We start from the raw sequence: 288,358 nt of genomic DNA, 5'->3' as shown, positions 1-288,358 counted from the left end.
TCATGGTTGATCATCAAGTTCAATATCCTGATCCGCTCCCCCCCCCCCCCACACCCATATCCCAACATGTTTGCTGATGGCATGGCCGTAGTGGGTCAGATCTTGAACAATGATGAGTCAAAGAACAGGAGGGAGATAGAGAACCTAGCGGTGTGGTTTCATGACAACAATCTCTCCCTCAATGTTAGTGAAGGCCAACATAATATTTACCTTCTTTACTGAATGCTGTACCTGTATGCTTATGTTCAGCGACTGATGCACGAGGACACTAAGATCTTGCTGAGTATCCACCTCTCTCAATTTACACCCATTCAAATAATAATCTGTCTTCCTATTTTTGCTGTCAAAGCGGATAACCTCACATTTACCCCACATTATACTGCATCTGCCATGCGTATGCCCACTCACTCAGTCTGTCCAAATCCCACTGAAGCAACTCTGCATCCTCCTCACAGCTCACCCTCCCACCAACCTGTATCATCTGAAAATTTGGAGTAATGCATTTAGTTCCCTCGTCCACATCATTAATGTATGTAAACATTCGGGGTCCTAGCACAGATCCCTGCGGTACCCCACCAGTCACTGGCTGCCAATCCGAAAAAGACACATTTATTCCAACTTTTTGCTTCCTGTCTGCCAACCAGCTTTCTATCAATCTCAAGACACTACCCGTAACCCCATGTGCTTTAACTCTGCATATTAATCTGCTGCATGAGACTTTGTCAAAAGCCTTCCGAACATCTAAAAAAACCACATCCACCGTTTTCCCTGATCAACTCTACTGGTTACATCTTCAAAGAACTCTAGTAGATTTGTCAAATAGTTGTAGGAGTGGGCCATTCGGCCTGTCTAGCCTGTTCCTCCATTTAATTAGATCATGGCTGATCTTACTGTGGGCTCCACTTCATTTTCCTGTCCATCACCCATAACCCTGGACTCCCTTGTCACTCAAAATCCTATCCATTGCAGCCTTGTATATATTCCATGACCCAGGTTTCAGTGCTATATGAGGGAGAGAATTCCAAAAACAAATTTTTAAAAATTAATTCATGGGATGTGGTTCGGCCAGCATTGATTGCCCAATGCCTAATTTCCCTTCAGAATATGGTGGTGAGTTGCTTTCTTGAACCGTTGCAGTTCATGCGGTGTAGGTACACCCACAGTGCTGTTAGGGATGGAGTTCCAGGATTTAGATCCAGCGATAGTGAAGGAAAGGCAATTTATTTCCAAGTCAGGATGGTGAGTGGCTTGGAGGGGAACGTCTAGCTGGTGGTGTTCCCATGTGTCTGCTGCCCTTGTTGTTCCAAATGTCAGTGGTAATGGGATTGAAAGGTGCTGCCTAAGGAGTCTTGGTGAATTCTTGCAGGGCATCTTGTAGATGGTACACACTGTTGCTACTGTGCATCGGTAGTGGGGGGAGTGAATATTTGTGGAAGGGATGCCAATCAAGCGGGCTGCTTTACCCTGGCTGGTGTCCAGCATTGGAGCTATATTTGTATAGCACATATTCACCCAGGCAAGTGGGGAATATTGCAGCATACTCCTGACTTGTACCTTGTAGGTGGCGGACAGGCTGTGGGGCGTCAGGAGGTGAGTTACGCATTGCAGAATTCCTAGCCTCTGACCTGCTCTTGTAGCCACAGTATTTGTATAGCTAGTTCAGTTCAGTTCTGGATAATGATAACCCCAGGATGCTTCTGGTGGAGGATTCAGTGATGGTAATGCCAATGAATGTCAAGGGCGATGATTAGATTATCTCTGTTGGGATAGGTCATTGCCTAGCGTGAATTTTACTTGCTACTTGTCAGCCTAGTCTGGATATTGTCCCGGTCTTGTTGCACTTGGACATGGACTGTTTCAGTATGAGATGAATGCAAGAAATTGTTATGTATTGTATTTTATATCCGTTGCAGTAATATTACTAAAAACCCTGGTTTAAGATACATACAGACAGTTTGTCTGCTAAAGCTGTGATTAAAAGTTCATAAAAGTGAAGTAATAATTAATTTTAACCATTTACTTGTTTACAGATAGACGGCTAATGGAACATTGTTTTGATTTTAGAGGATCCCTGGGGTGTAGATAATTTATGAGTGATGCTGCTTAATCCTAGGTAGCCAGGTCATGGGACATTTTAGTGGGAGAAGACTGAAGAATGCCTTATGATATAATGAAGAGGTGGAACCAGGTCTATCTGTAATATGTAGTTTGTAACAGGATTTTTGTCTGACAAGGCAGATCTTCAGCTGGCTCTTAGAAGGTCTGCAAGGTCTTTGCACAGAGAACAGCATGTGAACCTGATTGTTAACTTTCTTTATAAGTGGTCTTTGAATGATTTTGGTTTGCTTAATTGGAATATATATATAATTACAGGTGTAGGGAGTAAGTTAAAGTTTTTCCTTTTAATTAAGAACTGTTTCAACTGTTAACTGTAAAGATGTTACTTTGTTACTAATGTGATTGATTCCATATTTAAATTAAAGTATGTTTTAACATAAAATATGCCTCTGCTCAGTGTGATCTATCCTGTGACAAAGTACCCTTGCCTCACAATTTTACAAATTGCAAATGGTTGTGTTCTCATCTGGGATCCTAACAAGTATCTGAGGAGTCGTCAATGGGCTGAACATTGTGCGGTCATCAACAAACATCCTCACTTCTGACCTTATGATGGAAGGAAGGGCATTGATGAAGCAGGTGAAGATGGTTGACCTAGAACACAGCCCTGAGGAACTCCTGCAGTGATATCCTGGGACTGAGATGTCTGGCCTTCAACAACAAAAACCACCTTCCTTTGTGCTCGGTGTAGAATCATAGAATTTACAGGCAGAAGGAGGCCATTCGGCCCATCGAGACTGCACCGGCCCTTGCAAAGAGCACCCTACTTATCCCCACACTTCTATCCTATCCTCGTAACCCAGTAACCCCACCTACTCTTTTTGGACACTAAGAGAAATTTAGAATGGCCAATCCACCTAACCTGGACATCTTTGGACTGTGGGAGGAAACTGGAGCACCCGGAGGAAATGCACACAGACACGGGGAGAACGTGCAGACTCCGCACAGACAGTGACCCAAGTCGGGAATTGAACCTGGGACCCTGAAGCTGTTAAACAGCAGTGATAACCACTGTGCTACCGTGCCGTCCCTAGTCCAACCAGCAGAGAGTTTTGTCTCTGATTCCCATTGACTCCAGTTTTACTCGAGCTCTTTGATAACACCCATGCAGGCGTGATGGCAAGGAAAGTTGTTCTTACCTCACCCCTGGTGTTCAGCTCTTTATGGCCCTCTGAGAGAAGAAATTCCTCCTCATCTCAGTATTAAATGGGTGACCCCTAAGCCTGTGAAGAAACAGCAACAACATAATGGTCAAAAAGTGGCAAAACCAATGAGAGAAATTAAAGAGAATTGAAACCCACAATACATGTTCCTCTATCATACACGCGTGTTAACCTCACAATTCTTTCCCACTGATGTAACTCGTGGTTAAGTCTTAAATGGAATGGAGAATTTGAGAAACGATTTTCTTCTATTGCACAATTGTCAATTCAACAATGAAGCAGGATGAAATCTTGCTCTGGAGCAATTCTGTTATTTTTAATGGTAATGCAAACATTGATGGCTCAAGAAGCAAATTTAGAGCAACCCAATTGCAGGAGTGTGTGCATAAATAAAAATATATCTAGGATAACCTTACGGCACACTTTTTAAACAATATTTTGCTTTTGAATTTAGTCAATGGTGAACTTCCCAGGATTTCTTTTCCCACTAAAATAAAAATGTAGGTTTGCTAGTTCTCATATTTTTCGAATAATTGGGTTGAGAAAGGCAAACATCACTGGAGGGTACTGGGTTCTTGAAAGGTCCAAAGTATTAAGACTCTAGCTAGAAAATCCATAGAATCCCTACAGTGCAAAAGGATGCCATTCAGCCGATTGAGTCTTCACAAACCCTGTGAAAGAGCATCCTTCCTGGGGCCATTCCCTGCCTTATCCCCACAACCACACCTAACCTGTGCATCTTTGGATACTAAGGGGCAATTTTAGCATAGCCAATCCACCAAACCAGTACGTCTTTGGACTGTGGGAGGAAACCGGAGCACCCGGAGGAAACCCACATAGACAGGGGGAGAATGTGCAAACTCCACACAGCCAGTCACGCAAGGCCAAATTTGAACCTGACACCCTGGTGCTGTGTGGCAGCAGTACTAACCACTGTGCCACTGTTACACAGTCATATCTATAACGGTCTGTTCTCGGGTAGAGAATAATCTCAAGGGAAAGATTCAGTACAAGTAGCCAAAGTCTACAAAGACAAAAAATAAAGGATACCCACTATTAACTCCTTTAGTTCTCAGTGAATCAACTGGTGCCACATCCTCGCATCCAATTCCCAACAGGTCTGAGCCAGTGCCAGAGAGACGTGCCAAGTAAGGCTCACATGTAATTTGCTCTTCAGACCACTGGTGGGTGCAATTGTTTTCCTAAATTAAAGGGGGCAACAGCCCCTCATTTCGGGAAAATTCGAGGCTAGTGGCTGTGATCGTTATCTGAAGGAAATTGAACAAAGCTGTGGTCAGTAATTAAAAAAGAAACAGGAACTTGGTAAGAGAGACAAAAGCTGAGAAATTGTGATCTGGGGACAAGGCTGAGCAGATCACCTGGTGGAGTCTAGAATTTGGGGGCGGAAGACAATTCTTGCAGGATTTCACCTTATACCGAAGGCTGTTACAAATTTTGGTTGGCTTGAAGAAATTTCACTCCACTAATATAAAGGTGGCATGTCCAGGGAGTTCCCAGGCCACTCCAGGAATTGCACCCCATTCATCCCTTATAATGTTCTAAAAAGAAACAAGAACCCAGTCAAACTCAATTGGCATCAGAAAGGACTATTTACAGCCCTTAGTTTTCCGGAGAATAAACCCTGTTGTTAATTTTGGCAACCAATTTATTTTATTCGTTCATGAAATGTGTGCGTCGATAGTTGGGCCAGCCTTTATTGCCCTTGGCCAGGTGGTGTTGTGCTGCCTTCTTGAACTGCTGCAGTCCATGTTCAACCATTGTGCTGTTAGGGAAGGAGGTTCCAGGATTTGACCTAGCGGCAGTGAAGGAACGGCCAATATAATTCCAAGCCACGATGATGGGTGACTTTGAGGCAAACTAGCAGGTGATGGCGTTCCCATGCACCTGCTGCCCATGTCATTCTAGATGGAGAATTAAAAGATGTATCATCTGAAAACTGAGAGAATTTTATCAACATATATTGCCAACGGTGGAGTGCAGTTTCATGATTTGGAGTTCCTGTATCACAAGAACATAAGAATAGAGGCGCCATCCAGCTCCTCAACCATGTGCACCATTCAATGAGATCGTAGATTATCTCTGTCTCAACTGGATTTACTCTTACTCAACAAAGGTCTATCATTGAAGATTTCAATTGTCTCAGCATTTTCAGGGAGAGAGTTCCACATTTCCACTACCCTTTATGTGAAAAGTGCTTCCTGATTTCAGTCCGAAATTTTAAGATTAAGCCCTCTTGTTCTGGATTTCCCCCATTAGAAAAAATAGTTTATCTCTATTTGCCCTACTGAACCATTTTAAGGATCTTAGTTGGATCACCCCGCAACCTTCAAATTGAAATGAATACACAGAAAGCTTATGTAACCTGTCCTCTAAAATTCAGCCCCTTAAGCCCCGTCAACATATCCCAGTCTGAGAAACATTCCAGATCTGCACTGGTGTGTGTGGTATATAAAGGAGGTATTAGATAACAGACCCACGAAAGTGATGAGGCAAAGGTTTCTGTCTGACAATACTGATCCAGTTTCATGTACTAAACTTGAAGGAACTTCCTCCATTCTTGTTTTGATAAACACAAACTTCCTAAATTATTGAGGAATAACATTGTACACATAAAATGAAAAGCTCTTAATATTTTCACCTGGTAAGGGATAAATGAATTGTGCCCTTTGATCATCTCAAATAAGTGAGTCTGTAAGAATTAACCTTATGGGCAGGATCCTCTGTGGGCCGATGGCGAAATTGTGAAACGTGATTGGGCGGAGAATCGATTGCGACATCGAAATCGCGGTGGGCGCCAATTTGACACCAAACCGCAATTCTCCATCACCTCAAGAACGACACCAATGCGTTCTGGAATGCACGTACAGTAAACACCGTTTGCATACTATTAATGGGCCTGACCCAGTATTCTCCGAAGCCTCCGCGATTCTCCACCACCGATGGGCGAATTCACGACGGCACAGTTCACTTGTGCTTTTAAAAATCGTGAAGCCGGCATCGTGGCTGATGAGGGAGAGAGAGGGGGTACGAAAGTTTCCAACGTCGCCATAGTTTGCTGACAGTTCTGCTGCTGGTCGGGGGGCTTCTGCCAGGGCTGGAGGGACTAACGGGGGGTGGGCTGTGAGGCCGGGGTGGACAGGCATGGAACACCATTGCTGCGGCCTGCAAGGCAGCCATGCAGCTGCGCACGGTAGCATTGTGGATAGCACAATTGCTTCACAGCTCCAGGGTCCCAGGTTCGATTCCCGGCTTGGGTCACTGTCTATGCGGAGTCTGCACATCCTCCCCGTGTGTACATGGGTTTCCTCCGGGTGCTCCGGTTTCCTCCCACAGTCCAAAGATGTGTAGGTTAGGTGGATTGGCCATGATAAATTGCCCTTAGTGTCCAAAACTGCCCTTAGTGTTGGGTGGGGTTACTGGGTTATGGGGATAGGCTGGAGGTGTTGACCTTGGGTAGGGTGCTCTTTCCAAGAGCCGGTGCAGACTCGATGGGCCGAATGGCCTCCTTCTGCACTGTAAATTCTATTATTCTAAATTCTATGATTCTATGTCGCTGACAGCCCACTGTGAATTTAGGGCCATTGGTCATATGGATGTCCCCACAGGCCACACCCTAGGAGCCCTCTGGCCCCAGCCAACCCATGCGCAGGATGGGCTTGCTCCAGCGCAACCTGTGCCATCTTGTTGGTTGGATGAGTGTGAGTGGGGATTGTAATGTGTATATGTGGCTGCAGCTTGTCAGCCTCCTGAGCGTCAATCGCGAATCCGAAAATCCGGCACCATTTTTAATTGGAATCGATTGTGTTCCACGTGGTGGTGCTGTGCTAGCCCCATAACAGTTAGGGAATCTATCCAGGTGCGGCAATAGTTTGGCTGTTGCAAAACTCCACAAATCCTGCGCCAGCGTCAACACTTAGTCACAGCAACAGAGAATCCAGCCCAATGTCTTTTGACCTTGTTGAATCAGGTCAGCTGGCTAGGTTTGCCGTTCCTTTCTCTCTCAGACACAATAGGGATGTTTGCTTTGCATCCAACATATTCACATCACACTTGGGATTACTTGATGCTGAGAGTGGATGTAAAATCATAAAGGTTAAACACCTGGAAGGGTGGAAGCACACAAACCAGAAAGATTGTTTTGGGGTGCCAGGTATTTTGGATACAAATCGGATCCGATAGGTTTCTGATCCTTGAAAAATGCATCCCAAATTTCCAATTTGGGGGTCACAGGGAGTCTTTGCCTTCCCCCCCCCCCCCCCCCCCCCACCCCCAAACCAACCCAAATGAAGACATCATTGAGGTCAGTCAGTGAACCATGTTTCCAGGCGACCAAAGATATTCCACACGTTCCTTCTTGGGCATGGTGGAAGCCATGCCAGCAATAAGCTGTTCAATGCTCGAGGAATTAAGGGCTATGGGGAGAGAGCGGGTAAATGGAGTTGAAATCAACCATGATTGAATGGTGGAGTGGACTCGATGGGCCGAATGGCCTTACTTCCGCTCCTATGTCTTATGGTCTTAATGCTGAGCCTGCCACAGGTCCTCAAACTAGCAAAAACACATTGATTTCAGGACTCGATTGGTATGGCTTTCTCAGGCCCAAGAAGGCCTCAGAATGGTACCATTCTGAGAATTGGTTTGCGTTAGACGGCAGACACTTTTTTTCCCCTTTTGGGCAAGAAACCTTTTTTATTAATTCAGTCCCGGAATGTGGACATCGCTGGCTCGCCCAGCATTTATTGCCCCTCCACAACTGTGCTTGGGAAAGTGGAGGTGGGCCATCTTTTTGAACAGCTCTACGGGCTGTTAGGATGGGGATGCAGGGGTTTGACCCATCGTGCTGTTAGGGAGGAAGTTGCAGGATTTTGACCCTTCAACAGTGAAGGAACGGCAAGATAGTTCCAAGTCATGACGGCGTGCAGCTTGGGAGGAGGGGTATTTGGAGTGGGCGATGTTTCCATGCATCTTCTGCCCTTGTCCTTCTGGGTGGCAGAGGTCATGGGTTTGTTTATCATAGAATCATAGAATTTACAGTGCAGAAGGAGGTCATTCAGCCCATCGCGTCTGCAGCAGCGCTTGGAAAGAGCACCCTACCCAAGCCCACACCTCCACCCTATCCCCGTAACCCCACCTAACCTTTTTTGGACACTAAGGGCAACTTAGCATGGCCAATCCACCTAGCCTGCACATCTTTGGACTGTGGGAGGAAAACGGAGCACCCGGAGGAAACCCACGCAGACACGGGGAGAACGTGCAGACTCCACACAGACAGTGACCCAAGCCGGGACTTGAACCTGGGACCCTGGAGCTGCAAAGCCACTGTGCTAGCCACTGTGCTACCGTGCTGCCCAGGTCTCACATTCGGAACGTCTCATTGTTCACGTCAGCCGATAAAAATCTTTGACTCCCCCTTTCGGGCTGCAGCTGCAACATTTAGCTGGATGGTACGGGCAGTCATGTGTCTCTGTTGTGCCTCTGCCCACCTCAACCACTTAAATTACCACATTTGTAATAATTGAATGGAGTCAGCTCCAGTGGCCAACAGCAATCTGGTGGCAGATTAAGATCCTGAAATTTCATAATTTTCCTACCGCAGGTTGGTTGCAGAAAGTTCCCCCAGCAAAAACAAAAAATTATAATTCAGCCAAGAATAAATTATACATAAACTGCAATTTGTTGCAGAATGTAATCGATACAAAAGAGAGAGTAAATACATTCAGCAGTCTCTGGCTCAAGTCCATCCTTTGACATGCAAATGAAACTACTTCTAGTCAACTTGGGTTAGTGGTTTATATGACTGTTTTCTTATCTTAGCAATACTGTGACACTATATAATAAAGTAATCTCCTGCCATCACATGACAGTAATTACTTCCTGCAAGTGATGTTTAGGAGTTTTCCTTCCTGTTCATGGTTTTTACGTAAACCTCTTTAATTATTGGCACTGCGTTGTAGGGTTCTCCTTGCCGTGTTATTACTGCATTGGAATACTGCCATCCGTTGAGTTTTCTTCTTGAGAAACCTAAGTGAGCGGCTGAAGCCGATGGCATAGGGACCCAAGATGATAGGACAAGATGGGATAAATCATGAAGCCATGGTTTGATGATAGCGAGCTGAAGAGATTCCTGGGGACCATAAGAGGTTCCACGACATTGAGGCTTATGGAAAGGACAGATTTGGTGGGAGACAGCGCAATGGATGTTTCAACACAATTAGAAGAAAGGGAGGTGGAGGGAAGAGTGTTTATCCTTAGGAGGAAGTGAGAGAAGGAGCTGCGGGTGAAGAATGGTCATTGTAGTTTGGCAAGAATAGAGACAACTTAAGCAAGTTGTGACAGGGAGTTTGCAAGCAGCCACCAATCATGATACCCAATATTATTTTCTTAATTAGCCATACTTCATCTATATAAAGTCATTGATGGTACACAACAGATTTCAATAAATTGGCAAAATAAAATGTCGTTATCCCTATGTGCATTAGATGTAATTAGAGGTTATTCATGAAGGCCCCGCCTTCTCAACCTTGCCCCTCGCCCAATGTGTGGTGATCCTCAGGTTAAATCACCACCAATCAGTTCTCCCCCTCAAATGGTGAAGCAGACTATCGTCATTTGGGACTATGGCAACTTTACTTTTACAGAAGTAAGTTCCATCAAACAATTCCTCAATTGGTTTACAATGACAAGTTCTGGTCCTGACATTCCACAGGCTATTCCTAGAATCCATATTTAACTTTGGCAGGAAAATGGCAAATATACCAGAACAATGGTGTAAATATCTGGCAGGAGTGAAATGATGCGATCACATTTGCAAAGAGAGCACATTTTCAAAAATCTCTTCCAGGGAAGGAATCAAGGTCTATGTTTGTATCCATATTCATCTCTGGTCAGCCAGTAATGTCAGGTCCCATTGAAGAACCCTCAACTTAGCATATCCACATGCCTCCATTACAATGATGGCAATGCCGGAGGCAAATGGAACCATGACCACCAAAAGGCTATTCCAACTATTAGGGCATAAGACTGGTACTCGGGATATCTGATTCTTGATTCAGGGCGCAATTCAGCGGAAACATTTCTAAGTGTTATTTTGGGCGCGTTTGGCGGGGTGTTCCTCGACAGTCACATTGGCGAGATTGCAGCCCGTAATCAACGGCACTTAGTGTCAAAAACAGGCCCCCGTGAGCTTCTTGCCATTACTGGCTGTCTCACCGTCTGATTCTCGTTTTGCAGATGCCGACCTGGACAGGCTGCCCCGAGGGGGTCGGAGGGCCAGCAGCAGGGTCAGAAGTGCCGCCTGGGAGGCAGTGGCAGCATCTATCAGTGCGGGCAGCATGACCAGGAGGACCACCGCTCATTTTGGGAGAAGAAGCTCAATGACCTCCACGGAGCTGCAAGGGTAAGTTACAGGTAAATTAGGAGGGCTAGGAGGGGTCATGAAAAGTCTTTGGCAAATAGTATTAAGGTGAATCCCAAAGCTTTTTATTCATATGTAAAAAGCAAGAGGGTGTCCAGGGAAAGGACTGTGCCACTTAAGGACAGTGGCGGGAATCTATGTGTTGAGCCAGAGGAAATGGGCGAGGTACTAAATGAATACCCTGCATCTGTGTTCACCAAAGAAAAAGACTTTGTGGAAGATGATTCTTGATTAGGGTGTGTGGACAGTCTGGATCATGTTGACATCAAAAAGGAGGAGCTATTGGGTGTTTTAAAAGACATTAAGGTAAATAAGTCTCCTAGGCCTGATGGGATTTACCCCAGAACACTGAGGGAAGCAAGGGAGGAAATTGCTGTGGCCTTGACTGACATTTTTGTATCCTCAATGGGTACAGGTAAGGTCCCAGAGGACTGGGGAATAGCTAATATGGTACCACTGTTTAAGAAAGGTAGCAGGGATAGTACAGGAAACTATAGGCCTTTGAGCCTCACGTCAGTAGTCGGTAAATTATTGCAGAGAATTCTCAGGGACAGGATCTATGCCCAATTGGAAACAAATGGACTCATTAGCAATAGACAGCATGGTTTTGTGAAGGGGAGGTCATGCCTCACTAACTTGATTGAGTTTTTTGAGGAGGTGACAAAGATGATTGATGAGGGGAGGGTGGTGGATGTTGTTTACATGGACTTCAGTAAAGCTTTTGACAAGGTGCCTCATGGCAGACTGGTACAAATGATGAAGTCACATGGGATCAGAGATGAGGTGGCAAAATGGATACAGAACTGGCTCGGTCACAGAAGGCAGAGTGTTGCAGTAGAAGGGTGTTTTTCTCAATGGACAGTTGTGACTAGTGGTGTTCCACAGGGATCTGCTGAGGCCTCTGTTGTTTGTAATATACATATACGATTTGGAGGAAAATTTGGTTGGTCCGATTAGTAAGTTCACAGATGACACCAAGGTTGATGGAGTGGCAGACAGTGTTGAGGATGTCAGAGGATACAGCAGGACATAGATAGGTTGGAGACTTGGGAAGAGAAATGTGAGGTAGTGCATTTTAGCAGGTCTAACATTGAGGTGAAATATATAGGAAATGGCAATGGCAAAACTCTTAGGAATATTGAAAGTCAGAGAGATCTGGGCATACATGTCCACAGATCTTTGAAAGTGGCAACTCAAGTGGACAAGAGGCTGGTTTAGCTCAGTAGGCTAGACAGCTGGTTTGTGATGCAGAAAAAGGCTAGCAGTGCAGGTTCAATTCCTGTACCAGCTAAGAATTCTGAATTCTCCCTCTGTGTACCAAACAGGCGCTGGAATGTGGCGACTAGGGGCTTTTCATAGTAACTTCATTGCAGTGTTAACGTAAGCCTACTTGTGACAATAAAAGATTATTTATTTAAGGTAGACAAGAAAGCATATGGAATGTTTGCCTTCATTGGACAGGGCATCGAGTATAGAAATTGACAAATCATGCTACATAGAACCTTGGTTAGATCGCATTTGGAATATTGCACACATTTCTGGTCGCCACACTACTAGAAGGATGTGGAGGCTTTGGAGAAAGAGTGCAGAGGAGGTTTAACAGGATGTTGCCTGGTCTGGAGGATGTTAGCTATGCGGAGAGGCTGAATAGACTCGGACTGTTTTCATTAGAATGACGTAGGTTGAGGGGCGACCTGATAGAGGTCTACAAGATTATGAGAGGCATGGATAGAGTGGATAGGCAGGCCCTCTTTCCCAGGGTGGAGGGGTCAGTCACAAGGAGGCATAGGTTTAAGGTCCACGGGGCAAAGTTTAGAGGAGATCTGTGAGGCAGGTTTTTTACACAGAGGATGGCGAGTGCCTGGAATGCGTTGCCAGGGGAGGTTGTGGAAGCAGATGCATTAACAGTGTTCAAAAGGCATCTCTTCAAATTCATGGATGTAGTAGTCACCACTGTTGTATTGTATACACTGCATACGAGGGTATTACGGTAAGGCCCCTGTGCTACAGGTACGGGGGTAGATCCCTGCCTGCTGGCTCCGCCCAGTAGGCGGAGTATAAATGTGTGTGCTCCCCGAGCTGCAGCCATTTCGGCAGCAGCTGTGGGAGGCTACATATCTCTGCATAGTAAAGCCTCGATTACTCTCTACTCTCGTCTCGTCGTAATTGATAGGTGTATCAATTTATTACACAGAGATTTTACAACGATGGACCTCCGCATCATGCCAGATCGCCTGCAGCTTCACCCTCAAGCAGACAACACCAAGTCGGCTTTCGCACATTGGCAAGCTTGCTTTGAAGCCTACATCGGATCTGCGACAGAACCACCCTCAAGAGGTACATAAGCTCCAGATCCTGTACACGCGGCTGAGCTCCGATATCTTTCCCCTCAACTGGGATGCACCGACCAATGCTGAGGCCATGGTGCTACTGAAGGAGAATTACACTCAGTGGACTAACAAAATCTACGCCAGGTACCTCCTGTCCACGCGGCATCAACTCCCCGGTGAGTCTGTGGAAGATTTCTGGCGTACCCTGCTCGCCCTGGTGAGAGACTGCAATTGCCAGGCTGTTTCGGCCGCTGAACATTTTGACCTGCTAGATAGAGACGTGTTCGTTACGGGCACAGGGTCGGCCTACGTTCGCCAGCGCCTCTTAGAAGGGGCTACCCTCGACCTCGTGGCGACCAAGAAACTAGCGATCTTGCAACACGTGCAGCCCCTGGGTGCTGCCATCTTCCCCGCCTCAGGACCACTACTCATCGGGCGCCTCATCGGGCCACTCATCACCTACAACCGCCGCCGACCAGCCGCGTCTGGCCTCCATCACGATCGGTGAGTCCCGGCCGCACAACCTCGCGACCGCGTCGACGACAGTGAAGGTCGACTGGCACAAGATATCCTGCCTTCTGGACTCCGGGAGCACTGAGAGTTTCATCCACCCCAATATGGTAAGGCGCTGCTCCCTCACGGTACACCTCATCAACCAGAGAAGCTCCCTGGCCTCCGGTTCCCATTCCATGGAGATCCGGGGGTACTGCACTGCCACCCTCACCATCCAGGGTGTGGTGTTCAGCGGCTTCCGGCTCGACATCCTCCCCAACCTCTGCGCTGCCTTGCTACTCAGCCTGGACTTCCAGTGCAATCTCCAGAGCCTAACCCTGAAATTTGGCAGGCCCCTTCCACCCCTTACTGTATGCGGTCTCACGACCCTTAAGGTCGACCCCCCTAATCTGTTTGAAAACCTCACCCCAGATTGCAAACCCGTCGCCACCAGGTACAGTGCCCAGGACAGGACCTTCATCAGGTCTGAGGTCCAGCGGCTGCTGCGGGAAGGTATTATCGAGGCCAGCACAGCCCCTGGAGAGCCCAAGTGGTAGTGGTGAAAACGGGATAAAAACAGGATGGTCGTTGACTACAGTCAGACCATCAATCGGTACACGCAGCTCGACACGTACCCCCTCCCACGCATATCTGATATGGTCAATCAGATTGCACAGTACCGGGTCTTCTCGACAGTGGACCTGAAATCTGCCTACCACCAGCTCCCCATCCGCAAGGCGGACCGCCCGAACACCACATTTGAAGCGGACGCTTGCCTTTACCACTTCTTTAGTGTTCCCTTCGGCGTCACTAACGGGGTCTCGGTCTTCCAACAGGAGATGGACCGAATGGTTGAACGGTACGGACTGTGGGCCACTTTCCCGTACCTGGATAACGTCACCATCTGAGGCCACGACCAGCACGACCACGACGCTAACCTTTCCAAATTCCTCCACACCACCAAACTCCTCAACCTAACCGACAACAAGGAGAAGTGCGTGTTCAGCATGAACCGATTAGTCATCCTCGGCTCTGTGGTTCAGAACGGAGCTCTGGGGCCCATCCCTGATCGCATGCGCCCCCTCATGGAACTCCCCCTTTCCCCACTGTCCCAAGGCCCTCAAACGATGCCTGGGGTTCTTCTCGTACTATGCCCAGTGGATCCCTAACTATGCAGACAAGGCCTGCCCACTCATTCACTCCACCGTTTTCCCACTGACGGCCGAGGCTCACCAGACCTTCAACTGTATCAAGGCCGACATCGCCAAGGCCGCGATGCACGCGGTCGACGAGCCGCTCCCCTTCCAAGTCGAGAGCAATGCATCAGACGTCGCTCTGGCCGCCACCCTCAACCAGGCAGGCAGGCCCGTGGCATTCTTTTCCCGCACACTCCATGCCTCCGAAATTCGGCACACCTCCGTTGAAAAGGATGCCCAAGCTATCGTTGAAGCTGTGCGTCATTGGAGGCATTACCTGGCCGGCAGCAGACTCACTCTCATCACTGACCAACGTTCGGTTGCCTTCATGTTTACCAACACACAAGAGGGGTAAGATCAAAAACGATAAGATCTTGAGGTGGAGGATCGAGCTCTCCACCTACAATTATGAGATTTTGTATCACCCCCGTAAGCTCAACAAGCCCCCCGATGCCCTATCTCAAGGTACATGTGCCAGTGCACAAGTGGACCGACTCCGGACCCTGCACGACGATCTTTGTCACCCAGGGGTCACCCGCTTTTATCACTTCATAAAGGCCCGCAATCTGCCCTACTCCATCGAGGAAGTCAGGGCTATCACCAGAGAATGCCAGGTGTGGGCGGAGTGTAAACCGCACTTCTACCGGCCAGACCGAGCGCGCCTGGTGAAGGCCTCAGCTTGGGCTTCAAAGGGTCCCTTCCCTCCACCGACCGCAACACGTACTTTCTTAATGTGGTCGACGAATATTCCAGATTCTCCTTGACCATCCCATGCCCCGACATGACGTCTGCCACCGTCATCAAAGCCCTCAACACCATCTTCGCTCTGTTCGGTTTCCCTGTCTACCTCCACAGCGATCGGGGATCCTCATTTATGAGCGATGAGCTGCGCCAGTACCTGCTCAACAGGGGCATTGCCTCGAGCAGGACGACCAGCTACAACCCCGGGGAAACGGGCAGTTGGAGCGGGAGAATGGGACGGTCTGGAATGCCGTCCAGCTGGCCCTACGGTCCAGGAATCTCCTGGTCTCCCGCTGGCAGGAGGTCCTCCCAACGCACTCCACTCCATTCGGTCGCTTCTTTGCACCGTGACTAACAAAACCCCCCATGAATGTCTCTTTGCCTTCCCAAGGAAGTCCACCTCCGGGGTTTCGCTCCCAATGTGGCTGACAACTCCAGGACCCATTCTCCTCCGCAAGCACGTGCAGCTCCACAAGGTGGACCCGTTGGTTGAGAGGGTACAGCTACTCCATGCGAACCCGCAATACGCCTACGTAGCATACCCCGACGGCCGCCAAGACACAGTCTCCCTCAGGAACCTGGCTCCAGCTGGGTCCCCACACCGCCCCCCCCACCCCAGTGCCACCCTCCCTCCCCCCAGCGCACCCCACCACAGCCCCCGCTCCAGGATGATCCATCCTCCCCTTGGTCCCACCCGGGGATGAAGATGAGGTTGAAACGCTCCCGGAGTCACCAACGACCGAACCTGAATCGCCACCAGAACTGCAGCGCTCACAATGACGGATCAAGGCGCCCGATCGTCTAAATTTGTAACCTGTTCTTAAATTTTAAACAACCTGTATGTAAATAGTTTTCCACCACCCACGCTGGACTCATTTTTAACAGGGGGTGAATGTGGTAGTCACCACTGTTGTATTGTGTATACTGCATACGAGGGTATTACGGTAAGGCCCCTGTAATACAGGTACGGGGTAGATCCCTGCCTGCTGGCTCCACCCAGTAGGCGGAGTATAAATGTATGTGCTCACCGAGCTGCAGTCATTTTGGCAGCAGCTGCGGGAGGCTACACATCTCTGCGTAATAAAGCCTCGATTACTCTCTACTCTCGTCTCGTCGTAATTGATAGTGCATCAATGGTTAAGATGGGTATAGAGCAGGGGTGGGCAAATTACGGAAAGGTCTTTATGCGGCCCACCAAGATCAAGTCATAAAAAATAAAAAAAATTTAAACATTTTTAAATTTTTTTTTACATTTTTTTATTTTTTTTATTTTAAGGTTAATGGGGGGGCTGTTGGGTTACTGGTATAGGGTGGATACGTTGACTTGAGTAGGGTGATCATTGCTCGGCACAACATGTGTTTCATGTGAAGTTTCTACTTTAAAATATTAATTAATAAAAATTAATTGCTTTTTTTTCTTTAAACTGAGTTACTTTGTTTTTCAAATAAATGTGTTTCATGTAAAGTTTCTACTTTAAAATATTAATTAATAAAAATTAATTGCTTTTTTTTCTTTCAAAACCTTTTATTTTGGCTATTTTAAATATTAATTATTTTACTTAATATACTATGCGGCCCTTTAAAATTGTGAATTTCTGAATGTGGCCCTTGCACGGAAAAGTTTGCCCACCCCTGCTATAGAGGAATACGGCACGAGGAAGTGCTGAGGGTTTTGACCAAGGATGGTATCATAACCGGTTTAGGCTTGGAGGGCCGAAGGGCCTGTTCCTGTGCTGTACTGTTCTTTGTTTTTTGTTCTGTGTTCTATGTCCTTTCATCCTTGATCCTTTCATGGAATGGTAACAGTTTCTCCCTATCTACTCTGTCCCGACTCCTCTTTTGAATACCTTATCAAGTCTTCTCTCAGCCTCCCTTTCTCCACGGAAAATAGGCCGAATTTCTCCAACCAATCTTCATAAAGAAGTTCCTTAAACCTAGAAACATGTCAATAGTGGTTACTTCCTTGAATTATCATTGCAGATCAGAACTTAATTTGACTATTCTGAGAAATACATTTGAGTGGCAGTAATTGCACAATTCCTCTCTTTCCATCTGTAATCTGCTGCTGAGATTGTCGGTCAGATAAATACTACAGGGAAATATGTTGAGATTCAGTAAATTTCTGGCACGGTGGTTAGCACTGCTGCCTCACGGTACTGTGGACCCGGGTTCAATCCCGGCCCCAGGTCACTGTCTGTGTGGAGTTTGAACATTCTCCCTGTGTCTGCGTGGGTCTCATCCCCACAACACAGTAGGTGGACTGGCCATGGTAAATTGCCCCTTAATTGGAAAAAAATACATATCATGCTGTAAAAGCACCAAATTGTTTGGACCTCAAGTAACTTTTTTCTGGAAAGCACCATACATCTTACAAAGAATATTAACAAACTACGTACCCGTAGTACAATAATAGATGACTTCACTGGCATTGAAACAATCCTATTGTAAATTATCTGGAAAGCCATGACCCGTTGAAAAGATTAGAATGGAAGATGAGCTAAATTGGAATCAGAATGGGCAGAGCTAGCATTGGACTGGAGATGATGGGTTGAATGGCCTCCTGCATAGCAATTTCAATGATCCCATGCAAATAACAGCAGTGGTTAGCTGGCATCAATGTTGGATTTTAAACGACAAGTTTACAAGATGAAGGAAACTTTGAAAGAGATAGGGAGACTCAAGGTTCTGGGAAATAATGAGTTGTTGGAACAGTTAGCTAGTGTGGTGAGCCTTTATTTCGACACAGCGAAGACGTAGGAAAGAGGAAGAACATTCTGGCGGCTTACTTAGAGCTCTGGTGGCACTGGTGAGCTTAAAGGAGAGCTACCATTTTAGTGTGGCTAAAATAGAGAGAGACAAGATAGATTGCAACACAGGCAGGGTTAGAGGCTGGAAGTGAGACAATGTGTGTCCAACACTAAATTTAACTTGTGTCCTGTCACGGAATGTGAGGAAGAGTCGAGAAGAGTCTCGCCAGATATGAGAGCTGCACGCAAGTCTGGAATTGGCATGGGTAAAGTGTCTAGACTTAGCATGAAAGTCAAGAGTGAACTTCTTGGAGGCAGCTCCGAAAATGATGAGATGCGGGAGGTGCATTTCGTAAGTCATCCAATACTTTTCAGAATTTTAAAATATCTGCCAATAATTTGGGATGGGAATTTACTGCAGCCCTTTGTGACCATGCAGAAGCTGCTCGTGAAACACAATTCACTGTCACTTTGACTGAAGGTTACTGCAGTTTCATTCACAAGCTCTAGCATGGCTGGCAAATGCAATACCAGTACAGTTTTGCAAAACAGGATAAAAATAATGACAAAAATGTATAATTCCAGAGAATATTTTATGACTTACACTCACGTCTTGTTCTATTTTGGACAATTGTCAAAGAACGCAAAAAAAAACTTTTGGCCGAGTGGAACTTATCCATCTAATGCACCAATGCGTCCAGGCCCTTAATCTTGTTGCATTTTGAAATATACACAGGAAAGATGTGGCTGTATTAACTGGTCGGTTATTACATTGGTGCCCTGCAGGTGTCATTTAATGAAAAATCTATTGCACTATCATGTACTTTTTTTTGTTGTATTCTTGCCGTCGATTTCTGGTGGAGAATTTTGTTTGATTCTGTAAGGTTGGGAAAATAAGAACTTTGTACATCCGATCCAAATTCTTTTAGATTGCGATAGAATTCTACTGTTTTCACCCTGCCTGGGCAGGGATAAAACAGGTCAGATTCCACACCATTCACAGGACCATCTGATTTACACCCATTAAATTCAATGGGGCATAAATGTCCGTGGCAATGTTGGAGCGGAAAAGCTTGTTGGTGCATTGAAAAGCGATAATGGATAATTGGAAAAAGCATCGCTGCATCGTTGTGAGTCCACAGGAAATTTCATAATTCTGGCGCACGCAGAATTCTGCCATGCTAAGGCTTGGTAACATGTAGGTTTGCGGCTGAAGTTTCTCACATGTGGAGTTTCTGATCGGTTGCAGTGAGCAGGGTAAACCTCAGACAAAGGAAGTGAGATTTGGTGGGTGAGTCACCCTGGCTTTCTCCCAGGATTCTGAAAACTGCCAGTTAAGACCATTGCCAGCGGTGCCCATTAGAATAGGCTGCCTGCCCTCGCTCCATCTTCAAGGTGGCAATGTAACCCCAACAATGTGGACAAGGGATGAAAATGAAGGAGCATAGAAGAATGTAGCACAGAAGGAGGCCCTTCTAGTCCACCATATCTGTGCCGACGAGTTAAATAAAGCCTCTAATTTGGCCCGAGTATCATGATGAAGCCAGTGATTTAATTGGTCTCCAGTAATGACCCTCACTCGGCCCTTGATATTCCACAAAAGCCCCACCCAAATCAAAGGATGAAATGCAAAGTAGATCGTTTTTGCGCAGTTACGATGCGGGTGACTTTAAATTTAATATCACAATGAATTGATGTTGTAAATATTTGTTAGGTTGATCTTTTCTTGCAAGCGGGCCAATATTTTAACAGGAACAGTTGGTATTTCTTGGCTTTGGACATAGGGAATTACTGCCAAATACAGTCTTCAGACAAAACAGGGTGAGAAGACATGAGAATAATTGGGACAAAGGTAATTCAGTCCTCCTTTTAAAGCCGTACATTCTTTTATTAATTTTATATTAGAGATCCAAATTCCTACATCCACTGTTATAATAGAAATTGCTTGGCAGACTGTAATTATACCCTCCCACCAGTGATGGCACTTATCTCCACCACTGAAGGTGGGTGAAGGTCATCATTTCAACCCTGTTAGCCTGTTTATAAAACTAATGGATGGATTTCAACAAAACTTGATACAGACAAGGTTAGGCTGAAGGAATAATATATTGTTATGGGCCAGGGTTGAGAGAACCCCAAAGTGTATCATGGAGGTCACCTGACCCGCAACTTTTAATAGATTGTGGTCTGGGGAACACACGGCCCACTCTACAGGTGTGGAACAGCAGAAATGGAAAAGTGTTTTTCAAAGCTAAACAATGTTTATTCTATGAACTAAAGTTAACCTTTTTAAAATATACATTGAACATTTTAGCAACCATTACTTCAAATACAACCCCCAAAGAATACAACACTAAGTAATCCTTTAAGCTTTCCTTTTAACATCCATAAGACTTAAAACACCTTTTACCAGAAGCACATCAGGTTAAAGCCAATACTGTCATTAGTTTTAAATCACCAGGATCGATTTACAGTCCTTAGATTACAGAGATATTCATACACCTTCTGGTTGTGACTGCAGCTATCCAGCTCTCAAAACGAAACTAAAACACACCCTGCAGCGAACAGCCTAAAACGAAAGTAAAAAGCTGACAAGCAGCCTAGCTCCACCCACACTCTGGCATCACTGATAAACACCCTTTTCTTAAAGGTACATTTCTTAAGCACCCAATTTTCAAAGGTACTCTCACATGACAATATTGATTCTTAAAAAAGATGCAGATCCAGATCTGGATCTTGGAATTGCTTTTATAGGGTCCATTAACAATGGGAGATGGGGTAATTGATTTTTTTTTAGAACATTGTGGAACGTTTCACTTGGAAGATTGTGAATTGTCTCAGCTGCGGTGGTGCAAATTATCATAGCTGTAAAAATGTGAGCAGAGTTTTCAGAGCAGGTTGTTGGGTCTGCACTGGCCTGAAGCCTCTTCAGTGAGATGAAATTTCTGAATAAAAATATTTCTTTTTGTAGCTTTGTAGTTATCAAGTAGGCAGGGAAAGTCTCAAAGAAGAATTGTGTAATTGTAATAATCTTTGAGTTAATACAATGTCGTACTCCATTAATTATCCTCTTTGGGGGCAGCACGGTGGCACAGTGATTAGTGGTGCTGCCTCACAGTGCCGAGGTCCCAGGTTCTATCACGGCTATGGGTCACTGTCCATATGGAGTTTGCACATTCTCCCCGTGTTTGCGTGGGTCTCACCCCGCACAACGCAAAAGCTGTGCAGACTAGGTGAATTGGCCATGCTAAATTGCCCCTTAACTGGAAAAAATGAATTAGGTACACTAAATTTATATTTAAAAAAATTACCCTCTTTGATTTGGTAGAGATTTGTTTGAGAAAATCTATTTCCTGGATTATTCATTTTTCTATAATAAGTTAAATTCTTCTCTGTACATTACATTATCACGTTTATTTGCCCCGATCTTTCTGTTCTGAATCCTGACTTGTTTTGCTTCTAATATTCATAAGAATCCAAGCTTTTATAAGTTCTATTTATTTTTTTTAACATTAGTTAGATTGCCATGCAATTTTCAACCAAGCTATTCTGGAACTTGAAAGAAGCAGACTCATCTGCAACACTGCTCTGTAACCACGTGCAAGTATTTTATATTCTGATTTCCCTCCTTCCAATGAGAGATCATTCATTGCATGTGGCGATTTCATAGCTTGGCTCAGACAAAGAATTCGCCACCAGTGGATATCTAGTTACCTTGTCACTGAAATCTTGTGCACTGCCCACATAGGGCAGCACGGTAGCATTGTGGATAGCACAATTGCGTCACAGCTCCAGGGTCCCAGGTTCAATTCCGGCTTGGGTCACTGTCTGCACGGCGGAGTCTGCACATCCTCCCCGTGTGTGCGTGTGTTTCCTCCGGGTGCTCCGGTTTCCTCCCACAGTCACAACGATGTGCAGGTTAGGTGATTGGCCATGATAAATTGCCCTTAGTGTCCAAAATAGCCCTTAGTGTTGGGTGGGGTTACTGGGTTATGGGGATAGGGTGGAGGTGTGGACCTTGGGTAGGGTGCTCTTTCCAAGAGCCGGTGCAGACTTGATGGGCCGAATGGCCTCCTTCTGCACTGTAAATTCTATGATAATCTATGATAGTTATAGGGTTAATCAGACTGGAGTTGTTATCTGAAGTAAGATTTATCTCAATGGTTTCCAGCAACATGACATAATGGAATCAACTAGTAGTAACTTGCCCATTAACTTTGAGCCATGTAAGAAAAGTTTGTTGACTGATTAGATGACCGAAAAAGAGAGAAGGTTGTAAAATGCTGCTTGTTAATTACAGGTTACAGCCTGACTGAAGAGCAGAGTTTACATTTTCTGCATTCTTTTTTTAAAGGGGATTATTTTTCTCAGAGATTGAGAGCGTCGGTGCCACCATTTCCAGTCAAGCCTGGCAGAAGGATACCCATGATCCTGCACTGTAACCTGAGAGCGTGTGAAGTGACTGGTATCTCAGCCAAAGCAATCAAAAAGGCCATTTTAGATACTTTGCTGGTCTTAGAATGCGTGAATATCGAAGTGGGAGGTGATACGCTTCACAAGTGACTATTTATCTCGTAAAAGCCGCTTTTGATCCGCTTTGGTAGTGCGAGTGGAATCTCGGAATTTGGGCTAGCTGGGGCGCGATTCAGCCACTGCGTGGCACTCAGCGCGGATCCGGCCGCAGCGGGTGAATCGCCGAGAGCTCTAAATTGGCCTCTGCGCCAGGCGCGGCCGATCTCGAGTCACCTGACTCACTCTATCCAGCGCCACCTGGACCCTGCCCTCGCTGGCCGAGATCCAGATCTGTATATCTAAATTACCCCATTTCAAATACCTGGATGCCATATGCACCTGATGCCCGGGAATCAACGGATGCCCCTGTGAGACCTCTCCAGGGCACCGTTTAGCACTGGTTTACACAAACATGTACCAGGCGCGATGGCACTTTGAGAGGTCTCACAGGCTAGCAGAGAGCCCTGGGTGGTCAGGCACAAGCAGGGTGGTATCCCGACACTCCCCCTGGCACGCAGCCTGGCAACCTGGCAGTGCCACCATGGTGCCGGGGTGCTGCTGCGGTGCCTATATGGCAGTGCCAAGGTTTTCAGGTACCAGGTTGGCAGTGCCAATGGGTCGGGCTCAGGTGGGCCTTTCCGATAAGAATGGGGCTGAGGGATGGGGGGATTCTAAGGCCCCAGAAACGTTTGGGGAGGATGGTCCGGAAAGACGGGTGGGGGTGAGCTGAAAGGAGTGTCTTGAGATCAGGGCAGCCTTCCAAAATGGCGGCCCGATCCGCGAGGAGCCGGTCCAGCAGGCGAGTTAAGCTTGTCAGTGCCGGACGGCTGCCCAAGTGTGACCTCGGCAAGGATAAGCTCCCCGAGGCCCAGAAAACCGGCAAAGTGCCAGTGAAAAGCGGGCTGAATCTTGCCGCTGCAGCCACCGAGAAACACCCCGCCAAACGCGCTCAAAAGCGGATTTTATCTTTTGTCTGCTGAATTGCACCCCCATTCCCCCCCCATTTCCCCCCCCCCATTCCCCCCACCCCATTCCCCCCCCCCCCCCCCCCCCCCCCCCCCCCCCACCCCCGTGCAGAAACTCTTGGTGGGACACATTTCCAGAGGCACCAGCAGCCATCAGGTGCCTCATTCCAGGAGGTATTTGTGAACATGGGCAAGCGGGAGGCTGTTCCACCATGGCAAAATGTCACAGCCACTCCCAATCCCATCCTCTGTCTGCACTCTTCCAAACAATCAGCACTTTCATATGAACTTTCTACTTCTCCGAACAAGGTCTCTGCTGATATGGACAATCGAATGCCCGACAGAAGTCTGCAGTTTTACTGGGAGGAGGAAATGGTTACCTAAGGACTGCAGCCGGGTTAAACAATGCAAGTAAAGACATTGGATTGTCAATGGCTGTGAGCTCAATGCAAGTCATAAAGGTGGTTTCCATGGCTCAGTCTGGGAGGTGGCCATGATAAAATGATTTTTTTTCCCCGGACTTCCCAAATTCTGGGAGCTACTTCCCTGACCATCAAAAGAGTTTCCAGAACAGGCACCGGGGGTAACAGTCCCCCTGGATTATATCACCCAATAACCCTATCTGGTTTACACAGCAACATCAGACTCCTCCAGGAATAGTCCAGATCCCTTTTCAACCTTGTGGAAAATCCGCACTCACTGCACAACATTTTTCCAAAGGTCCAGAGTCATAGAGCCAGAGAGGGTTACAGCACAAAAAAGGCCCTGCGGCCTATCACGTCTATGTCGATCAAAAATAACCACCAAACTAGTCTAATCCCATTTTATACAGTCATGGAGGTCGACAATCCTTGGTAACGAGAAAGAAAAACCTAGCACCTGAACTAATCTTGGGCGGGATTCACCCCTACCCGGCAGGGGCGGGGGGTCCTGGCGGGACGGTAGTGGCGTGAACCACTCTGGCTTTGACCCACCCCAAAGCTGCGGAATCCTCCGCACCTTCAGGGGCTAGACCCACCTCGGAGTGGTTTGCGCCCCGCCGGCCAGCGGGAAAGGGGCTAGGCGCCACGCGCCGAAGGGCCTCTGCTGGCCAGCGCAAGTTGGCGCATGCGCGGGAGCGCCAGCACGTGCTGGCGTCATCCCCGCGCATCGCAGTGTGATTCGCTTCCGCACCGGGAATGGTGGAGGACCACGGCCTCCGATGCGGAAGGATAGAGTGCCCCCCACGGCACAGGCCCGCCTACGGATCGGTGGGCCCCGATCGTGGGCCAGACCACCGTGGGGGCACCTCCTGGGGCCAGATCCCCCCGCACCCCCCCCCCCCCCCCCCAGAACCCCAGAGGTCGCCCGCGCTGCCAGGTCCCGCTGGTAATTTACGCCGGCGGGACTTCGGCCCATCGCGGGCCTGAAGATTCAGGGAGCCCTGGGGCCTAATGAGTCGCGCCGGTCACTGCCATTCTCCGAGGCGGGCAGCGCGACTCACGCCGGGCCAGTTTTTGGGGGACGGGCGAATTTGGAGGACGGCGGGGGCGGGATTCACGCCGACCCCCGGCAATTCTCCAACCCAGCGGGGGGTCAGATAATCCCGCCCCTTATGTCTAAGTCATTTATATGTATGCTCGCTCATTGTCATCAGCGCCGGCTCTAGGGTTGCTGGCGCCCCGGGCAAGCTGAACTTCGGCGCCCTTGGGGGGGGCGGGGCCGGGGCCGGGGGGGGGCGGGGCCGGGGCCGGGGGGGGGCGGGGCCGGGGGGGGGCCGGGGCCGAGGGGGGGGCGGGGCTGGGGCCGAGGGAGGGGGGGCGAGCGGGGGGGCGGGGCGGGGGCGGGGCCGAGGGGGGCGGGGCCGGGGCCGGGGCCGGGGCCGAGGGGGGGGGGCGCGGGGGGAGGGGGGGGGAGGGAGGGGGGGGGGAGGGAGGGGGGCGAGGCCGAGGAGGGGCGGGGGGGCGAGGCCGAGGAGGGGCGGGGGGGCGAGGCCGAGGAGGGGCGGGGGTGGCGGACCCGAGGGGGGGTCATCCAAATAATCTGCTATTGTGGGGGGAGAAAACAGCAAACTACCCTTCTTTGAACCATCTAGTTCTAACCCTGTTTCACAGGTATGGAAATTCCAGGATTCCAGATGATGGTCCCACTCCCAGACCAGAGAATACATAGACAGGAGTTGACACTGAATGTTTCACTGTCTTTCACGTATAAATTATAACAACCAACTCTTGGACTAAGATCTCACAGGTTGTTCCCCTGGCAATGAAGGAAATTACTGAGAGTAAATAACTGCAAATGGAAATAGTCAACTCCCACCATTCACGGGAATTCCACTCCCACTAGATCTCAAGGTTAAATTGCAAATGGTGAACACAGTTTATAATGGGACGGAATTGAAAAGGCTCAAGGCAAAGTAAGCACAGGGTGGAGAAGCACGCAGTCAAGGGTAAGAGCAAATACCTTCAGATGGGAGGGGGGTGGGAAGAGAGATGTGAAAGAGAGAATAAACAGGACTTCTTTCCTCAGTGAACTGGGTCGTGCACAAATCCAAGAGACAACCAATGTGGTTTGAATTAGCACAAAACCATTGCAGTTAATTGTTCCCTGTTGCATTCTCCATGTCGTCACATTCTCACAATCCTGTTGTTCTACGGTCTATCATTCCTGTTTACAAACCACCATGTGATTCCTCCGCACTCCATCATTCACTGATCTGATCATCGTAGCAGTGAAAAGGAGACAAATATTGACAGGATAAATTAGGTTACTTTCTTTTACTTCATGCCTGCAACTGCCTGACTCCAGGAAATATCCACAGTACACATCAAAATGTTATTATTACTGCATGCTTTCGGCACATTTAATGTGGGTTACACATTATCTGACCTCACTGGCTCCATCCTCCCCGGGTTACACACTGTCTGATCTCACTGGCTCCATCCTCCCCGGGTTACACACTGTCTGATCTCACTGGCTCCATCCTCCCCGGGTTACACACTGTCTGATCTCACCGGCTCCAACCCCGCGGACCCGAAGGGGGGGCGGACCCGAGGGCGGGGCGGGGGGGGGCGGACCCGAGGGCGGGGCGGGGGGGGCGGACCCGAGGGCGGGGCGGGGGGCAGACCCGAGGGCGGGGCGGGGGGCAGACCCGAGGGCGGGGCGGAGGGGACTGAGGGGGGGGGGTGGACCGAGCCGGGGGGCTGCCCTGGGGGCGGGCGGCCACCGCGCATGCGCTGGTTGGCACCGGCCCAACTGCGCATGCGCGGGACCCGAGTCTCTGGCGCCCCCGAGCACATAGCGCCCCGGGCGACAGCCCGAGTTGCCGGTGCCTTGAGCCGGCCCTGATTGTCATTAATCAATCAATTTCAAATAACCTGTGTCTATACACAGTTCAGTCCCTTTATCCATTTGATTCTTCAATCAAGTGGCCCAGACATCGAATTTTTCTGAGTAAAAATGCCCAGCTCTTTGAGCACACAACCACCCTCAATCTTTATGGCCCCTACTCCCTCCTTTCTTTCCCAAGCTACTCGGTGTATATCTAAATGCCAGTGACATTGCCCAGATTCATCTGACCCCCACCCTTCTAACTGATACCAGACTAACTCGACCATCATTGATTCCTCTTATCCCTCTACTGCACATGTTGCCGTGTAAAAATCCTCTACTCCCAGGCCTCACACCCCACTCTGTTGGTACCTCAGCCCTAGTCCTTCCCCTTGAGTAAACCCCAACTCTTCCCCTAAAATGTCCCTCACAGTCTCCTTTGGCAATACCCAGGTCTAACCCCTTCTCATCTATCCCAAGCCATAATATCTCCCCCAACCAATCCCCCACATGCCCCTTCCTTGGATCCCTCACTTTCTCCTGGCTTAATCCTCCACAAATACTGAGGAATTTAGTCTGCCCAGGTGTCACTTGGCATAATGCCCACTTGCTTGCAGCTCTGCTGTTGTTTACTCAGCAGCACACCCATTTCCGGCAATCATAATATACTCGATGCCTTAATCTTAACGAACGGAGTGGGGGGGGGGGGGGGGGGGGGCATGTGTGAAAGTCATACATACATTGGTATCAAAAGGTGTGGCAAAGATAGAAAGAGGAGAAGAGTCCTAGGGGAGCAGAATTAAAAAATAAAGGACTAAAAGGAGAGAGAAAAAAGTAGTAAGTCGAATAGAAAGACAAAGAGAGGATGCAAAAAATAATTTAAGGGGGATATAAGGGGAGACAAAGGCCTGAATCTTGGCTTCCAGGTGGGGAGAACAGAATTGGTGACAATTTCCAGCTGTGCAAACCTGACAAGGGTGAAATTGCCTGAGAAGGTTGGATTTTTGTTCTGGAGGTATGTGTGAAAATTGGAGTCCTTGGCCGCTGTTTGTGGAAAGAGTTCAGTGACCGCCAGATGCAGAGGCAGGCTGGGCGAATAAACTTGTGGAAAAGATGAAAAAAACAATAACACAAAAAACATCCATCCTTCGCCACCTCAAACCCCCTGTGCCCACACATCCCATGCCCATCTATGCCAACTCATGCTACCTCATACCCCACATCCATCCCTCATGCCAACCTCAACATTCATCCCTTTAAAGCCCAATACTACCTTAGTATCAACTCAAGCCACCCATACCCCCCCCCCCCCCCCCCCACGCACCACCCTTTTCCCTTAAACCCTCCATGCTAACTCAGCAAGAATCCACCCTGGACAAACCTCAGGACACATGCTGAGTTTAAATCACTACTTATGTGACTATTAATTGATGCTCTATTTCAAAACAGTCACTCTCGTTGTTATAAAAAAAGCATTCACATTCTTTAATCCTTTATAAAAACAAGCATTTGTATTCACAGTCCCACTTCAAGGACTTTATAAGCACCTGGAGCAAACGTTCAAACTGTGCACCGTCAGGCACCGCACAGTGATAATGATAGGTTGTGAAATCATTCATGCAGCACTCGGCCGATATTGGTAACCCTCATGGAATGGAACCATAGAATTCCTACAGTGCAGCAGGAGCCCATTTGGCCCATCGAGTCTGCACCAACCCTCTGAAAGAGCACCCTACCTATGCACACTTCAACACCCTATCTCCGTAACCCCATAGAACCTGTACATCCCTGGACACTAAGGGCAATTTAGCATGGCCAATCCACATAACCCGCACATCATTGGACTGTGGGAGGAAACTGGAGCACCCGGACGAAACTCACGCAGAAATGGGGAGAAAGTGCAAACTCCACAGAGACAGTCACCAAAGGCCGGAACTGAACCTGGGTCTCTGGCTCTGTGAGGCAGCAGTGCTAACCACTGTGTGACCGTGCCACACACAGGCTTATTCCAAAGGACAGAGTGAAATGGCAAGTGCTAATGTTTTAAAGATGGAGAGACATGCCAAGACAGTTTCAATGAGCTTAAGAGTTCCAATGGACTTCTCTTCACTTTTTACACATATTCCTGTCTACCTCTAACAATCCGAAAGGGCAGATCACTTCTCCCAAGTACACCTAACCCTGGGTGCCCTGGGATCATATCCGAAAGCATATCTTAGGCTGGATTCTCCACACCCGACGCCGAAATCACGTCCAGCATCGGGGCGGAAAATCCATTTCCGCGCATGGAATCGGGACCGGTGCCAGTTCCCCAAATCTCCGGCCCCCGAAAAGCAGTGTATGCAGAGAGTACGCCGCACTGCATACCCACTACCTGTGGTCATTGCCAGAGGCCTGCCCCGCTATTCTCCGCCCCCCACCAGCTGAGGACCCTACGGCGTGGCCTCTGACCCGGAAGTGCGGACGCCCGTATCTGGAGCTGCTAGATTCACAACGGGTCCCTGCTGCCCCCCCTGCAGGGCTGTGAATATGGGGCCTTTTCATGCCAGTTTATCTGGTGTGAAAGGCACAAGTTTTTACGACGGCATGGGGACATAGTCCCGAGAATGGAGAATCCAGCCCCTATCTCTCCAAAAAGATACCCTACCTCTTCAAGGAAGACTAGTAGCGGAGATGTTCTCCTGCCAGGCTTAAATTGCCATATTTTGGATATCCCAGTTACAAAAATCAGACATGATTGAGACTGCTGAATTTTACAACATGTGCAGTTACCTCCATGAATCGTGGATGTCCAATTTAGAACTGCCTCCCATTCACCCCTTCCCACCACCCCCTCAACTTCCTACCCCTCGAGAAAATGGGAAAATGGTGGGGCCTTGGTTCATGGGTGGCGCTTTCAGATTTGTGCCTCCAGAGCCATTTTTGGTAAATCGGGGATTTGTGTGAAAATTCACACTAAAGTTACAGGAAGACAGAAACACAATGGGTGGAATTCTGTCCCTTTTAAGAATAAATGCAGGGCTTAGATCATTTCCTGGTTGTGGCCCACTACATGATGGCAACGCACCCACCTCTGAGGGCTTCCTAGAGCCAGTCAATTACTTAGAACTTAGAACAGTACAGCACAGAACAGGCCCTTCGGCCCTCAATGTTGTGCCGAGCAATGATCACCCTACTCAAAGCCACGTATCCACCCTATACCCGTAACCCAACAACCCCCCCCTTAACCTTACTTTTTAGGACACTACGGGCAATTTAGCATGGCCAATCCACCTAACCCGCACATCTTTGGACTGGCCACACCATTCAATTAAGGATGGTGGGCGGGCTTCCAAAGGCCAGAGGCCCAATCAGAGAGCCTGCTGGAGCCACTGCAGCAGAGGACTGCAAGGTTGCCAACATCTTGAGGCACCATGAGATCGTGTTCAAAAAATAAATAGAATCACAGATTGTTATGGTGCAAAAGGAGGCCATTCAACCCATCGCCGATGCTCTAAATGAAAATTATGCCATTCCCTGCCTTTTTGTTTTGATACTCTTGTGCATTGTTTCTATTTAAATATCATCTAATGCCCTCGGCTGAACCCCACACCACCACCTTTGCAGGAAGTGCATTCCAGACCCGAACCCACTCGCTGTGCAATACGACGCTGGCCGGGATTCTCCGGCCCCCCCCAGCCACCTGTGGTTCAGGCGTGAGTCGTTCGCAGCCGGTGGAATTCTATCTTCCCGCCGACTGGCAAATGGCATTTCTCATCATAACCACCTCACTCCAATGATCAGAGAATTCCGGCCTCTTTCTCACGTCACGCTTACTTCTTTCGCAAATCACGTTAAATCTCGTTCTCGATCCTTTTATGAGCTGGGTCGGTTTCTCCCTATCTGCTCTGTCGAGCCCCCTCCTGATTTTGAACACCCCTTTCAAATCTCCTTTGGGGCCACAGGTGTCAGGCTACCCTTGTGAGGATGCCTCCACAGCTGTGGCCTGCCAATCCCTGCTGCTCAGGTGGGGCGCGGGGTGGGGGGGGGGGGGGGGGGGGGGGGAGGTAGGGGGGTGACTAAGATGGCAAGATCCCCCGGAGGCGGGCACGTGCTGGGCCACTACCTGACACCTCAATCTCAGAATTTCCTCCCAGTCCCGCCTTCAAGCCTGTTTCCTTCGATCCGGGAAGGACTCCAGCCAAACCTTTTTTTTTAAATCTGGTGAAAAAAACGAATGAGGGGCACCGTCTTGCTAAAGTTGTCTTGAATTATTGAATTAGTCTTGACAAGCAGACGAGGATTTCCCAAGTCCTGTGGATGTTTAATATTTATTAACGATCGTGTTTGTACAAGTTTAACAGATTTATCGACATTAGACATCAATGCTTCGCAGTTTGGTGACTAATCGTCCACTGCCTTTCATAATAGTGAGGTTATCATGTCAGCAATAATAAACAATATGTGCCAGGAACACAGATTACGTCCTGATTTCCAGTAAGCATGACATAAGACTTTATGTTATAAATCCGCCCACATACCTTCAAGTATCTTCAGTTATAAGTCACTTTAAATAACGTGCTGTCGGCCAACAGTAGTGGAAAAGATATTGGTGTCATTTTTAGTTTTGCGTCGACTGTGCAGACGAGCACACTTCCACTTTGGAGAATGGGATTTGAATCCAGTCCAAACTTTTTAAATGAAAGCCACCTGCAGCCAGTTTCAGCTACAAGGGTTCAAAGTTCAATGATTTTGGGCGGCCCTACCAATAATGCGTGTATTATAATAACTTGCCTCTAATTGTCGTTCTGATTCAAAGTCACAGGGGTGGCCAGTGGGGGCAAGGTTTGGGGGGGGGGGGGGGGGGGGGCAGGGGGTTGGTGAGTGGAAAGATTCATACGGGTGCAGTGAAGGTGATGTTGGTGCTATGGGATTGGATTGAGGTAGAAAATGGGGAAGTGCATCTAACCCATGCAAAAACTGTCTCGTAATACCTAATGCTAGCAGAGAGCCAAGATTGGAAAAGTGCCTCATATGTAAGAACATAAGAACTAGGAGCAGGAGTAGGCCATCTGGCCCCTCAAGCCTGCTCCGCTATTCAATTAGATCATGGCTGATCTTTTGTGGACTCAGCTCCACTTTCCGGCCCGAACACCATAACCCTTAATCCCTTTATTCTTCAAAATATCCTAACACTGACAACTTTCACCTTGATCACGGCAAGACAGTGTTTTTCTTTAAGTGCTTTGCTTGTAATTATATTAGTAATTAAAGAATATGATCCTCAGTAGGATCTCAACACTTCCTTACACTTGAAACAGTATCAGAACCATAGTGCGGAAGGAGGCTATTCAGCCCATCGAGTCTGCACCGATCCTCTGAAAGAGTGACCCCCACCTATCCTGCACATCTTTTGACACTAAGGGGCAATTTAGCATGGCCAATCCACCTAACCTGCACATCTTTGGACTGTGGGAGGAAACCGGAGCACCCGGAGGAAACCCATGCAAACGTGGGGAGAATGTGCAAACTCCACACAGACAGTTACCCAAGGTTGGAATCAAACTCAATGGGAAGATACCTCGGCCAATGTGTAATGCAGCAAAAGATGCAGGTCCAAAATTAACACAGCTCCCAAAAAGGGAAAAATCTCAGTCCCCCCCCCCCCCCCCCCCCTCCACCCCCCCCCCTCCCCCCCCCCCCCCCCCACACCGACCCACCCACCCACCCACCCGACCAGCCTTGTGACTTCTTTGAATCAGGTTGACAATTAGTGCCAAGTTATTATCATAGACTCATTACTCATAGGGCTGTCCAAAGGCTGGGAAAATTTTATTAGCCTGTAGCTGCAGCATTCTGAAATGCAGAGCCCGAACTGCATATGTGCAGCGCAGAACATGAAACTGAATGTACATGTCTGAATGTTTATGTCTGAATGTTTATGTCTGAATGTCTGAATGTACATGTCTGAATGTACATGTCTGAATGTACATGTCTGAATGTACATGTCTGAATGTACATGCACATTGGAACACCCAGTGCATCTAGTTGGCAGAATGCAGGAACTTTGAAGGGGGGAAAAAAACAGTAAAAACTGATAAATAAGAATACTGGTCTGAACTGTTTTTTCCTATTGGGATCACTTTAAATAATAGCTAACTAACGCTGGTGACTTGAGAATAACAACAGCAGTCATTCCTTATTCCTGTGCTTAATGTTTTCAAACTGCTGGTCAGAAAACAGGCTGAGCGCAGACATCTTAGGGTCAATTTTAACCCTGCCTGCCTGGTGGAAATTCCACAGGCAGCCAGCTAAAGAGTGAGTGGTGTCTTACCCCATGAGATCTGACCCTCCTAATTGTGGCGTTGCAATTTTAACCCACCCTGCTGAGCAGGAAAGGTCGCCACCCGCTGCAAGGCTGTGGGGTCCTTCATTAGATATGTCGGTCAGACTCAAATGACCTCTTTTGGGGACTGACTGCAATTTTAACCTGAGGCCTGGGTGGGGAAACTTGTGATTTTGCCACCAGCCCCAACCTAATGATGAAAGGAGCTGGTGCCAGAAGTGGTGCAGAAGACTTTTGACAATAAGCGCTTTTCATTTTCAAGAGTTGGTTAACTTTTACTTTTTAGTTTATTTATGGCCAGGATAATCAGGATTGCTCATTTGAATCCCTACAAGGCAGCCTTGGGCCTTCCGTACTCCAGGTTCCCACCCCGTCCCTTCAACAAATATCATATAAATTATTAATCACTGCTGTGAGGAATCCAGGCAGAATTATCAATGAGGCTTTTAATAGTTTTTCTTTGAATGCTTTGTTGGCAGAAAATGGGGGTGGTCAAAGGCATCTAGGAGTGAGAGGTCAGTAGTCAAAACGTCCAGGAAAACACCGAAGCAGAGTTGGTGACCCTACTTGGGTGTGACTTGGCTGCCAGAAGCCCCCTCCAGACCATTGGCCAGCTCGTACTTTTCCTGCCGAGTTCAGGCACAAGACTGATAGGGCCATACACAGATAAGAGCAGGGAGTTCGCCATCCACCCTTGGACCCCACACATCAGGGCATCTGCGCTGAAGCCACCTACAATGACAAAATTGAGACTATGCTCACAGCTCCTTCCCTCCGTTCATGATGTCACTGATTAGAAGACTGTACATGGTTGTCCACTACCACAGTGTGTCTAATCAGCAATTTAAGCGCAAATCATGGAAAGCCAAGGAAGAATGAAGAAGTCCCAATAAATGCCCAAAGTCAGGAGGTGCTATTTCACAAGTGGTGAGTTAGCAGGTTGACGAGCCTTTGTGCTTCTGGTATATGCACATGCCCAATTCCTGCTGGGGGAACCAGTTTCATAGAGTTCCCTGTGTAACAGTCTCATTGGCACTGCTCCCTGTTGTACGATCGCCATTAACACTCAGATTTTGGCAACTGATAGTATTGACTGCCTGAAAAGAGGAGAGCAGTGTGCCAGGCACATTTGGGATCATGGAAAGGAACGTGATTACTAATTGCTTTTTGTTAGTCCTTTTATTGTGCAAGCCGTCTCCTTAAAAAAAAATCTACGAATCTTTCGAAGATCTTCGTGAAGCAATCAACCTGCTTTCTGACAATTGCAATTTTTGTGGTTCCTTTGCGTGCCAGATGATGTGTTCAACTAGCAAAGAGATGTGGAACTGGTTTCACAACACACTTGGAGATGTATACAGTATCATATTAACATACATTACATCACCCCAATGGCAGAAATAGAATTCTGCTGGGAAATAGCCACAACTCTGCTCTGAAGTACACTATTACACATCAGTGCTGGCACACTTCACCAAATCATTCCTAATCATTTCAATTGCATTACCACCATGGGAAATTAGTTTGATTTTAAAGCTGCATTATCTTGGGGCTGGTTTAGCTCACTCAGCTAAATCGCTGGCTTTTAAAGCAGACCAAGCAGGCCAGCAGCGCGGTTCGATTCCCGTACCAACCTCCCCGGGCAGGCGCCGGAATGTGGCGACTAGGGGCTTTTCACAGTAACTTCATTGAAGCCTACTCGTGACAATAAGCGATTTTCATTTCATTTCATTTCTTTAATTTCAGGTCCACTGCCACCTATTGGAACTTCTTAGAAATAGTACTGATACCAATCAATCCAGTCGAAACGGTAGTTAACAAGAACTGTGGTTTTAATCAGCTAGAATGTGTCCACCAGTAGCTCCTCCCACACTGAGAGGCTGTCCCGGATCGATGGGTTATATACCTCCTCAGAGGGGCGGAGCCACAGGCGGAGCCAACAACAACATCAACACAACAACAGTAACAGAGAGTAAATACAATAATATATACAACAGCCATACGTGGCTCACCACATTCACCCCCTGTTAAAAAAACGTCCGGCGGGGTGAAGTAGACTCACAGGTTTAATCTCACAGGAAGGTGTATTGTCCGCTGTGAACATCACAGTGTGGGCGCTGGCGTCGAGACCTTCGACTCCGGGAGCACGTTGTCCTCACAATAGGGTCCCAGACAGGGTGATTGCAGTTGCATGCGTTCGGGGTCCGGCCCTAGGACTCCGTTTTCCACAACATTCACTCTGCGTAGGAGGCCGTGTATCTGATGAGCTGGAAAATCCTGTGGCTCACCCGGGCGTTAATGAGACGCTGTTTATTTTCCGGGCAAACCTCGGCGGCAAAGGAGCTGTGGTAGGCCTCAAAGCAATTGAGCCAATGCTCAAATATTGCCGCAGCCTCCGGCGCCTGCGGGTCAAGATCAGGCATTCTGGTTTTAAAACTGCTTCCATGTTAAAAAAAATTCCAGCTGATTAAATTGATACCAATACATAGGCGGAGCCAACAACAACATCAACACAACAACAGTAACAGTGAGTAAATACAATAATATGTACAACAGCCATACGTGGCTCACCACAAGTACAGGAGGCCATTCTTCCCAACATGCCTGTACCTGCTCTCCAAACGAGCAATTCGCTACGTGCTACTCCCCCTCCTTCTCACGGTAACCCACCACATTTTTCCTTCTCAGATAACAATGTTTTCAACGCGTGGATTGAACCTGCCTCCACCACACTGTCAGGCAGTGCGTTCCAGACCCTAACCACTCGTTGGGGTGAGAAGCCTTTCCCTCCTATCCCCTTTGGTTCTTTCGCCCCTTCTTTTAAATCTGTGCCCTCTTGTTCTTGATCCTTTCACAACTGGGAGCAATTTCTCGCTATCAATTCTGTCTGATAATTAATTATCATTTCCACACCACAACGGGACGTTGGATATGGGGAATTATAATTAGGAAGGGGGATTTGGGATGTTTGGTCTTTTTCCACAGGAGCAGAAAAAGTTGAAAAGGGAAAATGAACGAAATACTTGCATCAATCTGGCACCTTTCACAATCTAAAGAAATCCCAAGCTGCTTTTCAGCAAAGCCTGGACAACAGCCAGGCTCAGGTTGATGAGTGGCGAGGAACATTTCTGCCATGACTGTGCCAAGCTGTGACGATCCGAACAAGGAAAAATCTAACTAGCTTCCTTTGACATTCAGTGACATTACTATCACTGAATCCCCCACCATCAACCTCCTCGGGCCATCATTGACCAGAAAATATACTGGACCAGCTACATAAATATTGTGACCGCAAAAGCAGATCAGAGGTTGTGAGTTCTGGGGCTAATAATTCACCTCCAGATTTCAACGCCTTTTCACCATCTACAAGGCACAAGTGTGATGGCCTTTTCTCCAGTTACCTGGATGATTGCAGCTCCAACAAAGAGCTGGACACCACCCAGAAGAAAGTAGCCCACTTGCTGGTGTTACATCCCACCCCAGGCGGGGATCCCCAAAATTGTTGACCTGGGTGACATGGCAATTTGCAGGGAAACAGTCGGCGCAATTCTCCCAAAGGGAGACAAACAGCCGACGCCGGAGTGAAACCCGGAGTGTTTCACTCCGGCGTCGGAGGCCACTCCTCGCCCCCTATTCTCCCCCCCGGGAGGCTAGGAGCGGCGGCGCGTGAATTCCGCGTGCCGGGCCTTGATGCTTGCGTCAAAGCGGTGCGCCGGGAATGACATGGCCGGCGGCGCCGAAGTGACGTCAGCCGCACATGCGTAGGTTGGCCGACTCCAACCCGCGCACGCGCGGTTGCCGTCTTCCCCTCCGCTGCCCCGCAAGACATGGCGGCTTGATCTTGCGAGGCGTCGGAGGGAAAAGAGTGCGTCGTTTAGAGACGCCGGCCCGACGATCGGTGGGCACCGATCGCGGGCTAGAGATCTGCTGAGCACGCTCGTGGTGCTCGATCCTCCCTCCGCCCCCCACAGGCCCCACACTTACCGGTCACGCGCTGTTCACGCCAGCAGCGACCAGGTGTGGTTGGCGCCGGCGTGAACCAGTCGGGTTCGAAAGGCCGCTCGGCCCATCCGGGCCGGAGAATCGCTGGTCGCCGTGAGAAACGGCGAGCGGCGATTCTCCGAGCGGCCTGTCGCAAAACGCGACCCGCCATTTTGGGGTGATGGGAGAATCGCAGGGGGTGCCAGGGCGGCGTGGCGTGATTCGCCCGGCCCTCCCGTGATTCTCCCACCCGGCGTGGGGTGCGGAGAATAGCGCCCAGTGAGTATTGTTGCCTGGCTTTTGCTTCTGTGTCAAAACTTCCAGCACTTGTTCTCACAGAGCACACATAGACAGACATTTGGAGTAGCTTTTCAGCTAGCTTTTAACCCATTCTTTGCATATTCCAAGTGGGAAGGTAAATCTACAAAAATCCATGTGGGCATTAAACAGGAAATCTTTCGATGAGATGGCCATTATACCTCACTGTCTCAATCAGAGATGGCAACTAGTCTCTGGAGGCTTTTACAAGTACCTTGTCTGGTAAGAAGGTAGGCTTCCATTATCTTTGACAGAATTATCCTGCAACAAATCAGTCAGTTGCTGTGTGTCCATTTTCTGTTAAACTCAGGTTTTATTTAAAGTCCAAAATTCCTGGACATAATTTGGTGTTTGTTCCTTCATCATTATGACACGAGATACCCCCAACTACACTTAAAGTATTCACTTCCCTCATTACCGATACCATGTTGGACGCGGTGGAGGAGAGGCGGAGCACCCTGTTCCCCACAATCGGCTCCCGCCCACAATCGGAGGCGACCGAGGCAGTCAGCACTGTGAGCCTCACCAGGTGGACTGGCACGCAAGAAAATGAACGACCTCCTTAGGGCAGTTCGGTGGGCTACCATCCCTGTTACCCTGGCATCACTCCTGCCCCTCACCCATCACATCACACCCCACTCCTCAGCCATCACATCACACTCTCACTCCCACAGAGACAAATCAAAACCCACCAGCCCACATCTCCCTCACATCCCATCCTGCACCAAACCCCAACACCTGTATCATCCTCTTTGGTCAGGTGCCTTACACACACACACCGCCAGCTACAACCCCCCCCCCCCCCCCCCCCCCCCCCCCCCCCCACGTAACTGGCCTCCATGCCTCTCAACATGTCCTTTATTTGTCTCCTAGGAAAAGGCAGCCCATAACAGAAGAGAGCTGGAGAAGACCAGAGGGGTCCCAACCTCAAACCGAACAGAGGCGATGGGATTATCTGGAGAGGGATATCACCGAGGCGGAGGTGGGCTGCTGCAACTAAGTGAGTTCCTAACACAAAATGATGTCCCTATAACAAGTGATTCACCCCTCTTCCCCCAGACCACTCCTTCCCAAGATGCACCATGTGTCTTTCTTCTGTTTCTTCTGGCTTTCAGGATCACCAATAGACCATTCCTGGGTACTTCGCCCCGAGCCACAACCCCAGCAGACCCCGGAGGGCCAGTTTGGGGATCACACTGACTACTCGCCACTGCTGTCACCTGCACCCTCCACCATCACAGAGACTACCACGTCGGTGGGACATTTTAGTGAAGAGGCTCCTGGGTCACTTTCTAGAGCGCACATCGCACATACTGCAGCACATCAGGTAGAGGTAGGGAAACCCGACTAGCCCGAGGGCCATCGAGCACCCCGAGGGAGGGCCCCGATTGGGCCCACTGTAGTACCTCCCACTGGGGAGGTGCTTGGAACACCTCAGCGCTTCTGAATGCCCTCCCCAGACCAGTTATTGCCTTATAAGAAGAGCAGACTCGAGAGGGAAAATGACCTATTTCTCCTTAAATTCGTACGTTTGTTCTGTATGTTGATCATAACATGGATACCGGCTTCAGAGGAAGGGGAAAGCAGTTTAATTTCGTGCTGCCACTGAGGCCAATGGTTTTCACCCTGTTAGTCAGTTAATATCTAACAATGGACAGCATTATCTGTCCTGTCCGCCCACGTTTTCCGGTGCCCCCCCCCCCCCCCCCCCCCCCCCCCCCCACCCCCCACCCACACCCGCCAGCAAGCGGGATCTTCCAATCCCGTTAGTTGGACAAATGGGATTTCCCTGGGCGTGGATGCGCTGTTGGCGCAACCAGAAATCCCAACAGCGGAGAATCCAGCCCAATATATCTCAAAAATGAATGAATGGATTTGAATGAAAATTGGTACATGTTTGGCAAAGATGTGGATCCAGATCTGGCTCATGGAATTTTAAAGAATCCATCTTTTAACATTGGTATGTAGGGCGAATTGGCTGTTATTTAGAATGTTGTGGGTTATCTCAGCTGCTATCCTATTTAAACATTTTGACATTGCGTCTGTGGTCAAATGAGCTCCAAATGGTCAGGGCATCATTTGACATCAAATGGTAGAACTTAGAATGTCTTGATTGCAAGTGGTGGAAATTGTCACAGCTATCACAATGGGAGCAGTTTTCAGACCAGGACCGGGATTCTCCCCTACCCGGCGGGGCGGGGGGTCCCGGCGTGTTGGAGTGGCGTGAACCACTCCGGTGTCGGACCGCCCCAAAGGTGCGGAAGTCTCCGCACCTTTAGGGGCCAAGCCCTCACATTGAGGGGCTAGGCACGCGGCGGAGTGGTTCCCACTCCACTGGCTGGCGTGAACGGCATTTGGCGCCACGCCAGCCGGGGCCGAAAGGACTTCGCCGGCCAGCGTAAGTCCGCGCATGTGCTGGAGCGTCAGCGGCTGCTGATGTCATACCGGCACATGCGCAGGGGAGGGGGTCTCTTCCGTCTCCGCCATGGTGAAGACCATAGCGAAGCGGAAGAAAAAGAGTGCCCCCAGTGCACAGTCCCACCTGCCGATCGGTGGGCCCCGATAGCGGGCCTGGCCACCGTGGGGGAACCCCCCCCGGGGTCAGATCGGCCCGCGCCCCCCCAGGACCCCAGCGCCCACCCGTGCCGCCAATCCCGCCGGTCAGGTAGGTGGTTTAATCCACGCTGGCGGGAGAGGCCTGTCAGCGGCGGGGCTTCGGCCCATCGCGGGCCGGAGAATCGCCGCGGGGGGCCTGCCGACCGGCGCGGCGCGATTCCTGCCCCCGCCGAATCTCGGGGGGGGCGGAGAATTCGGGACAGGGCAGGGGCAGGATTGATGCCGGCCCTGTGGGGGGGGTTGGAGAATCCCGCCCCATGTTGTTGTGTGGATTGACCTGTAGCCCCCCTCAGTGAGGTGGAAGCTCTTAATTGAAACATTTATTTTTCAGCTTTGCGGTTACAGTGCATCAAGCTGACAGGGAGAGTTGCATAATTGTAATAACATCGAGTTAATTTAGCGTAACAAAGGCCTGCGCTCAACTGAATTACCTCTCTATACATGTTGTCAATGGTTTTATTTTGCATTGTTAGTCACTAAGCTGGATGATACGCACCACTTAATTTTCACCAGTCGTTGACTATGTACGTCGAGACTACTATGTTGCCAGAAGACACCAGGAGCCAGAATCCCGCCCAAGAATCCACAGCTATCTTAAACATCTTCCAGACACCCAAATATGAATTTCAACGGGTAGTGTGTGAGAAAAAATGATGATGATAATAAATACAGTTTGGTTGATTTGCAGGGACAGGAAGTGCACCCAATTCTGAAATCAGTATCATCTACAAATTTAAAGTTCCATCAAAACATTTAAATATGAAATACATTTCTGAAACACTATTCTGTAGCAAAACTTGGCTTCTGAGGCTCGACAGGTCTCTGCAGTGTCCGAAAACCCTGAACGACAGAATAGAACCTAAGCGACTAGCTGCATATTTGGCGCCAATGGCCACCGAGGCCTGTCTGATATACAAAACAATTGACAGAGTGAATACATTTGGAAGTGTTATTGGGGGGAAATTCTGACTGGGGAAATTCACCGAGGAATGCTTGTGCTACACTTGTACGGAACTCCAGTTTTCAGGCAAGCATTGACCTGTTTATTTTATACAGCCTAATGTTTGCATTACAAAGCATTGACTGAAATGTGATATGACTGCATTAAGCATTCCTACATGAACTTCACCACTCGTGACTTCGCCTCTCATAAGCTGAGCATGATGCTCAGTTAAAGTAATTGAAGTGGGTCAGCAACTTCTGGTCACATATGTCTAATACTGAATTATCTGTCTGTCAATATGTGGAAAATCTATGGATGCACTAGCTAGGTCACTTTCAAGGTGATGCTGGCAAAAGTTAAAGCTGTAGCTTAGTCATATTAACTTGTGCCTGTCAATTAAGGGGATTCAGGTATTTATTAAGAATTGGCCAGCCTTAATGAGACTCCATTGTGTATTTAAAAGTATCAATAAAAACAGAGACCAAAAGCATATACTGTACTAAACGTTCATAATGAGACTGCTGCTATTTCCTATTATTTATTTAAAACTATTAAAGAGGCAAATGAAAACTAACCACAATCACTGTTCAGATCCTTAAACTCTGACCAGCTACCAGTTTGATCATGGATCCATTACCTCTAAGCATCCTTTTTTGAAGTTTCTGAATGACAGGTTCAAACCACGTATTCATTAACCCTTTCTGTCTGCAGTCAGGGGGATTTGCAATTTTACACAAAAGTTCTAAATTGTGTGCACAGTTGGATATAGTATATTCATAGATCCATCGAACCCCTACGCTGTCCATTCAGCCCATCGAGTCCTCAGCCACCCTTAAAAGAGCACTCTGCATATGCCCACTCCCCCGCTCCAACCCATTGCATAACCCCACCTAACCTGCACGCCTTTGGACACTAAGGGGCAATTTATCATGGCCAATCCACCTAACCTGCACATCTTTGGGCTGTGGGAGGAAACCGGAGCACCCGGAGGAAACCCACGCAGACACAGGGAGAACGTGCAGACTCCGCACAGACAGTCACTCAAGTCGGGAGAGGCAGCATTGCTAACCACTATGCAACCATGCACGTATATATTTTTCCTTCCACCATTTCTCTACTTCCCATTGTCCCCATCACCCACACTTCTCAAGTTAGATTAAAAATATTTCAGCCTCGCTTACAGGAGCCACAAACCTAATGTATTTGTAAGTGAGAAGTTGTGCTACAGGGTTAAAGAGAAAATAACTACCCAACCTTGCAAAAGAAATATTAATTGTATGCCGTAAGGACCTTCTGGAATTAAAGTACTGGGTAAAAATATTAAATATCAGGGAGCAGATAAACCACCAGGAAAATGATTCCACCGATTCATGGTGATAGATATGCCATGCATTATTAGAATTATGTTGTAAATTTGCCAAGTCTCAGAATATATTTACTTTTGATGGTATCTCAGTTGATATTTGGTCACCAGTGAAGATTACAAGTCACAATCCCACTCGAGGTTTTCATATTGCACTTGCAGGGAAAGGCTATTTGGCCCTTGGCACAGATTGCGGTAAAATGGAAAGCTGCCAAATGGCATTCCCGGAATAAAATATTAAGAAATAAAGCTAGTCCTAACAGCATATGAAAAACCCAATGCAGCCAAAGTTCTTTAACAGGAACCTCATTAGCATTACAGAAAAATACTTTATCCTCAGAGAGCAATTATGTGTGTGGTGTTTATACACGCTTTAATGTTCAGATCCCTTGGCTGAATAAAAAAGTGGGAACTCTGCAGCTCAGAAATGGCATTCGAATGACAGGTTTAGCCACATACCACACTCCGCTATCAGAACTGATGCATTAAATACCCCACCCCCAGTCCTTTGCAGGGCTTCATATTCTGAATGACTTCTGGACGGAAGCATTTTGGATCCTGAATTGTGTTTGGCAGAGGTGACTGCGTTGCAAAATTAATATTGAGTTCATTCCAGTGAACCTGTTGTGCTAGAATGATAAGGTACAGGAAGCAATGCAGAGGCATATTGAGATTGAGATGTGATAGTGCTAAAGCTTTCAATAGTTGGATTCTTAATCACAATGGGGCTGGTTTAGCACAGGGCTAAATCGCTGGCTTTGAAAGCAGATCAAGGTAGGCCAGCAGCACGGTTCAATTCCCGTACCAGCCTCCCCGAACAGGTGCCGGAATGTGGCGACGAGGGGCTTTTCACAGTAACTTCATTTGAAGCCTACTTGTGACAATAAGCGATTTTCATTTCATTTTTCACAATAGTGATTACAGTTTAAACATATATAATTGGCTGTAATTGGCTACCCTGAATTATAAAATATGTGATATAAATGTAAGAGTTTTTTTTTTGTTTGTTCATTGGGTTATATGTTTGTTATTAGTGTGAAACATGCTATTTGAAATTTGCTTATTAGGTTATTTAATGCTACGTTTTATATGACTAGCTCTATGGGATTAACTGGATTGGCACGCCGCTCCCCACACACATGTTCATTCCAGCCAACAAGACCCCTGAAGGCGAGGCAGGGCATCCTGTTCCCTGAGGAAAGAGGCTGCCACTCGCCGCCGTACAACGGGCCTGGGCGCAGGTGGCAGAGGCCGTGACCGCCGTGGGCTCCACCGCCAGGACAGATCAGCAGTGTCATAAGACGCTTCATGAACTCTTCAGGACGGCCAGGGTTAGTAGCCAGCACCATGCCCCTGGCATCAAACCCTGTCACACACACCCGTAATCCCTGCCCCCTCCCTCCCCCTCAGAGGGCAACAAACCCCACATGCTGGCAGTCTGCTTGCACCCCACCCTGCACCACATGCCAGCACCCATACTGCTCTCCATGGCCGGGTGCCCTGTTCAAAAAGGCCACCAGCTCCCTATCCCCCTGTGCTGCCCGCATCCAACTGCCTAACATTGTGCATTTTCTGTCCACAGCCCCCCTCCGCCCCCTCCACACCCCCCAGGAGAAGGCGGCGCATAACCACAGGGAGAGAGAGAAGACTGGAGGTGGCTCCCCAGACCAGGCCCCTCACTGTCGTGGACCAACGGGCACTGGATCCGGTCAGTGGGACCGGGGAGAGGACAGCCGCCAAGGCGGAGGTTGGCATCGGGGAACCAAGCGACATCCCGCTGAGTTGCGGTGTCCCTATGGCACGTGCCACAATCTCAATTGGGCAGCACGGTTACATAGTGGTTAGCACAGTTGCTTTACAGCTTCAGGTTCCCAGGTTCGATTCCCAGCTTGGGTCACTGCCTGTGTGGAGTCTGCACTTTCTCCACATGTGTGCGTGGGTTTCCTCCGGGTGCTCCGGTTTCCTCCCACAGTCGAAAGATGTGCAGGGTAGGTGGATTGGCCATGATAAATTGCTCTTAGTATTCAAAAAGGTTAGGTGGGGTTACTGGGTTACAGGGATAGGGTGGAAGCGTGGGCTTAAGTGAGTTGCTCTTTCTAAAGGCCGGTGCAGACTCGGTGGGCTAAAAGGCCTCCTTATGCATTGTAAATTCCATGTTCTATCCCCCCACACCAGCATCCCACCTCCCCCACCACACCACCATCCCACCTCCCTCACACCACTCCAACATCAGCATCCCACCACCTCCACGCCACTCCACCTCTCCCATACCATCCCCACACCAGCACCCCAATTTGCGATCCAACCATGCTTCATGCCTTGTGTCTCGCAGGATCACCTGGTGACAAATAAGGCCTTTCTGGTGTCCCCTGCCCCCAGCCACAACCCAAGGACAAGTCGAGCGACAAGGCGGGACCGGACAGCGACGCGGGCCCCATAGCGTCAGCCTGCAACACCCCGGAGCACCAGTCTGGGAACGACACTAACTTCCCGTCACAGCTGTCTCCAACACCCTCCACTATCCCAGCCACACTCACCTCGGTTGTGCATGTTGTCAAAGAGGCTCCTGGTCTGCACTACACACATGCAGGGGTAGATCAGGCAATGGTTGGAACCCCCAAGGGGGCAGACGGTTGGAGGGCGGCCCGACCCCAGGGGCTAGCTGCCGCCCAAACTGGTTTCGGGCTTCTAGGAACTGCGGTGCCTTCGATGCTGTAGACGTAGACACAGAGCCGGGGACTAAATGAGGGGTTGTCAGAAATCGCCTGCAGGAGCAGGAGGCAGTGCTGATCATGCATGCCACCCAGGCTAACATCGCACGGGTGGCTTCCGCAGTGGAGGCTGGGGGGTGAAGGTATCGGCTATGGATCAAGATGTCCAGAGCCTGGGGGCACTCTGTGCTGGTGGTGGCTGAGGCACAGGACAGGGCTGCCCCGACAGTGGCCAGCCATGTACCAAGGCCACTTGGACATTGCAGCAGCGCTCCAGAGCCTGGCTCAGTCACAACTGCCCCTTGACAACAGCTCCTCCACAAACCACCTTCTGGATACAGTGACCGCAATGCACTGATGCAAATTTTCCACGCAGCCAATCAGCGGCCGCACTGGATGCTTGCCTTCACTTGAACATGGACGGTGTCTTGCTCAGGTACACCTTCTGGATACAGTGACCGCAATGCACTGATGCAAATTTTCCACGCAACAGCCAATCAGCAGCTCCGCTCTGCTGCCCTGTGCTGGATCAATTTGTCGTGGTCCCACCTCCTGCTAGTTTGTGAAGATCACCCCCTCATTCGCCAGTGCTAGTAGAGGGATCCCATTGATCACCCCCTGGACTGGGGCATCCTGCCAATGGCAGTGAACCCGCCTGCCCGGGTATCTTGGTCCACATTGAGGCTGAAATATTGTGCTGACCAGGCATATAGGGCAGACGCGACCCATGCTAGAGTAGGCTCTGCCTCCCCCCGCTAGCCAACCATGCCAGTGGCAGGACCGGCTGCTCACAGTCATAGAACATAGAACATTACAGTGCAGTACAGGCCCTTCAGCCTTCGATGTTGCGCCGACCTGTGAAACCCCTCTAAAGCCCATCTACACTATCCCCTTATTGTACATATGCCTATCCAATGATCATTTGAATGCGTTTAGTGTTGGCGAGTCCACTACTGTTGCAGGCAGGGCATTCCATGCCCTTACTACTCTCTGAGTAAAGAACCTACCTCTGACATCTGTCCTATATCTATCTCCCCTCAATTTAAAGCTATGTCCCCTCGTGCTGGACATCACCATCCGAGGAAAAAGGCACTCAATGTCCACCCTATCTAATCCTCTGATCATCTTGTATGCCTCAATTAAGTCACCTCTTAACTTTCTTCTCTCTAACGAAAACAGCCTCAAGGCCCTCAGCCTTTCCTCGTAAGATCTTCCCTCCATACCAGGCAACATCCTTGTAAATCTCCTCTGCACCCTTTCCAATGCTTCCACATCCTTCCTATAATGCGGCGACCAGAACTGCACGCAATACTCCAAATGCGGCCGCACCAGAGTTTTGTACAACTGTCATGCATCTGGCAACATGACCTACATCCACTCTCTCCCTCAGCAGCCACTACGCCTGTTTTCCAATTTTTAAAACTACAATTAAACCTCACCGTCGGTAATTCCTCCTGGCAAGGGGCAGAGCATCCCGGCTGCCCCGGAGAATACTGGGATGGACCTGCTAATGATATGCCAACGGCATTTACTGTACATGTGGCGCAATTCTCCACCCGACCGCATTTCGCGATTCCGGCGTCGGCCGATGGAGAATCCTGCCCATAGTCTCCCAAACGGAAAATTTTGACCTCGGACTCTTCATGTATCCTTGGTAACCACATCTGAAGTAAGTACCGCCAGTTAACTGAGCCCGAACCCAGGGTTTCTGAGTTTGAGGTGCAGCTGGAGTCACTGCAAAGCATATGGTGGACTGAGAATTTCCTGGAATGCACAGTCCAAGACGTGGTCATGCCACAGTTACAGAGAGCCCAGGAGGTCAATAATCCTGTCAAGTGTTTTCGAACCCCTGGGATTTTCATGGCTCAAAACCTGATTATTTTGACAACTGCCAGTCTGCAACTTCTCGAAGGAAATATTTGGTTTGGATTCAGCGATGTGAGTGCATGATCAATTGAGTTTACTTCCAGCCATCCCAACTCTGAACCACAACACCTTTTCCAACTTTGGCAGAGAAATGGCTCAATCTGGGCTTGAATTAGTCTGAATTAATTTGGAAGTGTGAAATTCTGAGCCATTCATTTTTTTATAGCGTAAGTTCGGCTTTAAGAGATTTAATTATTTCAAGGTGGCATCGTCATTCATTTGGAGACAAAGGGCACGATTCTCCCGACTGACGAAAAATCGCAAAATCGGCGGGAAAAACGGCCACGTTTCACGACGGTCGGGAAGGGTCCATTTCCCGATGTATTCACTTCCGGGAAATGGGCTAGGAACGCGGCCGCGTCAATTACGTGCGCCATTACGACGGAACGCGGCGACGACACGAACACGCCCACGTGACGCCGCCCGACGCCGGTAAAAGGCGCGGGCGAGCACAGAATCTGTCGGCCATGATGTCGGAGCCCAGGAGAGCTGCCCCTCGGTTTGTTGAGGCTGATGTGGAGGCGCTGCTCGATGCCGCCGAGCAGAGGAGGGGCATCATCTGCCCGCGTAGAGGCCAACCTTCCGGCGTGGTACGCCAGGCCTGGCGTGAGGTGGCTGCTGCCGTTAGTGCTGTGGGGCAGACCCCTCGCTCTGCAGAGCAATGCAGAAAAAAGCTGCACGACCTCACCAGGGCTGCCAGGTTAAGTGCCAAGAGGGTGCCCCCTGGTCACAACCATCCCCCCCCCCTTAACTTAATCACCCACCTGCCCCACTGGCACGGGGGGGGGAGGGGGATTGGGGCAGAATTATTTGAGGGTGGTCCACAAAGTTGTCACAGACCCAGCGCTCTGGCCTCCGTGGAGAGATGCAATGGTCTTATGACAACTTCACCCCCAAACTGTGCCAGTATCTGAACGGACTGCTGATACCTGCCGTATTGTAATGATCTGCCTATGTACCCTCCCCCAACAGGCCAAGTCCGCTCACAACACCCGTGAGCGGCACAAGACTGGAGGGGGTTCGCCCAATCTGCACCCCCTCACCACATTTAAGCTGAGGGCACTGGACCTTGTGGAGGGGTCTGGCACCCGGGAAGTCGCGCTATGCGAGGTTGGCGGATCTGCAGCAAGTGAGACAACCCTCCTTGACAAACACCCACCCCTCCCCCATCCCCTGTCCCTTCACACACCCTGCCCACTTGGACACCTCCCCCATCCTCTGTCCCTTCACACACCCTGCCCACTTGGACACCTCCCCCATCCTCTGTCCCTTCACACACCCTGCCCACTTGGACACCTCCCCCATCCTCTGTCCCTTCACACACCCTGCCCACTTGGACACCTCCCCCATCCTCTGTCCCTTCACACACCCTGCCCACTTGGACACCTCCCCCATCCTCTGTCCCATCACACACCCTGCCCACTGGGATACCTCCCCCATCCTCTGTCCCTTCACACGCTGCCCACTGGGACCGTCCAGCAGCCTGCCGAGCAAATCTAAATAACCCGTCTCATTCTCTTCCCTAGGACGTGATGCCGAATGACCAGGGCCGTCTGGCTGCAGACGGACACAGGCATCTGCCCCCACCTCACCTGGGGATGAACGACAGAGAGTGCCTGATCAGCGGGGAGTCCCATCCTCCCCAACCCAAACTGCGGATCAGGACGCCCAGAGGATGGCGATACCACAAGCCACAGAAATGGCCAGCGATAACCCTCCGGACTCTGAGCGGCCCCACACCATAGAGGAGGCGCTAAATTGCGACAACCTCGAGCTTGCGGCACAGCTATCTCCCACACCATCCATCATCCCACAGACACTCACCCCGGTGGGCCTATTTAGTGATGAGTCTCCTGGGTCACAGTCTGGTTCGCACATCACAGCTGAGCAGGTACAGCAGGTGGAGGTCGGAGCAACCGAGGGCCCGGACTCACGGAGGCCAGACCAGGCCCAGCATGCAGCTGGCTCCCAGACATTTTCGGAGTTCCTGGAGTTTCTCAACCCACCCGCACAGCCGATGCCTCAAGAAACCCAGGGAAACAATGACGGGATGAGGGCTTCCTTCCAGACTCTGCAGACGCTGTTAGAGGAGTCGAACCGCGTCCACGAGCAGGGAGTGGTGCCGCTCATGGCAGAGACCCAGGCCGACACCGCACGGGTGGCATCCGCGGTGGAGGCAATGGGTGAAACGGTTTCTGCGATGGGTCAGGTTATGCAAGGCGTTGGGGTTAATGTGCACGCGTCATCCTCGGCCCTGGACAGGGTTGCCCTCTGACAGGCAGCAATGTGCCAGAGGCAAAACGACATTGCCGGCGCCCTGTAGGCCTTGGCCCAGTCTCACCAGGTCATGGCCCAGTCGCAGCAGTCAGTCGCCGAGAGCATCAACCACCTGACACATGTGCTGGATGGTGTCGTGCACACACAGGTTGAGGTCGCACAGTCCCTGGCGGGAATGTCTAACTCCCTGGACTCCGTGTCTGCAAACCTTCGGATCCTGGTCAATACCGTTGCAGGCCTCCAGGACTGGCAGCGCCAGGTGTCGGGGGCACGACGGAGCACCTCCACGCTCGCACCTCTGTCCCAAAGTGAGGCCCGGGGGCCACCGGGCTCCCCAAGGGAGGAGGAGGTTTCGGGGCCCGTCCCATTAACTCCATCACGGGACGTCCCAGAATTCTCGGCCTCCCCCCGTCCCATCCCTGGTGCATCGGGTGGGCAGCAGGCAGAGCAGGGTGGCACAATGTCACCCGAGACGCCCGCAGAGCAGCCTGGCCCATCAAGGCCGGGTCGCCCCAGGAAACGCTTGCCGAAGGAGAAACGAGTCGAAGGGGGCGATTCGCAGCAGTCCTCCTCCACTCCTGCTGTATCATCTGGGGAGTCACTTAGACATAGTGGTAGACGTAAGGCAACAAAGATAGACACTGAGTAAGTTGGCACGGGTGAAGGGCACAGTTTAGTTGTAGGGGCTAGGGCACCTGTAAATTATTGTTAACATTAAACGCACTGTTCCACCTTACTGTAATACCGTGTGATTGTTCCACAGCCACAGGAATCGTGATGGTGACCGAGTGTCGCTGGGGTTGACGAGCGGTGAAACTTCGGTGCTGGGTGTGCAGTCCCTGCCCCTCCCCCCACCCCCTCCCATAGCTAGCCCACGCGGGCACGTGATGGAGTGTCCATGACGAACTCAGCGGCCACCAAGGTGGATGGTTCAGCTATTGCCATGGGTCAGACTCTCTCTAACGATTCTGAGCTCACAGCTCTTCGCAGAGCTTGGTCCTCGGGAAAGGTGATGTAGATGTCAGCGATGGCATAGAGGGCGTCGGTCACATCCCGGATGCACCTGTGCACCGATGACTGGGAGATCCCGGAGACGTCGCCGCTCGGAGACTGGAAGGAGCCGGTAGCATAGAAGTTAAGAGCGACCGTCACCTTGATGGCAACCGGGATCGCGTGTCCTCCCCCCGTTCCACGTGGGGCGAGGTGCGCCACGAGGTGACAGATATGTATCACCGTCCGCCTACGCAGCCGGAGTCTCCTCCTGCAGGTGATGTCCGTCATTGTTAGGAAAGAGACCCGGACACGGTACACCCTCGGCCTTGGTTGTCGCCTCTGGCGCCGTGGCTGCACCCTCACTCTCTCCTCTTCCTCCTCCTCCTCCTCCTCCCCCCCATGCTGCTCGACGACTGGCAACTCCTCGGCCCTTCCCTCTGCTGCTGCAGCTGGCCCTGCAGCCACTGTGGGTTGTGGGTGTGGATGCTGCTGCATCGCCAAATGCAGTACAGCGGCCCCAACCATTGCGCAGAACATAGCCGTTCTGTTCACAGACATTGTGCTAACCTACAGAAGGGTGGTGGGGGCAGAGAAACGGGACATGTTAGACGGAGGTTAGTCGACAACTCGACAGCCGCCAGCCACGGGATACCTGTGTGTCCCGGTGGCCTGGACGCGCTGCTGACACGCGGGCAGCCTAACCCCTGGTCACTTTCTGCATCCAACGGCCAGTAAACTATGTCCTCCTCACGGGTGCGTCAGTGGCCTGTGGCCGTTAGCCACAGGGCAAACAGCAGCCTTGTCCTTGTGACTGGCACGCCATGGCATGGTGGCAGACATTTTGTTACGGGGTTGGACGGCTCACTCGCTCACTCTCTCCCTAACACCCACCCCCACTCCCATTCCCCCCCTCCATCTCCCCCACTCCCCCTCCATCTCCCCCACTCCCCCCTCCATCTCCCCCACTCCCCCCTCCATCTCCCCCACTCCCCCCTCCGTCTCCCCCACTCCCCCCTCCGTCTCCCCCACTCCCCCCTCCATCTCCCCCACTCCCCCCCTCCGTCTCCCCCACTCCCCCCCTCCGTCTCCCTCACTCCCCCCCGCTCTGGACCCCCCCTTCCGTTCTCAGGGATGCCTTCCCTGTTGTGGCCAGACTCGAGCGGTGCACTGAGCGGTGCGCTGAGCGGTGCACTAACCTCCTGGAAGCAGTCGTCAGCCAGCACGACTGGTTGACGAACTTAAAAAGCAGGTGTGTTTGACGCAGTGTAAACAGTATGCGATTAAGTCGGGACTTCGGCCCATCCGGGCCGGTGAATAGCGGGGGGGGGGCAATAAGTAGCGATTCTGGTCGTGTCGGGGGCGTAATAGAGGCGTTTGGCGGGAATGGCGACTCGCAGTTTGTGCGGGGTTCGGAGAATAGCGGGAGGGCGTCGGACCAGCGTCGCCGTAAAAATTTGCGCGCCCGCTATTCTCCGAATTTTCGTGAGTCGGGATTATCGCGCCCAAAGGCTTTCCCATGATTACTGGTTTTGGGAGACTCCACTACAGTGGTGATCGTGCTCAGCTTGAGAAAAAATATTCAACATTAGCTGCCTGGATCAATTGCGGACAAAGTTCTCTTTCTTAGCATTTACTTTAAAGTCACATATTTGTTGAATCCAGGATTTTCATTGCAATCAGCTGAGTTTAGAAGTCACGATTCTCCAGGATTATTTTACTTTTTGTATTGGTGCAAACATGGATGGCACGTGTTCCAACCCTGACTAGGGGCCAGGTTTAGTGACGAGTTTTTTCAAACTGCATTTCTGACTCTGAACTATTTAAAGATTTCTCAGGACTTGCTGTAGCCTGGGGTTTCAAAAGATTTAGCTCAGCCCTGCTTGTTCTGCTGACACTGCACACTGGGATTTGAAGCTGGACTTCCAAAGGCAATTCCATGGAGTTGTCTGCAACAGTAATGCATTATAAACTTCTGCCTTCAGCTTCCAAGCCTTTCTTTTTTTTTGTTCCTCGCAATTTTTCCTCTGTGTCCCAGTCTTCCAGCAGTTTGGTTTTTCTCTACATTGTTTGTGAGCTCTTTGGTTTTTCCATAAACTGCAACCACGTTGTAGGGTGTTGGATACGGTTCAATAGGTCTGATACTGGTAAAAATGACTCTGACCATCCCTAGACTGACCACAGGAGCAGTTCATGTGCTTTCTTATATCATTGCGTGGGTGGTGTTGTACTCAGTTCCACATTAACCCTTATGTGCTGGACCCTTATACTATAATCAAAATGTCATGGACAGGTACAGAAAATAATCAAGGTCAGAGATGCTGGCCTTTATATCTAAAGAACTGGACTACAAGGGGTAGAAGCTACTCGACAGCTATACAAAGCCACGGTCTGACTACAGTTGGAGCCATTCTGGGCAACGCACCTTAGGAATTATATCCTAACATTGGTGGATGTGCAGCATAGATTTATCAAAATGAATCCTGGCCTCCCAACGGGTTACAGGACAAGGTGATACAAACTGGGGGTGTATTCTCTGGAATTTAGAAAGCTGGAGAATGATTTTGTCGAAGTTTCAATACACTAAGAGGAAGTGATTGGATAGATAGTGAGAAATTATTTCCGCTGGTTTGTGAGTCTAAGATTAGGCGGCCATGATGTGAAAATTAGAGCAAGACCTTTCAAGGGTGAAATGAAGAAATATTTCTACACTCTGGCTTATTTTTAGCTTTGAAACACTTTTTTTATTTGAAATTTATCCTTCTGCAAAGGCTCCTCCAATGCTGCCAGAGATAACCAATGTGCATTTTAGATAAGGGATGAAGAGAAAGTGCACAGAATGCTCCCAAGTCTGATAAAAATTACACAACAGGCTATTCTCCAAGTAGTGGTTCCATGCTGGTGAGCGTGAGGTTTGGAGTGGGCGCGATTCTCCGCAAATGCAGAGAGTCGTAAAGGCTGCCGTGAAACTTGCCGTGTTTCACGGCAGCCTCCGCACCCCCTCCCGGGACCCAATTCTCCCCCCCGGTCGGGGCTAGCAGCGCGGCCCCGCAAAGCACGGCATCGCAGGCTTAGCGACCGTCGCTAAGCCCGCGCGCCAAGGGTCATGGCGGCTGACGCGCACGATGACGTCAGCCGCGCATGCGCGGATTGGACGCCTCCAACCCGTGCATGCGCAGATGACGTCATCACGCATATGCGTCAAACCCGCGCATGCGCGGGCCGTCATGCCCCTCAGCCGCCCCGCGGACTGATCTTGCGGGGCGGCGGAGGAACAAAGAGTGCGGGGGTTTCGGACCCGCTGCCCGCGATCGGTGCCCACCGATCACGTGCCCATGCCACCCTTGGCACGGCCGTGGTGCGGCCGTGCCAATCGGTGCCATGGTTGTTGGGAACGGCACTTTGCGGCCGTTTTCACGAACGGTGAGAGCAGGTGTGTTTGCGTTCGTGAAAACGGCCGTAAAGGCCTGGGAACTCGGCCCATTGGCTAGGGGAGAATCGCTGTTCGCCGTAACAAAATGGCGAGCAGCGATTCGTGTCGTGGGGCGGCCTTGGGGGGGGGGGAGAATAGCGGGAGGTCGGGAAAAATGTCGGGAAGGCCCTCCCGCTATTCTCCGGCCCGTCGTGGGCAGCGGAGAATCGCACCCAGCAAAAGGGAGAGGAACATTCCACAGTGCTGAGAATCAGTGAATTGAGGAGGGAGGCGATGCGCTGAATACAGGGATAGGAAGGTCAGATTAGATACTTTTACTTTCCAATACACATCATACCACTTCTCTAGCTGAATCCTACGCACTATCTACAAGGAACTTCCGCACATACTGGCCACAATATCCCCAAAACAATGAACATGATCTGAGAATTTGAGCTAAGCTGGTGAAATATTAATGCAGCAATGTTTGTGGGAATGTAGAAAACTCAGTCCTAAACGGCCGGAAATGGAAAGCCAATTGACCCGCATTTCTTAGATAAACTCAACAGGAGGAATAGATCGACTACTCTGGTTACAATTTTTTAAGTGATATATGTTTAAAAAATAGACATTGGGCAGCACGGTGGCGCAGTGGTCAGCACTGCAGTCTCACGGTGCCGAGGTCCCAGGTTCGATTCCGGCTCTGGGTCACTGTCCATGTAGAGTTTGCACATTCTCCCCGTGTTTGCGTGGGTTTCACCCCCACAACCCAAAGATGTGCAAGGTAGGTGGATTGAACACGCTAAATTGCCCCTTAATTGGAAAAAATGAATTGGGTACTCTAAATTTATTTTTTTTTAAATAGACATTGCTTTAAAAAGGTTATATCATTATATTGCTTAAAGGCAATTTTCCTTCATATCTTCCAAAACATTTGAAAACCTTGTGACGTTGAATCTCAGTAGTATGAATGCTCCCTTTAAGCTGGTGAAATATTAATGCAGCAATGTTTGTGGAAATGTAGAAAACTCAGTCCTAAATGGACGAAAATGGAAAGTCAATTGACCCGCATTTCTTCGATAAACTCAACAGGAGGAATAGATCGACTACTCTGGTTACAATTTTTTAAGTGATATATGTTTAAAAAATACACATTGCTTTAAAAAGGTTATATCGTTATAATGCTTAAAGGCAATTTTCCTTCCTATCTTCCAAAACATTTGAAAACCTTGTGACGTTGAATCTCAGTAGTATGAACGCTCCCTTTAACTTTTGTGAAATGAATCCTTGTGTGCATAATCATGCCCATATATTTGGTGCATACCCAGATTAGAGTAAGATGCCGTGAGAGCAATGGTGCACTCACCCTGCAGAGTACCATAGTTTGCTAAAACCGGAATCTCAGCCTAGACTGTCAGATTTTGACTTGCCTGATCCTATGCCATTCAGTCAGATTTTCTTTAAAGATCCATGGGATGGGCTTGTCACTGGCAAGCCCAGCATTTGATGGCCACCTCGAACTCTCCTTGAGCTGAATGGCTTGCAAGGCCATTTCAGGGGGCAGCTAGGAATCAACCACATTGCTGTGGGTCTGGAGTCACATGTTGATCAGACCTTCCCGAAAGAACAATCGTGAACCAGATGGGTTTTTACAACAATCAATGATCATTCTGTGATCACCACCACTAGGGCTAGTTTGCAATTATTGATTGTGTTAATGAACTGAATTTAAATTCCGCCATGGTGGCTGTGAACCCATGTCCCCAGAGCATGAGCATGGGCATTCTGAGGAAGAGTCATGCGGACTCGAAACGGTTCTCTCTCCGCAGACGCTGCCAGACCTGCTGAGCTTACCTGGCACTGTCTGTTTTTATCCCCACAGTATTAGCCTGGACATCTAGGTTACTAGACCAGTGACATTACCACTGTGCTGCCAACGCCCTGTGATAAATTTTTCGCGACAACGAGCCAGCAATTGCCCGTGGTTGTTGTGTGATCCTGAGAACATCTTTTTACTTACAATGGGCGCGATTCTCCGCTGCCCACGACGGGTCGGAGAATAGTGGGAGGGCCTTCCCGACATTTTTCCCAACCTCCCGCTATTCTCCACCCCCCACAGCCGCCCCACGACATGAATCGCTGCTCGCCGTTTTTTACGGCGAACAGCGATTCTCCCCGGCCGATGGGCCGAGTTCCCAGGCCTTTACGGCCGTTTTCACGAACGCAAACACACCTGCTCTCACCGTTCGTGAAAACAGCCGCAAAGTGCCGTTCAGGAGAACCATAGCACCGATTGGCACGGCCGCACCACGGCCGTGCCAAGGGTGGCATGGGCCCGCGATCGGTGGGCACCGATCGCGGGCAGCGGGTCCGATACCCGCGCACTCTTTGTTCCTCCGCCACCCCGCAGGATCAGTCCGCGGGGCGGCTGAGGGACATGACGGCCCGCGCATGCGCGGGTTTGACGCATATGCGTGATGACGTCATCCGCGCATGCGCGGCTGACGTCATCGTGCGCGTCAGCCACCGTAACGCTTGGCGCGTGGGCTTAGCGACGGACGCTAAGCCCGCGATGCCATGCTTCACGGGGCCGCGCTGCTAGCCCCGCCTGGGGGGGGAGAATCGGGTCCCGGGAGGGGGCGCGGAGGCTGCCGTGAAACACGGCCAGTTTCACAGCAGCCTTTACGACTCTCCGCATTTGCGGAGAATCGCGCCCACAGTCTTCATGCATGGCAATTCTTCCCACCATCCAGGGCTGTGACTGTAAACTAGCGATGAATAAAGACAGACGGTGCAATTTTATTCTTCAAGGCAAGGGTTTCGGAAAATTAAGAGCTGCACAGCTACAATTTGCTGAAATGCGCCCCCAGTGAGAGCCACTCCCACTGGGAGCACCCGATGAATGACAGCAAATTGCATTATATAGCACCACAAATACACTCAAACATCTCCAGGAATTTCACATGCAGCATCGAAGAAGGGGACATTCAGACAGATCGTGGCTAAATGAGAAGTCATGCACTTCAGTGTGAAAAACATGAAGGGTATTATTTAAATGATGTTATATTGGAAAGTATAGATGGTACAAAGATGTCCTTGCACACCAGTCAATGAAAGTGGAAATGTAGGTGCAGCAAGTCATTGGGAAAGCAAACGGTGTGTTGACCTTCGTTGCAAGGCGATTTGAGTTCAGAAGGAGGGATGTCGTGCTGCAATTATACAGGGCCTTGCTGAGACCACACCTGGAGTATGGTGTGCAGTTTTGGTCTCCCTACCTAAGAAAATATACACTTGCCATAGAGAGGGTGCAGCAGAGGTTCACTCGGCTGATTCTGGGGTTGCCAGGACTGTTCTATGAGGAGAGATTGGTTCGACTGGACCCGTATTCACCAGATGAGAGGAAATCTGATTCAACCATATAGAATTCTAACAGTACAGGAGGTGGAGGGAAGTGGGGCTGGTCAAGGTGAGGGATTTGTATTTGGAGGAAGGGTTCGCAGTCTGGAGGAGCTCAGGGAGAGGATAGAGCTGCCGAGGGGTAGTGAGTTCAGGTATCCACAGGTTAGAGACTTTGCACGGAAGGTCTGGAAGGGGTTCCCTAGATTGGAGGGTTACACCCTGCTGGAGCGACTGCTGCTTCTGGATGTGGAAGGGGAGGGAAGAATTGGGCATATATATAAGTGCCTAGGGGAGCAGGGAGGCGAGCGGGTGGTGAAAATCAAGGAGAAATGAGAAGGGGAGGGTAGATCAATTGGGGAGTATGGAGTGAGGCACTGCGAAGGGTAAACGGGACATCGTCTTGTGCAAGGATGAGCCTGATACAGTTTAAGGTGGTGCACAGGGTGCATATGACTCGGTCAAGAATGAGTGGGTTCTTTCAGGGGGTAGCAGATGAGTGTAAGAGGTGTGGGCGGGGGCTAGCGAATCACGTGCACATGTTTTGTGGTTGCTAAAAATTGGGAAGATTCTGGGCAGGAATGTTTGCGGTCTTAGCCAGGATAGTGGAGGAGGAGGTGGACCAGACCCTTTGGTGGTGATATTTGGAATTTTGGAGAAGCCGGAGCTCATGGAGAGGAGGAAGGCCGATATCATGGCCTTCGCCTCTCTGATTGCACGGTGACGAATTTTGCTGGAGTGGTGGTTGGCATCACCACCGGGGGTAGAAGCATGGTTGGGTGTCCTGTATGACTTCCTACGGTTAGAGAAGATAAAGTATGAGTTTAGGGGAACTCAGCAGGGGAGTTTGAGAAAAGGTGGGGGATGTTTGTGACCGTGTTTGAGGAGGTGTTCATCGCAGGGGGGTTGGGGGAGGAGGGGTGTGGGTGATGGGGGGGGTTGAAAAAGGAGAAAAATCTGTACAAACTGTACAGCTGATTGCTGGGAAGTACGTTTCCCGGGGTGTTTATTTGCTGTAACCTACTTTGATACAAGTTTGTAATAAAATGCATTTTTTTTTTAAAATTCTAACAGGACAGCACGCTAGCATTGTGGATAGCACAATCGCTTCACAGCTCCAGGGTCCCAGGTTCGATTCCGGCTTGGGTCACTGTCTGTGGGGAGTCTGCACATCCTCCCCGGGTGTCCGTGGGTTTCCTCCAGGTGCTCCGGTTTCTTCCCACAGTCCAAAGATGTGCAGGTTAGGTGGATTGGCCATGCTAAATTGCCCTTAGTGTCCAAAATTACCCTTAGTGTTGGGTGGGGTTACTGGGTTATGGGGATAGGGTGGAGGTGTTGACCTTAGGTAGGATGCTCTTTCCAAGAACCGGTGCAGACTCGATGGGCCAAATGGCCTCCTTCTGCACTGTAAATTCTATGTAAAAAATATCTATGACAGGGCAGATTGGATACAGGGAGGATGCTTTCCCAAGGTGGCGAATCCAGAATCCAGAACAGTCTCAGGATACGGGCTAGACTATTTAGGACTGAGATGAGGAAAAATCTCTTCGCTCAAATGTGGATTTCTCTACCACAGAAGGCTGTGGAAGCCAAATCATTGAATGGATTTTAGGAGATAGATTTATTTTTTAGATTCTAATGGCATCTAGGGATAAGGGAAGAAAGCGGGAACATGAAATACAGGATCAGCCATGATCATATTGAATGATGGAGCAGCGTCGAAGGGCCGTTTGGCCCACTCCTGCTCCAGGAGTAATAGGGAGAGTCCTAGGGAATTCCATAGATTGCATAGAATCCCTACAGTGCAGAAGGAAGCCATTCGGCCCATCGGGGCAATTTAGCACGGTCAATCCACCTACCCTGCACGTCTTTGGACTGCGGGGGGAAACCGGAGCACCCGGAGATATGGGGAGAATGTGCAAACTTCACACAGACTGCCACCCAAGGCCGGAATTGAACCCGTGCCCTTGGCACTGTGAGGCAGCCGTGCTAACCACTGTGCCACCATGCCGCCAGAGGATTCCAGCGTGTAAGACAGAGTTTAGGAGGGAATTCTAGAGTTAAGGGCCTGGGGAGCGGAAGGCATGACCGCCAATGATGGGACGAAGGAAGTGATGGATGGGCAAGAGGCCAGAGTGCAAAGACTAAAACTTCACTTTAAATGAGGTGCAACACTGCAGATCCAATATTCGTTTTTATTTATTCACTTTAAAATTCAACGGGCTTCAAAAGTAAAAGTAAACACAGTAAACAATTGCTGCCACATGCTACACTGAAAACAATTTATATGGTTTCATATCCATTTATCATTACTGCCAATGCCTGTAGGTAAAAGTAGCAATATTGTTAATGTTGAATAATTTCTAGCCTTAAATGGCAGTGCCCAAAGTTACTGCAGCAAGTATCTGTTCTGAATAAAGGTTAGGAGCTAACCTAATTCAACGCAGCACTATTTAAAACCTGCAGGCTTAGTTAGTTAGGCACTTAGTTTGAGTAAAGGCACAACTTGCTGACTGGAGCTAATGGGGGCATTATTAAAAGTGATAAATAGGGAAAGAGAAACAGTGATACATAAATGATATGCCTTTCTCCTGTTTCCTATTGCACTGTCGGTACATATGGCTGTATATATTCTTGCTGATTTACAACGAATAAACTGATATTGAAACATCCAGCAGTCGTGCCCCGTCCCAGCTCTTATCTGTTCACCCAGCTGTGGCTGGTACTGCCATAGGCATTGTAAGGTAGAGGGTAGACCGTTGCCGAGTGGTTCGCCCAGTGACGCTCTCCGTGTCTCACCAGCTGTTGCTTTTGTTGTTCGTCGTACTGAGACAGCAGCTTTGCAATCTCCTGCTTGTCGTTAAATTGATTTTCGCCGTACTCTGTCTGAAGCCAACTCCGATACTGAAACAAAACAGGCACAAGTTAAAAATGATGCTTCTCTTCCCTGAAGGCACTAAAGCAGGTTTCTGAGAAGTAACAAATGTTCTCCAAAGTGCGGGTTGGCCAGGATTTGCCGCCCACAACCAATAACTATAGACTGGGGCTACCCCTCAGCTGTGACTCAGTCGGTACCAATCTCTCCTGCATCAGAATATTGGTGCACATAAAATCTAGGCTGACATTCCAGTGCAGTACTGAGGGAGTGCTGCACTACCAGAGATGCTGGGTGGGAAACTCTCCGTTTGGGAGACTAAGAGCGAGATCTTCCTCGCAGTGTTGCGCCCGAAAAGCAGCATAGTTGGTGGATGCCAGGAGATCCGCCTTGCGGGATCTACCCGGATCGCCGCATCTCACAAGGTCTAACATGATCTCGCGAGAGGTCGCAATGTGAATCCCGCCCATTGTCGGCGGGGTCACTTTCAGGCACATTAGCAGTCTCACTCTAATATGCATTCCAGCGATCTAACCACTTTGCCTTGGAGATCCTGGGTGGTCAGAGCTGGTCTCCACAAACGGGGACCAGATAGAAAGGCATTCATGGGAGTGTTCAAGGAGTTTGTAAGCCCCCAGATGTTTGCCCTCTGGGCAGGGTGGCACCTTGGCACTGCTGGTGCCACCTGGGCACCCTGGCACTGTGATTCAGGACATGCTAAAGGGCCAGCACTCAGCTCACGTGAATCTGGAGCAATTCTCATTGCCATCGATGTCGGATTCGCTGGGGCCAGAATCGGTGTTGGAGAGCTGGACATGCTGGAGCTGCTGGTAAGAACTCCCTGCCCACACTCTCTCAATCCTGCCAAGAAGATGGCACAAAGGACACTTGCTCTGAGATTCACAGACTCAGAGCTTGATCACTGCTGGATGCGGTGGCGGAGAAGAGGGACATCCCTGGATGGGCAGGAGGCTCCAGCCTACGATTGTAAACCGGGACTGGGTGGAGGTGGCCGAGACGATGACTGCTGCCAGCCTCACCAGGCGGACTGGCATGCAGAGCAGAACAAAGATGAGCAAAGAAAAATGAGTCACTACCTTTGTTCCCCTGGCATCACTCCTCCTATCACACCCCTACTCCCAGAGGCCAATCAAAACTCACCAGCCTGCATCTCCCTCACATCCCACCCTTCACCAAACCCCAACACCTGCATTGTCCTCTTTGGCCAGGTACCTGGCACACAAATGCCACCAGCTAACAGACCTCTCCCCCTCCTGTAACTCACCTTTTATGCACCTCACCATGCCTTTTATGTGTCCCCTAGGATAAGGCGGGCCTTAACAGGTGGCCCAAAAGTGGGAGAAGACTGGATTGGCTGACCTGGACTTCAGGGCTTTAAACGCCACGGAGCAGATGCTGATGGAGTTAGCCAGGGAGGTCGGCATATGACAACCAAGTGAGCTCCCAATGCAGAGTAATGCCCCAAAAGCAAGTGGGGTCGCCCCTCTCCACCAGAAACACTCCTTCCCAAGATCTCATCCTGTGTCTTGTCTTTGTCTTGAAAGACCACCATCTGACCAGGCCGGCTCGTCTTGGGTACCTCGCGCCGCGCCACATCCCCAGCATACTCCAGAGGACCAGTCCCGGCAAGACACCGACTTCTCATCACCGCTGTCACCTGCACCCTCCACCTCGGCTCCTGGTGGGGCTCCTGGGTCACCTTCTGCTGCTGCTCACGTCACGCATGCTGCAGCACACAGTCCCCGTTTGTAAATACCTATAGTAAATCGTGCCCCCTGTTTGCCAACTGAGAGGGGCGGAGCATCGCAGAGGCCTGGGGAATAGTGGGTCAAGCGCGCTAAATATATTTAAATGCACGCAGATACCGGTTTTGCATCCCCCTTTCATCGTGGGGCGCAATCCTCGTTATCGCCAGCAGGGAGGCACTAGAGCATTGTTCCCGAGTAGGCGGCGGGCATGGAACTCAGTTTTGGCCGGATGCACGAGTCTCTGTTTGACCGTGATTCGCGTTTGCTGCGTTGCAAGGTGGATAATTTTGCCGTCTTTAGCATGAAATGTTGAACCAGAGCAACGTCTGCCCTCTTCTATGGACATAAATGTAAGGTGGGATTCTCCACCAGCAGGATTCTCGATTCCGCCGGCAGTGCACCCACCCCCACAGGTTTCCCGGCGGCGTGGGGTGGCCACAATGGGAAATTCCATTGGCAGGTGGCGGGAATGGACTATCTCACTGACAGCGAGGGCGCGCTGCCGAGGAACATGTGACTGGTGGAGTGGAGAATCCCACCCATGGTGTTATTTTGATGAGCATCAGGGGTGTCCTCCTCAATATCCGAAAGAAAGCCTTGCATTTATATAGTGTTTTTCTCAACCACTGGAACATCTCAAATGCTTTACAGCCGATGAAGTGGTTTTGAAGCGTAGTCACTGCTGTGGTGTAGGAAACACAGAAGCCAGATTGTGTGCAACAGACTCTCACAAACAGGAATGATATCAACCAACTGTTTTAGTGAGGTCGATTAAGAGAAAAATCTTGGCCAAGGCACAGTGGAGAACTCCGGTGCCCCTCGTTGAAATAATGCCTTGGAATCTTTTCTGGCTGCCAAAGCAGGGGGGCTTTGGTTTAATGATTCCATGAAAAGACAGCGCCTCCAACAGTGAAGCATTCCCTCAGTACTGAACTGAGTGAAGAGCTCGGAAGTCCTCAAAGGGCATTTGGTGCTACCTTTAGCGGCCTTACATTGTCCCTGCTGGTGTGGGCATTGGCTGTGGGATCTGGAGACGTGATTTCAAAAAAGAACAGGTAGCCGAAGAGGTTGAATGGTTAACCAATGGGACTTAGTCACTGGCAGAGAAGTCCTGGGCCTCGTACACAGTTAACCAACAGGACTTCATTATTGGCACAGAGGTCAAGTTGTGTCCCTTGTCAATGGTAATTTAAAGAAGGATAATCGGAGTTCCTATGGATATTTGAATAATAAGAGTTGACACACAAAGTGAGCATTGGTTCTATAGAAAGAGTGAGGGACTTGATCATGGAAAGTAGGTAGATGGTGGATGAAATGAACAGATATTTTGCATCAGTCTTCACGATAGAGGATACAAGCTATCCCAGAAATAGCTATAAATCAGGAAATGGAAGAGAAGGAAGAACTCAGAAAAATTGCAATCACCAGGGAAGTGACATTAAGCAAATTGTTGGGGCTGCGTGCTGGCAGATCCCTGGATCCAGATGGACTTCAACCTAGGGTCTTGAAAGAAGTGGGGGCTGGTGAGGTAGTTGATGCATTTGTTTTATAGTTCCAATATTTCCCAGATTCAGGGAAGGTTCCATTAGATTGGAAAACAAAAATGTCACTCCTTTATATTCAAAAAGGGAGGGAGGACAGAAAGTAGGAAACTATCGGCCAGTGAGCTTAACATCTGTCAGAGGGAAAACGTTAGAAGCCAGTATTAAAGTTGTAGCAGCAGGGCACTCAAAAATTCAAGGCAATCAGACAGTGGGAACATACTTTTGTCCAAGGGAGTTCTTTCACGCAGTCGCACGCGCTGTGGATAAAGGGGAACCAGTGGATGCACTGTACTTAGATTTCTAGAAGACATTTCAGGAGGTGCTACATCAAAGGTTATCAAGGAAAATAAAAGCTCATGGTGTAGGGGTGAACATATTGGCAAGGACAGAAGATTGGCTAGCTAACAGGAGACAGGGAGTTGACATAAATGGTCTTTTTCTGGTTAGCAAGATGTAATGAGTGCTCAGTGGTTAGTGCTGGCACCTCAACTTTCCATAATTTACATAACTGACTTTGACGAAGGGACTGAAGGTATGGTTGCAAAAGTTGCTGATGACGCAAAGGTAGGTAGGGAAGTAAATTGTGAAGAGGACATGAGGAGACTACAACAGGACACAGATAAGTTCGATGTGGAAATAAGTGAAATTGTCCATTTTGACAGGAAGAATAAAAGAGAAGCTTATTTTCTAAGCGATGAGAGTTTGCAGAGCTCTGAGATTCAGAGGGACCAGGGTGTCCGAGTGCATGAATCACAAAAGGTTAGTATACAGGTACAACAAGTAATTAGGAAAGCTAATACAATGTTAGTGGTAATTATGAGGGGAATTGAATACAAAAGTAGGGAGGCTGCAGTCTACAGAGCACTGGTGAGACCGCATCTGTATACATCCCCTTATATTAGAAGCATGTTCAGAGGAGGTTACTGGAATCATATCTGGAATGGGCCATGTTGTCTTATGAGGAAAGGTTGGGCAGGCTAGGCTTGTATTCTCTGGAGTTCAGAAGAGTAAGAGGCAACTTGATTGAAACCTTTACTAAGACACAGATGAGGATTTTTTTTGTCCTCTGCGTGTTGACAATCATTGGAACTCTCTTCCTAATGAGGCAGTGGAAGGAGCGTCTTTGAATGCTCCTCAGGCAGTGTTCGGCAGTTTCTTGACCAACAAGGGGCTGAATGGTTATCGGGGGGTGGGTAGGCAGGAATGTGGTTTGAGGGGTTAGCTTATTGAATGGCGGAGTTGTCCCGAAGGGCTGAGTGCCTGTTCCTGTTCATAACTCGAATGTTCATGTCAATGAATCCTGCCCTTCAGAGGCAGGCAAAGCGTATCTTTCACTGTCCTCTCCCCTATATTTCTTGCATATTCCCTGCCTGTTATCCACTTTTCCCTATGGTTCAGCAACAGGAAAAAATTTCTCTTTTATCAGGTTTGTGCGGAGTCTAGTTGGATTGTCCACTTGGGACCATCAGCTGCTGTGGTTAAAAAGAGTGCAATGAGCTAAGTTTTTCAAGGGAGGGAGTACGCAGCAGAAGAGATTACATTTGTGATTGCACTATCACGAGTCAGCACACCACCTCAAGATGTATTATTGCACTCTACTGGGTATAAAACAAGCAATGAATATAATTCCAGGTATCATGTGGACTGCAGCGGTTCAAGAAGGCAGCTCACCACCACCTTCTCAAGGGCAGAAAATGCTGGCCAAGCCAGCGACGCCAACATCCCATGAATTAATTTTTAACAAGTACAAGAAAAAGCTGCTTCATCACCTACTGATGCCGCGATCGATTAGTTTTGCAGGGATTACCATTCAAATAATGAAGGGTCCCAGGTTCGATTCCCGGCTTGGGGTCACCGTCTGTGCGGAGTCCTGAAATGGGCGGCATGGTAGCAACAGTGGTTAGCACAGTCGCTTCAAAGCTCCAGTGTCCCAGGTTCAATTCCCGGCTTGGTGTCACTGTCTGTGCGGAGGGTCTGAAACGGGCGGCTGGTAGCACAGTGGTTAGCACAGTTGCTTCACAGCTCCAGTGTCCCAGGTTGGATTCCCTGCTTGGGGTTACTGTCTGTGCGGAGTCTGCACGTTCTCCCCGTGTCTGCGTGGGTTTCCTCCGGGTGCTCGGTTTCCTCCCACAGTCCAAAGATGTGCAGATTAGGTGGATTGGCCATGATAAATTGTCCTTAGTGTCCAAAAAAAAATGTTGGGTGGGGTTACTGGGTTACGGGGATAGGGTGGAAGGCGTAGGCTTAGTGCTCTTTCCAAGGGGCGGTGCAGAATCGATGGGCTGAATGGCCTCCTTCTGCACTGTAAATTCTATGATCTATGATAAGGATCGATGTCCATTATGCTTTTAAAGAAAAGTTCTGCCGTTCTGAATGAGTCTTGGTTTAACAGAGCTGCATTCATATTAAGCACAATACCACCAACAGCACTTAATTACTTCAGTGGATGTTACTTACCAACTGTGCCAGGGTATTTCCAATGGAATTTCCCTTCTTACTAAAGTTTGGCTCGACATTAATTTGTGACTGATAACTAGTTTACACATTGTAACAATCATGTCAGCTTTGTCAGCTGTGTCAAAGAGTCATCGGACTCGAAACGTTAGCTCTTTTCTCTCCCTACAGATGCTGCCAGACTTGCTGAGATTTTCTAGCATTTTCCCTTCCATTTCATCCACACCTTACTGTTTGAGCTGATAAGTTATTCGAATAGCAGGCTCTGAAGGCATGTATGCATTCAAGATGCAATGTCTCCATGAAAAAAACATCGGGCAAAACATTTACTCTCTTATTTTACCATCACCCACAAGAATACAGTAAAGTTCCTTTGGAAGACGTCATTGTGTCACTTGGGAACTAAACCATCATTAAGTCATGTCAGGAATTATTACTGATGGGAAATTTGGATTGGAACAGCTCAACAGAGTTACTGCAGGAGCAAATATTTTCACCTTCTTAAAATAAAATTGGATTGGATTGGTTTATTGTCAGGTGTACCGAGGTACAGTGAAAAGTATTGTTCTGTGTGCAGCTCAAACAAATCATTCCATACTTGCAAAGAAAATACATAATAGGGCAAACATAAAATACACAATGTAAATACATAGACCCAGGCATCGTGTGAAGCATACAGGAGTGTAGTATTACTCAGTAAAGATCTGGGGCGGGATTCTCCCCTACCTGGTGGGGCAGGCGGTCCCGGCGCCGAGGAGTGGCGTGAACCATTCCAGCGCCGGTCCGCCCGGAAAGTGCGGAATCCTCCGGCGGGGTTGGCGCGCGCCAACCGGCGCGGAGGGGCTTGGCGACGTGCCAACCGGCACTGAAGGGCCTCTGCCGGCCGGCACACATTGCCGCATGCGTGGGAGTGCCAGCGCATGCGTGGGGGGGTTCGTCTCCGCACAGGCCAGGGCAGAGGTCCACAGCAGCTGGTCGGGAGGGAAAGAGTGCCCCCACGGCACAAGCCCCCACGCCCGCGGATTGGTGGATCCAGATCCACCCCGCACTCCCCCCCCCCCTCCCCACCCCCCCAAGGACCCCAGAGGTCGCCCGCAGAGCCAGGCCTCGCCAGTAAGTACCAGGTCTAATTTACGCTGGCGGGACTGGCGTAAAACAGGCAGCCGTTCGGCCCATCACGGGCCAGAGAATCGCCGGTGGGGGCTGCTGCCAGCAGCCACCGACCGGCGCGACCGATTCCCGCCCCCGCCAAATCCCTGGCGCCGGAGAATTCTGCAGCCAGCGGGGACGGGATTCACGCCGTCTCCCGGCGATTCTTCCGCCCGGAGGGGGGTCAGAGAATCCCGCCCCTCAGATCAGTCCATATGTCCATCAGTCCATTAGAGGGCCGTTTAGGAGTCTGGTAACAGTGGGGAAGAAGCTGTTTTTGAGTCTGTTTGTGCATGTTCTCAGACTTTTGTATCTCCTGCCCGATGGAAGAAGTTGGAAGAGTGAGTAAGCCGGGTGGGAGGGGTCTTTCATTATGCTGCTCGCTTTCCCAAGGCAGCGGGAGGTATAGATAGAGTCAATGGATGGGAAGCGGGTTCGTGTGATGGACTGGGCTGTGTTCACGACTCTCTGTAGTTTCTTACGGTCTTGGGCCGAGCATTTGCCATACCAGGCTGTGATGCAGCCAATAGGATGTTTTTCACGATGCATCTGTAAAAGTTGGTAAGAGTCAATGCCAAATTTCCTTAGTTTCCTGAGTAAGTATTGGCATCGTTGTGCTTTCTTGGTCGTAGCGTCACCGTGGGTGGACCAGGACAGATTGTTGGTGATGTGCACACCTAAGAATTTGAAGCTGTCAACCATCTCCACCTCGGCCCCGTTGATGCAGGCAGGGATGTGTATAATGTTTAGTTTCCTGAAGTCAATGACCAGCTCTTTAATTTTGCTGGCATTGAGGGAGAGATTGTTGTCACTGCACCACTCCACTAGGTTCCCTGTCTCCCTCCTGTATTCTGACTCATCATTGTTCGAGATCTGACCCACTATGGCCATGTCGTCAGCAAACCTGTAGATGGAGTTGTAGCCAAATTTTGCCACGCAGTCATGTGTGTACAGGAAGTGTAGTAGGGGGCTAACTACGCAGACATGCGAGACAGATATTGGACAGATATCGTAAGTAATTAATCGGTAACTATTTCCGATGGAATTAACAGGACAACAGAGAGGTGAACTAGATGGACCGATGGCATCATCTAGTCTTGACGTGATTTGCTTTGAAAATGACACGAGATGTCCTGTCCATTGACTGTGATCGGAGGGAGATAAATCCAGGCTAACAGATATTTATCTTCTCCTCAAACCGGAACGACATTTGTCCGAAGACACAAGACACATTTCACATTCAGGAGTATAACCGAAGATGCACATTGCATATATATAAGATTGCCGCTTGCGTGATCGGCAAGGCTTCCCATCCTTAATTTCCCCTTCAGAAGGTGTTAATGAACCACTGCAGTCAATCTGGTTCAACCATTCTGCAGCGGTTTGCTACAACTGAGTGACTTGCCAGGCCATTTCAGAGGGCAGTTCACAGTCAACCACATTGTGGGTCTGCAGTCACATGTAGGCCAGACCAAGTAAGGATGGCAGATTTCCTTCCCTAAAGGGAACCAGATGGGTTTTTTTTACAACAATCAATGATGGTTTCATGGTTGAAACAGAGAATCTAGCCCATTGTCTTCGTGTGCTTGTCATTGGCCCTCCAGATATTTCAGTTGACCTTTCTGACATTTTTTTTTTCCTTTGTCAAATTTAATAAGACCCAATTAGTGCAGTTAGTCCTCCCAATGGCCTTTCAGACAGACCATGAACCACTTGTAACTCCTTCACTAAAACAGGAACTGGATAAAAATCACCCCGTCGTAATATTGTGCACTACATCTGGAGTAACTACTGCATCACTTGACCTTTTTGCTCATTTCTCAGTGGAGACGCTGGAAATCCTCGAATTATAACAAGTGGCTATGTTATTATCTGAGGGACGCATCACTTCATTCGGAAAGTTTTGGCAGCAACAGCATTTGGAGGAATCCCGATAACAACATTCTTGAAAATATGCGTGTTTCAACCAAACCCCCATCAAATGAAAAATACTTTTCAAGTACACAGACCTTAGCCAAGAATGCAAAAGCATTATTTATTATTTTTGGCAATTAAGACGCTGATCTACCAATATGAAAATATTTCGCTGCCTATTCCATCACATTCGCTGGTCTTCTCAATGAATATTTACATTTCCATCCCATGGAACTAAGACCCATCACGCGATTTGCGATTCGAACTCAACTATGTCCCAGGGACGCCATATTTCTCTCAGCTTTTCACAATCTGCGGGATTTTTATGGATAAATTGGTTTCGAATTAACTGCTTCCTGACTTGTCTCGCTTTTGCTCTGGGTCCTTTCTTGGTGACGCTCTGTGGTGGGGTACCATGGGGCAGCAGGGTAGCATGGTGGTTAGCATAAATGCTTCACAGCTCCAGGGTCCCAGGTTCGATTCCCGGCTGGGTCACTGTCTGTGTGGAGTCTGCACGTCCTCCCCTGTGTGCGTGGGTTTCCTCCGGGTGCTCCGGTTTCCTCCACAGTCCAAAGATGTGCGGGTTAGGTGGATTGGCCATGCTAAATTGCCCGTAGTGTCCTAATAAAGTAAGGTTAAGGGGGGGGGGGGTGTTGGGTTACGGGTATAGGGTGGATACGTGGGTTTGAGTAGGGTGATCATGGCTCGGCACAACATTGAGGGCCGAAGGACCTGTTCTGTGCTGTACTGTTCTATGTTCTAACTCTGCAGATTTTCTTCTAAAAGTGCCATAGAAAGTTTTTATCTCCGCCTGGGAGTTTTTATTTCAATAATGCTTTGCTTTAATCATGTCCAGGTTTCTCTATCTCGGCATCCCAATGTTGTAATTATGAGCAAGTAACAGTTTGGAGCCTGTTTATATAAAGACAGGTGGAATTCCAGAATCAGAACACAGCTTGTTATGGAGTAAAAGTGGGGAAGAAGCCACAAAGAAGGATGTCTCGCGCCTCTTTGCTGTCGAATCAGTTTCGGGTTGGCATCTGATTAACGCAGCCACAGCTTTAGAGTCAATATCAAGCTGAAATAAACATGTGGTTAGACGTCTTGCTTGTCGGGGGGGACTGAACAGATCAATGTGAAATATATATTTCTGGAAACCTTTGAAGACACCCAGTGAGCCCAAATGAAGCAGAAATAAGGCATTCCTTTCCTAAACTACACGGAGACAAATTCATGGGGGCAAAGTTCGAGAGCCGCTGAAAACAGACACGGCGATCGTGGCGAACAATTAGCTTGCACACATTTTTTGCGATGTATGAAGAATTGCAATGTCATACTGCTTATTCATTTAAATGATTTCAGTAATCATCGTCACTAATCACGCTGTTGACTGGCTGGACAGGTCAGCAGGAGGGCAGCATCGCAGCCTGCACTGTTCAAAGCTAGCCTACTTCTCTTAAAAAGGTGAATTGTGGCTGGAGCGGTCATGCAGGAGGTGAACCTGGTCTGTGAAACACTACGCAATGACAGAACAATCGGCTCCAAGGTTTTTCTACACAGCACTGACAGTCTTGGAGGAGGAGATGAAAAGGAGGAGGAGCGATGCCCTGTATCTGCAGGACGCCTGGAGGCCCTCCAGGTACATGTTAGAAGTCAACAGCAGGAGTCAAGCCTTAAAGCATGAAATAGAATTCTTCCCGGTCCTGTGGCAGTGGCCTTGGAGATGGACATGGGCAGGCTGCGAAAGTAGGGTGACATCACGTTGGATCAGCTCTCCGATCATTCCCAATGCCACAAGAAATTCAATTATCTGACAGGACTGGTCGTGGTCACTGAATGCATTTTTCAGATACAAAATTTGCATTTTATAGCACCTTTCACAACCATAGGACAACCCAAAGTGTTTTCCAGCTAATTAAGTACTTTTGCAGCACAGGCACTAATGCAGGAGGTGCAGCAGCCATTCTGCACACAGTCTCACAAACAGCAATGTGACAATGCTCAGAGAATTTGTTATTGTGACATTGATTGAGGGATAAATATTGGCTCGGATGCCAGAGAGTAGGGCATTTTCCGCAGTGCCCTGGCCAATATTTATCCCTCATCAATATCAGAAAAACAAATTTATCTTGGTACTCAAAACAGATTATCTGTTTGGGGTCCTTGCTGTCTGCCTACATTCAGAAGGAGGCCACTCGACTCATCGAGCCTGCACCGACCGGTTGAATGAGCACCCCACCCAGGCCCACGCCCCGTACTATCTCCGCAGCCCCTTCCAACCTACACATCTTTGGACACTGAGGGGTAATTTTTTTTTAAACGGCCAATCCACCTAACCTGCGTGTTTTTGGACTGAGGGAGGAAACCGGAGTACAAAGAACAAAGAACAAAGAAAATTACAGCACAGGAACAGGCCCTTCGGCCCTCCCAGCCTGCGCCGATCCAGATCCATTATCTAAACCTGTCTCCTATTTTCCAAGGTCTACTTCCCTCTGTTGCCGCCCATTCATATACCTGTCTAGATGCCTCTTAAATTATGCTATCGTGCCCGCCTCTACCACCTCCGCTGGTAAAGCATTCCAGGCACCCAGCACCCTCTGCGTAAAAAACTTTCCACGCACATCTCCCTTAAACTTTCCCCCTCTCACCTTGAAATCATGACCCCCTTGTAACTGACACCCCCACTCTTGGAAAAAGCTTGTTGCTATCCACCCTGTCCATACCTCTCATAATTTTGTATACCTCAATCAGGTCCCCCCTCAACCTCCCTCTTTCCAACGAAAACAATCCTAATCTACTCAACCTTTCTTCATAGCTAGCACCCTCCATACCAGGCAACATCCTGGTGAACCTCCTCTGCACCCTCTCCAAAGCATCCACATCCTTCTGGTAATGTGGCGAGCAGAACTGCACGCAGTATTCCAAATGTGGCCTAACCAAAGTCCTATACAACTGTAACATGACCTGCCGACTCTTGTACTCCGATGAAGGCAAGCATGCTGTATGCCTTCTTGGCCACTCTATCAACCTGCGTTGCCACCTTCAGGGTACAATGGACCTGAACTCCCAGATCTCTCTGTACATCAATTTTCCCCAGGACCCTTCCATTGACCATATAGTCCGCTCTTGAATTTGATCTTCCAAAATGCATCACCTCGCATTTGCCTGGACTGAACTCCAGCACCCGGAGGAAATCCACACAGACACGGGGAGAACATGCAGACTCCTCGCAGACAGTGACCCAAGATCGGTATTGAAGCTGGGTCCTCGGCGCCGTGAGGCAGCAGTGCTAACCATTGTGCCAACAAGCCACACCTCCACCCCAGCCTGTCTATCCTGGTCACCCCTCATAATGCTTTGCCAGCCTGGACCCGGTAAAGCCCCACCTCCAAATGACCACACACACCCTCCCCCAGTGCACCACACTTCTCACTCCAGCTCCAAATCCAGGTCTGGCTCCTCAGCATTGGAGACTGGCTGCAGTCCCAGCAGTGGCCACTAATCCTGTGACCTCCTGTGCTGATGAGGGCTAATGTCTCACCTCACCACCCCTCCCAGCATAAAATACCGTGGGAGTCCAGCCCTGTTGAATCCAGTCCAGGATTTTCAGCTTGCTTGATTTTAGGCTCCACTGGAGTCAATGGAATGTAAAATTGGAGAAGGTGTAAATTATCTTGAATACCAAACAGGCTCTTAGTTTAATGTTTGATGTTTGAGGAGAAAAATCGTTCAGGGCAAGCAATTTAGAAAAAAGGAATTAAAAGACTGAAATGATTTCCTCTTTGTTAAAAGTATGAGACTGAATTTGTCTGACAAAGTCTGCAATCTGTGTCATGTGCCATGGACACATCTCAAATCTTTGATCTGAGCAGTCATCACAATATAGGTAAGCCTGGAACACAATCAAAAACAGACAGGGAGCAGTTGCTTTTTCACTATTTCAGAGGGTCGGTGCAGACTTGCTGGGCCGAATTACTTCCTTCTGGCTCTTGTTGTCTTTTAACCCTTTGATTTATCCTAATGCATATTCCACAATTTCATATTAATGGGGCATATGTCTGGCACTACGTCCCTGAAAGATCCTGGCTAGATTTTAGCGATGAGGAGCAGAGTTGAATCAAATAAATCCTGGTTTGATTGAGGCGGTCAGAGGCCCGGGTTGGGCCGGGCTCACAGTGGCAGGCTTGCGAGTGAGCGGGCCTACGCTTCAGCAATGTTGTCAACATCAAGATGGTGGCTGCCATTGCGAATGATGTTCTGGACGATGATCTCGGCACCCTGGTGCAGATTTTTGGTTCTGACTTAGTTGAGCTGCGAAATATCCTCGAGAAAATAGTGGAAGCGGAGAAGAGAATCCTGTTACTCGATAGAGCAGTTTCCCTGGTGAGGGCCCGCCCGCCTTCGGTCCTGGGAAATTCTGTTGTATGGTATGTCATCCAAGCTGACCGACTGGGGGACTAGGAGCTGGACAAGGAGCGTGCATGGACCGGTCTCTTGCGAGGAATGGTGGGGGTGAGTTCCCGACCGATTTTGAGAGTTGGCTGCCACGCTTTCGCAGTCTCGATTTGAAGGCCAGGTGTTTCGCTTTCGATGGAGCACATTGCACCCGGTATTTGAGGCCTGGGCCCGGTCGGAGACCCACACCGTGGGTCTTACATTGTCCTGTCCTCGATGCTCGTTATGAGGACACTGGACATGTCGTGTCATCCCCCTGGCCAGGACCTAGGTTCCTCGCTGTCTGGGTGTCGGGGCGATGGTGTGACGGAGGTGAAGACGCTTTATTCAATGGAACTTTGGAGGGATCTTGAGGCTTGCTCGATGATCCTGCCATGGCTTTAGCCCTTCCAAGCGACATGGATGGTGTTATCATCCTGTAGTTCATCAATAATCTTGGACTTTATTCCCTTGTGATTGTGCTGTTGATTTCATGTTATTGCCTTTTTTTCCTGAGAATGGTGTGCGATATATGAGCATGGGGGGCAAGGATTGCCTGTTATCCTGTCCTGGCAAAAACCATGGTGAGTCAGTCATGTGACGTGTCGATTGTGCAACGTCTTGTCCTTTTTTAATGTGTTGTAATGCTTGCATTCATAAGGAGGGAGTATATTTTAGACACCCCTTACCTCATTTGTAGAGAGGAGAATAGAGCCACGGCAGAGTGATGGGTGGATGGTGGCTGGGGTGGTGGCTGGTAGGGTTAGATACGTCCTCACTTGGATTGAGGAAAGCCCCCCAGTTAGAGCCATCTGTATCGGATTTTTATTTTGCATTTTAGTTACTTTGAATCTTGAGAATCCGTGTTTGTTTCCTGCGAAAGCCGGGCAGGTCACGTATCCTAGACCGGACAGGGTTCCTTGTTGTTGTTCTGTGTGGTCGGCTTCTCTGCAGTTGTTGGAGCAGTAGGAAATGTGTGGTGCTGCGCCTGGGTGTGATCAGATAATCCTTGTTTGGTTTGTTGGAGTGAGAGTCTGTATGCCGGGGATCAGTGTTGTTTTAGCCCTTCTTCAGTTTGAGGGTGGGCTAGGCAGGGAGATAGGCACCCTCCCCCAAATGGTCTTATATGGTAGCTTTCTGAGAGCCCTCCTCATTGTGGTCAGCTCTCCCATGGGGAAGCAATGATTTGTGTCTGTTGAGGCAGTACCTTGTCCTCCAATATCCTCTTTGTAATGGTATACATGTTGGTCTATGTCCCACGTTCTTTCAGGTGTTCCTCGCTTATGGGGGGTTTCTTCTCCTTATCTGGGTGGGCAGCGTGGTGTCGCTGGTCCCTATTTGATCTATTTCGTTCCAGGAGGTTTCGATGGGCATATCAGGGCAGGAAATCGGCCCCCTCCCAAGATACCCGATTGACGGATGTCTTGATGATTCTTCTTCTCCTCGCTGTTGGGGTCTCCTCGGTTGAGGATGATATGATTTTTACAGTGTCGGTAGGGCTGGTGCATTTCCCTGGGTATGGTTAATGAGGAATGAGGTCGGCTGGGTGGTGAGTCTTGGCTTGTGCTGGGTATCCCGGGGGTGCTGACTCCTCTGTGTAAGAGTGTGCTGGACTCGGCCAGGCCCGGTACTGTAGCTAGTATCATGTTGCCCCCTTATGCTTGGGATGTCCCTTCTCGAAGGCACTTAGTAGGAATGTCCTGGGATGCTGAGTATTGATATGTTTTGAGTATTCTTGGTTTACTAACTCCTAAGTGCAGGAGGGTGCGGAATTGGGTTAAGTCCTGTACTGTGTTTGGTATCCTGTTTCCCCGTTATGTTTGGGATGATCCTTTGTCGCCTGGATGTTACACGAGGTTGAGAGAGGTTTGATCAAGCAGCTTTTTCTCTTCTTTGTCTCATGGTAAGGGGCATGTACCAGTGGATCATGGGCGTATATGGCTGTGCCCTGGTCCTTTTTATCCTCAGACCCTCTACTCCTGGTACTTTTCCTTTTTTATCTTGACTTGGTTAGTTCATTGAGAGGGACTTATCTCACTGACTGTAAACCAAACCTATTATATGAATGAAATGAAAATCGCTTATTGTCACGAGTAGGCTTCAATGAAGTTACTGTGAAAAGCCCCTAGTCGCCACATTCCGGCGCCTGTCCGGGGAGGCTGGTACGGGAATCGAACCGTGCTGCTGGCCTGCTTGGTCTGCTTTAAAAGCCAGCGATTTAGCCTTGTGAGCTAACCCAGCCCCTGATATGATATGACACCACGCTGCCCACCCAGATAAGGAGAAGAAACCCCCCATAAGCGAGGAACACCTGAAAGAACGTGGGACATAGACCAACATGTATACCATTACAAAGAGGATATTGGAGGACAAGGTACTGCCTCAACAGACACAAATCATATATGAATATTTGCTGGACCTCTCTGTATAAATATGTGGATTGATGATCGTTCTATACTGTGCCTGAGGTTGGGGATTTGTTGCGACTTGTGATCTATGTAAAATATCCTTTTAGAACTGGAGCCCTCATGAATTTTCTCTGTAATTTTTAATTTCTGTTATTGTGGGGTTAAATAATCCGTGTTTGACTCCTGCAAGAGTACAGACAGGTCGGATATCCGAAAGGGTGTGTTGCAGCGAGCTATTGGTTCCTCGGGTGTTGAGGGAGATACGTTCTGCTTCGCGCCCAAACATGGAGCAATGATCTTGATTGGGGTTTACCGACCAACCCACCGGGTGTTTTTGTGGCGACGGAGGGGGCCCGCCAACAGGATTTACCGCCCCGCCGGTGTCAACGGCACTTCCCGATGATAGCACTCCTCTTCACCGGGAAACCCGTGCACTGGTGTGGGACTGGAATATCCCGCCGGTGTGAACAGCCGGTAGATCGCACCCCTTATCCAAAATTCCCGTGGTCATTGCGAGCAATCTCCGCATGGGAAGGTGGGAACATTTTACTATGTTTTCATGGCCTTATCCTCATCTGCCTTGTTCTCTGGTAATGTGTGTGGATGCACCAAGTTGAGACTAATGATTACACTGCCTACTTGTGACAATAAGCGATTATTATTGTACTGGACCAACTATATTTCTGTCGTCGCGTCCTCCTCTATACCTATGCATGTTGAGCCATGTTTGCTGTGCTGTACCATTCCTGTGGTTTTGTTGCGTTATTTGTTAAAATTGAAAAATTTCAATAAAAATACCTTTTTTTTAAAAAGTGATAGGGCAGGATTTACTAACCAACCCGTCGTGTGTTTTTCAGTGGTGGAGACAGGATTTTCTGGTCTCACCGTTTGTATTAAGTGCAACTCAGGCACTTAATTAGCTAGCCTTTTGTGGGATCAAGGACCAGAGGTGCAGAGGTCTTGCCAATAAGAGGTCATTAATTGGCCTCAATTGGCAGCGTGGCAGGAAGTCCAACCTCGGGCCTTCCCCTCTCTGATTTAGTTCTTGCGGAGGCGGGAGGGAGCAGCTTTCAGGCAGGCTATACTCTTAACTAACTAGATGCCCCTCCTGCCCCCAAATGAGAGGCCATAAAATTCCATTTAGTGTAGCCACGGCTTAACAAAATACTGAAATGCAGCCCAAGATAGCCACAATCCACCAGATTATCAGAAAATCAATTATAATACCTTTTTAATAAAACTACTATAAAATGGACCAAACTCTGAATTCCCCAGTCTGAATATTTGATTAAGGAAATAATGACAAACAATATCTCATTACAGTCTCACCCCTTCATACATTACATGATCTGCCGTGTTACGGGGTACATTTTGACTGGTCACGCATGTGTAAAATTAATGCTGTGGATTGTTCTTCGATTATAGAGATCGCACAGTATTCACTTCCTTTGGCCTGTTTTGTGCCATGGCAAAAAGTTGAAAATGCAGCCCCGTTGCTAAATATAATAGGCGCGACTCTGTGTGAAAAAACAACAGTCTGAATGATCCCAGCAGGACTCGGATTTATGACGTTTATTTTGATGTTAAAGTTTCTGTCATTCGGCAGGAAATACCAGTTGGGAGCTTTTATACTTCTGGATCTTTTCCAACCTTCTCACTCCAGATTATTTCAGCTCCCAGATCATTTTTATAGTGAGATTGAACACTCCACACCTTCAAAAGCATCAAAACTTGCAACTCTAAGCACTAAGCTAACTCTTTTTTTTCAGTATCAGCAGCACTTTCCCTTAGAAAATCAGCAGTTTCTCTTTCAAGAACATCAAGTTGGGACTTTGATTTGTAAAGAGAACCGCTCCAGTTAAACAAATTACCAACCCTTTGAAACATCTCCCACGACAATTAAGGAAAGAGGTGGTCAGTTCTGTTTTGTTTTAATTCATTTATAGGATGTGCGCCTCTCTGGCTAGGCCAGCATTTATTGCCCATCCCTAATTGCCTTTCGGAAGGTGTTGCCGAGGTGCCATCTTGGACTGCGGCAGGGACACCCACAGTGCTGTTAGGGAGTTCCAGGATTTTGGCCCAGCGACAGTGAAAGAGCGGCAATATATTTCCGCGCCAAGATGGTGCCTGGATTGGAGGAGAACCTCCAGGTGATGGTTTCCCATGTTGACCTTGTCCTGCCATCGAGGAGCAGTCATAGATTTGGAAGCTTTTATGAGTTCTGTGCAATTAGTAGTACAGCATTGTTAAAATTGTAAATTATTTTTCACTGGTCTGTAGCCAATGGAACTTGCAGCATTGTATCAAAATGAACCTGATTAACGAGTCTGAACTGTGGTTTAAAAGGCTGTGTATATTCTGTGACGGGACCTAAAGAGAACAGCTACCAAATCAAAGCTAGATTAAAATGATTTAATTTTGCTACTAGGATTGATTTTTAAGAATGTTTTGTTAGTTCAGTTCTGGCAGGCGCAAATTAAAGTACTTCCAGCCAGAACTTCCCAGACTATCTTGCAGGATTTAATCCACCTACACGCTGTGACGCAGTTCCAAATCTTTTCCCCCACGGTTGTGAATCTATGGCATTCGCTACCCCAGAGTGCAGTGAATGCTCGGACAGTGAGTAAATTTAATAAGGAGTTAGACAGGGTTTTAATTGGTAATGGGTTGAAAGGTTATGGAGAACGGGTAGGTCGGTGGAGTTAAGGCCAGGATCAAATCAGCCATGATCGAATGGTGGAGCAGACTCGATGGGCCAAATAGCCGAATTCTACTCCAATATCATATCTTGGGCTGGATTCTCCGTCGGCGGGATCCTCTGATTTGCCGGCAGCGCACTCACGCCCGCGGATATACCGACGGCGTGGGAGTGCCCACAATGGGAAACCCCATTGGCCGGCTGCCGGGACAGAGAATCCTGCCGGCGGAGGCGCGCTGCACCAGAAAATGCTGCACCAGGGACACCATTGACCAAAGCTTTGACATCCGAGTTAATTGAATCCGTTGGTATCATACATTTAGATTCAATGAATGGCATAACTGTTTCTCAGTCCAGCCATCTGATAATTCACTGGAGTGAAGTTAAAAAGAACTGGTTGACTTGTTGTCAAACTGCATCAAAGAATCAAAGATTTATACCCTGTCCTCTCTGCTACGATCAGTTACGGACGATGAACATCTTGTCTAAAATACCTGGTACGTACTAAGATAGTAAAGCTTCAAGATTCCACTTTTAAACAAACAAAAGAAACGTTACTATCCAAAGTCATTCAAGTAAATTTGGGCACTTCCGGTGGCGGCCAAGGTGGAGGAGGTCGCCCATTTGATAGCTCCCGCCTGTGACGGACTTTTGGACCTTTTTGCCCTGGTTTTTTCCGGATTTTATGGGTGAAGAGTGAGGCAGTGAGGAGAAATCCCCCTCCGGTGTATGGAGAACTGGACCAGAAGTGGCTGTATGAGAAGACAAAGCCCGATAAGGAAGACGTAAGCAGAGCCAGCAACGCGGGAAAGCATGGCGGAGAAGCAGGGCCGTGGGGATACGGCACAGTGGTCGACGGAGCAGCTGGTGAAGTTTTTTGAAGATTGCTTCGCCCAGCTGAAGGACACGCTGGACCCGATTCAGGCTTCGATTGATCAAGTTGTGCAGAATCAAGATACCCACGGGAGAGCGATCCAGGAGGTGGAGAAAAAGGTGTCCGAGCACGAGGAATATATAACCGTGCTGGAGACCAAGGTGGGGATGATGAACGACCGCCAGAAAAGAATGCAGGAGAAGCTGGAGGACCTGGACAACAGGTCCAGGAGGCAGAATCTTAGAACTGTCAGCCTCCCTGAAGGCAGTGAGGGATCGGATGCGAGGGCTTATGTGACGGACATGTTGGAGAAGTTGATGGGGGCTGAGGCGTTCCCTCGGCCCCTGGAAGTGGATACGGCGCACAGAGCCCTCGCGCAGAAGCCCCAAGCAAACGAGCCGCCGAGGGCAATGGGGGTACGCTTTCACCGTTTCCTGGACAAGGAACACGTTCTGCGGTGGGCAAGTGGGAGAATTGTGAGCTGCGCATTTATCAGGACCTGGGCGCGGATCTGGCCAAGAGGCGAGCTGGGTTTAATCAGGCGAAAACGGCCCTCTTTAAGAAGGGGATGAAGTTCGGGATGTTGTACCCAACCCGCCTGTGGGTCACACATGAGGAACGGGACTTCTACTTTGAAACACCGGATGAAGTATGGACTTTTATTAAAGAAAATAGGCTGGAGGCGAATTAAAAGACACTGCAGCCTTGGAGAGTACTCTGGCGGCGATTTGTTGTGCTGGGCTGTATAAGTATAAGTAGTGTTATGTGTAATAAGGGGCTGTTTGGATGGCTAACGGTAACTTTGGCTTGCAGGGAGCTGGTTAAGGAGGGGTGGTCTTTGTAGCTGGTTCTGTTTTTGGGTGTTTTTTTTCTAAAGTGGCTGTTTCTTCACTGTTTTTTTCCTGATATTTGTTTACTGGGGAATGTGATGCTTTTAATATGTTTGTCCAAGTGGGGGGAGAGGGGAGAGAACAATGGGGAGACAGACTGCTTGGTGCCAGGGGCGGGCGCTATCAAGTCAGCATGGGTCAGCTGACTCTCAGAAGCGCAGTGGGGGGTGAGCAGGTGTTAAGCTGGAGCTTGACTTGGGGGGTTGGGTTTCTAGTGTTGTTGCTGGGGGGGGGGGAGGGAGAGGAAGGAGTTGCTTTGCTGACAGGGGTGGAACTGTTACTAGGGGACAAATGAGAGGACAGGAACGGCGAATGCCCGAGGGCGGGGCTCAAGGAGGCAAAGGGCGCGGGCTAGAGGCTGGCCTAAAAAGAGTGATGGCTAGTCGATGGAGGGGGGGGGGGGGGGGGGGGGCTGGAAGTTCCCCGACCAGGCTGATTACATGGAACGTCAGAGGGCTGAATGGGCCAGTCAAGAGGGCTCACGTGTTTGCGCATTTGAGGGGGCTGAAGGCGGACGTGGCAATGCTACAAGAGACGCACCTTAAGGTGACAGACCAGACGAGATTGAGAAAGGGGTGTGTTAGCCAAGTATTCCACTCAGAGCTGGACTCAAAGACCAGGGGGGTAGTGATCTTAATCAACAAACGAGTGGCTTTCGGTATCTGGGAATCCAGGTGGCCCGGGAATGGGAGGCACTGCACAAGTTAAACCTATCCCGGCTGATAGAACAAAAGGAAGGGACTTTAAGAGATGGGACATGCTCCAGCTATCACTGGCGGGGAGGGTACAGACCTTGAAAATGACGGTCCTCCCCAGATTTCTGTTTGTCTTTCAGTGCCTCCCCATCTTCATCCCAAAGGCCTTTGTCAAGCGGGTGAATAAGGTTATTTTGGGCTTTGTGTGGGCGGGTAAAACTCCGCGAGTGAAGAAAGTGGAGCGCAGTCGGGGAGGGTGGGTTGGCGCTGCCGAACCTCTGCAATTACTACTGGGTGGCTAATATAGCCATGATTAGGAAGTGGGTAGTGGGGGAGGGGTCGGTGTGGGGGCGGATGGAGGCGGCGTCATCCAAAGACACCAGTTTGGGAGCACTGATAACGGCACCTCTTCCGTTCTCGCTGGCCCGATACTCCACGAGTCCGGTGATGGTGGTGGCGGTTCTGAGAATCTGGGGGCAATGGAGGAGATATAAGAGAGTGGAGGGAGCATCGGTTTGGACCCCGATTTATAATAATCATCAGCTTGTACCGGGTAGGCTAGATGGTGGGTTCCGGAGATGGCAAACGGCAGGAATTAGAAGGGTGGCGGATCTATTTATAGACGGGAGCTTTCCCAGCTTGAAAGGTTTGGAGCATAAATTTGAATTGCCAGCAGTGAATGGGTTTAGGTATTTGCAGGTGTGAGACTTCCTGAGAAAACAGGTTCTGGCCTTTCCGCTGCTGCCGCCATGGGGGATACAGGATAGAGTAGTTTCCAGTACCTGGGTGGGAGAGGGGAAGTCTCAGATATTTACCAGGAGCTTTTGGAGGCGGAGAAAACTCCGGTGGAGGAGCTTAAGGGCAAGTGGGAGGACGAGCCAGGAGGAGAGATAGAGGTGGGTCTGTGGGCAGATGCCCTAAGCAGGGTTAATACCTCCTCATCGTGTGCCAGGCTTAGCCTGATACAATTTAAGGTAGTCCACCGGGCACACATGACAGCGGCTAGGATGAGTAAATTTTTCAGGGTAGAGGACAGGTGTGCGAGGTGCACGGGGAGTCCTGCAAATCACGTCCACATGTTTTGGGCCATGCCTGAAGCTTGGAGTTTTTTCGCCGGGTTCAGCTAAGGCAATGTCCATGAAAAATGTTCAAATTCCTTAATAAAAGTATTTGTTTTAAAAGTAAAACAATTTGGCGGCACGGTAGCACAGTGGTTAGCACTGTTGCTTCACAGTGCCAGGGTCGCAGGTTTGATTCCCAACTTGGGTGTTTGTGCGGACTCTGCACGTTCTCCCCGTGTCTGCGTGGGTTTCCTCCGTGTTCTCCGGTTTCCTCCCACAAATCCTGAAAGATGTGCTGTTAGGTAATTTGGACATCCTCAATTCTCACGTCACGCAATTACTGGTTTAACACACCACCCAATTTTACTCTCCATTGAGTCCACCCAATGTCACAGGATTAATGTCTGCTAAATTGGGTTAAAATTGAGCCCAGTGTCTCAACAAATGGATTGCATATCTGGAGAAGCATCAATCCTGCATTCAGCCTGGGCTATATCCTCACAGCATGCATAAACCTACTATCTTGCCTGCTCAGAGAAACAAAATTGTGTAGAGTTGGGGGGGGGGGGGGGGGGGGAGGTGTTGATATTCCTCGCCCACGAGGGACTATTTTGATGACAAGGGAAAGCTCTACAGAAAGAGCAGCTGTCCATTAAACTGGAGATCATGTCCCGGTGGAAGGAGTTAATTGGGTAGTGGGAAAATACTTAAACTTTTTTAAACTTTAAACAATAAGCAAAAGGGTACAGTGAGGTGGATTGGGAAGGAGGGGAGATTCCACACAGCATATCAAAATGGGTGATTAGTGTCTATTGTATATTCAATGTGCACTGACAGTATCAGCAGATAATCAATGAACGTTGAATCTACTAGTACATCTGCAACTTATGTTTACAGTGCCTTTAACATAATAAAAGTAATAAGCCACACCATAGGGACATTACAAAGCAAAATTTGACACTGAACCACATAAGGCAAGGGCCAAAAACTTGGTCAAAGAGGTTCTAAGGAGTGTCTTAAAACAGGAAAGTAAGAGAGGCAGCAGGGTAGCATGGTGGTTAGCATAAATGCTTCACAGCTCCAGGGTCCCAGGTTCGATTCCCGGCTGGGTCACTGTCTGTGTGGAGTCTGCACGTCCTCCCCCTGTGTGCGTGGGTTTCCTCCGGGTGCTCCGGTTTCCTCCCACAGTCCAAAGATGTGCGGGTTAGGTGGATTGGCCATGCTAAATTGCCCGTAGTGTCCTAATAAATGTAAGGTGGGGGGGGGGGGGGGGGTTGTTGGGTTATGGGTATAGGGTGGATATGTGGATTTGAGTGGGGTGATCATGGCTCGGCACAACATTGAGGGCCGTAGGGCCTGTTCTGTGCTGTACTGTTCTATGTTCTAGAGGCAGAGTTGTAGAGGGAGGGAATTTCAGAGCTTCAGGCCAAGGCAGCTGAAGGCACAGCACCAACAGTGGAGCAATTCAAACTGGGGAGGTTCCAGAGAACCGAATGAGAGGCTTATTGGGCAGAATAAGATTTCAGAGGTAAAGAGGAGTAAGGCCATAGAGTGATTTGATGTAGGTGAGAAAGCGCAGAGGGTGATAGGTGAACGGGACTTGATCTGCGTAAGGGCCCAGGAACAGAGTATTGGTTTCCCTCATGTCAATGGAGGGAGACCACTCAGGAATGAATTGAAACAGCCAACCGTAGAGATAAGAAAGGCACAAATAAGGGTTTCAACAGCAGATGAACTGAGACAGTGAAGAAGTCAGGCGATGTTAAAGAGATGGAAATAGGTGGTCTGAGTGATGGTGTGGATATGTGATTGGACGCTCACCAAGGTTGTGTGCAGTCTGGTTGAGTTTCAGATGGTTACCCGGGAAAGGGATGGAACTGATAGCTGGGGAACGGATTTGCAGGGGGCACCAAAAGCAAAGCTTTCAGTCTTCCTAATATTGAATTATTTCATATTTAATCTAATCACTTTAATACAAGGCACCGCATGCTTGAATATCCAAAGCCCCTTCTCTCTTCCTACAAGATTTTGCACATTTTACAGCAGATACTTCCATGACAGAAAAAGAAAAAGACCTGGAGGGGCCAAATTTAAAATAAATTGCAACAGTGTTTGTTGGCTGTGAGAGAAGCAAATCAGATGTTAGGATGGGATGGATAAATAAGTCAATGTTGAACCAAAATATTGAGGCAACCCTGCCACTTTATATATCACACTTAAGCGTACTGTGAAAATACTGGGTGTAGAAAAAATATATATTGCAGTTATTGAAAGTATACACAAGAGATGGAGGGGACAGAGAAATTGGATTTAGAGCAGCCATTATGCAAAGGCCCAATACACACTGGAAAAGGGAAGGTTGGGAGATGATATGATTGCCATTTTTAGGACTGTAAAGGGACCAGATAATGTTGGCCATGACAAACGATTCACCTTGTGCAGAACAATAGACAAAAGAAAGCAGAGCCGGTGTTTGAAGGGTGGGTAATTCAAAACTGATCTGCAAGGAGCCCCTATATATATTATATATAAAGGAAGGCAGTGTGGTTGTGAGTCAAAGAACCTTGGGCATGGCTAGGGACAGCGAGGTCCCGCTGCTCTTAACCACTTTTCCTTTATCATATCCTTTACTTCCACCTCCTGCCCAGCTGCTGGCCAAGTGGACAATCTGGCTGACTGGCAGGAGAGAACAATAGTGGCAGGAGGTGGCACCTGCAGAACCTCAGTGGACAATCAGGGGCAATCTTGACTCCCAGGGAACAAGTTGAGCACTGAGTTGATTTTAAATTTGCAATCGTGTTGCGTTGTCGGAGTCCAATTGAAATATGCCCACAGGCAGCCCGTCCGCAGGGTGTCACCTGCATGCCTCAGTATCTGCCTTGCATTTGTATTTGTTGGAGGCAAGAACCCCTTTCTTATGCTCACCATGAGGGGGTTAATATTGACGCACAATTCTCAGTTGCCAGACTCCTTCTGGAGACAGTGAAAGCTGTCAACATTGAGGCAGATTTATTGAAGAAGTAAACATTTTGGGATACACTATATGAATACTGTATTGTTGATTAGTCCATTATCATTGTACCATGCAACTATCAGCATGGTAAAAGGTGAACAAAATTGGCTTTGGCCTCCTGTAGTAATATTACTAAACATAGGAAATTAGATTGTTACACAAATGACTTTGTAATACACGTTAAAAAAAAACAATTAATATGACTCTGTGCTATGTACTCGATTATATAATTTGCTTTGTTGTCTTCGTATTGTAGTTTATTTCTTCCACATACTTGGAATGAGCGGGTGAGAAAAGGTAGGACAGGCTGGGTTTGTTTCCACTGGAGGTTAGGAGAGTGAGGGGTGACCTGTTTGAAGTATATAAGATCCTGAATGGTCTTGACAAGGTGAATGTTGAAAGGACGTTTCCTCTTCCGGGTGAGTCCAGAACGAGGGGGAGCTGCTTTAAAATTAGGAGTCGCTCTTATAGGACTGAGATGAAGAGAACTCTTTCTCTGAGGGTTGTGCAATTTTGAAACTCTCAGCCTCAGGAGGCGGTGGAAGCGGGATCACTGAATATATTTAAAGCGGAGGGGGATGGATTCTTGCTGGGCAAGAGATCGAAGGTTATCGGCAGTAGATGAGAATGTGGAACCCGAAACACAAACAGATCAGCCATGATCTTGTTGAATGGGGGAGTAGGCTCGAGGGGCCAAATGGCCTACTTCTGCTCCTATTGCGTAGTTTCGGAAATGGGTTTCTCAAAGTTTTTGCTATTTTTTCAACCAAACCTTATCAAAACACTGGTGTTACACTTCAGATCCCCTTGGGAACAATGTATGTACTTCCTCTTTTAGGGTTTGTGGTTCCCAAAATACTTCCTTGTAGCTATCCTTAATCTCAGTTTCAGTCAAGACATGGAAGTTTAACGGCTACCAATTTGTCCACACCATTTCTATTGGGTGTGGGAAACTCGATTCTTAACCTTGAGGTGAAGGTAAGCAGCACGCTAATGTTGTGCTGTTATCTCCTTGATCTGATTATAGTGCAGGGCTAAGCATCTGTCACACTTCTGGTTGTGTCAACTCTCTTCACCAAGTTGAGCAGTGGATGTCAACGGCACATGCTATAGCCAACCTTCTGTTCTTCAAGATAGTCTGTCCCTCTGAATAGGAATCTGCACTGAACGGCATGAGATTTCTGCTGAATGTTATTGCTGCAAAGGAAAATGCAACACCGGAGCCGAGAGAGGATTCCAGGGTCACGGTTGCAGTGTTAGAGTGCTTAGTGATGGAAGTAGACAGAAAGGGAAACACCATGAGCTGGATTCTCGGGATTCTGATGAAACAGGCAGTTGTCAAGGAAAATCCTAAGAAGGGATTAGGAACAGGAATCTGGGGAGGTCAATCCCTGCCAGCCATGTGAGAGTGAGGACCTGGCTACAGAGACACAAGGAGTTTAATCCACTTACGCGGGTGCGGAGCAGAACCTGCACCTTCTGAGGCTTTCAGAGGGAATGGTTCTCAGCATCATGGGCAGGTGTTAGTGAGAGGGAAGAACTGAGGGAGATCAACATTAGTAGAGAAATGATGCTGGGAAAACTGATGGGATTGAAGGCGGATAAATCCCTAGGGCCTGAGAATCTGCAACCCAGAGTGCTTAAGGAGGTGGCTCTGGAAATAGTGGATACATTGGTGGTCATCTTCAGGGATTCTATAGACTCTGGAACTGTCCCTGCAGATTGGAGGGAAGCTCACGTCACTCCGATATTCAAAAAGGGAGGCAGAGAGAAAGCTGGTAATTATAGACCAGTGAAGAAAAAATTTCTTGTTTCTTGGTTTTTTTTTCCCGGACATTATTTGTAATGTCTACTGGATGGATCTAGGACCAGCTGCAGAGCTGAGTGAAGCAAAAGTTTGTATTTGCACTGTTGGGGGATGGAGGTGTGTTTGTTCAGATGCTGGAGTTTTTGCTTGACCTTTTCCTTTGTTTGAGTTCATCTCTGTTGGGCAATTGGGTTGGGATTGTTTTTCATTAGAATATGTATGTATGAGCGGGGAGGGGGGGGGGGAGAAGGGACAATAGGTGGAGGTTGTCTGGCGCCAGAGGCGAGGGCCACCAAGCTAGCTGGGCGGGCTAGCTTACAGAAGCATAGTGGGGGGTGTACAGATGTTAGGCTTATCAAAGGGGTTGATTTATTTAGTGCTGTTACTGGGGGGGGGGGAATGTTCTGCTGATGAGGGAGGGACTTTTGCTGAGGGACAGAGAAGAGGTCGGGGGCGGGCTGGTGGAGGCGCGGAGCGCGGGCTGGTGACTGGCCCAAGAGAGGGGATGGCTGATCGACGAGTGGGGGGGGGGGGGGGGGTTGCGATGAGCTCCCCAACTAGACTGATCACCTGGAATGTAAGAGGGCTCAATGGGCCGGTCAAGAGGGCACACGTGTTCGCGCATCTGAGAGAACTGAAGGTGGACGTGGTAATGCTGCAGGAGACGCACCTCAGAGCCGCAGATCAGATTAGGTTAAGGAAAGGTTGGGTCAGACAGGTTTTCCACTCGGCACTGGACTCAAAGATCAGATCAGATCAGCGATCCTGATCAACAAGCGAGTGGTGTTTGAGGCGGGTAGAATAGTTTCAGATGGGGGAGGCTGGTACATTATGGTCAGTGGGAAATTGGAGGGGGTGTACGTGGTATTAGTAAATGTATATGCGCCAAATTGGGACTATGTGGAGTTTATAAAGAGGATGCTGGGAAAGATACTGGACCTGGATTCGCATAAACTGGTAATGGGAGGGGACTTCAACACAGTTATTAACCCTGGCTTGGACCGGTCAAGCTCAAAATTGGGCAGGATGCCAGCAATAGCTAAGGAGCTAAAAGGGTTCATGGAGCAGATGAGGAGGGGGGGGGGGGGGGGGGGGGGAGACACACATGGAGATTTGGGCAGCCGAGGGTGAAGGAGTTCTCCTTCTACTCACACGTGCATAAAGTGTACTCCCGGATCGATTTCTTAATTCTGAGCAGGGCTTTACTAACGGGGTACTCGGCGATTACAATCTCAGACCATGCCCCGCACTAAGTTGACCTACAGGTTAGTAAAGACAGTAATCAGCGCCCGCACTGTAGGTTAGTCGTGGGGCTCTTAGATGACGAGGAGGTGTGCGGGCGGTTGATAAAATTTATTCAGAATTACCTGGAGGTCAATGACACAGGGGAAATTTCGACAGCGGTGGTCTGGGAGGCATTGAAGGCGGTGGTTAGAGGGGAGCTGATCTCGATACGAGCCCACAGGGAGAAGGTAGACAGGGCAGAGATGGACCGACTGGTAAAGCAGATACCACAGGGCGACAGGATGTATGCGGAGACCCCAGGGGATGATTGAGCTTCTAAGGGAACGGAGGAGGCTACAGGCGGAATTCGGCTTGTTAACCACCGGGAGGGCGGTGGAGCAGCTGAGAAAGTCAAGGGGGGCGATCTGTGAGCACAGAGATAAGGCCAGAGAATGTTTCCACAGCAGCTTAGAAAGAGGGAGGCAGCCAGGGAGATAGGGAAAGGATGGAGACGGGAACATGGTGGGAGATTCAGCAGGGATGAATAAGCCGTTTAAGGATTTTTATAGTAGGCTGTATGGATCGGAACCCCCACCGGGGCCAGAGGGGACGAGGCACTTCCTCGGGGGGGTTGAATTTCGCTAAGGTGGATTGGGAGCTGGTAGAAGGGCTGGGAGCCCCAATCGGAAGCGAAGTGATAGCGGAGGGTCTGAAGGCCATGCAGTCGGGTAAAGCCCCGGGGCCGGACGGGTACCCAGTGGAGTTCTACAAAGTTCTCTGGGATATTGGGGCTGCTGTTGGTGGGGACATTCAATGAGGCAATGAAGAGAGGGGTGCTTCCACCGACTATGTCACAGGCCACGATCTCGCTGATTCTGAAGCGGGATAAGGATCCAAAGCTGTGCGGGTCCTAGAGGCCGATATCCCTATTGAATGTGGACGCTAAACTGCTGGCCAAAATCTTGTCCTCTAGGATTGAAGATTGTGTTCCGGACGTGATTGAGGACGACCAGACGGTTGCTAAATGCGATCATGGTGCCCCCAGAAGGTAGGGAGGTGGAGGTAGTGGTCGCAATGGACACAGAGAAGGCTTTTGATCGAGTAGAATGGGAATATCTGTGGAAGGTACTGGGACGGTTCGGATTTGGACGGGGCTTTATTGACAGGGTCAGGTTACTGTATCAGATTCCTATGGCGAGAATACGGACGAATAGGACAATATCGGACTATTTTAGGTTACACCGGGGGACGACTTCATGTAAGGGCACCAGTTTGGGGGCGCTGATAACGGCGCCTGTGCCGTTCCCGCCGGCCCGGTACTCCACCAGCCCCGTGGTGGTGGCAGCCCTGAGAGTCTGGGGGCAATGGTTGAAGCATCTGGGAGTGGAGGGAGCATCGGTCTGGTCCCCAATCTGTAATAATCATCGGTTTGCCCCGGGAAAGATGGACGGGGGGTTTCGGAGATGGCAGAGGGCAGGAAGTAAGAGGATGGGGGATATGTTTATAGAAGGGAGCTTTCCTAGCTTGAGGGAGCTGGAGGAGAAATTCGGATTGGCGAGGGGAAACAAATTTAGCTACCTCCAGGTGCGGGACTTCCTACGTAGACAGCTCTCAACCTTCGCGCTCATACCACCAAAGGGGATTCAGGATAGGGTAGTTTCCAAAGTGTGGGTGGGAGAAGGGAAGGTCTCCGACATCTATAAGGAGCTCATGGGGTCAGAGGACACGCAGACCGAGCTGAAGCGCAAATGGGAGGAGGAGTTAGGAGGAGAGATAGAGGATGGTCTCTGGGCGGATTCATTGAGTAGAATCAACGCGTCCACAACATGTGCCGGGCTTAGCCTGATACAGTTCAAGGTTATTCCAGAGGCTCCGAGTCCGGAGGTGGCGATTTTCGGAATGTCGAAAGATCCGGGAACACAGGAGGAGAAAGAGCCAGACGTTCTGCCTTTGCTTCCCTGGTAGCCCGGAGACGGATACTATTAGCTTGGAGGGACTCAAAGCCCCTGAAGTCGGAGACCTGGCTATCAGACATGGCTAGCTTTCTCTGTCTGGAGAAAATCAAGTTCACCTTGAGAGGGTCACTGTTAGGATTCGCCCGGAGGTGGCAACCGTTCGTCAACTTCTTTGCAGAAAATTAGTCGTTAGCAGAAGGGGGGGGTTAGTTTAGTTTAGAGTAGGGAATTAATAAAGGTGGGACCTGCAAGGGAGTTAGCAGGCTTTTTCTTTTGCACGTTGTTTATAGACTTATGTACACTGTTTATTTTGTCGTTGTTGTAAAACCAAAAATACCTCAATAAAATGTTTATTAAAAAAAAAGAAAATTGGTTGGCAGAGAGGAAACAAAGAGTAGGGATTAATGGGTCCTTTTCAAATTGGCAGGCAGTAACCAGTGAGGTACCACAGGGAGCAGTGCTGGGACCCCAGCTATTCACAATATATATTCATGATTTGGATGAGGGAACAAAATGTAACATCTCAAAGTTTGCAGATGATACCAAATTAGGTGGAAGGGTGAATCGTGATGAGGATGCAGTGATCCTACAGCAAGATCTCGACAGGTTGGGCGAGTGGGCAAACCAATGGCAGATGCAGTATAATTTGTATAAGTGGAGGTTATTCATTTTGGAAGCAAAAACAGGAAGGCAGATTACTACCTGAATGGTTGTAAATTGGGAGAGGGGAGTGTGCAGCGGGACCTGGGTGTCCTTATGCACCATTCGCTGAAGGTAAGCATGCAGGTGCAGCAGGCGGTAAAGAAGGTTAATGGTATGTTGGCCTTCATTGCGAGAGGTTTTGAGTACAGAAGCAGGGATGTGTTGCTGCAATTGCACATTGCCTTGGTGAGGCCACACCTGGAGTACTGTGTGCAGTTTTGGTCTCCTTCTCTGAGGAAGGATGTTCTTGCTCTCGAGGGAGTGCAGCGAAGGTTTACCAGACTGATTCCAGGGTTGGCGGAAATGTCATATGAGGAAAGATTGACTAGGTTGGGATTGTTCTCGCTGGAGTTCAGAAGAATGAGGGGGCATCTCATCGAGACTTTTAAAATTCTAACAGGACTAGACGAGATAAATGCAGGGAAGATGTTACCAATGTTAGGTGTGTCCAGAACCAGGGGTCACAGCCTGAGGATTCAGGTTAAACCATTTCAGACAGAGATAAGGAGACATTTCTTCACACAAAGAGTGGTGAGCCTGTGGATTTCATTACTACAGGAAGTAGTTGATGCTAACACTTTGAATATATTCAAGAGGCAGCTGGATATAGCACTTGGGGAGAATGGGATCAAAGGCTATGGGGAAAAAGCAGGATTAGGCTGTTGAGTTGGATGATCAGCCATGAACATGATAAATGGCGGAGCAGGCTCGAAGGGCCAAAAGGCCTCCTCCTGCTCCTATCTTCTATGTATCTATGATTCTGTGATCCTGAGGCTAAGTTTCTAGACGGCGTCAACACGGCCTCATGATCAGCAAGCACGGTACTGGAGCAGTTCATGCCGCTCCAGCTGCTGAGCCCATCGTCAAATGGAAGCCGCAGGATCCGTGCATGCACAGTGGCACTGTCGCCAACACACCCATGCGCAGTGGCTTCCTTCAACGCCCCGGCCTCGACGCAATATGGCGCAGGAGCACAGGGGCCGGTGCAGAAGAAAGGAGGCCGCCAGCCAGAGAGGCCGGCCCGCCAATCGGTGGGCCCTGATCGCAGGCAAGGCCACGCCGGAGGGACCCCCAGGGGGTCGGACCCCCCTCCCTCCCCAGAGGCTGTCCCCGGACCCTTCCGCACCGAGTTCCCGCTGGCTGAGAGCAGGTGTGGACGGCGCCGGCGGGATTCAGCTTTTTTACGAAGGCCGCTCGGCCCATCCCGGGCTGAGAAGCGACAGGCTGACCGCGTAGAGCGGCCCCCAACCGGCGCCATGCCAACCATGCTGCCGCAATGGCGCCGATTCTCCGCAGAGCTAGCGTCGGGGGGGGGGGGGGGGGGGGGGGGCGTGGCGCGATTCGCGCCAGTTGCAGGGATTCTCTGGCATGGCCCCGGGCTGAGAGAATCCCGCCCCATGAGTCCAGCTGTAACCATACAATTCAGTGCTACTGATAATAGGATGACAGTATGTTCATGTCTTATGCCCCTTCTCACCTGTAAACTCTCTCTCACACTGCTGTCCGTTATGATGAGCAAACTGTACAGAATGTGACCATGGGCCTCCTACTTTCCACCACACACCCCTCCCCTCACCCCAAACTTGCCCTTCTGATTTTCTGATATCAGATAGCTAAGTACTACCCCTGCCCAGCCGCAGCACACCAAGCTGGAGGAGAGACAGCAACAACATACCACCAATGACGAGGTCCATCACACGACCCAACACTCACAGCCACCAGCTCAAGTACTGGCACTGTACACTTGGAAACTGGTATAGAGTCGAGATCAGTACATAGTGAGTCATCGGGCACGAGTGGGCATCAGTGGTCCATATTTAAGAACTCAGTGACCAACCTAAATGGGTATGCAACACCGTCACAGACTTTATCAGCAAATGGATAGAAGTCTGCGTGCCAAAGGAAGTAGAACGTACGTTCCCCAACTGGAAACCATGGCTTAATCGGGAAATTGACTCCCTACTGAAGGCCAGGCGTTCAAGTCAGGCGATCCTGACCTATACAAGAAATCCAGATACGACCTCCGCAAAGTCATTAGGGATACCAAGAGACAGTATCAGACTAAGTCAGAGACTAACGCCACGGACTCTCGTCGGTTGTGACAAGGCTTAGACAACATAACAGGCTGCGAAGCAGAGTAGAATCTCTGGCAATAGTGCATCCCACCCAGATAAACTCAATGCACTCTATGCTCGGTTCGAGCAGGAAAGCATCAAACCGCTGTCGAGTGCCCCAGCAGCCCCGGGCACACTCATACCCATCATCACAGCCTCCAAAGTCAGATTGGCCTCCTTGAAAGTGAACCCTCGGAAGACGCCGGGTCCTGACGGAGTTCCTGGTCGTGCACTCAGATCCTGCCCGGACCAGCTCGCAGATATGTTCCCAGGTATGTTCAACCTTTCCCTACTCCGTTCCGAGGTTCCCACCTGCTTCAAGAAAACCGCCATCATACCAGTGCCAAAGAAGAACCAGGCAACGTGCCTCGACGACTGTCGTCCAGTGGCCTTGACATTGATCGTAATGAAGTGCTTCGAGAGGTTGGTCATGAGGCACATCAATTCCATACTCCCAGAATGCCTAGATCCACTGCAATTCGCATACTGCCACCACCGGATGACACCAAACGCCATCTCCCAGGCCCTACACTTATCCCTAGAGCATCTCGACAACAAGGACTCTTACATCAGAGTCCTATTTATTGACAACAGCTTCGCCTTCAACACCATAATCCCAGCCAAGCTCATATCAAAGCTCCAAAATCTAGGACTTGGTTCCTCACTCTGTAACTGGATCCTCGACTTTCTGACCATAGACAACAATTAGTAAGAATAAACTACATCTCCTCAACGATAGTCCTCGATACCAGGGTCCTGCAAGGCTGCATGCTTAGCCCCCTACAATAGACCCTATACACACACGACTGCGTGGCAACATTTGGCTCCAACTCCATCTACAGGTTTGCTGATAACACGACCGTAGTGGGTCGGATCTCGAACAACGGTGAGTCAGAGATAGAGTGGAGTGGTGTAATGACAACAATCTCTCCCACAATGTCAGCAAAACTAAAGAGCTGGTCATTGACTTCAGAAAGCAAAGTACTGTACACACTCCTGTCTGCATCAACGGGGCCAAGGTGGAGATGGTTGACAGCTTCAAATTCCTAGGTGTGCACATCATGTCAATGCTACGACCAAGAAAGCACAACAGCATCTATACTTTCTCAGGAAACTAAGGAAATTTGGCATCTCCTCATTGATTCTTACCATTCTTACAGATGCACTATAGAAAGCACCCTATCTGGCTGCATCACAGCATGATATGGCAACGACTCGGTCCAAGAACTTAAGAAACTACAGAGTCGTGAATACAACCCAATCCAACACACAAACCCGTCTCCCATCCATTGACCTATCTACACCTCCTGCTGCCTAGGCAAAGCAGGCAGCATAATCAAAGACCCCTCTCACCCGGCTAATTCACTCTTCCAACTTCTTCCATCGGGCAGGAGATACAAAGTCTGAGAACGTGCACTTACAGATTCAAAAACAGCTTCTTCCTCGCTGTTACCAGACTCCTAAACAACCCTCTTAAGGACTGATCTGATCTCTTCACACATCTTCGCTACTGGGTAGTACTACACTCCTGTATGCTTCACCCGATGCCTGTATCTCTGCGTTTACATTGTTTATTTTATGTTTGCCCTGTTATGTATTTTCTTTTCATGTACAGAATTATCTATTTGAGCTGCATGCAGAAAAATACTTTTCGCTGTACCTCTGTACACGTGACAATGAACAAATCCAATCCAATCTGTCCCCATTTTCTGTGTGTTTTTGTTCAATTCCCCCAGGGGATGGGGAATTTGGTGTTCTTTCCTCTGCATTTATTGATTGGTGGGGGGCAGCATAGAGAAAGAAATGACGCAGCAGGTTGTTATAATCTGGAATCCCCTGCTTGAAAGGGCGGTGGAATCAGATTCAATGTTAATGTGCAAAATCAAATTGGATAAATTCTTGAAAGGGAGGAATAATATACAGAGCCATAGAGCCATAGCAGGGGAGTGGGACTAGAGCCAGCACAGGCAATGGTTTAGCACACTGGGCTAAATCGCTGGCTTTTAAAGCAGACCAAGGCAGGCCAGCAGCACCGTTCAATTCCCGTACCAGCCTCCCCGAACAGGCGCCGGAATGTGGCGACTAGGGGCTTTTCACAGTAACTTCATTGAAGCCTACTCGTGACAATAAGCCATTTTCATTTCATTTTCATTTCAATGATGGGCCGAATGGCTTTCTTCTGTGCTGCATCATTCTCGGATTCTATAAAAAGTCACGGGAATGTCATTCCATGGAAAGGCTTTCCCATCTTCCAGTCAGCAAGTAACCTTGTTCTGTTAACATAATAGTACTATCGATCCTGCAGGTGCCTGAAAGATGTGCTTGGCTAATTGCCCAGTTACGTGATTCATATGAAGAGCTCAGTGCGGCGGGAAGTCACAGATTGAGAGCTGTGTGCGGCAGACCCAGACGATTCAACCTGATTCAGATCACAAGTATCAAAATTATACGCCTTAATTAAATTTAAGATAGGAAAGCACCCTGGAATTTTTTTTTATGGATTTCAGTCAACGATTCTATAGGGATAGGGGACTTTTATTTTAGCTTGCTATGTAAATTTGGAGGGCAAAATTGCCTCGTTTGCATCGATGTGATGAAAACATAGCTTTTCTCTCTATGTTTTATTATTTATTGGACGCGTTCTCGCTAACCATAACGTAGACAGGAATAAGGTCCAGCTGGTGTTTCAGATAACTAAAGAGAATATACATTATTAATGTTGACTTACTAATAGCGACATCTCAGGGTAAGGGCCCATGATGTCTATGGTTTGCTTGCTGCCTTTGTTTGGCAATCCACCAACATGCCCTTCAAAGTACTTCACGACACACTAGGAAGGGGTGAGGGAGGGTTCCATTACCTCAGGGGAAGGTGAGGTGATTCTATCAGTGACCTTTTTAACTACAGTAAAATAATTTGGCTTCCCTCTTGTCTCACTCAAGTGTGAGTAAGTGAGCTGGTGCATGTTCAACATCAATTCTATGATGGCACGCTCTCAGAAGGCAGCAGTGACTGTGATATCATAGATAGAATTTGCAGTGCAGAAGGAGGCCATTCGGCCCATCGAGTCTGCACCGGCTCTTGGAAAGAGCACCCTACCCAAGGTCAACACCTCCACCTTATCCCCATAACCCAGTAATCCCACCCAACACTAAGGGCAATTTTGGACACTAAGGGAAATTTATCATGGCCAATCCACCTAACCTGCACATCTTTGGACTGTGGGAGGAAACCGGAGCACCCGGAGGAAACACACGCACACACGGGGAGGATGTGCAGACTCCACACAGACAGTGACCCAAGCTGGAATCGAACCTGGGACCCTGGAGCTGTGAAGCAATTGTGCTATCCACAATGCTACCCTGCTGCCCGTGACACAATCTCATCTCCAGTAGTGAAGGAGACATTTCAAACATGCAATTTGAAGGTGTTTAGAGGTGAACAAAAAGAAATGCAAGTGGTAGAATGGCTTCTGCACATTAAAGGGTGTGGGCACGATTTAATGAAAATGAAACAGAGTCCCACGTCGAGTGTGTTTTGCCGAATGATCCCGGCGCTGGAAGCGGCGAGAGCGACCCCGCAATTAAACTGGGCCTCAGCAAGGAAAGCCCCACTGAGGCCGCACTTAGTCCCGTTTCCTGCACTAATGATCGTCGCTCGCCAGTGCAGGAAGAGATCGGGGTTCCATTTCTAAATGGCTCCCTGATCTCTAGACCCCCTCCCACTGTGGCTTCCAGACCGCCCCCCCCCCCCCCCCCCCCCCCCAACTCACCAATAAGGGGGTCATCAAGCCCCTCGCAGCCCACCTTATAAGGTCTGGGCAGCCCCGGACCCAATCCCTGGCATGGGCGTGGTGCCATGCAATTCACAGGGACATAGGAATTAGGAGCAGAAGTAGGCAATTCAGCCCTTCGGGCCTGCTCCATCATTCAGTTAGATCATGGCTGATCTCTTCCTGGTCTCAGATCCAGCCCCCTACCTGTCCCCATATCCCTTTGACCCATTTTTTTATCAGAAAAAAAATCTATCTCCTTCTTGAAACCATATAATGACTTAGATTCCACCACACTATGGGGCAGCAAGTTCCACAAATTCATCATCCTCTGTAAGTAGTTCCTCCTCAACTCAGGTCTCAAGGAATATCTGTGACCTGGACACCCTGGCAGTTCCAGGGTGCCTGGGTGGCACTGCCAGGGTGCCAGGCTGGCAGTGTCAGAGTGCCTGGGTGGCATTGAGGTGCAAGGGTGCCACCCTGCCCACAGCCTGACCACCTAAGTGCGCCCGATCGCCTGGGAGATGCCCCCAAGTGCTGGTACACGTGGTCCACGTTTATGGAAACCAGTTCTAAATGATGCCCACTCGAGATCTCCAAAGCGAGACTGTTAGATCCCTGTTAGATCCCGGGATTGTTAGATCCCAACCTTACTGGCGGAATCCAGATTGCGACGCCTTGCAGGATCTTTTTAAATTTCGGGGGGCATTACGGGGCCGGTAAATTTTCGCGAGAGTCTTCTCGCGACACTTACCAGCCTGGTCGCATCCCGAGTCCGGCCTGTTGCATCTCGAGGCGGGCATGGCGAGGCCGTTAGGTCGCGCCCTGTGTCTCAGTTCAGTGAGACCTCCCTGGATGTACTTCTGGGGGCTGTGAGGAGTCAGGGAGAAATACTTTTCCCACCAGGAAATTTGTATCGAAGACCAAGAAAACTAGGCTAGAGGCTGGGGAAAGGGTCAGCAGCAGATGCATGATGTCACACCGCTGGACTCAGTGCTGATAATTACCTCAGTTTCCATCGCATCCCTCCTCACATCGACTTCATAGCATTTTAGAGCATAGAAACAGGCCCTTCGGCCCTCCATGTCTATGACGATGATCAAATGGCAATCTATACTAATCCCATTTACCAGCACGTGGTCCACAGCCTGCTGTGCCTTGGTGATTCAGATAGCCACATAGCGGATAGCACCTTGCAGGTGCATTCATCCATCTGTGTCGAAAGACTTTCCCACAAATCACCATCTTCATTCCAATTCCCTTTCGATCTTATGCAATATCATGCCTCTCCTCAGAGTCACCCTCAGCACTGGACTCTATCCATCAGGTGAACATAGGCACTTACACTCACTCATACCCTCCTTTTTCCCCCTTTGAAGAGAGCACAGAACACCAGGAAGAAGAAGTGAACTAGAGGGGTCCCTCTAAACATCTCACAGCTAACACCTGCAGAGGAGAGGGCACTGGGGGTCTGCCTAGTTTCTGTGCCACTAGCCAATGGCCATGGGGAAACAGGGAGCTCCCAGCTACCTGATCACACAATTAAATAAAATCCATCTGCATGTCGTATAACACTCAGTCACATTGACTTGATCGAAACAGCGAGTGAAACATGATCATCTTCACCGTGATGATGTACAACACCTTGCCAGGGCTAATTCATGTTTTGCATATTCCACAGAGTCTTCACCTGTGCAGCAGAATTCTGCATCTTTAACATTCTGCTGATATGGAACTCGTTGGCTTGCTGTTGGGTTTGGGTAGTTGGGTTTCTGACGGGTATCAGGGCGCCAGGCTTGCAGTGGGTATTGCCTCACACATGCCCCTTAAGTTTGCTTCCAGGTGCAAAGAGATCAGGGAGGATGGATTCCACAGGGCAAAAGCATCATTGCTGCCACCTGAGAATACTGCACACAACTGCATAAATATATTTTTTGTGCTTTCAAACCAGCTGCCCAGTGATGGAGTGGGATTCCCTCGCTCCTGTTCTTCTCGAGGGTGCCTGGACTGCCTCGTGTGTGCAGTTAATGACATCCTGTGCCTGGGGGAAATAGGCAGCGCTGCAAATCCATTCCAAAAGGTGACCCCCGCCCCTTTCTTCTGCTCACCTCCCTTCTCTTTCTGCCGATCCCCCTTTCGCTCTGCTCGCTCCCCCTTCTCTCTCTACTGGTACCCCTCTATCTCCCTCTGCTGCCTCCCCCCTCTCTCTCTCTGCTGGATCCCTCCCTCTCTTTCTTCTGGTTCCCCCCCCCCCCCCCCCCCCCCCCCCCCCCCCCCCCCCCCCCCCCCCGCACACACTTCCGGTCCCCTCTCTGCTTGTTCCTCCCCTCTCTCCCTGCTAGTCCCCCTTTTCTCTATCTGCTGGTTCCCCCTCTCTCTCTGCTGGGCACCTCGCAGCAGTCTGCTGTAGGTGCTGTTTTGGATTCTGTTGCTGGTCACCTTAAGTCCTCACCTGAGGCCCAGTCTGAGGCAGTGTAGAAACACATCCTGGTGTGAGGGCAGCATAGTGACGCAGTGGTTAGCAATGTTGCCTCGCAGCGCCAAGGACCCAGGTTTGATCCCAGCATCGGGTCACTGTCCATGTGGAGTTTGCACATTCTCCCAGTATCTGCAGGGATCTCACCCCCACAATCCAAAGATGTGCAGGATAGGTAAATTGGCCACACTAAATTCCCCTTTAATTGAAAAAAAAGAATTGGATACATCCTGGTGTGTTGGATCAAATCTCCAAAGTGCAGAAAGTAAGGTCTAAATTTTACAACGTAGCATTCAGAGCGGGTACTGTGAACTAAACGTTTCAAATAGCAGGTTAGAAAGCTGTGAACATAGAATAACAGAATCCCTAAAATGCAGAAGGAGGCCATTCGGCCCATCAAATGTGTACCGACCCTCCAAAGGATAATCCCATCCAGGCCTAATCCCCCATCCTATCCCGATAACTCCACGTAACCTTTTCTTTTTTTGGACACGAAGGGGCAATTTAGCATGGCCAATCCACCTAACCAACACATCTTGGACTGTGGGAGGAAACCAGAGCTGCTGGAGGAAATGAGCAAATTCCACACAGCCACCCAATATCAGTCCCGACCCCGGGACCCTGACGCTGTGAGGCTGCAGTGCTAACCACTGTGCCACCCTAGTTTGTATTTGTTGTATTTATTGATATATTTGTCTGATATTACTCTACTCTCAGCAATTGTCATTGTGTGATCATCCTGGTAAGTTTCAGGAAGTGTGGAAAACCCATGGACTTCACATTAAAATGATTGTTTGAACCACTCGTGCATGGAAATTGTCAGCAAGCTGCTCCCAAGGGGTTTGCACACTGTCCTCCTAGCGTTGGAGTCAAATGCGGACTTTTTGCACTGTCATTTGTTCCAGTCTAAACCCCCAATCCCTGCTCCACAACCAAAACCACAAGCACTTCTGCATTAGTATCCATTCCCTTACATCAGTAACGTCTTTCCTGAGGTGGTGGGGTTGACTGACGGTTCTGTCTGTTGTGAAGATCTGAGATAAATTAGAGCCAGTAATTCGTTTAATCCCTCTAAAAGTTAGCTCTACTTGTAGAGCTGAAACGAGTAGAGATATTTAACTTGTCCTGATCTCATGAAGAAATCTATGGGTGTATTGTGCTGGCAGGAATTCCATGTGAAAAGTGAGCAACGCAACAACTGATCCTCCCCACAGAAAACTGCTGTTGCTAACTTCTCGGAGGTTTCGAATATAGCCTGGGATCCAGTCTGCTATTCTTGAAGCAACTGGTTCATTAATCTCCTTTAGGGAAGGAAAGACAACAGTGCCTTGCATTTATGCAGCACCTTTAATAGAGTAAAATGTCCCAAAACACCTCATTATCAAACATAATTTTACACTGAGCCAAATGAAGAGGTCAGACTGCCAAACATTTTAGGTTGGTTTTAAGGACCACTGCGAGTGAGCACGAGAAGCAGTGAGGTTCACAGAGCGGAATCCAGGATTCTGCGTCTTGCCAGCTGAAGGCAGTCTCCAATGGTGGATTTAAGGGAACTCGGGATGTGCAAGAGGCTTGAACTGGAGGAGCTGAGAGATCCCGTAAGGTTGTGGAGCCTGCACTCAGAACCATCTTTTGGCCCTGGTAGGAAGCTATTTTTGTCATCAAGCACTGCCTTATGGTCATGTTCCATGGGAGGAATTTTACAGGCCTTGCTTGGTGTGGGCCGAGCTGTTCAATCCACAAGGCCCAATCTGGAGTGTGATGGAATATTATCTACTTGTCTGGATGAGTGTAGGTCCAATAACACTCAAGAAGCTCGACATGATCCAGGACAAAGCAGCCTACTTGATTGACACCCCATCCACCACCGACACACAGTAGCAGCCGTGTGTACCATAGAACATACAGTGCAGAAGGAGGCCATTCGGCCCATCGAGTCTGCACCGACCCACTTAAGCCCTCACTTCCACCTTATCCCTGTAACCCAATAATCCCTCCTAACTTTTTTGGACACGAAGGGGAATTTAGCATGGCCAATCCACCTAACCTGCACATCTTTGGTCTGTGGGAGGAAACCGGAGCACCCGAAGAAAACCCACGCAGACACGAGGAAAACGTGCAGACTCCGCACAGACAGTGACCCAGCGGGGAATCAAACCTGGGACCCTGTGAAGCCACGGTGCTAACCACTGTGCTACCATGCTGCCCTGAAGACCCTCTAGAAGACGCACCACAGGAACTCACCAAAAGCTCCTTCAGACACATGGGAACACCACCACCTGGAAGTTCCCCTCCAAGCCACTCACCATCCTGACTTGGAACCTTAACGTCATAGCTTCACTGTTGCTGCGTCAAAATCTTGGAAATACTTTCTTAACAGTACTGTGGGTCTATCTACACCACAATGATTGCAGCGGTTCAAGAAGGCAGCTCGCCATCACCTTCTCACAGGCAACCAGGGGTGGGCAATAAATGCTGGCCGAGCCAGCGATGCCCACAGCCTGTAAATTAATTTTAAAATGTCTATTTACTTTGGTAGGACTAGAAAATCCCACTGGCAGGAGCATCCATAACATTCTACCCCATGTGATGGCAGCATCTAGCATTACTCATTGGCACAGCTTGTCATTGTTCAACTGTGAAAACCTATCTCATGCAATGCCTTTGTTTTTTTTCAATGTTGCTCCTAAAACCCATCATAAGCGAAGCAGATGTATAGTGGGCGGGAATTTTTAAGAATCTAAATCTGACCAAGATCAGTCATCAGTTCCGTTATCCAATTCCGTTCAGTTTACAATCAGCCACGACAGTCACGTGCATCGCAACATATCTCAATAAGTAAAATTAAGGCTTCAAGTATTTCGAAATGTTTTTGTTCATGTGCTCTCATTCTCACAACATGCTTATCCATGTCGTCTCCTGTCACTGAGAGCCAGTGGAAATATGTCTTGGTGCTTAGTTCAGAGAAGTGCCATATCTTTGGCTGCATTCCACCAACCTTCCACTAGGGCATCGAAAATACTTCAGAGAATCATTAAGATCTCTATCGCTGATGTCGGACCTTAAATACAGTTCGCTTCTCCCAGACTGAAACTAACTCACCTGGTGATCATCAGTTATTTGAGAAAGGAAGCATATGAATGGACGTCTAGATTACACTGCCTGTGGTGTAGAACATGTTATTGCTCCATATAGAGACACTAAAGGTATTCTCTGTTTAAGAACACATTGCCTATTCCAATTCAATACACACATACTCTGTCCACCGTAACTCTATGCATTACTGCCTTATCTATTTTCCAAAGCTTTCCCTTATTTCTCTGGCATTCTCTGGTGTTGCAAACTGACTTCAGCTTGAAATGTTTGCTATTTATTGTCAGTTGGGAACACCTGCTTATCCTTGCTTTAGTTTCAATTCTGCTGCTGCTTATTTTGGCATTAATAACCTACTGTGTGTAAAGGAGCTAAATTTCCATTCCCGCAACAACAACAAAAAAGCACAGTTGTACCATTTTCAGATTCAGGGAAGTGGGGTGGGTGGAGGGGGTTGGGGTGCAGTTGGGGATTGGGGGGAGCTAATAACACAGATCGAGTGAGATATTTATCCATTGATCTCACTTAGAGAGATACCACTTTGAAAAACTTTGCTCAGCCACATTAAAGAGAGGTGATGGTGTGGTGGTATTGTCACGGACTGGTAACCTAGGGAGCCAGGATTATGCACTGGGGACCTGGGTTCAAATCCCACAATGGCAGACGAAATTCAAATTTCACAAAGATCTGGAACTAAAACCATTGTCGTAAAAATCCATCTCTTTGGGGAAGGAAATCTGCCATCCTTAACTGGTCTGGCCTACATGTGACAGCAATGTGGTTGACTCTGAAATGAAAGCCACTCAGTTCAAGGGGAATTAGGGATACTCTGCCAGTGATGCCCACATCCAACAGGAAGAGAAAGGTCAGTCAGATAATATAGCCTTTCACAAACTCTTGTAGCCTTCCACAAATCACACACAAGTTCATGAATCATCTATGGGGCAGTGCTCAATAAATGCTTCCTGATTTCCAATGGCAATCAAGTTCATGTTCAAACCTGGACATTGAACAGGTGATCCCTAATATTCCTTCTCCCCCACAACCACCCCAAGATCAAAATCACAGAGTATTCAGATACAAAGAAGGGTCATTTTGTCCGGCCAGATTTACATACCTCTAGAATCACCTCCTCTATTCCAACTCTCTCCCTGCACCCTTTAACAATTTCCTTTTTCAAGCAACCTTTTAAGACCCTTTTCAAGAAATTCCCTTTCGAAATTTCCCTTTTATCTGCTTCAACAGAATTCCATATTCCATATTCCTCGCCACTCTCTTGCACCATTTATAATCTTGAAGCCCTCTCCCCTTCGTAACTTTCCCAACTCTAATTTTTAGAAAAGCCTTCATTCCTCAAGACTATCTTCATAATTGGAGCCACGCATCGCTGGTCCGATCAAACAAGGACAGTAAACTTTGTGTTACTCGAAACTCTATCTCCCAGAATCCCCTGTTAACCAGAACGTCTAAAGTTCCCAGAATACAAACCGTCCCTTTAATTTGTATTTTGATAGAACCATAGAAATGTTACACCGAAACGTTTGGCCCATCTTGTCCATGCCAGCCCAAGGACACCCAGATGCCGCTTCTAATCCTGCCTTCCTGCACCCAGTCCATAGCCCTGTAGCTTACAGCACATACGGTGTGGATCCATCCAGGTACTTTTTAGAAGAGTTTAGGGTCTCTTCCTCCAAACCCAACTCGGGCAGTGAATTCCAGACCCTCTGCATAAAAACGTTCTTCCTCATGTCCGCTCTACACCTTCTGCCACATACCTTGAACCTATGTCCCCTGGTACTAGAATTCTCCACCAAAGGAGACAATTTTATCCTGCCCACTCTATCACTTCCCCTCATAATTTGTACACCTCAATTTAGTCACCCCCTCGGCCTTCTTTGTTCCAAGGAAAATAATCCCAACCTCTCCAATCTCTCCTCGCAGCCACACTTTTCTACCCCTGGCAACGTCCTTGTAAACATCCTCTGCACTTTCTCCAGAGCAATAACATCCTTCCTGTAATGTGATGACTAGAACCGCACACAATACTCTAGTTGTGGCCTCACTGGTGTTTTGTACAATTCCAATGTTAATAATAATAATAATAATAATCACTTATTGTCACAAGTAGGCTTCAATGAAGTTACTGTGAAAAGCCCCTAGTCGCTACATTCCGGCACCTGTTCGGGGAGGCCGGGAAGGGAATTGAACCCGCACTGCTGGTATTGTTCTGCATTACAAGCCAGCTATTTATCCCACTGTGCTAAACCAGCCCAGGCAGCTGCAGTGCTAACCATTGTGACACCATGCCACCCTGATCTCAGGATGACTTAATCCGATGAGTTTCCGCAAGATCTGGAAACAATGTTGAGGAGTCCCAAAGCCACTGCCTCACAACACGGTACCACTGCGCCACCATCTCTGGGAATGAGACGATGATGGAGGAGGCTGGAATATTGCATAGAACCATAGGAAGGCTATGGTGCAAAAAGAGGCCATTCAGCCCATCATGTCTACACCAGCCAAAAAAGAGAAAAAAGCAATTAGCATCCCACTTTCTGGCATCTGGTTTATATCCTTACTTACATATTCTATACCTCTGCCAATGAAGGAGAGCATTCCATATGCCTTCTTTACAACCTTGTCCACTTGAACTGCTGCCTTTAGGGACCTGTGCACCTGTATGCCAGGATCCCTCACTTCATCCACCCCTCTTAGTATATTCCCACGTATTGTGTACTCCCTATAACTGTTTGACCTTCCTAAATACAAGACCTCACACTTCTCTGTGTTAAATTCCACCTGCCATTTTATCACCCACTCCACCAACCCATCTATAATCATTTTGGAGATTATAGCTATCCTTCACACCGTCCACCACTCAGCCAATCTTTGTGTAGTTTGCAAATTTTCCAATCATGCCCCTTCCCCCCCCCCCCCCCCCCCCCCCCCCCCCCAAGTTCACGTCCAAATATGTAACACAAATAGTAAGGGTCCCAACACCACTTGAAACAACTTTCCATTTACAAAGGCAGCCATCGACCATTACCCCTTTGCTTCCTGTTACTAACCAACTTATTATCTAGTTTGCCGCATTGCCCTGTGGCTTTTATTTTTTTGACCAATCTGCCATGTGAGAACGCCTTGCTGAAATACATGTAGACAACATCCACTGCACTACCTTCATCAACCCTTCTTGTCACTTCCTCAAAGAATTCAATCAAAATTGTGAGGCAAGACCTTCCTTTATCATATCCATGCTGGCTATCCATGACTAGTCCATGCCTTTCTGTGTGATAGTCAATCGTATCTCTCAGGATTGATTCTAATAATTTGCTCACGACTGACGCAAGACTAACTGGCCTAGAATTGTTTAGTATTTCATTTTTAAGCAATGGAACCAGGTTTGCATTTCTCCAGTCCTCTGGTACCTCCACTATATCTAGTGAGGATTGGAAAACCATCCTCAGAGCATCTGCTATCTCCTCCCTGACCTCCTTCAGCAGCCTCGGAAATAATCCATCTGGCCCTGGCAACTTATCAACTTTCAAGGGTTCCAGCCCTTCAAGAACTTCCTCCCTCTTTATGATCCAATATCTCACAGTGTGCCTCCTAGACTACTATATCTGCATGATCCATTTCCTTTGTAAACATGGATATGAAATATTCATTCAAAACCCTTCCCACAGCCTCTGCATCTACACACAAGTTCCCTTCTCCTTCTCTGATAAGTCCCACTTTTTCCTTAACTAATCTTTTACCATTAATATATTGGTAAAACATCTAATGGATGTTCCTTAACTTTACTTGCTAATCTTTTTCGTAGCCTCTCTTTGATTTCCTTATTTCCTTTTTACTTCGCCCCTGCGCTCCCTATACTCGTCTAGGCTATCGGCAGTGCTTAGTTCTTTGTGTCTACCATACGCTTTCTTTTTCTGTTTGATCTCGCTTTCTAGTGCTGCCCACTGGTTTGCCCCTGATTTATCCTCTAGCAGTGCTGGCCAGTCCACCTCAGCCCAGTTCCTTCTCATTTCTGCAAAATTTGCCTGCCCTCAGTTCAAGACTTTAACTCCTGCTTATCTCTGTCCTTTTCCATGGTAATGCTGAATCTAACTGAATTGTGATCACTATCCTCGATATGGTCGCCAACTGTCACTTCACCAACTTGCTCTTCTTCGTTCCCCAAGACTAGGTCTACAATTGCATCTCCTCTTGTTGGGTTTGTCACTAATTGGTTGCAAACATTTCCTGGACGCACTGCTTGAATCTTTCTCCCTCAGTTCCTCTTATATTATTTAAATCCCACTCGATATTGGGATAGCTAAAGTCTCCTACTATTATTGCCCTCTTGTTCTTACAGGCAGAAATGTGTGTACCTATTTGATCTTCTACCTCCCTTTCACTATTCGGGGGTCTGTAGTATACTTCCAGTAGTGTGACTGCCCCTTTTTCTATTCCTAAGCTCGACCAATAAAGTCTTGTTTGTTGACCCGTTTAGTATGCCATCCCTTCTCACAACTGGAATTGATTCTTTAAACATTAGTGCTACTCCCACGCTATCATGTCTGAAGACTCTATAGTGTAGTGTTGAAGATTAGAAGTCAAACAAATATTATTCTTTACTTCCTGAGTACTTGTACATTAGTTCAGGCCCCAAGTGTTGCACTGTTTTCGGTAAATGAAACTCTCTGTTAACCAGCAGTTTTTAAATGTATTTTAAAAATAAATTTAGAGTGCCCAATTCATTTTTTCCAATTAAAGGGCAATTTAGCGTGGCCAATCCACCTAGCCTGCACATCTTTTGGGTTGTGGGGGCGAAACCCACGCAGACACGGGGAGAATGTGCAAACTCCACACGGACAGTGACCCAGAGCCAGGATCGAACCAGGGACCTCAGCGCCGTGAGGCAGCAGTGCTAACCACTAAGCCACCGTGCTGCCCGTTAACCAGCATTTTTGATTAATTTCCCCACACATGCTGGGCACTAAAGATTGGACTGTATTTGCCACAGTACACTGCTATCAGTGCGATGTAAGGCAGAGAGTGGTTTAATAAGCATTTCTTCTTACAATAGTTGTACCACACTTCCTTGCATTTCTTATTCAGTGGGTCCCTGCTCTTCTCTCTCTCGACCAAGCCTTCTGCACCTTTGGAATTCACACAAAGTAGGACCGCTAATATTGGCTACACTTTATTTCTCTACAGGAGATGTGTCTCAGAGAATGAATGGTTCAGATTTAAATTTCGATAAAGAACAAGGAAAGGTTGGATACAATTACAGTGGCAAATGACTTGACTTTTTTAAACTGTTCCTGATACTATTTAACATAACCCCAGCCAATACGGGAATTTAACCACACTGTTGGCCTCACTCTGCAACAAGAACCAGCTGTCTAGCCGGTTGAGGTTATTCATGAAGGCCCACCTTCTCAACCTTGCCCTGAGGTGTGGTGATCCACTGGTTAAATCACCACCAAACAGCTCTCCCCCCTCAAAGGTGAAAGAAACCTATGGGGCACGATTCTCCGCAAATGCGGCGAGTCGTAAAAGCTGCCGTGAAACTGGCCGTGTTTCACGGCAGCCTCTGCGCCCCCTCCCAGGACCCGATTCTCCCCCCCCGGCGGGGCTAGCAGCGCGGCCCCGTGAAGCACGGAATCGCGGGCTTAGCGACCGTCGCCGCGCATGACGTCAGCCGCGCATGCGTGGGTTTGACGGCTCCAACCTGCGCATGCATGGATGACGTCATCACGCAGACGCGTCAAACCCGCACATGCGCGGGCCGTCATGCCCCTCAGCCGCCCCGCGGACTGATCCTGCGGGGCGGCGGAAGAACAAATAGTGCGCGGATATCGGACCCGCTGCCTGCGATCGGTGGCACCGATCGCAGGCCCATGCCACCCTTGGCACGGCCATGGTGCGGCCGTGCCAATCGGTGGTATGGTTGTCCGGGACGGCACTTTGCGGCCATTTTCACGAACGGTGAGAGCAGGTGTGATTGCATTCGTGAAAACGGCCGTAAAGGCCTGGGAACTCGGCCCATCGGCCTGGGGAGAATTTTTCGTTTTTTACGGCGAGCAGCGATTCGGGTCGTGGGGCAGCCGTGGGTGGGGGGGGGGGAGAATAGCGGGAGAGCCTTCCCGACAATTTTCACGCCCTCCCGCTATTCTCCCCCCACCCACGACACGAATCGCTGCTCGCCGTTTTTTACGGTGAACAGCGATTCTCCCCAGGCCGATGGCCGAGTTCCCAGGCCTTTACGGCCGTTTTCACGAATGCAATCACACCTGCTCTCACCGTTCGTGAAAACAGCCGCAAAGTGCCGTCCCAGACAACCATGGCACCAATTGGCACGGCTGCACCATGGCCATGCCAAGGGTGGCATGGGCCTGCAATCGGTGGGCACCGATCGCGGGCAGCAGGTCCGATACCCGCGCACTATTTGTTCTTCCGCCGCCCCGCAGGATCAGTCTGCGGGGCGGCTGAGGGGCATGACGGACCGCGCATGCGCGGGTTGACGCGTCTGCGTGATGACGTCATCCGCGCATTCGTGGGTTGGAGCCGTCCAACCCGCGCATGCGCGGCTGACGTCATCGTGCGCGTCAGCCGGCGTGACGCTTGGCGCGCGGACTTAGCGACGGTCGCTAAGGCCGCGATGCTGTGCTTCACGGGGCACCGCTGCTAGCCCCGCCCGGGGGGGAGAATCGGGTCCTGGGAGGGGGCGCGGAGGCTGCCGTGAAACACGGCCAGTTTCACGGCAGCCTTTACGACTCGCTGCATTTGTTGAGAATCGCGCCCTTAGACTATGGCAACTTTACTTTATTTAACATTACTAGAGTCCATTTACCAACATGGATCTGTGACCTATCCTCAGCTTTATTTTCATTCCACTCAGCAACGCGGTTTAATGGAACGAACAAAGTCCTGTTTTGGCCACGTTTAGCGAGATGTTTCCTGGTGCTTGCAGCACTGTGAACCGATATTAAACGCGACTCATTTTCGAGCCTCGGTGAGGAACGCCCTGCCGAGGTCACACTTAGACTCATTTCCTACACTAACAAGCTCAGCTCACCAGCACAGGAAGAGATCAGGGCACCATTTTCCAACCTCTTGACCCTCCTCTACTCCCCGGACCCCTCAACTTCCAAACTTACCAATTGGGGGTCCTCGAGACCGCTGCACGCCACTTCATAAGCGCACCCCCGGGTCTGATCCCCAGCACGGGAAACCTGGCACATGGGCACCTTGGCACTGTCAGCCTGGTACCCTGGCATGGTTTCCAGGTGGCATCAGGAGTGCCAGGGTACCACCCTACCCAGAGCCCAACCATCCCGGGAGATCCCCCCCATTCAAGTACCGTTATGCCTGGTCCACGTTTGTGGAAACCTGTGCTGACAGCATCACGTAAGGTCTCCGAGGAAGGCTGTTTGATTCCGCCTCTTGGGTATCTCTTCAAGTCAGACTAACGACTCACTTGAATATGCAATTCTGGATCCCACCTACTGAGGGCGGAGTCCAGATTGTGATGTCCCGCAAGATCTCATTAGATCATAAGAGGGATAACGAGCAGCGTAAATCTCAGAAGACCTCTCACGAGATTTTACGGCCTCGATGCATCACTAGTTTGGGCACGGCGTAACCGGTAGATCGTGCCCATAGTTTATTTCCCGCTTCCATGTTTCTCCACCTCTCTTGTATTTCAGCTGGTGGCTCAAATACTCAAGTGGCCTTTAAACTGCCTGGAATGCAGGATGAAGCCCAGGTACAGTCAAGAAAAATGCTGGAATGCTAATGCTTTGTCAGGCAATCACTTTTCCCAGGTTGAATAATCCCCAAGAAGATGTTGTTTACAAAATCTAAACACTGGCTTCTTAGTTTAATTAACATATTTATACTAATTGAAACTTGAATGCAAAAGCCATCTCCGAGATACTGAATATTGTAAATTCTGGCGGCCATCTTAGACCCTGGAAAGCGGTCAGGGTAGTGCAGTGGGTGTTGTCTACATGGATTTTAGTAAGGCATTTGACAAAGTTCCACATGACAGACTGGTCAAGGAAGTATATACATGGGTACAGGGTAATGTGGTGAATTGGATCCAAAGTTGGCTTAGTAACAAGAAATAAAGGGTAATGGTCGATAGCTGCCCTTGCGAATGGAAAGCTGTTTCAAGTATTGTTCCTTAGGGCTCGGTGTTGGGACCCCTGCTGTTTGTTTTATATATTAGCGATTTGGACTTGAACCTGGAGGGTCACAATTAGGACAGTTGCAAATGACACAAAAATTGGCCATGTAGTGGACAGTGTAGAGCAGGGGTGGGCAAACTTTTCCGTGCAAGGGCCACATTCAGAAATTCACAATTTTAAAGGGCCGCATAGTATATTAAGTAAAATAATTACTTCACCCGGTTATGATTCTGGGCGCCTCATATAGAACATAGAACAGTACAGCACAGAACAGGCCCTTCGGCCCTCGACGTTGTGCCGAGCAATGATCACCCTACTCAAGTCAACGTATCCACCCTATACCAGTAAGTAACCCAGCAGCCCCCCCCCCCCATTAACCTTAAAAAAAAATTTTAAATTAAAAAAAAACTTTTTAAAAAAAAAATTTTTTTTTTTTTTAATGACTTGGTGGGCCGCATAAAGACCTTTGGCGGGCCGCATGCGGCCCGCGGGCCGTAGTTTGCCCACCCCTGGTGTAGAGGATAGTTGCAAGCTCCAAAATGATACAGGTGGGTTGGTGAAGTGGGCAGGAAAGTGGCAGATAGAGTTTACCTCTGATAAGTGTGAGGTCATGCAGTTAGGAAGGTCAAACAGTAAAAGGGAATACACAATAAATGGGAATATGCTGAAAGAGGTCGATGAACCGAGAGATCTTGGCATGAAAGTGCACAGGTCCCTAAAGGTAGCAATACAGGTAGATATGTTTGTAAAGAAGGCATATGGAATGCTCTCCTTCATTGGCAGAGGAATAGAATACAAATGTAAGGATGTAATGATGGAACTGTATAAGACACTGGTGAGGCCACAACTGGAGTATTGTGTGCAGTTCTGATCACCACATTACAGTAAGGATGTAATTGGTCTGGAGAGAGTGCAGAGAAGATTTACTAGAATGTTGCCAGGGCTGCAGAATTGTAGCTATGAAAAGTGATTGCAGAGGTTGGGATTGTCTTCCTTGGAACAGAGAAGGCTGAGGGATGACAAAATTGAGAGGGGTGGAGATAGAGTAAACCGAAGCAAGCTGTTTCCCTTGTTCAAACACCAGGAGTCATAGACTCAAACTAAGTGGAGTTTATAAGAATGAAAGGTGATCATAGAGAGATCCAAGATTTTGAAGGGATGGATGGACGCTGAGACATCGTTTCTGCTGGTGGGGCAATCTAGAACACAGGGTCTCAGGCACAGGATAAGAGGGCCGATCATTCAGGACTGAGATGAGGAGAAACTATTTCACTCAAAGGGTTGTGAATATTTGGAATTCTCTACCTGAAAGGGTCGTGGAGGCACCATTGTTGAATAAATGTAAGGCCGAGATGGACAGATTTTTAGTCTCGCAGGGAATCAAGGGATATGAGGAACAGTTAGGAAAGTGGAGCTGAAGGCCAAGATCGGCCGTGATTGTATTGAATGGCAGAGCAGGCTTGATAGGCCATGCGGTATACCCCTGGTTCTAGATCTTGTGTTCCCATGTTCTTGTGTTCTGCAGCCTTACATTTATCCAGAACAAAATGGGGAGAAATTTGTTCATGTGGCCCTAGAGGTGCTAAGCAGGTTTACATCAATTTATCAGCTTAGACAGCATTGATATCAATGAAGAGCACTGCACAGATAGTGGCCCATGGTGCTGCCTGGCCCTAGGGAATATATGTAAATCTACGTAGGACTGCGGAATTTCTCCCTCTTAATCATTCATTTACATTTGTACGCAAAGAGAGTTCTGCCTCCATCTATCTAACCTTAAGTGACAATGTGGAATTAATCATACTTCAATACATTCTCGGAAAACCTACAGTGCACATTTTCTATTGCTTTTAGATCTTTCCTCTGAGGGAATTCCCAAAACAGTACTCAGTAATGTTTTGGGAGAATCGCACCCTAAAGTGGGGTGATTCGAGCCAGATGTTTGAGAGCAATCCAGACTGGTATTCATCCACATTTAGTCCTTTTTTTGCAGCTTAGGGAATTTCTCTCTGGTAAATCCCACACTTCAATTGTTTTTCTGGAGTGGGGAACAAAAGTCACCAACAAGAACGGCTCCTCAGTGATCAGAGCACCATTTTAAAGGATGCCCAGATCGCAAAGTGAGGTCAAGGGTTCCCTCACCTCCACCCATGATATACCGATCCCCTGCACACATCGCCAACACCTCTAACTCTTGACCCCATGAGGGGTAAACCCCCCCCCCCCAACCATCACTAAAAGTCTGAGACCCTACGAATACAACCCAGGTGTGAGGGTGACCCGGGTCACACTTATTTTGAGCATTGGGGCATCCACCCTCCCGGGCATCCCCCCTCCCCCCCCCCAAGTGAGTATACATCGCTATGGGGATGCTGTGAGCACTCTGCCTTTAGGGCCCTCCCTTTCATGCCCCTGCCCTTTAGGCCTCCCCGCACTCTTCATAACCCTCCCTTCATTCCCCTCTTTAATGGGTATAGACCCCTTCCGGCCCACCCCTTGGCATTGCCCCTGGCACCCTGGCAATGACAACATGGCACCCTGTAGCGCTAGGTCGGGACTGCTAGGGTGTCAGGTTGGCACTGCCTTGGTGCCAGGGGCACTGCCAAGGCAATGCTCTGTCCTTTCCCTGACCACTTCCTCCGAGACCCTCTGCCTGGCCATCGTGCCTGGTCTCCATTTGTTTATAGGGGACAAATTTACGGGGCTGGAGAACTTGGAGTAATTGTATGAATTGTCCAAGGGGAGTGGTTTTAGGTACCTGCAGACCAGTGGAGGCCTCGGCGATGCGGCCGGTGACTACCGGGAGCTGGGCAAATGGGGCCTCAAACGGGCTGTGCATACTTAAATGAGCCTAATTGAAATTATCTGGATCATGTCCAGCGAAACCCGTTTTGGGCCTCTCCTGTGATGCACCTGGCGCAATGGGATCAGCACTGGGTGCAACAGGGTAGGAAGGTCGCGCACTTAATGTCTAACAAAGGTTTCCCTCGCATCCAGTCTGGATGTAATATAATCTACGGAAATTGATTACTATGATGAGTCAGAAACTCCAGTTTTGTTGAACCCTGCGATTTCCAACGTGAACGACATGGATTCCTTCTTCATTTAGTATTTTTTACCGATCTTTCCCAACAACAGTCACAGCCACACATATTTAATGTCAGCAACAATCAATGGCAGAGCATACTTTATGTGAGTTGTGATGGACATAAATGCGTAGGTCTATATATTGCATTTGACTTCTTTCACATTGATCATTTCAGACTGAAACTCAGAGACGCCAGGACATTGCTCCTGGGCTGCAGTTACCTCTTTTACGAGAGTCACCTCAAACTCTTGTAGCTGTTGCTGGAAGCCAAAGTTCGGGCTGACGAACGATCGAGCAGCCTTCACCGCAGACAAGCACTCTTCCCAGCCATGGTCAGTCACAGTCATGAGGTAAGCCACCACCACCGTTGTGCTGCGTGAAACTCCGGCTAAACTGAGCCATGAGAGGCAGAAGGATGATAAAGGAGGAGACATTTAATAAGGTATCATTCTGCATGATTCTATGAAGGAAGCAATAGATGGACCTGGATTGATATCCAAAATTTACAACACTAGGAAGCTAACAGTGCACCTACCAGTGGACAATGCACCCTCCTCCTTGCATTCGACATTCGTGGATAAACTTGATACACTCCTTAAAGTGCTTCATCCTAGGAGATATAAATCAATGATTTACATTGAGAAGTCCATTGACAGTATTTTTTAACACAGTTCGGACACAACGATGCAAGGTAGGCTGTCTTGTGAAAATACGTTGTCCACCACGGCACGGTGACACAGAGGTAGCACGGTGGCACAGTGGTTAGCACTGCTGTCTCACAGCTCCAGGGTACCAGGTTCAATTCCAACCTCGGGTGACTGTCTGTGTGGAGTTTGCACATTCTTTCTCTGTGCCTGCGTGGGTTTCCTCCGGGTGCTCCGAAAGATATGCAGGTTAGGATAACTGGCAATGTTATAAATTGCCCCTTAAGTTTCCAAAAGGTTAGGTGGTGTTACGGGGATAGGGCGGGGGAATGGGTCTTAGTCGGGTGCTCTTTCAGAGGGTCAGTGCATACTCAATAGGCCAAATGGTCTCCTTCTACACTGTAGGCTTTCTAGGATTCTATGATTTTTCTCCAAGAGCTTTCTCCCTCTGCAGATTATCATAATAATAATCTTTATTACTGTCACAAGTCGGCTTACATTAACACTGCAATGAAATTACCGTGAAAAGCCCCTATTCGCTATACAATGGCACCTATTCGGGCACACGGAGGGAGAATTCAGAATGTCCAATTCACCTAACAAACATGTCTTTTGGAACTTGTGGGAAGAAACCGGAGCACCTGGCGGAAACCCACGCTGACAGGGGGAGAAGGTGCAACCTCCACACAGTCAGTGACCCAACCGGGAATCGAACCAGGGACCCTGGTGCTGTGAAGCGACAGTGCTAACCATTGTGCTACCATGCCACCCCATGAGGTTATCTTAATGTGACAATTCTTTGGCAGTCATATTGGGGTCTTTGCTGGTGGTACCAAATGCCCTGACAACTAGTGGACAGCAACAGTGTCTTTTCTTTTCCAGCGTTTGTGAGTGGTTGCAGAACCCTAGGGTGTGAAGAAGCCATTTTGCTACAGATGTATCTGCACTGGCCAGTTTATTCATTTGTTGGCTATCAATTCTGCTCCATCTCCCCACGGGGCTCAGCAATTGTTCCCAAAAATCATGACGCTGTCGAAAATATCCCAGGAAGAAGTCTTACAACACCAAGTTCAGGTCCAAAAGGTTTGTTTCGACTCACTAGCTTTCAAAGCACAGTTCCTTCCTCGGGTGAATGAAGAGGTAGGTTCCAGAAACATATCTACAGACAAAATCAAAGATGCAAGACGATACTTTGAATGCGAGCATTTGCAGATAATTAAGTATTTACAGATCCAGAGAGAGGGGTAATCCCAAATTAAAGAGGTGTGAATTGTCTGAAGCCAGGACAGTTGGTAGGATTTTGCAAGCCCAGGCCAGATGGTGGGGGGGGTGAATGTAATGAGCCATGAATCCAAGGTCCCGGTTGAGGCCATACTCATGTGTGCAGAACTTGGCTATAAGATTCTGCTCGGCGATTCTGAAAATATCCCAGTCCAGTTCTGCACACTGCAGGAAAGATGTGAATACTTCAAAGAGGGTACAGAAAAAGTTCACAACAATGGTTCCAGGGAGGGGGGGAACCTCAGTCACACAGATAGATTGGAGAAGCTGGGGCGATTCACCTTGGAGAAAAGAAGGTTGAAAGGAGTAAAAATAGAAAGTGCCGGAAAAAACCCAGCAGCTCTGTTAGAGTCCGTGGAGAGAGGAACAGAGTTAACATGTCGAGTCCAGCCTGAATCGTAACCGAAGAGAGGCAGAAATGTGGTGAGATTTGATGATAGGACATTTGATGGAGATGGTCAAAATCATGGGAGGTGCATTCAGAGTAGATAGTGAGAAACCGTTCCCGTTGGCGGAAGAATTGCAAACCAGAGGGTGCAGGGTTAAGCTGACTGGCAGCATCGTGGACGGTAAATTGAGGAAAAACCTGTTTACGGGACGAGTCGTTAGGATCTGGAATGCACTGCCTGAGATTCTGGTGTCGGCAGATTCAGTCGGGGCTTTCAAAAATTGGAATTGGAAAAATGCCTGAAGAGACAGAAATTGCAGGGCGTTGGGGACAGAATGGGCAAGTGCGAATCGCTGAGCCGCCCTTGTAGCGAGCCAGCATTGACGCGAGGGGACAAATGGCCTCCTTCTGTTCTGTAACCAATTGGCGATAAATCAGTAACAGAAAACGGCCCTTTAGTTAAAGTGAAGGTTTTAATAGTTTTCAGCAAAGGTAGTGGCGACACTGCTCAAAAATATTCGCTAAAAACCATGAATCAAATAATTTCTGTATTCCACTGACAAGAGCTCTTGAAAGATATTACACTTGGCAGCAATGCACCTTGCACATTCCTGTAACATTCCTTTTCCCATTCAAAACGCTGTTAACCTATCAGTATAATGTCATACAACTGCATGAAACTATCTTCTCCTTTTAGGCTGTTCTTTCGAATTTGTACTCCACAAGATTATTTATTTTGTGTAAGTGTCTAAATCAATATGCAAATTGAACCTGAAGCTGAATAACTGAACTATAACAGTAACATTACCTCTCTCTTGCTTACCATCCAAAAGGTGGAACAATGACTGGTTTCAGGTCCAGGTGATTTTAACTGTCTTTCAGCAATGAAACATGTTTTCAGCTGTGTCTTCAGCTGTGTTAGCTTAATGAATTGATCGTCATAAAGGGCATCTTTGAAGAAAAGATCTAAGCCGGGATTCTCCGTTGGCGGGATCCTCCTTTTTGCCGGCAGTGCACTCACGCCCGTGGATTTCCTGACGGCCACAATGGGAAAACCCATTAGTCGGCTCCCGGGACGGACCCCTCTGTCGGCGGGGGCGCGCCACGCCAGAAGACGGGCCTGGCGGGACGGAGAATCCCACCCCTGAGATTTCTGAGAAGAAGATTAAAATAAAGATTTTGATAAAAATTTTAGAGCACCCAGTTTTTTTTTCCCCTATTAAGGGACAATTTAGTGCGACCTATCCTGCAGATCTTTTGGGTTGTGGGACTGAGACCCGCGCAAACACGGGGAGAATGTGCAAAATCCACATAGACAGTGACCCGGGGCCAGGATCGAACCCAGGACCTCAGCACTGTGAGGAATCAGTGCTAGCCACTGTGCCAGCGTGCCGCCAAAATAAAGATAAAAATATAAATATGATATCCAATGACACCGTCCTTAAAATTATGCTAATTTACCAACTTAACAGAAGCTATTGAACAATTTGACCTTAGCTCATGAATTTCAATTTGTTGCAAATCCTCCCAAGTCTACAAAGAAAAGGCAACCTATACAGATCATTACAGCATTAAAAGGTTCGCAATTATATTTATTTTCTTCCCCATTATATTTTCTACCCAATGCCCCCTGTCGGCTGCCCCCTCTCTTGAAACAAATGAGCCCATGTTGGTATCAGACATCGATATCCCTCTTCCTGAACTCCTGTGGGTGTCAATTCCTTGCTTGGGTGCAATTCCACTGGTGCCGGATAGCATCCACTATCATTAATGGGCCATCTCCGCACTTTCATCCTATTAAGAATGGCAGTCACTTTTCCAAGGGGGGAGGCCCAATCGGAAGGAGGGCCCACAAGACAGGGCAGATTTCCCCCCGGGAGAGCTGGGTGCTGCTGAAGCTGAAAGATGAGGTGCTCTCAAAAACCTTCTGAACATTTGAGAATGAAGAGGTCCAATGTTGGTAGTGCCATCAGTATGAAGGTAGAAGAATCCCTCCACAGGGATTGTTTTGGCATTGATAGTGCACTTTCACCCTGGTAACTCCTTAATAAGTGAGCCTTTGGCTCCTGTAGTCTCCCAGCCTTCCGCCTGGAGGCTGCCACCTGGAGGCTGTCATGCACTGAAAACAGCTTTGACGTTGAGAAAGTGATACTGTATTGCCTTTGGAAAATAGCCCCCAAAAGAGAACCTTAATTGGCCTAATTCACTGCCCACCTCTGTGGAGTGAGTTCCCAACTTTGCACCCATTCCTCCCGTGGGAGACTCCCCCAGAGGCTGGAATGACCCCAAATGGTTTTCCCCTGTTTCCCTGGACCCCTCTGGCTCCAAACCCATCTCCACAGAGCCGGCAGATTTCAGCCCAGAGAGCACGGAAGCAGACCAGTGTCAATTCCAGCACCTTGCAATCCCCAGATCGTTCCCCAAAGCCCTGACATTTTTTTCCCTTCAAGTCTCTATCTAGGAAGTTGCTAGTGAAGCTGCTTCCACTGCTTTCAGGCGAAGCGTTCCAAATGCATTTCGTACAAAATTCTCCTCGTTTCACTTCTGACTCTTATGCCAATTAACTCATTTGTTAAGGGGCTGGTTTAACACACTGGGCTAAATCGCTGGCTTTGAAAGCAGACCAAGGCAGGCCAGCAGCACGGTTCAATTCCCGTACCAGCCTCCCCGAACAGATGCCGGAATGTGGCGACCAGGGGCTTTTCACAGTAACTTCATTTGAAGCCTACTCGTGACAATAAGCGATTTTCATTTCATTTTCATTTTCATTGTGTTTAAGTGGTGTGAGATTCATACAGAAGGTGTCTAGGGATACTGTTGTTTCTATTGCTAAAAGCTAAATAGGACACCAACTCTCTTGCTCTTTTAACAGAGTTGCTCTTCTGAATCATTTATCACTCACCGCAAAATCCCCAAAATAACAATTTGCTTCTGCATGTAAATCGCCCTCCTATTTGAATTATAAACCAAGAACAGGCAATTATTTTATTCTGTAACTAAATAGATTGCTTCATCATTTCCTGATGCATTATTAAAAGATGTGACAGGCTCTATTTCTGACTTTAAGCATTTAGAGCTTCTTTTTCATTCAGAGGCCTGCATTTTTTTGTTCTCAGAAAGCCTCCCCAAAGGTTTCTGTTTTTAGGTGCCAATTCAGGCTAGACACCCAGTCCAGTAGTTGCAATGCACCTGCAGTCTCAAAAGTCACAGAGACCATGAGATTGAGAAGCAATGAGTTCACACAGGTACATTGGAGCCTAATCTGCCTTTCAGTAAGATCATGGCCGACCTGGTTGTAACCTCAACCTCACCTTCTTGCCTACCGCCAATAACCTTTCACCCCCCCCCCCCACCCCCCATGTTACGTTACCAAAGAAACGTATAGGATACAAATACAAATTACAGAGAGAAGTACTCAAACTTGATAAAAAATGGTGCCTTTTCATTGGTTGTGCGGTGGGGGTGGGGGGGGGGGGGGGGGGGGGGGCGGGAGGCACGCAAGAACTGCTGATGTATTAGAAGTTGGAGAAAGTCTAGCCCATGGCTGAGACAGAAACAAGCATAAGTCAAACAAGTACTGACATTTCGGAATTTGGGCCATACGTCACCACTTGTCACTGATTGGCTGTGCTTCCCATTAGTCCCAGTTGATACCAAACGTCACCAGTCGGATATGTCTCCAGTTGGAACCAGTTGTCGCCAATATCCAAACACCTGCCTTCTACTTACAACATCCGGAGGCGAAACCATGATTTATACAGCAGCTTCATGCTAACTGGGATCCCGAAATGCCTCATAATTCAAAACAACCTACTTTTGACCCTTACCAGGCTGATATTAAAGTGAGTTGTGCCTTCTGACTGTAAATTGGAAGCATTGATTATTTTTAGTAGTTGTACGACAACCCAAGCCTTATAGATGTATTTCACTTCATGTGACATGAAATGTTAGGGGCAGCACGGTAGCATGGTGGTTAGCATAAATGCTTCACAGCTCCAGGGTCCCAGGTTCGGTTCCCGGCTGGGTCACTGTCTGTGCGGAGTCTGCACGTCCTCCCCGTGTGTGCGTGGGTTTCCTCCGGGTGCTCCGGTTTCCTCCCACAATCCAAAGATGTGCGGGTTAGGTGGATTGGCCATGATAAATTGCCCGTAGTGTCATAAAAAGTAAGGTTAGGGGGGGGGGGGGGGGGGTTGGGTTATGGGTATAGGGTGGATACGTGGGTTTGAGTAGGGTGATCATTGCTTGGCACAACATCGAGGGCCGAAGGGCCTGTTCTGTGCTGTACTGTTCTATGTTCTAAGTCTACTATTTTCACTTACAGGTATTTAGCGTTCCATTATGTACTTGCGCACACATGAGTATGGCCTCAACCGGGACCTTGGATTTATGTTGCATTACATTCACCCCCCACCATCTGGCCTGGGCTTGTGAAATCCTATCAACTGTCCTGGCTTGAGAAAATTCACACCTCTTTAACCTGGGGTTACCCCTATCTCTGGATCTGTAAAGACTTAATTACCTGCAAATGCTCACATTCTAAGCATTGTCTTGCATCTTTGAATTTGTCTATGTATATGTTTCTGGAACATACCTCTTCATTCACCCGAGGAAGGAGCAGTGCTCCGAAAGCTAGTGTGTGAAACAAACCTGTTGGACTTTAACTTGGTGTTGTAAGACTTCTTAATCTACTTGTCTATATGCATTCAATACAGCAGAATCACTTCAAATACTCGAGTAAAAGTTGTCAGACTCAAACCCATCCTCCATCCTCCTGCTTTCAAAAAGTAACACATTTAATTTGCAGATTCCACACTTTAACATTGTCCACCTCCCTTCCATTCTGGTTTGAAACGTAGATTAAAAAAGAATCAAATTTCAAAACAGAAAGATGCACCTAGTCGCCGGGAAGAATGCAGGGCAAGTACATTTCAGGTTTAGTCGTACCAGCTGAAACATAACCAAACCAAGCATGGCTTTTATCTTGGACGAGATCATAGAATTCATCACAGACCCCCTACAGTGCAGAAGGAGGCCATTCAGCCCATTGCATCTGCACCGACCCTTTGAATAGGCCCACTCCCCTGCCCTATCCATGCAATCCCATCTAACCTACACATCTTTGGGCACTAAGGGACAATTTAGCATGGCCAATCAACCTAATCTGTACATCTTTGGACTGTGGGAGGAAACCGGAGCACCCGGAGGAAACCCATGCAGACACGGGGAGAACTGTGTAAACTCCACACAGTCAGTGATCCAAGGTCAGGATCGAACCAGGGACCCTGGTGCTGTTTGGCAGCAGTGCTAACCACTATGCCACCCATAAACTTTAAAACTGGAAAAGGTCCATGGACAGATGCAGAGAATTGCAATGCACGTCTGCTCGATGGAAGTGATGCAGACAGTATGCAAGCTTCGTGCTTCCTGTTCATCTGCATAATTTTGGCATGGAGCCCAGAGCACTATGGAGACGGTGTTCTTCATCATTGGCATGATCTTCATTGAGGTTGTTAACAACTGGCATACCGTTGAAGTTCTTCAAGATGATGGTATATTTCTGCCTTATGTATCTTCTGAAATCACATTTCAACCTCATTTCACAAACTGCTATCAAACACAAGCTGCTGGTGGTGTAAATATGCACTGCTTTCTTTGCATATACTCCCCCTTCCCTCAGCCCAAACCTCTCCTTGTGTAGTTATCCCTGATGATGAAGAGCGTGAAGAAAAGCACTGCTTCGAGGAAGTAGCACCATCACACAAGTTCGACTGGTGTGGCTGTTGAGGGTGGCCTTCATGCCCACTGGGAGCACCATCCCTCAACCTGCTCTGAGGCCATAGCTCCAATTAAAGCAGGTGGTACCTTTCAATGACCACCTTCTTCCTAAAGCCAGAAACACTGTCCACGGCTTACGTGCACTTAGGAGAATCATTTTTGGAGCTTCCTCGGTTTGTAAGGCCTCCTGCTGAGACCCCCACCTTCTCCTTCCTCTGTGAACATCTTCTTGCTCTAACTGCTTCTGTTACATCTCCCTGGGTTGCTATAGCCCACAAGGAACTGCAAACATCACCCCCGTGGCCGAGAAGAAATTCCTGCTCAGTGACCTACAAGATCCTTACCACTTCTTCCAAAGGCCCCGCACAGCACCTTGCCACCTGAAAGAATTTCTGCCAACTCCTCTAATGACAGAGGCACCGTAATTCTACTAACTCGACAGCAACAAAAGAAAGTCAAAATCACCCTTCCTGAAAATTCCCTTTTGAGAGGAGGTGGGTCCCTCCTGCGGCTGAACACGTTCGACAGTGCATATTTAAGAGAGGGCGCAAACAGGATCTGCGAGATTCAACATGGCTGGCCATGTGCCAAATCAGTGTTAGATGTTTACTGACACCTCAATCTGCCCTCCCTGCACGCTTCCAGCATATGCACAGGACATTGGTGCTTTACCCTTCCAAACTTGGTGGTTGGACCTGGTTGCGCCTGAAGACATTGGGAATAGACCCCAATCACATTTATCTACTATAGCTCCTGTCATGCCAAAACCAGGCTGATTTTGTGGCTGATATTTGCAATTCAAATAACCTTGACATTAACGAACATTTGCAATCTGACATTGCCAAAACCAAGGTTGGATTTAACAGAAAATGTATTGTTTTTCCCCACCTGTTGCAACAGCTCTGCACTACCTACAACAAAGTAACAGCAGTTAAACTTGCACACCCTGGCGGCATGTGGCGCAGTGGTTAGCATTGGGACTGCGGCGCTGAGGACCCGGGTTCGAATCGCAGCCCTGGGTCACTGTCCGTGTGGAGTTTGTACATTCTCCCCGTGTCTTCGTGGGTTTAAGCCCCACAACCCAAAGATGTGCAGGGTAGGTGGATTGGCCACGCTAAATTGCCCCTTAATTTGAAAAACAATAATTAGGTACTCCAAAGTTATATTTTTAAAAAGTGCCCAATTTCCTCAAAAGAAAGGTCTTTGAGTAGCAGCACAATCTGTGATACATTTCACTGTATCTCAAATGGGAATAAAAGATCCCAGGCACTAATTTCAAAAAAGAAATGCAAGAGTTATCCCCATGTGTCCAGGTTAATATTTATCGATCATCCATCATCAGTAAGACAGATTACCTGGTCATTTTCACATTTCTACTCGCTGGGCCTTGCTGTGTGCAAATTGGCTGCCGTGTTTCCTGCATAATAACAGTGACCTGCGCTTCAAAAATAATTCACCGGTTGTGAAGTAATTTGGGAGGTCCTGAGGTCATAAAAGGTTCTATATAAATGGAAGACTTTTTAATCACTTCTGTGTCACCTCATTGTCACAGAACGCTGCTTCGCTCATTCTTTATGTACAGTAAGAAGTCTTACAACACCAGGTTAAAAGTCCAACATGTTTGTTTCAAACACTAGCTTTCGGAGCACTGCTCCTTCCTCAGGTGAAACTTTATGTACAGTGTAAGTGACCCAGCGGGCTTCCATCAAACCTGTGTGTCTTTGGAATTCTATCTCGGAAGCTTTGTGCCTCTTTAGTTTCTGCTCGTTTACAATGAACTGTGGCGAGCGATGGCTCATCCGTATACATTTGATTCAGCGCCGGCTATTTATATTCTATTGCGCAACGCATGGTTTAAACACTAACTGCCCACTCCCACAGAAAAGAGGAATCGAGTTTATTTAACTTTAACCAAGAAAATGGGAATTGATAAGCATTCAGAAGGCTGTTCTCAATCCAACTGCAAAAAGGAAAAAAAATATATATAAGGGAAAGGCAAAAGTGTTTACTGACTCTCCGGCGTGTTAATAGTGTGCCGCATGGTAGGTCAACAGATGGTTGTCAACAGTTCACCAGTTGTTGATCTGGGCTGTGCTGCCAAAGAGAGATGTGGCTCAGATAGCAGGTGCTTCCTGACAGGCAATGAGCAACAGTCCAAAGAGCATCTCAAGTCTGGACGGTTCTTGTGACATCGCTTCTGGGCTGCCTCAGTACTTGAGGGGGGGGGGGGGAACAGTACGGCCAGCTCAGCTGTCCAACCCATCAGCCAAGCAGAAGAGAAGAAAATCAAATGAGGTGAATTTTTTAAGTGAAGCAGGAGCAAAGAAGAAAAGCTGACTAAATGGAAGGTAAGGAGCTACAAGCAGACAAGGAGACACAAGTAATTTAACGCTCCGGGGGGGTGGGGAAAGATTGGATAAGGCCCATTTTTGCATGCAATCCCATTGAAACAGGCAACAGGCAAACTACATGCTGTCCCATCCTCATCCCAGCCACCTCATGATGTGCTACTGACTGGCTGCATGCCCCACAAGGGACCCCACAGCCTCCGAAACAAGAGCAACACACAGCCAGACTAGGCCTTAAAAGGACAGCCTGCCCCTCTTAAATTGGACTGCACTCACGCATGTCAAGGCACACCCTGAGAAAGGACTGGAAGCAGTTGACCAGGGAGATCAATTCCTGGAGTCTAGCCCCAAGGACCTGACTGCAGTGCTGGAAAAAGTTCATTGACATTACATGGCTGGTCAAGGTCAGTAAATGTAGCTTCACATTACATTAGGGCGGCACAGTGGTTAGCACTGCTGCCTCACGACGCCAAGGGACCCAGGATCGATTCCAGGGTGTTTGTACGTTCTCCCTGTGTCTGCGTGGGTTTTCTCTGGGTGTTCCAGTTTCCTCCCACAGTCCAAAGATGTGCAGGTTAGGTAGATTGGCCATGATCAATGCGTGGGGATACGGGGATAGGGCAGGAGAGTGGGCCTAGGTAGAGAGTTCCTTTGGAGGGGCAGTGCAGACTTAATGGACCGAATGGTCTCCTTCTGCACTATTCTATGGATTTCCTGCTCGCTACTCCACCAACCTCTCAGGCGGATCAATGCACCACATCCCCATCACTTACCCTGTGCAATCAGGTTCTGTCCCTAACACTCAGATATTCCAGCTCAACTTTTCATTCCTACCAATGCTGCCAGCCTCACACCCACCTCTCACAGCATTCACATACACCCAGCTATTCGACTATTGCAGGCACATCATCCAAACATATTGCAACATTGTTTCTCTTTCTTGCAAGGGAAGATGGCACAAAACGGCAAGGAGCAGTAAAGAGTCAAGAAGATACTGGCATGCTTACATCAACTGAGCCCTGTGGCGGAGATGGTGCTCTGCATCTTGGGCCCAGCTTTGACTGAGGCCACCACATCCAGTGTCACTGAGAACATTCAGGATGACAGCATCTTCCGGTTTTATGTCCCTTCTCAAATTCTACCTCACCCTCATCCTGTCTGATCTCATCTGGAATGCAGGCTGCAGATGGTGTAGAAAATAGGAGCAGGACTAGGCCATTCCTGCCCCGCCATTCGTTATGATCATGGCTGATCATCCAACTCAGTCACCTGGTCCTGCTTTGCCCACATATCCTTTGATCCCTTTATCCACAAGGGCTCCATCCAACTCCTTGAAAACATACAGGGTGCAATTCAATAGACAAATGTCAAAGTCCGCTTCTGGGCAGCACCAAGAATCATAGAGTTTACAGTGCAGAAGGAGGCCATTCGGCCCATTGAGTCTGCACCGGCCCTTGGAAAGAGCACCCCATTTAAACCCACACTTCAAATCTATCCCCGTAACCCAGTAACCCCACCAACCACTTTTTTTCTTTTGGACACTAAGGGCAATTTAGCATGGCCAATCCACCTAACCTGCACATCTTTGGACTGTGGGAGGAAACCGGAGCACCCGGAGGAAACCCACGCAGACACGGGGAGAACGTGCAGACAGTGACCCAAGCTGGGAATTGAACCTGGGACCCTGGAGCTGTGAAGCAAATGTGCTAACCACTGTGCTACCGTGCTGCCCATAAGGAGGCAAAAACTGCACACAATATTTCAGGTGATCTCACCAAGGCCCTGTATAATTGCAGCAAGTCATCCTATCTCCTGTACTCGAATCCTCTCGCTACCCAGCTTACCATTTGCTTCTTTACTGCCTGTTGGACCTGCATGCTTACTTTCGGTGACTGGTGTACGAGGATACCCAGGTCTCATTGCACATTCCCCTCTCTCAATCTATAGCCATTTAGATAATAACATGCTTCCCTGTTTTTGCTAAAAGTGGATCACCTCACATTTATCCATATTATGCTGCATCTGCCATGCATTTACCCACTCACTCAACTTGTCCAAATCATACTGAAGCATCTCTGCATCCTCCTCACAGCTCACCCTCCCACCCAGCTTTGTGTCAGCAAATTTATAGATATTACATTTAGTTCCCTTATCTAAGTCATAAATATATATTTTGAATAGCTGGTATCCTAGCTCTGATCACTGCTTGCCATTTGTAAAAAGACTCGTTTATTCCTACTCTTTCCTGTCTGCCAAGCAGTTTTCTATCCATCTCAATTCACTATCCCCAATTCCATGTGCTTTCATTTTACACGCTAGTCTCTTATGTGGGTCTTTGTCGAAAAATTTCTGAAAGTCCAAATAAGTCACATCCACTGGCTCCCCCTCATCAACTCTACTAGTTACATCCTCGAAGAATTCCAGTAGATTTGCCAAGTATTGTTCCCCTTTCGTAAATCCATGCTGACTCTGTCCGATCCTGCCACTGTTTCCCAAGTGCTCTGGTATTAAATCTTTTGTAATGGACTCTAGCACTTCCCCCACCACCGACATCAGGTTGAGTGGTCTATAATTTCCTATTTTCCCTCCAACTCCCTTTTTAAATGTTCCATTAGCTACCCTCCAATCTGTATGAACTGTTTCAAAGTCCACCAGAGTCTATAGAATCTTGGAAGAAAACTACCAATGCATCCAAATTTTCTAAGGCCGCCTCCTTAATTACTCTGGGATGTAGATTATCAGGTCCTGGGAATTTTTCAGCCTTCAATCCCATCAATTTTCCCAACATCACTTCCCTACTAATATTGATTTCCTTCAGTTTCTCCCTCTTACTAAACCCTGTGTACCCCAACATTTCTGATATGTTATTTGTGTCCTGTTTTATCAAGACAGAGTATGGGCGCGATTCTCCGCAAATGCAGAGAGTCGTGAAGGCTGCCGTGAAACCGCCCATGTTTCCCGGCAGCCTCCGCGCCCCCTCCCGGGACCCGATTCTGCTCCCCGGTCGGGGCTAGCAGCGGGGCCGTGTGAACCTCGGCATCGCAGGCTTAGCGAAATTCGCTAAGCCCGCGCGCCAAAGTTAACGGCGGCTGACGCGCACGATGACATCAGCCGCGCATGCGCGGATTGGATGGCTCCAACCCACGCATGCGCGGATGAGGTCATCACGCATATGCGTGAAACCCACGCATGCGCGGGCCGGTATGCCCCTCAGCCGCCCCGCGGACTGATCCAACGGGGCGGCGGAGGAACAAAGAGTGCGCGGGGTTCGGACCCGCTGCCCATGGCACCCTTGGCACGGCCGTGGTGCGGCCGTGCCAATCGGTGCCATGGTTACCCAGAACGGCACTTTGCGGCCGTTTTCACGAACGGTGAGAGCAGGTGTGTTGCCGTTCGTGAAAACGGCCGTAAAGGCCTGGGAACTCGGCCCATCGGCTAGGGGAGAATCGCTGTTCGCCGTAAAAAAACGGCGAGCAGCGATTCGTGTCAGGGGGCGGGCGTGGGGGGGGGGGGGAATAGCGGGAGGTCGGGAAAAATGTCGGGAAGGCCCTCCCGCTATTCTCCGACCCGTCGTGGGGGGCGGCGAATCGCGCCCCAAGTATTTAGTTGGTCAGCCATTTATTTGTACCCATTATACATTCCCCTGTTTCTGACTGTAAGGGACCTACATTTGCCTTCACCAATCCTTTTGTCTGCACATACATATAGAAGTTTTTGCAGTCAGTAATTATGTTTCCTGCAAGCTTACTCCCGTACTCTATTTTCCCCTTCTTAATCACTCCCTTTATTCTCCTTTGCTGAATTCTAAACTGCTCCCAATCCTCCAGTCTGCTATTTTTTCTGGTCATTTAGCGTGCCTCTTCCTTGGTACTAATACTATCTTTAATTTTCCCTTGTAAATCGTGGTTTGTCCAACTTCCCCATTTTATTTTTGCCAGGCAGGAATAAACAATTGTTGCAGTTCACTCATGTGCTTTTTGAATGTTTCCCATTGCTATCCTCCATCATCCCTGTAAGTAATGTTGCCCAACCATCGTAGCTAACTCACACCTCATACAATCATAGATTCCTTTATTTAGATTCAGCATCCTAGTCTCAGAATCAACTACATCACTCTACATCTCAGTGAAAAACTCTATCATGTTATGGTCGCTCATCCCCAAGGGGTCTCGCACAACTAGATTACCAATTATTTCTTGCTTATTACACAAGTCCCAGTCTAGTATGACCTGTTCCCTAGTTGGTTCCTCAATGTATTGGTCCAGAAAACCATCCCATATACACTCCAGGAATTCCTCCTCCATGGTATTGTGGCTAATTTAATTTGTCCAATCCATTTGCAGATTAAAATATCCCATAATAACAGATGTTCCTTTATAGCATGCGTCTCTAATTTCTGTTTAATGCCATTCCCAACACCATCACTACCATTCACATCCACTAATATTTTTTTCCCCTTCGTGTTTCTCAGCTCTTCCCATACAGATTCCACATCATCGGAGCTAATATCCTTCCTCATTATTGAGTTAATTTCCTCTTTAACCAGCAATGCAACCCCACTGCCTTTTCCTTTTTGTCTGTCCTTCCTAAACACTGAATACCCTGGATGTTCAATTCTCATCCCTGGTCACCCTGCAGCCATGTCTTTGTAACTGTAACTATATCATAGCCGTTTACGTCTATTTGTGCGATTAACTCGCTCACTTTATTGTGAATTCTCCGCGCATTAAGGCACAAAGCTTTAAGGTTTGTCTTTTTAACATTCCTTGTCCTGTTCCCATTATTTTTCACAGTGGCCCTGCTTGATTCTGGCCCTTGATTTTTGTTGCCTATAATTTTCTCATTCCCCTTTCTATCTTTTGTTCTTCTCCGTGTTCCTCCTTCCTCTGACGCCTTGCATAGGTTCCCATCCCCCTGTCATTTTAGTTTAAACCCTCAGAAACACTCTAGAAAATACTCCCTCGAGGTCGGCAGTCCAGGTCCTGACCAGGTGTAACCCACCCAGTTTATACTGGTCCCACCTCCCCCAGAACTGGTGCCAATGTGGCAGGAATCTGAAACCTTCACCCTTGCACCATTTCTTCAGCTACATATTCATCTGATATATCCTGCTGTTTGTGCTCTGACTATCACGTGGCACTGGTAGTAATCCTGTGATCACGACTTCCGAGGTCCTACTTTTCAACTTACTTCTGAACTCCCTGGGCGGGATTCTTCGAGCCCCACGCCAGGCCAGAAAATTGCCGCAACCGCGCCACGCCGCCCCAACGCCGGCACGCGATTCTCCGAGGAGCGGAGAATCGGCGCCATTTGCGCCGGCACGTTTGGCACGGCGCCGATCGTGTGCCACTGTCCGCGGCCGGGCCGACGATTCTCCGGCCTTGATGGGCCGAGCGGCCACGCGGAAACGGTAGAGTCCCGCCGTCGCTGTCCACACCTGCTCGCAGCCGGCGGGAACTCTGCCTGTTGGGGGATGGGGGCTCCTTCACTGGGGGGGGGTCACCGATGGGGTCTGGCCCGCGATCAGGGCTCACCGATTTGCGGGCCGGCCTCTCCAGCCCCGGCCCTATTTTGTTATGTGACCGGCCCCTGAACCCACACGCCATGTTGCTTCGGGGCCGGCGCGTTGAGGAAGTCCCCCGCCCATACGCGGGTTGACGAGGTGCCACTGCGCATGCACGGGTTGGCCCCTATAAAATCGGTAGTGCCCGTGCCCGTTTCCGCCGTTGTGAAACGCGACAACGTTCACGACGGCGCGGACACTCAGCCTCCATTTTGGAGAATCCCGCCCCCTATATCCTGCTGTTAGGACCTTAACTCTTTTTTTAAGCCTGTGTCGTTTGTACCACTGGCTGTTCACCCTCCACCACTAGAGTGTCCTGTAGCCGCTCTGACACATCTTTGACCCTAGCACCAGGGACGCAACGTACCATCCAGGTGTCTTGTTTGCGGCCACAGAAACGCTTATGTATTCTAAGCCTCCGGTCTTTCATGCCACAACCCACCCCCCACATAACGCAACCCTCCCCTTCTTTCTTTCTGCTTCCAAATACCCAAAGACAATATCGCCCGGCCACCCACTGCAGCCTCATTAAGAAGGGTGAGATCAACACCAGAGCTCTGACAAAGAAACACCATCACTTGATCTGACAGCCTGGTGCAGAGCGCTCATTGAGAATTCTGATAGAGTGACACATTAGAGAACAATTCTGGGTATTGCACAACACATGTGTTGGTGCATTGGCCTATGCCAAAAAGTCAAGTGTCATTGCCAGAGAGCATGGAGGAGCCTGTAGCTCCTTCTCTTCAGTGTGGAAATGGCGCCAACAGCATGACGGCAATTGCAGACCCAGCCATGAGATAGTTTCTGGTGACAAATGATTCAGCTTCCATTGCAGCACAGGCGAAATCCACATCTCAGCACTGCAGCGTAAGTTCAACTGGAGTCATAAGATCCATGCTAGTTGTCATGCAAGCTCAGCCTGGTTTCCATGGAGGCTCACAGTGCTGCAGTCAAGGCTGAATATCTCAGTGCTTAAAGGGCCTCCCACAGCAGTCCAAGAGTCTGTGTTGCAGCAGATCACTAGGATTGCTGAGGCACCACCCCACCCCCAGGGGAATAGCAGTGGCTCCCTGGAGCCCAAACCTGCTGTCCTCGCTGAGGGTGACACAATTTGCGCTCACATCAATGCCACTCCACCAATGCCCTTGCCATTGCCAGCCCAGACTGCTAATGCTGTGGCGTTGAGGTCCGACGCCAGGCCCTCTAGGCTGAAAGCTGCTTGAGGTCGTTCTGAAGGCCAGATAATCTCAAAGATCAGGGGCGGAATCTCACCTTATTTTTTCAAAGTGTCGGTTCCGGTGAGAAAACCAGTGGGAATCCCATCAGCGTCGATATCAGGAACACTCATCAAACATTGAGCCCCTTTAACAATATTTTTTACCATGTGATTCACGCCGTGCTCATGGCGGCTTACCTCTGCTGCACTCACTCCAGGAAAACGTAATCTCTGCAAGTCAATGGGGCGCTCGTTTTAAACACCTCCCCAGCACTTGTCCCAAATCCAGTTGGGGGGGATGGCTGTCAGGAAGACAGCAGCAAGATTTTCGGAGGGAGTCCTCACCAAATTCTTAGATGGTGTGGAGCAGAGAAGTGACATCCTCTACCCGCGCACCCGCAGACCCCCTTCAACCAAGGTCACCACCCCCCACCTGGGGTCACCTGCGATAGTGAGTGCTAGCTCGCTGCACGGGAGGACAGGAAGAAGATGAATGATCTTCTTCGTGTAGTCAGGGCAAGTCCGCCTCCTGATGTTTACCCCTTCACACACTCTTCACAGCTCCGCGATGATCTATCACCCAGCCAACTCACAGATTTTCAATACTTCTCATGTTCCTCCCCCCCTCCCCCCCCCCCCCCCCAGTCCCACTTCCCATATTCCCCCCAGTAAATAATCTGCTTTTTACATCCCCGCTCCCACTTACATCCCACGCATGCCGGACTTCATTACCAGCTGACTTGGCAGGACTCCCGACTACACTCTCCCAATCTGTCTCATTGCAGGATAAACCCCAGTACCACCGGCGTGAGCGGACACAGCCTGCCGGAGTCATGCCCAAGCTGAGAAACTGAAGGCTCTTTGAGGAGGGAACTCTTGAGCTGGCCGGCAATGAGCAAGACCGTACCTGTGCAGAGGGCAAAGTGAGGGCAACAGACAGAACCGTCAAGACATGCAGCCACAGTGCAAGCCTCACCCAAATTAACTTCCTCCCAACATTTATCCCCTGTGATGCACTTCTCAGTTGACCAGCATGGACCATCCTGACACCCTCTGGCCACCATAGACCTGAACAGCTCCGAGTGAGACATCTCAGAGAGAAGAATCGAGGAGGCACCAAAGCTGTCACCCTTCCCCTCCACCAGCCTAGACACTCACACCTTGGTGGGATTATGTAGTAGGCCGGATTTTGGGTCACTCACTGCTGAGTACCTCACAATTGAAGATGCACAGCAGGGAGAAGCAGGAACGTCCCAGGGATCCAGCGCTTGGAGGGATTACAGGGCCCAGGTCAGCCCTTGGCCAATGCTGTGCCCCTGAGTACGGTTGTCCCAGAGCTCCTGGAACCACAGAGGCAGAGTTTTGAGCATCAGGAAGGGATGACAGCTTCCCTCCTCGGACTGCAAACTGACTGAACCAAGTCCCATCACCTTCTGTCTGAGGAGATGGCCGAGACCCTCACAGTCGCTCCCAGTGCTGACCCTGCGGAATCACCTGCTCTCACCCACTTTCCAGCTGCCCCACTGGAAGGGCAATTCCTCAGGGATTATATAGCCACAGGCCCAGCAAGGAGCACTGGGGAATCGCTGCCTGCCAACCAGACGCCAGACCTTTTTACATCTAAAGCCTCACAGCCATGAGGGGCCACAAAGGCCTGTGGGCGACCTCAGCCCCCCACCTCCCCTCCAAGCTGCTGAGGCTGAACCCCTCCCTCCACCCCAGTCTTGAATTGCACTTACCTGGGTCCCACGCATACTCTCCACTGCCCCCTCTGCCACTGCCAACCTGGATGGTAATGGTGACCTGATCCCTCACCTCTGCTATCCCCTGTGAAGGTGAGGTTGCCAGCTTCTCAGTTTTATACAGCTGTTATAAATCATTAGTGAGTGGGGAAGTCCTGGAAGCAGGGCTTGCCAATATTATTATTTTTTTTTTTATAAATTTAGATTACCCAATTATTTTTTCCAATTAAGGGGCAATTTAGCGTGGCCAATCCACCTACTCTGCACATTTTTGGGTTGTGGGGGCGAAACCCACGCAGACATGGGGAGAATGTGCAAACTCCACACGGACAGTGACCCAGAGCCGGGATCGAACCTGGGACCTCAGCGCCGTGAGGCGGTTGTGCTAACCACTAGGCCACCGTGCTGCCCTGCTTGCCAATATTATAACATATTAAAATGAGATTCCCGGCTTTTCCGGGCAGACTGCTCATCACGCCGCCAGCATGGAGATTGGAAAATCGCAAATCATGTTCTGCTCGGAGAGATTTTTCCAATTCTCGCCACATTTTCTGCCCACATCGCCGTCCTTGCTGACGGCTAAGACAGGCTTGAAATCACCCCCCTCCCTCCAGATCTTGATATATAAGCAAATAAATGTTCCCAAAGAAAGTCACTTTGCTGCCAGCTAAACAGGTTTTCTCAGAGAGAAGAATCGAGGAGGCATCAAAGCTGTCACCCTGCCCCTCCACCAGCCTAGACACTCACACCTTGGTGGGATTATGTAGTAGGCCGGCTTTTGGGTCACTCACTGCTGAGTACCTCACAATTGAAGATGCACAGCAGGGAGAAGCAGGAACGTCCCAGGGATCCAGCACTTGGAGGGATTACAGGGCCCAGTTCAGCCCTTGGCCAATGACGTGCCCCTGATCAAAATTTTAAAATCCGTAAAATCTGGCAAAACTGGTTCGGAATCAGTTGAGCATATCGCAAGTTAAACCACTAGAGAGCAAAGGTGAATGAAAAAGTTGTGTGAGGAGCTCATTAACAAGGGATTTAGCTTCTCGGTGTGTTTCATGTGGTAGGGTACGTTTTTTAAAAACTTATTTATGGGATGTGGGCGTCGCTGTTAGGCCACCATTTATTGCCCATCAATTCAAGCTGCCTTCTTGAACTGTTGCAAACCCTGAGATCTATGTACACCCAGCGTGCTGTGAGAGAGGGAATTCCAGGATTTTGATCCAGCAACACTGAAGGAACAGTGATATATTTCCAAATCATGGTGTGTGACTAGGAGGGGAACCTCCAGGGGGTGGGGTCCCAGGTAGTTGCTGCTCTTGACCTTCTTGAAGATAGTGGTCGTGGGTTTGGAAGGTGCTGCCGAAGGAACCTTGGTAATTATCATAGAATTTACAGTGCAGAAGGAGGCCATTCAGCCCATCGAGTCTGCACCGGTTCTTGGAAAGTGCACCCTACCCAAGGTCAACACCTCTACCCTATCCCCATAACCCAGTAACCCCACCCAACACTAAGGGCAATTTTCTTTTTATTTAGAGTACCCAATTATTTTTTCCAATTAAGGGGTAATTTAGCATGGCCAATCCACCTACTCTGCACATCTTTGGGTTGTGGGGGCAAAACCCACGCAGACACAGGGACAAATGGCAATCTTGGACACTAAGGGTAATTTATCATGACCAATCCATCTAACCTGCACATCTTTGGACTGTGAGAGGAAACCGGAGCACCCGGAGGAAACCCACGCAGACACGGGGAGAACGTGCAGACTCCGCGCAGACAGCGACCCAAGTCAGAATCGAACCTGGGACCCTGGAGCTGTGAAGCAGTTGTGCTATCCACAATGCTACCGTGCTGCCCTAAGTTACTGCAGTGCATCTTGTAGATGGTACACACAGCTGCCGCTGTTGGTTGGTGGTGGGAGGAGTGAATGTTTGTGGAAGGGGGAGCAATAAAGTGAGCTGCTTTGTCCTGGATGGTGTTGAGCTTCTTGAGTGTTGTTGGAGCTGCACTGATCCAGGCAAGTGGGGAGTATTCCATTACACTGCTGACTTGTACCTTGTAGATGGTGGAAAGGCTTTGGGGGTCAGGACGTGTGTTACTTGCCATAGGATTCCTAGCCTTTGACCTGCTCTGTTTGCCACAGTATTAATATGGTTAGTCCTGTTCAGTTTCTGAGGCATCACAGCCTTTCATTTTACTCCAGCCTGTTAAGTGAACGGTTGAAGCATTTGTGAAGAAATTGGTCGCTGGATTTCTGAGAAACTGTGTAAAGGTTTGAAAGGAGAGTTGGAAAACCTGGAGGCAGATCCTTGTTGAAAAGAGCTGAGGGAAAGTATTGTTTGAAAGGTTTTAAAATGTGTCTTTTTGAGAGTGAAGTTTGGCAACATTTGTGTGATAATCATCTTGGGGAACTTGAGAAATGCACAGAAACTCAATTGGGTGATGTCCACTACTTGGTTTCAGAGTGCGTGTTGTCTGACCATAGTTAGCCTGTTGGGTTATTAGGATTATTCTTAAAATCTGTGTAAATTTATGAAGGCAAGAGGGAGTGAAGGAGTCTTGTATTATAGTCAAATTTTTCAAGTTTAGTTATTCTTTTTTGTTGTTGGATGCTAATTGGCAGTCCTGTGACTATTCATCCATGTTTTAGAAAATAGTCAAAGTTACAGTCCTGTGATCTTCCCATCCAGGCATAACATCAACTGGATCGGAACACTACAATTCAGAAGGTGAAAGAACAAACAAACCTGGGCATCTAAGTTTCCGACCACTATGTCCATTTCTGGGCACCACACTTAAGGAACAATAGGTGCAGAATTTAGGGAGGGTACATAAAAGAATTAAGAGAATGGATCCAGGGGTTAGGGATTTCAGTTACATAGACAGACTGGAGAAGCTGGGGTTGTTCTCTTTAGAGAATAGCTTAATTCCCAGTAGAATAGCGGGAGATTCGATCAAGGTGTTCAAAATCATGAGGGGTCTAGGACAGATTCAGAAATACAGACAATCTGTCCACTGTCACCAATCCTCTCAGCCTCTGAAGAAAGGGGATTTGCTGCTTTTAAGTTATGTGCGTCATCGACATCTTGTTCAAAGCAATTGGGTCATGCAAATTGGATCTACAAATCAACAATCCAATGAAGGATAATCATAGATTATCATAGAATTTACAGTGCAGAAGGAGGCCACTCGGCCCATCGAGTCTGCACCGGCTCTTGGAAAGAGCACCCTACCCAAGGTCAACACCTCCACCCTATCCCCATAACCCAGTAACCCCACCCAACACTAAGGGCAATTTTGGACACTAAGGGAAATTTAGCATGGCCAGTCCACCTAACCTGCACATCTTTGGACTGTGGGAGGAAACCGGAGCACCCGGAGGAAACCCACGCACACACGGGGAGGATGTGCAGACTCCGCACAGACAGTGACCAAGCTGGAATCGAACCTGGGACCCTGGAGCTGTGAAGCAATTGTGCTATCCACAATGCTACTGCTGTGAGCAATATAATAGTTATCAATTGATGGGTAATACAATTCAAGTGATTATCAATTCTTTAGTGAGGATATCAGCACTGTTGCTTTGCAATTAATTGCTTAACACATATGGCAAGGTTCAAATGGTTGCCATGGCTTCCATCCAGATTTACAATCATTGAGGAGCTAGGCTACTCGCCAACAAAAGTGAAACTTTCATTCTGAGATTTTTTTTCAATAAATTTAAACGTGAATCCAGAGAAAAACAACTCACAATCCATAAGGCAAGAGGATCTGAAAGGGATACCGGTGTATTTGGTCAATGTTTGAAGGAGAAAGTACTGGTCATGGCAAAAGCAAGTTCCAATGCTTTCCCTTGGACTAACTCCAGCATTTTGCATTATTGACCTTAAAACTGTGATGCTGCCCCTGACGCCCATTAAGTTAGCGAACAATGGCCAAAGTTCATGTTGGCAGATCTTGCATGGTTTCCTATAACTTGCAGAAAATGCTACTAACAGCTGCTGACAGATACGGCCACAGATTGTTTCAGTCTAAAGTGTACTGCCCTCAAGGTAAATTTAATGGTATTACCATCACTGAATCCCCCACTATCAACGTTGACCAGAAACTGAACTAGACTAGCCATATAAATACTGTAACTACAAGAGCAGGTCAGGGAATCCTGTGGTGAGTAACTCAATTCCTGATTCCCCAAAGTGTGTCTACCATCTATAAGGCACAAGTCAGGAGCACGATGGAATACTCTTGATTTGTCTGGATGAGTGCAGCTCCAACCAAACTTTGACACCAGCCAGGATAGATTAGCACACTTGATTAGCACCCCCTCCACAACATTCACCACCGATGCACAGAAGCAGCCGTGTGTAACCATCTACAAGATGCACTGCAGGAATTCACCAAAGCTCCTGAGGCAGCACCTTTCAAACCCACAATTCCTATCATCTGGAAGACCAAGGGCAGCAGATACTTGGGAACCTGGAAGCGCCCCTTCCAAGTCACAGACCATCCTGACTTGGAAAATATATTGTCGTTCCCTCACTGTTGCTGGGTCAAAATCCTGCAACTCCCTCTCTAACAGCACTGTGGGTGCACCTACATCACAGCGGTTCAAGAAGGCAGCTCACCACCACCCTCTCAAGGACAGTTAGGGATGGGAAATAAATGCTGACCTCGCCAGCAATTCACACACTCCATGAATGAATTAACAACCTGGGGTATATGTCCACAAATGTTTGAAGGTCAAAAGAAAAGTTAAGAAGGCAGTTAAAAAAACCATGGCCAGAATTTTCCGCCCTTCAGCTGGCGATGGGATTCCCTGATCCCGCCTACAGCGCATCCCGCCGACAGGATTCCCGGCGGTGTGGGGTGGTTTCTGTGCATAGTCCCATTGAAGGTGTCCAGCAAAGGTTCACCAGACTAATTCCCGGGGTGGCAGGACTGACATATGAAGAAAGACTGGGTCGACTGGGCTTGTATTCACTGGAGTTTAGAAGAATAAGAGGGGATCTCATAGAAACATATGAAATCCTGATAGGACTGGAGAGGCTAGATGCGGGAAGAATGTTCCTGATGTTGGGGACATCCAGAACTAGGGGGTCACAGCCAAGGAATAAGCAGTAAACCATTCAGGACTGAGCTGAGGAAGAACTTCTTCTCTCAGAGAGTTGAGAACTTGTAGAAATTTCCACCCCACAAAGCTGTTGTCGCCAGGTCGTTGGATATATTCAAGAGGCAGCTGGATGTGGCCCTTTGAGCTGAAGGGATCAAGGGGTATGGAGAGAAAGCAGGAGTGGGATACTGAATCTGCATGATCAGCCATGATCATATTGAATGGTGGCGCAGGCTGAATGGTCTCCTCCTGCATCTATTTTCTATGACAGCAGTGGGAACAGCGAATCCCGCCACCATCGAACATCCGCCGCTTCCTGCTGCTGAGAGACACGTGCTGGGGGAAGGGAGAATCCCACCCCATCTAGGATTCATAGCTTTAGAAATAGAGGCATAGAGTACAAAGGCAAGTAAGTGTTGCTAAACCTTTATAAAACTCTGCTTAGACCTCAGCTGGAGTACGCTGTCCAATTCTGGAAGCAAGCTCGAAGGGCCGAGTGGCCTTCTCCTGCTCCTAATTCATATGTTCACTGTACTTTCGGAAGGACGTGAAGAGCAGATTTAATAGAGATGTTCAAAGCTATGAGGGGCTTTGAAAGGGTAAATGGGATAAACCATTGCTAGTTGCAAATGGGTCTGCACCAGAGGACACAGATTTAAGATTCCTGGCAAAATAACCAGAAGCAATGTGAAAAACAGTTCTTTCACCCAACTAACTGTTATAGTCTGGAATGTAATGCCTGGAAAGATAATGAAAGAAGATTCAGTATTAATTTTCAAACGGGATTTGGATCAATACTTGATGGGGAGTCATTTTCAGGGCAAAAGGGAACAAGTGGGTGGGATAAATTGGTTCTCTCCCCCAGATCCAATAGACCAAGTGGCCTCCTTCAGCAATGCATCGTTTATCATTCCATGAAAGAATTAACCTGGTTTTGGAGAACACAGCTTGCTCTCTGTTAAGATAGCCAATACCTATAACAGCATAAAGGAAGATAGAGCAGAAGGTTACTAAATAACCTGACTTCCAAATAGCATTGTGCATTTAGGTTGTCTTGACGGTCCGTAACTTCTGCAGAGTGATAATCTCTGACCGATTGGCACTCTCAACCTTCCCTGGGATTCTGAAGTCACCCATCTCGCCCAATTTTCCTCACTCAGGTTGGGTGAGACAGGAGTAGCAAAGCGTGCCCCCAGCCGAACCAGCGTGGAATAACTAAGGCACAGAGAGGTAAGTCACTCCCCCTTTTCTGGCAGTAACTGCTGTGAAGGGAGGTTTAAAGAGATCATTTACAGGGAGCAGGTAAGTTATAAAGCAAATTGAGGGAATGGATGCGGAGGAGGGCGTGTGGTGTCGGTCGCAGCTGGGGGTGGGGGTGGTGTTGGACCTGGTAGTTGGAGGGGATGCTGGGGTGGAGCCAATTGTTAGGGGGGGGAGGGTGCGGACCATGTGACTGTGAGGGGGGGGGGTTCGGGTGTGAGGGCGGGATGTTGGTCCAGGAGGGGTGGGGGGGTCTGTCCAGGAGGGGGCTCAATCCAGGAAGAGGGGGTCAGTCGGCAGGGAGAGAGAGGGCTCAGTCCAGGAGGGGGGGGGGGTCTGTCCAGGAGGGGGCTTTGTCCAGAAAGGGGGTCAGTCCAGGAGGGAGGGAGGGGGCTTAGTTGAGGAGGAAAGGAGGGGGTCAGTCCAGGAGAGATGGGGGGGTTCATACCTGGTCACATGGGAAGGGGATATCTGGCCTGCGGGGTGGGGTGTGAGTGGGGGGGGGGGAGGGGAGGATTTGTGGTGGGTACTCTGGGAGGTTGCATATTTGCAGGGTGCCCCGTGCGAATCTGGGTCTGGGATGTTTAAACAGTTACTCTGGAGTTAGACTTTTTTTTCCCGTCTAACTCTTTCAGAGTAACTATCAGGGTATAGGGGCTGGTTTAGCTCACTCGGCTAAATCGCTGGCTTTTAAAGCAGACCAAGCAGGCCAGCAGCACGGTTCGATTCCCGTACCAGCCTCCCCGGACAGGCGCCGGAATGTGGCGACTAGGGGCTTTTCACAGTAACTTTGTTGAAGCCTACTCGTGACAATAAGCGATTTTCATTTCATTTCATTTCATAACTGGCAGAACCATCCGAAGATAGCCATTTAAATTGCTTCTGTCTGACGGTTCCCAGCCCAGCACTATGTTCCCGAGGAAGTTAGCTCTTCTGGGAAATTGCCGGGTAAACCCTTAGGTGGGAAGGTCCGAGAGGAATTCCCATTGCATTAGAAGGATACCCCGCAAATGTGACACTGGGGAATCCGAAAATTATGTGTCAATGAATTCCACCCTTTAAACTGCACAATGAATATCTCTGAATCCAACTGCTGACAAGTGCATAAGAACAGAACCACCCTCAGTGACTCAATTTGTAAGGAAGGATCTTGCCTCCTTTCTCATGGTAAGGCCAAGAATCACGAGAATGAGTGTGGGTCCCATCACTCTGCGGTTTCAATGCTTTCGTTCATCCATCAATCATGTTGGCCAAATTGCCCTAAATGCTTTTGATACCATCAAAGGTCTCTTTATTGAAAAACTTTCAATCTGCCCAGTGTCAATCACTGTCTTGAATATTCCCTTTCGTGCTTCACTAGAAAGAAATACACCTTAAAAAGAAACCCAGCAAATCTTGAACACAATGCATGAGCGTCTATAACCTGCATCACATTTGTCTTTTAATTTATCCCACTATGCCACTCCAAACTCCTCATAAAATCCACATAATTCCCCCAGATCATGAGTTCAAGATGGTGTGTTCCATGGTCATCTCTAAAGCCACGTGCATGGTGCCTAGGTGGGTGTTTGGAGTTAAAACACATGACAGCAATGATCTTATGAATGGTGGAACTGGAATGAGGGACTGAATGGCCCCACTCCTGCTCCTATGTCCTACTGCCACTCTTCAGTTAAGCCACTAGTCTGTAACCATGGCCTAATCCCAGACAGAATAATGAGGTTATTCTCGGTTCTGACAACATGCTAACTAGAATTAACACTTGTTAAAGAGGGCACCAGCTGATATAGAATGTTATTATTCGGAAACAGTAAACAATGGCTTCACATTTAAAAAAATTTGCAAAGTGTTATGTAGCCCACTAGTAATAATGTAGACAAAGTTGTTTTTCTTTTTTACTTGTAGGCTGTGGGCGGTATTGACATGGGGCAGTCTTGCTCCTCCAAGTACATAATCTTACCAAGCTGAAATCTAATTAATTCCTCAGGGAATCCCCTTCATCCAAACAACAATCCATTAGCCCAAGCTTTCTATGATGCTTTAATTGCACCTCTGGCTCCAAAACCTAGTTGTCTTTCAAACTTGGATTTTGTTGAAAAAAAAAGTCTGCAGCAGTCACACACACACTTTAGCCCTTTAAGGGCTGCACAAATATCTGTAATACAATATATCTGAAATTCCTACATTTATCACAATCAGAACTGAAGGGTGTGCCCACAACACAGTAAGGAGGGGGGTGGGGGGTGGTCAGGGGAACAAGGAACTCAACCAAGCCCAACAAAATAACCAGGAGACACAAGGTGGGGGAGTGGATGTAGGTGCTACAACGTCCTGGACCAACGGGAAGAAAAGCAAAGGGAAAACCGGTGGGAAGCGAAACACAGAGGACCATAATCGCCACTGTAAGGAAGGAATAAAAGAAAAAGACGGGGAAACTGTGTTGTATCTATGTAAATCAGGGGTGGGCAAACTTTTCCGTGCAAGGGCCACATTCAAAAATTCACAATTCACAAAGGGCCGCATAGTATATTAAGTAAAATAATTACTTCACCCGGTTATGATTCTGGGCGCCTCATATAGAACATAGAACAGTACAGCACAGAACAGGCCCTTCGGCCCTCGACGTTGTGCCGAGCAATGATCACCCTACTCAAGTCAATGTATCCACCCTATGCCAGTAAGTAACCCAACAGCCCGCCTCCATTAACCTTAAAAAAAATTTAAAAAAAAAAAAAAAAAATTTTTTTAATTTTTTTTTTTTAATGACTTGGCGGGCCGCAGAAATACCTTTGGCGGGCCGCATGCGGCCCGCGGGCCATAGTTTGCCCACCCCTGATGTAAATAGTCAAAGCTGATCTATGTGTAAATAGTTTTAGTTTAACTTCTTATATTCTTTTGTGTAACTCCCACTGCTTGTTCATTTTTATATTTGTTTTGTGTACCAAAACCTCAATGAAAACATTTTTAATAAAGAACTGAAGATTAGGGAAGTTAACAATGTTAGGAAAATAAAGATAGTTTTAAGGGAGTTATATTTGTATTGGTAAACATTAGAAATAAGGTACGGTTCTAAGTGTGTTTAATTTAATGATCCTGTGCGTGGAAACGTTAAAATTATAGCGATTCATGCTGAACAGATGTGTTTATATTGGTGGGGGCTGGTTAAATTCCAACGGTGTTTCTATTGTACTTCGAGAGGGTTACGACATAAAGATCTCAGCTCTGAGGTACAGATCATCAAGGCCCAATTCCAAGAGTTGTGTGTGTTTTCATGGAGGCAATGGAGGCGGACAAGGAGGTGTCTGCATTAGAGAAATTCAATGGAGCACAGCTAATCCGATCTTCGAGTCGAGGGTTCGGTGTGGCCTTCCGACTACTAGTCCTGTGTTGATCTGTTCCGGATGTCGATCCTATGGGGTTGGATCATCACCCCCGGCCGGATAGGTTGTTGGTGAGACGGCGTGGTAGGAATAATGGTGTCACGTGCTTTGATCATTGTAATCCTGGCGAGATCCTGAAGAGTTTAATTGATCCTGTTCCTGCCTCATCCTTTTGGGGTTTTTTTCAGTGCGTCTGTGAAGAAGTCTTTATCCTGAGGACTGCCTTGCATTTCTGTATCTCAGTTCTTATCCTGGACTTTGCTCTCTGTTGATCATGTTGTTGTCTGCTTGATATTGTCAATTTTTTTCAGGTTCACGCCAAAACTTCCAACACATGGGAAGAACACAGAAAAAGCCAGCAGCAGCTGACCATTGAGTAAATAAAAAATGGCAGTCTTAAAGTGGTTATGCATTTAATGCAGCAACGACAAGAAGAAACAAACTATTATGGGCAAGAAAATTAGAGAAGACCCAGGCAGAGGGCAGCCCACATAAAAGGTCCATGAACAATGAAGACCTCAAGGAAGAGGCAATGGAAATCCTCAAAGGAGAGTCAACAAAGACCTCAGAAAGGAGGCTATAAAAGACCCCAGAAAGGGGACAATGAAAGACCCATTAACCGGCACAAGGTGACCCCAGAAAGATGGCCATGAAAGATCCAGAAGGGCAATGAAGGACACAAGGCTGACATTTTTCCCATGCCGGGGACTGGGTCCAGGGGTGCCCTGCACATGTGAGGTGGGGTGCAGGAGGGCCTTATATATGAGTTGGGGCTTTGGGGGGGGGGGGGGTGCGACAGGGGGGTCAAGACAACGGGGCACCACCAATATCTTCCTACACTGAGGAGTTCTGGCGAGCAGAGTCCCGATAGATTGTGTGGTGTTTCTCGATACTGTGAGCGCCGGGAAACACCCGGCTAAATGCACTCATCACAGGACTCTGTTCCAATCTGGTTAGATCGTGCCCTTAGTGTTGGGGGAGAATTATATTGAGTGGATTCAATTATTGTTTGTGAACAGCAGTGCTCACGAACGGATAACGGTCATCAAACTTGGGGCTACAGAAAGGGACTAGGGAGAGTTGCCCTCTGTCCTCCTTGGTGTTTACGTTAACCTTTGGCAGAGGTGGGACCCCTTGATATCGGGATTGGAATTTCAGACGAAGCAGCACAGGGTTACGCTTTTGGCGAATGTTTATGTTTAGTCCTGGCATTTCACTCCTGGCTGTTATTGGAGTGGTGGATAATTTCAGTACATTTTCTGGTTAACTTTAATAAGTCAGAGGCCATACCCTTGGGAGGGGGGGTTTGGAATGGAGGTAAGGGGTAAACAACAACCCCTTGCTAATTTCCCTTTCGGTGGTCCCTCATGGGATTGCAAATATTGGGGGTTTTCATTACACCTTCCTTCAGACAGTTATATGAGGCCAGCTTCCCCCAACTGATTGCAGCTACGAGATGGGATCACGTTCATATTCCCCACCCCCCTGACTAAAATGTCGGTTGGCAGCCCGCCCACACAAAAGCCAGCTACCTCACAGAAATATTATGCCGGGAGAAACCTTAATTGTTCCAGAGTTGGAATTCCACATCCATCAAGGCGAAGCCCCGCCCGAGAAAGTTTCCGGCCACACCGATTGGCCGCCAGCTCTGTAGTCCCAGTACCACCTGGATGGAGCGGTGGCCACCGCTGGGACTGCGGGCCGTCTCCAAGAAGAAGTGATAGAGCCCGACCGTGAAGGTAAGTCTGGGCCTTTGGATGGGCCTGAGTGGTTGGCCCCAGTGAGGAGATGGGGTGTAAATGTGGAATAAGGCCCTTAAGTGGTCATTAATTGGCTTCCTAAGGGCCTCAATAGCCCCAAGGGTGCGCGGTGCTGCCAGGCATCTTCCCCGCACACCGTAATCTGGGCGGCCGTGTCAGGGATGTGGAGAAACGAGATGGCAAAGCCACCTGCTTTACTTTGCAAATACCCCCCGTCTCCAAATACAGCGATAGGAAGTCTGTAAAATCCAACCCCACTTCCAAATGACAGTTTATTTTGTCCCTGATAATAGTTTCCAATAACATTCCCACCACTGATGTTCGGCCCGCAGTTTCTTCATATATACTTCTCTCCTTTCTTAAACTACATTAGGTAACTCTCCAGTCCTCCAGCATAATTCCTCTATCCGACAAGGGTTGTGACTAAAATGCTTCTGTTGTTTCTACCTTTGCTTCTTTCAGCAACCTCAAATACATTCTGTCTGGACCAGGTGGCTTGCCCACTTTCAGTAATGATAATCTTTTTATTACATCGCCTCTATCCAATAATATCCTGTCCAGAACTTCCTTCCCCTCTTTCAGTGTAACCTTCACATCATGCACTTCCTTTGTGAAGGCAGGTGCAAAGTACTTACTTATTACTTTTGCCAAGTCTTCTGCCTCCACATGAGGGTTTCCCTTTGCACCCTCAATGTTCCCCTTCTTTTCCCTAGCAAATGGCTGACAATTAATAGCTCAGATTTTGCAGTCGATTGCCATTTAAAAACCCAGCTACACCGGATTAAACAAGGCGTGACATTGTAAGACTTTTCTAACAGTGATGTGAGAGTGGAATGGGGAAGTTCTCGCCACACCAACTGATTTTATGATTGCTGCATCACACCACGGCTGGTGGGGTGGGGTGGGGGTGGGGGTGGGGGTGGCGGAGAGGTGCAGTGGAGGATGGGGGTATGGGATGGGTTGCAGGGGGTCACAGAGTAATGAGGAACAGGCTCCAGTTTCAGGATTTTGGTGTTATTCCTTTCATGCGCTAAATCCTGAAATTGAAATCAGTTTCAGAGATGAAATGACAGGTCGCCATGAACAAAAACCCCCATAAAATCCTTTTGCCATCCCAGGCACATTAGCTTTGGTTGGTCTACTATTACCATGAAAGTAATATGTTCGTACCTTGAATACTCTCCATTGCTTGGCTACTGTTTTACACAAGAAGCACCTTTTCCAATCCAACTGTTTTGAAACCAGAACTTCCCCAGTTCCGCAATTTTATCTTTGATATTTCCGAGTCTCTTTTCACAATTCCTTTAAGCCCAGTTAAATTGTGGCCTGTTAGTTGCATGGTCTCGTATGTAACACATTCCATTTACTGTACTTCATTTCCCAGAGCCAGATCCAACAATGCTTCCTTCCTTGTTGGACTGGAGACAGATTGATGTAGAAATTTCTGCTGTACACATACCAGAATGTCTTCTCTTTCTTCGCACAATGTTTTTTCACAGTCTGTATTTAAGTTAATTCGCGGACCTTCCAATCTCAGGATGGTCCTACCCCAGACGTACACCCCACGATGCTGTACAGGACACCTCACAAGTCCCGACTCATTGACTACGTGGGAATTGCCTGGGACATTTGGACCTCTGATTGGCAATTCCCCTGCATCCGGAAAAGTCTCCAATTTTGAGTTGGCGTCAGAAACTTCGGATGGTTCTAATTTACTAATCTGGTTCTCCAGGAAATGTTACTGAGACCTGAATCAATCCTTCATCATTAATGCAAAATCTATTCAAACATCTTGGGCGGGATTCTCTCACCCCAGGGCCGGGCCGGAGAATCACCGGGACCGGCGCGATTCGCGCCACGACGCCGGTCTGCCGATACACCAGAGAGCGGAGAACCGGCGCATTGACGCCGGCGCGGCGCCGGTCAGGGACTGCTCCACGGGGCTCCCCTGGCGATTCTAGGTCCGGGATGGGCTGAGCGGCCATGCTAAAAAAGCCGAGTCCCACTGGTGCCGTCCACAGCTTCTCTTAGCCGGCGGGACTTACAGCGTGGATGCGTCTGGGGCGGCCTGGTGGGGGGGCGGGGGGGGGGTGTCCGGCCCCAGGAGGGGCCTCGGCTGTGGCCTGACCCACGATCGGGGCCTACCGATCGGCAGGCCAGCCTCTCGGGCTGGGGCCTCTTTTATTCCGCGCCAGCCCCTGTAGCCCTACGCCATGTTGCATTGGGGCCAGCGCGGAGAAGGGAGCCACTGCGCATGCACGCCAATTGTGCCGTACCCACTGCGCATGCGCATGTTGGCACAGGCCCAACTGCGCATGCGCTGCCCGCAGCGTCCATCTGACGCCGGGGACTGGCAGCTGGAGTGGTGTGAGTTGCTCCAGTGCCATGCTGGCCCCCTGTAGAGGTCAGAATTGCTGCTCCTGAGGCCATATTGACGCCGTCGAGAAACGCAACGGCATTTATAACGGCGTCAGCACTAAGCCTCAGGATCAGAGAATCCCGCTCCTTGTGACAGTGTTTACATGGAAAACTGGAAATTCCTTTTGTCGGACTAGGAATGACTTTAGTTGATCAATGATATTTAATTTTACACACAGGATACACAAAAAGATTTTGCCAGTTCTAACATTAATTAATTCAGGAGAATGGTGACTAAAAGAGAGTTTTGAAGGCTAGAATTTGATGCCTTTGTGAACCGAACACATGCACTGAAACAGAGAAGCCTGCAGCAAGTCAATCCAAGTAGTCATTGTTTCAAACATTTTCAAAGCTAAGCACAGGCACCATTGGCTGGTTTAGCACACTGGGCTAAATCGCTGGCTTTTAAAGCAGTCCAAGGCAGGCCAGCAGCACGGTTCAATTCCTGTTCCAGCCTCCCCGAACAGGCGCCGGAATGTGGCGACTAGGGGCTTTTCACAGTAACTTAATTTGAAGCCTACTTGTGACAATAAGCGGTTTTCATTTCATTTTTTCATTTCATTGCAGCGGAAGCCTAACAAAATTAGCAAGCACAGGTAAATCCTACGTCTCCAAATGAATGACGGCGCCACTCAGCAACTTCTTAAAGTTGAACTTATACTTTAAAAATTTTTAAGCATAGATCACAAATCTAAATTACTAAATCAGTTTGGGCTCAGCCAAGGACAAAACCTAACTAAAAATTAGGCATCCTGCAGAAGAAAACTTTTAAACTACCAGAGTACATCAGATCTAAGTAGAAAGTTAGAAAAAGCCCAGTTCAATACCTGGTTTGGTACTGGTTTGGTGAACTTGCTGTTGAATTCATCCTAATGCAGTACATTGATGAATCCTCAACCAGCTTCAATTAAATATTACAAGCCTTTGATGAATATTTGTACAGCACACAGAGCTTAAAAAGCACAGAAAACCCCCCAGTAAAGCACCAAAAGAGAAAAAGACAATACTTGAGTAAACCACATGACGGCCCAGAGAGAAGGGAACTTTCCACAAATCTCAAAAATGCGGCTTTTAGAAAATCCCAACACATTACCCGAACTGCAACAGTAGGGGACAGTACGGAGAGAGCAGTTAGCTATGAATGAAGGAAAGCTATATGATGAAACCCAAATTGAACAAATCCTGAAAAAGGAAAATTAAACAAGCTGAATTGGAAGATTTGAAGCTCAAGATTCAACCTGCGTATATACCTTTGAAAATGCATGAGACACTACAGCAATCAATGAAGCAAAATGTTCAAAGTCTGAACAAACAAAATTTTGAGGTGTGACAGAGGGGCAAGAAAGAGACTAGCGTGCTGAAGAAAATGGTTGGACAATGGAAGAAAACTTGGAATAACATTACATTTCAAAGAAGATATATGAATATCAAGAACCTAGAATAACAAGAGAAAGTAGAGGTTTTCAGAAAGGAGCGACAGCACAATTCCAGAATGTGAGCTTGAATCATAGCACAGAGGAATTATACTCTGCCAAGAAAAACTGATCAGTGCAGAGAATCAACATTCACGTCTGAAGGATGCATTTGATGAGGAAAATCAAGAAGTGAGGAGAACAGCCGAATGTCGCTCACAGGAGGCAAAGCACTTGAAAGAAAACTTGAAGCGCTTAAATGGAGAACTTGCAGAAACAAATTCAACAAAAATGGATCTTCAATTAAAACCTGATGAACTTCAAGCATCAGAGGTCTCTATTAAATAAGGTGAAAGGTGCCTAGATCAGGAGAAGGAATTGCCGATGACGCAGAACAGTTGCTTTCAGGTATAATTGATAACCAAAAGAATTAATAATCAAAAATTCTTGAACTTCCATTCAATGTGAACAACATGAAGGATGAAATGGAACGGAATGGAAGAGCAAATCCACACTCTAAAAGCAGAAACGGTGAATTGTATGGAACAGATTAAAGATCAAACAAATTCATTTGAAGAGTCTAAGAAACAGTCAGCGACCATGGAAGAAGAATTCCGAAAATAACTCAATATCCAGCCAATGTTGTGAAGCTTACAGTTAACTCTGAAACAAAAACTACTCAACTTACCATAGTTACTGTTGAGTTGAATGAAAAGAATCGTACGCCCGAAAATCTACTAGAAATTAAGTATTGAAAACTTTGGCTAGAATTGTGAAACACATGATGAAGGTCCCATTGTTGAAACGTAAACTTTCATATGTGTCACGGTGATCAAAGAAGAGAAAAGATGCTTTGGGGATAAATCAACAACAACCATCACCACAACTGTTGAATTAACAAGGAGAGTTTGAAGGTATGGAATGGAAAAAAAAGAATGAGAACATACTCAGATGCCAGATCAATCTCCAAATCAACAGTTTACCTGTAATGACAGAGCTTACCATTCCTCTGACTGTAGTGCAAACAATGTATGGAAGAATTATAAGGCTCCAGACTGCCTGAACCTATGAACTCAGACTTGAAGGGGTAATAATGATGCAAATACATGGGGTAAACTAAAATAACTTGAAATAGATTTGATAAGGACTTGTGGCGGTGGGGAGTGTAGTATAAAGGTCTATCACATACAGGGTTACAAAGAAATAGAAAATAGGAGCAGGAGCAGGCTATTTGGTTAACGTGGGAGGAGCACATCACTGTGTGGGCAAGAGAATACATGGCCCACACCTGGGGTCTGTCCAGTGTGGGCAGATCTATGTGAACAAGCAAGCATGAGACAACTCATGGCTTGAACCCTCTAATGTATATATGTACATTCTTATAATAAATAAGTACATACTATTAACCTACCTAAGACTACAAAGACTTCATTAAGACCTACCAAACAGTATCCAACAGCCTACAGGAGTAACCAGGAAGTAACCCTTCTCATGGTCAATTAACGAGAGGCATAAATACTAGCCCAGCCAGCCGCACGCACATCTCACGAACGAAAAAACATTAAGAACCCATTCCTGGCTTTTTTTTGCACGATAGCTTGGTTTATGTTCGCATGTCATAATCCCATGTAGAAATTAGTGTCTGCAGTTCACTAGACTTACACTGGAGGTAATATATGTGTGTAGTACTTTTAAAACAATGTAACCCATTCTCTGGAAACAAAAGCAATATGTTCAAGACTTACACTGTTGTTGAACCACCCAGGAGCCTGGGGAGCCTATGGCTCCCTGTTGTTTCCTCATTGGCATTGCGTCAGCCAATTGGAATCATCTTGTCAACCAATCAGCACCTTTTTCTCCTGCCGTAAACATTGTTGTGATCGTTTGAAATTAGACATTCTTGCATTTGCCCTGATGAGTGCACGACGAGAAGCTTCAGCAACTTGTCTCCCTTTTCAGCAACATTCACGTTCTGTACTACCAAGTGACTGTTTGTCCTTTGTGATAGGTTTTGTGACATTCTCTGCTGTCTAGTAGTAGTGCACACTAGTAGTAATTCACTGGATGGCTGTGGACATGTTGCTAGTAAATATATAATACACATGCAATCCCCTTCTAGCATCATGGTCTTTCTCAAACTTCATCCTCCTTCCATCCCTGCCTCAGCTTATTTCACTGTGTTAAAGGCGCTATATAATGTATGTTGCTGCTGTATAGTAAGAGTGCATGGTAGTACAGTGGTTAGCGCCTGCTGCCTCACAGCGCCAGTGTTCATTCTGGCCTTGGGTTACTGTGCGGAGTTTGCAAGTTCTCCGCATGTCTGCGTGGGTTACCTCCGGTTTCCTCCCACAGTCCAAAGATGTGCAGGTTAGGTGAATTATCCATGCCAAATTGCTCCTTAGTGACCAGGGATGTGCTGGTTAGGTGGGGTTACGGGGATAGGGGATCTAGGTGCTCTTTCAGAGGGTCAGCACAGACCTGATGGGCCAAATGTCCTCTTTCTGCACTGTGGGGATTCTATGGTTCTAATAAACACACAAGTCTTTCTTTTTATCATTCATCCATGTTGTATGATTCTATGATCTCGAACATCTCCATGACGACAACGAGTGCAACATTAACAGATCCGCATCCTTTCAGCATGAAATCCCCACTAGTCAGCACAGCTGTGTACTTATTCTTCTTGCAAAGCGTCTCATGGCTGCGGTGTCAGCAGTCCAGAAACTTTAGCAGAAGCTGACTGAACAAGATCTGGCCCGGAACATACACAGAGACAACCGTACCAAAGAAGAAGGCGATCAATTAGCGGCACACCAATTTACAGTGTGCCTTTCAGCCAAACCAAGCCCCTTGTACTCTGCCAGCAGAAATCCACCCTTGCAACAGGATGCACGTACACAGTTTTTAATTTGCAATGACCTGCTTGTACCGTTGTGCTTTGCGAACAGGATCACAAAGCTCATAGTCATCCTATTTCAGACCTTCTTTGTGTCTGCATGCATGATCCGAGGTGGATTTTCACACTTGTGACAATTGTGAAATCAAAATTTAAAAACACACACGACTGCAGAAAAGGGTCACTTCTGTAAAAAGGACCTTGTGCCTTCCTGCCTGTGGTATTTGTCCTGGACACATTCCGATTGCAAAAAGGAATAAAGTTGTGCGTTGAGCAGAAAACCATTTCTTGTAAACAGAGACATTAGTTCTCCATAATCCAATTTGAGAGGCCGAGCCAACACTCACTTTGTTACCTTGTGTCTGATGTTCAACAGGGATTGTTGGAAATCTGTTCTCCAAGTGTGTGGCTGGAAGGTTTACGGTAAGACTTGCTTGGCAGACAGTCATAACAGGCTCAGCCTAACACCCCAAGAGAAGATTTCCTTCCACGCAACTGTTACGATCCCAGTTGGTGTTAAAAATGGACGAGAAGATCCATGATTGGAACCCTGGCTCAAAAGATCATAACCTTTGCTTTCTTTCAGGAGGAACAGATTCACGGGACTGCTAATTAGTTTTACCAACAAGAAAAAAAAACATTTATAGAACATGAAAACTTTGATTATAGTACAATACTCCTTTACCCCACCCCCCACCCTTAGCTTCACAAATATACATATATTTTAAGGTTAGCACAGGTTACAAATCATATCTTAGGTTATAATGGTTTCAGTAACTTACACTTCCTTTAAACACACAGACTAGTTATGCAAAGACACACCTGCGACTCCGAACCCAAGTGAATGTCTGTAGATTTCTCTTCCCCCACCCCCCCAGACGATTGTTATACTGTGAACCACCTTATCTCACTGAGTTCCGACTTCCACGTGAGTGATTTCAAATTCCACTTTCAAATTCCGAAACTTTCAAATCTTCTTTTAAACAACATCATTTGTTTGTATTGAAAAGGAAAACATTCCAGAATATCCAAACTATTCTTTCAAGCAAAGATTCTGCTCCACCTTTAACAGGAAATCCAGCATCCAGGTTTTACATAGAATCATAGAATCCCTGCAGTGGTGAAGGAGGCCATTCAGCCCATTGAGTCTGCACCAACCTTCTGAAAGAGCACTCTACCCGGGTCCACTCCCCTGCCCTGTCCCCATATCCCCACCTAATCAGCACATCTTTGGACACAAAGGGGCAATTTAGCATGGCCAATCCAACTAATCTGCACATCCTTGGACTGTGGGAGCACACAGAGGAAACCCATGCAGGCACGGAAAGAACGTGCAAAACCCACACAAACAATTACCCAAGGCTGGAATCGAAGGCGAGACCCTGAAGCTTTTAGGCAGCAGTGCTAACCACTGTGCCACCATGCTGCCCATATCCTATTTCAGGATTTCTTTGACTTGACTGTTGAACAAGTTCTTCACAATTTCTTTAGCTATCAATTCTCAGGCTGTATTAATATGGCACCAAACTTTTGATTTACCTCTGTAGTCAGTTTTCCTACTTTAAATCTGGTCACTGCATCAGTTTCTTTAACTCAAAACATTTTCTCTGCTTTTACCTTGAATTCTCCTGACCAGTTCCTTGTTCAGCTTCTTGGTCTCTGTTCTCTCAACTTCAGTCTCCCTCAGACATTCTTTCTGTCCCAATTCCCTGGTTGTCTAAGCTTTATCTGGTCCTTTGGGAAGTCTGCCTTTTTAGCAATCTGCTTGCCTTGTCCAGATTTTCATCTTCTCGCATAATTGAGAGGTGTTCACTCCCCGGCTTCCGATCTCCAACTGCAAATGAATTCAGCTAAATCTAAATTCAAAAGCCTCCCTACCTTAAAAGGGAGTGAAGCAACAACCTCATGCTTCTCCAATCTTTTCTTTACTTTCCACACCATAACCTCTCTAAGCACAATAGACGAAACGCAGTTTGAATTGAAACCAAAACCCTCCCGCAAATACTTTTGTCCAGCATGAATCTAACTATAGGTTTACCCTTCCTTACAGGGAAACTCTAAATGAAACTCACTTATTATTGCTAATATTTACCAATACAAATATAAATCCCTTACAACTGCCTTTGTTTTCCTGACACAACAGGGTGTCTCTCAATCACTCCCATCAGTAGACAGATCTCTTTGAGCCAGTAATTGCTTTATTACAAAATGAAAAGCAATAAGTGCGAGCGCAAAAGAGTTTCAGAAAAAAAAGATTCCATTATAGTTTCAATTGAGCATGAATAGTGGACAACTATTGATCCACCCACCCCATATCTAGAAAGAGTGATGGTCACAATCAAGCCAATGCACGGTATCTGAGGCGAAGCATTGCTTAAAAGGTAGCAAAGGATCAAAAAAAAGCTAAAATCCCAAAGGGGCAGAAACTGTGAATGAATCAAGTAAGATTAAAGCCTTGAACAACCTCAGAATGTCCCAAGTCACTTCATGTGAAGTACTTTTGAAGTGCAGTCCTTATTGTAGGAAAGTAGGCAGCCAATTCACAATAATGTGCCACAAACAGCAATATCACAAGGTACCGGCCTCCCCGAACAGACGCCGGAATGTGACGACCAGGGGCTTTTCACAGTAACTTCTTTAAAGCCTACTTGTGACAATAAGCGATTATTATTATTATCAGATGTTGATTGAGGGATAAAATTGGGTCAGGCACTGGGCAGAACTCCCCAGGTCTTCATTTTAATAGTACCATGGAATCCTTAATGGAGTCTCGGTTGAATATCTTGACTGAAAGACAGCACCTATGGCAGTAAGGATCGGCCAAGGAAATACTGGTACAAGCGAAATGAGGACAATTGAACTTTAACCAACCTGACCTCAATTCAACGCAGTGTAGCCAAAGCATGTATTACTTCAGCAAAAGCCAAAATCAGTTTTCTGCCTTTAAATTGTACTACAGTGAAATGACCATTGGGAAGATATATTAAATACAGTTATTTCTTAATCGTCTGCTGTTATAAACATCAAAACACACATGGTCGATAAACAGGACATCATAATGACATTTTTGTTAGCATCTGAATACGCTCAGTGTTGGAGGTGTGATGAAGAATTTTCAATCTGAACTAGTCTCCTTCATCAAACGGATTGCTTCATAGCTTCCATAGGGCAAAAGAAATAAAAATCAGACCTGTCAAATTGAGAATGCAGCGGCCATTTTGCTTCTCCCCACCGGAGCAACTCAGCTCAGTTGCTTAGCAGCACTTGACTACACATAGCATTCATTATATTGAGCAGGTCACAGAGTCATAGAGTTTTGGAGCACGAAAGGAGTCCCTTTGGTCCATCATGTACACGCCAGCCATCAAGCACCCATCTAGTCTAATCCCACATTTGGCTCATAGCTGTGCCTGCTATGGCATTTCGATTAAAATACTTCTCAAATGTTGTGAGATTCCCCGTCTCTACCATCCTTTCAGATAAGTTCCAGATTCCCTCTAGCATCTGGGTGAAAAGCTCTCCTCAAAATCTCCTCTAAATCACCTGTCCCTTACCTTAAATCTGTGCCCCCTGGTTATTGACCCCTTCACTCAGAGGAAAGGTTCCTTTCTTTCCTGTGCCCCTCATAATTTTAGGCACCTCAATCAGGTCCCCCCCTCAGCCTTCACTGCACCAAGGAAAACAACCACAGCCTACCCAGCCTCTCTTCATAGCTGAAACGCTCCAGCCAAGGTAACATCCTGGTGGATCCATGGTTTGGCGGGAAGCTGTTGCCAATCGTGGCACCAGAGATGAAGGTGCAGAAAATATTTAGCGAAGAGGCTCGGAGCAAAAGAGAGTGCAGAGATATTGGGAATTGGGTTCACAGACCAGAAGCTATGAAGAATGCTCCCGGTGTACACATTTCAATGTAGGCCAGGTACACACATTTCAAATGCGGACACTTTATACCACCTTCCCCATCCCTAATGTATACCACCTCCGCCAGTACCGCAGGAAATCAGTTTTGCATTAAACTTCCTGGATACAGTGCCAGTGATGCCGCAACAGGTCAAGTTTTGAACCCTCAAAGACTCCATGTTATCTCGAGTCAAAGCATGGGGTCCTCCACGGCTAGCACCACGACAACAGGTCTGAGAGGTTACGACCCTTTCAGATAAGAAAAGACGAGTTGAGATGTGAAGAAGGTGTATTATTGTAAGGAGCCAGGATGGTAGTTCCCGTTCCCGCTAGACAGCTCCTATTGCAAGAGTTACGCTGTGCCGATCCTGGAATGACAAGGGTGAAAATGCTCGCACGCAACTATATTCCAGTGGCCCGGAATGGATACGAATCTGGTCAAGCAATGTGATCAATGTCAAATGCAGCAAAGATTGCGACCTGCAATGTTGTACCCTTGGGAGTGGCCAGGTCGACCATGGGTGTGACTGCACATGGATTTTGCAGGCCCATTCATGGGCTCATAATCGGTACGCACTCCAAGTGGCTGGACATACACAAAATTAAGACCTCATCAGCATCAGCAGAAAAATTGCGGCAGACATTCATCACTCACGAGTTGTCCAAGGTGCTGGTCTCAGATAATGGGACTGCTTTAATTAGTGATGAGTTCCAGCATTTCATGAGGACCAACGGCGCTCCACTTATTCTCACCACTCCCTACCACCCTGCTTCAAATGGACTGGCTGAGTTAGCTGTCCGATACATTCAAAGCCGCCATGTGGAAACAGCCATCGCCTGTTCTACAAACCAAACTAGCCCATTTCCTGTTCACCGAAAGAACAATACTTCGTGTCACCACAGGTGTTACTCCAGCCGAGTTGCTCATGGGCAGACACATTAGTACACGTTTGTACCTTTTAAGACATTGTGCTGAGACCCATTTGTTATGTAATATTGTAAATAGTTCCAGTGTCGCTGTAATATGTTAATCAGGGAATCAAAGGGGGAGGGATGTGGCAGCATGCCCCTTTAAGGGGGAATGGTCTCCTGTGACCTGTGGGGCCAATCAGGCAGGAGCACGTGACTCCTGGGGCTGAGCACTGATACTACTGTCCGTTAGGAGTTTGGATTCATGGAGTACAGTAGCCTTTATCTCATTCTCTGTGAATAGTTGCCTCAGAACAAAGAACAATACAGCACAGGAACAGGCCCTTCGGCCTTCCAGGCCTGCGCCGACCATGGTACCTGCCTAAAGTAAAACTGTCTTCACTTACAGAGTCCATATCCTTCCATTCCCACCCTATTCATATATTTGTCTAGACGCCCCTCAAATACCGCCATCGTGCCTGCTCCCACCATCTCCCCAGGCAGCGTGTTCCATATATTTACCACCCTCTGTGTTAAATATTTGCCTCGCACATTAATTCTAAACTTCTCCCCACACACTTTAAACCTATGTCCCCTATCCTACCCTAGGAAAGAGCATCTGACAATCCACTCTGACCATGCCACTCACAATCTTGTAGACCTCTATCAGGTCGCATCTCAACCTCCGTCGTTCCAATGAGAACAGACCGAGTTTATCTAACCTCTCCTCATAGCTAATGCCCTCCATACCAGGCAACATCCTAGTAAACCGCTTCTGTACCCTCTCCAAAGCATCCACATCCTTCTGGCAGTGTGGCGACCAGAATTGTACACAATATTCCAAATGAGGCCGAATGAGGCTGACAGGATAGATGGCGCCGGAGCGAGGCGACTCTCTGCAAGCTCTCCCCAACAGATGACCCTCTTCTTGACTGACCTCATTAACACTACACCCTGTATGTTTCAACCTATGCCAATGCCTATGTAGTTACATTGTATATCTTGTGTTGCCCTATTATGTATTCTCATGTATTTTCTTGAATTTCGTTTAATTCCCTTTTCTTCCCATGTACTGAATGATCTGTTGAGCTGCTTGCAGAAAAATACTTTTCACTGTACCTCGGTACACGTGACAATAAACAAATCCAATCCATCTAAGGTCCTGTACAGCTGCAATGTGACTTGCCAATTTTTATATTCAATGCCCCAACCGATGAAGACCAGCATGCCGTATGCCTTCTTGACCACCTTATCCACATGCGTTGCCACTTTCAGTGATCAATGGACATGCACGTCCAGATCTCTCTGCCTGTCAGTACTCGCGAGAGTTCTACCATTTATTGTGTAATCCTACATGTGTTGGGCCTTCCAAAGTGCATTACCTCACACTTGTCTCAATTAACCTCCATCTGCCAATTCTCCGTCCAAGACTCCAACCAGTTTATATCCTGCTGTATCCTCTGATAATCCTCTTCACTATCCGCAACTCCACCAATTTTTGTGTCATCTGCGAACTTACTAATCAATAAACTAACTAATTAATAAACCGTTTATTCGTTAACCTACTTGGCGGTCGCCCGTATTTCAAGAAATTCCATCTCAGATCTAAAATCAGGTCTAGGCTCCATTTATTTCCTGCTGCATTTCACACACCTCCAGTTTCTTGACCATTAATCAAGAGAAGCTGTTCTTGACTTCTTCCCAGAAAGGGAAGTGGTGATTTCAGCCGGCCTTCTCAGATTTTTCAAGTTTTGGACAGGCTTCTGCACGGAAAGAGTTACCACCTGATCACCTCTGGTGTCTGTCCACCTCCCTCTGTGATTTCTTTTTCTCCCTCTTACTGCTTCATAGTTATTGGGCTGGATTCTCCGCCTGGCAGGATGCTCCGTTTTGCCGGCAGCCCAGTGATTTCCCGAGGGCGTGGGGCTGCCCCACAATGGGAAACCCCATTGACCAGCCAGCAAAACGGAGCATCCCGCCGGGGTGCTGAACCAGGAATCTGGCGGGGCAGGACGGAGAATCCAGCCCACTGTACCTCTGGTCTGAGATAATATGCATGAAGCAATTCTGGAGATAATAATAATTGCTTATTGTCATAAATAGGCTTCAATGAAGTTACTGTGAAAAGCCCCTAGTCGCCACATTCCAGCGCCTGTTCGGGGAGGCTGGAAAGGGAACTGAACCCACGCTGCTGGTCTTGTTCTGCATTACAAGCCAGCTGTCTTAACTCACTGTGCTAAACCAGCCCCGGATAATATTATACATGACCTTCGACCACCAGGTGGCAGTGTGAACCGACCACGTGACCCTGTGTCTGGGGAGTTGGGAGTAAGTCGTGTTGGAGGATAGATGTATTTTACAGTAGCTCTATAATAGTTAGTTAGTGTTAGTAGTTTATTATTTTAGTTAACCTAGTTATCTTTATCACGCAGTTGTTTCATAATAAATTATTTAAACTAGATATCCTATAGTTCATCGTTCTTATTGGCCAGTCTCCAGAACATGACATGGCCTTTTTTTCTCTCTTGTTCCTCAAATGTTCCAAATGCAGCATCCAACACACCCTTCCTTCTTCCTGTGTCCTCAATGTTGAAATCAAGACTCATTGCTTTGTGTCCGATTTAAAACCATTTTGAGCAATTACCTCAGAATGTAGAACTGCACATCAGTTTTCCCATCTTCCTGCCATCTGCAGGCTTTGGGAATGGATTTCCACCTTCTCTTCACCATTATCTCTTAATTAACCTCACCTTAATCATATAATCATAGAATTTACCGAGCTGAAGGAGGCCATTCGGCCTTTTGAGTCTGCACCGGCCCTCGGAAAGAGCACCCTACCCACACATCCACCCTATCCCTGTAACCCAACTTAACCTTTTGGGACACGAAGGGCAATTTAGCATGGCCAATCCACCGAACCTGCACATCTTTGGAATGTTGGAGGAAACCGGAGCACCCGGAGAAAACCCACGCAAACATGGGGAGAACGTGCAGACTCCGCACAGACAGTGACCCAAGCTGGGAATCGAACCTGGGAACCTGGAGCTGTGAAGCAACTGTGCTATCCACTGTGCCACCATGCTGTTCTCTTCTCCTCTACCCTTTACAAACTTTCCCTTGCCTCGTTAACTCTTTTCCCAATAATTGGAAAAAACAATCCAAAGGTACTAAGTACCGTATAGGTTTTAAAATTGTATGACATCTTGGTGCAGTCATGATGAGCAAAACAAACTGGATTTATCCTTGCAGAATTTAATGCCACAGATATTGGCCTCTTAAAGCCAAAATCAGATTCCACCTCTTCAGCATGTAAAACTAGAAACTAAAGGTACTGGAGGAGAGAGAACCCTTTTCCCGAAAGCACAGCAAGATATACGATTGTGCCACTGTTTCCGCAGATCAAAGAATGAAAAGAGGTTCCAACAGTAAATCCCGCTTGCAGATTCGCATTCATTCCAGCATTGGTAGTGGTCAATACTTACAGATTTTGACTTGAAGAATCAGCTGCATCGATACAAAGGTACGTCATGTCCTGCCAAATGAAAAAAAGTACAGTGTCAGTGAGAGGAGCAAAAGTATAACTTCTCCGTCACCTTTGCTTCCCATACATTGATTGTTGGTTGAATTTTGGCCAGGACAGTGCAGAGAACTCCTCCACTATTCTTCACAAATAGTGCTGGGGGGGTTCAATTACGCTCATTTCAGACAGTAGATGTGGCCTCAATCTAACTTCTCATCCAAAAGATTAGCACGACTGACAACACAGCCCTCCCTCACTTCCACAATGTAGGAGTGAATTTCACATTTGTGTCCAGTAGCTCCCTTTTATTAAATACCTCATTCTTTACCTACCTATCACCACTGCTTATTATTATCCAAGTTCGGTGTGGCATGTCCCCCCAACCTTCATTTCGCCAGCAAACATGAACCATTCTTCCTACGGTCACTGAAATCCAGAATAACCCCGGTCACTCTTCTCTGAACCCTATCTTTTTTTGAGATAGTGTGACCAGAACTACACAACCTACTCCCACATCAACTTCATCTCTGAATTACAATGTCAGAATAGATTATTCTCATTTATAATCCAATCGCCCCCGTCGAACCCCAGTATCCAATTTGCCTTATTGAATAAGTTACACACAAAACGAGCACTAATTGCAAGCATTTTATCAGTGATGCACAACCTTTTGGAACAATACTAATATTCAAATGGTAAAGCCCTTTACACGGGCGTGCATATTACGTTGGGGGGGGGGGATTCAGTGTTTCATACGTGGCAGGACCCATTCTGAGCAAGAACAAAATATTTGGCATTCCAGCATTCCTTTCATTTTAAACACAACAGAAAATCTCAGCCACAAAAAAAAGGACAGAGGAGTTAGTCCTGAGACAGGAACCAGTATTTATAAAGCACCTTCAGAAAACACGACAGAGTGCTTCACAGAGGCAATATCAAACAAACTGGGGTGAGTTCTTCACCTCCCCAGCTGAGTGTTTCTCGGAGACGATCCGTCGCTGGCAGGGGGTTCTCTATTTCTCCATTCCCCCACTGGGTCAATGGGGTTCCTCGCTGTAGTCACCCCACATGGCAGCAGGGTAGCATGGTGGTTAGCATTAATGCTTCACAGCTCCAGGGTCCCAGGTTCGATTCCCGGCTGGGTCACTGTCTGTGTGGAGTCTGCACGTCCTCCCCGTGTGTGCGTGGGTTTCCTCCGGGTGCTCCGGTTTCCTCCCACAGTCCAAAGATGTGCGGGTTAGGTGGATTGGCCATGCTAAATTGCCCGTAGTGTCCTAAAAAGTAAGGTTAAGGGGGGTTTGTTGGGTTACGGGTATAGGGTTTGAGTAGGGTGATCATGGCTCGGCACAACATCGAGGGCCGAAGGGCCTGTTCTGTGCTGTACTGTTCTATCTTCTATCTTCACATCGCCAGAGAACCCACAGGCAGGGGAGGGGGGCGCTGCCAGTGGAATGGAGAATTCCGCCGGCGGAGAATGCACCTGATTTTGTTTATAAAAAAGCCATACAATCAGAGCAATGTAACACCAGCTTTGTCAAAGAGGTAGGTTCCCAAAGTACATCTTAATGGGAGGTCAGGAGGCAGAAAGGTTCAGGGACTTTCAGGGTCAAGATGGTTGAAGGTACAGCAGCAACGGTGGAGTGCATTTGGGGTACAGTAGAGACCAGAATAGGCGGGGCACAGCTTTCCCAATGAGTTGTACGACAGGAAATGGTTACTGAGCTGCGAAGGGAAAACAAGAATGAGAATTGTTAAATAGATGTGTTGCCCAGGATCAGGGGCCAGTGTACATCAGAGAGTTCAGGGGTGAACGGCAACTACACAGCAAACTGGGCAATGACACTGCCTGCCACAAACTCACAACTGCAAATAATGACATTTTTTTCATGATTTCTCTTCCGATCATTGTGAAGCCGAATTCACCAAGCGTAGAATTGTTCACCCACTAATAGGGAACGTGAGCTGGGTTTAGACCGTCGTGAAGACAGGTTAGCAACAGAAAACATTAGTAATTCACAACAGGTTCATCAGCATCTGAAAAGACTAATCAACCGTTTGGGTTGTTAGAACCCAACCATTTGGGGTATTGTTAGAACAGTCACGAAGACTGTACCAAATGACTCTTTCTTCAATTTTTTTTGTCCTCCTGACGTTCCAGAGAATGGAGAGCTGGATGAAGATTCTGAGGCAATACTCGTGACTGACTTTGAAATTGGTCATAGAACCCAATCCAGAACGCAACGCAGTCCTCCAGGTGGCCTCTGACCAACACTCTATACAACGGAAGCGTTGCATTCTCTCCTTTGAATTCCAATTCATTGAACGTAAAGGCCAAGTTTCCAATTGCATTTTGTATCTGTACGCTAGCTTTTAGTGATTTGTGTACAGGTACACCAAAGTCCCTCTATTCCTCCACAGCTCCGGTCTTTTGAAAGTTAAGAAAAAATTCCAATTTGTCAAATCCAAAGTGAGGTTTTCAAAAATAACACGTCGAACTCCATCTGCCTTAGGTTTGACCTCTCTCTCAGCCCACATTCTCTCCTCACAGCTTACCATGCCCCTTGGTGCAGTAGACATGCAACTCGTTATTTCTTTATCCAATGATTGCCATTGACGGGAATGGGGGCAGGAATCTCAGAGTTGGGTCACACCTATCACTTTTCCATCCGTTCCGCCTGAGCCCACGTGGACTGAGGCATAAAAATCCGAGTCTTCATCGCGATTCTCCCTATCCTTTCTCAGACCAATCATTGACACATATGAGAAGGTTAATCTCATTTTTTCAAATAACACCATATTAAGGGCTATCTGAAAGTCCATATAGACAACATTCATAGTCACTTCCGATCTGCCATACTACTGATTTACTTTTTAAAATCACCACTTTACTCAGTCATGATGTCCCCTCCACAAATCCATGCTGATTCCCTTTGACCAAGTCCATCAGTCACACTGCTTCAGATCAATACTTGCAATGACTTCCCCACAATTAGTTAAGATTTATAATGACCTTGCTTCTGCCTCCGCCCCTTCTTCAGTAGTGGGATGACGTCTCAATTGTTGCAATCCAAAATTCTTAAGTCTGGAGAACTTTAGAAAGTCATGGGTGTGATTCTACGAATGGGTGCGGCACGGCCCCGTCGGCAACGGGATCCTCCGTCCTGGCAGCCGGCCAATGGGGATTCTCATTGTGGGCACCCTCACACTGTCGGGAAATCCGCGGGTGCGCTGCCGGCGAAACGGAGTATACCGCCGACAGAGAATCCAGCAGCATGTCTATAATTGTGAATTATGATCTGTGATTCCTTCACCCATATATTTTCATATCATGGGGGTGAAAGCTATTATATCTCATTCCCTTTATTTTTTTAAATTTATATTAAATCCACTAAGTTAGTTTCCTTGGTCTACTTTTAAGTTGCTTTGCCCTACTGATCATTTGTCCCTTTCTCCAATATGAAAGTGGAAACAAAGAACTCATTTAACAAGACGAAAATTCGCTCCTTGAGTATTGCCGAAAAAACAGACACACTGTCGAAGCTTTTCGTCTTACGCTCAACAGGTCAGATCTGCAAGAATATCAAATCTAACGGGAACAACAATTTGTATTGCATGAGATAGAAGTGAGTTCACTTTTTGTCCATTATAGTCTTGACTGAATCTATTTTAATGGGTCAATATTTCTCTTTGCTACCCCTTTCTCTTAATAGATTTTTAAAATAATAAACGCAGTATCACTTAGTGTGTCATTTCTCAATGCGGTATCACTCGGTATTTAATTTCTCAATGCAGTATAGTTTGTTATGTGATTTCTCAGTGTGACATCTCTTTGTGGATAACTTCTCAGTGCCATATAATTCGGCATGTGCTTTCTTAATGTAATATAACACAACATATCATTTTGCAATACAGTATCTTCCAGCATATATAGTTCAGCGTGTAATTGTTCCACACTGTAACCAATCACTGTTTGTCGATGTACCATTTGTCAATGTACTCTGTCGATTATTCTTTTTTTGTCAACTATGTACGTACTGTGTACGTTCCCTTGGCCGCAGAAAAGTACTTTTCACTATACTTCAGTACATGTGACAATAAATCAAATCAAATTTCTCAATAAATCAAAGGCAGAGAAGTCTGGTGCATTTTGGCACTTGATATGGAACCTCAGACTGTGTTATGCTGAAATATTAATTTCTCAGTGCGGAATCTTAGTGTGCGGCATATTGAAGCATAAAGCAGCATGACATGTCGATCGATTAACACCACTCTCCCATTTGTTTTGTGTACTTAGCAGCTCGCTCTCATCCTCCCTCTATTTGCAAGAACTGTCGAGATTTTCACATTAAACTCCAGTTACAATCGGCGCTGCAATTTAGAGTTTATGCTTAACAGCTTAAGCACCTTTTCAACAACATAATTGTTAATGTAATGCCGATCACCTCTTCTGTCCAGAAAGGGCACTATTTTATCTGTTCATGCCCATTCCTGCGTCTAGTAAATTCTTCCAACAGATTGTTAAAATATTTCTCACATTTCCTGTCTGGTTTTTTTTCATCTCTCTTAATCCTGTTTTTCCTTCCCTTTATAAATAGTAAGTAATCCGTCCAGCATTTTCTGTTTATATTTCAGATTTGCAGCATAAGCAGCATTTCATCTTTCCGTCCTTTTCCTTATCTGATTTGACCCAATTGCTTCTTCTACTTTCTCAATCTAGAAATCCTTTTTGATCAAGGCGTTAGACTACTAGCTCTCGTTGCTCTCACCATGCTCATATTTTATCAGCTCACATTTTGAGCAACTTACAGAGCAAGGGATCTTCCAGCTGAAGTCTGAGGAGGAATGTCTAACCAATGGTCCATTCCCACAATTCCTCAGCATTACAGTGAATATTAAAGGTAAAGTCGCCAAGGTCCCAGCTGCTTTCCCCTTTGAGGGGGAGAGCTGACTGGTGGTGATTTAACCTGAGGGTCACCACACTTCAGGCAAGGGGCAAGGTTGAGGAGGCGGGACCTTCATGAATAACCTCAGCCGTTATGAGAATTGAATCCACGCTGCTGGCTGTGCTCAGGCATCACCAACCAGCTGTCTAGCCAAGTGAGCTAAACCGGCCCCCACAGTGAATATAGCGCATTAGGCAACAAGTACATTGTTTATTACAGCACATTTACTGATTGAACAAGGCAGAGACATCATTTTGAAATAATGATACATGCTTGATCTTCAAACTCAAAATAATTGACATGAAGCGTGTACTGCCTTATGACAAAGCACTAACTCTCCACTACCTTGTAAGAAGCATAGCCCACCATTGCTTTAATAATAGTCATATCTAGGAAATGTAATAATCTCATGTCATTATTTAAATATTTTATTAGATTTCTAATAGGTTAAGAGACTTTGCTACCCATATATTACTGTTGTGGTTCAATATTGCTTTCCTGGAACAACTGATCTCAGTCGCCCAGGAGACATGTTGGAGGTCACTTTGGTGACAAAACCCCACCCAACATCGAGAACAGGATGTTCATGTAAATCACTCAATAAACTTTGCTTTGCAGTTGCTAAGGCAACATCCCACACAGGCGTACCGCTAAGTAGCTTGGTATGTCACAGGAAGAAGGCAATTCTGTCAACCTAGGCATGGGGAGTTCAAGGCGAGTTGTAGAGACTTTTATTAGCACAACACTATATACATGAGGCCCGGCTACAGCTTACCGAGTCCTCTCCCCTTTCTCATCAGCGTCACACTGGCTGACCTTTTATCCCAGTGTCAGTAAGCTACCCCACTCCCGGGGGGGGTGGGGGGGGGTGGGGGGGGGGGGGGGGAGAGCTTGTACTCCCAATGAGCACACGGGAACAATCATCCTCAATTGGATGTGATATGTGCAGGTTATTACAGTTTTATAGCTGAACTGCGCAAAGGGAGTGAAGGTAGGGAGATAATCACATCACATTGATTATATCAGCATCAAAGAGATTTAAATAACTTGAGAGGGAAAGATCATGTGCAGGACGCACCTAACGAAGGCGAGGATGAGCCGGTTCTTTGAGGGGGTGGAGGATATCTGCGAGCAGTGTGGGAGTGGCCCAGCCAATCCCGTCCACACGCTCTGGTCCTGTCCAAGGCTGGAGATATTTTAGGGGTGGTTTGTCACAGAATTGGAAGATATGAAGAAAGTAATTACATAGAATTTTACCGCGCAGAGTGCTTTATTTGTTCATGGGATGTGGGTGTCGCTGGCTGGGCCAGCATTTATTGCCCAACCGTGAGGGCAATTAAGAGTCAACCACGTTGAAGGGTGTTACAGATGCTATATAAACGTAATCCATGTTGGCCTCCTTCTACATTAAAGGCAAGTTGTTGTTGTTGGTTCAGCCATTGGGCGTCTTTGTCCAAATGCCAATTATTGATGTGCCAGGCTGGACAAGGAGGGCCAGCAGGTTTCCCAACTTCCAAACAGGCCAACTTCCAGCTACAAGCCACTGATTGGTAACGAGAAGTAGGTGTGCCTGCTTATTCTGCCCACCATGGTGTCATGATATGCACTCATGCACATAATGAGATACAGACAGGCAGTGACAGACACCCAGTACAGCCAATGAAAACACAGGACAGAACACAACCAATCACCAGGCAGAACACTAGAAGGTGGTCTCCCACTATAAAACACAAGAGGCATCAACACTCTGCCTCTTTCCACTGGTGACAACTGTAGTGATAGTCAGGGTGTATATATCAGTTAGCACCTTCTATACATGGCTCAGAGCTACTCTGGTCTAGTTAGTCATAGTAAGCATGCTTAGATTAGTAGAGTGGCAAACCCACAGCGAACTGTGTGCACTGCTTAACAAGTTCAATAAAGTGTATTGAACCAACACCAAAGTTTGGAGTCTACTTTCAAGTACAACTGCATCCAGTTGCAGTCCGTGTTACCCCAGGGTCATTAACACAACACATGGTTCTGTAACTAACTTGGACAATTCTGTGCTGTACTGTTCTATGTTCTAATAGGGGCAGCACGGTTGTACAAGTGGTTAGCACTGTGGCTTCATAGCACCAGGATCCCAGGTTCGATTCCCCGCTGGGTCACTGTCTGACAGAGCACCCTACCGAGGTCCAATCACCCTTGCTAACCCCGTAACCCCATTGGGTGGCACCGTAGCACAGTTAGTTGTGAACACCGCCCAGTCCATCACACAAACCTGCCTCCCATCCACTGACTCCATCTACACCTTCCACTGCCTTGGGAAAGCGGGCAGCATAATCAAAGACCCCTCCCTCCTGGCTTACTCACTCTTACAACCTCTTCCATCAGGCAGGAGATACAAAAGTCTGAGAACAAGCACAAATTATTCAAAAACAGCTTCTTCCCTGTTGTTTTTAGACTCCTAAATGACCCTCTTATGGACTGACCTGATTAATACTACACTCTTGTATGCTTCACCCAATGCCGGTGTCTATATATATATTTTTTTTAATATAATTTTTATTGGAATTTTTTACAGAAAATATAAAACATAACGACAAACAATGAAATGCAACAAAATAACCCATAATAACTGTAACACCCCCCAGACCGTATCGACGCATGTATCACATCCCCCCACCCCCCCAACCCCAATGAACAACAAAAGAACTTAAAAATAAATTAAAATTAAATAAACAAACATAGTCATCGTTTCCCCCCCCTTTTCCCTCCCCCTTCCCCCCCCCCCCTCCCCCCCGGGTTGCTGCTGCTACTGTCCCCGTACCCTATCGTTGAGCCAGAAAGTCGATGAAAGGTTGCCACCGCCTAAAGAACCCTTGTACCGACCCTCTCAGGGCGAATTTGACCTTCTCTAGCTTAATGAAACCCGGCATGTCATTGATCCAGGTCTCCACGCTTGGGGGCCTCGCATCCTTCCACTGTAGCAAGATCCTTCGCCGGGCTACTAGGGACGCAAAGGCCAGCACACCGGCCTCTTTCGCCTCCTGCACTCCCGGCTCCACCCCAACCCCAAAAATCACGAGTCCCCATCCTGGCTTCACCCTGGATCCCACCACCCTCGACACCGTCCTCGCCACCCCCTTCCAGAACTCCTCCAGTGCCGGGCATGCCCAGAACATATGGGCATGGTTCGCTGGACTCCCCGAGCACCTGACACACCTGTCTTCACCCCCAAAGAACCTACTCATCCTCGTCCCAGTCATGTGGGCCCGGTGCAGCACCTTGAATTGGATGAGGCTAAGCCGCGCACACGAGGAGGAAGAATTAACCCTCTCCAGGGCATCAGCCCATGTCCCGTCTTCGATCTGTTCCCCCAGTTCCCCCTCCCACCTAGCTTTCAGCTCCTCTACTGACGCCTCCTCCGCCTCCTGCATAACCTTGTAGATATCAGATATCTTCCCCTCTCCGACCCAGACCCCCGAAAGCACCCGGTCGCTCACCCTCCTCGCGGGAAGTGAAGGGAATCCCTCCACCTGCCGCCTAGCAAATGCCTTTACCTGCAGATACCTGAACATGTTCCCCGGGGGAGCCCAAATTTCTCCTCCAACTCCCCCAGGCTCGCAAACCTCCCATCAATAAACAGGTCCCTCAGCTGTCTGATGCCCGCTCTGTGACAACCCTGAAATCCCCCATCAATGTTCCCCGGGACGAACCTATGGTTCCCCCTTAACGGAGCCTCCATCGAGCCCCCCACTTCCCTATGTCGCCTCCACTGCCCCCAAATCTTGAGGGTAGCCGCCACCACCGGACTCGTGGTATACCTCGTAGGAGGGAGCGGGTGTCTATATATTTATATGTACCTTGTATTGCCCTGTTATGTATTTTCTTTTTATTTTAACTTCTTTTCATGTACCACATGATCTGTTTGAACAGCTCGCAGAAAAATACTTTTCACGGTACCTCGGTACACGTGACAATAAACAAATCCAATCCAATCCAGCGATCCGGGTTTGATTCTCGGCTTGGGTCACTGCCTGTGCGGAGTCTAAACGTTCTGCGTGGGTTTCCTCCGGGTGCTCCAGTTCCCTCACACAAGTTCCGAAAGACATGCTTGTTCGGTGAATTGGAGATTTTGAATTCTCCCTCAGTGCGCCCGAACAGGCGCTGGAGTGTGGCGACTAGGGGCTTTTCACAGTAAATTCATTGCAGTGTTAATGTACGCCTACTTGTGACAATAATAAAGATTATATATAATTATCACATTAAGGGGCAATTTATCATAGCCAGTCCACCTAACCTGCGCATCTTTGGACTGTGGGAGGAAACCGGAGCACCTGGAGGAAACCCATGCAGATATGGCGAGAATGTACAAACTCCACTAAGTCACCCAAGGTTGGAATCGAAGCTGGGTCCCTGGCACTGTGAGGCAGCAGTGCAAACTCGAGTGCCACCCCAATGTGTCCCACATTGCTGAGCAGTGATGCTCAATATCCACTGATACATAAACCAACCACCCAGCCTTTACTCTCCAATCTGCTGCTCAGGATTTCATTTTGAAAAATGCTACATTTTTAAACATTGCACTTTTAATTTGCCACGTTGCCAACTGATACTCCAGGTGAAATAATATTATTCATTTAATAGTTCTAGTTTGCTGAAGAAACATCACTCTTCTGAAACATAAGCGACCTTAATCCGCTGAGAGATGGCAGGTGCTTGGGGAAGGGCCCATCACTGTGCAGGATGCAATTTAAGTGGGAAATGCAGATCTGCTGACTGACTTGAAACTCTAGTGAAACGCTTTATAACACTGCCCCCTGCTGTAATATATATCCAATGGTTATATTAAACCTAGTCTTGTTTGATGAGATTGTTTCATTAAAAATATTTGTATTGAACGTAAAAGTTCATTTCATTCACAGCTAGAAAATTGTGCTCTTGTACCACAGTATGGTCAAAGTGAAAAGCTAACATCTATTCAGTGTTTTACACTTTACATGAAACCCTGTTGAAAGAGGGAATAGAATCCACTGGCATCATTGGAATATTGTGTTCATATACCATCAAGGTAAAGCATGTCCATGTACCACCATGGCACAGTGTACACATTGACCGCCATGACGCAGTGTATTCAATACCAGCCTAACACAGTGTACTCAATACCACCATGACGCAGTGTACACACATACCACCCTGACAGTGTACTCAATACCACCCTAACACAGTGTACTCAATACCACCTTGACACCGTGTACTCAATACCACCTTGACACCGTGTACTCAATACCACCCTGACACAGTGTACCACCCTGACACAGTGTACTCAATACCACCTTGACACAGTGTACTCAATACCACCCTGACACAGTGTACTCAATACCACCATGACGCAGTGTACACACATACCACCCTGACAGTGAACTCAATACCAGCCTAACACAGTGTACTCAATACCACCTTGACACAGTGTACTCAATACCACCCTGACACAGTGTACTCAATACCACCCTGACACAGTGTACTCAATACCACCCTGACACAGTGTACTCAATACCACCCTGACACAGTGTACCACCCTGACACAGTGTACTCAATACCACCTTGACGCAGTGTACTCAATACCACCCTGACACAATGTATTCAATACCACCATGACGCAGTGCACACACATACCACCATGACACAGTGTACTCAACACCACCCTGACAGAGTGTACCACCATGACGCAGTGTACTCAATACCATCATGACGCAGTGTACACACATACCACCATGACGCAGTGTACACACATACCACCATGATGCAGTGCACACACATACCACCATGACGCAGTGTACACACATACCACCATGACGCAGTGTACACACATACCACCATGATGCAGTGCACACACATACCACCATGACGCAGTGTACACACATACCACCCTGACAGTGTACTCAATACAACCCTGACACAGCATACTCAATACCACCCTGACACAATGTACACAATTCCATCCTGACACAATGTACACACATACCACCCTGACACAGTGTACTCAATACCACCATGACGGGGTGTACACACATACCACCCTGACACGGTATACTCAATACCACCATGACGAGGTGTACACACATACCACCCTGACACAGTGTACTCAATACCACCCTGACACAGTGTACTCAATACCACCCTGACACAGTGTACTCAATACCACCCTGACACAGTGTACTCAATACCACCCTGGCACAGTGTACTCAATACCACCCTGACAGAATGTACTCAATACCACCCTGGCACAGTGTACTCAATACCACCCTGACACAGTGTACTCAATAGACACAGTGTACTCAATACCACCCTGACACAGTGTACTCAATAGACACAGTGTACTCAATACCACCCTGACACAGTGTACTCAATAGACACAGTGTACTCAATACCACCCTGACACAGTATACTCAATAACACCCTGACACAGTGTACTCAATACCACCATGACGCAGTGTACACACATACCACCCTGACACAGTGTACTCAATACCACCCTGACACAGTGTACTCAATACCACCATGACACAGTGTACACACATACCACCCTGACACAAAGAACAAAGAAAATTACAGCACAGGAACAGGCCCTTCGGCCCTCCCAGCCTGCGCCGATCCAGATCCTTTATCGAAACCTGTCGCCTAGTTTCCAAGGATCTACTTCCCTCTGTTCCCCGCCCGTTCATATATCTGTCTAGATGCATCTTAAATGATGCTATCATGCCCGCCTCTACCACCTCTGCTGGCAAAGCGTTCCAGGCACCCACCACCCTCTGCGTAAAAAACTTCCCATGCACATCTCTCCCTTAAACTTTCCCCCTCTCACCTTGAAATTGTGACCCCTTGTAATTGACACCCCCACTCTTGGAAAAAGCTTGTTGCTATCCACCCTGTCCATACCTCTCATAATTTTGTAGACCTCAATCAGGTCCCCCCTCAACCTCCGTCTTTCCAACGAAAACAATCCTAATCTACTCAACCTTTCTTCATAGCTAGCACCCTCCATATCAGGAAACATCCTGGTGAACCTCCTCTGCACCCTCTCTACAGCTTCCACATCCTTCTGGTAATGTGGCGACCAGAACTGCACGCAGTATTCCAAATGTGGCCTAACTAAAGTCACATACAACAGTAACATGACCTGCCGACTCTTGTACTCAATACCCCGTCCAATGAAGGCAAGCATGCTGTCTGCCTTCTTGACCACTCTATCGACCTGCGTTGCCACCTTCAGGTTACAATGGACCTGAACTCCCAGATCTCTCTGTACATCAATTTTCCCCAGGACTCTTCCATTGACCATAAAGTCTGCACTTGAATTAGATCTTTCAAAATGCATCACCTCACATTTGCCTGGATTGAACTCCATCTGCCATTTCTCTGCCCAACTCTCCAATCTATCTATATTTTGCTGTATTCTCTGACAGTCCTCCTCGCTATCTGCAACTCCACCAATCTTAGTATCATCTGCAAACTTGCTAATCAGACCACCTATACCTTCCTCCAGATCATTTATGTATATCACAAACAGCAGTGGTCCGAGCATGGATCCCTGTGGAATACCACTAGTCACCTTTCTCCATTTTGAGACACTCCCTTCCACCACTACTCTCTGTCTCCTGTTGCCCAGCCAGTTCTTTATCCATCTAGCTAGTACACCCTGAACCCCATACGACTTCACTTTTCCATCAACCTGCCATGGGAAACTTTATCAAACGCCTTACTGAAGTCCATGCATATGACATCTACAGCCCTTTCCTTCATCAATTAACTTTGACATTTCCTCAAAGAATTATGTTAGGTTTGTCAGACTTGACCTTCCCTGCACAAAACCATGCTGCCTATCACTGATAAGTCTATTTTCTTCCAAATGTGAATAGATCCTATCCCTCAGTATCTTCTCCAACGGTTTGCCTACCACTGACGTCAAGCTCACAGGTCTATAATTTCCTGGATTATCCCTGCTACCCTTCTTAAACAAAGGGACAACATTAGCAATTCTCCAGTCCTCCGGGACCTCACTCGTGCTCAAGGATGCTGCAAAGATATATGTTAAGGCCCCAGCTATTTCGTCCCTCGCTTCCCTCAGTAACCTGGGATAGATCCCATTCGGACCTGGGGACTTTTCCACCTTAATGCCTTTTAGAATACCCAAAACTTCCCTCTTCCCTATGCCGACTTGACCTAGAGTATTTAAACATCCATCCCCAGCCTCAACATCCGTCATGTCCCTCTCCTTGGTGAATACCCGATGCAAAGTACTCATTAAGAATCTCACCCATTTGCTCTGACTCCACGCATAAATTCCCTCTTTTGTCTTTGAGTGGGCCAATCCTTTCTCTAGTTACCCTCTTGCTCCTTATATACGAATAAAAGGGTTTGGGGTTTTCCTTAACCCTGTTAGTCAAAGATATTTCATGACCCCATTTAGCCCTCTTTATTTCGCGTTTGAGATTTGTCCTACTTTCCTGATATTCCTCCAAAGCTTCATCAGTTTTAAGTCGCCTAGATCTTATGTATGCTTCCTTTTTCATTTTAGCTAGTCTCACAATTCCACCCATCATCCATGGTTCCCTAATCTTGCCATTTCTATCCCTCATTTTCACAGCGACCTGTCTATCCTGCACTCTAATCAACCTTTCCTTAAAAGACTCCCACATTTCAAATGTAGATATACCCTTAAACAGCTGCTTCGAATCCACATTCCCTAGCTCCTGCCGAATTTTGTTATACTTGGCCTTTCCCCAATTTAGCACTCTTCCTTTAGGACCACTCTCGTCTTTGTCCATGAGTATTCTAAAACTTCCAGAATTATGATCGCTATTCTCAAAGTAATCACCGACTGAAACTTCAACCACCTGGCCGGGATCATTCCCCAATACCAGGTCCAGTATGGCCCCTTCCCGAGTTGGACTATTTACATACTGCTCTAAAAGTCTCTCCTGGATGCTCCTTACAAATTTTGCTCCATCTACGCCTCCAAAACTACAAGAGTCCGATTCAATGTTGGGGAAGTTAAAATCTTCTATCACGACCACCCTATTGCTCCTACATTTTTCTGTAATCTGTCTACATATTTGTACCTCTAATTCACGCTCGCTTTTGGGAGGCCTGTAGTAAAGTCCCAATAATGTTACTGCACCCTTCCTATTTCTTAGCTCTACCCATATTGCCTCAGTGCTCGAATCCTCCATCATGCCTTCCTTAATCACAGCTGTGATATCATCTCTAACCAGTAATGCAACTCCTCCACCCCTTTTACCTCCCTCTCTATCCCTCCTGAAGCATCTATACCCTGGGATATTTAGTTGCCAGTCTTGCCCTTCCCTCAACAAAGTCTCAGTAAACCAATAACATCATATTCCCAGGTACTAATCCAAGCCCGAAATTCATCTGCCTTACCTGCTACATTTCTCGCATTAAAACAAATGCACCTCAGACCATCTGTCCATTTGCATTCATCATCTCTTCCCTGTCTACTCTTCCCCTTAGTCACATTGAGTTTATTTTATTTTTTTTAAAATAATTTTTATTCAAATTTTTGCCTAATATCAACAACAAAAAGACAGATATTTGTTTTTACAAAGAACAGAAAGAACAGTCCCCCCCCCCCCCCCCCCCCCCCCACCCCCCCCCCCCCTCCCTGTCCATACACAGCGGAAGAGATAAACTAACACCCATCATTCCCCCAAAACATCTGCCCGTCCCTTCAATAGACAGGACAGAAACCCCCCCCCCCCCCACCCCGCGTATACACAGAGGAGGAAATGAATTAATGTCCAACATTGGCACAGAACAACTATGCCCGTCCCTTTAGTACAAAACAACAAAACATCCCCTCCCTCCCTCCCTCCCTCCCTCCCTCCCTCCCTTCCCTTCCCTCCCCCCCGGGTTGCTGCTGCTGGCCTGTTTCTATCGTTCTGCCAGGAAGTCCAGGAATGGCTGACACCTCCTGAAAAACCCCTGCACTGATCCCCTTAGGGCAAATTTCACCTTCTCTAGCTTGAGAAACCCTGCCATGTCGTTGACCCAGGCCTCCACGTTTGGGGGCCTCGCGTCCTTCCACTGAAGAAGAATCCTCCACCGGGCTACCAGGGACGCAAAGGCCAGAACACCGGCCTCTTTCGCCTCCTGCACTCCCGGCTCCTCCGCAACCCCAAATACTGGGAGCCCCCAGCCCGGATTGACCCTGGATCCTACCACCCTCAACAACGTCCTTGCTACACCCTTCCAAAATTCCCCCAACGCTGGACATGCCCAGAACATATGGGCATGATTTGCTGGGCTCCCAGCGCACCTAATACACCTGTCCTTGCTACCAAAGAACCGGCTCATCCTTGTCCCAGTCATGTGGGCCCTATGCAGCACCTTAAACTGTATGAGGCCAAGCCTCGCACAAGAAGAGGAGGAGTTCACCCTCCCTAGGGCATCCGCCCACATCCCCTCCTCAATCGCCTCACCCAGCTCCTCCTACCATTTACCCTTCAACTCCTCAACCGAGGCCTCGTCCATCTCCTGCATCACTTGGTACGCCGCCGAGATCCTCCCCTCACCAACCCATACCCCCGAGAGCACCCTGTCCTGGACCCCATGCGGCGGCAGCAGAGGGAACCCCGCCACCTGCCGCCTGACAAACGCCCTCACCTGCATGTACCGAAAGGCGTTTCCCGGGGGGAGCCCGAACTTCCTCTCCAGCTCACCCAGGCTCGCAAATTTCCCGTCTATAAACAGGTCCCCCAACCTCCTGATACCTGCCCTGTGCCAAGTCAGGAACCCGCCATCAATTCTCCCCGGAACAAACCGGTGGTTCCCCCGTATCGGGGATCCCATCGAGGCCCCCACCTCCCCCCTGTGCCACCTCCATTGCCCCCAAATTTTGAGGGTAGCCAGCAGCACCAGACTCGTGGTATACCTCGTTGGAGGGAACGGCAACAGCGCCGTTACAAGCGCCTCCATTCTCGTGCCCACACAGGATGCCATCTCCATCCTCTTCCATGCTGCCCCCTCCCCCTCCATCACCCACCATCGCTGCATTGGCAGCCCAATAGTACCCACAGAGGTTGGGCAGCGCCAGCCCCCCTCCCATCGCTGCCCCGCTCCAAGAACACCCTCCTCACCCTCGGGGTCCCATGTGCCCACACAAACCCGTAATGCTCCTGTTAACCCGTCTGAAAAAGGCCTTCGGGATAAGGTGGGGAGGCACTGAAACAGGAAAGCACCGTCATCTTGACTGACTGCACCCTACCCGCCAGAGACAGCGGCAACATTTCCCACCTCTTAAACTCCTCCTCCATTTGCTCCACCAGCCTTGTAAGGTTAAGCTTATGTAGGCCCCCCCAGCTCCTGGCCACCTGGACCCCCAAGTACCTAAAGCTCCTCTCCGCCCTTTTCAATGGGAGCCTACCAATCCCCCCCTCCTGGTCCCCTGGGTGTACCACAAACAGTTCGCTCTTCCCAAAGTTGAGCTTGTACCCCAAAAAGTCCCCAAATTCCCAGAGAATCCTCATCACCTCCGGCATTCCCCCCACCAGGTCCGCCACATACAACAATAGGTCATCCGCAGAGAGCGACACTCGATGTTCCTCCCCACCCTGCACCAGCTCCCTCTAGTTCCTCGACTCCCTCAGCACCATAGCCAGGGGTTCAATTGCCAGCGCAAAAAGTAGAGGGGACAAGGGACACCCCTGCCTCGTCCCTCGGTGTAACCGAAAATACTCCGACCTCCTCCTATTCGTGGCCATGCTTGCCATCGGGGCCTCATATACCAGCCTCACCCACCTGACAAACCCCTCCCCAAACCCGAACCTTTCCAGCACCTCCCACAAGTACCCCCACTCAACCCTATCAAAGGTCTTTTCCGCGTCCAGTGCCACCACTATCTCCGCCTCCACTTCTACCGCCGGCATCATTATAACATTCAAGAGCCTCCGTATGTTAGTGTTCAGCTGCCTCCCCCTCACAAACCCCGTCTTGTGAATAACCTGCGGCACACAGTCCTCTATCCTCGTGGCTAAGATCTTTGCCAACAGCTTGCCGTCCACATTCAAGAGTGAGATCGGCCTGTACGACCCACACTGCTGGGGATCCTTGTCCCGCTTAAGAATCAGGGAGATCAGCGCCCGAGACATTGTCGGGGGCAAAGCCCCCCCCCCCTCTCCCTTGCCTCGTTAAAGGTCCTAACCAACAGGGGGCCCAACAGGTCTGCAACATCTTATAATATTCAACCGGGAACCCATTCGGCCCCGGCGCCTTCCCCGACTGCATGTTCCCTATCCCTTTAACCAGCTCCTCCAGCTCAACTAGTGCCCCCAGCCCCTCCACCTGTCCCTCCTCCACCCTTGGGAATCTTAGCCGATCCAAAACACAATGGGTTTATTATCTAGTACCTTACTGGCTTTAGTTGCTGCCTCCTTACTGTCCTCTAACTTCCTAATCTGGTTCCCATACCCCTGCCACATTAGTTTAAAACCTCCCCATCAGTGTTAGCAAAAGCACCCCCTAGGACATTGGTTCCAGTCCTGCCCAGGTGTAGACCATCCGATTTGTAATGGTCACACCGCCCCAGAACCAGTTCCAATGTCCCAAAAATCTGAATCCCTCCCTCCTGCACCATCTCTCAAGCCACGTATTAATTCTGACTATTCTTGAATTTCTACTCTGACTGTCTAGTGGCACTGGTAGCAAAACTGAGATTACTACCTTTGAGGTCCTACTTTTTAACTTATCTCCTAACTCCCTAAATTCTGATTGTAGGACCTCATCCCGTTTTTTACCTATATTATTGGTGCCTATATGCACCACGACAACTGGCTGTTCACCCTCCCCCTTCAGTATGTCCTGCAGCCGATCTGAGACATCCCTGACCCGTGAACCCGAGAGGCAACATACCATTCGGGTGTCTCGTTTTCAACCACAGAAACGCCTGTCTACTCCCCTTAAGATTGAATCCCCTATGATGTAGTCCTGCCAGTATTTTTCTCGCCCTTCTGTGCAGCAGAGCCAGCCACGGAACCATGAGCCTGGCTACTACTGCCTTCCCCTGGTGAGTCATCTCCCCCAACAGTATCCAAAACGGTATACCTGTTTTGGAGGGAGATAACCGCTGGGGACACCTGCACTGTCTTCCTGCTCTTTCTCTGCCTTTTGGTTACCCATTCCCTGTCTCCCTCACCAATCCTAATCTGCTATCCACGACCTCCTCAGCATCGCGAATGCTCCAAAGTGAGTCCATCCGCAGCTCCAGAGCCGTCATGCGGTCTAACAGGAGCTGCAGCTGGACACACTTCCCATGCATGAAGGAGTCAGGGGCATCAGCTGCGTCCCTGAACTCCCACATTGAGCACGAGGAGCATATCACGGGTCTGGATCTCCTGCCATTTTTACACTTGACCGCCGCTCTCCTCGCTCTCACTGTGTCCCTCCCGCTCTCCTCGCTCTCACTGTGTCCCCACCATTCTCCTCGCGCTCTTTCACCCTGTGTCTCTAAATACCACTGAATACCAGTGAACTAAATACCACCCTGACACAGTATACTCAATACCACCCTGGCACAGTGTACTCAATATCACCCTGACACAGTGTACTCAATGTCACCCTGGCACAGTGTACCAAATATCACCCTGGCACAGTGTACTCAATACCACCCTGGCACAGTGTACCAAATATCACCCTGGCACAGTGTACTCAATGCCACCCTGGCACAGTGTACCAAATATCACCCTGGCACAGTGTACTCAATACCACCCTGGCACAGTGTACCAAATATCACCCTGGCACAGTATACTCAATACCACCCTGGCACAGTGTACCAAATATCACCCTGGCACAGTGTACTCAATACTACCCTGGCACAGTGTACCAAATATCACCCGGCACAGTATACTCAATACCACCCTGGCACAGTGTACCAAATATCACCCTGGCACAGTGTACTCAATACCACCCTGGCACAGTGTACCAAATATCACCCTGGCACAGTGTACCAAATATCACCCTGACACTGTGTACTCAATACCACCCTGACACAGTGTACTCATTACCACCCTGACACAGTGTACCAAATATCACCCTGACACTGTGTACTCAATACCATCCTGACACAGTGTGCTAAATACCACCCTGACAGAATGTACTCAATACCACCCTGACACAGTGTACTCAATACCACCCTGACACAGTGTACTCAATACCACCCTGACACAGTGTACTCAATACCACCCTGACACAGTGTACTCAATACCACCCTGGCACAGTGTACTCAATACCACCCTGACACAGTGTACTCAATACCACCCTGACAGAATGTACTCTATACCACCCTGACAGTGTACTCAATATCAACCTGACACAGTGTACTCAATACCACCCTGACACGGTACTCAATACCACCCTGACACAGTGTACTCAATACCACCCTGACACAGTGTACTCAATACCACCCTGACACAGTGTACTCAATAACACCCTGACACAGTGTACTCAATACCACCCTGACACAGTGTACTCAATACCACCCTGACACAGTGTACTCAATACCACCCTGACAGAATGTACTCAATACCACCCTGACAGAATGTACTCAATACCACCCTGACACAGTGTACTCAATATCACCCTGACACAGTGTACTCAATACCACCCTGACACAGTGTACTCAATACCACCCTGGCACAGTGTACTCAATGCCACCCTGGCACAGTGTACCAAATATCACCCTGGCACAGTGTACTCAATACCACCCTGGCACAGTGTACCAAATATCACCCTGGCACAGTATACTCAATACCACCCTGGCACAGTGTACCAAATATCACCCTGGCACAGTGTACTCAATACTACCCTGGCACAGTGTACCAAATATCACCCGGCACAGTATACTCAATACCACCCTGGCACAGTGTACCAAATATCACCCTGGCACAGTGTACTCAATACCACCCTGGCACAGTGTACCAAATATCACCCTGGCACAGTGTACCAAATATCACCCTGACACTGTGTACTCAATACCACCCTGACACAGTGTACTCATTACCACCCTGACACAGTGTACCAAATATCACCCTGACACTGTGTACTCAATACCATCCTGACACAGTGTGCTAAATACCACCCTGACAGAATGTACTCAATACCACCCTGACACAGTGTACTCAATACCACCCTGACACAGTGTACTCAATACCACCCTGACACAGTGTACTCAATACCACCCTGACACAGTGTACTCAATACCACCCTGGCACAGTGTACTCAATACCACCCTGACACAGTGTACTCAATACCACCCTGACAGAATGTACTCTATACCACCCTGACAGTGTACTCAATATCAACCTGACACAGTGTACTCAATACCACCCTGACACGGTACTCAATACCACCCTGACACAGTGTACTCAATACCACCCTGACACAGTGTACTCAATACCACCCTGACACAGTGTACTCAATAACACCCTGACACAGTGTACTCAATACCACCCTGACACAGTGTACTCAATACCACCCTGACACAGTGTACTCAATACCACCCTGACAGAATGTACTCAATACCACCCTGACAGAATGTACTCAATACCACCCTGACACAGTGTACTCAATATCACCCTGACACAGTGTACTCAATACCACCCTGACACAGTGTACTCAATACCACCCTGACACAGTGTACTCAATACCACCCTGACACAGTGTACTCAATACCACCCTGACACAGTGTACTCAATACCACCCTGACACAGTGTACTCAATACCACCCTGACACAGTGTACTCAATACCACCCTGACACAGTGTACTCAATATCACCCTGACACAGTGTACTCAATACCACCCTGACAGAATGTACTCAATACCACCCTGACACAGTGTACTCAATATCACCCTGACACAGTGTACTCAATACCACCCTGACACAGTGTACTCAATACCACCCTGACACAGTGTACTCAATACCACCCTGACACAGTGTACTCAATACCACCCTGACACAGTGTACTCAATACCACCCTGACACAGTTTCCTAAATACCACCCTGACACAGTGTACTCAATACCACCCTGACACAGTTTCCTAAATACCACCCTGACACAGTGTACTCAATACCACCCTGACACAGTTTCCTAAATACCACCCTGACACAGTGTACTCAATACCACCCTGACACAGTGTACTCAATACCACCCTGACACAGTGTACTCAATACCACCCTGACACAGTGTACTCAATACCACCCTGACAGAATGTACTCAATACCACCCTGACACAGTGTACTCAATACCACCCTGACACAGTGTACTCAATACCACCCTGACACAGTGTACTCAATACCACCCTGACAGAATGTACTCAATACCACCCTGACACAGTGTACTCAATACCACCCTGACACAGTGTACTCAATACCACCCTGACAGAATGTACTCAATACCACCCTGACACAGTGTACTCAATACCACCCTGACACAGTGTACTCAATACCACCCTGACACAGTGTACTCAATACCACCCTGACACAGTTTCCTAAATACCACCCTGACACAGTGTACTCAATACCACCCTGACAGAATGTACTCAATATTACCCTGACACAGTGTACTCAATATCACCCTGACACAGTGTACTCAATACCACCCTGACACATTGTACTCAATACCACCCTGACACAGTTTCCTAAATACCACCCTGGCACAGTGTACTAAATACCACCCTGGCACAGTGTGCCCAATACCACCCTGACACAGTGTACTCAATACCACCCTGACACAGTGTACTCAATACCACCCTGACACAGTGTACTAAATACTACCCTGACACAGTGTACTCAATACCACCCTGACACAGTGTACTAAATACCACCCTGGCACAGTGTACTCAATACCACCCAATACCACCCTGACACAGTGTACTCAATACCACCCTGACACAGTGTACTAAATACCACCCTGGCACAGTGTACTCAATACCACCCAATACCACCCTGACACAGTGTACTCAATACCACCCTGACACAGTGTACTCAATAACACCATGACACAGTGTACTCAATACCACCCTGACACAGTGTACTCAATACCACCCTGACACAGTGTACTCAATATCACCCTGACACAGTGTCCTAAATACCACCCTGGCACAGTGTACTCAATACCACCCAATACCACCCTGACACAGTGTACTCAATACCACCCTGGCACAGTGTACTCAATACCACCCAATACCACCCTGACACAGTGTACTCAATACCACCCTGACACAGTGTACTCAATACCACCCTGACGCAGTGTACACACATACCATCCTGACACAGTGTACTCAATACCACCCTGACACAGTGTACTCAATATCACCCTGACACAGTGTACTCAATAACACTGTGACACAGTGTACTCAATAACACCCTGAGACAGTGTACTCAATACCACCCAATACCACACTGACACAGTGTACTCAATACCACCCTGACACAGTGTACTCAATATCACCCTGACACAGTGTACTCAATAACACCCTGACACAGTGTACTCAATAACACCCTGAGACAGTGTACTCAATACCACCCTGGCACAGTGTACTCAATACCACCCTGGCACTGTGTACTCAATACCACGCTGACAGAATGTACTCAATATCACCCTGACACAGTGTACTCAATATCACCCTGACACAGTGTACTCAATGCCACCCTGACACAGTGTACTCAATACCACCCTGACACAGTGTACTCACTACCACCCTGACACAGTGTACTCAATATCACCCTGACACAGTGTACTCAATATCACCCTGGCACAGTGTACTCAATATCACCCTGACACAGTGTACTCACTACCACCCTGGCACAGTGTACTCAATACCACCCTGACACAGTGTACTCAATACCACCCTGACACAGTGTACTCAATAACACCCTGACAGAATGTACTCAATACCACCCTGACACAGTGTACTCAATGCCACCCTGACACAGTGTACCACCCTGACACAGTGTACTCAATACCACCCTGACAGAATGTACTCAATACCACCCTGACACAGTGTACTCAATACCACCCTGACATAGTGTACTCAATACCACCCTGACACAGTGTACTAAATATCACCCTGGCACAGTGTACTCAATACCACCCAATACCACCCTGACACAGTGTACTCAATACCACCCTGACACAGTGCACTCAATACCACCCTGGCACAGTGTACTCAATACCACCCTGACACAGTGTACTCAATGCCACCCTGACACAGTGTACTCAATACCACCCTGACACGGTGTTCTCAATACCACCCTGACACAGTGTACTCAATACCACCCTGACACAGTGTACTCAATATCACCCTGACACAGTGTACTCAATACCACCCTGACACAGTGTACTCAATACCACCCTGACACAGTGTCCTAAATACCACCCTGGCACAGTGTACTAAATACCACCCTGGCACAGTGTACTCAATACCACCCTGACACAGTGTCCTAAATACCACCCTGGCACAGTGTACTAAATACCACCCTGACACAGTGTACTCAATATCACCCTGACACAGTGTACTCAATACCACCCTGACAGAATGTACTCAATACCACCCTGACACCATGTCCTAAATACCACCCTGGCACAGTGTACTAAATACCACCCTGACACAATGCACTAAATATCACCCTGGCATAGTGTACTCAATACCACCCAATACCACCCTGACACAGTGTACTCACTACCACCCTGACACAGTGTACTCAATACCATCCTGACACAGTATACTCAATACCACCCTGGCACAGTGTACTCAATACCACCCTGGCACAGTGTACTCAATACCACCCTGACACAGTGTGCTAAATACCACCCTGACACAGTGTACTAAATACCATCATGACGCAGTGTACTCAATACCCTCAATACCCTCTCATCCATTGACTCCATATATACCTCCCGCTGCCTGGTGAAAGGGGGCAACATAATCAAAGATCCCTCCCACCCGCCTTACTCAATTTCTTCCAATTTCTTCCATCGGGCAGGAGATACAAAAGTCTGAGAACACACACGAACAGACTCAAAAACAGACCGCTGTTACCAGACTCCTAAATTACCCTCTTATGGACTGACCTGATTAACACTGCACCCCTGTATGCTTCACCCGATGCCGGTGCTTATGTAGTTATATTATATACCTTGTGTTGCCCTATTATGTATTTTCTTTTATTTCCTTTTCTTTACATATACTTAATGATCTGTTGAGCTGCTCGCCAAAAAATACTTTTCACTGTTCCTCAGGACACATGACAATAAACAAATCCAAACCAATACAACCATGACGTAGTGTACTCAATACCACCCGATACAGTGTGCCCACATACCTCAAATCGCAGTGTACTCACATACCATGATAGAGTGTACTCAACACCACCGCGATGCGGTGTACTTAATACCACCATGACGCAGTGTACTCAGTACCACCCGATACAGTGTGCCCACATACCACAATTCGCAGAGTACTCACATACCACAATGACACAGTGTACTCAATACCACCATGATGCACTGTATTCATGTACCGTGTATTCATCCACCACCAGTTTTTTTATTTGTTCATGGGATGTGGGCGTCGCTGGCTGGGCCAGCATTTATTGACCATCTCTGAGAGCAATTAATAGTCAACCACATTGCTGTAGTTCAGAGGTCACAGGTAGGCCAGACTAGGTAAGGATGGCAGGTTTCCATTCCAGAAAGGACACGAGTGAACCAGATGTGTTTTTACAACAACTGACAATGGTTTCATGGTCATGATTAGGCTTTTAATTCCAGATATTTATTGAATTCAAATTCCACCAACTGCTCTGGTGGGAATCGAACCCAGGTCCCCAGAGCATTACTCTGGGTCCCTGGATTGCTAGTCCAGTGACAATACCATTACGCCACTGCATCATGTGTCATTGTCACTCATCCACAATGACACAATGTATTCATGTATCACCATGACACAATGAACTGGATGATATGCCGATGAAAGACTCCGTACATATGAATGTCAATGTTAGAGGTGTGTAACATCCACTTATCTGGCGAGACCCACTTCAATTATTCAGGCATGCTATGTTCGCATACCAGCACGGCACAGTGCTTTCACATACCCATGGCACGGTATATTCTCAGACCAGCTTGGCCCAGTGTGTTCTATACCAGCACAGCACAGTGTGTTCTCATACCCAGCACGGCACAGTGTGTTCTCATACCAGCACAGCAGTGTGCTCTCATGCCAGCATGGCACAGTGTGTTCTATACCAGCACGGCACAGTGTGTTCTATACCAGCACGACACAGTGTGTTCTATACCAGCACGGCACAGTGTGTTCCATACCAGCACGTCACAGTGTGTTCCCATACCCAGCACGGCACAGTGTATTCTCATACCCAGCACGGCACAGTGTGTTGTATACCCAGCACGGCACAGTGTGCTCCCATACCCAGCATGGCACAGTGTGTTCCCATACCAGCACGGCAGTGTGTTCCCATACCCAGCATGGCACAGTGTGTTCTCATACCAGCACGGCACAGTGTGTTCTCATACCAGCACGGAACAGTGTGCTCACAAACCCAGCACGGCACAGTGTGTTCTCATACCCAGCATGGCACAGTGTGTTCTATACCCAGCATGGCACAGTGTGTTCACATACCCAGCATGGCACAGTGTGTTCCCATACCCAGCACGGCACAGTGTGCTCTCATACCCAGCATGGCACAGTGTGTTCTCATACCAGCACGGCACAGTGTGTTCTCATACCAGCACGGCACAGTGTGTTCTCATACCAGCACGGAACAGTATACTATCACACCCAGCATGGCACAGTGTGTTCCCATACCCAGCATGGCACAGTGTGTTCTCAAACCCAGCACGCCACAGTGTGCTCTCATACCCAGCACAGCACAGTGTGTTCTATACCAGCACGGCACAGTGTGTTCTCATACCCAGCACGGCACAGTGTGTTCTATACCAGCACGGCACAGTGTGCTCCCATACCCAGCACGGCACAGTGTGCTCTCATACCAGCACGGCACAGTGTGTTCTATACCCAGCATGGCACAGTGTGTTCTCATACCAGCACGGCACAGTGTGCTCTCATACCAGCATGGCACAGTGTGTTCTCATACCCAGCACGGCGCAGTGTGCTCTCATACCCAGCACGGCAGAGTGTGTTCCCATACCCAGCATGGCACAGTGTGTTCTCATACCCAGCATGGCACAATGTGTTCTCATACCCAGCATGGCACAGTGTGTTCTCATACCCAGCATGGCACAGTGCGTTCCCATACCCAGTACGGCACAGTGTGTTCTCAAACCAGCACAGCACAATGTGTTCTCATACCAGCACGGCACAGTGTGTTCCATACCAGCACAGCAGTGTGCTCTCATGCCAGCATGGCACAGTGTGTTCTATACCAGCACGACACAGTGTGTTCCATACCAGCACGCCACAGTGTGTTCCATACCAGCACGTCACAGTGTGTTCTCATACCAGCATGGCACAGTGTATACTCTTACCCAGCACGGCACAGTGTGTTCTCATACCAGCACGCCACAGTGTGTTCCCATACTCAGCATGGCACAGTGTGTTCTCATACCAGCACGGCACAGTGTGCTCTCATACCAGCATGGCACAGTGTGTTCTCATACCCAGCACGGCACAATGTGCTCTCATACCAGCATGGCACAGTGTGTTCTCATACCCAGCACGGCGCAGTGTGCTCTCATACCCAGCACGGCAGAGTGTGTTCCCATACCCAGCATGGCACAGTGTGTTCTCATACCCAGCATGGCACAGTGTGTTCTCATACCCAGCATGGCACAGTGTGTTCTCATACCCATCATGGCACAGTGCGTTCCCATACCAGCACGGCACAGTGTGTTCTATACCCAGCACGGCACAGCGTTTTCTCATACCCACCATGCACAGTGTGTTCTCATACCCAGCATGGCACAGTGTGTTCCCATACCCAGCACGGCACAGTGTATTCTCATACCCAGCACGGCACAGTGTGTTGTATACCCAGCACGGCACAGTGTGCTCCCATACCCAGCATGGCACAGTGTGTTCCCATACCAGCACGGCAGTGTGTTCCCATACCCAGCATGGCACAGTGTGTTCTCATACCAGCACGGCACAGTGTGTTCTCATACCAGCACGGAACAGTGTGCTCACAAACCCAGCACGGCACAGTGTGTTCTCATACCCAGCATGGCACAGTGTGTTCTATACCCAGCATGGCACAGTGTGTTCACATACCCAGCATGGCACAGTGTGTTCCCATACCCAGCACGGCACAGTGTGCTCTCATACCCAGCATGGCACAGTGTGTTCTCATACCAGCACGGCACAGTGTGTTCTCATACCAGCACGGCACAGTGTGTTCTCATACCAGCACGGAACAGTATACTATCACACCCAGCATGGCACAGTGTGTTCCCATACCCAGCATGGCACAGTGTGTTCTCAAACCCAGCACGCCACAGTGTGCTCTCATACCCAGCACAGCACAGTGTGTTCTATACCAGCACGGCACAGTGTGTTCTCATACCCAGCACGGCACAGTGTGTTCTATACCAGCACGGCACAGTGTGCTCCCATACCCAGCACGGCACAGTGTGCTCTCATACCAGCACGGCACAGTGTGTTCTATACCCTGCATGGCACAGTGTGTTCTCATACCCAGCACGGCACAGTGTGCTCTCATACCCAGCATGGCACAGTGTGTTCTCATACCCAGCACGGCACAGTGTGTTCCCATACCCAGCACGGCACAGTGTGTTCCCATACCCAGCACGGCACAGTGTGTTCCCATACCCAGCACGGACCAGTGTGTTCCCATACCCAGCACGGCACAGTGTGTTCTCATACCCAGCACGGCACGGTATGTTCCCATACCCAGCACGGCACAGTGTGTTCCCATACCCAGCACGGCACAGTGTGTTCTCATACCCAGCACGGCACGGTATGTTCCCATACCCAGCACGGCACAGTATGTTCCCATACCCAGCACTGCACAGTGTGTTCCCATATCCAGCACGGCACAGTATGTTCCCATACCCAGCACGGCACAGTGTGTTCCCATACCCAGCACAGACCAGTGTGTTCCCATACCAGCACGGCACAGTGTGTTCCCATACCCAGCACGGCACAGTGTGTTCTCATTCCCAGCATGGCACAGTGTGCTATCATACCCAGCACGTCACAGTGTGCTCTCATACCCAGCACGTCACAGTGTGCTCTCATACCCAGCACGGCACGGTATGTTCCCATACCCAGCACGTCACAGTGTGCTCTCATACCCAGCACGGCACAGTGTGCTCTCATACCCAGCATGGCACAGTGTGTTCCCATACCCAGCACGGCACAGTGTGCTATCATACCCAGCACGGCACAGTGTGTTCTCATACCCAGCACGGCACAGTGTGCTCTATACCAGCACGACACAGTGTGTTCTCATACCCAGCACGGCACAGTGTGTTCCCATACCCAGCACGGCACAGTGTGCTCTATACCAGCACGACACAGTGTGTTCTCATACCCAGCACGACACAGTATGTTCCCATACCCAGCACGGCACAGTGTGTTCTCATACCCAGCACGGCACAGTGTGCTCACAAACCCAGCACGGCACAGTGTGTTCTATACCAGCACGACACAGTGTGCTCCCATACCCAGCATGGCACAGTGTGTTCCCATACCCAGCATGGCACAGTGTGTTCCCATACCCAGCACGGCACAGTGTGCTATCATACCCAGCACGGCACAGTATGTTCCCATACCCAGCACGGCACAGTGTGTTCCCATACCCAGCACAGCACAGTGTGTTCTCATACCCAGCATGGCACAGTGTGTTCCCATACCAGCACGGCACAGTGTGTTCTATACCCAGCACGGCACAGCGTTTTCTCATACCCACCATGGCACAGTGTGTTCTCATACCCAGCATGGCACAGTGTGTTCCCATACCCAGCACGGCACAGTGTATTCTCATACCCAGCACGGCACAGTGTGTTGTATACCCAGCACGGCACAGTGTGCTCCCATACCCAGCATGGCACAGTGTGTTCCCATACCAGCACGGCAGTGTGTTCCCATACCCAGCATGGCACAGTGTGTTCTCATACCAGCACGGAACAGTGTGCTCACAAACCCAGCACGGCACAGTGTGTTCTCATACCCAGCATGGCACAGTGTGTTCTATACCCAGCATGGCACAGTGTGTTTACATACCCAGCATGGCTCAGTGTGTTCCCATACCCAGCACGGCACAGTGTGCTCTCATACCCAGCATGGCACAGTGTGCTCTCATACCCAGCACGCCACAGTGTGTTCCCATACCCAGCATGGCACAGTGTGTTCCCATACCCAGCATGTCACAGTGTGTTCCCATACCCAGCACGGCACAGTGTGCTCTCATACCCAGCATGGCACAGTGTGTTCTCATACCCAGCACGGCACAGTGTGTTCTCATACCCAGCACGGCACAGTGTGTTCTCTACCAGCACGGCACAGTGTGTTCTCATACCCAGCACGGCACAGTGTGCTCTCATACCCAGCATGGCTCAGTGTGTTCCCATACCCAGCACGGCACAGTGTGTTCTCATACCCAGCACGGCACAGTGTGTTCCCATACCCAGCACGACACAGTGTGCTCTCATACCCAGCACGGCACAGTGTGTTCTCATACCCAGCACGGCACAGTGTGTTCTCATACCCAGCACGGCACAGTGTGTTCCCATACGCAGCACGGCACAGTGTGCTCTCATACCCAGCACGGCACAGTGTGCTCTCATACCCAGCACGGCACAGTGTGTTCCCATACCCAGCACGGCACAGTGTGCTCTCATACCCAGCACGGCACAGTGTGCTCTCATACCCAGCACGGCACAGTGTGTTCCCATACCCAGCACGGACCAGTGTGTTCCCATACCCAGCACGGACCAGTGTGTTCCCATACCCAGCACGGCACAGTGTGCTCTCATACCCAGCATGGCACAGTGTGTTCCCATACCCAGCATGGCACAGTGTGCTCTCATACCCAGCACGGCTCAGTGTGTTCCCATACCCAGCACGGCACAGTGTGCTCTCATACCCAGCACGGCACAGTGTGCTCTCATACCCAGCACGGCACAGTGTGTTCTCATACCCAGCACGGCACAGTGTGCTCTCATACCCAGCACGGCACAGTGTGTTCTCATACCCAGCACGGCACAGTGTGCTCTCATACCCAGCACGGCACAGTGTGTTCTCATACCCAGCACGGCACAGTGTGCTCTCATACCCAGCACGGCACAGTGTGCTCTCATACCCAGCACGGCACAGTGTGCTCTCATACCCAGCACGGCACAGTGTGTTCCCATACCCAGCACGGCACAGTGTGTTCCCATACCCAGCATGGCACAGTGTGCTCTCATACCCAGCATGGCACAGTGTGCTCTCATACCCAGCATGGCACAGCGTGCTCTCATACCCAGCATGGCTCAGTGTGTTCTCATACCCAGCACGGCACAGTGTGCTCTCATACCCAGCACGGCACAGTGTGCTCTCATACCCAGCATGGCACGGTATGTTCCCATACCCAGCATGGCACAGCGTGCTCTCATACCCAGCATGGCTCAGTGTGTTCTCATACCCAGCACGGCACAGTGTGCTCCCATACCCAGCACGGCACAGTGTGTTCCCATACCCAGCATGGCACAGTGTGCTCTCATACCCAGCATGGCACAGTGTGCTCTCATACCCAGCACGGCACAGTGTGCTCTCATACCCAGCACGGCACAGTGTGCTCTCATACCCAGCACGGCACAGTGTGCTCTCATACCCAGCATGGCTCAGTGTGCTCTCATACCCAGCACGGCACAGTGTGCTCTCATACCCAGCACGGCACAGTGTGCTCTCATACCCAGCACGCCACAGTGTGCTCTCATACCCAGCACGGCACAGTGTGCTCTCATACCCAGCACGGCACAGTGTGCTCTCATACCCAGCACGGCACAGTGTGCTCTCATACCCAGCACGGCACAGTGTGTTCTCATACCCAGCACGGCACAGTGTGTTCCCATACCCAGCACGGCACAGTGTGTTCTCATACCCAGCACGGCACAGTGTGTTCCCATACCCAGCACGGCACAGTGTATTCTCATACCCAGCACGGCACAGTGTGTTCTATACCAGCACGGCACAGTGTGTTCTCATACCCAGCACGGCACAGTGTGTTCTCATACCCAGCATGGCACAGTGTGTTCTATACCAGCACGGCACAGTGTGCTCTCATACCCAGCACGCCACAGTGTGCTCTCATACCCAGCACGGCACAGTGTGTTCTATACCAGCATGGCACAGTGTGTTCCCATACCCAGCATGGCACAGTGTGCTCTCATACCCAGCATGGCTCAGTGTGTTCCCATACCCAGCACGGCACAGTGTGCTCTCATACCCAGCACGGCACAGTGTGTTCCCATACCCAGCACGGCACAGTGTGTTCTCATACCCAGTACGGCACAGTGTGCTCTCATACCCAGCATGGCACAGTGTGTTCTCATACCCAGCACGGCACAGTGTGCTCTCATACCCAGCATGGCACAGTGTGTTTACATACCCAGCATGGCACAGTGTGTTTACATACCCAGCATGGCACAGTGTGTTCCCATACCCAGCACGGCACAGTGTGTTCTCATACCAGCACGGCACAGTGTGTTCCCATACCCAGCACGCCACAGTGTGCTCTCATACCCAGCATGGCACAGTGTGTTCTCAAACCCAGCACGCCACAGTGTGCTCTCATACCCAGCACAGCACAGTGTGTTCTATACCAGCACGGCACAGTGTGTTCTCATACCCAGCACGGCACAGTGTGTTCTATACCAGCACGGCACAGTGTGCTCCCATACCCGGCACGGCACAGTGTGCTCTCATACCAGCACGGCACAGTGTGTTCTATACCCAGCATGGCACAGTGTGTTCTCATACCCAGCACGGCACAGTGTGCTCTCATACCCAGCATGGCACAGTGTGTTCTCATACCCAGCACGGCACAGTGTGTTCCCATACCCAGCACGACACAGTGTGTTCCCATACCCAGCACGGCACAGTGTGTTCTCATACCCAGCACAGCACGGTATGTTCCCATACCCAGCACGGCACAGTGTGTTCCCATACCCAGCACGGCACAGTGTGTTCTCATACCAGCACGGCATGGTATGTTCCCATACCCAGCACGGCACAGTATGTTCCCATACCCAGCACTGCACAGTGTGTTCCCATATCCAGCACGGCACAGTATGTTCCCATACCCAGCACGGCACAGTGTGTTCCCATACCCAGCACAGACAAGTGTGTTCCCATACCAGCACGGCACAGTGTGTTCCCATACCAGCACGGCACAGTGTGTTCCCATACCCAGCACGGCACAGTGTGCTCTCATACCCAGCACGTCACAGTGTGCTCTCATACCCAGCACGGCACAGTGTGTTCTCATACCCAGCACGGCACGGTATGTTCTCATACCCAGCATGGCACAGTGTGTTCTCATACCCAGCACGGCACAGTGTGCTCTCATACCCAGCACGGCACAGTGTGCTCTCATACCCAGCATGGCACAGTGTGTTCCCATACCCAGCACGGCACAGTGTGCTCTCATACCCAGCACGGCACAGTGTGCTCTCATACCCAGCACGGCACAGTGTGTTCCCATGCCCAGCACGGCACAGTGTGCTATCATACCCAGCACGTCACAGTGTGCTCTCATACCCAGCACGGCACAGTGTGTTCCCATACCCAGCACGGCACAGTGTGTACTATACCCAGCACGGCACAGTGTGTTCTATACCCAGCACGGCACAGTGTGTTCTATACCCAGCACGGCACAGTGTGTTCTATACCAGCACGGCACAGTGTGTTCCCATACCAGCACGGCACAGTGTGTTCCCATACCCAGCATGGCACAGTGTTCTCATACTCAGCATGGCACAGTGTGTTCCCATACCCAGCATGGCACAGTGTGCTCCCATACCCAGCATGGCACAGTGTGTTCTCATACCCAGCACGGCACAGTGTGTTCTCATACCCAGCACAGCACAGTGTGTTCCCATACCAGCACGGCAGTGTGTTCCCATACCAGCACGGAACAGTGTGCTATCATACCCAGCACACCACAGTGTGTTCCCATACCCAGCATGGCACAGCGTGTTCTCACACCCAGCACAGCACAGTGTGTTCCCATACCCAGCACAGCACAGTGTGTTCTCATACCCAGCACGGCACAGTGTGCTCTCATACCAGCACGGTACAGTGTGCTCTCCTACCCAGCATGGCACAGTGTGTTCTCATACCCAGCACGGCACAGTGTGTTCTATACCAGCACGGCACAGTGTGTTCTCATACCCAGCACGGCACAGTGTGTTCTATACCCAGCACGGCACAGTGTGTTCTCATACCCAGCACGGCACAGTGTGTTCTCATACCCAGCATGGCACAGTGTGCTCTCATACCCAGCACGGCACAGTGTGTTCTATACCAGCACGGCACAGTGTGTTCTCATACCCAGCACGGCACAGTGTGTTCTATACCCAGCACAGCACAGTGTGCTCTCATACCCAGCACGGCACAGTGTGTTCTATACCCAGCACGGCACAGTGTGCTCTCATACCCAGCACGGCACAGTGTGCTCTCATACCCAGCATGGCACAGTGTGCTCTCATACCCAGCATGGCACAGTGTGTTCTCATACCCAGCATGGCACAGTGTGTTCTCATACCCAGCATGGCACAGTGTGCTCTCATACCCAGCATGGCACAGTGTGCTCTCATACCAGCACGGCACAGTGTGCTCTCATACCCAGCATGGCACAGTGTGTTCTCATACCCAGCACGGCACAGTGTGTTCCCATACCCAGCACGGCACAGTGTGCTCTCATACCCAGCACGGCACAGTGTGTTCTCATACCCAGCACGCAACAGTGTGTTCCCATACCCAGCACGGCACAGTGTGTTCCCATACCCAGCACGGCACAGTGTGTTCCCATACCCAGCACGGACCAGTGTGTTCTCATACCCAGCACGGCACAGTGTGTTCCCATACCCAGCATGGCACAGTGTGTTCTCATACCCAGCACGGCACAGTGTGCTCTCATACCCAGCATGGCACAGTGTGTTCCCATACCCAGCACGGCACAGTGTGTTCTCATACCCAGCATGGCACAGTGTGTTCTATGCCAGCATGGCACAGTGTGCTCTCATACCCAGCACGGCACAGTGTGCTCTCATACCCAGCACGGCACAGTGTGTTCCCATACCCAGCACGGCACAGTGTGTTCTCATACCCAGCACGGCACAGTGTGTTCTATGCCAGCATGGCACAGTGTGCTCTCATACCCAGCATGGCACAGTGTGCTCTCATACCCAGCACAGCACAGTGTGTTCAGATACCCGCGACATAGTGTGTTCTATGCCAGGACAGCACAGTGTGTTCAGATACCCCTGGCACAGTGTGTTCTCTGCCAGCACGGCACAGTGTGTTCTCATACCAGCACGGCACAGTGTGCTCTCATACCCAGCACGGCACAGTGTGTTCCCATACCCAGCATGGCACAGTGTGTTCTCTGCCAGCATGGCACAGTGTGTTCTCTGCCAGCATGGCACAGTGTGTTCAGATACCCGTGGCACAGTGTGTTCTCTGCCAGCATGGCACAGTGTGTTCAGATACCCGCAGCGGGGCTGTTTCATCAGTGGCACCGGAAGATCCCATCGTCGTGGTTGGCCAGAAAACTCCGGTCTATATAACTAGAGCAGCCCACATGAGGCCTGGACATAAGGCTTAAAGCCTTTTGAACCCTTTTAAGAACATCTACATAGCATCGTAAATCCAATTTATTTCATGAATGGTCGCACATACTACCCAGGCACCTCATTATTACTGACTCTGAGTCTAAAGCATAACTAACCTGCTAAACTGCACTCTTCAAATCAATCTCTTTTTCTTTTCTCACTTATCTGTCTTTATTTCAGCTTCTCATGGTACCTCAGACATTCCATAGCTTATTAAAAACAGAATCCAACCTGCTTTCCATTCATAAGCATTTAATTTAAAGGACCTGTTCCAACTATAAAAAATTAGATTTGCCAACACTCACAATCTTTTTTCCTAAATTAGCCATTACAAGAAATTGGTTATTCTTATTAATAACTTTGAGAAGCTACTGAATATAAGGGAGCTGCTTTAATTTGTACCTTTGGAATGGCACAGGCCCAAGCCTAACTGCCAACTCTCATTGCTCATTAACCTGGGGGCTTTACACTGTCAGATTTAACCATTGGTCTTAGATGTCGTTGGGGAAACTGCTTTTGACAGTCGCCAAGCTGGCTAAACCAGGGGCTGGTTTAGCACAGTGGGCTAAACAGCTGGCTTGTAATGCAGAACAAGGCCAGCAGCACGGGTTCAATTCCTGTACTGCCCCCCCCCCCCACCCCCCCCCCCCCCCACCCCCCCCCCCCCCCCCACCACCCCCCCCCCCCCCCCCCCCCCCCCCACCCCCCACCAAGCAGGCACCGGAATGTGGCTTTTAACAGTAACTTCATTGAAGCCTACTAGTGACAATAAGCGATTATTATTAAACTCTCTGTAATGAACTCCAATTGGCTTTATTGGTTGGCCAATTGGAGTATGAGCTCCCTCAATGATAGCTCATTGAGGGGGCCCATATAATCACCTGTGTAGGCTTTGTGGGCCAGTCTTAAGTTGACTGGACTGCTAGCAGCACTGTTTGTAGCTGCTCCTGTAATATCGTTATTGTAAATAAATATTGGTGCGGTGACGGAACTCCTGCCTCCCGTAGATTACTACACTCTCAAAACCAGGGGCTTAAATACTTTCATCTCCAATATAAAATGGCTGCTTGTCTATTTGTACACTTTAAGTTGTGGCAAATACGAAATGTGCATGTAGGGCTTGATTCTCCCATCTCCCAGCCGCATATTTTGTGGAGGAACACCGTTCTCTGGTGGCGGGATTCTCCGCTTCCGCTGCTGACAATGGGAATTCCCGTTTAAGCCACCCCATGGCGCAGCGTAACCCAGGGGCAGGGGGGCATTGCCAGCGGGGCCAGATAACCCGGCCTTTCTCCAGCAATGATTTTCCCTTTCTAGGTACACAATACCATACCATTGCTTGGCAAGCTGGGTATTAAATTTAAAAAGGGTGTAAAGATAAAAAGGCTGAGAGAGCGGGTCGGGAAAGAGAGAGTCAGAGTGGGAGAAACATGGAGTTAGCGAGAGAGAGAGAGGTGGGGGGATGAGGTGGGGAGTGAGAAACAAAGAGTGTTGGAGAGAGAGAGGAAAGAGAGAGAATGGCAGAGTAGGAGCTCTTCAGGGGGGAGAGATGCAGAGGATCAAGAGAAAGGCAGGAGAAAGAGTGTAAGAGAAAAACATATCATTTCATAATCAAGGTCAAACTTTGTCAATGACAAGCTGTGCCCGCTTACTTCCAAAGAAACCTATTAGTTTTTTCCCCAGCATTATATTGTACAATCCAATCCAATTCAAATCTATTTATCTAAACTCAATTTAGTCGCTGCAGCATCTGCACTGAAGCATAATGCTGTTCACTGGAAACTGTCAGACCACCCAGCTGGTGAACCCTCTGGTGTGTGAAAACAGGACGGAAACACTGTGTAGACGGGCTCCTAATTAAACTGTTTACGCCAGCTTGATTCAAACCAATTTGCTTCTGGGTTTGCTTTTGACCAGTCTCAGGAAGTGGGAGGTTCTGCTCCAATCAAACATTGCTGCAAATTAATTGGCATCCTTTGTACTGTCCACTTGATTCAAAACAGCTGCATGTTGGAAAACCATGGAGCCAGCTTTGAGCCATGAGCTTTTCCCCAAATGTGCAATACGTCACAAGAAATTCTATGATGGGATGGATGGTAAGCTGTGCTCACAAACCAGCTCAATGGTCATAAACTGTAAAGATATGTCAGCTGTACTGGAGTTCAGCTTCATTCAGTAATTCAGAACCCCCAGGGCCAAATCAGCAACCCAACGAAATACATTAATGCAAGTATTTGTGAGCGAGGAAATTAAAAACGGAAGAGCCACAGGGAAAGGACAGGGGGGTGGGACTAACTGGACAGCTCTTTCAAAGAGCCAGGACAGGCACAATGGACCAAGTGGCCTCCTTCTGTGTTATGTCATACTATTATTTTATACGGTTGTTTTTTTTTGGGGGGGGGGGGGGGTCCTTACAGGCAACTATAGACATTCCGACTAATTTGATCGATGCATTAAAAGGAACTTTTCTCAAAGTGCCCAAATGGTTATGGATTTGTCGCTGCTTCCATCGTACAGTAAGTTTTATGAAGACACGAGAAGTCCACACCGAGTTGAAAAAGAGAAACAAAGGTTTAATTGTAAGGCTGAAGGTACACAGCTCCCGGTAATACCCAACAAGCTGAGCACGCCTGATGTACCGTCAATTACCACGAGACAAGAATGGTGAAACAATCGAGGCTTTATTGCACAAGATGTTGTGCCTCCCGCAGCTGGTACCAGAATGGAAGCAGCGCAGGAGAGCGTACACTTTTATACGCCGCCTGCTGGGAGGAGCCAGAAGGCAGGGATTTACCGTAGTACCCGTAATATACGGGCAGTGCCGTAATACATACAATATATCAAGAGTGGTGTTTCCCACAGCGCCGTCGGTCCCTGGCCAGCCGACCAGCTTTATATACAATAGTAATTAAGCTTCTCCTGCCCTCTTAGCGGGCAAGCTCATATTCTGCAAAGGACTCTGGGAATACAATCGTCCCCACCCTGCGGATACAGGCTATGACAGTGAGTTTGCCCCCACATCAGGCAATGTGTTGCAGTGAGATTTTAGTTCCAAAGAGGCATAAAAAAAGAAAATAGGTTGCTAAGAAAAAGAGACATTTGTTTGCAAATCTTAATTCTGGTTGTATTTTAGTTCTGAAAAGTTTAACGTTAAGAATTGGTCTGCATCGCTCTTTCGGGGTCGGAAAGGGTCACTGATTCTTGGCAACAGCCACATTATCCTCCATGCTCCCTATGATCTCACTGGCTGCTGATTTGAGCTCTGGCATTCGCTCGATTGCATTTCATTCCTCACCCCATCAGCCGCCCCAGACATATTGCTTATCTGCCCTCACCAACTCCTTTTCGAACCTGTCAGCTATCATCTCGGAACTGCCCAGTGACTTTATGAGTTTGTCCAGTGAGTGCAGCAGGCACACAGGCTCGAATGAGATGTGATTAATTCACGTGGGATGAATGAGCAGATTGCCACTGGGGCACTCAGGAATACTGCAGCTGGGTCACATATAAAGGATGCGTAATTGGCAAGGCTGCCACTGTCCACAAAACTGAACACCAACGCAAAGCAAATGTGGAACGCCAATGGGAGAAAGGCACCTGGTGGAATAGCAAACTGGAGCTGAGTTAAACAGGTCACCCACGGGTGGTAAAGGAGGCCAATACACCTGTAAATCAGGGTGGCATGCCCGCTGCCTTTCCGCTTCCTGCCTCTCCCATCCCGATTTTACAAGCAGCACAATAGGCATCGGGTGGGTCACCCACACATGCCCCATTTGAGGCTCTTAAGTGAGCAATGAATACCCAATTAAGGGCCTCAACCCACCGCTGCTGGAATTTTCTATTGGTGCGATGGCCCCATTCTGCGCAGATACCCCGTCAAGTTTCCCTGCTTGGTTGGGGGTAGAGAGGAGGGACTCTCTTTAACCGGCTCCCTAATCCATTGGAAGGTACCCCAAGGAATAACCCCTCATCCACCCCTACACCTCTCAAACCCCAGCCCCAGAGTTGGCCCCACTGCCCTACACCCAAACACTTGCAAATGTCTAATCCATCACAGCTCACCTCCTCAACAACTGAGTGTAGGATCAGCAATGGCCACCATTCCTGCTGGTGCTCGCACTACTGGAGAGAGACCCCGACCTCTGATTGGCCAACAGCTCTCTGGAGGTGCGACATCCCGTCCCTCAGGGACAGAAATCCCACCTCCAGCCTAATAATGGCTGGGCTGCCATTGTCCACCCTCAGACCTTTTAGACGTGGCGGGGGGTTGGGGTGGTCATGGCACCCTGTATAACTCTAGGTGCAGTGGACAACCTAACATTAAACTGAGATTTAAGGGGGAGGGGGAAGCTATTCAGAAGAAAGAAGTTGCCTTCATATGGAGCATTTCACATCCTCAACATTCCAAACCACTTTACAGCCAATTAAGTACTTTTCAAATGTTATAATGTGGGAAATACAGCAGCCAGTTTGTACCCAACAAGCTCCCACAAATAGCAATGATCAGATAATGTTCATCGCAAGATCAATTTAGGGATAAATATTGAACAAGACACCAAGAACAATTCCCATGCCCTTTTTCAAATAGCGCCATGGAATCTTTTACATGCGCCTAATGCCTCTTCCAAAAGGCAGTACCTTCAACATTGCAGCACTCCTTCAGTACCACACTGCAATGCTGCCTTAGACCTCTGCGCTCAATTCTCTGGAACGGGACTTGAACCAAGAACCCGCCGACTCTGAAGCGAGAGTGCTACCCACTGAGCCTCAGCTGACGCTCGACCGCAAACCGGCTCTACCCAAACTCCCAACTTCTGGGCACTCCTTTCCATTAATGGCAGAGAAATGCAAACAGGCAAACATCACTGTTCCAACGCTTGCTGAGCTGCGACACTTACCTCCAGCACAGGCTTGGCATTGTGGCAGATGGACAAGACATGGGAGACTCCATTCTTTACCAGGTTGTCTTTGTCCTGGGAGTCTACAGAGGAACGTAAATACAAAAACCATACTCGCAGTGACTAAACAGCCAAATAAACACGAAGAATAAAGGCCAATTACAACCTTGCAATTCTATGTAACCGTGGGATGTGAGTAGCTATTAGTGAAACTTTCACCCGAGGTTATTTCACAATAGCACACATGGTTACGTCAATTTGTGGAGATTTTACTAAGAGTTAAGCGTTAGCTCATTTCACAGTGAAGGTAATGAGGCAACATGGCATCAGATAACAAGAAACAACACAAACTGTGGAAGTCTTAAAAATAGAAGCGAGCATGCTGCAAATACACAGCGGATTGATGACCTTTGGAACAAAGATATATGTTCTGGGTGGGACCCCTTGTAGGATGTTTGATGTCTCTCCATTATTGCATTCACAGAAACCCCTTGATTCTGATGAAGCGCCCCACCTAATCAGTGTCAGAGGACAATGGGGTTGCAGACAGGTCTTCCTGTTACTCTTTCTGCCTCAGCAAAATGTTGCAAAATTACATTGCAGCAAGGAGGGATTCCCATTCTCTTGAGCGTTTACGCAGAAGGCAACAGCACTGTTTGTTCCAGGCTCAGCCTTGAGCTGACTGATGGCGAAGCTCCATTTCACTCTTCTTTTACACAATGGGAACAGCCAAGAGTTCAGCAGAAGAGTGCTGACATTTATCCACAAAGTGACCCTGAACTCCAACCTCTGCACATTTCACCTTCAATTCTCTGCCTCTTTCATAATAGACACAAAGTAAGTGATTTCCTTCATTTCTCTGCACTCCTCTCCTGAAACTGCTGACTCTTGCCTGGAATCCACTCTACGGGCATCAACCACTCTCTGGACACATCTCCCCCAGGTGCCCAATGGACCTATTGAACCATGGGAGCCATCACAGCAGAGCCCACTCTTTCCTCACTTGACCACCCATGAGGGTATGTGCTTTACCGCAGCCATCAGAACAAGATTAGGAGCTGTGGTGAGCCACGTATGGCTGTTGTATATATTATTGTATTTACTCACGGCTGTTGTACATATTATTGTATTTACTCACTGTTACTATTGTTGCGTTGATGTTGTTGTTGGCTCCGCCTCTCTGAGGAGGTATATAACCCATCGATCTGAGACAGCCTCTCAGTGCGGGAGGAGCTACTGGTGGACACATTCTACCTGATTAGTTCTTGTTAACTACCGTTTCGACTGGATTGATTGGTATGAGGAGCAGGACTCCCGGCTGATATTATTCCTTTCATCTAGTCCAGTCCAGTGGTTCTGAGGCTAGTGCCAAATCCCAAACAATTTTCATCAATTTTCCTCAATTCAGAAAATTTAAAATAAAAAGAATGGAATACCCTGAAATGTCGGTTTATATTCCCTCGAGTGTAGAGGATTAAGAGGTGATCCAATTGAAAAAGTAAAAATGATTGGAAGATTTAAAAGGAGTAGAGAGAAAGGGAGAGTGAGACTATTCCCTACGGTGGGGGATTCCAGAACATGCGCGTGCAATATTAAAATGAGTGCTCGGCCATTAAGGGCTGACGTCAGGAAGCATCTCTTCACCGAAACGGTAACTGGAAATCCACAGGTCTCTCCAAAAGCTGAGGGTCAATTTGAAATTTCAATACAGAGTTTGATAGATTTGTGTTAGGTCAGGGTCTCATGGGATATTGTACCAAAGCGGGCAAATGGAATTGAGATTTTTTTTTAAATTAGCCACAATCTAACTGAACGAAGCCACAGGCTTGAGGGGCTGAATGGCTTGCTCCTGTTTCTGTGAATGCAATAATGGAGGGACGACAAACAGAATAGTAGCAAAGAACAGTAAGGTGTGGTGAAAAAGGGTCGAGCTCTGATTAACATCCTGTTGTTTAACGCTGACAGTGACACAATTAGCCTAAATATACACACAGGAAGTGCTGAAACCTTCACAGAGCAAGTGGTGAACCTTCAAAGTGAAATATAGCTAAGGATGGGGCCTCTGCCATCTGCGTACACCGGGTTTTCTTCTGAACACAATTACTATTTGGACTTTTTTTCTGAGATCGTCCACGGGAAGAAATAAATCTTGTAGCCGTTATTTATCAATGAAATGTGGGAGGTGACAAGGACTGATTCCAAACTGCAACTTTGTTGAGTGTAAGTCTGGTGTCAGATTAGTTTGGGGTACAGTAACGTAGTGATTATGTCCCTGGGCAAATGATCCGGGTACAAGGGGCAGAAAGTTATGCTCCCACCAATGACTCTGAGGAGGCGTGTGTGGGGGGGGCATAAAATTGCATGGACGGGATTCCTCCCAGGATCCCACCTGCCCCACGCCAGATGCAATTTCATGGTTCGGGAGCAGGGCCTTAGGCAGAAAACCCACCCTTTCACCTATTAAGCCCCTTAAGTGGCCACTTAATGGCCACATAGGGACTTTTCCCTACCCTGCTTCAATTTTAAGGCTGGCGGAAAGGAGTGTGAGTAGGGTGGGAAACAGAAAAATAACCTTTTCTCCATCTTGGTTGGGGGGGAGGAAGGGGGTGGTGGGTGGGCACCTCAATCTGAAGATCCCTTCAGATTAGGGGCACTTCTCCCCGGGACCTTGGAAATACCCCCCCCCCCCCCCCCCTGTCATTCCGATCACCCTCCCCTTCCTGACCCCGAGACTTAGTTCCAGGCAGTACGCTGCAGTACCTCTTTGGGCCACTGCAGCGCTATACCTGGATGGGTTCCAAGGGCAGACAGAAATCCCCCCCCACTGTCAATCGACGCTCAAGTGAGCGTTAAATGGCAGTGGGTTTCCGAGAGTCGGCGCATTATGCCTTCCTTCAAATACTACCCAAGAGTTCAAATCCCACCATGGCAGCTGGGGAATTAAATTCAGTTAAATAATTAAACAAGTCCTAACTTAAAAACTACACATGAAAATGAAAAAAAAATGAAAATCGCTTTATTGTCACGAGTAGGCTTCAATGAAGTTACTGTGAAAAGCCCCTAGTTGCCACATTCCGGCGCCTGTCCGGGGAGGCTGGTACGGGAATTGAACCATGCTGCTAGCCTGCTTGGTCTGCTTTAAAAGCCAGCGATTTAGCCCAGTGAGCTAAACCAGCCCCTGCTGAGCTAAACCAGCCCCTGCTGAGCTAAACCAGCCTGACTGAGAAGGCAGGGACCTTGACGAACAATCTGCAGCTCACGGAATTTGAAATCTGGACTTTCACCCATCATATTGTTTTTTGTCTGATTTTATGTTGTCATATATCCTGTTTACTGGGAGGTGTTCACATTTGAGCATTGTATTGAATGTCTTTCCCTTATCTCTAAATATTCCAGGGACTTTCATTCTTTGTAGATGTGTCGCATGCTAATTATCCATCGGCTTTTTTAATTATCCATTTCTTTATGATGGTAGTTCTGACTGTTTGGTGTCCTCTCTTTAATCCATGACAGAACCGGGGAGGCGGGTGGAAGGCCTCGGTCTTCATGGGTGGGTTCAAAAGGAGGAAAAGGCATTTGGCTCCCATTCCCTTGTTGGCTTTACTCTTCTCCTTGTTGAGTTTGTCTCCTGGTGGCAATGTTACTCTGGTCATACTGTTAGCCTTATTTGTATTGTGCTGGGGTCTCTACGTTGTTGACTATATCTTGCATTGGTACAGCCGGGTCTTTTATCTGAGAGAAGAACGTTATCGGAATATTCTAATGGTATGTCTTGAGATAGGGTTGATCTGTTATGCTCACATCCGAATGTGGTGGGAAAATCTCATCCTACCTTTTTCTGATGGTCTTTGCAATGGCAGTGACTAATTTTAAACGATATTCCTGGAACAGTTTCGGCAGGAATGGATGGGACAGGTTTTCTTTGTCTCATTTTAAGTGAGCAGCAACGCCAATTTTGGTCAACAAGAATGTTCCCTTCAATGTGGAGAATTGTGTGAAGGATAAGAGGGGTGTATATGTGATTCTCGAAGGGCTTGCACAAATACACATGGCTGACAGAATTACTCCCCGGAGTTTATCACTAAAGTCTTTTTGGGCATTGCGGAGCTGGCTTCGGCCAATTGTTTTGTGGGCAGTGACTTTAATTGTAATCTGAATCCCCTGATGGACACGCTCCTGGTGACCAGAAACATAGAAAATAGGACGAGGCCATTCGGCCTTTTGAGCCTGCTCCGCCATTCAGTATGAATGCTATATCTAACTGCTTCTTGAATACACACAAGGTTTTGGTCTCAACTGCTTTCTGTGGTAGCGAATTCCACAGGCTCACCACTCTCTGGGTGAGGAAATTTCTCCTCATCTCTGTCCTAAATGGTCTACCGTATCCTCAGGCTGTGACCTCTGGGGCGGGATTCTCTGACTCCCCGCCAGGTCGGAGAATCTCCAGGGGGGGGGGGGGAGTGGCGTTAATCCCGTCCCCGCCAGCTGCCGAATTCTCCGGCGGCGGTTTTTCATCGGGGATAGGAATCGCGCCATGCCGGTCGGGGGCCGTTGGCAGCGGCCCCACCCGCCGATACTCCGGCCCACGATGGGCCGAGTGGCCGCCCATTTTAGGCCGGTCCCGCCGGCGTAAATTAGACCTGGTACTTACCGGCGGGACTGGCTCCGCGGGCAGCCTCCGGGGTCCGCGAGGGGATCTGGCCCTGGGGGTGCCTCCATGGTGGCCTGGCCCGCGATCGGGGCCCACCGATCCGCTGGCGGGCCTGTGCCACGAGGGCACGCTATTCCTCCGCGCCGACCGGTGTAATGTTCCGCGATGGCCGGCGTGGAGATGAACCCACCCTGTGCATGCGCTGGGATGACGCCAGCACACGCTGGCGCTCCCGCGCATGCGCCAACCCGCGCCGGCCGGCGGAGGCCCTTCAGCGCCGGTTGGCATGGTGCCAAGCCTCTTCCGCGCCGGCCAATGCGGCGCACACCACTCTGGCGCCGGCCTAGCCCCTGAAGGTGCAGAGGAACCTGTTTTGATCACGTCCGAATGTGGTGGGAAAATCTCATCCTACCTTTTTCTGGTGGTCTATGCAATGGCAGAGGATTCTGCACCTTCGGGGCGGCCCGATGCCGGAGTGGTTCACGCCACTCCACGGCGCCGGAGTGGCCCGCCCCGCCGGTTCGCGGTGAATTCTGCCCCTGGTTCTGGCCACCCCCACCATCGGAAACATCCTTCTTGCATCTACCCTGTCTAGTCTGTTAGAAGTTTTTAGGGTTCTATGAAACCCCACCTCATCCTTCTGAACTCCAGAAAATACAATCCTAGCCGACGTAATCTTTCCTCATACGTCAAACTTGCCATCCCCGGAATCAGTCTGGTAAGCCTTCTCTGCACTCTCTCTACAGCAAGGACATCCTTGGAGACCAAATCTGCACACAATATTCCAGGTGTAGCCTCACCAAAGCCCTGTATAATTGCAGCAAGACATCCCTGTTCCTGTACTCGAATCCTCTTGCAATGAAGGCCAGGATACCATTTGCCTTTTTTATAGACTCTGGAACAGTTCCTGCTGTACCTGCATGCTAACCTACAGTGACAGGTGTACGAGGACACCCAGGTCTCATTACACATTCCCCTCTCCTAATTTATGGTCATTCAGATAATAGTCTGCCTTCTCGTTTTTGCTTCCAAAGTGGATACCCTCGCATTTATCCAAATTATCCGGCATCTACCATTCATTCACCCACTCCTTCAACCTGTCCAAATCACACTGAAGGATCTCTGCATCCTCCTCACAGCTCACCTTCCCACCCAACTTGGTGTCACCTACAAATTTGGAAATATTACATTTTGTTCCCTCATCTAAATTATTAATATATACTGTGAATAGCTGGGGTCCTTAGCACCGGTTCCTGTGGTACCCTACTAGTCACTGCCTGCCAATTTGAAAAAGACCCGTTAATTCCTACTCTTTGTTTCCTGTCTGCCAACCAGTTTTCTATCCATTTCAACACACTGCCCCAATCCCATGCGTTTTAATTTTACACACACTGATCTCTTATGCAGGACTTTGTCAAAACCCTTCTGAAAATCCAAATAAACCACACTCACTGGCTCCCCCTCATCAACTCTACTAGTAACATCCTCGAAGAATATCAGTACATTTGTCAAGCATGATCTCCCTTTCATAAATCCATGCTGACTCTGTCCGTTCCTGCCACAGTTATATAAGTGCTCGATAACGGATTCTAGAATTTTCCTTACTGCCGACGTCAGACTTACTGGTCGATAATTCCCATTTTCTCTCTACCACTCTTTTTAAATAGTGGAGTTATATTAGCTGCCCTCAAATCTGCAGGAGCTGTTCCAGAGTCTATAGAATCTCCAGAGCTACTTCCTTAATACTCTAGGATGTAGATTATCAGGTCTTGGGCATTTATCAGCCTTCAATTCCCCGAAACTATTTCTCTACATGATATTGATCTCCTTCAGTTCCTTCCTCTCACTAAATCCTGCATTCCCAAACTTTTCTGGTACCTTATCTGTGGCCTCATTTGTTTAGTTGCTTAGCCTATTATACATTCTCCTGTTTCCGACTGTAAGGGACCTACATTTGTCTTCGCCAATCTTTTTCACATCACATACCTATAGAAATGTTTAGTCAGTTTTTCTGGTCCCAGCACGCTTACTCTTCTACTCTATTTCCCCTTCTTAATCAATCCCTTGGCCCTTCTTTGCTGAATTCTAAACTGCTCCCAATCCTCAGACCTGTTGTTTTTCCTGGCCAATTTGTATACTTATTGCTTGGATCGAATACTATTTCCAATTTCCCTTGTAAACCATGGATTGGCCACCTTTCCTGTTTTACTTTTGTGTCACACAGGGATAAACAATTGTTGCAGTTCCATGTGCTCTTTGAATGTTTGCCATTGCCTACCCACTGTCATCCCATTATGTAACATTCCCCTATTGATCACAGCCAGCTCACGCCTCATATCATCATAGTTTCCTTTATTAAGATTCAGGACCCTAGTCAACTACTTCACAGAGGCTATTTCATCATTGAAGGTTGGACTGGGCAACTACCCAAAGCAGAGGCAGGTACAAGGCTAGGAAGAGAGCTGGGCAGTGCTATTAGTTTTGGATTTATTTTTAGCCGGCTCAGACACGATGGGCTGAATGGCCACAGTCGGTGCTGTAAGTTTCTACATTTCTACGACATGAAGTTCTATTGTTTGCTAATATCAGCACTGGCCATTGTATTTTAAAGCAGGCGATGGATGGCTTTGTTCAAATGCTGGGCTGAAGAATATCATGGGACATTAATGCAATTTAAATCCATAGCAATCTTAATATTTCAGAAACGGTGACCTCACTTACCTCTAATATTTCCAAGGTAGAGACCATCTAAAACCTAGAAAGAGAATAAAATTGCTTTATTAAATTAATAATACATTTTCTTAATCCCACAACCAACAGTGAGGTCAATGACACCAGTATGTTACGGATGCCTGATCAGCCCTCAACAATGGCTAAGAGATTGAACCAGACGCATAACTTTTTTAAGTTTTAAGGCCATGCAGAAAGATCGATTTGTTTCAAGAGTGATAATATAAGAAATAGGGCTTCGTCATTTTATAAACTAATTTTATTAAAATAAGAGAAAAGAAAACAATATTTAAACTTTTAAACTTCAAATTAACACTAACAGATTACACGCAGTTTCTTAATCTTAACACTAGTTTCCACTAAACAACATTTGTCATAAAATACAGCTCTTGTTCCACTTACACATACAGATAAAGGCAACACTTGCATTTAGGAAGCAATCTTTCTTGTGTTAGTGACATTCATTTGGAACCCTTTTCCAAAACCTTCTCTGTGGCTTTTTTCATGACCTCTTTGGTGGCTGCTTACTTCCTTCTCTTTTCTTTGCCTGTTCCAAATTCATTCTCTCTCTCTCTCAGCTCGGTTCAGCCCTTCAAACAAAGGTCCTCCTCTGGAACATCCAGACTGGAACTTATCAACTGTAATTGGGCTGCTTGATTGTCTGCTCCCATTTATACAAAAGACCAGAGCTATGCCATTCATATGCAACTATCTTCCATTGACAGAGAAATGGGTCATCAGACTCTGTAATAGGATAATGGTTGGCCATGCAGTAATGTCCCAAAAGACAATGCATCTCGAGTGAAGCGCCGTATGCATTCCCTAACAAGTTTAAGTCTGAATGGGACCATGTGACTCAGCCAGGTGTGGGTGTATCCCTTTGAGTCCGGGCTAACAGCATTTTCCTTCCATCTGTTTAACCCTTAAATTGTCTGCTACATTTTGGACCCCATTTCTGGACCCAAGTTCCTAATATCTCCCTATCACGGCAAGTAGCATGTTCAACTTTTGCACTGTATGGCAAGTGCTAGTCCATGAACAATATGTTTGATGTACTAAATGGTGTTATACTCAGCCATATTGATCAGAACGTGTCACTACCTTTGATTCCCAATCTGCACTTTGTGAATGAATGCCAGGTAAGACAGTGATCCTGGGTAAAAGGTTGGGGGAGGGGGGTATTGTAGGAAGATCAGCTCAAAGGGTCGATGCCCTTTTATCAGTCATCACTTACACGGACATGTTACAGAACGGGACCAGACCCTCAATTTATATCAGGAAAACAGATGCAAAACCCAAACAATTTTTCAATTTGTAAACGGTGAGTAAATGATACTTCCCCACCCCCAACCACCACCTCCTGAGTTCTTCCACTTAAAAATATTGATATTTTGTATTAAAACAAACTTTATTATTGACGCAGGATTAACTCCATTAATATAGAAGAAAACAAAGCTTTTTAATTAACAGTTAAACAATTCTTAATATTATGATTCCAGATCAGACCCCAACAGTGGCTATGAAACTGGACAGAAATCCCAATATTTTATTTTAATTTTGTAAGACTGTGAGGAGAGAATACCTCACTCCAGGAGTGATTTCACACAAAATAGGAATATGGTATGTTGAAACAAACTTTATTACCATCCTTACCATCACACCAGAAAATGGCTCATAATTACCCCTTAAACAATGCTACTTAATATGGTGCATATAAACACTTAACTGCTACATTTATTCCCAATCAAACAACAAGAAAAACCATCTTAGCTCTCAATCCACTTTAAATATCATTTGCACCTGTTGGACAGAAATGTTCTTTGAGAAAGAGAGATCTGTGCCACTGAAAGAAAAGTTCTGAATCTTTTTGGAACCATGCAGAAACACTAGTTGCATTTATTCAGAAGCTGTTTCAGCTGGTGTTTTCACCTTTCCAACCACACTGCTCTTCTGTCTGCAGACATATCCTTTAACTGAACTGCAAAGAGCAAACTGCTTACCTTGTGGTCACAGCTTCATCTAGCACGCCACTGACCTGTTCTGTGCAAAATTCCTGCTATGTTACTAAGCTGAAATCTAATTAACTCCAACATGGAATCCCCTTAATCCAAACAAAACTGCATTAGCCCAAGTGATTTATGATGGTTTAATTCCATCCCAGGCTTCCAAAAGCTTTTCAACCAGGATTCTATTAAAACATGAAGACAGCAGTCACACAAGCACTAACCCGGACTTTTCACCCTTACTGCAAAAATACTTATAATACAGTACAGCTGAAATCCCGACATCCATCACATTTTTAACAATGGTCTTTGGGCTTACTTTCCCATCTACTTCTAAAATTTCAATTAAGCAAAATCCACATACAGTTCAAATGCCACTTATTAATAAAGTTAACACTTAGTGGCTTACAGATGTATTCACAAAGTCCTTGGAGAAAAGCTTTCAGGAGCCTGTAGCCGTGGCCCTAATCCTACTGGGAAATTTGGTCAAGTTAAAAAAGACTGATGGATATTCATAAAGGCACCAGCAAAGTGAAGATACCAGCAAAGCCTGATGGTTAGAAAGGCCATCCCTATATCAGCATAAGCAGCGTAAACAGTGAGACTCTACAGTAAAGAACAGGACGTGTAGTCAGGGAGTGAGCACAGAAGCTGATTGGACAATGGCTGCTGCTATGCCTTGGACTGACAGTGGTTAAATACAGGCTCCTGTGCGTCGTGTCCTGAGAGGAAATATGACCCCTGAGCGAGTCACGATTTTTTGAACAATCGTGACCAAAAAAGACACTGATTGATTAGTGCTGTCCTGTGAGCACATGACGAGAAGCATGAAATCAGTGCCGGCAAGATCTGTATAAGAAGGAGAGACAAAGTGATTTTCATCTGCGGAACCTCGAGGAACAACAGCCCAGAAGAAAGAAGCCTCAAGCCTCCAGTTTGATTATGGTGTCTAATTCCCACTTGTGCCTGGCCAAATGTGACTGGGTAGTGACGTCCTCCACAAATCCACGACCAGAAGTTAGATAAGTATTAACTGTTTAACCTATTCTTGTGAACTTGTGGTGGCAAAGAAAGGTAGAATTATTTATGTGTTTTCAATGCAGTGTATGATAGAACCTCTCGTGTAGTGATGCTAAGCATTGGGATCTTATAATGTGTTCAATAAAGATATGATTTAATTTAAAGATAAAGTCGTTGTATCTATCAATTGACGGGAGCAAGTGTTTTAGCCAACAAGTTACTCTGAGACAGACAGCTCCTTTCCTCAGAACCCAGAGCAGAACACTAAAATTAAACCAAAGAAAGACAGGGGGCAGGGCTGAAAACAAAACTAGAAACAGACCCAGCCCCTCCCATGAGTGACATCACAGCCTGCCTAGATGTTACACCCTTAATCACAGCTTTGAAAGCCTTATAACCTGGATACCTTAACCCAAGTTATTTTAATAACATGACTGCAACAGACATGAAATGAAAAAATGAAATGAAAATCGTTTATTGTCACGAGTAGACTTCAGTGAAGTTACTGTGAAAAGCCCCTAGTCGCCACATTCCGGCGCCTGTCCGGGGAGGCTGGTACGGGAATCTAACCGTGCTGCTGGCCTGCTTAGTCTGCTTTCAAAGCCAGCGATTTAGCCCTGTGCTAAACAGCCTCAGACATATGATAAATTATATAATTTTTAATTCATGCATTTGTCACCGGTATCAGGTGAAGACAGGGTCAGGTTGAGCAACAATTTCTGCTGTGGACAAGTAAACTTACAGCACACACTGATGGGGCTCGCACACAAAGACTGAACACTTATTTAAGAGACCGGGGGACTGCGGCCGCTGTAGAGCTGATAGTATGTGACTGAGAGGGGAACTTGAAGATGATGGTCTTGGCACGTACCTGTTGCCCTTGCCATTCTGAGCAGCAGAGATCATGGATTTGGGAGGTGCCTGTGGAGCAGCCCTGGCGAGTCACTGCTGTGCATCCTATGTACTCTGCAGCCACAGTACACCACGGTGGAGTAGTGGGTTTGTAAGGAGGCGGATGGATTGCCGATTTGGCAGACTGCTTGAACCTGGACAACATCAAACCGCTGGACATTTGTTGTTGCTTGCACCCATCCAGCCAAGTGAAAAATCTTTGACGACCTTACTCAATTCATCATTTACATTTCTTTTAAGATCAAATGGTCAAGGCCTCAGATGCAGGATGAAACAAACCAAGATTGTCAAAGTTCAGGTGAGAAAAGCAAAAGGTTGGGACATCAAAATTGAATTCAAAAACAGGAGGAAGTGGTGACAAGGAAGATTTGTCTTTTGACATCAGTGACAGCTACTACAAGGCACTGACTACTCAAGAGGGGATCGGTAACACTATAATGTGAATTATTTATTCAAGGCTGGTTCTGCGTGTACACACAGGTCTTCACTGTACACATACCTTCTTCAGACTGTTTACATATATAAGACATATGGGGTGTTTAATGATGCATTTTCACAGACTTAATTAGAAAACCAAAAAGATTTATTCATAAGAGCACAGCAGTACAGCAGCCACAGTACAGCAGTACAGTGCCAGATTGTTGCCCTTAGTCCCCGACATGTCTCCTGCATAAAAGAGGACTTCAACTCCTGGGGTGACTACCCACTCTGAGATCCGATTGGTCCCACAAGCCAGGTGACCCATACTCTGCCCTGCGACCCTTAAAGGGACAATCACCACTCCCCCTTTAACTCCTTTATATAAACCTCAATAACGAAGTCACTCAGTCCTGATTTCTAATCAAGCATTATATACATGAGTTGGACAAATATTTATCAAGTCTTTGAGGGGGTCTTCTGTTTCAGGTAGAGCAGCGTAATTCTATAGTTTGAGATGGTTCCAAAGGATCGACATTAATAGGAGCTGCAATGACGGGTACCTCTTCTGGCACAGGCAGTTTGTTACAATTTGTTTACACCAAACATCAGTTATGTCAACAACATGTTTGATCAGGTACTCCAGTGCTTATGGGTTTGAAAACATTTCTTGATGGCAACTCTGACTGCTGGAGCATTTCTCTACTTCTCAAGTGGTCCACGTGTTTACCAATGATCCATCCTTCCATATCTAATGGGTACAATAGGAGATACAATAATTCTGGGGATCCAACTTGATCCACTACCGACAGCATGTCATATTATATACTTAATATGGTTTGTTATTGTTGCCGCGGTGGTGACTCATTGACGAGGTCTGTCAATGGCTTCTGTGTTTAAACATAAACACCTTTATCGGTGTTTAACTATGCACAGTTCCAAATATAACCTTGCATGGAGCTGTTCCATGCAGGTTTGCTGTTTGCCGAGTTCTGTCCTCGGCTGTTCTCTGACCATATGACTACATAAAACACTCTGTGGGTGACACCACTCTCCAGTTCTACGTTGACCCTGGCTCTGCCGAGCACCTTACATTATAATTCACACAGGCATATATCATCACAATATAACAAAGTCTTGGCCGTTCTTTCACAATTTGGTCTGTCACGTGTAAATGAATAATTGTGATGCTCCCTTTCTGACACTTAGGTCGTGTGATGAAGTTTATTCTCTTTCCAGCATTTCAATTCAGCATCTTTTTCATCGACAATTTTATCATATTGGTTCTTGTGCTTTTCTATTAGTGTGACCATTTCAGCAATCCTGTCCTGGCACTGTACTCTCCGTTTCTTTCTCAGTCTGAATTGCTGCCTCTGCTGTCATTTTCAATGTTTTTACCTTTTCAGTTAATTTCTCATTGCCAAGCTTCTCTTCTTCAAGCTCTTATTCTCCTGATTCATTTCTTCACCAGGCTTGTTCTTATTTTCCAGTTGCTTTTTCATGGAGTTCAGCTTATTCTTCATTGTCTTATTAAGTTCTCGTTCTTCTTAACTTAATTCCGTAAATGTTTGTGACTATTTTATTCTCCATGTTTGTCGTTAGTCATTTCATCTTGTTGTTTTAATGTCTTCAACGGAGCTTTAGTTCTTTTTACCGATTCCTCTTTATTTTCAATAGCTTCTCATTTATTTTGAAGTCTTTAATTTTTGTCTTTCTAACTAGGGGAATCCATCATGTTCTCACTGAACGGAAACATTTCACTCATGGAGCCTTCATTTCTACTTTTTTTAACTTTAGCCAAATCCTTTCGGCTTTAATGTTGGTCAAGTCTGTTGCCGATGAATTGTTGACTTATTTCCATTCTGTAATTCACTTATTGCTCTTCTTGTGGGATCTTTTGTTTCCCTCATTGTGGGGTCTTTCATTGTCCTCTTTTATTACCCCTATCTGAGGTCGTTGTTTGCCCTCTTTCTGGGGTCTTTGAATTTGTCCTTTCTAGGTCTTCTTTTGCTCTCTTTCTGAAGTCTTCTATTTCTTCCTCAGAATCGTAGAATCCCGACAATGCTAAAGGAGGCCATTCGGCCAAGCAAGTCTGCATCGACCCTCCGAAAGGGCACCTGAACCTAGGGCCACTCCCCCGCCCTTTCCCCGTAACCCCACCTAATTTTTGGACACTAAGGGGCAATTTAATATCTCCCTAACGTACACATGTGGGAGGAAACTGGAGCACCAAGAGGAAACCCACGCAGACACGGGAAGAACATACAAACTCCACACAGACAGTCGTCCAAGGTCAGAATCGAACCCAGGTCCTTTGCGTTGTAAGGCAGCAATGTTAACCACGGTTCACCTGCTGTCCTAGACCTCCTTTCTGAGGTCTTTGTTGCTCCTGCATTGAGGTCTCCCCTTGCCTCTTCCTTGAGATCTTCCGTTGCCTCTTCCTCGAGGTCTTCTGTTGCATCATCCTTGAAGTCTTCCATTGCTGCTTGCTTGGGGTCTTCTATTGCCTCCTCCTTGAGATCTTCTGTTGCCCATTCCTTGAGGTCTTCATTGCTTCGGGACCTTTTTTGTGAGTCTTCTGCAAATTTCCTGTCCCTAGCCATTTGTTCCTTCTGGTTGCTGCTGTAAGTGCATTGCCATTTTATATGCATTACTTCTTTAAATGCATTGCCAATTTAAGACTATCATCTTGTTTTCTTCACTGAGCTGTGAGCAGTTGCTGGTTTTCTCTCTGGTGTTTTTCACATGCATCTGAGGTTTTGCCGTGAACCTGGCTTCCCTTTTCAAATTTTATAAAGTTTTACCTATACAAAAGGAAAGCCCTTTTATTGATCATGTTCCTTCGGTTGTTCATAATAGGCAGAGTACAGACTGTACATAACCAGTCCATGTCTGCAAATGCCAAACCAAAACGTTTCATTGCACTCCCACATTGCTGTTACATCTCATAGATTTTTGTTGCAGTGTTTTGATGCAACCTTAGCTACTGATTCCATCTGTTTCCTGAGCAAATGTCTAAGGCTGAACAAGAATATTCATGACCTTGGTATCATATTTGACCCCGTTGTGCGCAACAGATGACATAACAATGTCATCACTAAGACTGCGCATTTCCACCTCTGTAATAATACCCGACTCCACTCCCTCAGCTCCTGAAACCCTCAACCAGGCCTCTGTTACCTCTAGAATGAGCTATTCTAAAGCACTCCCTGCTGGCCTCCCAAATTCTGTGAATTTCAGATCATTCAAACTCTGCTGCCTCTAATCTCACTCGCAACATTCCCCTATTACTTTTGCGCTCACTGACCTACGTTGGCTCCCAATTTAGCAACACTTCAATCTTAGAATTCCCATTCTTGTCTTTGATTTTTTCCGTGGTCTTGCCCCCTCCCTATCTCTGAAATCTCTTATGGCCTTAAAACCCTCCAAGGTAACATCTCCATGGATACTGAGACATATGCTGAAAATTCCATCCGCAGACCACACGACAAATGAAGAGGTATTGGACTTGAAACAGCAAGAGTTAAAGGAACTCTTAGTGGTATCCAGAAAAGGAAATGTCAATCTTTTAGCCATTTAACCAGAGCTGATAGGCTACAGTGATCACTTCTGGAGGACATAGTTGAGGGCGGGAGAAAGAAGGGTTGATCCAGGCGTAGTTGGAAGATGGACATCACAGAGCAGTCAGAGACGTATTACAGTGGATGTGTGAGGATGGCGCAAGATGGACGAGCGTGATATACCATTAAAGCAGACCTGTTGGCAGGAGCAACTCTGTGGGTGGCACGTAATCAGTGGCGCACCACTCCAAATGGCGGAGCTAGATATCGGTGCCACTTCCACTTTTGTGTCAGGAACCAGCACCCACATAATTCATATGAAAATGTAATGGCCCAATAGCGGGCAGATGAAACATTTACAATGATGTGGCGGAGGTGGGTTTTCATTGGAGAATTTCCACCGTCAATCTGGGAGGGATGTTGAGAAGCTGGGGAAACTATGTCTTCCGCAAGATACCAGAGTCATCATGGGTGCAGTCAGTTACCGTTTGCATTCTAGGGAAATGGGCGATAGCTGTGGAGCCCACTGCCCCTGGTCACCTGACTGTTGTCATCTGTCAAGAGCCTGGTGAACCCATTGAGATGATAAAAGAGGGCATTGGTCACCTCTTTGTTGGATCTGTGGGTGGCAGCCTGGCAAATACCACACATACCACCTGTGAAGCCCTGGAAGCAGCCTGTTGTGAAAAGATTGAGCACCACAATCACTTTGAGAGCCAAGGACATGGGGTTGCCGCCAAATCTATGTGGCTATATGTTTTGTTGCAGGCTCTGGAAAATTTCAGTGTCGGCTTCACCGCTCAGTTCATCTGGAAGGTGGGACTTAACTTCAAAATGTTTTAAGATATTGAGTATTCATGGATGCAAATGTATTACATGTAGGAACGCACCACGCATGAGGCCCGGCCCACCACTGCTAATCCTAAAATGTAATTCTGCAATCTGAACATAACGTCATGATTTTGAAATTCCAGCTCACCCTACTTTTTTTAAAATAAATTTAGAGTACCCAATTCATTGTTTCAAAATAAGGGGCAATTTAGCGTGCCCAATCCTCCTCCTGCACATCTTTGGGTTGTGGGGGCGAAACCCACAAAGACATGGGGAGAATGTGCAAACTCCACATGGACAGTGACCCAGGCCCGAGATTTAACCACTGCGCCACTGTGCTACCCGAGCTCACCCTACCTAATTAACACAGCGTAATGGACACCTATCCCATTCCCAGAGACATCATAGAGTTCACCTCTATGTATTAAATATTTACCCATACAGTAATCGTGGCTTTATTTCAGGTCACAAAAATCTCCTCTTCTGTAGTATTGTCTGTGGAGACCTGCATTCAGCTAATCTGCCTTCCCTAAATTCCAATGGCATATAGCCCACTGCGCTGACATTGAAAACTGGAGTTGCTGCTCACAGTCTATTCCTAGACTGACACTGGGGCTTTTTTGTCAATCCCCATGGGGTATTACATCTGAGGGAGGAGCACTGTAAACAAAGAGGGTCATGAAATCAGCAAAGAATGTTCTTTTGGTCGAGGCAAGACAATGGGCGAGGGTGTGACTGAATCAAGTCAATCAGGAAATGCCGTTCAAAGGTGAAAGAGTAAGTAAGAATTCACGTGTATGCGGGCGTGCATAACAGTGAGTATGCAACTAAGTGTGTCAAAAAGTGAGTGGTGCATATGCTAGCCTGTTAAATAGTGAACAGGCAACTCGAGATGAAAGATTGTGAGGAACGGTAGCTCACTATGTAAGTGCATTGGTGAATAATCATTTTCGCTCAGCCAAGGTAGCAGTAATGGAAATTTTCAGTCACTGTGCATGAGGTAGTTGTGTCAGCTTCAGCTATGAACCTTATGAACGGAACTGCATAATAAAAGGAATTTAAAGAGAGATAACTAACCACAGGGGGACATTGGTGGAGGGGATGGTCTTACAGTCCACACCAAACTTCCACTCTCCCATCAACTTGAGTTCATCCAAATCTCTACTGCCCAAGTTTTCGGCAGCACGGTAGCACAAGTGGCTAGCACTGTGGCTTCACAGCGCCAGGGTCCCAGGTTCAATTCCCCGCTGGGTCACTGTCTGTGCAGAGTCTGCACGTTCTCCCCGTGTCTGCGTGGGTTTCCTCCGGGTGCTCCGGTTTCCTCCCACAGTCCAAAGACGTGCATGTTAGGTGGATTGGCCATGATAAATTGCCCTTAGTGTCCAGAAAGGTTAGGAGGCGTTATTGGGTTACGGGGATAGGGTGGAAGTGAGGGCTTAAGTGGGTCGGTGCCGACTTGATTGGCCGAATGGCCTCCTTCTGCACTATATGTTCTATATTCTATGAATATAGCACAAGAATAGGCCCTTCGGCCCTCCAAGCCTGCGCCGACCATGGTACCTGCCGAAACTAAAACCATCTGCACTGAAGGAGTCCATATCCTTCCATTCCCACCCTATTCATATATTTGTCTAGATGTCCTTTAAATGCCGCTATCGTACCTGCTCCCACCACCTCCCCAGGCAGCGCATTTCATACATTTACCACCCTCTGCGTAAAAATCTTGCCTCACACATCTGTTCTAAAATTTTCTCCACCCACTTTAAACCTATGTCCCCTGGTACTTGACTCACATTCTTCCTTTATTACTCAGTGTCCAATGTTGTTTAATAACACTTTGGAGCGTCTTGGGATGCTTGACTCTGTCAAAGATGCTATGTAAATGTGTGTTGTTGTTGTACTGTATACCATCCTTGGCCCCAATCTGGGAGCTTCATATCAATACAGTGCAGAACATGTCATGTTCCACATCACAGTCCCCTGACGATAACCTAGCAGACGTCAAACTATCACTCCTTCAGGAAGTCAGCAGTTTGAGCTGAATTTAGACCATATATTTACTCACACAGCAAGCTATATTCGGCAGCAACTTACATTACACCATTAGCTCCCAGCATGATATCTTAAGCACAGACTGGGAGAGGTTTGTAATGATGTTGAATAGGATCCATATTTTCCGATGCTGCACAAGAGTATCAAATATCAGCCTATACCAATACTCCTCTGGCCGTCCTCCCACTTACCACCCTCTGTAAACTTGAGCTGATCCAAATCCTAGCTGCCTGGTATCCTAATTCACACCAAATACTTGTGCTCACTGATCCGCAGTAACTCCTGATCCAGCAATGCCTTGATTTAAAAATGCTCATCCCTGTTTTCAAATCCCATTCTGACTTCACAAGCATCCATCCCCATCCTCCCCCCACCACCATTTTGTTAATCTCCTCCAACCTTACAACACCCTCAGACCTCAGCGCTCCTCCAAATCTGGCCTCTTCAGCATCCCCGATTTTAATTGCACAGATGGCCGTGTCCTCAGCCATCTCGGTCCTCAACTCTGGATTACCCACCGTAAACCTTCCTGCCTCTCTTCGCCCTCGCGCCACTGCACTAAGTCGCACCTTAAAACATCTCTTTGATCAAGCGCTTTGGTCACCTATCGTAATGTCTCCTTCTGTGGCATGGTGTCAAATTCTGTCTGATTGGGCTCCTGTGAAGCGCTTTGGGAACATTCTACTATGTTGAAGGCGCTATATAAATGCAAGTTGCTGCCGGTATTGTTACCCATTTGCTGGGTTTGCTGATCTCAGTCGGAACAGTAACTGCAATTAGTCTCTGCTCTCCTGGTCTGAGGGCATGCATGGTTGCATTGTGGATAGCACAATTGCTTCACAGCTCCAGCGTCCCAGGTTCGATTCCCGGCTTGGGTCACTGTTTGTGCGGGGTCTGCACATCCTCCCCGTGTGTGCGTGAGTTTCCTCCGGGTGCTCCGGTTTCCTCCCACAGTCCAAAGATGTGCAGGTTAGGTGGATTGGCCATGATAAATTGCCCTCAGTGTCCAAAATTGCCCTAAGTGTTGGGTGGGGTTACTGGGTTATGGGGATAGGGTGGAGGTGTTGACCTTGGGTGGGGTGCTCTTTACAAGAGCCGGCGCAGACTCGATGGGCTGAATGGCCTCCTTCTGCACTGTAAATTCTATGCTAATCTATGAGCTTTATGGTTGCCAAACCTGATTGCCATGCATGTTGCTAAGTGTCTCTCTGGGGCTAACTGGTTGTGGAGCTGTACCCCCACCGGAGCCTAATTGCACCCATGGTTTAGGTTAATGCATGACAGATGGTCAGGCCTGAAAAGTACCACAGAGCTGTTCTACCCGCAGCAATGCACTCCAGTGAACAGTGCATCTTTGAGGCATTGGGAGGAAAAATGTCACTTTGTTGTGCAGAAGCCAGATATGCCCCTTGTGATGCAGACCACACCACATGTTCACTGCACACCAGCAGAAGGAGTAGCCCAAAATGTATATCACTATTCCTTCAATTTGACGAGGTCAAAATCTCGGGAATGGGTACCCAACGGCACCTTTTGAGTACTTTAACCACATTAATTGCAGCAATATCCAGAAGGTAGATCACCATCACCTTCTTAAGGAAATTAGGGGTGGGCAATAAATGCTGGCATCGCCAGCTTTGCCCACATCCCATGAATGACTAAAAAAAATCTTTAACTTTTATCGTTTTCGGGGCAAAGAATAGGGGATGATTTTGTGAACCCATGCTGTCAGAAGGGTTAGTCGTCCAAATTGGAACATTCTAGAACATGCATGGCAGTCTGACCACAAATTGACCTTTACAAAGAAACGCAATAAACTTGCCAGACGATCTCAGACATGCATTTGCCAAGAAAGGAAAATCTGTTTACAATCAGCATTTATTCATAGCAGCATTATTTAAAAACCCCTTGACAGATTTTGATCATTGTGAATTCTCTGAATATTATTCCTTTGCAACCAACCACACGCTGAGAGCAAGTAGCGTAGTTAATATCAGGTGAAATCTACAGGGTTCAAATTAGGATCCCAGGCCTCTATTTTAATGGAACCAATTTGAAAAGTGAGCTGTCTACCCAGGTTTACAAGTGAACAGAAGTTTCTCATTTGTTGTGCGTTGGTTCGGCCTGTTAAACAAGGATTGTCTGGCCCATACTACTAATGACAAGCTGCACATCAGTCTTGGTAAAGCAAGAAAGAGAGAAGCTGCATTTGTATAGCACCTTTCATGAGCTCAGACTGTCCCAAAGTGCAGTACAGCAAATGAAGTACTATTGATGTGTTGGCACTGTTGTAACATGGCACTCTTGCCCTTGAGTTAGAGACTATGAGGGAAGGTTTCACTCCAGTGTCTTGAGTGGATAACCTCCAGCCCAACATGGCAGTGTCGTACTGAGGGAGCACCACATGATCTGAAGCGGCATAGTTCAAATGATACATTAAACTGATGTCCTATCAGTCCGCCCTGGTAACCCCCAAGCGAATCTGTACATTTGTAACAGCCTTTTTTAGCCTTCTGATAATGGAGTGGCCAAAACGACACAGTTCTCCAGCTACAACCTTGTTACGCACTTGTACTAATTGAACATAACATTACAGCGCCTGTGCTCTATGACTCTAGACACAAAATCAAAGTTTCCATTTTGTTTTTCTGCAATGTTGTCCACTATCCTTGCCAGTTTTAATGGCATGTGTATCCGCATATTAGAACATAGAACATACAGTGCAGAAGGAGGCCATTCAGCCCTTCGAGTCTGCACCGACCCACTTAAGCCCTCACTTCCACTCCATCCCCGTAACCCAATAACCCCTCCTAACCTTTTTGGTCACTAAGGGCAATTTAGCATGGCCAATCCCCCTAACCTGCACATTTTTGGACTGTGGGAGGAAACCTGAGCACCCGGAGGAAACCCAGGCACACACGGGGAAAACGTGCAGACTCCGCACAGACAGTGACCCAAGCCGGGAATCGAACCAGGGACCCTGGTGCTGTGAAGACACAGTGCTAACCACTTGTGCTACCGTGCTGCCTCTTCTGCTCCTCTTATTTCACTTAAACCTTTGCCATTGAAGATGCATTTCTTTCCCTTATTTTTAATTCCAAAATGTGTTACTCTGCACTGACCTGGATCTGCCACCTTTCTGCACATCATGCCAGCCTATCTATGTGGTCTTGCAGCATTTCATAATCCTCCTGATGGATTATTACATAATGGTGTTCTCGGACAATCCGCATTTTCTTGACACGTTCTCACAATTGAGGTGAGGTTACTGTTGTTTTTGGAATCAGATGTTACCCTCACTGTCCTTTTGATGGGAAATATTACTGTGCCACTCTGACTGAAAGGAAAAGGTAACTTTTCCCAAATCCACGCGTCAAAAGGTCTTATAGACTGGCCTCACAAAACCTGGGACAACCACTTTCAATATCCCCAAATGGTCAGGAAACTGTCAGCTCTTTTTCCAATTTGGACTACTAAGAGGACCCTTTCTGGGAGCATGGTTTTGCAAAACTACCTCTTTTTAAAAATAAATTTAAAGTACCCAATTATTTTTTTTTCCCACTTAAGGGCCAACTTAGCGTGGCCAATCCACCTACCCCTCACATCTTTGAGTTGTGAGGATGATACCCACGCAAACATGGGGAGAATGTGCAAACTCCACACGGACAGTGGCCCAGAGCTGGCATCGAACCTGGGACCTCGGCGCCGTGAGGCAGCAGTGCTAACCACAGCGTCACCGTGCCGCCCGCAAAATTTCCTCCTTATTCTTTGCTCTGAAATAATAACACATTTAAAGGTTTCTTTATGCATTCATGGGATGTGGGCAAAGCTGGCAATGGCAACATGTCTTGTCCAACCGGAACTCCCTTAAGAAGGTGATGGTGAGCTACCTTCACGGATTACTGTAGTTGGTGTGGTGAAGGTGCTCCAACAATAATAATAATCTTTATTAGTGTCACAAGTAGGCTTTCATTAACACTGCAATAACGTTACTGTGAAAAGCCCCTAGTCACCACACTCCGGCGCCTGTCCAGATACAGTGAGGGAGAATTCTGAATGACCAATTCACCTAACAAACACGTCATTCGGGACTTGTGGGAGGAAACCGGAGCACCCGGATGAAACCCACGCAGACACGGGGAGAACGTGAAGACTCCACACAGACAGTGACTCAAGCTGGGAATCGTACCCGGGTGCCTGATGCTATGAAGCAACAGTGCTGACCACTGTGCTACCGTGCCAAAGGTACATTTCAGTCGAGGTTCCCCAGATTTTGATGCAGTGACAAGAATAGTAATCTATTTCCAAATCCGAATGGTGTGTGACTAAGAGGGAGACTTACAGGGTGATAGTGCTCACGTACTCCTGCTGCCATTATCCAGCTAGATGTTAGAGATCACAAATCTTCAAGGTGCTGTGTTGTCAAAGAAGCCTTGACTCGGTGCATCTTGTGGATGGTGCATTCTGCTGCCACGGCGGCGAAGGGAACAAGAGTTTAATAGTGGCGGTTGTAATGCCAATCAAGGGGACTTTGGTGGCGTCGAACATCTTGAGCATTGTTGGAGCTGCAGTCATCCAGACGAGTGGAGAGTATTTCACCACACTCCTGAGTTGTGCCTTATAGATGATGGACAGGGTTTTGGAAGAGTTACAAATATGCAAACATTGGAATGAGGAGCTGGAGTGACTCGGCCCCTCGAGCCTCCTCCATCATTCAATAAGATGATGGCTGATCTGATTGCGGCCTTCACTCCGCATTCATGTTTACTCCCCGATAACCTCTGATTCCATTATTAGTCACCAATCTATCTACCTCTGCCTTCAAAATATCCAATGGCCCTGCCTCTGCAGCTCTCTGGGGAAGAGAGTTCCACAGACTCACAACCCTCAGAGAAAAACATTTATCCTCATCCCCATTTACAACGGGGGACCCCTTCTGCGGGATTCTCCATCGCTGGGATCCTCTGCTTTGACGGCAGCACGTCCACGCATTTCCCAACGGTGTGGGATGGCCACAATGGGAAAGCCCATTGGCCAGCTGCTGGAACAGAGAATTCCGCCCCTTATTTTTTCAGCATCCACCCTGCCAAGTCCTCTCAGGGTCTTGTATGTTTCAACAAGGTCACATCTCATTCTTCTAAACTCCAGTGAATACAGGCCCAATTTGTCCAACCTTTCATCAGAAGATAACCATTCCCCTCAGCATCCCAAAAATCAGTTGAGTGAACCTTCTTGTTATAACCCACATGGTCTCACTGGGTGGGGATGATCCACTACACCATGGAGCTTGCAGAATACCAGCTCTCCCGATAAAGGAAAAATGAAAATCGCTTATTGTCACAAGTAGGCTTCAATGAAGTTACTGTGAAAAGCCCCTAGTCGCCACATTCCGGCGCCTGTCCGGGGAGGCTGGTACGGGAATCGAACCGTGCTGCTGGCCTGCTTGGTCTGCTTTAAAAGCCAGCGATTTAGCCGAGGGAGCTAAACCAGCCCCTGGAGCGGGGGACCCTTAACACAGTTCATGTACTTTCATATAAAAGTGTCGGTCAGTAACGCGCCAACTAGGGAATTACTGAAGCTGTATATAATGTGTTAAATAAATTAGTTTGTTTTTCTCTATAACTCGGTGTAGCCTCCTTTTGTGGCCCCTAATCAAACTTCTCTTAACTGCTTCCAACGCATTTATGCCCCTTTCTTAAATAAGGAGACCAAAACTGTACACAATACGCCTGATGTGGAACACCAACGCTGTGTTTTTAAAAATTAGTTTACGGGATATGGGCATCGCTGGTTTGACCAGCATTTATTGCACATCCTTAGTTGCCCTTCAGAAGGTGGTAGTGAACTGCTTTCTTGAACCGCTGCTGTCCCTGAGGGGTAGGTACACCCACAGTGCTGTTCGGGAGCGAGTTTCAAGATATATTTCCAAGTCGGGGTGGTGAGTGTCTTGAATGGGAACCTCCAGGTGATGGGGTTCCTGGGAATCTGCTGCTCTTGTCCTTCTAGATGTATGACTGAACCAAAAACATGCCTACTTTTATATTCCATTCCCCTGGCAATAAAAGGCAACATTTCACTTGCCTTCCTAATCACTTGCTGTACCCACATACTAACATTTTGTGATTCATGTACCTGGACACCCAGATCCTTCTGTATCTCAGAGCTCTGCAATCTCTCTCCATTTAAATAATTTGCTGTTCTTCTATTCTTCCTGCCAGTGATATAACTACTACCCCACCATCTCCTTTCACTGCAACCATACATTCAATCCCTTCATTAAAGTCGTTGAGATCAATTGTAAATACTTGAGGTCCCAGCACTGATCCCTATGGCACTCCATTAATCACATCTTGCTAACCTGAAAATGACGCATGGTTGCCTACTCTATGTCTCCTGTTAGCTAACCAATTCTCCATCCAAGCTTATATGTTACCTCCCACACCACAAGCTGTTATTTGGTGTAGTAACCTTTGATGTGGCACCTTATGAAAATGAAAATGAACTGAAAATCACTTATTGTCACGAGTAGGCTTCAATGAAGTTACTGTGAAAAGCCCCTAGTCGCCACATTCCGGCGCCTGTCCGGGGAGGCTGGTACGGGAATCGAACCGTGCTGCTGGCCTGCTTGGTCTGCTTTAAAAGTCAGCGATTTAGCCCAGTGAGCTAAACCAGCCCCTGGATTCTTGCATGTGTTATCAAACACGTGCAAGAATCTAAGTACAGTATATCCACCAGTTCCCCTTTATCCATGTTCCGTGTTATTTCCTCAAAGAGCTCCAAATAAATTAGTCAAACATGATTTCCCTTACACAAAACCATTTTGGCCCTGCCTGATCGCATTGAGATTTTCTAAGTGCCTTGCTACAACCTCCTTAATAATAGATTCCAGCACTTTCCCTATCACAATGGCCCTTAGTTCCCTGTGTTCTGTCTCCCACTGTCCTTGAATAGAGGAGTTACATTCATTATTTTCTAATCTGATTGGACCTTTCCAGAATCAAGGGAATTTTTAAAAAAAACAAGGCATCTACTATCTCAATGGCCACTTTTTTTAATATTCGAGGATGAAGTCCATTAGGAATTGGGGACTTGTCAGCTTTTAGTTCTTATAATTGTCTCAGTACCTTTTCCCTGGTAATTTAATTGTTTTAAGTTCCTCCTTGCCTTTCACCTCCTGATTCACAATTATTTCTGGGATGTTGCTTGTATCTTCTGCAGTGAAGACAGATGCAAAATATCAGTTCAGTTCATCTGCCATTTCCTTATTTTCCATTATTTATTCCCCACATTCACTTTCTAGAGGACCAACGCTCACTTCACTTACTCCTTTCCTTTTGTAGAAACTCTTACCATCTGTTTTCTATATTTCTAGCTAACTTTCTCTCACTCTCTAACTCCTCCCTCCTTATTAATCCTTTAGTCATTCTTTGCTGTTCTTTATATTCTGTCCAGTCTTCCCACCTGCCACTCATCTTCATGGAATTACACCCTTTTTCTTTCAATTTGATACTATCTTATAACATCCTTAGTTAGCCATGGATTGTGCGACCTTCTCTTGAGTCTTTCTTTTTCACTGGAATGTATCTTTTCTGAGTAATCTGAAATATCTCCATAAATGACTGCCATATTGCATCTCTACTGACCTGCCTCTTAACCTAATTTCCCAATTCAATTTAGCCAGCTCTGTCTTCCTGCCCTCACAATTGCCCTTATTTAGTTTAAAACACTGGTCTTAGATCCACTCATCTCTCCCTTAATGAATGTGAAATTCAGTCATATTATGATCACTGCTACCTAGGGGAGCCTTTACTATGAGGGCACTAATTAATCCTGTCTCATTGCACATTGCCAGATTGCAAAGAGCTTGAAATAGCTTCAAATTGCTTGCTCTCTGGTTTGTGCTTGAATGTGCAGCTCTAAGAAAACACTATGTGTGACAGGAGTCGTGTCACTCACTGCAGAATAACAAGCCTTTGACCTGCTCTTGCAGCCACGGTATATATATGGCTCACCCAGTTAAGCTTCTGGTCAATATGCTGCACGGTGGTGCAGTGGTTAGCACTGCTGCCTCACGGCGCCGAGGACCCGGGTTGAATCCCGGCCCCGGGTCACTGTCCATGTGGAGATTGCACATTCTCCCCATGTCTGTGTGGGTCTCACCCTCCACAACCTAAATGAAGAACAGGGGAGGTGGATTGGCCACGTTAAGTTTCCCCTTAATAGGGGAAAAAAGTTTCAATATAATCAACGCCGTGTTTTATTCCAAAGAGTGGCAAAACACTAATTTAAACACTAAAATGAACGTCCATTCTCTATTAATCTACTTGCAGTAATATAAGCCTATCAAGGTGTTACGCTTGGCTGATGTAATATTAGCCTGTTGAAGTTTTTCAAAAGCAAAGCGTGTTATTATTGCATTCACTTAAAGTATCTTATTACCTGAGTGCATGGAAACATCTTTAAACAGACCAAGCTCCCAGAATAGCCTGCCCAAAACACTATTGAACAATTGCCAAGGTGCCTGTTTAGGGTCACGTTGCAGTGTAGGTGCATTAACGTCCAGATATATTTACAAAAGAAATGTTAACAATAATAACTGCATTGGTGCTCACATTATTTGTACATGGGAAAAACACAGATTAAAATCCTAGAATCAATCACAGGCATTTCATGGCTAAGAAAGAGACGGCTGCTCTGCCCTTCCTGTCCATGTTGGCTGAAAAATGAGATCCTCCCTCCCCCACCCCAGCCTAGTCCCACTTTCCAGCATTTGCCCATAGCCCTGCACATTTGGACACTTGGGGTGCAAATCCAAACACCTTTGAAATGAGTTGAGAATTTCTACCCCTACCACCCTCGGAGTGAAAACATTTTTCCTCATCTCCCCTCTCATCCTTCTACTAATCACATTAAATTGATGCCCCCTTGTCACTGACCTCTCTGCTAAAGCAAACAGGCCCTTCTCAAACCCTTCTCTATCCAGGGCCCCTCACAATGTTGTTCATCTCATTCACACCACCTCTCAGCCTCCTCTGTTCCAAGGAAAAATGACCTTTGATTGGAGAGGGCATTCTGTCCAGAAGCAGAATCTTTGCCCCACGTCACTCCAGCACAACTATGTCAGATTAATCTAACCTACATGACCCTATCATTGCACGCTGAGATCATTCTTTGCCTGAAAAGCTTTAAGCATCAACCTCTAAAACATTGACAAGCAACGCATTACAAATCTGATTGAAGTACCTGCCCCTTTAAAACATACAGCAGCCCCCCCCCCCCCCCCCCCACACACACACACCATTCGTATTTGTGGTCACTTTTTGAAGCAAAACAAATGTCAGGAAAGTGGGGCAGAAATCTGTAAGCAGTAAAAAAACAAATACAAGAATTGGAGGGATTTAAACTCGGCACTGTGGTGTCGAAGCAGACCAGACGATGAACTGACTGATAAGTGTCTGGGTGCCCTTGCTGTGGGAAAGAAGGGGTCGTGTTCAAGTCACGACCTTGCAGAGTGCTGATCAACAGACATGCAGTTTAAATGCAGGGTCCCTTGTACAAAATAGATAAGAGAGTTCAGCCAAAGTCAGGTCAGGTCAGCTGGCCAGGCACTGGACCTTGATGGCCACTTTTAACATGGGCAATTTGAACATGGCTAATCCACCCAAACTGCACATCTTTGGGACTGTGGGATTCGTATTTTAATGTGTATGTGGAGGAGGGGGGGGGGGGGGGGGGGGGGTCGACAAACACATTCCCGCTGGGTCAAATCCCCACTAACAATATTTTACCGTCCCGGTCAACTCTTTGGACATTTTTTGTAAGAGGAGCTCGATTTCCCGCAGATTGAAGGAAAACAAAACTTTCCCCAAATTTCAAAAAAGGGAGGAGTTTCCCGACCACCCCCCCCCCCCCCCCCCCCCAAATCCCCCAACGTAAATGTAGCCGGGAGGCTGGTGATGGGGGAATTGTTTTAGCCAGGGCTCTGCAGGGTTTTTTTGGTGAACTTTCCCCCCTTCCGCCGCTGCCTGCCCGGGTTAGAAGAGAAGCTGCGATAGGGAGGGAGAGATGGTTCATTGCCCGGCCAGATCCCTGCTCATTCCAGGGTGTCTGCCCCGCTGTCATTTCGCTGCTACAATCTCCACCCAGCCTTCGCCACTCGCTCAGACTCGCTGCCCACCTCCCCCCCCCCCCCCCCCAGCACAGCAACAGCAATGTGCAAAGATGCCCCCGGGCCACACTCGCTGACACACACACACATACCTTACTCATACCAGTGCCCATGGCTGCTGTCAGGATCAGGCAGTGAGAGCAGGATCGGTGGGTGAATGCAGACTGGGAGCAACGCCACCGATTCAGACGCAGAGGGAACGCTGGAGCCCTGGCATCTGAACCAGTCAATGCTGCCACTGAAAGGGGCTGGCGATCAGGGAGAAGACCTCCTCGCTTTGCAAACGCCTTGTGTCACCCGTTCCAGCTGCACATGAACCTTGCTCCGCTTCCGCACTCCCTGGAAAACACATCGCCACTAGGTGTCCTCCAACTTTCATTAAAGGGACACGGGTCTTCTTTAGCAACCCACATCCTCCAATCACCCCTCCCTTTCAATTCCTACCATCCATCTTTTTTTCATTCCCCCCCCCCCCCCCTCCCCTCCACCCTCCCCTTCCCTCCACCTTCTCCCCCCCCCCCCCACCCTCCCCTTCCCTCCACCTTCTCCCCCCCCCCCCCCTCCACCCTCCCCTTCCCTCCACCTTCTCCCCACGCAGACGACAGGAGAATTTAAGGGTGTGCTAAATAGCCAGGAGGAGAAGCTTAGATTGCAGGGTGGTTATGGAAGGGCTGGTCAGATGGGCAGGACAGTGGCAAATGGAAGTGAACCCTGTAAAGGGTGTGGCCATGCCTTTTGGCAGCGCTAACAAGGCAAGGGAACATACAAGGCTAGGAAATGCAGAGGACCAGAGGGGACTCGGGATGCATGTGGAAAGATCCCTGAAGGCAGCAGGACAGGTAAGTAAGGTGGTTAAGAAGGCAGCGAAAAGAGAACATACTGGACAATCTCGGCAGGTCTGACAGCATCTGTAGAGAGAGGGAAGGGAGCAAACGTTTGGAGTCTCGGTGACTCTTTGTTGATGCTGGTTAAGAAGGCATATGGTATACTTGCCTTTATTAGCCAAGGCATAGACTATAAGAGCAGAGACGTTACGATGGAGCTGTATAAAATACTCGTTATGACACCACTGGAGTACTGTGTGCAGTCAGGTCACCACACAATAGGAAGGAAGTGGTTGCACTATAAAGGGTGCAGAGGAGATTCACCAGAATGTTGTCTGGGCTGGAGCGATTCAGCTGTGAAGAGAGGATGGATAGGCTGGGGTTGTTTTACTTGTAGCAGAGAAAAATGAGGGGGGCCCTCATTGAAGTGTATCTAAAATTATGAGGGACACAAATAGGGTAGATAGGAAGACACTTTTCCCCTTGGTAGAGGGGTCAATAATCAGGGGGCATAGGTTTACAGTAAGGAGCAGGAAGGAGATTGAGAAGAGATTTGAGGAGATTTTTTTCACCCAGAGGGTGGTGGGAATCTGCAACTCACTAACTGAAATGCTGGTGGAGGTGAGATGCCTCACAACATTTAAGAAGCATTTAGATGGGCACTTGAAACACCACAGCATACACGGCTATGGGCCGTGCTGAAAATTGGATTAGAGTCGATAGGTGTTTAGGTGTTTCTGTGCTGTAAACCTCAATGACCTTTCGTTGTCTCCTGACATTCTTCAAATCTGTTACAGCTCCAACTTTTGTTAATTCTGGCAAAAGGTCATCAGCCAGAGACTTTTACGGGTTCTTTTCTCTCTCTCTATCTCTCCAGAGCAGGCTCGATTGGCCGTGTGGCCTACCCCTGCTCCTATTTCTTGGGCTCTTGTGATGATTGGCCAGTAGCCTTTTTGAGGGAGGTTTGACAAACCTGCTCATCTACAAAGCTAGTAAACAACGCTCGGTGGTTTTCATATAGTTGGTAGAGTCCCCAAACTATCGAATTATTATTAATTATTGACACCATCCATCTCAGGAGTTGATGAAATGCACCAAGTTATATGTCACTTCTGTACTGCACATTGCCTGTCGCTGGCACAGACGACTGGCACCTCAAGAATGGTCCTGATGTGATTCCCAAAACAGCAGCACAAATTATCATGTAAGCTTCTGACAGAGGTGAGGAGGAATTTCTTCTCTCACAGTTTAGCAAATCTGTGGAATTTTTTATCGCAGAGGGCTATAAAGACAGGGTGGTTAAGTATGTTCAAGGCTGAGATAGACAGATTTTTAATCAGCAAGGGAATCAAGGATTATGGGGATAAGGCGGGGAAGTGAAGTTGAGGATTATAGCATCAAGTCAGTCATGGTCTCATTGAATGGCAGAGCAGACTCGATGCGCAGAATGGCCTACTTCTGCACCCACATTTTATGTTCTTGCAAGCATAAGCACAAGTAACCATGAAGGTCATATCTAAATGGCAAAGTAACAAAACATGTTGAGCATTTGGGGAAAGAGCATCTTAAATTTTTTATTTAATATTTAGTCGTAAACACATTTAGATTTCATAAATGGTATTACTCTAATAATAACAATAATGTTTATTGTCACAAGTAGGCTTACATTAACACTGCAATGAAGTTACTGTGAAAAGCCCCTTCCGGCACCTGTTCGGGTACACAGAGGGAGAATTCAGAATGTCCAATTCACCTCACAGCACGTCTTTCGGGACTTGTGGGAGGAAACCGGAGCACCCGGAGGAAACTCACGCAGACACGGGGAGAATGTGCAGACTCCACACAGACAGTGATCCAAGCCGGGAATCAAACCTGGGATCCTGGAGCTGTGAAGCAACCACTGTGCTACCATGGCGATTTCGGAGACATGGGTAGAGCAGGGACAGGAATGGTTGTTGCAGGTTCCAGGATTTAGATGTTTCTGTAAGAACAGAGAAGATGGTAAAAGAGGGGGGGGTGTGGCATTGTTAATCAAGGAAAGTATTACGGCGGTAGAAAGGACGCTTGAGGACTCGTCTACTGAGGCAGTATGGGCCGAGGTTAGGAACAGTAGAGGAGAGGTCACCCTGTTGGGAGTTGTCTATAGACCTCCGAATAGTCCCAGAGATGTCGAGGAAAGGATTGCAAAGATGATTCTTGACAGGAGCGAGAGTAACAGGGTAGTTGTTATGGGGGACTTTAACTTTCCAAATATTGACTGGAAATACTATAGTTCGAGTACTATAGATGGGTCAGTTTTTGTGCAGTGTGCGCAGGAGGGTTTTCTGACACAGTATGTAGACAGACCAACAAGGGGCGAGGCCACATTGGATTTGGTACTGGGTAATGAACCCGGCCAGGTGTTAGATTTAGATGTAGGTGAGCACTTTGGTGATAGTGATCACAACTCGGTTATGTTTACTTTAGCAATGGGCAGGGATAGGTATATACCGCAAGGCAAGAATTATAGCTGGGGGAAAGGGAATTATGATGCTATTCGGCAAGATTTAGGAGGTATAGGATGGGGAAGGAAACTGCAGGGGATGGGTACAATCGAAATGTGGAGCTTTTTCAAGGAACAGCTACTGCGTGTCCTTGATAAGTATGTACCTGTCAGGCAGGGAGGAAGTTGTCGAGCAAGGGAGCCGTGGTTTACTAAGGAAGTTGAAGCACTTGTCAAGAGGAAGAAGAAGGCTTATGTTAGGATGAGACATGAAGGCTCAGTTAGGGCACTTGAGAGTTACAAGTTAGCCAGGAAGGACCTAAAGGGAGAGTTAAGAAGAGCGAGGAGAGGACACGAAAAGTCGTTGGCGGATAGGATCAAGGAAAACCCTAAGGCTTTCTATAGGTATATCAGGAACAAAAGAATGACTCGAGTAAGATTAGGGCCAATCAAGGATAGTAGTGGAAAGTTGTGTGTGGAATCAGAGGAGATAGGGGAAGCATTAAATGGATATTTTTCGTCAGTGTTTACACTGGAGAAAGACAATGTTGTCGAGGAGAACACTCAGGTTCAGTCGACCAGGCTAGATGGAATTGAGGTTCAAAAGGAGGAGGTGTTAGCAATTTTAGAAAATGTCAAAATAGATAAGTCCCCTGGGCCAGATGGGATTTATCCTAGGATTCTCTGGGAAGCCAGGGAGGAGATTGCAGAGCCTTTGTCCTTGATATTTATGTCGTCTTTGTCGACAGGAATAGTGCCGGAAGACTGGAGGATAGCAAATGTTGTCCCCTTGTTCAAGAAGGGGAGTAGAGACAACCCTGGTAATTATAGACCTGTGAGCCTTACTTCGGTTGTGGGTAAAATGTTGGAAAAGGTTATAAGAGATAGGGTTTATAATCATCTTGAAAAGAACAAGTTGATTAGCGATACTCAACACGGTTTTGTGAAGGGTAGGTCATGTCTCACAAATCTTATTGAGTTTTTTGAGAAGGTGACCAAACAGGTGGATCAGGGTAAAGCTGTTGATGTGGTGTATATGGATTTCAGTAAGGCGTTTGATAAGGTTCCCCACGGTAGGCTATTGCAGAAAATAAGGAAGTATGGAATTGAAGGTGATTTAGCGGTTTGGATCAGTAATTGGCTAGCTGAAAGAAGACAGAGGGTGGTGGTTGATGGCAAATGTTCATCCTGGAGTTCAGTTACTAGTGGTGTACCGCAAGGATCTGTTTTGGGGCCACTGCTGTTTGTCATTTTTATAAATGACCTGGAAGAGGGTGTAGAAGGATGGGTTAGTAAATTTGCAGATGACACGAAGGTCGGTGGAGTTGTGGATAGTGCTGAAGGATGTTATAGGATACAGAGGGACATAGATAAGCTGCAGAGCTGGGCTGAGAGGTGGCAGATGGAGTTTAATGCGGAAAAGTGTGAGGTGGTTCACTTTGGAAGGAGTAACAGGAATGCAGAGTACTGGGCTAATGGCAAGATTCTTGGTAGTGTAGATGAACAGAGAGATCTCGGCATCCAGGTACATAAATCCTTGAAAGTTGCCACCCAGGTTAATAGGGCTGTTAAGAAGGCATATGGTGTGCTAGCCTTTATAAGCAGGGGGATTGAGTTTCGGAACCACAGGGTCATGCTGCAGCTGTACATAACTCTGGTGCGGCCACACCTGGAGTACTGCGTGCAGTTCTGGTCACCACATTATAGGAAGGATGTGGAAGCTTTGGAAAGGGTTCAGAGGAGATTTACTCGGATGTTGCCTGGTATGGAGGGAAGGTCTTACGAGGAAAGGCTCAGGGAATTGAGGTTGTTTTCGTTAGAGAGGAGAAGGCTGAGAGGTGACTTAATAGAGACATATAAGATAGTCAGAGGGTTAGATAGGGTGGACAGTGAGAGTCTTTTTCCTCGGATGGTGATGACCAACACGAGGGGACATAGCTTTAAATTGAGGGGTGAGAGATATAGGACAGATGTCAGAGGCAGTTTCTTTACTCAGAGAGTAGTAGGGGTGTGGAACGCCCTGCCTGCAACAGTAGTAGACTCGCCAACTTTAAGGGCATTTAAGTGGTCACTGGATAGACATATGGATGAAAATGGAATAGTGTAGGTCAGATAGGCTTCAGATGGTTTCACAGGTCGGCGCAACATCGAGGGCCGAAGGGCCCGTACTGCGCTGTAGTGTTCTATGTTCTATGTTCTATATGCCACCCACAAAAGAGAGAAAAACAATATCAATTGATTTTCACTGGACTATCTGGGTATACTGGGTTACGGGGATAGGGTGGAGGCGTGGGCTTAAGTAGGGTGCTCTTTTATAAGGGCCAGTGCAGACTCAATGGGCCAAATGACCTCCTACTGCACTGGAAATTCTATGATCACTTCAACACCACAAAGTTGTCTCAACATCCCCACACCAGTTCATAATGATACTCTACCCCATCCAATTTGGCACTTTTTCCTCCTCCAATTCTCCACGTTCACATTGGCACTCTTCGTCCTCTCTTCCCCATTCCCTTTATTCGAACTGGCACTCCTTCCACAAGGTTTGGACAAACAGAAATGCAGAGTATTTCTTAAATGGGGAGAGATCAGTGGTTAGCACAACCGCCTCACGGCGCTGAGGTCCCAGGTTCGATCCCGGCTCTGGATCACTGTCCGTGTGGAGTTTACACATTCTCCCCGTGTCTGCGTGGGTTTCGCCCCCACAACCCAAAAATGTGCAGAGTAGGTGGATTGGCCAAGCTAAATTGCCCCTTAATTGGAAAAAATAATTGGGTAATCTAAATTTATAATAAAAAAAAAATAAAAAAAATGGGGAGAGATTGGGAAATGTTGATGCTTCAAGGCCTCTGGGTGTTCTTGTTCATTAATTACTGAAAACTAACTTGCAGGTGCAAAAGGGAATTAGGAGGGCAAAGGTATGTTAGCCTTTATTGCAAAAGATTTAAGTACAGGAGTAAAGAAGTCTTGCTGCAGTTATACGGAGCGGAACAGTGGTTAGCTCTGCTGCCTCGCGGCATCAAGGCCTGCCTCACAGGTTCTATTCCGACCTTGGGTGACTGTATGGAGTTTGTACATTCACTCCGTGTCTGCGTGGGTTTCCTCCGGGTGCTCCAGTTTCCTCCCACAGTCTAAAGATGTGCAGGTTAGGTGGATTGGCCCTCAGGAAGGTTAGATGGGTTTGCAGGTATAGGACAGGGGTGTGGGCCTAGGTAGGGTGCACTTTCAGATGGTTGGTGCAGACGTGATGGGCTGAATGGCCTCCTTCTGCACAGTAGAGAGTCTATGGTTCTGTGAGCCTTGGTGAGACCACATTTGAAGCATTGTGTGCAATTTTCCCTACCCCAGAGGATTGTGGAAGGTCAGCCTTGGAGTATGTTCAAAGCAGAGATCAATAGATTTCTAGATGTCAATGACATCAAGCGATACATGAAGATGACATTGAGATAGAGGATCAATAATGATCTAGTTATATGATGAAGCAGGCTTGAGAGGATGGGAGGCCCTGCTCCAGCTCCTTTGTTCCAATACTATGGGCTTGAAGCAATGTCTTGAAGGACTGAACTGAATTTAATCTTTATAAGTATTATTTTATCTTCATCTACTTTTAATCCTTGTATTTTAGTTAATAAATGTATCACTTTCAAGTAACTTTCAGCAGCAGTTTTGCAATAAACTAACCTTTATCTTGTTTAAGAATAAAGTTTGTCACTCTCCCCACTACTGTTTGCCCTGGCCATAGAGCACTTGGCAATGGCGCTTCAGTCATCGAACATCTGGCGGGGGATAATGAGAGTGGTGGGGGGGGGGGGGGGGTGGAGCACATGGTTTCACTCCACGCGGGCGATTTGCTCCTTTACATAACAGACCCATTGGGGGGGAATGGCTGGGATCATGGAGATATTGGAGGAATTTGGTCGGTTCTCGGGCTACAAATTAAACATGGATAAGAGTGAGGTGTTCACGATTCAGACATGGGGGCAGGAGAGGAGACTGAGGGAGTTACCATTAAAAGTGGTGGGAAGGAGTTACAGGTACCTGGGATTCGGTGGCAAGGGACTGAGGTCAGCTCCATAAGTTAAATTTAGGCAGGGCGGTGGAGCAAATGAAAGGGGATTTCTGCAGGTGGGACATGCTCCCGCTGTCATTAGCAAGGAGGGTACAGACTGTGAAGATGACAGTCCACCCGAGATTGCTATTTGTGTTTCAATGTCTTCCAATTTTTGTCCCCAAGGCATTTTTCAGGAAGATGAACGCCGTGATCTTGGGTTTTGTATGGGCTGGTAAGGCCCCAAGGATGAAGAAGGTCCTTTTGGAACAGGGGCATGGGATGGGGGGCTTGGCCCTTCCGAATTTTATTAATTATTACTGGGCGGCGAATATATCAATGGTTAGGAAGTGGGTAGTGGGGGAAGGGTCAGTGTGGGAGTGAGTGGAGATGGTGTCCTGTAAGGGTACGAGTTTGGAGGCTTTTTTAATGGTACCTCTGCCATTCCCGCTGGCTCGATACTCCACAAGCCCAGTGGTAGTGGCAGCCGTGAGGGTGTGGGGCAATGAAGGCAGCACATGAGACTGGAGGGGGCGTCGGCGTGGTCACTGATCTGCGACAACTCCCCGGGGGGGGAGTTGGGTATGTTATTGTGATGTTATTGCGTGTGTTAGTCCGCTCTACTCTTTTGAATGTTTAAATGTTGCAATTATAAATGCTTCAATAAAATGTTCTCTAAAAAGAAAAAGAATAAAGTTTGAATGCTTGGGTACGTTTTAGATTGAACCACTCACAAATGAAACTGGTAATACACACACGCGCAAACTCTTAGCTTCTGGACTTCTTGGGAGGGGTAGAGAAAACTGCACACGATACTGCAGGTATATTCTTTTTTTTTTATAAATTTAGAGTACCCAATTTTTTTTTTTCCATTTAAGGGGCAATTTAGCGTGGCCAATCCACCTAGACTGCACATCTCTGGGTTGTGGGGGTGAAACCCACACAGACACGGGGAGAATGTGCAAACTCCTCACGGACAGTGACCCGGGCCAGGATTCAAACCCGGATCCTCAGAGCCGTAGTCCCAGTGCTAACCACTGCACCACGTGCCACCCACTCCAGGTATATTCTTACCAAGGCTCCATACAACTCAGCGTGACGTCCTTACTTTCACGTGGTCCTGACTTATCTCTATGTCCCAGACGTCCAATTACCGCATGCTGTCCATCCCATTTTACCTGAAAGCTACACTGCTCCTTCATTCCTAGGTACAACGTCACGGGTTAACATTGTAAGTTATAACATTAAAAATGCAAAACAAATTAAGTTAAAATGAGGACTGTGTAATTGTTATTTAAGTATCGTTCAAAATTATATGACTGATGGCATTGCTCCAATTACTTCTGCTTTCTAACTGCACTTGAATATATTTTATCTTTCTGTGCAACACTGTTAAATAATTTTTGGAATGGAACTAGAGGAGAGAATATTTTAGAAAGTAATTTAAAACCCAGGCTTATGTTCAGGTGGTTTGATATCACATGGGTTCAAATTACATCACAGATCTTGAGAATGGCATATGAACTCGTCACGTGACTCATTTTAATAATCTTTATTGTCACAAGTAGGCTTACATTGACACTGCAATGAAGTTACTGTGAAAAGCCCCTAGTCACCACAATGAGGCGCCTGTTCGAGTACACAGAGGGAGAATTCGTAATGTCCAATTCACCAAATAAGCACGTCTTTTGGACTTGTGGGGGGAAACCGGTGCACCCAGATGAAGCCGTGCAGACAAGGGGAGAACGTGCAGACTCCGCACAGTGACCCAAGCGGGAATCGAACCTGGGGCCCTGGCGCTGTGAAGCAGCATTGTAAAGCACTGTGCTACCGTGCCACCCATATACAGGATGTTATAATTTTGAAGTTAAATTTATCCACAAGTTACGAGTGGAAACAGCCAACTTTATTTATTTTCTGTCCACAACTTACTGCTGCAAGATACTCCCTTAAGTCATATGTGGCGAATATATATTCAACTAGATACTTGGAGCATTACTTCAGCCATTTTCATCATTAAAATAGTCAGGAATGTCCATGGCCTTTACTTCTGCACCATCACATGTAGTGGTGTAAAGTTGGTTCATAGAATCCCTAAAGTGCAGAAGGAAGCCAATCGGCCCATCTAGTTTGAAACAACCCTCTTAAAGAGCTCCCTACCTAGGCCCACTCCCCCGCCCTATCCCCGCAACCCCACCTAAACTTTGGACACCTAAGGAGCAATTTAGCGTGACCAATCCACCTAACCTGCACATCTTTGGACTGTGGGAGGAAACCGGAGCACCCGGAGGAAACCTACGCAGACACAGGGAAAAGGTTGCAAACTCCACGCAGTCGTCACTGTCTGTGTGGAGTTTGCACATTCTCCCCGTGTCTACGTGGGTTTCGCCCCCACAACCCAAAAAATGTGCAGAGTAGGTGGATTGGCCATGCTAAATTGCCCCTTAATTGGAAAAAATAATTGGCTAATCTAAATTTATAAAAAAAAACTCCACACAGTCACCCAAGGTCAGAATTGAACCTGGGTCCCTGGCGCTGTGTGGCAACAGTGCTAGCCACTCTGTCGCCCTTGAGGGTGTAAAAGAATATGTCAGGACTTTTTTAACTTCCCTTTGATTTGAAATTAATATACAATGTAGTAAGGGTCCAGTTATACTGCCTCTTTTGCAGCAACAAAGGTTTCAGGTCCACGTAAAGATGAAAGGAATGGCATGACCCTCGACTCGGTTCCCAATTTTTCTCTGGAAATCCCTTGGGAAGGATGCCTCATCCCGTCTGCGTGTGATACAGAGCATAACTCCAGTCTGCTATCAAGTTCAGTTTAAAACATCTTCAGGGATCTATTGTACTTTCAGAAATTTACTCGAGCCATTTTCCACTTTTTGAAATTGCATTAAAAATGCATTGATAAATCTCTCCCCTGAATAGTAGAGCACAATTAATAGCCAGGCATTAAAACCTGCATCTCGCAGCAGCACTTCCCATTCTCCAGCTAACAGCTTAAGAGTTAGAGACTATTATTTGATGTCCCCGCAGGGTAAGAATTACTGGAAGATAAGCATATCATACAAGTCACAGTACATATCATTCCCCACCCACCTGTGTGAAAGATCCAGAGCCGAGAAAGGGTCCTTTTTAGGCACGAAAAAATACTGTGTGCAATATTTTATTCATTTTTGGTTCTCTGTACATTGTGCACTATTTCCTGAGAGGGCTGAAATTATATGGGGCATAGAGAGAAGACAAGGAGAAACAGTTCCTCTAGGTGGAGGGATCAACGACCAGGGGGCATAGACTTAAGGTAAAGGGCAGGAGGTTTAGAGGTGATGTGAGGAGAAGCTGTTTCACCCAGAGAGTTTTGGGAGTCTGGAACTCGCTGCCTGAAAAGGTGGTGGAGGCAGAGTGCTCTCATTACATTTAAGAAGTATTTAGATGTGCATTTGCAAAGCCAAGACATACAAGGCTATGGGCTAAACGCTGGAAAATGGGTTTAGAATAATTAGATGGTTCTTTTTGACTGGTGCAGATGAGATGCAAAAGGCCTTTTCTGTGCTGTAGGCCTCTATGGCTATTTAATTAGCAAAAATAAGCCGACAAGAGTTGACAAAAAAGGGAGTAGAAGTTTTACAATCTATACAGGACTCCTTTCTTACTTAGTATGTAAGAAGTCCAATAAGAGAGGGGGCACTGCTGGATCTAGTAGACTGAAATTGGCCAGACCATATAAGATGGATAGGGAAATGTCTGGGCAATAGTGATCACAACAGAATAAGTTTTAAGATAAACATTAAGAAGGACACAAGTAAGACAACGTCCAAAGTGATAAGTTAGGGGGAAAAAACGATTGAGCCAGTTCTTTGGAACTAGGGGGAAAAAATGGAAAATATCAACAAAGCTATAAACCAGCAGTGGGAAATATTTAAAACGATGATCAATAAAATCTGAGAGAAATATATCCCTCTGAAAAGCAAGTACAAATTAGTCAGTGATGCTGTACCATGGATGGATGAAGAAAGAAGGACAAAATTGAAATTACAGGAAAATGTTTACACAAAGCACACGAACAGCAATGGGGGGGGGACAACAAAAGGGAGTACAGAGGTTAATGAAGACAAAAATATTAGGAAGGCAAGGAAACTGTAACATAAAATTATCAAAGAATACAAAAATAAATAATAAAGTATTCTGCAGATATATAAATAATAAAGACAATGAGGATAGGCATAAGATCACAAATGGATACACAATAAACTAATGACAATGAAATGGCAGAAATACCAATTACTTTGCCTTGGTATTTAGCAGAAAAAATTACATGGTGGGCTTTTCCATGGGTTAAAATTTACATTATTGAAAAGAGATCGAAAAGGATAGAATGGAATTTAAGATAGAAAGGAGATAAATAAACTGAATTAAACTTAGCAGAGGACAGAATTCCTGATTTGAAAAGATTGTGTGCACAAACATTAAAAGCGAGGGAAGCGATTGAAACGGCACTATTAGAAAATACGTATATAAATTCATTAGAAAAAGGAATAGTGCCAGAGGAATGGTGGAGCAAGCCCAGTAAATGATAGACCAATTAAATTAACATCAGTGGTAGAAAAAAATAATTGAGTCCTTATTCAAAGATGTAATAGAAAACCATCAAGAACCCGAGAATATAATAGAATAATTGGAACAGATTTCAAAAGGAGTCATGCTTGACCAGCCTGGCTGAATTATTGAAGTAACAGAATGGAGAAGATTAATGCAGCAGAAATAATACATTTCAATTTTCAAAAGACTTTCAATAAAGTACCACAGAGTAGGGGCTGGATTAGCATAGGAGGGGCTGGTTTAGCACAGGGCTAAAGAGCTGGCTTTTAAAGCAGACCATGGCAGGCCAGCAGCCCGGTTCAATTCCCGTACCAGCCTCCCCGAACAGGCACCGGAATGTGGCGACTAGGGGCTTTTCACAGTAACTTCATTTGAAGCCTACTTGTGACAATAAGCCATTTTCATTTCATTTCATTTCAGAGTAGACTCATGACTTGGGTCCAAACATGGAGTCAGCGGATGAGTAGCAGAATGTTTAACAAACTGGCTACAAAGTAAAAAAGAGAACGGAGGTTAAAGGTAGTTACGCAAACTAGCAAAAGGTGGGAAGTGGCATTCCACAAGGCTCAATGCTGCTCTCTATTTGCATGAATGATTTGGACTCAGGGGTTGGGAGCACAATTACAAAATTGGTGGTATAGATATTACAGGAGGACTGCTACAAGTTACAGGAAAACATTAATAAACCTGTAGGTTGGGCATGCAATTAGTAAATCAACTTCAGTATAGACAAGTGTGAGGTGATACTTTTTGATAAGAATAATAAGGCCACAAATTCTTTAGAAAGTGTCTAAATGGCACAGAGAAGCAGAAGGATCTGGGATACAGATACACAAATCAGAGTGGATCGTCAGAGGCTTTTCCCTAGGGTAGAGGGGTCAATTACTAGGGGCATAGATTTAAGGTGCGAGGTGCAAGGTTTAGAGTAGATGTACGAGGCAAGTTTTTTTACACAGAGGGTAGTGGGTGCCTGAAACCCGATGCCGGAGGAGGCGGTGGAAGCAGGGACGATAGTGACATTTAAGGGGCATCTTGATAAATACATGAATAGGATGGGAATGGAGGGATACGGACCCAGGAAGTGTAGAAGATTGTAGTTTAGTCGAGCAGCATGGTCGGCATGGGTTGGAGGGCCGAAGGGCCTGTTCCTGTGCTGTACCTTTGTTTGTTCTTTGTTCTAGTACAGTTAACAATGCCGTTTATAAAGACATAAAAAAGGAAAGGTAGCGCAGCAGTTCATTTTTGGGAGAGATAGAATTCAAAAGCAGAGAAGTTTTGTTAGACTTGCCTAGAAACATGGGAGATTAAGCTTGGGGAATAATTCTGGAATCCACCTTACAAAAAAGGTGCTGAGGCACGACAGAAGATGCAACAAAGATTTACTCGGATGAAACCAGAGCTGAGGGGCTGCATTGATCAAGAAATATTAAACGGGCGGAGGCTCTTTTAGTCAAAAGAAAACGAGAAAACAGCAAGATTTTGAAAGGCCAGATATGGCGAAAATGTTTTCATTTGAAGGGGAGACAGAACCCCCTAATTTTGAAAAAGATTTGTTTTAAGATAGTCCCTGCTGGATCCAATTGGAAATTCAGGAGATAGCTCAAGAGGGTGGTAGTTGCTACCACAAGGACGGCACGGTAGCACAGTGGTTAGCTCTGTTGCTTCACAGCACCAGAGACCCGGGTTCAATTCCTAGCTTGGGTCACTGTCTGTGCGGAGTCTGCAGGTTCTCGCCGTGCCTGTGTGGGTTTCCTCCAGGTGTTCCGGTTTCCTCCCACAAGTCTTGAAAGACGTGCTTGTTCAGTAAATTGGACATTCTGAATTCTCCCTGTGTGCCCGAACAGGTGCCAGAGTGTGGCGACTAGAGGATTTTCACAGTAACTTAATTGCAGTGTTACTGTCAGCCTACTTGTGACACTAATAAAAATTATTGTAAGGAGTAGTCGAGGCATATAATTTTTAAAGAGGAAGCTAAACAGATGACAGAGAAAAGGATATGTTGATGGCATCAGAAAGAAGGGTTGTGGGAGGTTTGTGTGGAACATAAACATCAGCATTGAGCTGTTGGGCTGAATAACTTGTTTCTTTGCTGGAAATACTCTTATGCAACGTTATAAAATGCCTATGCCAACTCTTTGAAATAGCTAGCCAATTAGCCGTGCTCTCCAGTTTTTAACTCGGAGTCCTGCAGAAATAGCTGAGTGTGAATTTTCTTCAACATCCAGTGAAGCCCTCAATCCTGATGTGAGAAAAATTGCAAGTGTTAGTCAATACCTCATGTTGACACACAAATGAGTCACCTCTGGTGTAACATTCAGCTGTCATGCCCCACTGAGATATGAAAAACAAACTCATTGGCAGAAATTTTTACAAGTGTTATGGTTTTAAAATGTTATCTCCAGTAATTGAATTTATCAAAACAACTAAATTAGAGCAATATTTAGAATATGAAGTGTATTTCATTAGCAATTAAGGAGCTTGACAGAGCCAAAGAATTTTAATTGCTTCACAAATAAGTACACACTGCATTCTCCTCTCCGGTTTTCTACACTTGCGTTGAACACTTAACAATTTAAAATTTACATAACACCTTGGATGCTCAAGACGTCCTCATGTGCTTTGTTGAAGTAGTAGGGCAATTTAGCTTAGCCAGGAAGAGATTACATCAAAAAGATGTTTTGAGAATGTTTTTAACAAAAGTAGCAACACACAACCATTTAGGGAGGGAATTCCAGAGTAGTGATGAGGCCATGTGAGCTTTCAGAGTGAAAGGAGCAGGAATCCTCAGAAGACAAAAAGAGGGAGATAAAGCTGGAGGGGTTCACAAAGATGGGGAGTATTGCTTTTACAAGGTCAAATTCCAACATTGTATCAAAATTCCAAAGACAAGAATTTAAGTTGTCTGCGTTGCCAAACAGGATGCCAGTGCATATCAGTAGAAACATAGGAACAGTCAATCAGCACCTTGGACATGTTCTGCAATACAGGCTGGAGGAGTGGGACAGAATGCAGCAGCTATATTTTGCACAACTGAATGTCACCAAGACATACAGTGAAATAATTAAGGCTGGAACTGGGACAGGAGTAAAGGTTTCAGCAGTCGAGGCATTGAAGTATCATGCAATCACAGGACAGGCGGTGCTGTTCAGCTTATCAAGTACGTGCACCCTATTTGAAAGGGCAGTACGCTCGACCCTCATCCTTGCTTTTTGTTCATTGCTCTGTAAATCTCATCTTCATGTACTTTCCCAACACCCTTTTAAAATGATTTATGAATTCATCTACCGGCACGTATTCAGATACAATGTTCCAGATCTTGACAACACAATAGGTGCAATTTTTGCAAAAAAAATGGCAATGTGTCAGGTTCTGACTGAATAGTGCCATCACTTTGGCAATGGTGGAGCCTCTTGAGCTGCCCCAATCTCAAAGTGGAATCCTGCCCCCCCCCCCTCCCCCCTCCCCCTCCTGACCACCAACATCAGGGTGTCAGTAGCAGGGTGTCAGTAGCAGGGTGTCAAGGCACCCACCACAATTTAATTGCCAGCATTCCCCCTCCAAATATGGTTTTCTGGAAGCCCCAATCTTGACATGTCCAGCCCTGGAGGCTATGGCCTCCGCACCCCTGGCATGGACATCACGACTGATGTAGATGGATGCCCCCGTGATACACCGTTATGACGGTGATCAGGTTCACGCCCTAACCAGGAGAGGGGGGGGGGGGGGGGGGGGGGGGCAGGGACAAATCTCATTCTCAGATCTCTCCGTCGCAAATTCCTTTCGGACCCTCTCACTAGTTAGCGGCCATAATGGGATTTGCGCCAGTGGCCAACAGGCCCAGAACATCAACCCCGCCTTATCTCTTATCTGGATGTTTTCTCATTGGTTTGGAATTGATGAGCTCTAGTTAAGAAATGTTCTTCCCCATATTTTCTTCATCAAAAGGCCTCATCGTCTTGAAAACACTCCATCGGGTCACCTCTTAACCTTCCCGATTCCAAAGAAAACATTCCTAAAATTTCTAATCTCCCCCATAACAGCAGGGCTCATTCAAGAAAGGTTCAAGGCTGGGAATGATACCGATGTGCATTCAGGATCAATATATGAATGAGCTAGAAATGGGAAGCACGATAGCACAGTGGTTAGTACCGTAGCCTCACAGCTCCAGGGTCCCAGGTTAGATCCTAGCTTGGGTCACTGTCTGTGTGGAGTCTGCACATTCTCTTGGTGTCTGCATGGATTTACTCCAGGTGTCCTGTTTCCTCCCACAAGTCCCAAAAGATGTGCTGTTAGGTAATTTGGACATTCTGAATTCTCCCTGTGTACCCGAACAGGTGCCGGAATGTGGTGACTAGGGGCTTTTCACAGCAACTTCATTGCAGTGTTGATGTAAGCCTATTTGTGACAATAAAAATATTATTTATTATTTTATTTAAGACAACTTTCTCGTTCCTGGTATTAGTCTAGCAAAGCTTCTCTCAACTGCTTCCACGGCATTTACATCTTTAATTAAATAAGGTGACTAGTGTCCAGATGTGGTCTCATCAGTACTCTGTAAAACTCCCTACATTTGGATTCAATTCCACTTGCAATAAATGATAACATTCTATTATCTTTCCTAATTACTTGCTGAACCTGCATATTAGTCTTTCATGACCCATGCACTAAGACACCGAGATCCCTCTGTAATCTCTCCACATTTAGATATGCTTCTCTTTTATTCGTGACATAATCTACAATTTCACCTTTTTCCACGTTATAGTCTATTTGCCAGATCTTTGCACACTAGCCTATATCTTCTTGCAGCCACCTGGTGTCCACTTCATAGCTTTCCTACCTATCCACAACAAAATTGGCAACCATCCCATTCATCCAATATACATTGTAAACAATTGAGGTCCCTCCACTTGTTACATCCTGCCAACCTGAAAAATACCCATTTATGCCCATCTTCTGCTTCCCACTAGCAAGCCAATTTACAGTGGTGCACAGAGTGCACCAACTAGAACCCAAATGAACAGGTTCTTTCCAGAGCTGGAAGATGAACGTGTACAGTGCCAGGGAGGCCCGGCCAACCACACCCACACTTTCTTTCTGGGCTTGCCCCAGATTTTTATGGTTCTAAACAGTCTTCTTCGAGGCAATGTCCAAGGTTGTGGGGGTGAAGGTGGAGCCGTGCCCAAGAGAGGCAATCTTTGGGGATCAGAACAGCCGGAGCTACGCATGTTTTTGCTTCCCTAATCATACGCCGGAGAATCCTGCTCGGCTGGCGATTAGCAAGCACCACCCACAGCTGCAAATGGCTGGCAGACCTGGCATAATTTCTCCATTTGGAGAAGATCAAATACACAATCCGAGGGTCGGAAGGCTTCTTCAAAGCATGGGGGCAATTGTTCGGCCAACAGCGACTAGGGAAAGAGTGAGAGACGTTTGAGGCCAACAGCGACTAGGGAAAGAGTGAGAGACGTTTGAGGCCAACAGCGACTAGGGAAAGAGTGAGAGATGGGGGAGAGCAGACAAAAACGCACGCCACTAAGAGGTACAAAAAGGAGGGGGGGGCATGAGGAGGAAGCTTAGGGGAACCACAGGAAGAAGCATGAGGTGGGAAAGGAGGCAGGAACCCCGTCCGCCGTCGTCGTTGTCCTCCGGACCCACCAGGCCTGCAACACAAAACACATAAGGAAGGGTGGGAGGAAAGGGGAGAACAGGAATTCAGTGATGGAACACCCAGAGTTGAAGAAGGCGATGCCAAGGGGGGGGGGGGTGAAAAGAGAGAAGAGAGGATATATCAAGGTAGATTGTATGTACACAGGAACTGTATAAACTGTAAACATCTGACGCAATGTTTCACTATGTAAAATTGAAAATGCCAATTAAAAATACTTCTTTAAAAAGTGAAGCTCACCATAAAAGGGACAAAATGGATAATACATTCAACGTTGAACACATCACTTTCATGTGCAGAAATTCATTATATTAATGGTATTACAGCAGTTGCTCAAGACCCTCACATTTGGACATGGTGTAATTTGACTATCATTAATACACCCTTTAGATTACAGTAAATTGGAAGGATTGATGCCGAAACATTTCAACCATTCAGTCCAAAGACCAAACTAGGTTTTTTAATGTAAAATAAAAATTTGGGTATTATTTCTAGCTTCTGCATCCTTCCCATCTCAAGTTAGAATTTGCTGCTTTAAAAAAAATACAACCAACAGACAAATTCACGTAAACCAGTCGAGTTTATTATCGAATTTACACATTAACTCGAGACTGCAAGTTAAACTCCTGAACACAAGCTGATATTTGAAATGTTAAACGAGTAACCGTTAAGGATTCCAGTGCATATTCATTTCTTCCACTTGTTATTTTCATAATCCCACATCGAAGCAAAGCCTTCAATTGGGTTCACATTCATGTCCACCATTCTCTTGGTCTGCTTCGCCTTCCATTCATCGGAGAACGTGTGAGGAACATCACCGTAAACTGTGGGCAAGACACGCACATTAGACACGCACATTAGCAACTAATTTCTCCAGCTGAAATCAAATATTGAATAAACTGTTGCAGCAGGAGTATAATTGAGAAAGTTATTAAATGTATATTTCCTCCGCTTGGAAGTCTTGCCAGCTTTTTTGATAGTAACATCTTAATTTTGTTATCGGAATGTTTACTTCATAAAGTTATGTTGCTACAACAGTTTTATACGACAGAAAATATCAGTTATCCACAGCTTCAGAACGCATGCCATTTCATCTTGAAAACAGGAAATCTTTGACATTAAAACGATGCAGAATTACTGCGTAGAACTACATAGAATATGCAGCACAAACAGACCATTCAGTCCAACCAGTTGATGATGGCATTTCTGCCCCACTTAGGTCTCATCTAACTATCAACATAACCCTCTATTCCCATGTTCCATCATACGATTCCCCTTAACTATGAAGTTGTAATTTGAAAGTATTCCTGAATATTTCATTAGTACATGAATTTTAAAATTGCATACATTCTTCAGCAAATTGCAGTGCTCCCCCGCACACAGTTCAAGCAGAGACAGCACAGGAGGGCAGCATGGTGGCTAGCACTGCTGCCTCAGCGCGAGAAACCCGGGTTCAATTCACTGTCTGTGGAGTTTGCACATTCTCCCCATGTCTGCGTGGGTTTCCTCCCACAGTCCGAAGATGTGCAGGTTAGGTGGATTGGTCATGATACATTTCCCCTTGGTGTCTAGGGACGTGCAGATCAGGTTGTAGGTTACGGCGGGGGGCAAAGATAGAGTGCTCATTCGAAGGGTCGGTGCAGACTCGGCGGGCCAAATGGCCTCCTTCTGCACTTTAGGGATTCTATGATTCTAGGAGGTGGTGCTGCAGATATGATATATACAATGTGACCCAATGTTTATTCATCTAGAATTACATAACTGTTCTTATCTTGGGACAACTAACTTTGTTCTACTTCACATCCTCTGCCAGAGGACAATGAGTTCCCCCCAACACTGGGTATTCATTCTGTTCAAGCACAGATAATGCAGGAGGTTGTGCTGCATACATGAAATGTGACCTAACACAAGGTTCGACATAACTGCTCTTATCTAGTACCAACCAACCCCACTGCACTTACCAAACATCCTCTGCCAGAAGACAATCAGTCCAGTAAAACCCATCATGAATAAGGCTCCACCAAAAATAGTTTTCCATTCACTTGATGACTTGTTCATCTCTGCAAAGCTTTGGTCAAAGCGAATGCGATACACTGAGGAAATGAAACAAAACCAAACCATCTGAATAAGCAATGTTTTTTAGCATGCTATTTCCCATACAGGCCTCTCCGAACAGGCACGGGAATGTGGCAACTAGGGGCTTTTCACAGTAACTTCATTGAAGCCTACTTGTGACAATAAGCGATTATTATTATAACTTTTTTAAAAACTTCAAAAGAGAAGTGGTTGGGGAGATGTGATAGAGACGTCCAAAATCAGGAAGGGTTTGACAATAGTAAACACGCACAATGGTAAAAGATTCAGAAACCAGAGAAACAAGAGTTTTTTTGTGTTTTTTTTTTTTAAAAGAGTTACGACCTCCAAGACACTACCTGAAAGGAGGCGGAAGCAGATTCGATAACAACTTTCAAAAGGGAGTTGGGTGAATATGTGTAAGAGAACAGACGACACTAAAGTCGGTGGAGTTGTAGACAGTGCGGAAGGATGTTGCAGGTTACAGAGGGACACAGATAAGCTGCAGAGCTGGGCTGAGAGGTGGCAAATGGAGTTTAATGTGGAGAAGTGTGAGGTGATTCACTTTGGAAAGAATAACAGGAATGCGGAATATTTGGCTAATGGTAAAATTCTTGGTAGTGTGGATGAGCAGAGGGATCTCGGTGTCCATGTACATAGATCCCTGAAAGTTGCCACCCAGGTTGATAGGGTTGTGAAGAAGGCCTATGGTGTGTTAGCCTTTATTGGTAGAGGGATTGAGTTCCGGAGCCATGAGGTCATGTTGCAGTTGTACAAAACTCTAGTACGGCCGCATTTGGAGTATTGCGTACAGTTCTGGTCGCCTCATTATAGGAAGGACGTGGAAGCTTTGGAACGGGTGCAGAGGAGATTTACCAGGATGTTGCCTGGTATGGAGGGAAAATCTTATGAGGAAAGGCTGATGGACTTGAGGTTGTTTTCGTTAGAGAGAAGAAGGTTAAGAGGTGACTTAATAGAGGCATACAAAATGACCAGAAGGTTAGATAGGGTGGACAGCGAGAGTCTTCTCCCGCGGATGGAGGTGGCTAGCACGAGGGGACATAGCCTTAAATTGAGGGGTAATAGATATAGGACAGAGGTGGGTTTTTTACGCAAAGAGTGGTGAGGCCGTGGAATGCCCTACCTGCAACAGTAGTGAACTCGCCAACATTGAGGGCATTTAAAAGTTTATTGGATAAGCATATGGATGATAAGGGCATAGTGTAGGTTAGATGGCCTTTAGTTTTTTTTCCATGTCGGTGCAACATCGAGGGCCGAAGGGCCTGTACTGCGCTGTATCGTTCTATGTTAACATCTTGCATGGCTATGGAGAAAGGGCAGGGAAACAGGAGTAATCACAAAACGTTTTCAGGGAAACAGCAAGTACAATGGCTCAATTGGCCTCCTTTTATACGGTATCATTCGGTGATCCAAGTGAGGTGTCGAACCAAAAAGCAAAGTACGATACGTTGCTTGCCACCCAATCAGTATGTTCCAAACCCTGTGTTTCACAATCACCTGCCAGCCAGGAGTTATTCGCCAGGCTACTAGAAAAGAAAAATGAGATGAAATAGCAAGGTGCTGCATGCACTTTCAGAGCGATTTTGGGGGGGGGGGGGGGGGGGGGGGGACACTGCACTTTGCCTCACATCTCGTCCTCTTCCTTCTGTCGAATCGATATCATCACAAGCCCGTGGAGAAATCCACTACCATCTCCGGAGGGAAAAGGGAGAAAGAACCGGAGGGGTAAAACGAAAATAACAATTGCAGTGGATTTTAAGTGTACCAGTTGCCACACAATTGTTTTATAGTAATAGCACGTAGCCCAGGTCATTTTCAGTAACCAGAATATGAAACAAAAAAATAAGAATCCAGAAAAGATCAGCAGCAAATTTGGTTTAAACACTTAAATACTTCTCAATACACATCCGAACACACAGGGGGAAGAGGTTTTGAGTGCTCGATTGGCTGGGGAGGCTGAAACAGTCCCAGAATAAAGGGTCAGTCACTTCAGGCTGAGGTGAGGAGACATCTCTTCAAAATGTTTGAATCTTTGGAATTTGGATGCTCAGCTCTTAAGTATATTCAATGACTGAGTTCCACAGGTTTTTTTAAAAAACGAGAAAGGACAGGGAGATGGTGCAGGAAGGTGGACTTGACATAGGTCAGCCACAATCTTATTGAATGGTTGAGCACGCTCAAAGGGTTGAATGGTCTATGCAAGCTCTTATTTCTCATTCTTATTATTGTAAGAATCCTTTTCTGTGTATTTCCTTTGCTCCCATTTCTTTAACTGTTATTATTTTGGTTCATGGACCTATAAATCGGGATGTGCCTTTAAGCAGAAGATTCAATGTTGGAATTATTTCTTTCCCCCAATTAAGGGGCGATGTATCCTGGCCAATCCACCTAGCCTGCGCAGCTTTGGGTTGTGAGGGTGAGCGCCATGCGAACGCAGGGACGGACGGACGGACGCACACCCGGGGCTGGGATCGAACCCGGGTCCTTGGCGCTGTGAGGCAGCAGTGTTAACCTCTGCGCCACCGCATCTCCCCTGCATGATATTTTCTGAGAGAGCTTAGCAGAAGTGAAAGGAACGTTCTCTCTCACTCTTTCTAGCTGAAGTGAGAGAATTGCTCTATTGTCCTGAAAGCAGAATGTGCCCCGTGCTGTGAACATGGAATCAAGCTGAGTCTGCAGAAAAATTAGATAAGCTTGCCAAAGAAACCCATCCGAAGCCTCGAAGGAAGAAATACCAAAATGAAAGCCTGAACTTCAGAAAGACTTGGCTGGAAGTCATCCCAGTGCAGAGATCCATATCCTTTTATGTTTTAATATTTGATCACTTTACAAAGAACAAAGAAAAGTACAGTACAGGAACAGGCCCTTCGGCCCTCTTAAGCCTGCACCGACCATGCTGCCCATCTAAACTAAAATCTTCTAGACTTGCGGGGTCCATATCCTTCTATTCCTATCCTATTCACTTTCCCCTCTATATTGCTCGTCTGTCTGTGCATATAGAGATTTGACTTAACCAACTGGCTGTCAGTTTAACCGCCAGGAGTGATTTGCACCCACAAAACAAGTTCGCAGAACCTTCACACATGGTGAAAACAATGACAAATGTAAATGCTTTAAGTTACCGAATAACTGGCTCTGAAGATGTGCTACCCTGAACTTTCATAAATCTTTTTTGCAGATATTAATAATTTGAGTAAACAGATCTCTTCCTTTCGTATAATCATAAGTGTTTATTGAAGGCATCTTGAGATTCATGCAGTTAAACATAACATAAGAACTAGGAGCAGAAGTAGACCGTCCGGCCCTTCGAGCCTGCTCCGCCATTCTACAAGATCTATTCGTGGTCTCAGAACCACTTACCCGCATTCTCGCCATATCCCGTAATCCCTTTATTTTTCAAAAAAACATCTACCCTATCTTTAAAATATATTCAATGAAGTAGTGTCTACTACGCCTTTCGGTAGGGAATTCCATACTTCAACCACCCTCTGAGTGAAGAAGTTCCTCCTTGATTCAGTCCTAAATCTGCTCCCCCTAATCTTGAGGCTATGCCCTCTTGTCCTACTTTCACCTACCAGCGGAAACATCCTTTCTACTTCTATCTTATCCATTCCCTTCAAAATTTTATATGTTTCTATCAGATCCCCCCTCAACCTTCTGAATTCCAGTGAATATAATCCCAATCTACTCAGTCTCTCCTCATACGATAACCCCCTCAACTCCAGAATCAGCCTAGTGAACCTCCTCTGCACCCCCTCTAGTGCTAGCACATCCTTTCTCAAGTGTGGAGACCAAAACTGCACACAGTACTCCAGGTGTGGCCTCACCAGCACCCTGTACAACTGCAACATTACCTCTCTACTTTTAGACTCAATCCCCTTCACAACGAAGGACAAAATTCCATTTGCCTTCCTAATTACTTGTTGCACCTGCAGACCAACCTTCTGTGACTCATGCACAAGTCCCTCTGCATAGCAGCATGCTGCAGCTTTTTACCATTTAAGTAATAATCCGTTACTCCTTGTTACTCCTACCAAAATGCACGACTTCACACTTATTGACATTATACTCCATCTGCCAGACCTTTGCCCATTCACTCAATGTTCCTCTGTAAGGTTTTACAGTCCTCAGTACATTTTGCTCTGCCACACACCTTCGTGTCATCTGCGAACTTGGATACCTTACACGTAGTTCCCAACTCCAAATCGTCTATATAAATTGTAAATAACTGTGGTCCCAACACCGATCCCTGAGGCACACCACTCATCACTGACTGCCAGCCAGAATAGCACTCATTTATTCCCACTCTTTGTTTCCTGTTAGACAACCAATCCTCTATCCATGCTAGTACTCTACCCTTAACACCATGCATCCTTATCTTATGCAGCAGCCTCTTGTGCGGTACCTTGTCAAAGGCCTTTTGGAAATCTAGGTACACCACATCCACTGGGTTCCCTTTGTCTACCTTGCTCGAAATGTCTTCATAGAACTCCAAGAGATTTGTCAAACATGACCTGCCCTTCATGAATCCATGCTGCGTCCGTTCGATGGGACAATTTCGATCGAGGTGTCCTCCTATCTCTTTCTTGATAATAGACTCAAGCATCTTCCCCACGACAGAGGTTAAGCTAACCGGTCTATAATTCCCCATCTTTTGTCTACTTCCCTTTTTAAACAGTGGCGTCACATTGGCTGTTTTCCAATCCTCTGGGACTGCCCCAGTGTTCAGCGAATTTTGGAAAATTATCGCCAGTGCATCTGCTATTACTCCAGCCATCTCTTTCAGTACCCTGTGATGCATTCCATCAGGGCCAGGAGACTTATCTATCCTGAGCTCCATTAGCTTGCCCAACACTTGCTCCTTCGTGATAGTAATGGTTTCCAGGTCCTCACCTACCTTCTTCTCTCGGTCAATTGCTGGCTGGAAGTAAACTGCAGCTGGCTGGAAGTAAACCAGGCCTCAAACCACTTGCCTTGCACCCCGCCTGCTCACAACGTTCCCTCCCCAATCCCTCTGCCCTCCAGCCGACCACCGAGTCAAGACAGGTCCGATGCCAGCATGTGATCGAGACATCACTTTGGTTACTTACACTGCAACTTCTCATCACTGGAAAGAGAAACCCAAGAACTTTTCTCCTTCTCCTTCAGGGACTTCTGCGCTCCAGACAGTTGATCCACAAAGTCAACGGCGGTAAGAGGCTCATCTTTACGATCGATGTAAGAGGAAAGTGAAAAGTTGTCAATCTTTGCAACACCTGTAGAGCCAAGAGATTTCGCAATGATATCAGGGTACAAAAAACATAAACACAGGCGCACATACCAGCATAGGAAAAGCAGCATTTAACATACTTTGGATCATCTTGTGGCTTTCCCTCCTCTAATGTTTGGATTAATCTCTGCAAATCTTTGTTAAAATATGTAGAAATCAGTTACTGATCATACAGACCGCATATTCACACGATCCGTGAGGAGGTAAAAACAAATGCTTCCTGGCTTTGTTGAAACTAATAAATAATGTAGTTAGTTTAGCTTGGACGTATTTTCTACATACAACATTCACTCCAAGAGCTACTGAACTGAGCGATTTTCCTGCTCTCAGTATTTTTGACATCATAAATCCCAGAGCTTCTGGTCTACATTTATGTTCCAGATATTGATCTCCGACGCAAGCACGAGTTTCCTCAAGACATTAAAAATAGAGCAGAGGATGCAATTTCCTGAAGTACTTAGTGGTCAATGGCAAATGCAATTCAACTCAAAATTTAAGGCTTTCCACATTGTAATCTTGTGTGCATTGGAACAATTAATGGGGCTAAATTGACAGATTTAGGAAGATTTAAACATATGGGAGAGACTCTGTGTGCCCTGGCATGACCGGGGGGGGGGGGGGGGGGGGGGGGGGGGGGGACCTGCTGGAATTCTTGACGCTTGAAAAGGTCAAATTTGAACTGAGGGGAAGGATAGAGGGGGTTCTACAACTTCTGGGCGTTATTCATTATGCACTTTGGAGAATTGGATGACATCGAACATTAGGAAGGTTGGGGGGAGGACTGTATGTGTTAATGGTGACTACGGGTGATTCTTGGATCCTGTGTGTCATTTATGTTAACATGCGGGCTAATATTTGGTGAGAGGATGGGATCGTTGTTATTGATATGGGGATTGACATGACATTCGTTACTGATTATTGTTGGGTGTAAATTTGTGAGAAAGTGTGAAAAAGGAAAATAAAAACATTTTTTTAAAAACATATGGGAGAGACTAATCCCGTTCGGTTTCTGCACAATGTGGAAGAACAGTTGAGAAAGTGTGCTGCAGTATATGGGGCGGCACAGTAGCACAGTGGGTAGCACTGAAGCTTCACAGCGCCAGGGTCCCGGGTTCGATTCCCGCTTGGATCACTATCTGTGTGGAGTCTACACATTCTCCCCGTGTCTGCATGGGTTTCTTCCGGGTGCTCTGGTTTATTCCCATAAGTCCCAAAACACGTGCTTGTTAGGTGAATTGGACATTCTGAATTCTCCCTCAGTGTACCTGAATAGGCGCCGGAGTCTGGCGACTAAGAGATTTTCACAGTAACTTATTTGTAGTGTCAATGTAAGCCTACTTGTGACAATAATAAAGATTATTATAGAACAAACAGTAGAGTACAAGTCTTGAGGTTATAGAGAGACTGTAATCCTTTTGCCAGATCATATTTGGACAACTAACTCAATTCTGTGCATTGCCACATTCCAGCGCCTGTTCGGGTACACGAGGGAGAATTCAGATTGTCCAATCCACCTAACAGCACATCTTTCATGACTTGTGGGCCCACCCGCGATGCTCCGCCTCCGTTGGGCCAAGTTCCCGACGTGCGGTCCCTGTGTGCTCTCAGATGTTGTGACCCAGGCATGGTGGCTGCTCAGAGAGAGCGAGGGCGTATGGACAGTGTCCAGCACCGCCATACTTCACCGACAGTCGCGCCACTGGCTGGGGTTTTTTTTGCCAGGGCCGGGGTGAGTAGTGCAGGGTGGCCAAGAGGTGGGCTGTGGACAGGTACGCAACACCATTACCACAGCCGGCAAGACAGCCATGGAGCTGCGCATGCCGCTGACAGCTCGCTTTAAACCTGGTGCCCTGGGTTTAGGTGACCCCCCCCCCCCCCCCCCCCCCCCCCCCCCGAGTGCCCGCTGGCCGCAGCCGACCCATCAGCTGTATGGGCGCTCCAGCACAATCTGTCCCATCTTTTCAGCTCCAATCAGTGTGTGTGGGGTGTAGGCCCCAATCAGTATGTATGTACTGTTCAAGCGCGGCGGCAGCTCGTCAGCCCTGCGAGTGTCCATCACGGACATGGCTATTCCTGCACCGATGTCCATGGGATTGTACCACGCGGCACCAGTGCTAGCCTCTCACCGGTAGCAGAACCGGTGCAGGTGTGCCACCGATTTTTCTGACGGGAAAGTCCACGGATGACGTCAACACTAAGTCTCAGAAACAGAGAATCAGGCCCATTATATATATTTAGGATTAGGACATAATCTATGCATGTAGTAGACTTGAGGGACGTTAATACTACTACAGGTTGTGGTATCAAGTGTTAGCTCCTAACTGCATGCCTTGCAAAGCAACCCAAAGTTTTCTCACAGGCTGAACAAAAGCTGATCCCTGCAAGCTGCTTAACTACAAAAAAAAAACACCCACCCACTTCAAAACAATTAGAGGGACTCTAAATCAATGCTGCTGCTATAAAGATTAGGAATGCTCATGCTATCTTTCACCAAGTCAAACCACCCTTTCAAGCTTAATGTATTCCCATCTTTCAGCACAGCAATTATTCACTGGCAGAGCACTCACATACAATATATAACTTTTGACTGAATGAAGTTAGGGAAGCATATTTATCACTGAACCAAGGACAAAAGGCTAATGTTTTAATTTAGACATCATTCTCAAGACTGGTAGAACTTTCTAAATTGATTGTGGTGCAATGTTTTGGGTGCTGCTCCATCACAGAAACTGGAAGAGATGTTGCAACACACAGCGAATAGTTTTCATTTAAATTTTCATTGAGAAGTTCAATTCTGTGCATTGCACTACCAAAAGCCAGCATCAACCTCCAAATGTCATCCATTGTAAAGGTACTTACCTGTCATTAGAACCAAAAAAACAATGAAAGCCGATTCATTACATAAACATCAAACACTGCACTAATCGTGAAATGAGGCTAAAAGCCAGCAATGCAGGTTTCAATGGAGATTCAGAACATGCAATCAGTCAATATTAGACCATCATTCTATCTGAGCACTAGAATTTATAACGTCTATCCAGATAATTATTTGGCAACTCACCCTGTCCTCGCACACAAACAGAAGTCGAAAGCGCACGCTTGGTGACGAGGCTCAGAGCCCTTGAAGCCAACATCCTGCAATGGTTTTACAAAGCATACGTGTCAGAACCAAGTCTCTCCTGTCAGTAACACGATCAGAGTATTTGTAAATACAAAGTCTATACATATTCCTCAACAGCATGTGGTAGTCGCAAAACCAAAGCTCTGGTGATTCATGAGCACCTAAACTGATCACCTTCAAAGAAAAAGTGAAAGGGCAATCTTCAGAAGTGAACAGCCATTAGGAAAACCAAAGGTGGATTGATCAGATGAATCCAGTCACCTTTTGAATTATAAGCTTCTTAACAAAAAAAAAGGTTCAATTGAACATCCTAATCTTCCTTACAGGAAGAGTTATGAGTTGGATGGCTCAACATTCATTGTGAACACATAGTAATCATTTGTAATCTGAGATAAAGCATCATTAATGCTGTTGGAAGTATTAAATGGGCAGTGGGACCTCCCACAGCCCAAATGGAGAACAAATATTTCCTGGACTGTCTATCTTTCCTTAGTTCAGTGAGGGTCTTCAATAGCATTACTGCAGACTACAGATCCCAGTCACTCAGCAAACTAAAGGTACGCAAATACTCAAAAAAATAACCTTCCTAAGTATTCAGATTATCAAAAGCAATTCTTGCAAGGTATCCTATGTTGGGGGACACACTTGGTGCAGAGCTGACTGAACAACACTCAGTATGACCTTGCAGAGTAGCTTTAGAAGGACACAATGGGGGAATTGAAATTGTAGAATTTGCACTCAATCAAAATTAGGTGGCCACACCCAGAATGATTATTCCTTCAAATGATCTACTGTAATAAACTAGTATGAAGATTTCATCCAGTAGTTTCACTTCCCCGGTTTATATATAATTAATTAAAATGGACACTCGGAAGTTCAAATGTTGACTGGACTAGAAGACATCACGTATATATTAATATAACCTAAAATAAATAATGCTGTAGAGAGAATAGTCTATTGCGCAGGGCAACTACGCAAAATTCAGTTGCAGAAAACACTCCAGCAAGAGGTAAGCAACAATTGCACAACAGAGATGAGGAGGTAATTGTGGTTGAGTTTACTACTCACGGTTATTATCCTCATGAAACTAATTTCAGAACAACGGCTGGAGTAAGGATCCAGTCAGACAGTAGAACCTGACTGGAACTGCAATTCACCCGTCCAAGTGCTTGAATGGTTAAAGTATTCAAAATACCATAATCAATTCTTCAACCCCTGATACCCGAACACCTAGTTACCCAACTAAACCCCAACTTATTTCTTAGTTGTCCTAAAAGTGAACCAAACATTAAATTCCAAATATGCTTGGTCTTTCGCCGTATGGAAATGCAGTTAAGTTGCAACCATTTATTTCTGAATAAGACATATATTAATGTCCAGCATGAATAATTTTAGATGGGCAGTATTCCGAAAAATGAAGAATAGAAACAGGTTATAAAAGCCCAAGTTGGAGACATACTTGGCCCAGTCACGTCTTTTAAATAAATCAGCTTGGAAAGGAACCCATTCACCCTGATTTAACTGGTTAAAGGCTTCTGGTAAAGTAACGGACAACTGAATGGCAACCAGACATTATTTCCTTGCATGCGACACTCAAAGACATGTCAATTCAAGGGTCAGCAGTTGTGCTAATTTGAAAACAGAGGCGAAACCCTCAGCCCGTTTGGACCAATCTAACCAGACGACCGACCAGGTAACCTGGCACTTGAGAATGCTGCGAATCTCCCTTGTCTGCATCCCCCCATATCCCCCCCATCCCCCCACCCATTCAACTGCGAAAGGAGCCTTCATCTGGCCGACAGCAAATTTAACCTTAAATAACACAAGTGGATTTAAACATCAGTGAGAGACATTTAGTGATGGCACAGAATCCCATCACTCGTCCCTGCTTTGCACATAAAATACATGCAGCAGAGTCGGTGGGGATCAGAGGTGAAGGGTATTTCTCTCAACTCCCCCCCCCCCCCCCCCCCCCCCCCCCCCCCCCCCCCCCCCCCCCCCACCTCCCCCAGGGAGCAGATGCATGGAAATCTATCACAAGCCTGGAAAGGATGCCCTGGGCAGTGTGATCACCCCCACTCCCCACCCATTCCCCCATCCAAATAGGGGTCCCTGAATGTAAGGAATTAACACAGGCCTGGAAAGGATGCCCTTGGCGCTGTCTCCCCTCCCTTATCCCCCTCCCCCACCCACCACAACCCCATCCACCTAACCAAAGCTACTTCCTGCATTTGCAGGCCTGGTGAAATGAGGCATCTCGCCGGGCCCAGTCTCCGTCCCTGGGAGGAGGCCGGGGAGAGGGGTGACCCACCCAGCCCAGCCCTCCCCCGGGGGGTTCCCCGCACAGAGCCGCGCCCCAGGACCATCTCCAAGGTCAGGCTGTCCCCGGCACCGGACGGCTGCATGCAGCCGGGACCGCCGACCAGCACCGGGCCTGATTCCGCCGTCCCCGCCCCGGGTCAAACCCTCCCCGTTGCCGACACAGCGCAGGGCGCCGGTCACTCACTCGCCACCGCCTCGCCGAGTGACCAAGAGGACAGCAGGAACCGGGGAGAGAGAGAGAGAGAGAGAACGGAAATGACGCGCCGCCGGATATCAGCAGCATGCACAGCCGCCAGCGCAAAGCCAGCCGGGAAACAGTATCCCTCCTGAACCACCAGGGGGAACCATGTTTGATACAGTCCCATACGCAGTGTATATGGACTGAGTGTGATACAGTCCCATACACTGTGTATACTGACTGAGTGTGATACAGTCCCATACAGTGTATATGGACTGAGTGTGATACAGTCCCATACACCGTGTATACTGACTGAGTGTGATACAGTCCCATACACAGTGTATACTGACTGAGTGTGATACAGTCCCATACACAGTGTATACTGACTGAGTGTGATAGAGTCCCATACACCGTGTATACTGACTGAGTGTGATACAGTCCCATACACCGTGTATACTGACTGAGTGTGATACAGTCCCATACACCGTGTATACTGACTGAGTGTGATACAGTCCCATACACAGTGTATACTGACTGAGTGTGATACAGTCCCATACACCGTGTATACTGACTGAGCGTGATACAGTCCCATACACAGTGTATACGGACTGAGTGTGATACAGTCTCATACACAGTGTATACTGACTGAGTGTGATACAGTCCCATACACAGTGTATACTGACTGAGTGTGATACAGTCCCATACACAGTGTATACTGACTGAGTGTGATACAGTCCCATACACAGTGTATACTGACTGAGTGTGATACAGTCCCATACACAGTGTATACTGACTGTGATACAGTCCCATACACGGTGTATACTGACTGTGATACAGTCCCATACACAGTGTATACTGACTGTGATACAGTCCCATACACAGTGTATACTGACTGAGTGTGATACAGTTTCATACACAGTGTATATCGACTGTGATACAGTCCCATACACAGTGTATACTGACTGAGTGTGATACAGTCCCATACACAGTGTATACTGACTGAGTGTGATACAGTCTCATACACAGTGTATACTGACTGAGTGTGATACAGACCCATACACAGTGTATATGGACTGTGATACAGTCCCATACACACTGTATACTGACTGAGTGCGATACAGTCCCATACACAGTGTATACTGACTGAGTGTGATACAGTCCCATACACAGTGTATACTGACTGTGATACAGTCCCATACACAGTGTATACTGACTGAGTGTGATACAGTTTCATACACAGTGTATATCGACTGTGATACAGTCCCATACACAGTGTATACTGACTGAGTGTGATACAGTCCCATACACAGTGTATACTGACTGAGTGTGATACAGTCTCATACACAGTGTATACTGACTGAGTGTGATACAGACCCATACACAGTGTATATGGACTGTGATACAGTCCCATACACACTGTATACTGACTGAGTGCGATACAGTCCCATACACAGTGTATACTGACTGAGTGTGATACAGTCCCATACACAGTGTATATGGACTGTGATACAGTCCCATACACAGTGTATATGGACTGTGATACAGTCCCATACACAGTGTATACTGACTGAGTGTGATACAGACCCATACACAGTGTATATGGACTGAGTGTGATACAGTCCCATACACAGTGTATACTGACTGAGTGTGATACAGTCCCATACACAGTGTATATGGACTGAGTGTGATACAGTCCCGTACACAGTGTATACTGACTGTGATACAGTCCCATACACCGTGTATATGGACTGAGTGTGATACAGTCCCATACACAGTGTATACTGACTGAGTGTGATACAGTCCCATACACAGTGTATACTGACTGAGTGTGATACAGTCCCATACACAGTGTATATGGACTGAGTGTGATACAGTCCCGTACACAGTGTATACTGACTGTGATTCAGTCCCATACACAGTGCATATGGACTGAGTGTGATACAGTCCCATACACACTGTATACTGACTGCCTGTGATACAGTCCCATACACAGTGTATACTGACTGTGATACAGTCCCATACACAGTGTATACTGACTGAGTGTGATGCAGTCCCATACACAGTGTATACTGACTGTGATACAGTCCCATACACACTGTAGACTGACTGAGTGCGATACAGTCCCATACACAGTGTATACTGACTGAGTGTGATACAGTCCCATACACAGTGTATACTGACTGTGATACAGTCCCATACACAGTGTATACTGACTGTGATACAGTCCCATACACAGTGTATGCTGACTGTGATACAGTCCCATACACAGTGTATACTGACTGAGTGTGATACAGTCCCATACAGAGTGTATACTGACTGTGATACAGTCCCATACACAGTGTATACTGACTGAGTGTGATACAGTTTCATACACAGTGTATATCGACTGTGATACAGTCCCATACACAGTGTATACTGACTGAGTGTGATACAGTCCCATACACAGTGTATACTGACTGAGTGTGATACAGTCTCATACACAGTGTATACTGACTGAGTGTGATACAGACCCATACACAGCGTAAATGGACTGTGATACAGTCCCATACACACTGTATACTGACTGAGTGCGATACAGTCCCATACACAGTGTATACTGACTGAGTGTGATACAGTCCCATACACAGTGTATATGGACTGTGATACAGTCCCATACACAGTGTATACTGACTGAGTGTGATACAGTCCCATACACAGTGTATACTGACTGAGTGTGATACAGTCTCATACACAGTGTATACTGACTGAGTGTGATACAGACCCATACACAGCGTATATGGACTGTGATACAGTCCCATACACACTGTATACTGACTGAGTGCGATACAGTCCCATACACAGTGTATACTGACTGAGTGTGATACAGTCCCATACACAGTGTATATGGACTGTGATACAGTCCCATACACAGTGTATACTGACTGAGTGTGATACAGTCCCATACACAGTGTATATAGACTGAGTGCGATACAGTCCCATACACAGTGTATACTGACTGTGATACAGTCCCATACACAGTGTATACTGACTGAGTGTGATTCAGTCCCATACACAGTGTATATGGACTGAGTGTGATACAGTCCCGTACACAGTGTATACTGTCTGTGATACAGTCCCATACACCGTGTATATGGACTGAGTGTGATACAGTCCCATACACAGTGTATATGGACTGAGTGTGATACAGTCCCATACACACTGTATATGGACTGAGTGTGATACAGTCCCATACACAGTGTATACTGACTGAGTGTGATACAGTCCCATACACCGTGTATACTGACTGAGTGTGATACAGTCCCATACACCGTGTATACTGACTGAGTGTGATACAGTCCCATACACAGTGTATACTGACTGAGTGTGATACAGTCCCATACACCGTGTATACTGACTGAGCGTGATACAGTCCCATACACAGTGTATATGGACTGAGTGTGATACAGTCTCATACACAGTGTATACTGACTGAGTGTGATACAGTCCCATACACAGTGTATACTGACTGAGTGTGATACAGTCCCATACACAGTGTATACTGACTGAGTGTGATACAGTCCCATACACAGTGTATACTGACTGAGTGTGATACAGTCCCATACACAGTGTATACTGACTGTGATACAGTCCCATACACGGTGTATACTGACTGTGATACAGTCCCATACACAGTGTATACTGACTGTGATACAGTCCCATACACAGTGTATACTGACTGAGTGTGATACAGTTTCATACACAGTGTATATCGACTGTGATACAGTCCCATACACAGTGTATACTGACTGAGTGTGATACAGTCCCATACACAGTGTATACTGACTGAGTGTGATACAGTCTCATACACAGTGTATACTGACTGAGTGTGATACAGACCCATACACAGTGTATATGGACTGTGATACAGTCCCATACACACTGTATACTGACTGAGTGCGATACAGTCCCATACACAGTGTATACTGACTGAGTGTGATACAGTCCCATACACAGTGTATACTGACTGTGATACAGTCCCATACACAGTGTATACTGACTGAGTGTGATACAGTTTCATACACAGTGTATATCGACTGTGATACAGTCCCATACACAGTGTATACTGACTGAGTGTGATACAGTCCCATACACAGTGTATACTGACTGAGTGTGATACAGTCTCATACACAGTGTATACTGACTGAGTGTGATACAGACCCATACACAGTGTATATGGACTGTGATACAGTCCCATACACACTGTATACTGACTGAGTGCGATACAGTCCCATACACAGTGTATACTGACTGAGTGTGATACAGTCCCATACACAGTGTATATGGACTGTGATACAGTCCCATACACAGTGTATATGGACTGTGATACAGTCCCATACACAGTGTATACTGACTGAGTGTGATACAGACCCATACACAGTGTATATGGACTGAGTGTGATACAGTCCCATACACAGTGTATACTGACTGAGTGTGATACAGTCCCATACACAGTGTATATGGACTGAGTGTGATACAGTCCCGTACACAGTGTATACTGACTGTGATACAGTCCCATACACCGTGTATATGGACTGAGTGTGATACAGTCCCATACACAGTGTATACTGACTGAGTGTGATACAGTCCCATACACAGTGTATACTGACTGAGTGTGATACAGTCCCATACACAGTGTATATGGACTGAGTGTGATACAGTCCCGTACACAGTGTATACTGACTGTGATACAGTCCCATACACAGTGCATATGGACTGAGTGTGATACAGTCCCATACACACTGTATACTGACTGCCTGTGATACAGTCCCATACACAGTGTATACTGACTGTGATACAGTCCCATACACAGTGTATACTGACTGAGTGTGATGCAGTCCCATACACAGTGTATACTGACTGTGATACAGTCCCATACACACTGTAGACTGACTGAGTGCGATACAGTCCCATACACAGTGTATACTGACTGAGTGTGATACAGTCCCATACACAGTGTATACTGACTGTGATACAGTCCCATACACAGTGTATACTGACTGTGATACAGTCCCATACACAGTGTATGCTGACTGTGATACAGTCCCATACACAGTGTATACTGACTGAGTGTGATACAGTCCCATACAGAGTGTATACTGACTGTGATACAGTCCCATACACAGTGTATACTGACTGAGTGTGATACAGTTTCATACACAGTGTATATCGACTGTGATACAGTCCCATACACAGTGTATACTGACTGAGTGTGATACAGTCCCATACACAGTGTATACTGACTGAGTGTGATACAGTCTCATACACAGTGTATACTGACTGAGTGTGATACAGACCCATACACAGCGTATATGGACTGTGATACAGTCCCATACACACTGTATACTGACTGAGTGCGATACAGTCCCATACACAGTGTATACTGACTGAGTGTGATACAGTCCCATACACAGTGTATATGGACTGTGATACAGTCCCATACACAGTGTATACTGACTGAGTGTGATACAGTCCCATACACAGTGTATATAGACTGAGTGCGATACAGTCCCATACACAGTGTATACTGACTGTGATACAGTCCCATACACAGTGTATACTGACTGAGTGTGATTCAGTCCCATACACAGTGTATATGGACTGAGTGTGATACAGTCCCGTACACAGTGTATACTGTCTGTGATACAGTCCCATACACCGTGTATATGGACTGAGTGTGATACAGTCCCAATCACAGTGTATATGGACTGAGTGTGATACAGTCCCATACACACTGTATATGGACTGAGTGTGATACAGTCCCATACACAGTGTATATGGACTGAGTGTGATACAGTCTCATACACAGTGTGTACTGACTGTGATACAGTCCCATACACACTGTATACTGACTGCCTGTGATACAGTCCCATACACAGTGTATACTGACTGTGATACAGTCCCATACACAGTGTATACTGACTGAGTGTGATACAGTCCCATACACAGTGTATATAGACTGAGTGCGATACAGTCCCATACACAGTGTATACTGACTGTGATACAGTCCCATACACAGTGTATACTGACTGTGATACAGTCCCATACACAGTGTATCCTGACTGAGTGTGATACAGTCCCATACACAGTGTATACTGACTGAGTGTGATACAGTCCCATACACCGTGTATATGGACTGAGTGTGATACAGTCCCATACACAGTCTATATGGACTGAGTGTGATACAGTCCCATACACAGTGTATACTGACTGAGTGTGATACAGTCCCATACACAGTGTATACTGACTGTGATACAGTCCCATACACAGTGTATACTGACTGTGATACAGTCCCATACACAGTGTATACTGACTGAGTGTGATACAGTCCCATACACAGTGTATATAGACTGAGTGCGATACAGTCCCATACACAGTGTATACTGACTGTGATACAGTCCCATACACAGTGTATACTGACTGAGTGTGATTCAGTCCCATACACAGTGTATATGAACTGAGTGTGATACAGTCCCATACACACTGTATATGGACTGAGTGTGATACAGTCCCATACACAGTGTATACTGACTGTGATACAGTCCCATACACAGTGTATACTGACTGAGTGTGATACAGTCCCATACACAGTGTATACTGACTGTGATACAGTCCCATACACACTGTAGACTGACTGAGTGCGATACAGTCCCATACACAGTGTATACTGACTGAGTGTGATACAGTCCCATACACAGTGTATACTGACTGATACAGTCCCATACACAGTGTATACTGACTGTGATACAGTCCCATACACAGTGTATATGGACTGTGATACAGTCCCATACACACTGTATACTGACTGAGTGCGATACAGTCCCATACACAGTGTATACTGACTGAGTGTGATACAGTCCCATACACAGTGTATATGGACTGTGATACAGTCCCATACACAGTGTATACTGACTGAGTGTGATACAGTCCCATACACAGTGTATACTGACTGTGTGTGATACAGTCCCATACACAGTGTATACTGACTGAGTGTGATACAGACCCATACACAGTGTATATGGACTGAGTGTGATACAGTCCTATACACAGTGTATACTGACTGAGTGTGATACAGTCCCATACACAGTGTATATGGACTGAGTGTGATACAGTCCCGTACACAGTGTATACTGTCTGTGATACAGTCCCATACACCGTGTATATGGACTGAGTGTGATACAGTCCCATACACAGTGTATACTGACTGAGTGTGATACAGTCCCATACACAGTGTATACTGACTGAGTGTGATACAGTCCCATACACACTGTATATGGACTGAGTGTGATACAGTCCCATACACAGTGTATATGGACTGAGTGTGATACAGTCTCATACACAGTGTGTACTGACTGTGATACAGTCCCATACACACTGTATACTGACTGCCTGTGATACAGTCCCATACACAGTGTATACTGACTGTGATACAGTCCCATACACAGTGTATACTGACTGAGTGTGATACAGTCCCATACACAGTGTATATAGACTGAGTGCGATACAGTCCCATACACAGTGTATACTGACTGTGATACAGTCCCATACACAGTGTATACTGACTGAGTGTGATTCAGTCCCATACACAGTGTATATGAACTGAGTGTGATACAGTCCCATACATACTGTATATGGACTGAGTGTGATACAGTCCCATACACAGTCTATATGGACTGAGTGTGATACAGTCCCATACACAGTGTATACTGACTGAGTGTGATACAGTCCCATACACAGTGTATACTGACTGAGTGTGATACAGTCTCATACACAGTGTATATGGACTGTGATACAGTCCCATACACAGTGTATACTGACTGTGATACAGTCCCATACACCGTGTATATGGACTGAGTGTGATACAGTCCCATACACAGTCTATATGGACTGAGTGTGATACAGTCCCATACACAGTGTATATGGACCGAGTGTGATACAGTCCCATACACAGTGTATATGACCTGAGTGTGATACAGTCCCATACACAGTCTATATGGACTGAGTGTGATACAGTCCCATACACAGTGTATATGGACCGAGTGTGATACAGTCCCATACACAGTGTATATGACCTGAGTGTGATACAGTCCCATACACACTGTATATGGACTGACTGAAATTTTCTTATACACAGTGTATATGAACTGAGTGTGAAATGTCCTCATACACACAGGGCGTGGTTGACCGATCCTGGGGCTAACTGTTGATGCCGTCATCTGGCCCCTAGGATCAGTGATCCTGCTCCGTACAGGGGTCTAGCACGGCACTGGAGTGACTCACACAGCTCAAGCTGCCGATACGTGCGTTAGCACGGCGCCGCGGGTCCATGCATGCGCGCCACGGCCGGCGTGAGTTCGCAAATTCGCATAGGTTGCGGTCTCCGCCCCGGCCCCGATGCAACATGGCAGAGACCTACACGGGCTCGGCCCGGTGGAACATAGGCCTCCACTGGGATAAGCCCGCCTGCCGATCAGTAGGCCCCGATCGTGGGTCAGGCCACAGTGGGGGGCCCCCGGGGTCGGATCCTCCCTTCCCCCACCAGGCCACCCCCGCAGCATGAATGCCGAGGTCCAGGCATGCACAGTGGCTCCCTTTGCCGCACCAGCCCCAATGCAACATGGCGTAGGGCTACAGGGGCCGGCGCGGAAGAATGGAGGCCCCCAGCCAGAGATGCCGGGCCGCCAATCGGTGGGCCCCGATCGCAGGCCAGGCCACATCGGAAGCCATCCCCCTCGGTCGGACCCCCCCATCGGAGGTCCCCCCCCCCAAGGTCGGACCCCCCCCACCCCCCCACCCCACCCCACCCCCTCCACAGGCCGACCCCAGACCCTTCAACGCTGAGATCCCGCCGGCTGAGAGCAGGTGTGAACGGCGCCGGCGGGACTCGGGTTTTTTATGACGGCCCCTCGGCCCATCGAGAGCCGAGAATCAGCGGGGTCGCCCCGTAGAGCGGCCCCAGACCAGCACTACGCCAACCGCGCCAACCACGCCCGCGCCAAAGGCACCATTTCTCCGCCCTGCAGAGAATCGCACCCCAGCGTCGGGATGGCGTGGCGTGATTCACTCCAGTCGCGGGGATTCTCCGGCCCACACCCGGTCTGAGACAATCCCGCCCAGTGTATATGAACAGAGTGTGAAATGTCCTTATACACATTGTATATGGACTGACTGAAATGTTCATACACGCAGTGTCTATGAACTGAGTGTGAAATGCCCTAATTCACAGTTTATATGAACTGAGTGTGAAGCGTCCTCATACACAGTGGGAGGGATTCTCCGCCCCGCCCCGCCACATTTCTGTCCCAACCGTCCGGCGGGATTCTCCGTTACGCTAGCCGGTCAAAGGGGTTTCCCATTGTGGGGCAGCCCCACGCCGTCGGGAAACCCCCGGGGGCCGGCATAGCGGAGAATCATCCCGGCGGAGAATCCCGGCCAGTGTATATGGACTGAGTGCGAAATAGAATCATGGAGAATATAAGTGACTGATTATATCATATCCACATAGTCTGCGTGCGGACTGAATATACAATGTCTACGTGCTACTGAGAGTTCAATGGTGTGTCTGTGCACGTTGGGCCCGTGTTACCAATCTCACAGATCTTTCATGAATCTGATTGCTATCCCACCATCTCACTTCAATGTCCTGAGGGAGGCAGTGGTGCAGTGATGTCAGACAAAAACAGAAAATGCTGGACAATCTCAGCAGGTCTGACAGCATCTGTGAAGAGAAAAGGGAGCTAACGTTTCTCGTCTGGATGTCTCTTTGTCAAAGCTGCGATATCTTTGCTTGACTGTAATCCAGAGATCCAGGGTAACGCTCTGAGGACCCGGGTTCGAATCCCACCATGATCTAAACTCAATAAAACATCTGAAATTAAAATTCTAATGATGGCCATGAAGCCATTCTTGATTATCCTAAAAAAATCAACCAGGGGCGGAATTCTCCGACCCCCCCCCGCAGGGTCGGAGAATCGTCCGGCGCCAGTGTAAATCCCGCCCCCGCCCCCGCCGTGGCCGGAATTCTCCCAACCCGGGAATTGGCGGGGGCGGGAATCACGCCGCGCCGGTCGGCGGGCCCCCCGCGGTGATTCTCTGGCTCATGATGGGCCGAAGTCCCGCCGCTGTCAGGCCTCTCCCGCCAGCGTGGTTTAAACCACCTCTGGTGCCGGCGGGAGCAGGCGGGGGGGAAGCAGAGCGATCTGACCCCGGGGGGTGCCACCACGGTGGCCTGGTCCGCAATCGGGGCCCACCGATCGGCGGGCGGGCCTGTGCCGTGGGGGCACTCTTTTTCTTCCGCCGACGCCACGGCCTCCACCATGGCAGAGGCGGAAGAGACGCCCTCCACCGCGCATGCGCCGGTCGGCGGTGCGTCAAAGGCCGTTTGCGTCAGTCGGCGGAGCGGGAGGCACTCCGGCGGGGGCGTAGCCCTAAAGGTGCGGAGAATTCCGCATCGTTGGGGAGGCCCGACGCCGGAGTGGTTCTCGACACTCCGGTTCACTGGGCCCCCCGCCCCGCCGGGTAGGGGAGAATCCCGGCCATGTTCACTAATGTCCTTTCAGGAAGGAAACCTGCCTTATTTCCTGGCCTGGCCTACATACGACTCCAGACCCACAGCAGTGTGGTTGAATTTTATGAGCCCTCTGAAATGGCCAAGCAAGCTGTTCAGTTGTATTCAACCTTTGCAATGGAAACAAAAAGAAATAAAACCGGATAGACCACCTGGCATCAACCTCGGCACTGGAAAAGACAACAGCAAAACTAGCCCTGTTGACACTGCAAAGTCCTCCTGACTAACATCTGGGGGCTTGTGCCAAAGTTGGGAGCACTGTCTCACAGATTAGTGAAGCAACAGCCTGGTGTAGTCATACACGGAATCATACTTTACAGATATGCCCCAGACACCACCATTCCTGTGTATGTCGTGTCCCAGCTTGGGCGGCAGCACAGTGGTATACAGTCCGCAGAGAGTTGCTCTGGGAGTCCTCAACATCGACTCTGAACCCCATGAAGTCTCGTGGCACCAGGTCAAACATGGTCAAGGAAACGTCCTGTTGATTACCACGATCCGTCCCCCTCAGCTTATGAACCAGAACTCTTCCATGTTGAACAGCATGGTAGCACAAGTGGATAGCACTGTGGCTTCACAGCGCCAGGGTCCCAGGTTCGATTCTCCGCTGGGTCACTGTCTGTGCGGAGTCTGCGTGTTCTCCCCATGTCTGCGGTTTCCTCCCACAGTCCAAAGACGTGCAGGTTCGGTGGATTGGCCATGATAAATTGCCCTTAGTAACCAAAAAGGTAAGGGGGGGTTATTGGGTTACAGGGATCGGGTAGAAGTGAGGGCTTGGGTGGGTCGGTGCAGACTCGGTGGGCCAAGTGGCCTCCTTCTGTACTGAGGGTGGCAAGGATGCAGAATGTACTCTGGATGGAAGACTTCAAAGTCCATCACCAAGAGTGGCTCGGTTCTCCCACCGCAGACCGAGCTGGCCAGGTCCTAAAATATATAGCTGCTAGACTGGGATTGTGGCAGATGGTGAGGGAACTAATGAGGGAAAAACAAAATTCATCCTCACCCTCACTAACCTGCCTGCCACAGATGCATATGTCCACTGCAGTGTCAAAAGGAGGGACCATTGCACAGTCCGTGTGGAGACAAAGTCCCAGCTTCACATTGAGGATATCCTCCTTCGTGTTGTGTGGCACTGCCACCGTGCTCAATGGGATGGACTTTGAACAGATCTAGAAGCTCAAGACCGGGCACATTGAGGCACTCAATTGCAATACTCAATTGCAATCTGTATCCTCATGGCCCGGCATATCCCACATTCTACCATTACCACTAAGCCAGGGCATCAACCCTGGTTCAATGAAGAGTGCAGGAGGGCAGGCCAGGAGCAGTACCAGGCACACCTAAAAGTGAGGTGAAGTTACAAAACAGGACTACTTGCATGCAAAACAGTCAGTAATGGACAGAGGAACCCAGGACTTCAGTGCAAAAGATAAGACTGAAGCATTTGCAACAATCTTCAGCCAGAAGTGCCGTGGATGATCCATCTCAGTCTCATCCAGCAATCCCAGCATTACAGTTGCCAGTCTTCAGCTAATTCTATTCACTCCACGTGATACTAAGAAACAGCTGAAGGCACTAAATACTGAAAAGGCTATGGGCCCTGATAATATTCCAGCAATATATATAATACCCTGTGGGCAGCACAGTAGCACAAGCACAAGCGCCCGGGTCCCAGGTTCGATTCCCCGCTGAGTCACTGTCTGTGCGGAGTCTGCATGTTCTCCCCGTGTCTGCGTGGGTTTCCTCCAGCTGCTCCGGTTTCCTCCCACAGTCCAAAGACATGCAGTTAGGTGGATTTGTCATGATAAATTGCCCTTAGTGACCAAAAAAGGTTAGGAGGGGTTATTGGGTTACAGGGTGGAGGTGGAGGCTTAAGTGGGTCGGTGCAGACTCGATGAACTGAATGGCCTCCTTCTGCTCTGTATATTCTATGTTCAATAGTACTGAACTTTTTTTTCCAGAGCTTGCTATGCCCTTGCCAAGCTGTTCCGGTGCATCTACAACACTGGCATCTACCCAGCAGGTGGAAAATTGCCCAGGAATGTCCTGTATTTTAAGAAACAGGACAAATCATACCCAGTCAGTTACTATCTCAACAGTCTACTCTCCATCATCAGTGAAATGATGGAACTGGTCATCAACAGTGCTATCAAGCGGCACTTGCTCAACAATAGCATACTCACAAATGCTCAGTTTGGGTTCCTCAAGGTTCACTCAGCTCCTGACCTCATTCCAGCCTTGGTCCAAACATGGACAAAAGAGCTGGTTGCCAGAGGTGAGGTGAGAGTGACTGCCCTTGGCATCAAGGCAGCATTTGGCCGAGTATGGCATCAAGGAACACTATTAAAACTGGAGCCAATGGGAACACGGGGGAAATTCCTCCATTGGTTGGAGTCATACTTAGCACAGAGGAAGATGGTTGTGATGGTTGGAGCTCAATCATCTCAGTTCCAGGACATCACTGCAGGAGTTCCTCAGGGTAGTGTCCCAGATCCAACCAGGACTGAGTTTAGGAGGGACTTCTTCACCCAAAGGGTTGTGAATCTATGGAATTCCTTGTCCAGTGAAGCAGTTGAGGCTCCTTCATTAAATGTTTTTAAGGTAAAGATAGATAGTTTTTTGAAGAATAAAGGGATTAAGGGTTATGGTATTCGGGCCGGAAAATGGAGCTGAGTCCACAAAAGATCAGCCATGATCTCATTGAATGGCGGAGCAGGCACGAGGGGCCAGATGGCCTACTCCAGCTCCTAGTTCTTATGTTCTTATATAACCACCACCCCTTGATATTCAGTGACATTTCCATCACTGAATCCCGCACCATCAATACCCTGGGTATTACCATTGACCAGAATCTGAACTGGACCAGTAATATAAATACTGTGGCTATCAGAGCAGGTCAGAGTCTAGGAATCCTATGGCGGGTAACCCACCTCCTGACTCCCCAAAGCCAGTCCATCATCTACAAGGCAAAAGTCAGGTTGTAATATAGCGCTCTCCACTTGCCTGGTCCAGTGCAGGTCCAACAACACTCAAAAAGCTCAACATAATACCGGACAAAGCAGCCCACTTGATTGCTACCCCTTCCACATATATTCAATCCCTCCTCCACCAAGGAAAAGTGGCAGCCGTGTGTACCATCTACAAGATGCACTGCAGGAACTCACCAAGGTTCCTTAGGCAGCACCTTCCAAACTCACCATCACTATCATCCAGAAGGACAAGAGCAGCAGATATCTGGGAACACCACCACCTGGAACTTCCCTTACGTCATGACTTAGAAGCATATCGCCATTCCTTCAATGTCACTGGGTCAAAATCCTGGAATCCCCTTCTTCACAGCCCTGTACCTACCCCTCGGGGAAAGCAGCAGTTTAAGAAGGCAGCGCACTGCAACTTTCTCAAAGGCAATTAAGGGCGGTCAGTAAAAATGCTGGTCTAGCTATCAACGCCCACATCCCGCAAAAATTAATTTTAAAAAACTTACAGAAAATGCCATAACTCCACCACACACAGTGTCATAGACATAGCTTTCCTGAGACCATTTATAAGACAACATTGTGAGGAACAATCACCGATCTGACGATGGGTTTTCGGTAAACCCCATTCAGACTCGGAGCAAGCAATGCTCCATTGTGGTCACAAATCACAGCTTCCCCATACCTCTGGCAAGAGGAAATTTGTGCTACATTGAGGCAGAGACCGGAGTAGCAGCTAGTGTCAGGGTCAGAGTGGGAAGAGGATCCCTGATCTCTGAATCCAGCGTTAGATAGTGTTCTTCATCTGCTCTAGCATGGGGAGAATGAGTTTGTTAAACTCTTCCTGATGAAACGGAACTTAGTTAATTCATTCTGATTAGCTATTCTGTGATTCACTGTTGCAGAGAGGCTGTATATGGAATCAATCTAATGTACAACTGATGGTCACCTATTCTGTAACACATGCCCAATTGTACTCTGTATCAGTGCATATTCTATTATCAATCTCATATACAGCCTTTATGATTACATGGAGCTGGCAGTGCTTAAAGTAGATATATCAGTCCGACAGAATGCATTCTAGTATGCTGAGAGAAATGTCACGCTGGTATTGGTCACAATCTTCCAAACCTCCTGGTGGTGTGAGAGAAGATTTTTGAGATAGCAATCCAGGATACAATTCACAACCATTGCAAGAGCATGGATCCGTAAAAATGAACAAGCTTTGATTTGTTCAAGGCAAATTGTGTTGGGATAATTTGATTGAGTTATTTTTTTAATGCAACTGAGAGGGTGGATGAGGGCAACGCAGTTGATGATAGAATCATAGAATTTACAGTACAGAAGGAGACCATTCGGCCCATTGAGTCTGCACCACTCTTGGAAAGAGCACCCTACCCAAGCCCACATCTCACCCTATCCTCATAACCCAGCAACCCCACCCAACATTAGGGGCAATTTTGGACACTAAGGGCAATTTATCATGGCCAATCCACCTAACCTGCACATCTTTGGACTGTGGGAGGAAACTGGAGCACCCGGAGGAAACCCACGCACACATGGGGAGAATGTGCAGACTCCACACAGATAGTGACCCAAGCTGGGAATCGAACCTGGGACCCTGGAGCAGTGAAGCATTTGTGCTAACCACTATGCTACCCTGCTGCCCTTGATGTTGTGTATCTGGGTATCCATGATGTGTTGTGGGCCATTTTCAAACTGTAACCTCATGCCCTGGCATACCCCCACTCTACCATTACCATCAGACCAGTGGATCAACAATGGTCCAATGAGGATTGCAGGAGAGCATGGCAGGAGCACCACCAGGCATACCAAATAATGAGGTGCCAAACTGGTGAAACTATAACAGGGGACAGTTTGCATAGGAAACAACAGAAGCAGTATACAGTAAACTGAGCTAAGTGATCCCGCAGCCAATGGATCAGGTCAAAGCACTGCAGGCATGTCACATCCAGTCATGAATGGTGATGGACACTTAAACAGATAACTGACGGAGGCTATTCCACAAATATCCCATCCTCAAAGTTGGGAGAAGCATGCCAGTCGAAAATATATTTGCAACCATCTTCAGCCAGAAGTGCTGAGTGGGTGATCCAACCTTGGCCTCCTCCTTGGGGCTCAGCATCAGGTAGACTTCACCTCATTCAATTTCCTCCACGTGATATCAAGGAATGCCTGAAGCCACTGGAAACTGGAAACACTATGGGTCCGGTGTCAGGAATACTAATGATGATATGTCAATGTCAGGCCAATCCAATAAATTTTGTTTCTATCCTTGTTTCTCCCTCCTCTGTCCCACTGCTCAGGTTTCCATCCCACTGTCATTCCGGTTTAAACCCTCCACGACAGCAGGTGAGAAATGGGCAGAGGTACATCAAGGCATAATGCCACAGGAAAGCAATTCTGCGGGTAGCTCAGAAGGTTCCATTAAGGGGGCATTTTGGAATGAGGAAAATGGCATTTAGGAATGAGGAAAACTCAGGCTAAGATACAGAAAAAGGCCAGGATTGCCACAAAGATGTAGTTCAGGTTCTCTCGGACATGTCACATGTGCTACGTGATTGCAAAACCACAAGCTGTAATAAAACCTGCACCTTGAATTCCTGTTCCAACATTTGAGGAAACTTTTACTAGATTCTTAATAGATTGTGTGGGACCCCTTCCTAAGACCAAGAATGGAAATAAGTATTTTCTGACAATCTTGGATATGTTTACCAGGTTCCCAGAAGCCATATCATGGAGAAATATTTGAGCAAAGAGGATTGAAGAGGAATTGACCAAATTTATTTACTAGATATTGTTTAACAAAAGAAATACAATCAGATCAGGGGTCAAATTTCATGTCACGTTTAGTGAAGTCGTGAAAAGCCGAGAATAAAGCCGTTTAAATCATCAGCGTATCATCCGGAATTACAAGGGACATTAGAGAGATGGCATCAGATTCTGAAGACAATGATGAGAGCATATAGTCAGAATTACTCACAAGACTGGGATAGAGGAATTCTGTTCTTACTGTTTGCCATTAGGGGTGCACTGGATGCCTCGATAAAATCTAGTCCTTTTGAATTGGTATGTGGTCATGAGGTGAGAGGACCACTCAAATCAGGAGACGTTTGTAAGAATAGGAAAGCAAAATTTTGTAGTTGGGGGGAAGGATTTAGTTTTGTTGCCAGTATCTGGTGAACCATTAAAAGCCAGGTTTAGTGGGCCGTACCAAATTGAGAAGAAGCTTGTTGAATTAAATTATCTGGTAAGAACTCCAGATAGGAGAAACACTCTCAGAGTATGTCATTATGATGAATGTAGGAATTTCAGAAATATAATGTATTATATGTATATGGCGCCACAATGGTTAAAAGCCTGGGTTAATGTGTCGGTATTGCGGTAAGGTTTTGAAAAATCCTGGTTTAAAATCCAGGCAGACACTGTGGCTACAGACAAGGTAATTAAGGCATTACTTACTGCAAACCATGCTTATGTGCAAAAAAAACAAGCCTAATGGATTTTTGTTACAAATTCTGGGGAGTAGATAATTGGAGACATTGTGTTTAAACTTAAGTAATGAGGTTATGGGAATTGAGTGAGATAAGGATGATGTAATTAATTGGGGGAGCCAGGAGCTGAAGCAGTCAGGTTTTGAGTCAGTCAGTTTAGATTTGGCTGTGGAGAGAACAGCAGCATTGGGAAAAAATTGTCAAGTTAAACAGTGGTTTGACACAGACAGCCAGGCTGTTTCCTGAAGGATCTCTTTCTCTCTCCAAGACACCTCTATTCAGCAAGTATTCCTGTGTTTGGTAACTGCATTTAAAAGTGGGTTTGAATCTGTGATGGGTTTTGTTTGGAGATATAGAAGATAGCAGTTGGGAGTTAAAATGCTTCATTTTATTTATAAGTGTGGTTTAACTGGTAATTGTAAGCAGCATTTCAGTGTCGTTAAAGTTAGTTTAATGCTGTGTGTTTGTTTTAATACACTATATCCCTATTTGTGCTTAGTGTAATTCCTGGAGCAGAGTATGCTTTCCTCACAGTTTACAAATGACAAAACATCGGGATTTCTGTCTGGTATCCGTGCAAAGGTTGGGATCTGGTCCAGGATCGTAATCCACACAAATATACTCAAGAACTATATCAATTGGGAAGATAACCAAACAGGAGAAGTATTGGTTGTGATGAATCAGGAAAAGGAAGAAGAGTTAAAAATTCTGAAAGTGACTTTCCTCGAATTCAATTGGCTAATGAAGTACTTAAAATTATAAATGAACTTATAAATTACCTTCTAGATAAGAATCAAATTGAGTGAGGTGTTGCAGTTATATAAATCTATCAGTGGGGATAAATTGGGAAAACAAATGTAATCGTACATGATGTAGATGTGGGAAATTCTGTTCCAAACAAAAACAACATCCTTATAGGCTTAATCCAGTAAGATGAACACAAGTGCAAAAATAAATTTCAGAAATAACACTGTTGATTAGAGAAGAATTAAGTTTCCAGTGATTGGAGTTCGCCTATCATGGTCGTAAAAATGCCAGATGGAACCCAAAGACTGTGTAGACGAGCCATTTTCAAAGTCAGGGTTGTGACCCGAGGGTGTCGGCAAGCTCATGGGGCCATGCGTCACGGCGTTCCCGATTGTGGGAAGTAGTAGCCCAATGGCTGCGAATGGCTTTTAAAAATGCAGACTGCAACCTGCTTTCAGAATGCCGGCTGTCTAGCAAATGTGTTCCCCCTCAGCAGTGAACAGGCCCAGGGCAGGCAGGGCAGAACACCTACCACTGACGTCAGCGTGCTGATCAGGTGCAGAGTTTTTCTTTAACAGAAACATAGAGTTGGGGCGGCACGGTGACGCAGTGGTTAGCACTGCTGCCTCACGGCCCCGAGGACTCGGGTTCGATCCCGGCCCCGGGTCACTGTTGTGTGGAGTTTGCACGTTCTTCCCGTGCCTGCGTGGGTCTCACCCCCATAACCCAAAGATGTGCAGGTAGGTGGATTGGCCATGCTATATTGCCCCTTAATTAGAAAAAAATAGAATTGGGCACTGGAAATTTATTTTTTTTTAAACACAAACACAGAGTTTTTTTTAAATCGATGGAGTGTTCCTGCCTGGAGTGGTGGCAGAGAGCAGGTCACACTCCCCATATACTGATGTGTGCTCTGGGCATGAGAGAGATTCCGCCATTTTGCATCTGCCAACAAAGCTGCTGTGAGCTCGAGGGCTTCAGGTGAACAACCCATGAAGAAAAAGCTCAAAACAGGAACAAAGCAGTATAAAGTTGATTTCTTGATGTGTGGGTTCATTAATTGTGCCACTGCAAGTCAGGATGCAAAGCGCATGTGTGTTATATGCAGAGAAGTACTGGCAAATTAAAAATTATAGCCCTCTAAACTTGAGAGGCATTTCAAGACTAAACATGGCGGGTTCGAGGACAAACCTCGTGATTTTTTTCAACGGATGCAGTGAGATCTTAAATCATCAGCTGAAGTCATGATCAGAAATGTAACATTGAATAACAAAGCAAGTGAGATTGTGAGGAGCGAGCAGGCTCACCTGTTACGTTAAAGGTAAGTAAAAACGGTGGGTCGCAAAGTTCGGCCGGTGTGGGTCTCAAAAGTCAGCCGGTGTGGATTGCGAAGGTTGGGCGGTGTGGATCGCGAAGGTCGGGCGGTGTGGATCGCGAAGGTCGGGCGATGTCGATCGCGAAGGTTGGGCGATGTGGATCGCAAAGGTCGGGCGGTGTGGGTCGCGAAGGTCGGGCGATTTGGTTTGTGAAGGTCAGCCGGCATGGGTCCTGAAGGATGGGCGGTTGGTAAAATTGGGTCCTGGGCAAAAAAGTTGGAAAAACACTGATGGAGACTACCGGAAAATGAACTTGATAACCAAGATTGACTTGTTACCTGCAGCACAGATGGAGGACTGTATCAAAAATTTGGGACAGTCAAATTTCATTACAAAACAACCCTTGCTAAAGTGGAATATGGTAAAAACATTTATTGGAATGCGCAAAGGAGATTTCAGCCTTTGTAACTCCAAAGAAACTTTATCAGTTCAAAATCATGCCATTTCTTTTAAGAGACTAACTTTGATAGTGAACTTAGCAAAGAGTAAGTTTGCTAAACCACAAGTCACATACTTAGGCCATACTGTGGAACATGGTCCTACAAGATGCAAAATTAAAATCCTATTACAGGACACTCAGAGCCTACAACAAAAAGGGAAATGCTACGATGTCTGGTTTCTACAGGAAATTTGGGCCGAATGTTAGCTGCATGGTTGTGCCATTAGGGGCTGTTTAGCTCACTGGGCTAAATCACTGGCTTTGAAAGCAGGCCAGCAGCATGGTTTGATTCCCGTAACAGCCTCCCCGAACAGGTGCTGGAATGTGGTGACTAGGGGCTTTTCACAGTAACTTCATTGAAGCCTACTCGTGACAATAAGCAATTTTAATTTCATTAGCTGAACTTTTGAAAAAGAGCAAGACGTTTAACTGGACAGTGGAGTGCCAAAATGCATTCAGAAATCTAAACAGTGTGTTGACAACTGCATCAGGTTTAAGCAATACCAAATTATGCCAGTTTAAACTGGCAGGTGATTCAAGTGATATTGGCATTGGTGCTGTGTTATTACAAGAAGATGATGCATGTTTCAAAAAGCCTGTGGCTTATTTTTCAAGGAAGTTATATAACCATCAACAGAAAAATTCTGATGTGAATAAGGAAACGTTGAGTTTGGTTTTGACACTCAAAGTTCATGTTGCCAACAATGCATCGAAGACAATTGTTTATATGCACCGCAATCCACTGCGATTTTTGGAAAACTTTCCAAATTGGAATTTCAGACTGTTTCGATGGAGTCTGTTACTCCAACCATTTAACTGAGAAATAATCCTTGAAGGCAGTCCAAAGAAGATTCACCAGGCTAATTCCAGGGATTAGAGGGTTGTCCTATCAGGATAGACTAAATAGTCTGGGTCTGTATTCCTTGGAGTTTGGAAGAGTGAGGAGTGACCTTATTCAAACAATGAAGATCCAGAGGGGGCTTGAAAGGGTAGAGGGTGAGGTTTTCAGTAGTGGGAGACTCTCAAACAAGGGAACATAGCTCCAAGATAAAGGGCCGATCATTTAAAACTGAGATGCGCAGCAATTTCTTCTAGCAGAGGGTAGTCAATCTCTGGCACTCTCTGCCCCGGAGGGTGGTGAGGATGGATCATTAGAAATATTTAAAGTGGAGGTGGATAAATATTTGATAGATCAGGAATAGAGAGCTATGGGGAAATGGCACGGAGAAGGAGTTGAGGCCGGCATAGATCAGCCATGATCATATTGAATGGTGGGGTAGGCTTGAAGGGCCTGGTGGCCTACTCGTGCTTCTATTTCTTGTGTTGTTCCATAATCTACATGGCTGGGAAGAGAAAATGTAATTGCAGATACAATATCAAGGATTTAAAACTAGTGGAGGCGGAGGAGACCCCGGTGGAGGAACTGAAGGGAAAGTGGGAGGAGGAGCTAGGTGAGGAGTTAGAGGTGGGTCTGTGGGCGGACGCAGGGTTAACTCCTCCTCATCATGTGCCAGGCTCAGTCTAATATAGTTTAAGGTGGTACACCGGGCACACATGACGGCGGCGAGAATGAGCACATTTTACGGGATAGATGATAGATGTGCGAGGTGTGCGGGAAGCCCAGCAAACCATGTCCATATGTTTTGGGCATGCCCGAAGCTTGGAGGATTCTGGCAGGGGTTTGCCAAGGCAATGTCCAAGGTGCTAGGTACGCGGGTGGTGCCGAGTCCAGAGATAGCGATCTTTGGAGCGTCAGAAGACCCGGGAGTTCAGGGAGTGAAAGAGGCCAACGTTCTGGCCTTTGCCTCCCTGGTAGCCCGGAGATGAATCCTGTTAATGTGAAGGGACTCGAAGCCCCCAAGTGTGGAGACTTGGGTCAGTGACATGGCTGGGTTTCTCAAGCTGGAGAAAATAAAGTTTGCCTTGAGGGGTTCAATGCTGGGGTTCTCCCGGAGGTGGCAGCGGTCTTGTTATGCTCTTGGCGTAGCATAAGCTGCTTCCTTGATGTTCACTCTGACAAAGGAAGGTTCAGATGTAGAGATAACTTCAACACGTTTATTAAACTATTTACAATTCTCCTACTCGGATTCGCCACTACTGGTAATCCTTCTATAGCTACTCAGACTGACAAACCAGTCTGCTACAATCCAGGTGGTGGGTGTGATGTTGAATCAACCCTGTGTCTGTACACACTGAGTGTCTCCACAGGAAAGAGGAAGATCATGTGTGCTGTGTCCTTTATATATGGGTTGGTGTAATACCCCCCTGTGGTAGTGTCACCTCTGTGTGTATCATGAATTCCCATTGGTCGTGTCCTACCTTACTGACCTATTAGGTGAGTGTCTGTGTGTCATGTCTCTGGTGCTCCCTCTAGTGTCTAGCTAGTCTATGTGCACTTACATTAACCCCTTGTGTATCTACAGTGATGCATATCACCACAGCAGCCATTCGTCGACTTACTCGGGGAAAATTAAAATGTCAGCAGAAGCAGCATTCTGAAGGGGGGGAGGGGGGGGGCGGGTAGGTGCAATATGGGTAAGGGATGTACAGAAGGGGTTGGGTGGGAAATGTCTAGTTTACCATGTTCATGTTTATGTTGTTATTGTTTTGTTTGTTATTGTTATAAAAATTTTGCAAAAGCTTCAATAAAAATATATTTTTAAAAAAGGATTTAAAACTGGTATGCACAGCTGCTTCACAGCACCAGGGACCCAGGTTCAATTCCAGACTTGGGTTACTGTCTGTGCGAAGTCTGCACATTTTCCCCGTGTCTGTGTGGGTTTCCTCCGGGTGCTCCGGTTTCCTCCCACAAGTCCCGAAATACATGCTTGTTAGGTGAATTGAACATTCTGAATTCTCCCTGTGTACTCGAACAGGCGCTGGAGTGTGGCGACTGGGGGATTTTCACAGTAACTTCATAGCAGTGTAAATGTAAGCCCGCTTGTGACACTAATAATGATTATTATTATTATAACTGTGACGAAGAGTGGACCATTAGAGACTGGTGGGAAAAGACTGACATGGACTTTATTTTCGGTGGAGATATCTGGGGTATGCCATTATGTTAATGCATGAATTTTGTAAATCAATTGTATATGATTGTGTATAAACTGGAATTAGTATGTTGGAAAATGAAACCATCTTTTTTAATTGTGAAACTTAATTTCTAAAAGTGGTGGAGTTGGCAGGAAAATAGCAATGACATGAAAAATCAGGGAAGTTCAATAAATTGGAATGGTATTTTCTGGTAATATATTTTTTAAAATATTGTAAAATGTAAGCTGCTTAAAGGCAGGAACAATTTGGTTATGCTAATGAAACTAGTGCCTTTGATATGTTGATGAGCCTAGCAACACTGCAAATAGGTGTTTACCTAAGGCAAGCTGGTAACAATGGGGAACAGGATGTAAAGGGTTGGAATGAGGGCTCAGAGGTTCAAAGGAGGAGACAAGGTCTGATCTTTGCACTTACACTCATAACACTAGACTCGCAAAATGAAGGTAATTAAGTTTGACTTTTCACGTGGTTAGTTCAGATAAGGGAAAAACTGTATAATGCAAAGGGAGCTGCTTCCGACCTGAGCCACAGCAGGAATAGCTGTTAACTCCCAGCAAGCCAGGGTCGTGAAGAGAGCCTGTCTTGAGAAGCCAGTTGTTTTTTTTTTAACCTCAGAAACAAACCCTAAAGGGATATAACTGCCCGGTGTGGTAACTGTTGCTGGATTTTTGTTTTGGTTTTTAAACATCTATAACATTTTGAGGAATGCTGGAGGAGGATAAGCTCTAAAGGCAATGAAATAAAGGTGTTTGGAACTGGGTAATGTCAGATATATTGTGGATAGCCATTGTCTTAGTTAATGGCACATCTAGTTCATTTTATTGTTGTTCATTTTATTGATGAATAAACTTTTGTTTTATTTAAAATCACAAAACATTTGGGACATAATTTTCTACATTTCAAACCTTTCCTCAAGTTATATCAAATTGCAAAATACAGTTAGGGGTAGTTGTTTCAAGTTTCCTTCCTGGGATTTGGAATAACCCGGCATTTGCCATCAGCCTGTTCTTAACACCTGAAAACTGGAAGGCTGAATACTTGTGCTCCAGAGCTAGCTGCGTTCCAACCAAACTGTTCCAAAGTATTCGCAACCTGGCATCCACCAACAATGTGGAAGATTGCCAAGGTCTGTCCTGAGAAATAAGCAGGACAAAGGGCAGCAGGGTAGCATGGTGGTTAGCATAAATGCTTCACAGCTCCAGGGTCCCAGGTTCGATTCCCGGCTGGGTCACTGTCTGTGTGGAGTCTGCACGTCCTCCCCGTGTGTGCGTGGGTTTCCTCCGGGTGCTCCGGTTTCCTCCCACAGTCCAAAGATGTGCGGGTTAGGTGGATTGGCCATGCTAAATTGCCCGTAGTGTCCTAAAAAGTAAGGTTAAGGGGGGGGGGGGGGGGTTGTTGGGTTACGGGTATAGGGTGGGTACGTGGGTTTGAGTAGGGTGATCATGGCTCGGCACAACATCGAGGGCCGAAGGGCCTGTTCTGTGCTGTACTATTCTATGTTCTATGTTCTAAATGCAACTGCCATTCTGTATCGGTGCTGGAGGGAGTGAATGTTTAGCATTATGGATGGGGTGCTGATCAAGCAGGCTGTTTTGACCTTGGTGGTGCCTCGCTTCTTGGTGAAGGAGCTGCACACCTCTAGGAAAATGGGAGGAATTCCATCACACTTCTGACTTGCGCCTTATTGATGATGGATAGTGTTTGAGGAGTCAGGAGGTCAGCTAATCGCTGTAAAATTCCCAGCCGCAGGCCTGCACTCAGCACTGCCCCGTTCAGTTCCTCGTCATTGGTAACTCCCAGGATGTTGATGGGGAAATTCAGGGATGGTAATGCCATTGAGTATCATGGGGAAATGGTTACAGTCTCTCATTTGGGAAATGGTCACTGCCTGGCACTTGTGTGGTACAAATGTTATTCGCCACTTAACAGCCCAAGAGAAAATGATGTCCATGTCTTGTTGCATATGGACACGGACTGCTTCAGCATCTGAAGAGCTGCAAGTGGACTGAACAAAGAATAGTACAGCACAGGAACAGGCCCTTTGGCCCTCCTAAGCCTGCGCCGATCATGATGCCTGTCTAAACTAAAACCTGCACTTCCGTGGGTCCATATCCTTCTATTCCCATCCTATTCATGCATTTGTCAAGATGCTTCTTAAACTTCATTATCGTACCTGCTTCCACCACCTCCCTCGGCAGCGGGCTCCAGGCACTCACCACCTTCTGTGTAAAAAACTTGCCTCGCACATTTCCTCTAAACTTTGCACGATGCAACCATGAGCGAACATCTCCACCTCTGACCGTATGTTGGAGGGAAGGTCATGAATTAAAGAGCTGAGGGGGGTTGGGTTCATGAGGAACACTGGCAGGAATGACCTTGAGTCAAGAATAATGCCCCCCAAAAAATCACAGCCAATGGAGAAGTTTTTTCAAATTTTTATTAACTTCAATTTTGCTGGGGTTCGCTTACACAGCAGAACATCAAATGTTGCCTTGAAGTCAAGGCATTTCAGTGCATCGCTGGGGCTTATCTGAGTAGGTCTTCTATATTCAGAGGTCTCAGGTATAGAAATCAGTGAGATAGCCTCTCCAGCTGTATCATATATGTGAAGCAAGGACTTGGCCACAATAAAAATGTGAAAGGAGGTGGGTCACATAGTCTTTGGGCCAATATTGTAAACACCGCTAGAGTAAACTGCATTAATTGGGCTGCCTTAGGTGGGCTATTTCTGGTTTGCTAGGTGCCAAAGTTAGTGAGAGCAAGCCAATTACTAAAACTTCTATAGGATGTCTCTGGATTATACCAACTGTCTGAGTTCACTAGAGCATCTGTCATTGTGAGGGATATCAGTTCTGGAAAATTGGAATCCTTTATTTAGTTTCCAAGGATTGTTTGCTACATTTCGGAAAATCCTTGGCAGAAACTTAAAGGGAACCTGGCTACAGTGAGTCTGTAATTAGGCAGTGATAAAAAACAGATGTTCTCCCAGAGAACTGTGTCCATTTCTCAGATTTACAGCTAAATGTAGGTTATGCTTCACATTGAAGCTCTGAATGTTTAATATGTATTCATGGGATGTGGCTAGGCCAGCATTTATAGCCCATCCTGAATTGCCCTTGAGAATGTTCTGGTGAGCCGCCTTCTTGAACTGCTCTGGTCCAAGTAGTGTAGGTGTACACAGTGAGGGATGTCCGGGATTTTGACTCAGTGACAGTGAAGGAACATCAATGTATTTCCAAGGCAGATTGGTGTGTAACTTGAAGGGGTGGTGGGGTTTCCCATGCATCTGCTGACCTTGTCCTTCTAGGTGGTAGTGGCCGTGGGTTTGGAAGGTGCTGACTCAGGAGCCCTAATGAGTTTCTGCAGTGCACCTTACACACTGCTGCCACTATTCATCGACGGTGGAGGGAGCGAATGTTTGTGGATGGTGTGGCTATCAGGCGGGCTCCTTGTTGTCAAGCTTCTTGAGTGATGTTGGAGGTGCACTCATAGAATCCCTACAGGGCAGAAGGAGGCCATTCGGCTCATCGAGTCTGCGCCAACCCTCTGAAAGAGCACCCTACCCAAGCCCACTCCTCTGTCCTATCCCAATAACCCCTTAACCTAACCCACACATCTTTGGACATTAAGGGGCAATTTAGCATGACCAATCCACCTAACATCCTTAGACTGTAAGAGGAAACCACAGGATATGGTGGAAGTGAGGCTTAAATGGGTCGGTGCAGACGCAATGGGCCGAATGGCCTCCTTCTGCACTGTATGTTCTATGTTCAGTACACCCGGAGGAAATCCACGCAGACACAGGGAGATCGTGCAAAATCCATAGTTTCCCATGGCCAGAATAGAACCCGGATCCCTGGTGCTGTGACACAGTAGTGCAAACTATTGTGCCCCCATGCCACCTCAGGCAAGTAGTCCATCACAGTCCTGACTTATGCCGTATACATGGTTGACAGGCTCTGGGAAGTCAGGAAGTTAGTTACTCACTGCAGGATTCTTAGTTTCTGATCTGCTCTTGCAGCTACAGTATTTATATGGCCAATCCAGTTTCTGGTCGATGGGAACCCTCCAGTATGTTGATATTAGAGGATTTGGTGATTGTAATGCCATTGAATGTCAAGGGGTGGTGTAGATTCCCTCTTGTTGGAGATGCTCATTGCCTGGCACTCGTACAGTGCAAACTTACTTGTCACTTTTCAGCCAAAGACTGGATACTGTCCAGGGCTTGTTGCTTTTGCACATAGGCCACTTTGGTATCGGAGGAGTTCAAAATGGTACTGAACATTGTGCAGTCATCAGCGAACATCCCACATCTGACCTTATGATGGAAGACAGGTCATTGTGGAAGCAGCTGAAAATGGTTGGGTAGTGGTGGCTGGAACTGACATGATTGACCTCCAACAACCACAACCATCTTCCTTTCTGCTAGGTAAGACTCCAAAAAATGGTGGGCGGGATTCTCCGTCCAGCCAGCCCCGTTTTCTGGCGCGGTGCACCCCTGTCGGCTGTAGGATTCTCCGTTCCCACCGCCAGTCAATGGGGTTTCCCATTGTGGACCACTCCATGCCGTTGGGAAACTGCCGGTGGGCAGAGGATCCCATCAACGGAGAATCCTGCTGGGTGAGTTTTCCCCCTGATTCCCATTGACTCCAGCTTTGATAAGCCTCTTTGATGGTACACTTGGTCAAATGTAGCCTTGATGTCAAGGGCAGTCACTCTTACTTCACCTCTGGAATTTAGGTCCACGTTTGAACTTCGGCTGTAATGAGGTCAGAAGCTGAGAGACCCTGGCAGAACCCAAACATCACTGAGCAGATTATTGCAAAGCAAATGCTGCTTGATAACGCTGTTGATGACTCCTTCCATCACTTTACTGATGATTGAGAGTAGACAGATAGGGCAGTAATTGGCCTGGTTTGATTTTTCCTGCTTTTTTTGTGTACAGGACATACCTGGCAATTTTTCACATTGCCAGGTAGATGTCAGTATTGTACCTGTACTGGAACAGCTTGGCTAGGGGCGCAGCAAGTTATAGAATGCACGTCTTCATTACTATTGCTAGAATATTGGCAGGGCCTATAGCCTTTAGAGTATCCAATGCCTTCAGCTGTTTCTTGATAACACATGGAGTGAATTGAATTGGCTGATGACTGACATCTGTGAAGCTGGGGACCTCTGGAGGAGGCTGAGAAAGATCATCCACTTTGCACATTTGGCTGCAGATTGTTGCAAATGCTTGAACCTTACCTTTTGCACTGGTGTGGTAGACTCCCACATCATTGGGGATTGGGATATTTGTGGAGCCTCCTCCTCCTCCAGTGAGTTCTTTACGTGTCATGCAAGACTGCAGAGCTTAGGTCTGATCCATTGGTTGTGAAATCGTTTAGCTCTATTACTTTTTTTTTTAATGTAGAGTACCCAATTCATTTTTTCCAATCAAGGGGCAATTTAGCATGGCCAATCCACCTAGCCTGCACATCTTTGGGTTGTGAGTGCGAAATCCATGCAAACACGGGGAGAATGTGCAAACTCCACACAGACAGTGACCCAGAGCCAGGATCAAACCTGGGACCTTGGCTCCGTGAGGCAGCAATGCTAACCACTGCGCCACCGTGCTACCCAGCGCTATCTATTACTTGATGCTTATGCTGATTGGTAGCTTCTATGCCTGGTAAGCCCTTCTACACTCTTCATTGAACAAGGTTGATTCCCTGGCTTGAGGGTAATGACAGAGTAGAGTATTCGCCAGTTCATCGGGTTGCAGGTTGTGGCTGTGTACAATTCTGCTGTTACTGATGGCCCACAGAGTCTCCTGGCTATCCAGGCTTCAAATGCTAGAACTGTTTGAAATCTATCCCAGTAGTATTGGCATTAGTATTAAATCAATTGGTTCCCACACCTGGATTCATATATCTATTTTCAATTTGTGGAATCTGCTTCAAAGTCAGAACACCACCTCGAAATAATTATAAAAGATGCAGAGGTTTGGTTATCATCTATTCTCAAAATGTACAAAAGATTTGGTCAAAGATTGGGGTTTTAATGAATGTCTTTCAGGAGGAGATAGAAATGGAAAGGCACAGGGGGTTCCAGGATGTAGTACCTAGATCACTGAAGGCAGAGTTACTGATGGTGGGAGCAGCAATGCAAATGATGGTGAGAGGGTGTCTGTAATGTTGAAGAATGTTACAGAAATAGGGAAGGGCACAAAATAAGTTTTTAAGTGTGAACTCTGCAAAGTGGATGATGAGTAACAAGTTAACTGACTCTCTTCTTTCTTATAAATTTAGATGACCAAATGAAGGGGCAATATAGTGTGGCCAATTCACGTACCCTGCACATCTTTGGGATGTGGGGGTGAGACCCACACAGACACGGAAAGAATGCGCAAACTCCACACAGACCGTGACCGGGGGGGGGGGGGGGGGGGGGGGGGGGGGGGGGGGGGGGGGGGGGCCAGGAGCCCAGGCCCTCAGCACCATGAGGCAGCAGTGCTAACCACTCCACCACCATGCCACCCTTTTAACTGACGCTTAATGGTTGAAGCACTGCCAAAGAGAATATACCAGGGAACTACAATACCTCAGACTTTAGACATGCCAACCAATCAACACTTGTTTTCTCATGCAGTACAAATTGTTGTTTCCTTGGTTAAGATAAGGATTTTAAATTGCGGGTGTTGAGGGACAGAAAGTGAGGGTCAGGAAGTCATGTAGGTCAAGCAACCTATTGATTTTAAAATTTCCATCCTTGTTTTTAAGTCTGTCCATGGCCTTGCCCTCTCACTAATCTCATCCAGTCAAGATACCTATGCTCATCTAATTTGGGCTCTAACTTTAATCACACGTGGTTCTGTCTTTAGTTGCCTAGGCCCTAAGCCCTCGAATTCCCTCCATAGAGCTCTCTGCCTGGCTTTTCCCCTTTCAGACACCCCTTAAAACTTAACCTTAGTCATCTAACTTAATATCTCTTTATGTGGTCTGGTGTCACACTTTTTTTTATAGTGCCCCTGTGAAGCAGCTTGGAATCTTTTATTATGTCAAAGGTACTACATAAATATAGGTCGTTGATTGTTAGTAAGCAAAGGGATGATTGGTGAATAGAACATCGTGCAGGTTCGGGAATGGGCAGCAGAGTTTTGGATGAGCAGGTTGGTTGAAACAAGAAAATGTTGTGAGAACAGGAATCCCTCACCTACAATATGTAAGAATGGCAATGCCTAAAAATGAGTGCTGGGAACAGAGTATGGAAAAGACAGGGACCTGTTCTAGTGCATTAATTATCAGATTTGGAAGTGGGGGATGACTACGCAGCAGTGAAAATGGAGATAATGGAATGCAAAGGGAGTAAAATGAGAAATAAATGAAAGAGGTGCAAGGCAAAGGTGAGCTGATGTTTGCAGGTAAAAGGGAACAGCATTGTTTGATGGGAGCAGTGAGAGGAAGAACAGTTAGGATACCCTTTATGGTGGGAAAAGAAGAGAATGGCCAGCAATGACCAAGGGAGAGTGACAACATGTAAGAGAGCCAATGAAAAAGTGACAGCATGAGCTCTGCAAAGTGAGTGGTGAGTAACAAGTTAATGGATTTGGATTGGTCAACTCGCTGCCATAGAGAATGTACCAGGGAACTACTATACCTCATCATTTAAGCAGTGTTTTAAAAAATAATTTCCCGGGACCCACTTTTACCAGTGGGCGACCTTCTGGACACATGCTGACCGACCTTCGCAACACACCATTTTCTCTTAAATTTAATATGACAGGTGAGTCTGCTTGGTCCGCACAATCTCACTCCAATCAGGTTGACAGGAGGAGAGGGTAATGGCATATCAGGTGCAGAGTTCAGCCGGTTCCAACTCACACATCTCGGTCATTGTGAAAGGAAAAAGCAACAAAATGCTTGTTTTACTCAGCACTGGATATTCCTCGGAGATGCTACTGCAGAATGCTGACAGCCTTATTGACTTGTGGCATGATTTAAATGTGCTGTCACAGGTGAGGCGCAGACAT

The 288,358-nt window shown here is 47.5% G+C and overlaps 2 protein-coding genes across 2 annotated transcripts; both read right to left on the bottom strand.

The window, feature by feature from the left end:
* Positions 1-59,438: 59,438 nt before the first annotated feature.
* On the bottom strand, positions 59,439-227,368 carry dusp22a (dual specificity phosphatase 22a). Its single transcript, XM_038806287.1, has 7 exons — positions 227,126-227,368; positions 206,062-206,095; positions 198,690-198,772; positions 158,937-158,986; positions 113,988-114,062; positions 113,674-113,845; positions 59,439-60,167 (listed from the first exon to the last, which is right to left on the bottom strand). Exons 1-7 carry the CDS (start codon positions 227,144-227,146, stop codon positions 59,961-59,963), a joined length of 642 nt encoding a protein of 213 aa, XP_038662215.1. The 5' UTR covers positions 227,147-227,368; the 3' UTR covers positions 59,439-59,960.
* Positions 227,369-245,212: 17,844 nt separating this feature from the next.
* Positions 245,213-257,760, bottom strand: LOC119971122. Its single transcript, XM_038806286.1, has 5 exons — positions 257,642-257,760; positions 255,076-255,149; positions 251,836-252,000; positions 246,613-246,744; positions 245,213-245,475 (listed from the first exon to the last, which is right to left on the bottom strand). The coding sequence occupies exons 2-5, from the start codon at positions 255,146-255,148 to the stop codon at positions 245,339-245,341; spliced, it is 507 nt and encodes a 168-aa protein (XP_038662214.1). The 5' UTR covers position 255,149; positions 257,642-257,760; the 3' UTR covers positions 245,213-245,338.
* Positions 257,761-288,358: the final 30,598 nt, after the last annotated feature.

The sequence above is a fragment of the Scyliorhinus canicula genome, chromosome 9 (genome assembly GCF_902713615.1).
Source record: "Scyliorhinus canicula chromosome 9, sScyCan1.1, whole genome shotgun sequence".
NCBI classification, from domain to species: Eukaryota; Metazoa; Chordata; class Chondrichthyes; order Carcharhiniformes; family Scyliorhinidae; genus Scyliorhinus; species Scyliorhinus canicula.
The sequence above is the reverse complement of the archived record's forward strand: the minus strand, read 5'-3'. Positions and strand labels throughout refer to the sequence as shown.

Coding starts and splice junctions, on each gene's coding strand:
- dusp22a (XM_038806287.1), bottom strand. CDS start 227,146: ATGGGCACTGGTATGAGTAAG. Junction 198,773..206,061: donor CTACCTTGGAAATATTAGAG/GTAAGTGAGGTC, acceptor GTTCCTCTGTAG/ACTCCCAGGACAAAGACAAC. Junction 158,987..198,689: donor ATGCCAAGCCTGTGCTGGAG/GTAAGTGTCGCA, acceptor TTCATTTGGCAG/GACATGACGTACCTTTGTAT.
- LOC119971122 (XM_038806286.1), bottom strand. CDS start 255,148: ATGTTGGCTTCAAGGGCTCTGAGCCTCGTCACCAAGCGTGCGCTTTCG. Junction 246,745..251,835: donor CAGTGATGAGAAGTTGCAGT/GTAAGTAACCAA, acceptor TCATTTCCTCAG/TGTATCGCATTCGCTTTGAC. Junction 245,476..246,612: donor CTTCTGGCAGAGGATGTTTG/GTAAGTGCAGTG, acceptor TCTTGCCCACAG/TTTACGGTGATGTTCCTCAC.